The sequence below is a fragment of the Mastigoproctus giganteus genome, chromosome 14 (genome assembly GCF_048544385.1).
Source record: "Mastigoproctus giganteus isolate SK-2022 chromosome 14, ASM4854438v1, whole genome shotgun sequence".
NCBI lineage: Eukaryota > Metazoa > Arthropoda > Arachnida > Uropygi > Thelyphonidae > Mastigoproctus > Mastigoproctus giganteus.
In genome coordinates this window covers 77,729,684-78,004,088 of record NC_143588.1, presented here as the reverse complement: position 1 = coordinate 78,004,088, position 274,405 = coordinate 77,729,684, and the positions used below count along the sequence as shown (strand labels likewise).

The window sequence follows — 274,405 nt, the reverse complement described above, 5'->3', positions numbered from 1 at the left end:
GCACACAAAGGCTCTTTCGTGCCAAAGGAAATATAGAATATTTCCTTAGAGCACTAATTATTGAGTACATAAAAGTTCCTTCGATTTAGAGCAGTGTTTCTCAACCTTTTTCTAATTACCGCCTCTTAAAGGACTTTTTTAGACAATTTTTTTTCCTAATCGTCCCCCATGAAATTTTAAACAAGAAAATACTTTATATTCTCTTTTTATTCAATGGGATCCCTGAGCCTGATGCTTTTTAGCTAAAAGTTCAATGTTCGGTATGATGTTAGTAAGTTTAATTCTAATGTTTCCTCTTGAACATACGTATATCAATTCTGTTTCTTTCCTTTGTTAACATTTTACTTACTGAACTAAAACCACTTTCAACCATATAAGACACTGGAAAACAAAGCAGTAATTCTGCCATTTCAGACCACATTGTTGGATAAAGAAGTTTAGTTGTTTTTGATCCCCACAACTCAGCTGTTCCACCTTTTTCGAATTTATATTTGCATTTTTCGTTACCTTTTAATTCAATGATTAAAATGTAATGATTTAATTCACTTCAAAAAAATCTATTTTTTACTTCACCTTTTAGAAAACACAAATGGTCTGAATAATTCTTAAGGTTATTCTCAGTGAGCGATTCATTGATTTCAGCTCTAACTCATGCATATCATGAAATTGTTTTAGTGAAAGCTTTCAATACGCGTTTTCAGTCAATCACCGTAATTAATTTCCATTGAAGTTGAAGTGTATCACTTCATATATCACATTAAGTTTTCAAAAATATTGTTTTGTGTGATCTCCTTTGCTAAATCTGTGTCCCCTTCGCTTTCTAAAACTCTAACTATCTTATCAAAAAGGTTTGCAAATCTTGTTAGTCAGTTTCCTTCAGAAAGCCATCCGACGTCTGTATGAAAAAGAAGCCTCGCATACTGTTCTTCATTATCAACACAAAATTTTCTGAAAAGTCAGTCATATCTGTTATGTGACTATATTTTATTGATGGTTTTAATAACTATACTGAGAGATTGATAAAGAACTGGACTAATATTTATTGCAAACAGATGATGTCGGTGCACAATGCAATGTATTGCAAGAACTTCGGGACATACTTTGTTTAGATGGGCTATAAAACCTTTATCTTCCAACCATGGAGGTAGTACCATCAGTGGCACAGGATACCAAAATTTCCAATGTTATTTGTTTTTTATCAAACCATGTTTTTACAGCAGCAAAAATGGATGCTCCAGTATAGTCAGTTTCTATAGATTTTACAAATAACATATTTTCTTGCAATTTACAATCGTCATCAAAATAACGTATGCCATTAGAAGGGCCTTATTGTCAGTAGCTGTAGATTCATCAATCTGAATAGAAAAATTTCTCGTTTTCAGTTTGTCATTTAGCTGCTCTTCAATGTTAACTGATATCTCATCGATTCGTCTTCGAATTGAATCGTTGCTCAATGGCAATGTTTTTAAAATACTGGAAGGATTTTAATGCCTTACGGTTGAAATTACACACTCTAATGCGGGTCGCATCACAATCTCAGCAACTGTATGAGTACCAGTTTTTGCAATGATTTCTGCAATTTTATAAGACGCAATCGTTCCATCATCATTTGTTTGTGTGTTCTTAAATAAGGAAGTAACAGTGTTACGTTGCTCAAAATTATGTTTTAAATTTTTAAAATATTCGACATGTTTACCAACTTTATAAGGATGTTTCCTTTTTAAGTGATCTAAAAGTCTTGATAGTTTCATAACCTCATTTGAAAAAAAAAAGTATTACACATAAGCTGTCTTGAGTCGAATGGGCTTTCAATAAAACCATAAGCTAGATATTCATCCAGATACTGCCAACACTCTTTCTTTTCAGTACTTGACATGATTGATGATGGGTTGAATAACTACAAAGAATTAAATAATAAAATATAAACTATTTTTTATTTAACTCTCATTGCCCATGTCACTCACAAAATCACTGTGAATCAAGAATAAACAACTTCCGTATGGAAACAATAAATGAATACTAATTGTCGCTTAGAAACAATAGACTGAAACATTTCTCATCCCATCCATGCCTCATATATTGAACAATGAAACAAAAGAATAAATAAATAAATCACGCCCACCATGCCGCCGCCAAGAATTGCGGAGACATTACCTCTTAAAGCACATAGGCATTTAATGCCTATGAAAAGCAAAGGTGGTTGAATTGAATCACGCCCACTACCTTCCTTTTACCAAAATTTCGCACTCACTCCTAATATAATATACCTACTCTATATGTTGAAAATCAATTGTCTCAGGGGAAAATAAAACCCAATGAGAGAAATTAAATATTAAGAAATAAGATGTCGTCGGGTAGGGATGAACTTTGGAGGGTCACAAACCATTCTAATACCCATAATGTTTTCGCCCCCTTGGGGGCGATATCGCCCCTGTTGAGAATCCCTGGTTTAGAGCAATATAGAATACCTCCTTATAACTTTGATCGGCAACAAAACATCGAATCCTGGCCTTTTGCCCTCGTGTTTCTTGTCAGCCTCCATTGACCTCTCGCATGAACGAGCTGTTCCTGACTCCACTATTGCCATTAGCTGGATGTTCTGTTACTATGCCGTAGCCGAGTGGTCAGGTGCGAGGGTGCATAAGTACAAGTGCCTTGAGTGACCACAGCTGAAACCCATGACTCTAAATATGGTGCTGTTTCTTGTATTTTATCTACCTTGCGAACTCCTCTGACCGTGTGGTCGTCCCGGAGTATAAACAAAAAATTTATTTATTTTTATTTTACTCTGGCACGACCACAAGGTTAGAAGAGTTTGCAATTAATCACTTAGACAATAAGTACAATCATTAGCCATTTATCAGTCATGTGAGCTTGAACCACGATCCACTCAAAAGCATGTTCTGCTGCACTGTTTTCACTCGACTACTTCGGACTATTTGGTTATTGGATCAATCTCGATGCACCCAAGGGAAAGTTATACGTGAAGATCCCAGCCGGTTTGCAGTATCCGAGATGCTCAATACCGCTATCGATTATCATGCCACAATCAAAGTTACTTAAATCTTTCGTCATGATATTGAATCGCACACATGCAGCATTCCTACGTATCAACTTACCTACAGTGGTACGAAGAAATGATGTTGTTACTGAGGGAGCAATCTATTCTAAGAAAAGGGTAGGTGTACCAAATAGAGTGGCACTCAATATATATTGTTCCCCCAGGAGAAGAACATTCATTGCCACGCACACAGACACTAACAACTATATAATGGAAACCTGGTTCAGGGATGGGACTGGTCAAAAGACTATGCATTGCATCCAGAGCATGGGCGCTTAGATGATTTTGGGGGTCCTCATTCTTTTGTTATAGCTATGTTATAAAATTTAAAGATTTTAGGCCCTCCCTCTTTCTGAGGCTGGATCCCATCACGAAGCATCTAATAAATCCCCTCTTTCACACCCCAGGAAGGGGGACAGTTTTTTTTGTTATAACGTTGTTGCAATAATTTAACCGTTTAAAGATTCCTTGCATTGAGGCTAATGTGATTCGCATCCACTACACGTATAACCGTGTTGTGAGCCTCTCTTCAACCTACTACTTTCTACAGAGAAGACCGTTACGCTTCATGGATTTCTTTCTGTCATCATTGAGGTTGGCATAACTAATGATCAAATCTTACGTAATACAACATTTTAGTAGAAAGAGACAGTGGAATTCCACAAAAGGTTTCAAGCATCATCACCATTAGACACAAATGCTGATTTCTTTTGTATTTAATTGAGCTACAGTCGCACATTCTGAACAGTTTTCGACTACACGGTTCAGAATTGTATTATTATTATAATATTGCACTGCTGAAATTTTATAATATTATAGTTTCAAAGCTAAAAAGGCTAATTTCTTAATAAAGTACATAAAATTTATAGTAAAGTTCATTATAGTGTTAATATTGTAAATATTTAACTATGTGTATAGATGTAGTGAAATTTTGTGTGACTTTAGAAAATTCAGTGCTGCCTATTGTAAAAAGTATTAAATTTAATGGCACATTTTATGATTCTGAAAACCTTAGAATTTAAAAGTTATATGCCATTTTTTGAATTCGATAATTTATTGGTGAAATTTCACATTCTCTATTCTTAAGTACATGTATTCCTTACTTATGTAAACTTTAGAAGGAAGGGGATGATCAGATTGGTCCACTTGATATCGATGGTTCAATGTTGATGATCCTGCTCATGTAGCTAACAAACTAAATGAGTATTTTGCATCTACATTCACACATGAGGAGTTATTCAGGGAAGGGAATGCCAGAGGTAAATTAAACTCTGGCAGTGAGCTAGATGATTCTATAATAACTGAGAGCAAAATGGAGGAGAAATTGTTGAAGATAAACTTAAGAAAGGCACTTAGGGTGGACGGGATTTATCCAGTTATATTAAAGGAGGCAGCAAAGGAAGTAAGCAAACCCTTAGCTATAATTATGAGAGCTTCCTTGGACTCAGGTACCCATAGACTAGAGATGTGCAAATGTGATCCCAGTTCACAAAGCAGGATCAAAGGGCGACACAAGTAATTACAGATCTGTTAGTTTAACTTCTGTTCCAGAGAAAATAATGGAGTCACTGGTTAAGGAAGCAATGCAAGAACATCTAGACAAGACTGCAGTTATAGCTCGGACACAGCATGGGTTTGTTAAGGGGAACTCTTGCCTGACCAATTTGATGGGATACTATGATGTGGTCACAAAGGAACTGGATGCAAAGAATAATTTTGATATCATATATTTGGATCTTAGAAAGGCTTTTGATACTGTTGCACATGGAAGACTGCTGAACAAATTGGAGCAGTGTGGCATTGGAGGCAAATTGCTGCTATGGATAAAGGGATGGTTGAGTGGGAGAAGACAGCGCGTGTTAATCAATGGACACGGCTCTTCGTGGACTAATCTTATACGTGGAGTTCCCCAGGGTTCAGTGTTGGGTCCATTGTTGTTTTCTGTATATATCAATGCTATTAATGATGGTATATCAGGCTTAATGTCCAAGTTTGCAGACGATACAAAGGTCAGCAGGGTTGTTAATGGCACTGCGCTGGTACAACAGGATCTAGAAAAGTTGGGCAGATGGGCTGAGAGGTGGCAAGTGAAGTTTAACATTTACAAATGTAAAGTACTGCATATGGGTAGCAGTAACCCCAGAGAAATATATGAACTCTCCATCCAGGGTAGTAGACAATGAAAAAAACCTGGGGATAATTGTGCAGGCAGATATGAAGTTTTCTGAGAAGTGCAGACGGTCTGCAAGAGTAGCTCATGGTGTCTTGTCAATGATATACAGGAATTTTTCTAGCAGGGATAAGGAGGTGATTATCCTCTGCTATAAGGCAATGGTCAGTCCACACCTTGAGGACTGTATACAGGTCTGGAGCCTTCATTTTAAGAAGGATGTAGAGGTGCTTAAACGAGTACAGAGAAGGGAAACAATATTAATAAATGGAGCAAAGCGTTGCTCTTGCAAAGAAAGTCTTAATTTTTGCAAATTAGTGCCTGGAGACTAGGCACCTGCGAGGTGATCTGATTGAAGTGTATAAAGCCTTGAATAGTTTGAGCAGGATCAATGCTGATGGGATTCTTCCTTTTGCTCAGAATAATCGCCTGAGAAGGCATAAATTCAATTTGAGGAAAGACAGTTGTAGAATAGATGTGCGGAAGTTTAGCTGTAGACAGCGGGTGGTTGATTGCTGGAACAAACTTCCATCTGTTGTTGTAGAAATTGATAGCTTAAATAGATTCAATGCAGAACTAGACAAACATTGGGAGCGAGTGGATGGGTGAAATGAGATTTTTTTTTTTTTTTTTGCTGATGATATATAAGCTTGCTTTCTTGTACCATGTGCCTTTACTAATGCTAATGTAAAAAAATAGAAGAGAAATGTTTCCTTTATTAATCCGAATGGAATATGTTATAAAACGATTTTTCGGAAGAGAAATATTGGATAAAAATCTTTTAATATTTTAGTAAAATTATTCAAAGCAATAAAGAATTCATGACGCATAACTGAATCCACATGTGCCAAAAGTATAGTAATGCCATTGTATTTTCTATCCGGTAAGCTCTTCTGAACCAATGTGGAATATGTAGTATAAACAGAATATTTAATTTTTATTTGAGATTGGCGTTCTGGACATATTAAAATTCCCCACTGAAATATAAAATAATATATATCGATTGTTTTCGAAACAAGTGAGTACAATTGGTTTCATCTTACCACATAATGAGAATGACATGGTCGGAATACTGTACATAGTGATAATCATGAAATATGTAAAATAACAAGATTAAATATTCAAAAGAAAATAGAGAGTTTTTTCTAGTGGTTTATTACTAGCTATTTATGCGTTTGTAAAAGAAGAAGCATACGCAGCAGTTTCTTATTATTAACTGGACTAGTTAAGTGTATTGACATCTTTGATCTCCTTATACCTCATTAGTAATACATTTTGGATAAGTGAGCACCACTTTCCATATTTACATTTAATATGGAAAGTGGTGTTCAGTTGTCCAAATTTGGATATTGATGGGAATAGGTAGCTCTTTATTCTAATTGGGATGGAAGAATTTTCCATCTTATGACGATGTACAACTCCGGAAGTTTATTCAGAGTTATACAGTTTAACAAAGAAGAAATTATTCATTATAATGGGCACACGAAATTTCATGTAATAATTGCTTTATAATATCGATGTAGATACACCATAGTTAACCCATAAATTTGAACTACGTATGTATTAAAGGCATCGTTTTAATAGTATCTCATATTGTGGGTGCCTTCACAACGAGATAGCTGGTATTACACTACTTCAAATAAATAACGCTTTTCTAGTAGAGAAAAATACTGTTATTTATTTTCAGAGGATACCACCCAGATGATCGTTTCGAAGCTAGTGAGCTTCATCATCAGTGGGAAGGGAAGGTACTCTGGTAGTGCAACATGCCATCACAGTTGCGAAGTTATATCCACAATATGAGAGGTGCCAAAGGGCATTGGTAATAATGTATTTGATATAATATCGGTGTAGATACACCATAGTTAACACATAAATTTGAACAACGTATGTAATGTTAAAGGCATATATAATTGATTACCAAAACCCATAAGGATTATGCCTTGTTCATTTCATCTTCAAATTTAATAAATGCATATAATCACATCAGTTCTAGTCCTCATTGATTCAATTATTAGATTTAAATAGCGTTCAGCGCAAAAACTAATATCCAGGAGAAGAAATATTTTTTCAAAGTAAAGTAACACGTGACCAGACGGGAGAAACAAATAAAATGCTGGTTTTGAGTATTTTATTGAAGTATTTAATACATTATGCTAGAGGACTGAACATGTTTTAACTCTTGTTTTAGGGGCCAGATTTGTTTGAAGAAGTTGTTGGACAAATTCAATATTTGCGATGGTGAAAAATTGTAAATTTTGAGTCATAAACCCTCGTAATACTTATGTGAAGAAATTAGAGGAATCATTTGGAAATCGAAAGCAGAGGGGTAACCAGAAATTCATATTGGGAGTTGGGGGTGGAGTGTATTGGTTTATTTATTATTGCGCGTACAAAAAAAATAATAATAAATAAAATAAAATATCATCTATTTTAGTTTTGCTAGTTAAAATAAAAGAATCCAAAATCTAGTATGCTCTTATTTTTTGATAGTATTATTAATAAAACTAAAAACAGGACGTCTGTAATAATATGACCTGATAATAGAACAATGTATGAATTTCTTGGGGGTGCAAATTAACCCTTTCCTCCTCCCCCCCATCTAAAGAGGGAAATTGAAATAGAACTGGCTTATAGGTGATTTGGAACTACAGCCTCCTTTGAAGAGGAAAGAGGACTTCAGAAATTCCTGAAGCCACTGACGAGGACCAAATCCAAACTTCGCCAAACGAATAGCAGACTGAGATGTATCGCGTCGAACCAAGTTGCTCCGGAGATCATATGATGGAATTTCATATTGCGTTTATATTGATTCCCGAGTACAGAGCGTTATAAAGTAGTACTAATCCTATATAGGTGGAGCCTATATTGGTATAATTCATGTTTCGTTTTCAGGGTATAACGAAGGTTTTATGATTCAAAATTTCATGATATAAAGTTAGGACAGTAACGTTTACCCATTAATGCTATGGGGTAGTTTCTTTGGGTATCGGTATGAAGCAGAGTATCGCTGAAAACAGATGTCATACTGTGTTCTGATACCAAAATTAGGACAGTTGCATCAAATAGGTTTGCTGAAATAAGCCCATTTGGATCCCAATGGAAATAAACATGGCGACTAACACGAGGCTGAGAAAGGCCTCGTGGTTGGTGTTGCAGCGCATGATGTAAACAAACTTGGGCATTGATATTTACTGCACAATTAGGTTTTTTTTTTTTAGCATAAATCATTTATTACACCTAACATTATACAGTAATACGAAGTGCTGTACAAGTATACATTTATTTCAGTTTTACTTGTTTATTATGCGATACAGTATATGCATTTATTTTGATTGCTAAAATATATATATAAAACAGAAAAGGGGAAAAAAATCAGTAAATAAAGAAACATAAAAGCAATAAAACTTATATTTTTATACTAACTGAATTTTTGAAATATTATTAATTTATTTATCAATCACGTGTAAAAGTTTTGGCCACAGTGGACGCTTCTTGCATTTATACTAGGCGCAAAGCCGGTTTTGTGTGTTGGTGGAGTTGAAGATTTACGTGTAGAATTTTGTGTGTAAAAAAACTTTAAGGCAGTAATTTCGAAACAAAAAGTTGTTTGATTTTGTCGTTAAATGCCTGCCTTTTTAAGTTACTTTATCTTGTACGTTGACTATTAAGCATATTTATGTTCTAAGAAAAATATAAAGATATGTGAAGCTGAAAATTATATTCATTGGAGATCTGTCACTCTAGCTGTTATGTGTCGTCTGCTTTTATTGACTGTACTGGAGGCCATGAGCTTACAGTAAGTAACACTTCAATTTTCTGAGATGAAAGAACATAATTCCTTAGTGAGATTTTCTGTTTATTCTCTGTTTGTGAATATGGATACCAGCGTAACTTTTATCTACAGTTTCATTATTTTCTATTTTGGGATGGACTGGCATGTATGAGAATTATTATATCCAGTTTTTTTTCAAGGAGGACAACAGGTAGGGTTATTTTTATTTTATTATTATTATTTTGTAATAGCGTTTTGTGAAACTTTTCAAATTTCTAGAAAGTTTGATAGACTCAACGAACCAAACTTTCCAGAAATTTAATGTTTATACTGTATGTGCAATGTTAAATTTGCAGAAACTGCCTCTGTTATTAAACTGTCAGTTTTTTTTTTAGGTTAAGAAATGTTTATTATTATTTTCTTATTTGATGGTTTTGGTGACTTTCGGCTAATGTCAATTCTTTGAAATGTTGAAAACTGAAATACAGGGAGCAAATGTTAGTGCGAACGCCAGAGGGGCCAATAGCAAATTGGGTTATTGACTAATAATCATGACATTAGTCATTCAGATGGGACCAAAATTGTTGGCAGCCACCGGGACAAAAGCCTGCCAATCGGGCCTTGATTATAAGTATACTTTATTATAAAATGTAAATATGTTTATATCAAAATTTCTGACGTTAATTAAATCCCTTTGTTTTAGTTACTGATATGCTCGCATTCGTGATTTTAAAAGGATAAAATTTGAATACAAACGGTATTTCAGAATTTACTTAGTGTCACAAGATTAAACGAATTTTGTAACATTAAGTTCTTGTAAAGTATTACGAATTTTGTTATTTCTCTTACAGTGAAATGGATGTAGGAGCTATACAATTTAACCAAAGAAATAAAAAATTGATTTACTGCAGATTTTAAACATAATTTCCTATAATGAGCGTTGGGATATTCCACGCTAATCGTTTGCTCGGCTATGCTTTGAAAAAAGTAAGCTACTCAGAAAACCAATAAGTTTTGCTCCAGCTTGATTTTTAACGCACCCTTTGATGCACTTTGAACATACTAAGTGCTGCCCAGAAGTTATGAGAATGGTTACATACCAACGCTCCTGTATAATGCTAATTGATGATAAACTAAAAATGGGAATAATAGTTAATCTATTCTTGGCATCTAGAAATTCTGAAGAATTCTGTAGTTTTGCAAGATGTGTATGTGGCAAAATTGAAAATGTATATATTTCTTTAAAGCGATCAAAATAAAATAAAATTTCAAATTTTATTTGAAACACTCTGTATATGCAGTATTTGTCTGTGAAGCAGTGACGATGTAAGCCCACGTTAGGAAAATTTTCTATGTATATATTTTTTAATAAATACTGCAAAAAAAAAAAAAAGGCTCAAAGAGGATGTCAGAAAAAAGCAGGACAAACAAAAAATAAGTCAAGATAAAGGTTTTAAAAAATTGGAATTCTTTGCTATAAAACAGATTTAGATAACCTTATCCATATATGAGTAATTAAAGCAGCACTATTCGTTATATATAGTATTTATGAGCCCTTCATATTTTTGTATTCAACATTCGCTTTATTGTTTTGTTTGAACATTTAAAATGAAACTACGATTCTGTTCGCTCAAGAAAACTCCAATTTTTTACATCGTTTAAGTCTAGTTGTTTTTACCAATTTCTTATGATTTGGACAAGCTTTCAACCCCCCCTTTTATTTTTTTTATTTTTCAACTACTAGAGAAGGAAAAAATAGAAGCACTACTTTTTTTTTTTTCCGCGTGACTGTTAGTAGTTGAGGTTAATCACACAGTTGTAGGCAACAACCATATTTCTTCAGGATTTCAGCTCAGCTGCCTTCCTTAACAAAACTCGCTTCAGCTTTAGAGTACTCTTTTTCTTCTGTCTTCTGTGTTGATAACAGGACTGCAATATCTTTCTTTTGTTCCTGCGAAACAGTTCCTTGCTCCTTGTTTACTTGACCTGTTAAATTCGACATACTTTCAGCTATTTTAAGTTTTCGGCTAGATTTTTTCCCCTCCAAAAAATAGTTTGGGATGCATAAATATGTTAGTGTCCATCTAGGCCAGTCATTACCAAACTTTATTTCTGATTGAATCACTTTTCTTGTAAAATCTTATTTTTCCTGAGTTTAAAACAGTTGGCTTATGATTGGAATAAAAAAATACTTAAACAGAATATTTTTATGTATGATTAACCTACGCTATTTTTTATACATAAAATGAATATACATGAATATTCAGAGACGGAGCAATGACTTTAAAATATGCACCATTCAGGAAAAAGGTAGTAGGGTATACGTAATGATCTAGATGTGCCCCTGATCAGTGAAAATATAGTAAACGAAATATAATATAAAATTGTATAAGTAAAATATTTTGTTTTATCTTTTTATTTTATTATAAATATAAAACAGACTATATACTGTATATATAGTGTATACTGTATATACATTTTTAAAATATAAATCAATACATTACTACTGAATAAGTTTGAATATGCGATCTGCAGGTATCAATACAAAATCGCAAGCTATACTTGTTTAGATTTGTGTCTACCTTCGTAAATCAACTGAAATATAATTGTATCCAACAAAATTGTTATCATCAACATGTTGGAACAACAGATTTTACTTTAGGAAAATTTTTAATTCTCTTTATATGTGCTAAATTTTACGGCGGAGAGCTTGCACCTAAATACCAACTAAACGTGCTGCTCTTGTACAGCACACAACTAGTGGGTTTGCGAATCTCATTGAATGTTCCTTATTTATTTTATTGTAGTTTATTTATTTATTTTTTGCCGTTAGAAGATCCGAGGAAGAGTTAAAAATGGCAATATTAAATGTTTTATCAACTACGATTAGAGAGCTGAACAAAATAAAGTATGTTAGGAAATAACGAGTAAACTGCTTCCAAGAAATTTACGTTGCCCCTGACATTAATAAATCAGACGACAATATTTCTCCTTTACCTTCCGTGTTTGTAAATGCCATCAGATAACAGGTCGTCTGTCAGTATCTCTGGCTTTGCTGATAATCCTTATTTTGACTATAAATTCCAAATATTTGATTTATTTTTCTTTTTAAGTACTTGTTTTTGTAAAAACCAAACTTGTGTTTGTAAGTGCCTAAGTCAGTTTATCTTATTGTATTAAATCGCATTTCCGTATGCAGACTAATTCTTAATTAAGTACATTCTTTTGCGAGACTGATTCAGATGACTAAATCTGAACCGAAAATATGGAGTCAACGTGAATTTTCAAGCGCAGTTTTTAATGCTGTGATGAGATAAAATATGGGTGTGAATGGATACGCTGGGATATTGAAAACCTGATACCTGTTGGCTGTTGCCAGCTTGTTTTTATCTTATGCTTTAATTTGTTACAAAGTCCTATAGTAGGTGCAATTCCCACCGTTGCTCATACTGCCCTACCATTAATATCCACGTACCTGCGTATCTTCTAATAACCTTTATTTATAGGAAAACTATTAACTTGTGCTGAAACTCGTAGCCTTTACGACAACCGTAAAGCTCTTCCACCAGTTTTTTGTAAATGTCCTCCGATATTTTCCGGTCATTCAGCCTTCAAAGTGGTCACCAGTTTAGCCCTGTTTTTTTTTTTTTTTTTGGCATTCTCTCCTCACACGTGCCTGACGATCCAATTCGTCCTCGAGGTTCTCTACGGGATTAAGGCCCGGGCTCTGGGCTGGCCAGTCCAACTTTTCGAGGTTCATGTCCTGAAACCAGTCCGTCGCAAAGCAAGCAGTATGACATGGAGCGTCGTCCTGCTGATATAGGTAGGTATAGGCCTTCCCCTACGTGTTGCCACAATATAAGTAACGCATTATTGTATAGGACGGCTAGGTAGATCTCAGCATGCATGGTTTTGCCAAAACAACCAATGATCCCATGCCCAACACGCTGCCACTTCCAAATTTCATTGTTGTTAACAGTCCCAGATATTTGTTTTGTGGAACATACGAAATTTTCACGTTGTTGATTTTGATTAGTAGTGGCCTGTTATAACCAAGTTTATGATTTAAAATCATGATTTTGGTTTTTGACTTCTTCAGGGATGGTCAGAAAAATGGCAGCTATACACTAATCCAGCAAAGTGTAAGGTACTGCACCTGGGGAACAGTAACCCCAAAATAACTTATACATTTGACGGAGTTGAACTAAAGCCAGTAGTGGAGGAAAGGAACTTAGGTATTACGATACGGTAAGACATGAAGTTCTCCGAGCATTGTAGACAGGTTGCCCATGGTGTCCGATCGATGATTTATCGAACAATTGCTAGTAGAGATATGGACGTCATAATCCCATTATACAGGGTGTCTCAAAAATATTGGTACAAACGTTTAGGGGAGATAGGTAATATCTAAAGAAATGTGAATCGCATAGTAACCCATAACCGGAAACGTCACCGTAAGTCGATAGACGGCGCTGTTCATCAGTTTGCGAGAGGGAAAATTTCTGGTTTACTCATTCAAGCAGTAGTCGCCGCACGAAGAGCATGCATCGATATACGAACTGTGAGCTGGCAGACATGCACCTAGTGTATGGATTAGCAGAGGGCAATGGACGAGCCGCTCAACGAATTTATGGAGAACGCTTCCCAGACAGACATGTACCGGACCACCGTTTGTTTGCGCATGTGCATCAAAATTTGTGCGATTATGGGTCATTTAGAGGTAACAGGAGTAGTGCGGGCAGACCACGTTCGACGCGAACTCCCGCCATGGAAAAAAGTGTGTTGAATGCCGTCCAGAATAATCCTACTACCAGCACACGTGCCGTTGCCTATGCCTTAGGAGTGTCTCGTTGCAGTGTACAGCGTGACTGGCATGACGATTCCTTACACCCCTTTCATCTCCATAGGGTTCAGTTACTGCTCGCCCAAGATCATTCTGCACGTGTGGCTTTTGCGCAGTGGTTTCTCCAAGAAAGTGTTCAAGACTTGAATTTTCCAGCCTATGTGCTGATTGAATAAGCCTTCCCAAGTGAAATAAGCCTCATTCTCACGGATGAGGCTTATTTCACTTGGGAAGGCTTATTCAATCAGCACAATGCTCATGTGTGGGCTCACGACAACCCACACGGTGTGCGCCCCCATGTGGCAAAACATCGCTTCGCAATAAATGTGTGGGCAGGTATGGTCGGTGACTGCTTGGCCGGCCCATACTTGTTACCATCTCGCATGAACTCCGCTAAATATGGGATCTTTCTTGAACAAGTTCTACCAGCGTTACTTGACGATGTTCCAGCAAAAGTGAGACGCAACTTTTGGTTTCAACATGACGGGGCGCCTGCCCATTATGGAAGGTGTGTTCGTGACCATTTGAACAGGCGTTTTGGGCGTCGATGGATTGGCCGTGGTAGACCCGTTGTCTGGCCCCACACTCACCTGATTTATCAAGCCTTGATTTCTTTCTGTGGGGGCCTTCAGATATATCGTGTATGAATCTCCTGTGGAGACAGAAATGGATCTCGTGGCGAGACTCGTCTGCGCTGCTGCTACTGTCAAAAAACTCGAGGTGTGTTCGACCGTGTCTGCCAATCCATGCTGCGTCGGTGTCACGCATGCATCACGTCTTATGGTGGAACCATCGAGCATCTGTTGTAACATCATGAAATGCATCAATCTCGTGCTCCATTGTTAATATTATGTCAAATAAATGTTTGCCACTAATTATTGTCTTGTAGTGTCATTTCTGCTTCTTGTGCCTCTGCTACTACTTTCCCGTGACGTTTCTGGTTATGGGTTCCTATGCGATTCACATTCCTTTAGATGTTGCCTACCCCCCCCCCCCTAAACGTTTGTACCAATATTTTTGAGACAACCTGTATAAGGCAATTGTTAGACCAAACTTGGAATATTGTGTTCAAGTATGGATATCGCATCTAAAGAAAGACATTGTGCTTCTTGAAAGGGTTCAAAAAACGGGTAACTCGCTTGGTGAGATCGGCGTCCGTATGAGGAAAGACTTCGAATATGTGGGCTGCACCTGCTTGGAAACTAGACACCTTAGAGGAGACTTGATAGAGGTGTTCAAGGCTCTGAGAGGCATAAGTAAAATGAATGAGGACGACATTTTCACGGTTATAGGGGCCATAAATTCAAGTTACAGGGGTAGATGGTTAGACTGACTTACAGGAAGTTTTATTTTAGCCAGCGAGTTATAAATTACTGGAATAAGTTATCTAAGTGGGTAGCAGAGGCTGACAGTATGGGAAATTTAAAGGTCAGCTGGATAATTACCTATGGGTGGAGGGAAATGCATAGGTTGTCCATTTCCTTTTCTCCTATTAATTATAATTATTTAAAAATTTTTCTTCTTATTATTATTTTTTAATTTTCTTCTTATTATTATTTTTTAATTTTCTTCTTATTATTATTTTATTTTTATTCTTATTATTATTTTATTTTTATTCTTATTATTATTTTATTTATTTTTTGTTATTTTATTATTGTCATTTTTTTTGGGCTGGTGCAGCTTAAGCCAAACGCTTTCTTGCACCATGTGGCCATTGCTAATACTAATACCGTTAGTCTCCAATACTAACCTTTATTGACCTGAGATACATAACACAAGGTCATCTGCATAGGCGATTTTACAACAGTTGGGGCATTGTTTTATAAGACTTTGATCTAGTACCGAATTCCAAAGAAGAGCCCTGTAGTCATCCCAATACTGATCCTTGGGGAACTTCACTTCTTACATTAACTCAATCTGAGGAATAACCATTTATCACAACCCTCTGCCTCCTTCACTGAAGCCATCCTACTATCTATCTAAGGATTTTCCATGTGATTCCAACCTGTTCCAGCTTATAAAGTGACCGCTGATGTGGGACTGAGTTAAATGCTTTGCTGAAATCTAAATAAACAATGTCGAAATTATTCCCTAAATCCAGTTCACGAGTCACCCTGTCAAAATAGCTAACCAGATTAGTTAAACATGATTTTCTCTTTACAACACCATTCTGTGTATCCTGCAGAATTCCATTTCTATCCAAATGATCCTGAATTTCACCCTTGATCGTTGCCGTCATGATTTTCCCTAGTACTGAATTTAGACTAACCGGTCAGTAATTTCCCACTACTTTCTTAGACCTCCCTTATGTATTGGAGATACATTGGCACTTTTCCAATCCAGTGGAATCTCTTCGAGTACAGTGATGCTCTTATAATTAGCCTCAATGGTTTAATGCACTCACTTGTTGCCTCCCTTAAAATTATAGAGCATATGCAGTCCCCAGCAGCCTTACTCGCCTGTAGGCTCGAAAGTTTTTACATTAAATAATCATGTGAAATTTCAGTATCATTAATTCATGTTTCAACTTCACTCCCATAATTTCTCATTGGCACATGTAAATGTCTTCTATAAATATCGATGCAAAGTAACTGTTGGTGCACTATGATCTCCTTGTCAATGCACCAATAAACACCAAAACAACAACAAAGTAACTGTTGACTTCATCTCAGCCCCTACAGACCCCTTCACCTGAAACTCAATATACAAGAACATCTTTATATTACTTAATTTTAATAATTTTTGCACCGCCCCTGGTGGATATTTTTGGAGTAACAGTTAACCCATCTTAAATAATTCCAAAACTCTATGCAACTTTTCATCCAGGATGGGATACAGAGATTCTTATACTGGGATACAAATAAATCTGGAAAACTGAAACATTTTGAATTTAAACATGCTTTTTACAATGGATTTCTGATAGAATTGAGGCAAAATAATTGTGTAAGACCTCAAAAGGAATGAAAAGTTAATTTAGAATTTTTTACAAGGAAATCAGTGGAGATACATGTCTTAATGTTTTGTGGTATTTGTTATGACCAAGAATCACATTAATGAACAGTTTAGTATCTTGAGTGATATGTTGGCATATGGCTTTTGATAACTTTTGTTAAAGTATACCAGGACCAGGTATTCTTTAACTTTAACAAAAACCAAGAACTTTTATAAGAAACCTGGTATATTTTACCCTTGTGGATAAAATGGCACTGATTGCTATTTGTGAAAGAACGGTCTACCGTATAAATTGCAGCGAATAAGTTGAACTGAGTAACAGAACTTAAGAATGTCCCACCCCTGGTATAAGATGCTCTTCTTAAATTCATATCTACTGCTTCAAGCACTCAAGCCAAGTATGCGCTAGTCATCACAGTTGACTTTGCTGGAGAATTTGATCGGCTGTGGTGGCCAAGTATTCTCAGAAGACTCCGTCATGCCAAAGCACAACTCAACCTTCATAGCTGTGTCAAGGATTACCTGAAACATCGCACTGTTCATGTTAGTACCAGGTACAAATCTGTCACTAGCCAAGTCTCCCGAGGCTGTCCCCAGGGCTCGGTCCCGGGGCCTTTCTTTTGTCCGTCGTCCTGGACGAGTTCCTTGGGATGGACTTGGAGATGACTCAATCTCTTGCGTTTGCTGATGATTTGGTTTTGGTGGTGCATGATGACACAAGAGCTGATCTAGAGGAGCGTGCAAATTGTGCACTAACTAAGCTCCAGGATTGGGCGGCCATTCACCGACTAAAGATCTCGGGAGAGAAAACAAAATCTGCATTGCTCAAGGGAACTCTCCAACTATGAAGACCACCGGTTATCAAAATTGAGAGCACCTTCATAAGATTATACCCAGAAATCAACTATTTAGGAATCGTCTTAGATATTAAGCTAAATTTCCATCCTCACTTGAAATATATGTAAGAGAAAATAAAAAAATACTCGGTCATGATCATCAGTATAAGCCATGGAGACTGGGGCCTTAAGCGCTGGGCTCTGGCCCTCATCTATAATGCCATATTTGTCCCAATAGTTTGTTATGGAGACTCAGTATGCTGTACTATGGTCTCCCTCGAGCGAAATCGTAAACTAGACTCCTTACAGCGTTCTATGCTCCTTGCCATAACAAGGGCGTGCCATATAGTAAGTACCAGTAAATACCCCAGATCTGGTGCTAGGTGGATATATATCCCTACACCTAGAGGCAATAAGAAGAGGATTGTATCAACGGTTGCAGAAGAGTATTCCCATTGAAACAGCAGGCATCACTCTTAACCTTGATAAGGTTAAGAGTGATGGGCTTCAGGCTTAGTGCCGTGAAGGGTTTGTAAAGGTAGGGTTCCTGCGTGTACCTAGGAACCTTACAATAACGCTCATACTTATAACAACCCCAAACAGGAAAGGAATAGAATCTCTGAAATTATTTACAGGACCTGGCAAGAGACATGGGACACCATCAATAAAGGATTAATAACCAAAAAGTTCATTCCCTCTGTGAACCTCATCGGTCCAAAGCCCCCTCCCTGGTACTCACCAGGCCTCCATACTACATTTCTATTGACAGGCCACGGACCCATTAAAGGGAAACTAACATCCCTAGGCATAGAAGATGATCCACTGTGTCACTGTGGAGTTGAAGAAACATGGAATCACATAATGTATGATTGCCATGTATATGACGCGTTCCGGCTAAGGTTTGCCGCTAAAATCCAAGATAATCCCTGGCATTGTGAGCACCTGATTATAATGGTCGGGCAGCGCCTTTACTGAGTTTGCGCAGTCTGTCTTCACTGCTAGATGGGTTAGGCACCCAAAGACCACCCATTAAAGATCAAAATAAGAAACTTCCTGAATATGACAGTCCTCTCAGGGAGAAAAAAAAAAAAAACTCCTTCCTTGGTTCGTCGCAGGAGTGACACAACCACCAGCACAGCTCAGCTGCTGCCATTAGGCCTCCCTAGCCATGCTCCCTTGCGTGGTACTTTGCCTCCACTCTATTGGCGGGGGGAGGTGACCCCTTCTCTTTCCTCCTCGCCGCCCCTCTTTTTTTCACTCTAGTGGGGCATGGGCCTGCTCCACTGACTTGGGGTCATCTTCTCTATGGACCCCAATTATCTCTATCATTTCGCCAGTTTTCAGTCTCACTCCCCTTCTCTAACTTACAACTAGCGCCCGAATCAACTCCAAATTGCTTGAGCCCTACACCCAAAAACGTAATAACATCAAATCGCCCAACTAGTACTCCTTTTGTTTTGGCTGTCCCCTATCTATTGCGGGTTTTTTTTTAGGTTCTTGCCACTGAAATCTCAGGAAATTAGGTAGTAGAACCTGCCAGAGTAAATAATTATGATACTGGTGTACCTGGTCTGCCTCCACGGGGAGGAGTGGGGCAACATTGGGTCCCATTAGGGGCCCAGCGGCTAAATGACCAGAGAAACAACGATACACACATATACAAAATCCATACACTTTTAAACCTCTTGCACTGACAGTGTTCTGTTTCACACTCACAATGTATAGTACACGGAAATGGGGGATCCCCTGGTGCCGTTTGACACTAAACACTCTACACTACTCCTGGTATAACATAGCCTGGCTCACCTCCCAGTAGTGGTGGTGGGCAACGTGGAGTCCCACTAGGGGTACTGTTGCCAAGAAACCAGCACAAACAACAGAACCCAACACTAAACTGCATGTGTAGGTTAGTGTTGACTTCACAAACTGCTCCATCAAGAGGAGAAACCCTACTTCCAGGGCTGTCCCTTGGTGGTCTCTGGAACTACAACTCCGACACAAAACAAACTGAAGAAGAAAGCTTTTCCAGAGAGCGCGACGATCCTGGCCAGCAGCAGAAATAGACCAACTTTGTGATCAACACTGCATAGCAAGATACTAATACACAGCTCTCATCCAACACCAGAAACAGCGTTCTTGGGAGAAACTAGTCTCCACATCCTGAAATTATTACCCCTGGGGGGTCGTCTATAAAGTGACAACAAACAAACTTCCCAGTGGTGAAGTCATCCCTGCAACCAAGACACCGCAAGGGACCTACACCAAAACATGCAGGAGACCAAAATAACATCTTGGACAGTATGTTAGGGAACACCTCATCCCATCTACACTGGAACAAACGCTACTATGCCAGGAAAGTGACATGTACAACACTACGAACAAAGAAGAACCACTCACCAAAACTGAACTTGACAACGCCGCTAAGAAGCTGCGAAATAAGAAATTACCAGGTGCCAAACTCTTGGGACCTGAGATCATCAAGAGGGCTATTGAGGCCATTCCAGAGGATATACTTGGCCTCTTCAACTACTGCCTCAACGAAGGTTACTCCCGCAAGCCTGGAGGACTGCCAGGCTGCATCTCATCTTAAAAAATCCAAACAAACAACAGGACCTTCTGGAGTCATATCGACCAATAGCACTTCTCTCTGTATTAAGCAAGCTATTCGAACACCTGCTCAGAGACAGGATTGAAACTCGCTACTCGGCTGCAGCCCTGCAGCCACCAAACCAGTTTGGCTTCAGACGGGGCTGCTCCACCCAGGACGCCCTGGAAAACATTACCAGAGCTGCCGAGACAACCAACAACAAATACTTCCTAGTAATAGTTATAGACTTCTCCGGGGAATTTGACACCTTATGGTGCCAAGTATCCTCAGCCGACTCCGGAAGGCCAATATCTTGGCCAACCTTTTCCAATGTATAAAGACATGTCTCTCCAAGAGATCGGTCATTGTAGAGGCCCCATGCTGCTCCTTAACCAGACAGATCTTCAGAGGCTGCCCGCAGGGTTTAGTCTTGGATCTGCTCCTTTGGAACATGGTCCTCGACAGCTTTCTAAACCTGGACCCTGACTAGGTTGCATCCGAGGCATATGCGGACGACCTGGTCCTGGTGCTCAGGGAGGATTCCAGAGCTATGCTAGAAGCTTCAGCCACCTGCGCCATCAATATCCTGCAGGAGTGGGCAGACAACCAACAATGACCTCCACATATCCTCAACCAAAACCAGCTCGATTCTACTGAAAGGGACCCTAGACATAAGGAGACCTCTACAAATCCGCATACATGGAACCATCATAAAGCTTACAAAAGAATTGAAACACCTCGATGATATATTGGACAGCAACCTCTCATTCACGCTCCACTTGACTTACATACAAAAGAAGATTAGAGTTTACTCAGCCTTGTTTGTGAGGGTCTCTCGCAGGGACTGGGGCCTACAAAGGAGAACTCTCAACTTATTTTACAAAACCGTCTTCCTGCCTGCCATTACGTATGCTACTGGCGTCTGGTATCAAAAGGGGAACACGACAGTCAACAGAAGAAAACTGGAAATCACACAGCAGTACATACTGCTCACAATCTCGAGAGCCTATAGCACGGTAAGCACGCATGCATTCCAGGCCCTAACAGGGGCCCTTCCCCTTGACCTGGTGTTTGCTTACTGTGGTCTAACTTATCAATTCTCCAAAGGACGAGGAGCCACCCACTTAGATTTCATCATGGACCCTGAAAGTGTCCATAAAACGGAACGTAAGCGACTCTGAGCACATCTCAATCAGATCTGGCAAAACCGCTGGCAGACTTCTAGCAAGAGCGAAATCACCAAAAAATTCAGTCCTAACATCAAACTGGTATTCCCAAACTACCCATCCTGGCTTTTTCCTGGACTTCTTGTCACCTATCTGTTGACCGAACACGGCGCCAGAAGAGAAAAACTTCATGGATTTCGTGACTAAGTGACACCCCCTTATGTCACTGCGGCCAGCAGGAAATGCGGATGTGGAAGCATCTGATGTATGATTGCCAATTGTACGAGGATCTCCGCTGTCGATTTATAACCGCCACCCAAATAATGTTAACAGACCAGGAGCACCTAATACTAATTGAAAAAGACACCTACAATGCCTTCATCCAGTTCGCACAAGACCTCTTCGTGAGAAGACGGACATTTCCTGCACCCACAACCACCACAGCACCTACTGAAAACCCACTCGGCACAGATCATGGTTAGACTATGGAGGACTACTTGACTCCAGGGAGAATAAAGGAATGTAAACAAGTACACCCCACGGACGGGACCTCTCCCATAACCGCTGACCATCACACAAACTGATCCTTAGAAAACGGAATCATCTGCCACTCAGGACCTCTGAATGGAAACCACATAGAAGCCCGTCTGACTACAGAGTAAAGGGAGCAAAACAAGAACATTCCACGGGCGGGACTTATCCCATGAATTACTTTCGACCACATAACAAACTGGACTCCCAGAATCTACAGTTGGTAGACTGTCCCAAGATTGACCTCCACATGACAAAGTGACAGCAGAGTTTTCTTCACAAGCCTGATTGGCAATCTTGCCTGGCTCGCCTTTCTTTCCTTCTTCGTGGTGGGGGAGCTGGTCTCCCCCCCTCCTCGCTGACCTTTTCTGTGGCATTATTGCAGGTCAATTTGTAGCTGTTATAGGCTTCAGTACTCAAGTAATCTGGTAACTTCATTATTGATCCAACTTGGAATCGTCCTCATGGAGTATTTTTTAATGGAATATACTCATTCAAGGCTTCTGTGATTCATGTTTTAAAGGTATAGCATAATTTAATTGTATTCGCTGTCTGTGAGATATCTATCCAGTTAATAGAGGCTATGTAGCACCTTAAGCCGTCGTAATTTCCTTTCCTGGAATTATAACCCATTCCTTTGCCTTTAATTACTGCTACTTCTCTCTCTTTCTTCATCGTCCACCGTGCAACTCCATGATCACTTCCTGCTATTGTTCCTGTACTGTCAGCCCTATTATGTTATCTGGTTTATGGGTGATGATTAGGTCTAGAACAGGGGTGGGCAACTTTTTTCGCCAGCGGGCCGAATGAAATTTTCGTATCATGATGCGGGCCGAATGAAATTTTCGCATCATGATGCGGGCCGAATGAAATTTTCGCATCATGATGCGGGCCGGAATAGATTGAACGATTTAATAAAAAAAATCAGAACCTAAAAAATGTTATATTACTTGAATTACCAAATTATTAATGTATTTTTAAAAAAAATATCTGAATGTCCAATTATCATTGAAAATGCGGCATTCGGCATCAATTTTTCTTTTTTTTTTTAATTGGCTCATTTTATGGGCTATAAATTATATTAAATTAAAAATTGTAATAATTAGAAAAGGCATAAAACATAAAATATCTCTCACCAATATTATTTTTTTCAATAAGAAGTGAAACCCAAAGGAACTTCGTTCGATCGATGCTACAATAATAATTAGGAAATAACTCTTTGACGCTGCGTAGAATCACTTGGTTACTGTTGTACTGGCCGCGATTTCCGATTGAACCGAATTAAGCCTAACGTTTACGCCGAGTGTAGTCAGGTATGGATTTTCTATATTTATGCATTTACCGAGGGGGGCCGGATTCAACATCGTCGCGGGCCGGATGTGGCCCACCCCTGGTCTAGAACATACGGGGATGGGATACACTTAAATACAGGGATACACTTCTACAGGGATGGGATACAATTAAATAGAAAGGGTGCAAGAATATTTGCTGATGCTATCGAGATAGTGTTAGGTGGGTCGGAAAACTGCTAGCTTGGGGGATACAAGGACTAACAGATTAACAGTAGCCACTGGCAGAGGTGAAAGTGATTCTTGCACTGCTTCTACTGGAATGAGCAGCAGCCTGGAAAACAAGATGCAGGGTATTTCAGAGACTGCTGGGAATCATTGCGGTACAAGTAAACACATGGGTTGTGTTAGGGTAGCTAAGAATAGGAACAGGTGCATGTATACTTGCATGTACACCAATGCAAGGAGTTTGGTAAATAAATTTGATGAATTTGAGGCATTACTCAGAACATCAAAGGCAGATATTGTTGGGATATCAGAGACGTGGTGTCACACAGATATAAGGGATGCAGAACTGGAATTTGGGGAGTACAATGTGTACAGGAAGGATAGACAAGATAGGAAGGGAGGGAGGAGGGGTTATACTATTAGTTAAGAAACGCATAAAATACAAGAAAGTGAAGCCCGTCGACATCGCTCGACAGTGCAGTGTCGAGTCAGTTTGGTGTGACATAAGCATTGGGAGATCAAAATTGAGAGTAGGAGTGTGTTATAGGCCTAATGACTCTGATGAGTATAATAAGGAACTGTACAGGGAAATAGAGTGGGCCAGTAAATCAGAGAGTCTTATAATGGGAGATTTTAATTTCCCAGATATTGACTGAAATTTCTGGGTTGGTCACTCGCACACTAGCAAGGCTTTTGTGGATTTATTGGATGATTGTTTTCTACATCAGCATGTTCGGGAGGCAACTAGAGGGAGTAATACTCTTGATTTGATTATCAGTAGTGATTCTTCATGCATTAAGAATCTGCAGAGGCTTGAAGTGGTGAAACCCATGTTTAATCTCTAGAGCAAAGTTTCCGGCATCTCCATACTTCTCCTTCAACCCATGCACGGTACTAAGTACTATAGGTTTTGATACCTTTCGTGTTTGGGGTTTTCATAAAAAAAAAAAAAAAAGATAAAGGAACCACTAGGTGGCAGTGATCACAGTTTGCTGAAGTGAGATTTACTCAAAAGAGGTAACTAACATCAGGGGTAAAGGGAAGGGTTTTTACTTTCATAAAGGTGACTACGGATGAGACAGGTGGTCTGAGACCGTATCTAAATTCTATATGGTGGGACCAACTGATGATGTTACCAACAGCAAATTCAAAATGGGAAGGATTCAAAGAATTTATCTTGGACTAGGCTTTACATATCAACTAAGAAATATTGTTCAAGGTTTAGGCCTAAATGGATGTCAGATGAACTGAGACATATGACAGAGAAGAAAAATGCATGGGATACATATAAATTAATGGGTGACATGGAAGCCTATGATAGATATAAGCTGGTCTATAACCAAGCCACGAAGAAGATTAGGCAGGCAAAGGCAGATTATGAGAAATCCTTGGCAAAGGATGCAAAGAAAAACAACAAAGAGTTCTTTACCTATGTAAACTCCAGAAGGAAAGGGATGAATCAGATTGGTCCACTGGATATTGATGGTTCAACTGTTGATGATCCCGCTCTGGTGGCTAACAAACTAAATGAGTATTTTGTATCTACATTCACCCATGAGGAATTATTCAGGAAGGGGAATGCCAGAGGTGAGTTAAACTCTGGCAGTGAGTTGGATGAGTTTGTAATAACTGCGAGGAAAGTGGAGGAGAAATTGTTGAAGATAAACATAAAAAAGGCACCCGGGGTGGATGGGATCTATTCAGTTATATTAAAGGAGGCAGCAAAGGAATTAAGCAAACCCTTAGCCATAATTATGAGAGCTTCTTTGGACTCAGGGGAGGTACCCATAGACTGGAGAAGTGCAAATGTGACCCCAATTCACAAAGGAGGATCAAAGGCTGACACAAGTAATTATAGACCTGTTAGTTTAACTTCTGTTCCAGGAAAATTAATGGAGGCACTGGTTAAAGAAGCACTGGAAAATCATCTAGACAAGACTTCAGTTATAGCTGGGACACAGCATGGTTTTGTTAAGGAAAAGTCTTGTCTGTTCAATTTGATTGGATACTATGATGTGGTCACAAAGGAACTGGATGCAGCGAATAACTTTGATATCATATATTTCGATCTTAGAAAGGCTTTTGATACTGTTGCACATGGAAGACTGCTTCACAAATTGGAGCAGTGTGACATTGGAGGCAAATTGCTGCTATGGATAAAGGGATGGTTGAGTGGGAGAAGACAGAGAGTGGTAATGAATGGATACTGCTTATCGTGGACTAATGTTAGTGGAGTCCTCAGGATTCAGTATTGGGTCCATTGTTTTCTGTATTTATAAATGATATTGATGATGATATGTCATGCTTAATGTCCAAGTTTGCAGACGATACGAAGGTTGGAAGGGTTGTTAAGGACACTAATGACAGTATGCTGCTGCAACAGGATCTAGAAAAGTTGAGCAGATGGGCTGAGAGGTGGCAAATGAAGTTTAACATTGACAAATGTAAAGTACTACATATGGGAAGCAGCAACCCCAGAGTGATGTATCAATTATGTGGTACTACACTGACAGTGGTAGAGAACGAAAAGGACCTGGGAGTAATTGTGTAGGCAGATATGAAGTTTTCTGAGCAGTGCAGACGGTCTGCAAGAGTAGCTCATAGCGTCGTGTCAATGATATACAGGAATTTTTCTAGCAGGGATAAGGAGGTGATTATTCCCTTATATAAGGCAATGGTCGGGCCACACCTTGAGTACTGTATACATGTCTTCAAGCCTCATTTTAAGAAGGATGTAGAGCTGTTGGAACGAGTGCAGAGAAGGGTAACAAGATTAGTGAATGGCACAAAGGGTTGCTCTCTCGAAGAAAGTCTTAAATTTTGGAAATTTCAGTGTCTGGAGACTAGGCACCTGCGAGGTGATCTGATTGAGGTGTACAAAGCCTTGAATGGTTTGAGAATGCTCAATGCTGATGGAATTCTTCCTCTTGCTCAGAGTAATCATTTGAGAGGTCATAAATTCAAATCGAGGGAAGAGAGATGTAGGATAGAGTGCATAAGTTTGCCTTTAGCCAGCGGGTGGTTGGTTGGTGGAACAGACTTCCATCATTTGTTGTGGAAATTGATAGCCTAAATGAGTTTAAGGCTGAGCTGGACAGGTAGTTGGATCGAACGGAGGGGTGAAATGGGAACGTGTTTTTTTGTTATTTTTTGGCTGATGCTGCAGAAGCTTGCTTTCTTGCATCACATGCCTCTGCTAATGCTAATACTTTTCACTGACTTGTTGATTTAAAAATTTTTTGTCCCCATGCCGAGTTTCCTTCCCATTTGCTCCGATCAATTAGAGGCAAATTAAAATCATCTATAATAAGATATTCAGGCTTACTTGCCTGTTCCACTTGCATGTAGAGGCTCTCATCATAGTCTTCATCACATGTCATGTAGATTACTTCCACTCTCATTATACCTTTGCTTCCAACTATCTGACGCCATACAGATTCTATACTATAATGCGAAACGTCTGAACCCGGGAAAACGTTCGTCGCGCTCGGTGTACTTTTGATAAGAAGCGTGACCACATCACCTCTTCTATCTGCTCTATCCTTCCTAAATACATTGCAGATACTGTACTGAAACTCGTCATCTTCTATTTCCGGGTGTCACGGAAATAGGGGATGACGAGTTTCAGTACGCAAGCCCTATTATGTAAGCCTTACTTGTCCTAACCAGCAGTTCAAATTCACGCATTTTATTGACGACACTTCTGACATTACTGTACAAAAAATTAAGACTTAGTGTTCTTGTATAGTTGAGTACCCTGACACACCCCTTGAAACGTTTCTGCTCTCCGAACATCTTGCTACTATGATCTGTTGCGGTAACAAACAGGAAAGAAAACAAAGGAGTGGGAAGGAGAGTAGCCTTGTTCATGCGAAGTTTTTACTGCTCAGTAAAATATATAAGTTTTTTCTGTTTTATTAACTTAAATTGGCATATTAACTTATTTTCTAGAGTAGTTTTATATTCATAGTTACGATACTTAGTTTAAATTTAACTTATATAGAGATTTTGTAGGTTATTACTTAGTATCAGTAAGGGTATACAATCCACGTGTTTTACAAATTTTGCAGAGCCGGCGAACGGGAAGTTTTTTAGCTATATTTAGCCGCTTTATTGACCAATTGTTATATTGAATTATTTTCTATAAGTAGATTATAGACCTAGTCAAGATCCTTGGTTTATTCTGAATTGAGACAGGGGATGTCAAGATCCTTGGTTTATTCTGAATTGAGACAGCGAGATTTTGGAAGTCAATTAATTAGTACTTAAGTGGCAGTAGATTTACTTCGTAACTTGCCGCCATTGTTATACGATACAACGTTATATCCAGAACTAGATACGTTAGCTTAGTATAGTATAGTATATAATATTATCAATTAATCAGTAAAATTTATTAATCTTGTTGAACTTCATTGTCAATTAAATTGTACTTTTTGACTAAATACATATATGGATGGTGGTGCCCACTGAGAATAGTAACAATAGTCTTTTCTTTTAGTGAGGCGTTACTTATTCGAGGTAGTACAATAAATGGTAACTCGTTGTGAAGGATGAGCGCAATATGAGATACAGATAAAATGATGCCCTTTTACACTACAAACGTAGTTTTTTCGTTTAAGAGTTTTCTATGGTGTATTTACACCAATATTATATAGATTATTTATACTCTTAAACATATGATGCCTTGTTGCGTTGACTTTGACTTAGGCATTTTAATGTTATGAATAATTCACTTAATTTGAAACTCCAATACATAAAATAACTTCTGAGCTTTAAATTAATGGGCCTTCCCTCAGAGCGACTCCAACTCTATGCCCACATCTCAGCCGTCTCCACCTATCCGATAGATTCCTGCCTTTTCAGCTACTTTCATGTGCCCAGGCCTGCGATGCTGACCATAATAAGTTCGCTTCTGACAGGGAATACAGACGTCGCATCCTTGAATTGTACTTTCCTGTCCCTTCTCGAAGCTCGTCTTAATGCCGCAAGCCAACAATACCACCTGATATGAAGATGGCATACTAACTTTTCAGTGTGACAGTTAGTAATGATGGAGTAACTACTTCTGTTCAGTGCAAAGAACGTTGCCTGTTTGTATTACTATAGGTATATGAAATTATTTGTTTCCGTCAATATCTTCTTTATATATTGTACTGTAAATAACTGTATTATACTTGGGGTTTTGAGCTGTACTTCCACATACGCATTTCCTTATGTTTCCTATATGAATTACTCTCTATTTATTATTATATAGTATTATTACTGTTAACCCCTGGTCTGATGGCCGTGAAGGGCAACATTGCAATGTATCGAATTATAATATTATCATTATTATTATTGCAATAAAGATTTCTTATATATTCAGGGCAACTTCATAAGATTTACCACTGTAGTTGTACATACATTAACGGAAAGGAAACACGTAGAAGTGACGTCAACAAGGAGTGTTTAAGACGCTCACTTGACGTCACCGTGCTTTTGATTTTACACACGAATAGAAACTGCAGTACAGTAGTGGAACAATCGAATTTCCAGTTTTCTCTCTTGCAGAGAAGCTTCAAATTACTCTGCCCAACGTTCCATTTTGTAGTAGCGGATCCAATTACCTGGCGAAGTATAGTTAATTATTTAACTGTGTCATGGATTACGAATCTCTCTTCCATGGAAGACATGAACAGAGTTGCTAGAATAAAAGGCATTTAACAACTCACTGTTTCGGAATAAAGAGAATGTAGCAAGAGAAACATTGGTGAATATTACGAGCAATCGAAAAGAAGCCTGATTTTTATTTCTTGAAAAAAAAAAAACGTTTGAAATGCGTATTAAATACAATGAAATTTTCATTGGTAATACATAAAGCTTAAAAGTAGAATCTCAGTTATCTGAAACAGTTAGGACCGAGGATATTTCGGCTAGTCGAATTTAAATGCACATTTAAATACAGTTTTTTTTTTTTTTAATGAAAACTCCGAACACGAAATGTATTACAAACTACAGTACTTAGTACCGTGCGTGGGTTGAAGGTTAAGAAGATGAAAAAAATATACTTGTTGACTTGACTTAGATTAGACTTGAATTTCTGTAGATTGTAATTTTCAGAAAATACGTAGGAAGGGATATTGTTCCAGAAAACGGAAGTTGAAGGAATAAATGAGGAGGGGAAAAAAAGTTAGTTCTATGAGTTGAAGTTTGAAGTTGAACAGTAATAGGAATGCTGACTGGTTGCGGCACGTGTTCGGACTGGTTTAGAAGAGAGAGTGGGAATTATAGAAGCCAATTCAAAAGAACACTGCCCATGGAAGAATCTATAAAAAAGACGTGCAGCAGAAACAGAACGTGTGTGTGTGTGTGTGTGTGTGTGTGTGTGTGTGTGTGTGTGTGCAAGAGAGAGAGAGAGAGAGAGAGAGAGAGAGAGAGGATACACTGTAGGAGATGAATCATTAATTAACATAACTGCCCTCTTTTGAATGGAGTCTAAAACCTTAGAGAGGTTAATGGGGCACCACCTCACGGCACGACGAATTTGAGATTTGTACAAAGTGAGTAGTTGCTTAGAAGAAAAGTAACGCCAAGAGCGAAAGAGAAAACCCAATTTTTTAGATGAACAAGAAGCAATGTTTATGATGATAGATGAAGAAGAATCCTTAGGAGAAGAATCCTTTTTGCGAGATATAAAACAGGACTGAGTTTTGCAAGGATCGAATCAACTAGGTTATCAATGCCCCATTGGAGAATCGTAGCGTTTTAAGGAAGTTAAAGGGCAAGGTATCTCTTTGTGCAGGGCAAGGTATCTCAAACTGAAAGGTAGAATGCAATGGCAGAATGCAAACTGAAAGGCAAATGCAATCCATCATCGGCAGAACTGCGGATAGCATTTCCAGTTAAGGGAAGAATGTAGTGGTAGTCCGTATATATATTTCTGCACCAGTTGTGGTGTCCGTTTAGCCACGTCTATTATTATTATTATTATTATTATTATTATTATTATATATTTTTTGAATAATTGACTTTGACTTCCACCTCATTAAGGCCACTGGCGGACACAAACCGCAATACTATTTTCCCAGGATTCCAGGTTCTGGGATGAGTGCATAAAGCGGCAACCTAGCAAAGCATAAAGACCAACGACCTCAATTTTAGATAAATAACTCGCGAAGAGAGAGTAATATCTTCTAACTTTGTTCCGGATGTAGTTAATGTGGGGGGTAAAAGATAAGTTCTTGTCCAGGATGACGCCAAGATACTTTAACTCTGTTGTTAATTTAATTGTGATCCCTTGGATTTTTATTTGGGGGGGGGGGGATCTCCTGATGTCCAGTGTCCCCGGAAGTAGTTTGAACTTGTCTTTGTTGGGGATATTGTCAGATTATTTTGGCTGGTCCATTGTTGCAGGGCAGCAAGCCCCTGGTTTGCGGTGATTTCAAGTTGAGCTCTAGAGTCTTCGGCGAGCATCAGGACAAAGTCGTCCGCGTAGACCTATGTCTTAGCATTTGAGGTTTAAGAAGCCGTCCAGGACCACATTCCAGAGAAGTGGGCCTAGGACAGAGCCTTGTGGGCATTCTCTATGTACTGATCTTGAGACTGAGTCAAGAGTGCAGTTCAACCGCGGTGGCAGGGAAATAAGTGGAATGCCACTCTCTCCAACGCTAAAACAATGCCGCAACGGTGAGCTGACACATTTTTGCCAGGGTTGAATCAAAAACGAGTTGAAATACACTATCCCACCCAATAAAACTGAAAATAAATATCACCACTGTGATCCACTGACGTAGGTAAATCCTTCAGTACACAATTTAATTACCATAATAAACTTAAAACGCATAATCCAGACACATTTTCACGGAGCGATGAACAGAACGTGTGAGTAAGAAGGCGGCCATTTTCTAAGTCATATGTTTAGATAGGTGGTAGACGTCAGAGTGCCTGGCACATGAATGACTGGATTCAGGGTATCGCAGCAGAACATCGCCTAAAGCATGACCCCGTCGCCACCGGCTTGTTTTCGTCCTACGGTGCATCCAGGCGCCATCACTTCCCTAGGTAAACGACATATACGTACCCGTCCGTCCACATGGTGTAATAGGAAACGTGATTCATCGGACCAGACGACCTTCTTCCAATCACTCAAGGCCCAGTTTCGATGCTCGCGTTCCCATTGTAGGCGCTGTTGCCGGTGAACCGTGGTTAGCATGGGCACTTGGAGCGGCCTGCGACTACACAGCCCCATTTTCAGCAGGGTTCGATGTACCGTGTGTTGTGACACATTACTGCCGTCACCAGCATTCCAATTACCGGCGTGTAACTTCTGTTGCCACGTACCATCCGGGAGAGACTTAGCTCATCTCGAGCATCGATGAGCCGTGGTCGTCTAACACCTTGCTGGCGGTTCGTGGATTTTCCCCTCTCGAACCACTTTCGGTAAGTACTAACCACGGCTGACCGTGAACATCCCACCAGCCGTGCCGTTTCGGATATGCTCTGACCCAGTCGTCTGGCCATTTCAATTTGGCTTTTGTCAAACTCGCTTAAGTCCGCTGCCTTTCCCATCTGAAGAACAAGAGTGACACTGATTAACGGAACTCAGTATCAGTTGTTTTTTATACCATGTCCCGACCCGCGCACGCGCCCTAGTTTATATGCAGTTGCTTCGATGTGCTTAACGACTCGCTGGTCATAATGTTTTGACTCATCGGTGTAGTCTCTTACCCATTGTGACTTGTTTCTATTTCATAAGCTGAAAAAGCTGCCATTTTCCGTCGGATACCGAGCTAATAAACGTCAGGTGTTTTAAATTGTCTCTCAAACAGTAGCTTCCCTGAAGTATATGGGGGGAGGTTATAATCTCCTGTACAAGACAATTGCAAGACCGCACGTGGAATACTGACAGGGCCGGCAGAACACGTTAAGCCTTATAAGCAGGGTATAGGGGCGCCAATGTCTGGGGGCGCTGAAATTCAAACTTTTTATTATAATATTTAATAAAAGTATCTTAAGGACACCAAATACATTTCTGTCTAGGGGCGCCAAAAACCCTAGAGCCGTGCCTGAATACAGTACTGTTATTGTTATTTTTGGATTTTTGGTGCAAGTGCTGCTCAGGCCATATTGCGCCTATCAGTGATGTGGAAGAAACTCATGATGATTGTTATGCGAACAGTCAAAAACGATCATATAAGTTTATCCGTTTGAGAAAGGAGAAAAATTCTATGCGGTTGGCATCGGTATCAATGATATTACAGAGCTTCAAAGTTTCTTTAAGATTAGGAAGAAAACTGAATGAGAGTTGCCGGGCATGCGAGTACAATGTGCACTCAACAATAATGTGCTTCATTGTGAGTTGAGAATTGCAGTGTGTACACTGTGAAGGATCATTGTCTGTGAGAAGAAAGAGGCGAGTAATGTGACTGTGACCAATGCTTGCTCTGCCCTGAATACTGTATTCAAGTATGGAGACAGCACTGGAAGTGGTGGGGAAAACATCTAGCTTCTTGAAAGGTTTTAAAGACTGACAATGCGCTGGTGAGATTGGCAAAAGGGCGTCCATGTGAGAAAAGACTTTGAATATGTGGACTACAGAGCTTGGTAACTAGAACCTTACATGAGATCTGAGAGGGTAAAGGAAAGTGAATGAGGTGGAATTTTCACTGTTATGAACGATTCTAGAAATAGGAGCCATAAATTCAAGTTACAGGGAGAAATTTGACTGGATGGGAGGTTTGTCTTTTAGCCAGCGTGTTGTTGATTACTAGGATAAGTTTCTTCCATGACTGGTTGGGGCTTACAGCTGGATGGGTATCTACCAGAGGAGAAAGTTAAATAGGTAGTTTATCTTCTTTTATTTTATATTATTATTATTATTTTGGTTAGTGCAGGAAAAGGTTCGGGCTTCCTTGCTAATACTAATGCAGAAAACGGGGGCGAAGAGATGGGAGGAGTGTGTGAAACCAAATTGAGGAGTATGTCGAAAACGAATAACCACTAGTAATTCAATAAAACGTTTTATATTATTAATTTAATTTGCCTCAATCCTTTTTGACCATTTTCCAATAAATTATAATACTTGAACTGTAATATTGTAATAATATTTTAATCATGGCGGCTAGACTGGACCTAACTCATAGTACCCTAGTAATTTTTTTTTTTTTTTTTTTGCGCACAGCGGGGTTGACAGTGATACAAACTAGTCAAATTCACTCGTATTGTCTTCGAAGTCATTACATGATTTCCTTAGCCTAGACATATCTTGCTTAGAAACACTTTATACTCAATGCAACCAGAATTACCTGCCTTAGGAGTTTTGCAGATACAAGTCCATAATGCTGGAATTTTTCCGTTGCTTAACATCTTTTCTCAATTAGCCACTGCTCCAATCGTCTCTCGACTTTTTTTTATTATTTTTTTTATTGTTGGCACCTTCTAAGTAATATTCACTTCACTTGTGCTGCTCCGATGTCATTAAGATAGCAAAAAGTAATTTCGCTATGGCTTTATCAGCCTACCTTGTTAGGTACATTAGCGTTTCCTAAAGTGCACATCTTTTATCTCATAGCATGCTAGTAAAACAAGAAAAGTTTCGTCGGTATCTTTCACTTTGTACTTTTTTTTTTTTTAGAAATGAAAAAAAAAAAACAATTTTTTTTTTTCATTTATGTATTCCTGATGTATCGAGGCTCTTAGAGCATAAATTATCTTTTCTTATCACTAAAATGTTTTATTTTTAAAATTTCTGCGATTTGCCGAGAATTTATTTTATACAATTTTAATACCTAGACCAGGCTGATGATTTTTGATGCTTGGGGCCAAATTAAGAAATCTTTTAACTTATCACTGCGAAGAGACGCGAGGGAATATACACATTTTCACATATTTTATGCACAAATGAAATGTGGAAGACGTACTTATCTTCATTTAGACTATTATTATATTACGTCTTTAATAAATCATTTCGAGAAGCATTGTACCTTTCTCATTCTAAAAAGAGCATTTATTATTCATATTCATAAAAAAATCGAAATCCAAGACTGCTAATTACAGTACCCGACAAAATTTTTTTCCGTCATACTTCTGGAACGAAAGTTAGTTATTCTGAACAAAATTAATGTCCTGATTATGAAATATCAATCTTTTACTTCTGTCACGTCTACATCAAAAGATATACGCATTTTTTTAATTCCTTGTTTTCATACAATATCAGCATACATGGTTGTAATTATTACACACAATATATGTTATTTAGACACCTTTCCCACTTAATGATTTCCTTTTATACACCAGATTGCTTTCCCGTTTAAGGAACCAACAGTAATCTCCCATCATGGCAGAGTCCCAGCGACCTTGGTATCATTTTTCCATTGCAGATACGTCCTGTTGGAAACGCTCTCTTTGTTCATCACTGACATCTGCAAAGTTTTCAGGAAAGAAATCCTGATGGGAATGAAGGAAATGCATTTTCAATGACATTCGGCATCCCATGTTCTTGTAACATTTCAGCAGGTTTGTCACCAGTTATTCCCAGTTCTCTTCTTTTCTCTTTCCGAGGAATCCGTATACCACAGCCTTGAAAGATCTCCATGCAGCCAGTTCAACAGCATTCAGGTTTCTTTGAAATTCTTCATCTTTTAAAGCTTCCTTATTTGAGGACCTATGAAAATTCCTTCCTTTAGTTTTGCGTGAGATAAATTTGGAAACACTTTCAGTAAATATGCGAATCCTCTGCTTTCTTTATCCAGTGCCTTAGGGAAATTCTTAATCAGTCCAAGCTTGATGTGTAAAGGGGGAAGAAAAACCTTTTGTGGATCAACCAATGGAGAATACTTTACATTGCTTTGCCGGAAATATATTCATCTGTCTTGCCCCAGCGTTGTACGACGTAGTGTTTGACTGTTGCACGACTGTCCCACAAACACAGGAAAAACATTATTTAGTGAAACCACCTTGCAACCCAACAAGCAGTCCAATCACTTTGAGATAACCACAGATATTCCAGCCATAGTTATTGTAACGTATATCAGGAAGACTCTGGGACCTACTATCTAAGTTTCTTTCAGGCCAACAGCATGAACAAGAGGAATTGATAGTAAAGTATTTCCATTATGAAGCAATACTGCTTTCAAACTTATCTTTGACGCATCAATGAACAAACGCCATTCAGAGGTATTGTGATCAATTTTGAGTTCGTACATAAGACCAACGACGTCTTTGCAGACATACATGTTGTTTCCCATTGCAAAATACCTTGAAAACTCTTCATCTTGCTTACGGTATATTATAATGTTTGTACTTTTGGCCAGTAAGTTCTACTGTTGTAGTCTGGATCCGAGTAATTCAGCCTTCTCTTTGGGTAAGCCCAAGTCTCTGATCAAGTCTCTTAATTCTTCTTGTTCAATGTAGTGTGGGGCCCTTTTCTTTTTCTGGCTCGTAGTCGAAATCATGTGAAGTACATGGTTCCGCGAAATCTGGTAAAACGATTTCTTCTGTACCTTCATCACTTCTTCCAATACCCCAAGATTTTGGTGGCACAGGTACTGGCAGTTCTTTACCGTGTGGCACTGTCCTAATTGCTGATGGGATGTTTGATGCAATGCTTGCTCTTTTTGGAAATATCTTTTATTTTTATCATGCAGAAATAGCAGTCGTCGAAATGATTTTTGGGCTCGCGCCACACCATAGGGACTTCAAAAGGCAATACTCTCAGCTTGCCATATAACCACAGCCTTAAGTTCGTTGTACAAGTAATACAACAGATATGTGGAGCCCGATTTTTTTCTTGGCCACCGATCTTGCAGCCGAAGTACAATGAATATGCAACTTTTGTGACATTGTATATTTTCTTCCTCCGAGTTTTTGTTGTTAAGTGTCCACAAACATAGCAGAAGTTGCCTGGGTGATTGACGCGAGTTCTGTGCTTTGTCTTCTCCATTTTAACAATGCCTTAACCTAAAAACAGTAAAAGCAATTGGTAAAATTGAACAGAAGGTGAATTCTTGTAGCTTAGTTTATCATACACTATATATTAAACAGTTGAACGATGTAATAAAATTAATAAAAATACTGACTTGTCTGGGAAAAATGCATCAATAAACAAATCCAATAAAATTGCCAACCAAAAATTAATAAGTTTAAAGATTGTATTTCAAACAGTAATGATATCTTTGTACAGAATCCAGTTATAAATCTATAACTTAAAACTGAGACGTGTTAGGAAACTTTTATGATTGATTTTAAATTCTATACATAAAACTTGACCAGAAACAACTATTGATTTGCTGGAGGTAAAAATCATGTTGGGTAGCGTTATTGCTCAATAGCTTTACTAAACAGTATTTAAAAGATATTGGACTTATTAATTAAAAAGAAAAAAAACCTTTTCATAAACACGATACTTTATAAGCCTTACTTGGATTTCTCACTGGAGGATGAATAGTGACAAACTGGTTATCGTCTGACATTGTTTCTACAGAACTACAGGGTGTCCCATAATCAATTGCACTTTTGAAAAAATCATAATGAAAAAATATGCATTTTAAAAAACAATTTATTTATGAAAGATATTCTACACTTAATGTAAAATTATTTTCTAAAAATCAGATCATCGAAATGACGTCCCTCACGACGACGACACTCTTCAAACCTAACCCTCAAATTTTTGAAGATGCGCCGACACATTACCGGCGGAATGCTTGCGATTTCGTGGCGAATATTTTCTTTTAATTGCTCCCTTGTTGGATTATTGGAGTAAACACGGCTATTGAGGTATCCCCACGAAAAAAAAAAAATTAAGTGGAGATAAATCAGGACTCCTTGGAGGCCAGCTGATGTCACTTCTACGTGAAATGAGTTTTTCTGGAAACAGTTCGCGAAACACTGGTAATGTTGCATTCGATGTGTGACAGGTCGCCCCATCTTACTGGAACTATTTCCTGGTATTATATCCTGGAAATTCTTGCAGTTGTGGGGTCAGAAAATCTCCCAGCATTCGAACATAGCGTCCATTATTAACCGTTTCAGCGTGGCCGCACGAGTCCTCAAAGAAATACGGTCCGATTATTCCAGAAGCTGACATTGCAGCCCATACAGTAATTTTAGGACAATGCAGTGTTCTCTGGTGTTTCGGCCTTGGATTATTCTCACTACAATAACGACAGTTTGGTTTGTTTACGTGACCATTCAAATGAAAATAAGCCTCATCAGAGAACAAAATGCTGCCAAAATCGGTAAATCTTTCCAACATTTCATTTGCATAATTTACCCTTGCGATGAAGTCAGACTCTTTTAAATCTTGAACCAATTGGATTTTGTAAAGATGCAGAGTCAAATCTTTCTTAAATATTCGGTGGACAGATGTTCGGGGCAAGTTTAATTCTGCAGCACGCTTCCAAACTGATTGGCGCGGATTCTGGCATATTGAAACGTTTACGCGGTCCACATTCTCATCACTTCTGGAAGTTCTTGGACGGCCCACAGGTCGTTGATTTAATTGTTGAACCGGTTTCTTCGAATCTCTTCACCCTGATTTGATCAGATTTACACTTGGATTTTCACAAATGTCATGTAAATTGTAGTGATCACGAAATGTACGTCTAACTGTAATGGTCGAATTATTGTTTTGGTAAAACGTACGTATACATCCTACTACAGAATTTTGTAGTTGCCATATGCCCCACCCTTTATGTTCAAGATGATAAATACAGTGGTACGCAGTTAGGGCCGAAAAAAGTTGTGTGTGTGTGTGTGTGTGTGAGAGAGAGAGAGAGAGAGAACAGCCGTGGCCATATAAAATCGACTAGGTTATTTATTAGCTTTCGAATTAGATACTATGAATCAGAGCTGTAATACTCAATACGTTCTACGTTGATATTAATATTTGTAAAATAATAAGAGGAGTTTTCCTCAATATAGTACGTAGAACACTTCCGTATGATACTCTCCAGAAATTAAAACGAAAAAATCGAAAACTTACATTAGAGTGTAAAAAATAAATAATTAAAAACCAATTTAACACAATTCGAATCAATTTAACAAAATTAAATCAATTTAACACAATTCGAATCAGTATTAGTATTAGTAATGGCCGCATGGTGCAAGAAAAAGCCTATGGCTTATGCTGCACCAGCCAAAAAAAAAAAAAAAAAAAAAAAAAATATCCGAACAAAACAATGATAAAAACAAAAAAATAATAAAATAAAATAAATAGATAATAATAATTAATAAAAAAAAAAGGAAATTAAACCTATCATCCTATGCGCTTCCCTTACCCGAAGGTACTATCCAGATGACCTTTGAATTTTCCCAAACTGTCGGCCTCTACCACCCATGAAGGCAACTTATTCCAGTAATTTATAACTCGCTGGCTAAAATAAAACTTCCTGCAGTCCAATCTAAACATTTCCCCCCGTAACTTGAATTTATGTCCCCTAGTTCTAGCATCATTTATAATCTTGAAAATTTCGTCCTCATTCATTCATTTTACTGATGCCTCTCAGAGCCTTAAACACCTCAATCAAATCTCCTCTAAGGTGTCTAGTTTCCAAACTCTGCAACCCACATATTCGAAGTCTTTCTTCATAAGGACGCCCTTTTGCCGATCTCACCAGGCGAGTTACCCGTCTTTGCACCCTTTCAAGAAGCTCGATGTCTTTCTTTAGGTGCGGTCTCCATACTTGAACACAGTATTCCAAGTGTGGTCTAACATAAGCCTTATATAATGGAATTATCACGTCCCTATCTCTACTTGCAAAATTTCGATAGCACACCATGGGCCTTCCTTGCAACCTGTTTACAATGCTCAGAGAATTTCATGTCTGACCTTATCGTAACACCCAAGTCCCTTTCCTCCAGTACTGGGTTTAGTTGAATTCCACCAAGTGAATAAGTTATTTTGGGATTACTGTTTCCCAGGTGTAATACCTTACACTTTGTTGGATTAAAGCATAGCTGCCATTTTTCTGACCATTCCTGAAGTCTATCTAGGTCTCTCTGAAGAAGCTCAGCTTGACAGTGATCATTAACTACTCTACCAATTTTAACATCATCTGCAAATTTAGACATCACGCCCTCTATCCCTTCATCAATGTCGTTTATGAAAATTAAAAACAACAGTGGTCCTAATACTGATCCTTGGGGAACCCCACTTCTTACATCAACCCAATCTGAGTAATAGCCATTTATCACAACCCTCTGCCTCCTGCCCTGAAACCATCCTTCTATCCATCTAAGGATTTTCCCAGTGATTCCAACCTGTTCCAGCTTATAAAGCAACCGCTCATGTGGGACTGAGTCAAAAGCTTTGCTGAAATCTAAATAAACAATGTCGAAATTATTCCCTAAATCCAGCTCGTGAGTGACCCTTTCGAAATAGCGAACCAGATTTCTTAAATATGATTTTCCCTTTACAAAACCATGCTGAGAATCCTTGAGAATTTCAATTCGATCCAAATGATCCTGAATTCCACCCTTGATCATTGCCTCCATGATTTTCCCTACTACTGAAGTCAGACTGACAGGTCGATAATTTCCAACACTTTTAGAGCCACCCTTATGTATGGGAGATTCATTGGCACTTTTCCAATCCAAGGGAATCTCCCCAGAGTCTAGTGATGCTCGCATAATTAGCCTCAATGGTTCAATGCACTCGCTTGCCGCCTCCCTTAAGATTATAGGGTATATTCCATCAACTCCAGGAGCCTTACTGGTCTGTAGGCTCGAAAGTTTTTTCATTAAATAATCTTGCGAAATTTCAATATCATTAATTACATATTTTTTAACTTCGCTCCCACAATTTCCCATTGCCACAAAAGGCTTTTCATTTGTAAATATCGATGCAAAATAACTGTTGAGTTCATCTGCAACGGCAGCTGGTGTATTTATTACTATCCCCTTTCCCTTACGTAAAGGTCCGATCTGGTTTGTCCTGCTCTTCTTGGCATTTATATATGTGAAGAATTCTTTATCCCCCCTCTTTGCTCTGTTTGCTAGTGATTTCTCATAATCTGCCTTTGCCTGTCGAACCTTTTCTGTGGCTCTATTACACATCACCTTGTAGCTGTTATAGGCTTCATTACTTTTTATTGCTCTGTAACCTTTCCATGCCACTTTTTTCTGCTCAAGTAATGTGGCAACTTCACTATTCATCCAACTTGGAACCCTCCTCGTGGAGTATTTTTTTTAATGGTATATACGCATTCAAGGCATCTGTGATTAATGTTTTAAAAGCGTACCACAGTTCAAATGTATTCATTTTCTGCACGATATTTACCCACGATATTATAATCAATTTAACACAATTAAATATTAAAAAGAATCTAACAAAAATATTCAAAACGATTTCCCTTCCTGAAGCTGGCAACGCTTTTCGATCGTATGTCGTGATCACAGGAATGAAAATTACCGAATAGGGTTGAACCTGAAACTTAAATAGTGATTATTTGTCTTCGCGCATGCGCGTCCACGCATCGGAGATCAAATATTCGGCGGCCATATTTGATCTCCGATGCGTGGACAACTTTACGCGCATGCGCGAAGACAAATAATCACTATTTAAGTTTGAGGTTCAACCCTATTCGGTAATTTTCATTCCTGTGATCACGACATACGGTCGAAAAGCGTTGCCAGCTTCAGGAAGGGAAATCGTTTTGAATATTTTTGTTAGATTCTTTTTAATATTTAATTCTGTTAAATTAATTCGAATTGTGTTAAATTGGTTTTTAATTATTTATTTTTTACTCTAATGTAAGTTTTCGATTTTTTCGTTTTAATTTCTGGAGAGTACCATACGGAAGTGTTTTACGTTCTATATTGGGGTAAACTCCTCTTATTATTTTACAAATATTAGCTTTCGAAAAAAAAGGGAGAGCTCAGAGGCTGTCGAGTGTAACGCACTTGAAGAAATAAGTGTAAATTTTTAATGTATTACTGAACAGTTGTATTTTAATAAAATAATTAAAATTAATATACAGTATACGGTAAAAAGAAATCAAAGTGAAAACAATGGTAATATAATGCAAAAATTTGGTGACATTCTTTGGGACACGACATAACACCCACTTTGGAAAGCTCTGCTTTAACTCAATCCCACAAGAAAACTCATTTATCATGGTGTATCAAACCCCGCAACTAGAACACTGAATAATGGAGTGAAGTTATCTGATAAGAACAGAAATTGACTGAAATAGACCGTGAATTGATCCGCTTCTGATCACTGAACATACCATAATCATTTACATAGCATGCATTATAATGTTGCAAGCTAACAAAGAAACTGCATGGACGTGCAAAAGTATCCTGACCATAGATGCATGATTTTTCGAGGCTTCTCTACTTTATGTTATAATTATGTTACACAAATTTAAACGTTTTGAAGCACCTTCTGTGTCGCAGCCTGTCCATGTTTTTTTTACAAATTTCGAGGGTGAATTTATTTTCCTAATCTTTGCCCTCTCTGCATAATTCCTGTTGCCTAACTGTAATCATCTCATAAACCGTTTGTACCTGAGAATCTGATGTAACTTAATAGCTTATCAACACAGATTTTTCGCATCATTAATTTAAGCTCTATTTTGTCAGCGTATTTTGTCTATTCAAAGTGTGTTCACGGCTCGATTTTGGCTGTAAAACGTTGAACTGTTCCGAGGAAACACCACTCCCTCCAACTGAAACTGACCTACTACAGTTTCACTTGAAGGCATCTTTAAAAAATTACTCCAGTCTGTGAACCTAACCCCTTCAAACAGAAAGCACTGCATTTGTCCTAAAGTCCTTCTTAGTAGATTAGTCGACACGATACATCGTCTTTTGCATCGAATCGACGACTAGAGAATATCCAAAGCCATCTTCAATCGATGCTGTAGTTAACCTATCAGGTAGAGAGAGTGAGGTTTTTCATCCCGCACAACACAAAGCTGCCTGCGAACACACTTTCACACAAATCCCATATATACGTATATGAACAACAAGCAACGATGTGAAATGAACAGTTCGAACAGTACTATCATGGAAGGCAACCTTTGGATTAAAAACTGTAAACTACAAAAATAAAAAGTTCTTCTTATAGGTGTAATTTGCAACGATGTAGAATAGTCTGGTAGATGAATCAGACTTAATGTAGTTTAAAATCACTAACAAAAACAAGAAATAAAATTAAACATAACAAATTATATCATGAGTTCCACTGAGAAACAATTCTTTTTTAAATAAAAAAAAAGAAAGAAAAATTCTGTACCAGGTACATAATGTGTCCTGCCGCCAGGATATTTTAACACATTTAAGTTTAAGAGTCATCGGCAAGCATTAAAAACGTTATAATTTTCAGATATTAATACAATTCATGGAAATATAACAATGTTTTTATTTTATTAATAATAATTACATATCGGTTATAGAAAGTATTTGTCTGTGATGACTAAAATAGGATATATAATTTTTACATTGAAGAGATTTTATTTAGTTCGCGATTAAATATACCATCTATAGTTGTTCCATTACGTGTAGAATTTATCGAAAGATCTGATGATATGTCCAAGTTGAAAAATGTTTTCATTAACGTGCAGAACTCTTTTCCAGCCTCAGTGTTTAATTGTAAAGAAAAAAAAAATTACATTCAGTCTGAAAACACCAGGTGACTTGAAACCAGATGCATTTTCTAATTAACGCATTTCCCAGTTTCCGAAAGTTTTGTATCTTAAAACCTTAATATTTATGTTTCTGAACTCCTTAGCTTTCCAAGGTTATGCTATACATCCACATTATCGCGTTTATTACGTGAGAAATTTTCCGTGATCACATGTTCGTATTTTCCACTATCCTGAAAAAATACTGCAATTTTTGAAAGTTTTTGAATGAAGTTCGAAAGTTTTTCATTTAGTATAGAGCTAAGATGAAGCTCCGTGTAAAAATTCATTAAATTTGGTGCAGTAGAAGACAAATTATTGTTGCCATCATACAAGGGCCGCCGTAGCCTAGTGGTCAGGCGCGCAGGTGCATTAGTACACGTGCTTTGAGTCACCGGAGTTCAAGCCCGTGACTGCTGAATACGGTACTGTTTCTTGTATTTTGTCTATCTTGTGAACTCCTCTGACCGTTTGGTCGTCCTGGGGTATCAAAAAAAAAAAAAAGTATCGTACAAGTTACAATAATTTGCCTCTGGCTGAAGATGACAGTCTTTTGTTACAAAATTTTTGGAATAACGCCAGTAAAAATGTTTTTAACGTCGAAAAATCACATTACTATTATTAAGAAGGGTACATTATTTACAGTCCTCTGTAAGTGCACCAAGGGCCTTAACAAGACATCAGATAATTATTTCTGTACATTCAGACCCCATTCCTTAAAACACTTTCTTTTCTTTTCTCTTTTTTTTAAATACCCAAAATGTGTCTTAAATTTATTTAACTCGGCGTACCATCGGGTAACATTTAAATTGCCTTGCATATGAATTTTTTTGAAAAAGAATATTAATCTTATAACTTATAACCGTAATACTAATCTTATATGAATTTTTTGAAAAGAATACTAATCTTATAACCTTATAACTGACTCCTAGCATTTACTGGAAGATATTCTTTAAATGAACTAAAATTTTCAAAAATATTTTATTATCAAATTAATGATATTGAATAATTATTGTTAATCCATAAATGAAAACAGTTATTAAACGAGTCAGTTAATGTGCGTTACATTCCATGTGCGTTAACAAATAATGATACTTGATGATTTATAGCAAAATCGATGGTAAAACAATTATCTTTCTATACATTAAAATAATTTTCCTCCTAATATTTATTCAGCCAATGGGAAAAGAGAGATGCGTGGTACTACGTAACAAATACAAAAAACGTAACAGAAACTTGTTTTACTGTGGTAAAACAAGCTTCTGTTTAATCGTGGTCACGCGTTATGTTTATCTAACATGACCACGCGGTACTATTCTTGATTTCCATATGTAACGTATTTATTTAAATAAACTAAATGCAACAAGGCATAATATTTTAAGAGTTTAAGATCTATATCAATATAATATCGGTGTAGATACACCATAGACAACTCTTAAAGAAAAACTACAATAGTGGTGTGAAAGGCACCTATGGATGAAAGCCAACTAGTTTGAAACGGTCCTTCAGGGTAGTGGCGCCCACTGAGAATAAATAACAGTAGTCTTCTCTATTAGTGAAGCATTACTTATTCTGGGTAGTGAAAAACTTGGTAACTCGTTGTGAAGGATGAACACAATCTGAGATACAGATGAAATGATGCTTTTCACACTACGAAATATTTATATAATATCTATACCGATATTATATAGATATAGTAACGTATTCATAGCTGAGAAAGAGACAGACACAGATTCGAAAGCTTCTGTAAGTATTTTTTTTTTTTTATCAAAAGAAGCGAGCACGGGGCGAAGCCCCCTAGTAATTATTAACAAAAGTTTCCAGGAATTGCATTTGAAAAACACTTGTTTTACATAAGTGACAAGAATAAATTAAATATAAGCACCCAAGATACATCATATCGCGAATAAACCATCTTGCCCAACCAGCATTTGTAGCAACAGGATCAATTCGCATCTTAAGGATTTTGAATTGTACTTTGAAAGCTTCAACTTTGAAATCAACCCACAGAAGTCTGCTCAGGTTGTATTTTGCCTAAAATCCGTGCCAACACTACTCAACGTTTCGCTAGGAGGGGTACCAATACTAAACGTGCTCTCGCACGTAGACCTTGGCGTTCTATTTGACCAAAAGATGTCCTTTGTCAACCAGATCGACAAAATCAATAACAAATTTTCTCGCCTTAGGTGTATCTTAAAGCAGCAGTTGCTACACGTTCTACATCTTCTTATTGTTAAAAGATTCATCATCTCCACGATCTACTCCACCATTCTATAGGTGTAGAAATATGGGCCGCTGCCGCGCCCACAAACCTAAAGCGAGAGTACACCGCTGAATACTGGCTACTGAATGGGCCAATACCAAGCTTCGTCTGCCTGCCGCTGCTATAACAAGCAAGATGGCACAAGCATTGGAAATCCCAAGGGTGAAGTCCCTGATCATTGAAAAGAGGTTAGTCTTCACGGCCAAACCCACTCACTGGCCAGATATCATCTCCCAACTTTTAGAATGCCTGCTGTTGGAGGATTCCACACACAAAAAAAACTAAAAAAAAAAAAAAAAAAAAAAAAAAAACAACCCAAAACTATCATATTAGACCATCTGAATATTTAAATTGATTTGCCGGGCTGGGTGTCTTATGTCTGTTAATTGCGTGGGTTATATGGTCGATTTGTTTGTTTTGCTGGATGAAAACTCCAGTTTCTTGGGTGAAAAAACCTTGCTATCTACGCCTGAGACCGACTAACTCAGCCACGGAGTGAAAAAAGCCCATTAAAGTTCCTCGCGTCATCGACGAGATTCGAACCCAGGCCTTTTCCACACTGTGTGGGGAGGACGGTGACGATACCACTGTGTTACCCGTGCAGACTGGAGGATCCCACATCATCATCATCTGTTAATGTATATATGGTGGCACCCGGGCAAGCACCCATCTCCACCCAATATCATATATGGCTTGGCTTAGGCTTGGCTGCGGAGGATCCCACAGCCAAGCCTAAGATTGTCAACTGCACTTTTCGCTCACCATAATAGGCTTGAACTCATTGACAGGTTTCTCCCCAAGCAGATGCTCGTCGCCCTCAACTGTGTAGATGCTGACTTTGATAGCTTGATAAAGAACAAGAAAGACAGATTCAACTTTATCAAGGTCTTCATCGCCCGTGACCCCCGACCATCTAAAAGAGTATTATGATGCTCCCTTTCCTATCCTATCCTCAGGCTCCGTGAACATAAATCAAACTGATATTTATCACTCTTCTCCTTACTCCTTAATGCGTTCATTATTTTGTTTTTGTATGCTGTATTTTGTAGTCTGCTTACTGAAGCTCCTACATGTGAACCCCTGGCGCTGGTCGCTGCGTGGAATATTGTGTTGTATGTAATTCAGTACTTCACAGATTTGTTTGTTTATAACATGAAAATATATTCCTACACTATTATTATTACACAAAAGCATGTACTTAGTTTAGCAGGCGGGGATTCGTTGCTTCATGTGGACATTTCCATATGTGAACTCTTCCATTATGGAAAGAGTATGAAACGACGGTCACCAAACAACGTAACCTTCTTTCTGAAGTCATTGTTTAGGCTTATGACAACTTTGCAGTCATTGTTTCACCATTATGGAGGATAGGGAATGAGATAAACTTCCAAAATTAACAGCTTGAAAAGCAACTTCCGACAGCCATATCCATTCTGGTGTGGTCTTCATTCAATAAGAGTGTTTCAACTATCTTATCTGTGGCAGTGACTGCTACACGCGCATCAGCGATCATTCCTCGTTTGAAGCTGTTCAGCTCCACTACTTTCCTATTACTAGTCAACAGAATGCAAGTAGTCATACGTGTTTATCGCGGTCGTTTCGTACGTCACACAGCACGTGATTACGTTATTTGAATAGTTATGTATAAATAAACCAAATCCGTCCTAATAAAATGGTAAAGCAGCTTATCCTATATTTCATATAAACTGTTCAAAAAGAGAGATAACATTATAGTTAATATGACAAGGGACTGATGGAGTCTTGTTTAAAGTTTCCAGCCTGACACGAATGACTTGAAAGTCTGGCTGATATTCAGTGGTTCGAAAGAACGTTCCGCGTGCGCACGATTCTAGAGCGGGGAGGGAGGGAGCTTAATCCTGTTAATTCCAACGTAAGAAAAAAAATCATGTCTTTTTAACAATATACAAATCCCACTTACCTTCAATACTGCCCTTCAAATCTTTGGAAGGGTCTGTATAAAGCTGATATGAGATTAATCAGTTGTCTCTGGCTGATTCACTTTGTTTCTTATCACAAAGGCATTTAATTTCTTCAAGAATTCCTTCAGACTTCAACGGGACTTGAAACCAAGACCGCTCTAAACGAGAAGTGAAACCACTATACCCTTACGAAGGTCAATAAAACATTGATGACTACATCAATGGGTTAACCATATGAATAAGTAATTTCATATTCACAAGTATTATGTAGGGGACGTTGTAATCGCTCTTCACTTAATAATAACTGGCAAGTGGAATAAAAAAGTCCTAAGTCGGTTGAGTTGCGATCAAGTGCTGAATATCTGATGTACCTAAAATGGCGACTGGTGGAAATAGGGAACAACTCAGATTGTTTGCCCCACTGATGGAGAGAGTGGCGGAGGCTAGGTGCTCGCTTCTGTACTATTGTGGTGCTTGTCGATATAACAGCCCAAGTGGCGCGTCTGTTAGATTTCATCAGATGACAGCACATGGCGCTCTTCCAGGGGAACCAGGAAGACTATATGTGTTTGGAACTTTCACAGTTAATCAACGTACTTATGAATGTGCTTTAGAAATTCACTTAAATGGACGTCTAGGTTATTACTACAGTGAAATACCAGTAGATGATTTTTTTCAAATGGTAGTCAGTTTGCCCGCTGCAGTTCGTTTCAGCTTCAACTAAGAAAATTCTGCATATCGAAATTTGTTCTTTAAATGTTTAGTTCCTTTTCAAGTTTGTAGCTTTTAGTTTAATTTATTTATATAAACTTTTTTTTTCTATATAAAAGTTGTGTTGTCTGTATGAAATAACTTATTCCTAAATTGGCGTAGTTCAAAGTGTAAAGTCCCCTCTTATTGATGACAAACGTTTTTAGAAGAACGTGTACATTTTTTTTTATATATATATATATATTAATTAGGCTTAATTTAATCGTTTCGGAAACTACTTCCTTTCAGTTACTTCCTGAAAAAATTAGAAATATCAAGGAACAACATCTCGTTTCACATGTGACATTATTCGTTCTCAGCTCAAATTCATACCAGTCCTGATTACTATTATTGAAACGTCACTTCTTTCCTTTCAATATAGTAAATAGTTTATCGAACCTGGTTTAGAGCTTTATTAATAAAGCTACCAAGTTAGAGAGTGGCTTTATATCACTCTTCGAATCCCTTTTCATGTTCTGTTCAACGTGGTTTGCATTTATGATTATAAATAAATACAATGAGTTTTAAAAGGGCGATGCTTCTAATTTGAATAGCTCAAAATAGAAACACTTCCGTAAGAATATATTACTAGGGGCAGTCCCCATTACTTTGCGTATACATGTACTGTCTACGAATAAAAAAAATCCGTTAATATTTTCATTAGTATTATTGATGACTCCAAAGTGTCTTAATGCCATTTGATAAAACTTCGTAAAAGACGCATTGATATGCAGTCAAATTATACTCTCAATAGCGAGTATTTCTTATGGAATTTTAAGGTTCTCCAAGCTTACAAACAAGGCAACCTATGAAAATGACCTAGTTTTCAATCTTTAACAGGGATTGAAATAGGATTTCAATCTCTGTGAAAAGAGCAGCAATGTGTTCTAAATAGCAAATCTTTTATAAAAATAGATTTTTATTTTATTTATAAATTTAAAGAAAATAAGCTGCGTTGAAATTTCTCCCTCCTCCATTCATCTAAAGAAGCCTTCAAGCGTATTCGGGGGACTTGGTTTAATTTCCGCTTTGATCAAAAACAACTGTCATAACTTGGCGAATTCCTGCTAAATGATAAGCATATCTTTTTGTAAAAACAGTGGCAGTAGGCGATGTCACATGGTAACAATACACATAATCCCTTTCTTTGTCTCTTTAGGAAAAAAAAACTGTTGGTATCTTGATTGGAGGCGGGTGGGGGAGGAGGAGGGAAGAGTGCAGGTAAATTTAAACATTCTGACCGATGTATTATGAAAGTGTCACTTTTCATCCTAGTGCGAACTTGCCTGGCAAATGCCAGGTAGCTTCATTGATTCTGAACTTATCAGCTCTCGGGTCCTATAGGCATCACTTTGAAGACGGAACTTGTGGTATAATTACCTGTGGAGATGCTCTAAAACAAAGGGATTATTCGGTATTCTTTTTTCAGAATACTTTGTCATCTGAGAGTCACATGTATCCCAACTTGTGACACCATTTATTTAATGGAGCACTTTTAGAATAACAGTACCACTGTTCGTCGGAGATGTACTCATAACTTGTAATAAAAACACGTTAAGGGAGTTGTGGTGTCTCTCAAGCCTTAAGCAATACGATCGCAGTGTACCCTGTGGAAGCGCAGTGGAACCTGGAAAAGGTGGTTCCACTGCGCTTCTCAGAATGTGGCTAATAACCACTGATTTCCCCCTTCTCTTCATCGTCCTTGCATGGCATACATTTTGTATTTTCGTGTACTTTGTCATTAATTCTCTTTGTATAGCTGGGACCTGTCAATCCTGTCCATCCTCAGAGAACTGATATCCCCCCCCCCACGTTTGTCACAGCCATAAGCTTTAAATTATGGCTTCGGGAGTAGAACTTACGTCAAGAATGCATAAAGACTTGTCATGTTATGCATTGATGGCGATGTCAGCAAGATATCTGATTAAGGTAAGTGATAAAGGGGCTAGTTTTTAAAAAGTGCTGTGTGCGATCTGAAAGTATAAGCAGATAAAAGTGGAGAGAAAAACTGTATATAATTATTAGTAAGATATATTGATGCTATCTTGAAAAAGAGCAGCATTGTTTTCTATACAGTTTTTGAGTAGTGCTAATGGAGTTCCCATAATAGTTGGTAATTAACCTTTTTGCGGGGCATGTCATTCAACAGTTCCTACCCTTATTCAGTTGTTTGTGTAGTGGCATAGTTTGACAGTGATATGTGACTACTATAATTAAAGCCATAATGATGCTGATATTTAGTATATAGTCATCTCGAGAATTTCCCTTCGTTATTTTACTCTCCTCCTCTTTATGCTGAAAACGATTAATTAATGAATGGCAGTAATACCCACGTATAGATCAGATTGGTCCAGGTTCATTCAGATGTCTGAGAACGGAGAAGAAATGAGTTTTTTTTTCGGTATTTCTGTGACAGAACTTCCAAAACAACTTCAGTTGTCTTAATTCTCACAAAAAAAAATCTACTGCTCATATTCGAAGACACTGAAATTTCTAGACAAGATCACATAGCTCTACTAGAGATTATCCTAACTTCTAATCTCTCTTGTTTATAAGCACATCAAAAATATTGCTTTTATCTGAATAAAAAGAAAAAAAGGGTTTTCTTTTCTTGGCATTACTGTTCATTTACTACTCACTATGTACAAATCCACCCTACCATGGAACGCTGTTCCAACATTTGGGTGGTGCCCCCAAAACTTGTCTCATCCTTCTAGACTCCACTGAAATGGAGTCTAGAAGGCTGAGACAAGTTAGTTAAGGACCAGTACCTGAAGTTTGAACGGCCTCCGTAGCCGAGTGGTCAGGAGCGGGAGTGCAGTAGCACATACTCTTTGAGTAGACCAGGGTTCAAGCCCCTAACTGCTAAATACGGTCGATCTGCCAACCCGCACTGGACCAGCGTGGCAGATTATGGTCCATTTCCCTCAGCATGAATTGTTGAGAGGCTTCCATTCTGCAGTAGGTTGATAAGGGTTGCAGTTTACCTTACCTTAAGTCTTTCCACTCTGTCTCCTAAATTTTTCTCTTTCTGTTTCATACCTTTTCTATAGATACTTCCATGGATACTGTGCTTCTCAACTATCACCTGTAATTCCCTCCCCCATGTTCTTCCAAACCAGCTGAAACCTGCGCCACAACCAGTCAGCATTCGTTCACCGTCCAACAGCAAACTCGCAGAACCAACTTTTCATCTTCGTCATTTATCCCTTCTACATCACGTGTATTTGCCGAAAATTACAATCCACAGAAATTCTTTGATGTCAAATATTTTCTGTCTTCTCAACCTACAAACAATTACTAAGTACTATAGGGTTACACCTTTCGTGTTTGGGGTTTTCGTAATAATAATACAAATTCCTCTGACCGTTTGGTCGTTCTGGAGTATAAACAGAAAATTTATTTATTTTATTTAATCCTTGGCCCGAGAACAGGATTCCACAGTTGACAAGAAATGTAGCTTGTAACTAGTTTATCGAGTTTTATACTGGATGTGAGGTAATGAGGGTTGACTTCCCGATAAAATAAAACTTTGTATTCACTTTTATTATAACACGTGGAAAGTTACCCTTTCAGTTTATATCTAAATCGAAAAACTCATTTGACTCATTCTGGTATTAGTTATTTAATAAAATTTACAGGGAAATTGTACTTTTTTTCTTTACTTTTCGAGAATTGTCTGCTTCATAACTGTATGGGTGATAATTCTGTGCAACTGCTGGTAATCTCATGTATGAAATTTTTGTTTTATATTAAGAAAATAAAACGATTCGCGTAAATGGTCCCTAGTCTCTTCTAAGAGTCATTAGACAAACGTTCATTTCGACAGCGCTACATAATAAATGGAACTGCAAGTCAAATTTTTATTCTCCCCTTTATACGGTGATTTCACACAACTTCTAAACAAACTTGACTCACAATCGTAAGCAAACAGTACAGTGCCCTACCATTAATATCCGGACACCTGCCTTTAGACAAAATAAATCGGTCAACTATTGAGCGCCGGACACTCAGGATGAAGGGTCAGTAGTCATGAATGGTCGTTAGTGTAGTATCTCAAATAGAGAGCTTTAGGGTAACTGAAAAAAAAAAAGTTTGTAGTACCCTGGCTTGGCCTAAAACTGAGGAATTAACGAAAACTTTGTCTATTTGAGGCTTTCCAATTGTTATGAATGAGCAGGGTAGGAGAAGCGACTCAGACTTCTTCCTGGAGAAGCAATTAAACTCTTTGGGGAGGAGCGACTGGCAGGCGAGGGCCGTGCAATACTCCGCGCAGTTTCCTCCTCACCACCGCCGCCTCAACACTGGCTCTCTGAGTACCTCCTTGCCGGGACAGCTCCAGCTTTGAAAACTGTTAAAAATACTTGTCGCAAAACTTAAAAATGATCTTTATAGAATTATTAACTAACTATTTAGCAACCTTTTTGTCACCAAAAGGAGAGTTACTTAGTACAAAGAAGCGCGCTATCGAAGTGCAATAAAAAAATTTGTTTTTTTACTTTTAACACAAAAAGTAAATCATAGATTTCAATCGGAGTAGCTTTCGCTTGATAAGCATCGAATAACGCATAGCCAATATGATTTTTAAATTAGCACCATTAGCGACGGAAATAGAGGGGGGGGGGGGGAACTCACATTTTCCTGTCTGACCCTGCCATTTTTAATTTTAAAATTATATTTTAAACCTACTCGTTGAGCTCTTTCCAACGGTGTATCATAAGCTATAGGTTGTCGACAACATTTACCCTCCCACTCCTCAGACAAATTTTTGTCAACAACGATCAATATGGCGTTATATTGGCCCACATAATGTACAAACCCATGCAAAATTTTAAGTCAATAGGTTGAGTTGTTCCAGAGATACAATGCTGTGACAGACAGACAACCGAGTGACATAAGGGTCCTTCGTTAGACTACGGACCCTAAAAAGAGCCTTTATTGTGTCATTTAATATATTGTGCTGAAACTTTTGGTTTTATGACGCCATTCAATCTTCGCGGCATACTCTCAACCAGCTTTTTACCAACCAATGTCAGGTGATATGTTCCTCCACTTGGTCTTTAACGCAGCCACCAGTTCGGCCTTGTTCTTTGGGCGATCTGGACGTGCACGTACCCGACGATCCAATACATTCCAAAGATGCTCGATAGAGTTCAGATCAGTACTCTGGGCTGGCCAATCCAACTTTTCCACACCCATGTCCTCAAACCACCCTGTTACGATCCGAGCAGTATGGCATGGCGCGTTGTCTTGCTGATACAGGTATGGGCCTTCTCCGAAGTATTGCCATAATGTTGGAAGTGCATAATTGTCCAGGATGTCCTGGTATTGCACGGCATTCATGGTTTTGTCGATCACGACTAATGGGCCGAAGCCAAACCATGAAAGGAGCCCCATACCATGACTGCCTCCACCAAACTTCATTGTTGGGAGGATACAATCAGAAAGGAACTATTCCCCTGGCATTCGCCACATCCAGGAACTGCCACCAGACTGGTAGAGTGCGACTGGAAAAAGTTTTTAACATGTGTCCTAATTCCCGTTAGTGGATTAATCCGATTAGGTATCATTAGGTCTTGATGACCGATTTTCGTTTCATTATAGAAAATCTGTCGAAGGACGTTCGGCAGAATTTCTGTAATGATTTTATATTAAACAAATTGACCTAATCGAAATACCGCCGGGTAAAATTTAAGTACTGCTTAGCATATTAATGGAGAAGCTAAATTCTGGGTTCCCTCGCAAGATTACCTAACGGTTCCAATGTGATCTTTAGCAATTATACCGAATCAGTCGTCGGGTTCCCCTGATTACGAGACTAGCCCCCCCCCACCCCGTTCGCCGTGGCGGGTCTGGAGGTATGGTAGTTTCACCACTGTTGTATGTGGATTTTTTAAATATAACACAAACGTATAACTGTAGTACTAACTCCTAACGTCTGCTAGAACACATTCTGAAATATTTTTCAAAAGAGTAAAATTTTCAAAAATATTAACAAATTAAGGATGAGTAATATATAGGTCAAAAGTAAGATTCCAGTTTAACGTTCAGTGGCTTATTTAATCTGTAAATTTTCTGCTCGGTAGAGTCTTCTTTCTTTTTTTTTTTCATATTTACATCACTCATTTATATACATGGGGCAATTCTTCGTATGTCGGCTGAGTAGATTTCGACGCGACTATAGCCACTGTTATCTATGCTACGTTTTCTCGCGCTTGCTGCAATACCCATTCTAGGTAAATTCATTATGTTTATCTACTCTGCTAGCATACTACCGTGCAGATGTACTTGCTCTGGTGTGACTTAACCTCGACAACCAAACCAAAAAGGGGAAAAAAAAAAAATTCTACCCCATCCCTCAGACTCACTGGCTCCGGCTTAGGTCTTTTAAGATAAAAAAAAAAAAAATAACAATCAAAATTAAAATTTATTCTCCTTAGCGACAGCCCTCACATGTTTAAAACCATGGCTAGTCCTTCCTGGACCTCAATGGATCTCAATCTAGTTTAAGATTCAGATCAATAAGGAGCCCGGATCAAAGTCACTGAAGAGTTGAAACTTTTTTTTTTTTTTTTTTTTTTATTCTTCATGAAAGTGTCACCATCTGAATTTCTACGCATCATATTTCTTTCTAACCGAAATAATAATTCACGCACTATTTCCAATGGGAGTAAAAAGGGCCCTTCATCTTCTCGAGATCAAAATTTCAACTCGAGCATTGCAAACCAGATTGCCTGATAGTACTCATGAGCGAGTCCTTATGTTCATGTTCTTATGCGTTGATTATTGTGTAGATGTTCATTCTTCTTCTTCTTCTTATTTTTTTTTTTTGGTTAATTCTGTGTTTTTAAAGGAAGAATAGAATTTATATAGAAAGATCTGAATTTTAATTACAACATTATCATGTATCAGGACGATAAAAAAAAATTACATTTTAATTTTTGTAAACTGGTGCTTACAGGATTCTGTCTCAGGCGAATTACCCATCGACTACTGGTAGTGCAGAGGCAGTAATGAATAGAGAAAATTATGGGCTAATGTATCGTGAATAATATACAGGTGAAAGACCTTAATATTCATAGGGAGTTCAGGGTGGGATTCCTCAGGAGCAGATTTCCCCTATACCCCCCCCCAAAAAAAAAACAAAAAAACTTAGGAGGTTTCCACTTAACAGCTGTATGTATTCCAATATTTGCGTGGACAGAAACTATTGAAGAGTCTGCCTGTTAATGATGGGTTCTAAAAATTGTAGGATAAGAAATTTGAGACGGATTCTCAAGTTAGTGATCCCAGAAGTTGGGTTCAGAAATAACACCTGTCACCTTTACAAAAAAAAAAAAAAAGAAAAAAAAAGTCACCATTTATGAATGGCTGCAGAAAAGCGTTCAATGTTATGGGCCTCTCTCTCACTGGTGTTGTTGTTGTGAGTACAAGTGACAGCCGAAATTTCCATTGACCATTTCAACAGCCAAGTAATCTCTGACTGTAAATACACTTAAAGTGAAACAGATGGCCAGAACTCTGTATCATATAGTATTGCGGAGTAGATATGAGTGATGATATATCTACAAGTAACAGCGTCGTCCTGCACGTGAAAGAGTTGCTGCTACAGCAATCACCCTAGTCGGAAAAATTTAGTTTGGAAGTGATCTACACGTGGACATGTTTTTGTCCACGTATAGAACGTCGGTTCAACTTCATCTCGTATCTCTGTGAAGAACAGTACCACTGTGAAAGGGCTACGTGTGTGAGTAGTGGAGGTTTGTGTATGTGTTCTGGCCTGTTGGATATACAGAAGCATCAGTCACCTGGAGAGATGATTTTGGATACTCATCTATAGTATGGGAAGGTGGGCTAATCCCTGTAAATCTCGTACCGTCCCAATTTGAGACTCTGCCTCACCTGATGTTGCCAAAAGGCGATCCAAATTCCTTTGGGCCCCACTCCGAAAGAGAATAAAAAAAATCTCGTGTTGTAAATAAAATAAGAAAATAAATGATTTTTTTTTTAGCTACACTCGTACAGAACGCAAGGATCAGGAAAAAATTAAGCTAAGCTGGTACCCATTGCGGGAGGGGAGAAACAGCTGTACAGAGTGTAGCGCGAGAGAGAGAGAGAGAGAGAACACACTTTAAGCTGCTGTCTGGAGATCACCATTTGTAGGAGGTCTCTATTCTACAGGAGGTTTTCCTGCGTGTGAATACCTGTGTCGAAACGTTCTGGAAAGCAGCCAGGTTCTCTGGTGTTTGCAATAGAATGTCCAGTTGGTTTTCAGTGATTGAGATGGTATTAACTAGGTGTTGCCTCAGGTCCTCATAGAGAGTGCCCTCGAAGAGAAGGTGGAACCAGTTGTCCTTGACCCCGCAGTAGCAGACGTCTAAGGGTATTAGGCCTATTTGGAAGAGCTTCTCGTTCAATGAGCCATGCCCGGTGACTAGGAATAAAGGTTCAAGGGTTAGAGAGAGCCACTTCTGTGCTGACTTAGAGGAGGCGAAAGTAACATCTGGAAGGAATTTCCTTGTAACTGCTCCCTTTGAGGAAGTGTCCCATCTTTTCTGCCAGATGCTTGTGATTTCATTATAATAGTGCGTTCTCTCTATCTCAGGATCAGTGTCCAGGTTTAGCTCAATGTCCCTGATCGTGGTCGGGATTTTCTTCCTGATTTTAAATGTCAGGCCATAGAAGATTACATGCAGGTCCAGTGGAAGGGTCCCAGCTAAGACCTGGATGGCAGTAGTGGATACTGTCCTACATACCCTATGGGTAGCCAGGAGCATTGTCCGTTGTATAGAGCCTAATTTGTCTCATTTTTACCATTCCAGCTCGGTGAAACCGTGCATCTGCAGCATGCGACATGATCAGAAGGAAGATGGCTTATAGTACAGCTGGAGCGATCGCTAGAGCAGACTCCATTCGTTCCTGGTGATTCTGATGATTGAACCTGAAAATTTTTTCATCTTAGAGAGATGGATGAGGTGGGGGTAAAAGCTTAATTTTTGATCAAGAACCACTCCTAGCACGGTGATCTGTGTGACAATGTGGAGTTGTACCCCGGAGACTTTAACTTGTGGAGGCCACCTGAGGTCCAACTTAATTTTGAAAAGCATCATTTTAGTCTTGCTTAGATTTATTCATAGTTTATTTATGGCGGCCAGGAAGAGAGATCATCATAAAAGAACAATTCACGTTGTCTTTTATGGCTTTTAGAGAGCGCGGCCATACACCACGATTGTGAGCTCGTCCACGAAAGCTACACTCTTGGTATTGGCAAAGGAGTGGGAAAGCCAGTCTTGTAGGGCCATATTCCATATGAGTTCCAGAACTGAGCCCTGGGGCACCCCCGGTGATTGGCCTCGAAACATAACGGTATTTTGACTTGAGATCTATCTGAAAAGTAGCTTTGGAAAAGTTTAAGAGGTGGGTGGCTGGAGCAGGTGGCTGTTCATAGGTGCGCCAGAGCACTGCCCTATCAGACAGTGTCAAACGCGCCTTCGAAGTCAGTGAAGATGGCAAGTTCAAGCTCATGTTTTGCTTCATAGTTTTCTATGTGCAGGACTAGATCGAAGGGAGCTTCCTCGCAGGATCGTTCTGGAGTGAATCCATACTGGAAGGGGGAGATCAGATTCCACGTTTGAAAGAGGGCTGAGCTCCTAAGTGCCATGAGCCGCTCTAGTATTTTGCCGAGATTTGCAATTAGTGCAATGGGACGGCGAGATGGATTCAGTATGGATTTTGTGTAGCTTCTTAATTGATCTTAGTAACACGATCTTCCAGTCCCTGGGAAAACATCCCTCCTGAAAGCATTTGTTGTACAGTAAGAGTATATACTCCGACCAAAGTTTGTGAAGGCGAAGGACGAAGCTGTATTAGATGAGATCTGATCCTGGGCATTTTTGGATGTTAATATTTTGAAGAACTGCTGCTAACCCTTCCAAGGTGAACGGTTCTGTGACTCCGTCTGAGTTGTTATAACTGCTGTTTGGTTTGCTGTACGAATAGCAGTATTTTCAGGCAAGTCCTGAGCAGTGTCATCTGGTGGAAATAGCTTGCGGATGAGATCGGCTGAGTCCTGCCAGTTGGAAGTCTCCGAGGAGTCTGCAATCACCGCGTTGGAGATGTCCAGGAGGGGTGTAAGTTTTGTCCCACACGATCTTGTAGACTAGGCCCCACAGATTGGATCTACTAGACTCTGACAAAGTCAGAGAATCTGGTTCATAATACACCATGGCCATTGCCCAGGTGTATTAATTTTTCTTAGCGATGTAGTTGCGTTGCTGTCTAGAGTCGTGCTACTTCTGGGGCTGACCAGTCACTGTGCCGCTGATTTAAAAAAAAAAAAAAAACTGCGGGCCCGGCGGACAGAACCCTCTAAGCAAGGTTTTTTTTTTTTTTTTTGGTAGTTGTTGGCGCATCGGCTTCTGTGGCCATAATGCGTCTCCCAAGGTTTTTGCAGAACGTTGATCCAAGCTCGAGGCGGGATTTGAACCCGCGACCGTTGGCTTGCACTTTACCCACCCGGCTAGCCCGGTCGGCCTAAGCAAGGTGAGTTTCCGAGTCTATCAGGGGGAAAAAGCAGGGCAGAAGACTTTCTTCTTGGTAGATTTATGAGAGGCCTTCAGGGTGGTAACTAATTTTTCTGTAGTGCAGATGCTCTATTGGGTTGGATCCGTGGGAGGGAAATCTAAGACAATAGATCTTTCAAAAGCTTCCCAGTCAACATTTCTGATGGAAAATCTGACAAAATCCGGAATACCGGTTTCATTGTTGTTTGTGGATGTAGTTAAGGTTACAGAGAACCGGATAACCTTGTGGTCACTAATTGTCCAGTTGGGGTGACTTCCCAATCGGAGATTAGAGGGCTCAGTTCCTTGTGGAAATGGTGAGATCAATGTTTGACTCTCCAATGGTCAACTCTCCAATGTTGATGATCCTGCTCAGGTGGCTAACAAACTGAATGAATATTTTGCATCGACATTCACACATGAGGAGTTATTCAGCGAGGGGAATGCCAGAGGTGTATTCAACTCTGGCAGTAAGCTAGAGAATCTTGTAATAACTGAGAGTAAAGTGGAGGAGAAATTGTTGAAGATAAATACAAGAAAGGCACCTAGCGTGGATGGGATCTATCCAGTTATATTAAAGGAGGCAGCAAAGGAAATAAGCAAACCCTTAGCCATAATTCTGAGAGCTTCCTTGGACTCAGGGGAAGTACCCATGGAATGGAGATGTGCAAATGTGACCCCAATTCACAAAGGAGGATCAAAAGGCGACACAAGTAATTATAGACCTGTTAGTTTAACTTCTGTTCCCGGAAAATTAATGGAGGCACTGGTTAAAGAAACACGGCAGGATCATCTAGACAAGACTTCAGGTATAGCTCAGACACAGCATGGTTTTGTTAAGGGGAAGTCTTGCCTGACCAGTTTGATTGGATACTATGATGCAGTCACAAAAGAACTGGATGCAGGGAATAACTTTGATATTATATACTTGTATCTTAGAAAGGCTTTTGATACTGTTGCACATGGAAGACTGCTGCACAAATTGGAGCAGTGTGGCATTGGAGGCAAATTGCTGCTATGGATAAAGGGTTGGTTGAGGGGGAGAAGACAGAGAGTGGTGATCAATGGACAGTGCTCATCGTGGACTAATGTTATTAGTGGTGTCACTCAGGGTTCAGTATTGGGTCCATTATTGTTTTCTGTATTTATAAATGATATTGATGATGGTATATCAAGCTCAATGTCCAAGTTTGCAGACAATACGAAGGTTGGCAGGGTTGTCAAGGACACTACTGACACTATGCTACTGCAACAGGATCTGGAAAGGTTGAGCAGATGGGCTGAGAGGTGGCAAATGAAGTTTAACATTGACAAATGTAAAGTACTACATATGGGAAACAGCAACACCAGTGCAACGTATCAACTCTGTGGTACTACACTGACAGTGGTAGAGAATGAAAGGGACCTGGGGGTGGTTGTGCAGGCAGATATGAAGTTTTCTGAGCAGTGCAGACGGTCTGCAAGAGTAGCTCATGGTGTATTGTCGATGATATATAGGAATTTTTCTAGCAGGGATAAGTAGGTGATTATTCCCTTGTATAAGGCAATGGTCAGGCCACACCTAGAGTACTGTATACAGGTCTGGAGGCCTCATTTCAAGAAGGATGTAGAGATGCTGGAACGAGTACAGAGAAGGGCAGCAAGCTTAGTGAATGGAACAAAGGGGTGCTCTTACGAAGAAAGGCTAAAATTTTGCAAATTACAGTGTCTGGGGACTAGGCACCAGCGAGGTGATCTGATAGAGATGTATAAAGCCTTGAATGGTTTGAGCATGCTCAATGCTGATGGAATTCGTCCTTTTGCTTAGAATAATCACCTGAGAGGGCATAAATTCAAATTGAGAAAAGACAGATGTAGGATAGACGTGAGGAAATTTGCCTTTAGCCAGCGGGTGGTTGGTTGGTGGAATAGACTTCCATCACTTGTCCTGGAAGTTGATGGCCTAAATAAGTTTAAGGCTCAGCTGGATAGGTATTTCGAACGAACAGAGGGGTGAAGTGGAAGTGGTTATTTTTTTATTTAATTATTTATTTATTTATTTTTTTGGCTGATGCTGCATAAGCTTGCTTTCTTGCATCAAATGCCTATGCTAATGCCACTGCTACTGTAAGTTGTATGCTGACTAGATTGGTTGTGGATTGTCAGGTTCCTGCTGATGATGAATTCCTCAAACAGTAGGCCCCGGGCATCAGTAGTCGAACTGAACCAGAATGGTGACTGCGTTGGCATCAGTGGCTATGAGGAATGATTTGGGGATGAGGAAGTCCAGGGTGTTCTCCAAGAATTTAAGTGAGTCATTGATGTCTGCTGATGGGGGCAGTAGAGTGACATCAGGTAGAAAGACGTTTTAGAGTATGTGACTTGGATGGACATTGTGAACCAGTTGCAGAGGCTCTGAACAACCAAGATATCCAGATCTGTGTTGAATACCACAATGCATGTTTTGGGATCTGTCTGGGCAGGTTGAATAATACAGATATGAATAGAAAACCTGGTGATTTTTGGCACGGGAAAAAAGACTGGGTCCTAGAGACGAATGGCTCCTGAATCAAGATTACATCCACAGAGTGGTTCTCTGCAGCAAGGCAGTTTTCGTCGGCCATAGTACGTGACTTTTGCCCATTTATTTGCATAATCTTTACACTCCGGGGTCCACGTGTAGAAGGGGAATTTCCAAAATAGTGAATTGAGCTGGCAAGTGAATCATCTCGAAGAGCATAACTAGTTGGACTAAGCATCAGCAGTCATTTGCCGTACTGGTTCTAATGCTCCTTGGTATTCTGGGCAGGAGACATCCCGGACAGAATGGTCATGTTCCTCCCCTTTGCAGTTAACACAACTGGGCTCTTTGTCTCGGTGGAGACATTCATCACGGACATGTCCACTGAGAGCACAGTGTCCGCAAGTGGGGGAGCTGTAAGAAGAATTCTGGGATGTGTGTCCATTGCCCTGGCCGAGGAAGCATTTTGTCACCACCGTGAAGGGGTCTCGAACCGCGGTCTAATCAGTTAGTTGATAGTATGCACTTGTAAAGGTGCACAGGGAGACCAACAACACAGTGTTCTGTTGAACTTGATTTGGCTTGATGATGAATTTAATGGTGGTTTCGGCTTTCACTTCCTCCCAAGATCTGCCTAGTTCTTGTGAAAAAGGTCTTCAATAAGGTCATCATTGGATAGGTCCTTAGAGGTATCGTAAATCAGTAGTCAGGGATTTCATTTCCTGGGTGAGGCGATGACACCACATGCAGTAGTCAGAGAGTTGGAGGTGTAGATAGTAAACAAGTTCTCTTGTGTCGCTGTTTCCAGGAGAACACTCCAGTTTCTGATAGACCTCAGTGATCTTACTTCGATACTTCTATAGTCGGTCTTGAGTGTGTTGGTAACCAATTCTTTTACATCATTGCTTGTTTTCAGCTCTGAAGTCTCGTTGGCCCTCGAGAGTAGCAAGTGTTGTGGTTTCCTTATAGCAGCTGTAGTCTGCAGTATTTTGCTTTAGTCTTGCGTAGCGGTCAGTGTTTGTCCTCAGGAGGCCAAACACTGACCCTGGCTGAGGGACTGGTTGCTCTGTGGTTCTTAGAGGAATTGGTGTCAGGACCAACAGCAACAGGGAGCTTGGAAAATATGTCCACCTTCTTCAGCATGGCGGTCTATGATCACAGCTCTTCATTCACCAGTTTCAACTTTTCGTTGTCAATTAATAACTCAGTGGTAATGGTCTCCAAGCTTCACCAAAGCTCCTGGACATAATAACCCAGCGAAGTGGTTGTTGTTATTACTCATGAATGAGACTAGAATCTGGTGGAGACGTCCTGGTGCAAAGAGCTTCAATCAGAAGTTGCACCAGGACCAGCAACACTAGGAGGGTGGAGGAATTATTAACCTTGGAGAGGATTTGAGGCCGAACGTGATGGTATGGGCTGGGGCAGAAGGAGCAGTCACCGGTGCAGGAGTCTTGGGGGGGGGAGACAGCAGCAAAGCTGGCTGGCGAGGTAGAGCATGGTAGATCATCAGGGCCCTAGTCAGAAACCATTAACAGTGGACGGCCCTCATCTTCGGAGTGGTTTTCGGCACAGGAGATACTAGCCCTTGGTTCTTTGAGCTCTTTGATCTTCTCTCTGCTCTTCTTCAACGCGGGATAATGGAGTCTTCGGTGGGTACTAGGTTGAGGCGGGCTACCCGGGCCAGGTTCCTCTTCAGTGGCAGAAGAACTGAAGAGTTCCTCTTCAGTCTCCCTCTGCACTACTAACCATGGGTGCACACATGAACTGGAGTTCTTGTGCGCACCCATGGTTAGTAGCTTCAGGTCGTAGTTCAGGATGACAAGTGTGAGTTGAAGTATGAGTGTAGGGATGCAGCCCGTCAGGTATGAAAGGCAGGGTGACCCAGGATTGGGGCTGATGTTGGTATGCCCAAGTGATTTATTTATTAATCAGTGTATTACTAGGGGAACTGCCACTTTTTGTGCAAAATCAAATTCACAGTTTATGACTAATTAGTCTAAGCACTAATTAAAGTCACCATATGGTTCCAGAACTCAGGGTTAACCAAAGTCCAAGCAATATGAATATTAACAAGCTCATTATTAATCACATTTATTTTCAAAATTGATGTAGATACGAAGACAAATTCACCGACCATATATTGGTGGAAGTGCAGACTCCCTGTTGGCCAGTCACATGACTTCTGGTCTATTAACAAAAGCTTTTGTTTCCAAGCAGGAAGAAGCAGTGGACGCCCTCCAGCTTGCTAATTTATTCCTAGCACTAGTACTTCTATGGAAAAACGCCGTAACTCTTAATGGTAATATGCAAATATTGTAATGTGTCAAGAGGTAATGTGTCCAAAATGCAACGTAATAGCTAATAATCAACCAAATAACTACTAATTCCAAGCGAAACAAGCAGCGTTTGTCAATAAACAACGACCAGACTAGTACGGGAGTAGCCATGCTAGTTAGAAACAACGTGGTAGATGAAGAAACAAAGCAAAATTTTGAAAATCGTTAATAACCAGAGGCGGCCTGGCCGTGACTTACCGAGGAAACCCCTTGAGCCGCCGGAGGCCGGCGATTTTGGCCATAAACAAGATTATGAGGTAGCTACAAGTTAGCATTAGCATTAGTAGAAGCATTTGATGCAAGAAAGCAAGCTTATGCAGCATCAGCCAAAAAAAAAATAAAATAAATAAAATAAAATAAAATCAAATAAATAAATAAATAAATATTAACCGCTTCCACTTCACCCCTCTGTTCGTTCGAAATACCTGTCCAGCTGAGCCTTAAACTTATTTAGGCTATCAACTTCCACGACAAGGGATGGAAGTCTGTTCCACCAACCAACCACCCGCTGGCTAAAAGCAAATTTCCTCACATCTATCCTACATCTGTCTTTCCTCAATTTGAATTTATGCCCTCTCAGGTGATTTTTCTGAGCAAGAGGAAGAATCCCATCAGCATTGAGCATGCTCAAACCATTCAAGGCTTTATACACCTCAATCAGATCACTTCGTCTCCAGACACTGTAATTTGCAAAACTTAAGCCTTTTTTCGTAAGAGCATCCCTTTGTTCCATTCACCAATCTTGTTGCCCTTCTCTGTACTCGTTCCAGCATCCCTATGTCCTTCTTGAAATGAGGCCTCCAGACCTGTATACAGTACTCTAGGTGTGGCCTGACCATTGCCTTATACAATGGAATAATCACCTCCTTATCCCCGCTAGAAAAATTCCTGTATATCATTAACAAGACACCATGAGCTACTCTTGCAGCCCGTCTGCACTCCTCAGAAAACTTCATATGTGCCTGCACAACCACCCCCAGGTCGCTTTCATGCTCTACCACTGTCAGTGTAGTACCACAGAGTCGATACTTTGCTCTTGGGTTGCTGTTTCCCCATATGTAGTACTTTACATTTGTCAATGTTAAACTTCATTTGCCACCTCTCAGCCCATCTGCTCAACCTTGTCAGATCCTGTTGCAGTAGCATAGTGTCAGTAGTGTCCTTGACAACCCAACCTTTGTATCGTCTGCAAACTTGGACATTAAGCTTGATATACCATCATCAGTATCATATATAAATACAGAAAACAATAATGGACCCAATACTGAACCCTGAGGGACTCCACTAATAACATTAGTCCACGATGAGCAGTGTCCATTGATTACCACTCTCTGTCTTCTTCCCCTCAACCACCCCTTTATCCATAGCAGCAATTTGCCTCCAATGCCACACTGCTCCAATTTGTGCAGTAGTCTTCCATGTGCAACAGTATCAAAAGCCTTTCTAAGATCCAAGTATATAATACCAAGTTATTCCCTGCATCCAGTTCTTTTGTGAATGCATCATAGTATCCAATCAAATTGGTCAGGCAAGACTTCCCCTTAACAAAACCATGCTGTGTCTGAGCTATAACTGAAGTCTTGTCTAGATGATCCTGCAGTGCTTCTTTAACCAGTGCCTCCATTAATTTTCCGGGAACAGAAGTTAAACTAACAAGTCTATAATTACTTGTGTCGCCTTTTGATCCTCCTTTGTGATTTGGGGTCACATTTTCACATCTCCATTCCATGGGTACTTCCCCTGAGTCCAAGGAAGCTCTCAGAATTATGGCTAAGGGTTTGCTTACTTCCTTTGCTGCCTCCTTTAATATAACTGGATAGATCCCATCCACCCCAGGTGCTTTTCTTGTATTTATCTTCAACAATTTCTCCTCCACTTTACTCTCAGTTATTACAAGATTCTCTAGCTTACTGCCAGAGTTGAATACACCTCTGGCATTCCCCTCGCTGAATAACTCCTCATGTGTGAATGTCGATGCAAGATATTCATTCAGTTTGTTAGCTACCTGAGCAGGATCATCAACAGTTGACCCATCGATATCAAGTGGACCAATCTGATTCATCCCCTTCCTTCTAGAGTTTACATAAGTGAAGAAGTCTTTGCTGTTTTTCTCTGCATCCCTTGCCAAAGATTTCTCGTAATCTGCCTTCGCCTGCCCACCCTCCTTTGCAACTTGGTTACAGATCAACTTGTATCTATCATGTGCTTCTGTGTCACGTGTTAATTTGTATGTATCCCTTGCATTTTTCTTCTCTGCCATATGTCTCATTAGTTCATCTGACATCCACTTAGGCCTAAACCTTGAACAATATTTCTTAGTTGGTATGTAAAGCCTAGTAGCTTCCAAATAAGTTCTTTCAATGCTTCCCATTTTGAATTTGCTGTTGGTAACATCATCAGTTGGTCCCACTGTACAGAATTTAAATACTGTCTCAGTTCATCGTAGTTGCCTTTACGAAAGCAAACACCTTTCCCTTTATCCCTAATGGTAGTTACCTCTTTGAGTAAATCCCATTTCAGCACACTGTGATCACTGCCACCTATTGGTTCCTTTATCTGCAGATTCTTAATGCAGGAAGAATCACTAATGATAATCAGATCAAGAGTATTACTCCCTCTATTTGCCTCCCGAACATGCTGATGTAGAAAACAATCATCCAATAAATCCACAAAAGCCTTGCTAGTGTGTGAGTGACCAGCCCCCAAATTCCAGTCAATATCTGGGAAATTAAAATCCCCCATTATAAGACTCTCTGATATACTGGGCCACTCTATTTCCCTGTACAATTTCTTATTATATTCATCAGAGTTATTAGGCGTATAGCACACTCCTACTCTCAATTTTGATCTCCCAATGCTTATGTCACACTAAACTGACTCGACACTGCACTGTCCAGCAATGTCGACTGGCTTCACTTCCTTGGATTTTATGTATTTCTTAACTAATAGCATAACCCGTCCTCCCTTCCTATCCTGTCTATCCCCTCTGTAGACATTGTACTCCCCAAATTCCAGTTCTGGATTCCTTATATCTGTGTGACACCACGTCTCTGAAATCCCCACAATATCTGCCTTTGATGTTTTGAGCAATACCTCAAATTCATTTACTAAACTTCTAGCATTGGTTTACACGCAAGTATCCATGCACCTGTTCTTTTTCTTAGCTAAGTTTTCGTTTTCTTAGTTTTGCCCAGTAAGAATTTTTGATCCAATCCGCCTCTGCTTTGATGCTCCCTAACATTGCTGTCCCCAAAAGTTTGCAGTAAAAATGGTATGTACCAACTCAGAAGGAATCCAGGACATCAATAATGCACAAAAAAGATCTACATGTGTTAGTGTCAGGTGTTACCTGTGGTATGTGGACGTGTGTTTATGTAAGGGGGGGCTCCTAGAAGGTTTATTTCAACTCCGCCTCGTATCTCTGTGAAGAACAGTATCACAAAAAGTGGGCCAGATATGTCTGTGACGGAGGTTTGTGTGTGTTCTGTTGTTATGTTCTGGCCACTTGGCTACCCAGAAGCATCAATCACTTGGACAGATGATTCTGGGTACTCGTCCAGACCACGAGAAGGTGGGCTAGTTCCAGTAGAGGGGCACCTATGGTCTCAGTGTAGGGGACAATAAAAAAAAAAAAAAAAAAATTCCTTCTCTCGGGCCCACTCCAGAGGGATAAAAAAAAAAAAAAAAACCCCGAAAGGAAGAGAAAGAAAAGAATAAAAATAATTAACTAAGATAACAAAAAAATAATAATAAATAAATATATATATATACACTAAGTATATATATATATTGGTTTTTAGCATATATACACCAAAAAGCGAAAGGGTAAAAAAACCAAGTTGGGGAACAGAGGGAGAGATAAAGAAAAGAGTAGATCTTCCAGTTGTGCAACCATTAAGAACGGCAGCATAAAAACACTTCGGTGGCTCCAGCCAGATGGATTTGATCAACCTCGTATCACTGGAATCATACTTTTCATTAGTTCAAACACTTCTTTAGCAAATACCTGGAGCATCTGAAACTTACTAGAGTCTCTTAAAAATATAGCTTCTTCTCCTGGAAGCTATACTCAAGAATTTCACGTATCGCTGTCCTGGCATTGTCATATATTCGACAATCATATAGTATGTGCTGCCAGCCTTCCCTGGCCCTGCAAAAACAAAGGTCCGTATTACTTAGTCGTAATGCATATAATTTCTCATTCATTGACCCATGCCGTAGCCAGGTGAGCAGGAGCTGCAGTGCGTAGCACACGCTTCTTACCGGGGTTCGAGCCCGTGACCACCAAATACGGAGGATGCGGAAAGGTCAGGGAATGACCACCGCATATCCCGGAGCAATATGGACTTAGTTGCTAATGCTCCTAAAAACGAAATAACAACAACATTGACCCATGCCCTGTTAACCAAAATGACGACTGTAAACTAGGTGTAAACCAATTGCGAACTTTTTTTATCATTCAGAAAAGTCACGTTCGGGATAAACAAGTTGGTCACCCTTCCAGTAGGTATGGTATCCCCTCTTGTATGCCATAAATTGATTATTTCATTCATACATCTTTTCTTTTCGCCTTTGCAGTCAGAGCGAATATTTATCTCTATACCAAAACGTTCTGTAGGAATTTCCCTCTTAATACGGTAGCAAAAACCACGATACAACAAATGTAGATCCAAGGTAGCGCTCCGGCCAACATCTGCAGCGCGGCAGTGGACACCGTTCTGCACACTCTTATAATACCAAGATGATGCGGTGGTTTTGTGGAAGAAATGAAGTTTGGTAAAAATCGTCCAAAACGGTTTCTAAATCAGTGTGCTATTTGACGGTAGAGATATTGGACCTCGCTGATCTACTGCCAAGTCTCAGCAGTTGACATTTGCCGTAAATGTCAACTGCTGCGACTTGGCTGAGCTGATGCAGATTCCAAATCAAGAAAGGTAAGCTTCTAGTTCTTCGATCTTGTTTTGAATCTTGGCATTGATGTCTTCCAGATCTATGTTGATCCTCCTATGCTCTGAAAATTGTTTTCATCGGACTACTTCGGAAAACATCGTGTAATTAGAGTGCTCCATTTGGAAAAAGGTGGAAACATTGATCTTGAAACTTGCAACAAAGCTCTTTCTCCTGCTAATAAAATATTAACACAGAAATTACGCATTTATGGCGATAGTAAAAATGATTAATCAATCAAAATTCTTCAATTTTAAATTAAAGCATAAGGACCAAAAAAAAATATATATATACACACACATCTCTTCCCTCTCACAGTAAAACTAATAAATATGCTGGGATTGACTGTGTGCCGAAATTACTTGGACTAGATGTAGTACTATATTATATCGCGTGGTAAACTGACCTCAGATAATAGGTATTAGAGGAAATCACACATGCAGTGTATCATTTTTGTCACCCTGTTTTCTTAATCTTATGTGAAACAGGACCAACACAGACGATTTAACATGGCAACTATGCATACGCAATTCATATAAAATCTGACGAAAAAGTCTTCTTGCTGCAAAATCATCATGGTATCATTAACAGCCTCTAAAGCAGTGGGTTACATGGTGCCCGTTGTTATTTCCAGTACTTTGAGGAATCTAGTGCAGAAATATGTTGAAACCTTCTCACCTGAAGCAAGATATCATATACCTTTAATTTTATAATGCTGGGCCGATATACACGTGATTTTCTTACTTATTCAGTTCAATATCCGACATTAAAAAGATCACTCAATTGAAAACTACAAAATCAATGTAAAATGCATATTCAGTTCAAGTAAAATTGACGCAAAAACTGATGATAATTTTGTTAGATAATTGATAAAGTCAATTATCTAACAAAATTGCAACACTGATCGCCCACATGGCACCATCTGCTGACGTTATTTTCAGTCAATATTCAAGATGCATCTGACCTGTAATCCGATTTTGGAATGCAGAAGAAATAAAACCTGAAATTAATCGTTGAACGTTGGCTCAATAAAGGGAAGAGTACATGAATTAAAGGCTAAGAACCACTGATTCTATCCCCCCCCACGCTTCCTCGTTCCTGCATGTCTTATATTTTGTATACTGCAATAAAAAGATTTGGCTCTCATGATTTATTTGTAGCCGGGGCCTGTCACTCCTGTCCACCCAGAGGTGAATAATGTGACGAATCTGTACTCATGATTGCATAAGTAATGCCACCAGTGGATGATGTGAGGAATGATAACAGGTTCGTCACATTATATAGTGTCTATAAGTTATGTTCAGAATCAATACTTTTATAAGGCATGTTCTAAGACAGGGAAGTTCAATCTTTTGCGGCAAGGTGCCAAAACATAAAACACTGAAGGTCATAACAGTTTCTTACCACTAATGATACATTTTTCCAGAATATGATTTAATTTTTGTTGATCACCGTTTATACTACCAGTTTATTTTTGTTTAAATGGTGTAATTAAAATAAGAAAAATCCAACAGTATTTTTTACACGACATTAATAATATTCTTGTTACATGATTGTAATATGAATTTTTAAAATTAGAAAGATACATCGTCATAAAAAAGCAATACAGAAAAATTAAATTTTACTGAAAACTGATATTTTTAAGTCAGTGTAAAATATTTCGTGCGGCCCGCAGTCATGCGAGCCGCACAATATGAAGAAATCTTGCACATATTTATAGCAATAAATGGTATAATTTAAATGGTCTGCATGGCTGCCACTGGATACTCAATCTAAGATATTTGGTTACTGGACAATATTTTATGATGAATTAATTCCATCTATGAGGAGTATCAAATCTGAGACCTTTTCCAGGTGGTTCTATTGCGCTTCCACAGGGGACACTGAGATCGTATTACTTAAAGCTTGAATGACACCACAAGTCGTCTAACATGTTCTTATTACATCTCCGACAAACAGTGGTACTGTTATTTTAAAAGTGCTCCATTAAATAAATGGTGTCACAAGTTGGGATACACGTGGTTCTCGGATAAAGTATTCTGACACTTTTCTAACAAAAAAGAACACCGAATAATCCTTTTGTATGAGAGCATCTCCACACATAACTATACCGCAAGTTGCGTCGTCAAGGTGATGCCTATAGGACCCAAGAGCTGATAAGGTTAGAATTAATGATGCTACCTGGCACCTGTACATGTCAGGCAGGTTCCCACCAGGGCGAAGAGTGACAGACTGTCATAATACATCAATCAGAATATTTAAATTTACCTGCAGTCTTTCGCCCAGCCCCAATCAAGTTGCCAACCTTGTGCGTGTTTTTGTTTAAGAGATAAAAGGCAGGGATTGTGATGCCTATCATTTAGCAGGAATTCGCCAAGTTATGACAGTTGTTTTTGATCAAAGTGTATATGAAGTAATTTATGCACAAAGTATTATTATTAATATCAATTTATTTCCGAAGAAATTGTCCCTTTACAGCTATGCAGCTAGAGGACATGAGTTACCGAACACGTTTGAAGGTTTCTTTAGAGTGAGGGGGGTGAAAGAAATTTCAACGCAGCTTATTTTCTTTAATTTATAAGTAAAATAAAAATTGATTTTGATAAAAGATTTGCTATATAGAACACACATTCCTGCTCTTTTAACAGATTGAAAACTAGCCCCGTGTCGATTTTCATAGGTTTCTTTGTTTGTAACTTTAGAGAATCTTAAAGTTCTATTAGAATTACTTACTACTGAGAGCGTAATTTGGCTGCATATCAATGGGTCTTTTAAGAAGTTTAATCAAATGGCATAAGACATTTCGAGTCATCAATAATACTAATGAAAGAATTTGAATGGATTTTTTTTTTAACGTAGTACAGTCTCAAAGTAATGTCAACTGCCCCTAGTATTATAATCTTACGGAAATGTTTCTATTTTGAGCTATTCAAATAGAAACATCACCCTTTTAAAACTCAATGTATTTATTTATAATCATAAATGCAAACCACGTTTAACAGAACATGAAAATGGGTTCTAAGGGTGATATAACGCCACTCCCTAACTTGGTAGCTTTATATTAGTCAAGCTCTGAACAAGGTTCGATAAACTATTTACTATATTGAAAGTAAAGAAGTAACTTTTCAATAATAGTAATCAGGACTGGTATGAATTTAAGCCGGGAACGAATAATGTCATATGTGACACGAGATGTTATTCCTTGATATTTCTAATTTTTTCAGGAAGTAACTGAAAGTATAGTTGGGATTAAATTAAGCCTAATTAATATAAAAAATAAAAAAGTGTGTACTTTTTTTTTCTAAAGACGTTTGTCATCAATAAGAGGGGACTTTACACTTTGAACACCCCAATTTAGAAATAAGTTATTTCATATAAACAACACAAGTTTTATATAGAAAAAACAAGTTTATATAAATAAATGAAACTAAAAGCTACAAACTTGAAAAGGAACTAAACATGTACAAGGATAAATTCCTATAAGCAGAATTATCTTAGTCCAACATGATCTGAGTTGTATCCGGCAAACTTACTACTATTTTAAAAAAATCATCTACTGGTATTTCTCTGTAGTAGTAGCCGATATGTCCATAAAAGTTAATTTCTAAAGCACACTTATAAGTACTTTGATTAACTGGGAAAGTTCCAAACAGATACAGTTTTCCTGGGTCCCCTGGAAAAACTTCGTGTGCTGTCATCTGATGACATCTCACAGACGCGCCACTTTTGCTGTTATATCGACAAGCATCACAATAGTACAGAAGGGAGCAGCTACCCTCCTCTACTCGCCGCATCAGAGGGACAAACAATCTGAGTTGTTCCATATTTCAACTAGTAGTCATTTTATGTACATCAGATATTCAGCACTTGATCACGACTCAATCGACTTAGGACTTTTTTATTCCACCTACCAGTTATTATTAAGTGAATAGCGATTACAACGGCCCCTACATGATACTTGTGAATATGAAATTACTTATTCATATGGTTAACCCATTTATGTAGTCGTCAATGTTTTATTGACCTTCGTAAGGGTATAGTGGTTTCACCTCTCGTTTGGAGCGGTCTTGGTTTCAAGTCCCGTTGGAGATTGAAGGAATTCTTTAAGAAATTAAATGCCTTTTGTGATAAGAAACAATGTGAATCAGATAGAGAAAATTGTTTGGTTAATCTTATATAAATTTTATACGGATCCTTCCAAATATTTACGTCTCCTTCCAATGGAGACGTAATACCAGAAGGCAATAAATAGAAGAAAAAAAATTTTTTTTTTCTTAAGTTAAAATTAACAGGGTTAAGTTACAATTCCTTCCCCCCGTTGTAGAATCGTGTGCACGCGGAATATTCTTCCGAACTACTGAACATCAGCCAGCTTTTCAAATTCTTCCTGTCAGGCTGGAAACTTTAAACACAACTCCATCAGCTCCTTGTCCTATTAACTATAATGTTCCTTTTAAACAGTTTATGTGAAAGTCTGGATACGCTGCTTTACCATTTTATTAGGACGGGTTTGGTTTATTTATACATAACTATTCAAATAACGTAATCACGTGTGGACGTACGAAACGATCGCGATAAACACGTATGACTACTTGCCATTCTGTTGACTAGCAATAGGAAAGTGGTGGAGCTGAACAGCTTCAAACGAGGAATGATCTTTGAAGCGCGTGTAGTAGTCACTATCGCAGAAAAGATAGTAAACACTCTTTTTGAATGAAGACCACGCCTACAATGGATATGGCTGTCGGAAGTTGCTCTGCACGCTGTTAATCTTGGAAGTTTATCTCATTCTATATCCCCCAATAACGGTGAAATGACTGCAAAGTTGTCATAATGGAGGAACGCCGCCCCTCTATGTTACCAGGCAGTACTAGGTGGTAGATGACTCTCATCAACCGGTGAAATACCACCACTTTGCTTATTGGAGGCTTGAAGTGGTGGAACCCATGTTTAGTCTCTAGAGCTAAGTTCCGGCCAACCCTTCCCTATCTCTTCCATCATGCAGTATGATTGATGATTTTTGAGGTTATGATGACTGTCGTGGCGAGATCCAATATTCCTTACATTTCGAGGGTACAGCTCTAAAACGGTGTTCGCAAGCCGGCCGCTAGATAGTACACCGGACCAAACCTATTGGTAACTCTCTAGGAGGCTTCCGGATCAGCTAGTGTATAATCTTGCTACCTCTACTCTGCCAGATAGTGACTAGAGGGAGTCCGAGTAGTGTGTATGCGGGGAGCATTGTCGAGGCCACGTTATGTCAAGGATCTGGGTATATTCTTACCACATGTACGCCATATCCAAAAATTTCATTACTTCATACAGCATGTCCCACCCACTTTTTCTTACTATTGAATACACCATGAATTGTCAAAATAATAGAGCAAGCTTATCTGCGAAACGATCTAAACCTCCCAAGGACTTCCTAATTCATTTCACAAATATACGTGGTCTTAATTCCAATCTCAACGATGTCCATTTCCACTTGCAGTCTTCCAAACCCCATGTACTTTTTCTGACTGAATCTCAGTTATCAGCTGATTCAACTACTTCTCATCTCAGATGTCCAAATTATTTGCTGTATGATTCCTTTCGCCTCAAAGGTGGTACTTGTGCATATGTCCGTTCTGATATTCTCTGTCAGAGACTTGGCAATTTGGAATCTCCTCTCTTTGATCTTCTCTGGCTTAAAATCTCTCTACCTCATTGTGTCAAATTCATCTGTTGTCTCTACCGTTCTCCCAACTCCACTAATCACTTGGAGCTCTTTGCTTCCTCTCTTTGCAACTTGACTTTCTCCAGTCTAATTTTCCTTGGTGATTTTAACGTTCACAACTCCAGCTGGCTTCCATTTTCTAGTCACCACCGACCCAGCAGGTCGAGATGCTGAGGCTTTTGCAATTACTAATGACCTAGCACAGATTGTTCATTTACCTACAAGAATACCGGACAATCCTAATCATACAGCCAATACGCTTGATCTTTTTCTCATAAACAACCCTTCTAAGTACAAGGTCGAAGTGAGAGGTCCTTTAGGCACTTCAGATCACAACTTGGTGATTGTCTCTTCTCCAATGGAACCTTTATCTCATGGCTATTCCCAACCTCGTATTGTTTGGCATTACAAGAATGCAAAATGGGATGACCTGCGAGACTTCTTTTCTTCTTTTCCTTGGTCTGATTACTGTTTCAAAAGTTCTGATGTCAACGTTTGCTCAGATCGTGTCAGTGAAATTATTCTTGCAGGAATGGAATCCTTTATCCCACACTCCACTTTAAAATCTCGCCCTTTATCTAAACCTTGGTTTTCCAATAAATGTGCTAAGGCTGTCCAAGAGAAGAATGTTGCATATCGTAATTGGCTTGTTTCTAATTCTTCAGTTTCATTTTCTGCCTACACCAAAGCTCGCAACAATTGTAAAGCAGTTATTAATCAGTCCAAACTAGAGTTTGAACAGGCTAAGAGTAGAAAACTTGCTTCTTGCCCTAATGGTAGCCGAGCATTCTGGTCTCTTGCCAAAGCTATTGGCCGCAAGTTTTGCCCATCTCTGCTCCCACCTCTGTACAAACTAGATGGTTCTGTTGTCACTTCAGCCAAGGATAAAGCTGACCTGCTAGCATCCCATTTTTCTTCGAGCTCATGTATTAATGATCTTGGTAAAACACCTCCCACCATTCCTAACACGCTCCATTCAATGCCTCCTGTGGTCTTCCGTCAAAAGGATATCAGAAGGATTTTGGTGAATCTTGATGCTAAGAAAGCTCCAGGTCCTGATGGTATTTCTCCACTTGTTCTCAAAACTTGTGCTCCTGAACTTACTCCTATTCTTTGCCGCCTTTTTTCACTTTCTTATTCCAAAGGTGTTTTTCCTTCTGCTTGGAAATTTGCTCATATCCAGCCAGTTCCTAAAAAGGGTGACAAATCCCTCCCATCCAATTATCGTCCCATTGCAATTACTTCTACTCTTTCTAAAGTAATGGAGAAATCAATTAACCGCCAACTCTTAAACTACCTAGAAATCTTCCGTCTGATCAACGATCGCCAGTATGGATTCCGTCAGTGTCGATCCACTGGTGATATTCTGGCTTATGTTACCCATTTATGGACTAATTCAATGGAAAGGTTCGGTGAAACACAAGTAGTTGCTCTTGACATCTCAAAGGCTTTTGATCGTGTTTGGCATAAAGGTCTTCTAAACAAGCTTCCATCTTATGGTTTGCCAACTGTTTGTAGTAATTGGTTATCCAGTTTTCTCTCTGATCGCTCACTGAGGGTGATGGTAGATGGCTCTCTGTCTTCTAACTTCTCCACTAATGCCGGTGTCCCCCAAGGTTCAGTTCTTTCCCCCACTCTTTTCCTCTTGTATATCAATACCTTCTTCCATTGACTGGAAATCCTATCCATAGTTTTGCCGATGATAGCACATTGCATTCAACTTTCCATTTTGAGAAACCTTGTCCTGCTCAATCAGCTTCAAGTTCTCGAAAATCTGCTGCCAATTCCTTAAATGCCGATCTTCAGGTAATTCTCCAGTGGGGCAAAGACAACTTAGTTGATTTCAACCCTTCTAAAACTCAGCCTTGTCTTATATCTCGCAAAAAGGATTCTTCTGCTCCTATGCTTATCTTTAGTGACACTCCGATTTCTTGGCAAAATGATATATCTCTTTTGGGGATTACCCTGACTTCTAATCTCTCTTGGCACAAGCACATTACAAATATTGCTTCCTCTGCATCTAAAAAACTTGGTTTTCTCTTTCGCTCTCGGCGTTACTTTTCTTCCAAACAGCTGCTCACTCTGTATAAATCGCAAATCCGCCCTGCCATGGAATATTGTTCCCACATCTGGGGTGGTGCCCCCAAAACCTCTCTCAGGCTTCTTGATTCCATTCAGAAGAGGGCAGTTAGGTTAATTTATGATTCATCTCTAACAGAGTCTCTCCACTCGCTTTCTCATAGACGTACTGTTTCTGCTGCATGCCTCTTCTACAGATACTTCCATGGGCACTGTTCTTCTGAATTGGCTTCTATAATTCCCGCTCTCTCTCTTTCAAAACAGTCCGAACACGTGCCGCCACCAGCCAACATCCATTTACTGTCCAACTTCAAACCCACAGAACGAACTTTTCATCCTCCTCATTTATTCATTCAACTGCCGTTTACTGGAATAACCTTCCTTCATACGTATTTCCTGAAAATTAAAATCTACAGAAGTTCAAGTCCAATGTCAACAAATATCTTCTTTTGTCTTCTCAACCTCCAACCCAAGCACGGTACTAAGTACTATAGGTTCCAATACCTCTCGTGTTTGGGGTTCTCATAAAAAAAAAAAAAGCATAAAAAATAGCTTCAGGACGAAGATACTGATGTTTGGTGAATGGCGTTTCATATTCTTTCCATGATGGAAGAGTTGAAATAAGGAGGTATCCACATGAAGCAACGAATCCTCGTCTGCTAAACTAATACAGGCTTCTGTGTAATAATAATAGTGTAGGAATATATATTCTTGCATCCTCACTAACAGAAGATATATTGTGAATGATGTTACCGTCCTGAATAATGTAAATGTTGGAAGTGATCACAGAATGGTAAGATGTACACTTGATATAGATGTAGGAAAGGAAAGGAAAGGAAAAAAACTGACTCGAGTAAATAATACAAAGGTCTTTGAGATAACAGAAGATGAGAAAAAGCAATATGTACTGGAACTTAAGAACAAGTTTGAGCTTCTGCAGACTGCTCAGGACCAAGATATCGACAAGGAATATTACAACTTTCTGAAAGTAATAAAGCCCAAGAAACCTATAGGGAAAAAGAAATCCAAAGAAGAAACACTTGTTATGATGAACCGAAGGCGAAAAATGAAGAGCAAGATAAACACTGACAAGGAAAAAATTGAGTATACTGAGTTATGCAAAGCCATTAGAAAAAGGCTCAGAGAGGACATAAGAACATTTATCACAAGAAAGGTAGAACAAGCATTAAGGGAAAACAAAGGATTTAAATCAGCAGCTACGAGCAGTAATACAGAAAGACAAATGATACTGAAACTGAAGAATAGCGAAGGTGTACTTATAAACAGCAGAGAAGGCATAATTCAAATAGCAGAAGACTACTATAGAGAATTATACAAGGAGCAGGGGAATGATGCCAGCAGTGGGGAAGATAGATCGCAAATTAGCAACACATACGGCATACCAGTTATTCTTCCTGATGAGGTAGAACATGCATTGAAGAAAATGAAGAATCAGAAAGCCCCGGGAGAAGATGAAGTTACTGTAAAGTTGTTAAAATTGGGAGGAAGAGACATAACACAAAAACTGGCAAGGCTCTTCACAAAGTGAATTAGAAAAGGTGTGACGCCTAAGCAGTGGAATAATGCAATCATAGTTTTGTTGCATAAGAAAGGAGATAAATCATAAATTGGAAATTATAGACCAATTAGCTTGTTATCCCACATCTACAAGTTGTTCACAAGGGTCATTACTAACAGATTAGAAAGAATACTTGATGAGAATCAACCGAAAGAGCAAGCTGGCTTTAGAACGGGATTCTCAACTACGGATCACCTTCGTGTAATATCACAGCTAATGGAGAAAGCAAATGAATATAAAACACCATTATGCCTGGCATTTGTGGATTATGAAAAGGCGTTTGACTCCATACAGCATAAGGCAATGTTTCGGGCACTGGAAAGACAAGCCATAGATACCCCACATATTATGATTTTGAAGAAAATATATGAGAGTGCTACCTCCTTTATTAGACTAGACAAAGACAAAGACAGTAGGAAATTTAAAATCGAGTAAGGAGTTCGACAAGGAGACACAATATCCCCGAAGCTGTTTACTGCTGCCCTTGAGGAAGCTTTCAGAAGATTAGACTGGTCGCAGAAAGGAGTCAATGTGAATGGAGAATACCTGAACCATTTACGATTTGTAGATGACATTGTGGTCATAAGCCACGATCCCAAAGAAATAGAGGAAAACCTTAATCAGTTATGCACAGTTAGTAAGGATTTTGGACTAAAGATGAATATGGCTAAAACAAAAGTAATGATGAACAAGTATGCCACAGAAAGGGAAATAATGATTGGAGGAGCAGTAATTGAAAAGGTGGAGTCATATACTTATCTGGGACAAGTTATTAGCTGTAATAATGATAAATGGCTGGAAGTCAAGAAAAGAATAAATTTTGGATGGATAGCATTCAGGAAATATAGTCACATACTGAAGAGCAATATCCCAGTGTGTCTGAAACGTAACATAATGAACTAATGTATACTCCCCACCATGACTTATGGAAGTGAAACTTGGGCACTCACCAAAAGAATGGAAGAGAAGCTGAGAACTACACAGCGAAGAATGGAACGAATTTTATTGGGAATCAGACTGTTAGATAAGTAGAGAAACACATGGATTAGGCAGCAAACGCAAGTAAAGGACATTCTTATCAAAACTAAAGAACTAAAATGGTCTTGGGCAGGACACATAGTTCGAAGACATGATAACAGATGGACTAAGAAAATAACAGAATTGTACCCAAGAGGAGATAGAAGAAAACCTGGAAGACAAAGGCGGAGATGGATAGATGAAATTCATGAGTTTGTGGGTAGTAAATGGATGGCCAATGCTGAAAACAGAAGGAACTGGAAAGTTGCTGGAGAGGCCTTCATCCTGCATTGGATTGAAAATGGCTGATGATGATGATGATGATGACATATTCTTGCTATAACCTTAGCATATACATCTTGCTTGACTGGGATGCATACTTCAAGACGAAAATGCTACCTAGTCACTCAGCTAAATATGCCCGTCAGAGGTTTGAGGAACATAAAGGAGACTGTTCACATCTCTGCTCCTGGCCAGCACAATCTTCAGATCTCCATTCACTGGATCACATGTTATCGTGAAGGCGCCGATATACCTACATGTCTGCCATTGCAAGATTTTTGCTGACCGTGTGGAACAGTATCCCTCCTGACATCATTAAGAACCGCGCAAAATGTGTGGAAAGGTATTCGGGCGAAAGGTGACCAATGCACTGCTTCGGCATGGTCTTAAAGTTCTACTCAGTACTCTTTTCTCAGATCGCACCAATTTCGATCTTTTTGCAGATGATTTAGAACAGAGCTTTATAGACTTTCATAGTCTTATACAAAACCAGTTTGTATAAGACTATGAAAGTCGAAGTTGAGTCGAAGTGGAGGAAGTGATTACGCCTCTTTTCCGTGACGAGTTACAGGCATAAACAAACGAACAACAAAAACACTCACCAGAACAGTGGGATGCCTCCAGCCATTGTCTTTGCCTGCCAGCTTGTAAAAACCCACACTCGTTTTGCATGAATCCATCTCGAATTAGTAGTGTAACTAACCTAACTTTTTATCACAAGACAAAAATGAATCTATTAAAAACGTGACCTTTCCCTATAACAGTGTTTTCCCTTCTAATTGCAACTATTTTTCTCAGTTCACGTCCTTCACATGAGCTTCTGTTCGTCACATAGCCTCTCCCCGTAACTCATGTCACACAAGGAGGGGAGGAACAATCACGTCCTTCACTTCGACAGGACCAATCACGTCGTTCACTTCGTCGGGCACGCCCAGGGTTACCTAATCTAAAGTTAGCCAACTGTTCAAGTAGTGAAGAATATATGCCAAAAAAATTCTGTTTATACTCCGAGACGGCTATATGGAGTTAATTTATTAGATAAAGAACACAAAAACTAAGAATTTAGCAGTAACGTGAACGGTAACTAGGTAAAAACACAAACGCGTGTACTATGTGCCCCCGCTTGTCCACTCAGCTACAGAGGCCTGAGAGGGGGGGGGGGGAATTACCAGGAGTGGGATTACAAGCATGCTGTAGGTAATGCTTGTGCAAGATTATATATTCTTGATATTATGTATCTTGGATGCTTATATTTTATTTATTTGTGATATGATGTATTTTGAATGCTTAGATTTTATTTATTCTTGATGCCTGTGTTTTCTTCATAATTATGTTCGAAACAAGCGTTTTTCAAATGCAATTCCTGGAAACTTTTATTAATAATTAAATTGTTTTACCATCGATTTTACGATAAATCATGAATTATTATTATTTGCTAACGCGCATGAAATGTAACGCACTGAGTACATTAACTAACTCGTTCAATAACTGTTTTCATTTATGGATTAACAATAATTACTTTTATAATTAATTTGACAACAAAATAGTTTTGAAAATTTTAGTTCATTTAAAAATATAGTTGAGAATATGTTCCTGTAAATGCTAGGAGTCAGTACTACGGTTATAAGATTGGTATTCTTTTTCAAAATATTCATATGCATTCATTTAAATGTTACCCGATGGTACACCGAGTTAGATAAACTTTAGATACGTTTTGGGCATTAAAAAATAAATAAAAAGTGTTTTAAGGATTTCGGTCTGAGTGTACCAAAAAAATTCTCTGGTGTCTTGTGTGCACTTACAAATACAAGTACTGTAGCAGTACCAGTAAATACCGTACCCTTCTCAATAATATTAATGCGATTTTTTTTTTATTTAACAAAGAATTGTTTCCCAATGGAGCTAGTGGTACAATGTTAAGTTTAATTTTATTTCTTGTTGTTGTTAGGGATTTCAAACTACATTAGGTCTGATTCATCTACCAGACTATTCTACATTATTGCAAATTACGCCTATAAGAAGAAAGCACTTTTTCTTATTCTAGTTTACTATTTTTAATCCAAAGGTTGCCTTCCATGACAGTACTGTTCAAACTGTTAAATGAACAATTTGAATAGCACTGTCAAAAACGAGCTCGTTTTTCATATCATATCATATCATATCATATCATATGGGTATTTGTGCGGGATGAAAAATCTCTCTCTCCACTTGATAGGTTAACTACAGCATCGATCGAAGAGGACTTCAGAAATTCCCTAGTCGACTAATCTACTACGGAAGACTCCAGAACAAATGCAGTGATTTTTAGTTGAAGTGTTGGAATTGTTAAAGAATCCCTTCATACGGAACTATAGTTGGTCAATTTCAATTGGAGGGAGTGGAGTTTCCTCTGAACTATTCAAGGTTTTACAGCCAAAATCGGGCCGTGAAAACATTTTGGATAGACAAAATACACTGGTGCAGCCTAAATTAAAAATGCAAAAAATCTATGTTGATAAGCTATTAAGTTATATCAGATTCTCAGGTACAAACAGTTTGAGAGATTACAGTTATCAAGGACAGTTAGGCAACAGGGAATTACAAGAAGGCCCATGCAGAGAGGGCAAAGATTAGGGAAATTAATTCATCCAGAAATTTAAAAAAAAAAAAAAATATTTACAAGTCGTAAAATGTGCCCAATTCTAAAGCAACTTAGTGCATAAATTTTGCTAGTAAATTTCTTAATCAGTGTAAATCTCTTTCCCCAATCAAATTTCTTCTTCACTTTACCAGGAAATTCGTGTTAAACTTTTGAACCTCTTAAGTAAAAAGATGTACAAGTTGGAGAATAACTTCCCTTTTAAAAACATACAGAGATAGGCTGCTGCACCTTCTGTGGAAGTGCAGCAGCCAATTTTCATATTAAACATTTTTACTTCAAAACGTTTAAATTGGTGCAGCATAATTATAACATAAAGTAGAGAGGGGGACCTCAAAACATCATGCATCTATGGTCAGGATGCTATTGCACGTCCATGCAGTTTCTTTGTTAGCTTGCAACATTAAAATATATGCTATGTAAATGATTATGATATATTCAGTGATTAGAAGCGGATCAATTCACGGTCCATTTTAGTCAATTTCTGTTCTTATAAGACAACTTGACTCCATTATTCAGTGTTCCAGTTACGGGGTTTGATACACCATGATAAATGAGCTCTCTTGTGGGATCAAGTTAAAAGCAGAGCTTTCCAAAGTGGGTGTTACATCGTTTCCCAAAGAAGTCACCAAACTTTTGCATCATATCAGCATTGTTTTCTCTGTTATTTCCTTTTACTGCATATAGTAATTTTAATTATTTTATTGAAATACAACTGTTCAATAATACATTAAAATTTTACAATTATTTCTTCACGTGTGTCCCACTCGGCAGCCTCTGGACTCTCTTTCTTCGAAAGCTAAAGCTAATAAATGACCAGTCGATTTCATATGGCCACTGCTTTGTTTTTTCTCCCTCACTCAATTTTTCGGCCCGAAACTGCGTACCGTTGAATTTACCATTTGAAACATAATGAACGTAAAGTGTGGGGTATCGAATAACTACAAAATTCTGAGTAACATGTCAAAATACGTTTTGGACGTATATGGATGTCACCGTAAAAATAGTTTGGAAAACTGAACTTAGTTAAAGGAACGCAAAACGCAGGTTTCGTAGCATATAACTTCCTCTAAGACTAGGAAGCACTGTATACGCTTTGATTCAGCACCAGTTTCAGCCGATAAATAGGCCAACGTAAGCTAACGCGAAAAGATAATTTTCCATTGTGTATTTTTTCCCCCTTTTTATAGATATTGGTCGGCTTTCAATATTGTTGTCCATGGACAGCCACAACTTTCCTGAGGTTACAATTCCTGTGACTTGGAATTGTTTCTCATAGCTTTGAGATGATACATTGAAGAACCTGGCGATCTCCATGTGGTTGGCTCACTTCCTTCCTTTTCAAAGACTCCATCATTGATAGAGTCTTTGAAAAGATTATCTAGATGATATTCTCCTTGCAATGTTGTTCCAGTTGTGTAAATCTTATCAAATACTTTCTCTCGCCTAGCAAGCGTTAAAAAGTGGGAAAACTGAACTTGCACCCGAGTTCAATTTTCATATTGAACATTTTTTTCCACGAATGTTGGAGGATATGTTTTGTATTACTTGCTGCGATATATTTTCGATGCTGAAATGATTTATTTAAAAGTCTTCGGTTTGGATGAGTTCGTATAATATTTCAATGCGTCCGAATTATTATCAAACACTGGAGGAAATACAAAATAACGCAATTTGCGAAACTCGTAATCAAATTTCTTGTATTCCGGTTTATTAAGCCAAAGTTCTTGAAACTTCCATCTCTTTACACCACGTCAGACTTTTTGAAATATAACATACTTGGATTTAAATATTCTGCAGTTACTGAAACCTCAGTTACTATTCTGGATAACGAACAAGCTAACTGCGATTATTTCCTTTTCAGGAATGACAACTCATTCACGATATTACGTATTCGAAAGTTGCACTAGTTGCTTCGTTTTGTATCATCAACCATGCGGTACACGAACTAAAATAAACCTTGGTCTTAGCTACAAAGACTTATATTCCAAAGAAACTTAAAGATATACATACTAAATTTTCGGTATAGCTACAAACAAACAAACACATTTAAATTCACGTTCACGTGAGAAACTTGAGCAGGTGTATGAAGTGATTAGTCTGGAGTTTTAACCAAAGTGATATTATTTGTAATGTGGATGAATCGTATGGTCACTTTCATACTGGCATTTGCTTTTATTACATGTATAGTGACGGATCTTGTAAGGGTGCGATCTCCTGTATGAAGCTTTATAACTCTGTCATGCAGAAGAGAGGAGAGAAAGCACAGTATGTTTCTTGTGATCTGGAAGTGGCATTTCAGGAGAGTGAGAAGTTGGTTTACTTGGACGGCATCAAATGCGGCCTCAATGTCTAAGTAACAGCTGGTTCTTGCCTTTTCTCAAATGCTGACAAGATAGTATTCGTGGTCGCTAGCAAATTGGTGATCGTTGATCTGTTTGGAAGGGAGTAGTGAATTTGGGCCGGATTACTGAGCAAGATCTGCTTAGTGAGGATGGGGAGTAAGGCCTTCTCCAGGAGCTTCAGCAGGCTGGAGGAATTGGAGATACGTCGGTAGCGTTTAGGTTGCGATTGCGACTGAACTTTAGTTAAAGGTTTGATGAGATAGTTTTTCCGCTGCTGTGGGAAAATCTGGTTCGAGAGTAACTGGTTGAAGATAATTAAAAGTGGCTGAATAATGTACGGACTTAGGCATTTGAGCATGAATTGGGGAACTCCATCATCACCGGTGGTTGACAAGTCAGGTAGAGAATTGATGGCTACGATCAGCTGTTGTTTTGTGATCTGAATGATATTCAACACACCGTGCTGGGTGGGCTCTGTTGGTAGAGCCAGATCTGAGTTTGGCATAGGATTACGGTCAAATCTTGTGAGGAAATCGAGCCACAATTCAGGATCAAGTTGCAAAGGAAAGTGACGGTTCACTTTCTTGTACGGAATTTTTCCTTTAGCCAGATCACGGTTAACGTACAATTTGATTGCCTCAGATTTCAGGCGGTTAAATTGAGCCCGTGCTCTTGAATAAACGATGCGGTCATTGACATTTTGCGACTGTTTCCATGTGCGATGGAGCTGTTGTTTCAGCTGGAAACTCATTTTGAGTTCTGAATTCCACCAAAGTCTTGTATATGGACTGATTGTGATTTTTTTAGGGGTAGCATATTTGGCAACTGTGTTGATCCAGTTTGTGAGAATGTTCACAGCTAGTTCTGGGTCACAAGTTTCTAAGGCCACCCAGGGAATGAGAGAGGCGGCTCTGATGCACTTGTCTACATCAAGTAAGTTGGGGCTAGTGATGTCAACCTTTTTATCTTTTTTCGTTGTCCTTCTGGCTTCTAACTTGAGGACTGGCAGATATGTAGTCACATGTATTGGGACATGATTAGAGTCAAATGACGTTCCTGCAATGTAATCAAGGGTGCGAGGGATAGAGGCTAGAACGAGATCTAAGAGGTTATTCCCCCTGGTTGGTGCTTCATTAATAAGTTGTAAGTCAGCACATCCCAAGTGTGCAAGAAGATCCTTTTTCAGATTAGATAACTGAGGGGATAAATTGAAATCACCACAAATTAAGTGAGAAGCTGTAGGATGCAGCTGATTGCATTAACCACTTGGATACTTCAAGGATGATTTGCCGGGAAGGCGTTGGGGGTATATACATCACACAGACGTCAAACGTCACGAAGTTGTGACCTAACGTAATGAGGATTGCTTCATAATTGGACGAGTTAATGGATTTATTATCCAATAGCTTGAAGCGCTACTTTAATAAGGATTTAATAATAATAATAATGTCTGAATGGAAGGAGTAAACAGAATTTCAGAAGGCAATGATAATTCGATGTCCTGTGGGAAAAAAATGTCTGTGCGTACATGCATGCCTGCTTAAGAATTAAACATTTCCAAGCCTATAACTGACACATGAAAAAGAAATGGAAGTCCAGAGGTGACGCAAGACGACTAGGTAGGCGTAAAATACTGAATAACAGGAGGCAACTAGCCTTGACACGTCTGGTTACCTCATCTCGACATTAGACACTAGAGAATTTTTGTTTGGGGGCAACTGTTTTCACATACATAGAGAGTTATATCCCATGAATTTTCATAAAAAAGATGCAACCCACAAGCTTTTGACAAGAAACAAATACACATGGTTATTTGCATGGTGCAAGGAATGCTGAACTCCGACTGTGAATCAGTGGAAATTGGTCATTTAGAGTACCAAGTCACGCCTCTGACTCCTCCTGTCTGATTGACATGTTTTAATATGAAGGATGCCCCAGAGAACGCTTATTGCCTTAGTGTATTGTCCCCACTGTGAAGTTGAGAGCAGGAGAAGGTGTCCTGGTCTGGAATGTTTCTCTTAGTATGGACTACGCACTGGTAGCAGTGCATGGGATCATGAATGCTGTATCCTACATTGATGTTCTGGACTTGCCCAATATTGTAACAATTTTATGGAAGATGCCTTTATACCATCCAACACAACAACGCTGCGTCACAAAGCAAGGGTTGTCAACGCGTAGTTTGAAGAGAATAACACTTGCATTAAAAAGCATCTTAAAATTTGAAATATATATTCATGAACAACCGTACTGCTTGCTGAACTGCAGAATTTAAGACCAAACCAAGCTGCATCCGTAGCAACTGCGCTGGTTGACTTGTGCGCACGGTATGACCATGGTCGGTCAAGTTCATGCCTGTTCAGTTTCGCCCATGTAACAATGGACGTGACACTCGAAGAACAGTATACTAATCTCAAATTTTGTTTCCGTCTCAAGAAAACATCAGCTGAAGCGTATGAAACGTTAAAAGGGGCTTATGGTGAATCTACGCTTACATATAGCACAGCTGGTTCAGAAGGTTCAAAGATGGAGGTGATTCAATCACAAAAATCGGCGGTGTTAGAGTTCCAAGTACTGCTGTCGCCACAGAAACCATAAACACTGCGTAATTGTGAGAGAAGGTCATCATATAACAGTAAGGCAACTGGCAGAGCTGTTGAGACTATCACTAGGAAGCGCACAAGCCGACCGGGCTAGCCAGGTGGCTAAAGTGCCTGCCTGGCAACCCAAAAGGTGTAAGGTGTAAGGTATAAGGTGTATTTAGTGTCAGACGGCACCAGGGGTTTCCCCCATCTCCGTGTTGCTTTCATTGTGGGTGTACCAGTTCACTGGGAAATGCCAGAGATTTAAAAGTGTGTGGGCTTTGTATCTGTGTGATGTCGTGTACCGTTGTTCATCTGGTCGTTTAGCCGCTGGACCCCTGCTGAGGCCCAACGTTGCCCCACCTTCGCCCCGTGGAGGCAGACCAGGAACCCAGTAGTTTTAGTTTCACTCTGGCAGGTCCTGCCACCTAATTTCCTGAGATTTCAGAGGCTAGGACCTAAAAAAAAAAAAAAAAAAAACGCGCGCGCTCTTTTATATGCACGTACGTACAATACATATATCCATCATCGTCGGTTTGATCATCGTTAGGTGAGGTGGATAATGCTTGCATAATAAAGGCCGAAAGAATGGGCGAACGGGAATTTTGACATGATTACGTTTTTGTGTGTGGGACATTCGCTAGCATAAAGATTGAGTGGGTGGGAGACGGAAGTCTGGGGGGGTTAAGGCAGAAATATGGGGATGATAGAGTAGGCAACCCCAGAAGTCAGTGAGGCATGTCCATGCCTCACCAGGAGAAAGTAGGGGCGCCGGGGGGGGACGGTCCCACCACCGGCGCAGGGAGGGAAAGGCACCAGGAAAGGGAGCCCGGTGAGCTGAAGAACAGATGTTCTTTGGTTATAATGGTAGTGGGTTGTGGGCTGCGGCCATTTGGTTTCTCCTCTTCCTCCTCCTCATGAACAGTGCCTGTGTGTAATCCGAGAAGGCTTGATACTCCTCTTTCGTGTCTAGGAGGTGATGTTCTTGTCCCTGTGGTAAGTAGTGGATTCTGGTGAGTAAAACACCACGTAGGTCTTCATAGAGCCTGCAGTCATACATTAGGTGCTGCCAGCTCTCCAGCCCCCCGCAAGTGCAAGTTGGATCAACCTGAATCCCAAGTAGAGACAGTTTGGCATTAATTGCTCCGTGTCCAGGTAAGAGGTACGTTGCTTGTAGACCTGGGGAAAACCAGTTGGGTGAGGTTGGGTAGTTTTGTTCAATATTGGGTAGAAATTTCTTTGTGATCTCTCCCTTTTGAGAGTTGCACCACCTCTCCTGCCATGCCTGCTGCAAGTGAGTTTGTATCCTCTTCTTTTCCACATTTCTGTTGCTGGTTAGGTCAATAGTGAACCCCAGAAAAATCTGTGGGGTGCCTTTGTCTAGGTAGTATAGTAGGCCGCGTTGTATGATTTCTAAGTCCAGCGGGAGAGTGCCTGCGAGCACTTGCAGGGCATGGGTGCTCACCGTGCGGCAAGCACGAGTGATGGTTAGGAGGACGGATCTGTGAATTTGGTCCGTGATACGTCTGTTTACTGCTGTTGTAGTTTTTTGAAACCAAAGTCGCGGGTTCGAATCCCGCCTCGGGCTTGGATCAGAGTAGTGCAAAGACCTTGGGAGGTGCATTATGGCCACAGAAGCCGATGCGCCAACAACTAACAAAAAAAAAAAAAAAAAGGAAGCGCACACGGTATTCTCCGTGACGATTTACATATGACACGTGTTGTGCACTCTGGGTTCTATGATTACTCACACCTGAGCAACAGCAAGTTCGTATTATGGAAGTTTGTCAGAAGCTACAAGGGATAGTTACTGAAGATGTGGAGGTTCTGCACAAGGAAATAACGGCGGGTAAGACATGGCTTTTCATTTCGACCCGAAGAGTTGCAGCAAACCTCTGTTCTAGTCATCGTCAACACGGAAAAGAAAAAAAGGTTGTGTCTTCTGTAGGTCTCTTTTTTTTCTTTTTTTTTCCATTAAAGGAATGGTTTCCTAGCATGTTGTGACACTTCATGCGACTGTTATGAGACCTTACTACAGAACTATACTGCACACTTTGCTGGATTACATTCGTCGCAAACGACTTCAACTGCACGAAGGTGTGGATGTTGCATCACGACAATGCGAGACCTCACCACTGCTCATACTGTCTTCGAGTACTTAGCCAACATTAATGTCAAATGTATTGCTCATACCCCCTACAGCCCTTACCTTGCACCTTGCAATTTTTTTATTTCCTTGGTTAAAGAAGGAGCTGCGAAGAAAACGTTTCAAGTCGTCAGAAGTTGTAAAGACATCGGAGGCGATTCTCAATCGCATGTCAAAAAATGGCTTCCACCATATTTTTGAAGAATGGCAGAAACGTTGGAATAAGTGGATTTCATCAAATTAGGGCCACTTTGAAAAGGATCATCAGAATATGGATGACGAATAAAAGCATGTTGTAAAAAAAATTATGGCCATTGTTTATTGAATAGCCCTCGTATGTATTGCATTCAGTAATATGTATACACTAATATTTGTTTTATTAAATTTGTTATTTTAACGTGGTGTATTGTTGATCTCTCGATGTTCTGTTAACTAGCTGTTTCATACACAGACCCTAGAGCCTGGAGTTTTAAGAAATAAGCACTCAGCATTGTGTTTTGTGTCGCCTGTGGCTTCAATTGAGTGGAAGCGGTTTTAATAAAAGGAAAGTAGAAATTATTAGCTTTATCTTGCCAGGTTCGTTACAAAATTTATAAGAATAAATGGGCGACCACAACCAGAAAACTTGTAGTGGTCAATACAGAGTTCCGACCTAAACTGAACATATAGAACTGACATAACCGAGTGGTCAGGAGCGAGAGTGCAGTAGCACACTCTCTTTGAGTAGACCGTGGTTCAAGCCCGTGACTGCTAAATTCGATGATTCATAATTTTTTGTAAACTCCTCTGCCCTGATGGCCTTGCGGGAGTATAAACAAGAACATCTTTGGAATGAATTGGAATGCAGAATTAGGAATAGACCTAGTCGGCCCTCTTCATTAGTAGCACTTACGAATACTTTAAATTGACGGGAGGTAGAGCTCAATATCACGATCTTTCCACTATAAATTAGTAGAAAGTGTTCCACAACTCATTGAAGTAGTCATTATGGCCGCAGATCGACCAGTACGTTATTTATTTCTTCAAATAAATTCACGTCGTTTTTTTGTATAATTTAATTATCGCATGTCTTTTGATAGGATAGTATATACTTTTTGATTTTTCTGTAAATAAGTGTTTATAATAACGTGTACAATGCAATTTTTATACTGTTATCGGGGAACACCCTTCAGAAGCCTTTGATATACTTGTATACAGTATAGATGGCTGTAACAACAGATTCAAGAGATTGTCTCTAATGAGTAATATGCAGTATGTTAAATATTTCCATATAGATTAATGCAATAAATTAATTCAAGATAGATTAATGTAATAAATACATAAATAATCCTAAAAATTGAATTAAATAAACAGGCCTTTTCTGAGAATCTAGAAAAACAATGTACATTATTTGAAAAATATTCTAATCCCCCACCAACTGTAATGCATCTGATTTTACGTATTACATTGTAAACAGTTTAACAGTTCACCAGTTAAAGACTATGAGGCACCTCTCACTGATATAATGTTTATAAATTTGATGTATGCTATGGTCGGTTTCTCATTTTTGTGGGATGAAAAACTAGAGTTCCAGGGAAGGAGTGTAACTTTGCAGCCCTTGCTCAAGACTAACTAATCTGCAGTGTGAAAAAAATCCCATAACAGTACCCTATGTAAGGACTTACGAAAAGGAGGGAAAAAGGGATTAGGCGGATAAATTTCCCAAAATTTTGGTAAAAAAATGTATAATTTGATTATTATTATTTTTGATATACCCTTATTGTATAATTTATTTTTCAATCACTGTTTATTATCCTTCCCTCACATTAGCAAATCAAATTTCTGCACACGCCTAATCCCATGAAATATTGAAACCAGTTATAAACATTTGAATTGCTAAATTGAGATAAACGTAAACAAACGAGCGTTTTTTTCAACAGAATAATTGGTTTATTATAGCAACTATTTATATTTAAATACGACTAAAGAGTACATAACACAATCTTTAACATTCTTTTAAACTGTCTAAAAAATCTTTTAAACTGTTACTGAAAAAACTTTTTTAAAGTTATTTTATATTAAAATGGGATACTAAATGTCCGTTTCTCCTTTTATCTGTTTTCTCGAATGTACCCTTCTAATGGGACAGGTTATCTTCTTAGTTACCACACTATGCTTTATAGCAGAGCAAAGATATACGCATAATATACTAAACTGTTAGAACCATATTCAATTAATTCGTTGATAATCACAGCTTGCAGATGTCTTCGCATTTCATCACTGCCTGTAAAAGTGGGTGTGGTTAACGTTTACACCATTCTCATCAGCACAGTTGTGATATATTTCTGTTTTGCTGGTCGAAAAACTCGAGTTGCCGAGCGAAAAAAAAAAAAAAAACTATGCTGTCCTCGCCTGAGATCGACTAACTCAGCCACGTTGTGGAAAAGACCTATAAAAATTCCTTACGTCATCGAAGGGATTCGAACCCAGGTCTTTTTCACCCAATGTAGAGTGTAGAGTGTGTTTAGTGTCAAACGGCACCAGGGGTTTCCCCCATCTCCGCGTAGTATACATTGTGGGTGCGGAACAGAACACTGTCAGTGCCAGAGGTTTAAAAGTGTATGGATTTTGTATATGTGTAGTGTCGTGTACCGTTGTTCCTCTGGTCATTTAGCTGTTGGGCTTCTAATGGGACCCAACGTTGTCCACACTCTGCCCCGTGGAGGCAGACCAGGTACACCAGTATTATAGTTATTTACTCTGGCAGGTCCTGCCACCTAATTTCCTGAGATTTCAGTAGCAAGGACCTATAAAAAAAAAAAAAAAACGGGGAGGGGAGAAGAAATAGGGTTAGCCGAGAAGAAATAGGGTTAATTTGTGTTAATTAATTTTTTGATTGCCCATGCCCCACCAGAGGGAAGGAGGGATCAGTAGGGGGAGGAGACAAAGAGACCGTCAGCTCCCTCCACTGGGAGGAAAGGGGAAGAAAGGACCATGCAAGGGAGCATGGTTTTGAGAGCCAAGATGGCCTTGAACATCAAAGCTGTGGCAAGTCTTCTTAGAGTTTCTGTTCAGTGAGTCCAGTCCGGTCTAAGAAATGTCACTCATGGAAATGGTGACCCATCTTCCAGTTTGTCCTAGTTATGGTCTGAGTCTGGTAGCACTTGGGACGCCTGTCCCGTCCAATTTTCACTTAAAATGTAGGGGGTCCGTTCAGTGAGTCTGGTCCGGTTTTGGTGGCCACTTTTGGGACTGATGTCCTGTTCTTTTGGGTGATGATGACGTAGTGATTGGTTGGATTGCACTATTGTTGTTACAGCCTGGTTCTTCCAGGGTGTGTGATTTCCTTGCGGCAGGTTGACCAGGGCTTGAGGCTTTATCTAAGGTGGATCCAGTAGATTAGGATCAGCAGGTGGCGGAAGTATCCGGTGTCTAGCAAACATCTTTTGGGTAAATTCAGAAAAGGCTCTGTAGGTAATGCTCCTGATTTGTAGGTATAAAATGAAGTTGGGTGACAAGTAAACCACGGAGATCTTCGTACAACTCGCACTAGTACATAAGATGGTGCCAGTTCTCTAGGGAGCCGCAGGCACACCTTGGGTCATCAATAATTCCCAGTAGATTTAGTTTGCAGCGGATTGCTCTGTGCCCTGTGAAGAGGTAAGCTGTATATAAGCCTGGGGAGAACCAGGACGGATACTGTGGATATGTAGTTTGTACACTTGGCAGGAACTTTCGTGTAATTTCTCCCTTTGTGGAGTCTGTTCAGCGTTGTTGCCAGATGGTCATCAGATGGCTTTGCAATCTACTTTTCTCCATGGATCGGTTATTGGCAGGATCTGTGGGAAAGTTCATGAACGTAGTGCTGGTTCCACGGTTCAGATGGTAGAGCATGCCATCTCTACCCCTAGACTTGGCAACCTCCAAGTTTAGGGGTAGAGCCCCAGCAATCACCTGAAGTGCATGAGTTGACACCGTGCTACAGGCACGTGTTATGGTCAAAAGGATCGATCTTTGGATTATGCCCAGTCTTCGGTTCACTGCTGTTGAGGATTTACGGTACCAGGCACCTGAGGCGTATGTGATGATCGGAATGAAGACTGCCTTGTAGAAGAGCGCAAGGGTGCGCCTCCTCAGTCCTCAGTTCCGGTGAGTGACCCTGGTGACCATTGCTGTGTACTTTTTTTATTTTTGCATGGATGTTGTTGAGATGAGGGACAAATGATAAATTTATATCCAGGATGACGCCTACGTATTTTAACTCAGCTTTCAGCCTGATCGTCCTGTCATAAATTTTTATTTGTTGTGGCCTTGTTGGAGTTAGATGGTCTTTTAATAATATGGACTGGGTTTTGGTCGGAGAGATGCATAATTTGTGCTTCTCAGCTACTTAAGTTTTGGCGAACTGCCAGTTGATGGGAAGTAATTGTTTGTCGAAGAAACGGCTAAACAAGTTACAGTTGTCAGAAGTGTATTGTATAGTGTTATATTTCTCAGTAAAACAATTAGCAGAGTTTATATAAAAGAATTTATGACTTTTAAGTTCATGCTTCATATAAGCTGCGTTTAAATCTGACTTAAATTTTAAAAAAATTTCATAATGTTGCTTCATAAAATTAATAATACTAATAAAATTAATAGCAGCTCTAAGCATGGCTTCAAATTTAATGTGTTTTTACAGTTTACACGTATACAGAGGCGGATTTACAATGAAGCTAATAACGCTTAAGCTTGAGGGCTCCTCACTTTCACTGGCCCTTCCATGGTTCTGGGAGGGGGCCCTAGCAATGTGTTCACATGGTCATATGTTTTGGTAAAATTTGCAAAAGTAAGATATTTTAGCGACAATCGGTTAAGACCGCTGTCTCTTTCCACTCCGACTTCCATTTTGTTACACTTCCCCTCGTGTCGGGTGACGCTGGAGTGGCCGCCAACTTTAAGAAAAAGAATACAAAGAAAATTTGCATTCTTTTTCTTAAAGAAGGGCCCCAAAATTATATAAGCTTCAGGTCCCGCAAAACCTGGATCCGCCCTTGCACATATATCAATACATATTATTAATCCTTCGGGACATTAATATGAAGCGACAGAGTACGTAGTGTTTAGAGTCAAGCCGCAACGGTGATTTTTCACAACTTTACGATCAGTTCTCTTGTGTTGAATTCAGTACCCTGTAAAGGCCAGATAGTGTGAGTGATAGGTGGTGTATTATTATTATTATTATTGCTGTTATATAATTTCTTTCTGATTGGGGATTCCACATCTTGACAGGTATTGCTACCAAGTACACAGGGTGGTTGTTGTTATGTCTGGTGTTACTGTTGGTCAAGGAACTCTCTGACTATCCTACAAGTGTTCAGAATTGCGACTTTTTGGAGTTCCTTGTAGGTGTTCACTAGGAGACCTATTGCTGCTAGACTGTTATGTAGGGTCTTTGGCACCATACCTGTGGTTGATACGATGATCGGGATGGTCGTTACTTGTTGCATATACCACATCTCTTTGATCTCCTGTCTTAGGTTCGTGTACTTCCTGATTTTTCCCCATGGGTTTTCTGCAGGTTGCCAGTGTTGGGTACCGCTATGTCAATCAGATAGGTAGCCTTTTCCTTCTTATCCGTAAGGGTTATGTCCGGTCTGTTGTGCGGGATTGCCCTATCCGTTATTATGGCGCGGGTCCCAGTACAGCTTGTGGTTGGGGTCTCTAGTGCTGCCTGGGGTTCGTACTTGTAGTACGGTACACTTTCTTCGATCAACTGGTATTTCCTTGCTAGCTTCTGATGTATTATCCTGGCTACCTGGTCGTGTCTATGAGTGTACTCAGTCTGGGTGATCACCTTGCATCCCGCGGTGATGTGTTGGATCGTTTCTGAGGCCAGGTGGCATCGTCGACATGTATTATTATTATCTGTATGTCGTGTTATGTTGTTCATCTGGCATCTTAGAATAGGGAACACCACCGATCCCTAGTTATCGTGCCAGGCGCGGGGAGCCGGGCCAGTTAGTAGGGATTAAGTTCTTTGGCTTCGCCTGAGCTTACCAGGGATAATATGAAGCGACAGCAAACTCTTACCGATTTTTCCAATAAAAATTTCAAGTTGCCCATTTTTTCTTTTCCCCTAGAAGGGACTAGAAACGCACGCCATCAAGGTTTATAGAAATCGTTACTTTTTCAGTTAATAAACAGATTTTTTTGAGATTTCCAGTATGGGCAAGAATTATGGATGTAAAAATTTTGAAAAGTAAAGAATAAGCAAGGTTTTCCTGTAAATTTTATTAAACAGCATTCTAATATTTCACTACAAATTTATTGACAAATATTCACATTTTACAATGAATAACGATAAATCAATTTGTATTAAGATAACACTATTAACAAGGCAAGATATAAGAAACATTGGGCCATATACATGATAAGGCAAGTGACTTACAGAGGCTACAAGGAGTGACTATTTGAACAGAAATAGTTAGCGGGTTGCGTCTTATTGGTGGAAAGTATACTACCAACAAAGCGGCAATATACAGGCATGCAGCAATAAATATATATAGTCGTATATATATATATAAAAAAAACAGGTGGTGGTTGTTGATATGGATCTGTAATACAGTGGGATTTCGGATATGGGCTTCTCATCCTGTTTTTGACACTTCAGATTCTAAGCAAAGAAAGAGAAACTTTACTAAATCTTAAAAATTGTTATATAACTTCATAGCTCGGGGTTGATCTGGACTTTTTATTTTTTACAAAAAAATAAATAATAAATAAATAACCCGTACATACTAGATTCAACAAACTCTTGACAGAAAGTTGATGATACAGTGCCATTTTGCACTAGAAATGACTGAGTCTGACGCTATCTCGTACTGATTTTAATGGGCATATGCCCATTAAAATGTATCTATGTATCGGGAACAGAACGCACTGCTCCCACCATCAGCCACGAAGAGTGTTCTGTTGTTCTGATACACACACACCTATTGTTAAAAAAAAAGTCCAGGTCAGCCTTGAAATACCCTCGTACAGTACACAACCAAAATATACAGAAATTTGTAGGAATAAAATTACGTTGAAATTAGCTAATAAACATGGGTATCTGCATTTAATCGTTGTTGTTATTTTGTTGGTATTTTATGTTTTTTTTTTGTCGTTGCTGTTGCTTTTGTTGTTATTTTCTAGGTTGAGTAAAAGATGTTTCTGGAGAAGCATTACTTTATAAAAAGCAGTCTCTGTCCTTTCGACAGTCTATTAAAACATATAATGTCCAAAATCTATCGACGCAAGTGCCCTCTTCAAACGCCTGCGCAGACGATATCAATTATTCATCAGTATGTAAGTTGTCATTACATTTTGCTCATCGTACAGGTGATGTCTGGCGGCTATACTTCCTCACACAGCACGCCACCTGTGTAGATGTTCATTAGCCTTGCATGCTCAGATGAGGCTGATTTTATTTCATTGCAAGGATAAAAACTGTTGTTATGTAACTCTTGGTAATAAGATAAAAACATTCTTTATTATCATTATTGTTTGGTATCGGTGTTTTGTAACCGAGTTTAGCAAATCATGATTAATAGAACACCGTTTTCAATTCAGTAAAAAAGAAGAAAAAAAGCTAAAAATGAATTTTTTGTAATTAAAACAAAATAAAGGTGTTTCACAGACGCCACACGAGCACATGCGTGTTCTAAGCGTTTTACGCTTAGAAACATGAAAGCATTTTTAATGTGAGGTTACGAAAGGCGAGATATCGGACAAAATTTTAATGGATGAACTCAATTCAAGGATTGGCAGAACAATGATTTTATATAAGATAACAGCATATGTATAGTTTTTGAACTTGTAGGTGTTCCTTTTGATAAATCCCAGTGTTTTGAATGCTTTGCTAGTGATTTTATGGACTTGGGCATCAAATTTACAACTGCTAGAGAAGAGAACCCCCGAGTCGTTGACTTGGTCACACCTTTCGATGACCAGAGAGTTAATAGTGTATTCCGTATTTATTAGTTGCGGGATCTGCAGAATTAGAAAGAGATTACTTTGCACTTCGAGGGGTTAGCAGACAAGCCATTCAGAGATATCCACAGAGAGAACTTATTGAGGGCGCATTGAAGCTGCTGAGCATCAGTTATTCTTAACTGCCGAGTAGATCTTAAGATCATCTGTGTAGAGAACAACTTGAACGTCGGAGATGCTGATGAAAGAAGGAAGATCATTGTTGAGAGCAATGAAAAGCAGAGGACCTAGGAGGTCAGCCTTGAGGTACTCCACTTAGTGGTATAAAAGGATCCGAGTTCACTTGGTTGATGATAACGCTCAAGAAACGATGAATAATATAGCTCCGTAGCCATGAGAGCAAAGGGTCACGGACACCGTACAGCTTAAGTTTTTCAAGTAGTTGTAGAGAGACTTTATCAAATGCTCTAGAGATGTCTATCTAAGCAGCATCGACTTGAAAATGGTTATCAAGAGCTTCAGAGGTATATTGCCAGAAAGGAAGCAAATTTGTGATCGCAGACTTTCTACTGCAGAAACCATGTTGATTCTGATTAATGAAAGGCGTGAAGAATTCAGTGATTTTTGCGAACTACTGTGTCAAAGAGCTTAGCAAGGTTGTTTTTTGCAAAGATATAGGTCTGCAATCAGATACAGCAAATTTGTCACCTTTTTTTGAAAACTAAAACTTTTTTAGTATGTTAACCTGCTTAAAGGGCTTCGAATACTCACCCAGCCTGAGAGACAAGTTGAAGATACGAAATATGATAGGTTTAAGATTAGTGACAGTCTTTTTCCAAAATAAGGCAGGTATCTTATCTCAGGTATCTTATCTCTGGTGTAGTCATTTATCATACTCTTTAAAGCTTAGTTTAATTCATCATCTATGATCAAGAGGTTGATGAGGGTATGATGTTTAATGTGAAGTCAGGAAATGAGGCGGATCCCAATGTATCATTAGTTTGAATTCTGGAAAAATGTTTGGAAAACTCTTGTGCAATACTGAATTTGTCAGATAAGAGAATTTCATCATAAGAGAATATATATATATTGTAAGGTTTTAATATGAGCGTTTTCACTTCTTTGCGGATTTGACTGAATATTTTGTAGTATTGACTCTCACCTGATTGCTTATACTTGTTCCTATAGAATTCTTTAGGTTTATTTTATGAATTAACTCTCTGTTATATCAGTGTAGATAGGCATAGTGTGCCATCATATGGGATTGAGGAACAAGGTCGCGTATAGCTGAGCGGACACAGTTGATCAGGTTATTAGTGAGCACATCGATGTAAGCAACAGCATCAAAGAACTGTTTGTCCATATTGCTGAGAGCAAGGTTCAGCAGAGGTTAGTCAGCCATTCTGAAATTGAACCTTGGAGAACGTGAGTTGCATTTGAAGTTATTGGAAGTCGCAACGATGTCAAAAGTGATTGGCAAATGATCCGAATGGAATATAGGATTATCTATGCGAATATCTATCTGAGTAGGGAAGAATATAAGATCAAAGTAGGCATTTTCTCTGGTTGGAAATTTGCAAACTTGTTCAAGACTATAACTGTGAAGTTCCTGTATACTAAAGAGAGCTCTCGTTTGTAGTGATGGAGATGAAGATCCTAAATTGGCTAGTTGACAGTTAAAAAATCACCCAAAGCCATTGCTATGTCAGCAGCTTGAATAAGCGGGAGGATAGATTCCAGTGAGTTTTCTAAATACTGAAGGTTCACTATCAGAAAATTTAGATAATCTTGGGACCACCCCTGTCCAAGGTGTATTAGTTATATCAAGCCCCTTCTTCCTCATCCTTCCGAATGCAATTTCTTTATACGCCCATGGTTTCAATAATTTGACAGTCGATTTAAACACTTGAATTTTTTAAATCCTCACCATTATGCGGCAAACAAAAGAAATAATTAAAATAAAATAATTTATACTTACTTTTTTTCACCTATTGTACCTTCTGTATTTGGCCTTCAGTTTTAGGTAACTGTGGAGAAGTGTTTAGTTTTCTCTCCATTTGAAGATCTAGTTAAAACAGTCAAGTTATAATTATTCCACTTGGAGAATTATGTACTATATTAATGAGTTATCAGTACTTGTTTAACTAATGTATAGGATGAATTTTATTAATACTGTGCATAACATTTTCTCACCATAGCTGAGGCAGAATCTATTTACAGTAGAATCATTGCCGTATTTCTGTTTTACTCTTTTACAAATAATTACACATTGATACAAATATAACGAATTCAATTGAACAGATCATTATTCCCGATGAGTAACAGTTATTTATTCACATTTATTGCCATTTATAATATAACAATTGTTATTGTCTTTTGCATCATAAATAGAAAAGTATATATTGATTAGTCTCCAGATAGCAGTGAATGTTGGGAGGGCATGAAATAAAAAAATAATAATAAATAAATAAATAAAAGGATAGTTATAGTGAACTTGTAAACACTCTCTCCCCAGCTGTACAGTAAAAACAGAAAATTTCTTGATATGTCTTAATTTATTTTATAAAAAAAAAAAAACTGTTGAATGACTTCTGCTCATCTCAATAACCCATTTTCATTTTTATATTCGTGTACAACCTTAAGTGTACGAGTGTACACGAATGCTTCTTTATTTTATTTCTGTTTTTGTTTTCTATATATGGATGAGAAAAAATAACCTCCTTTGAATTATGAATAACACTAAACTACGTGAATTATTGCTATGAAATGAAGTTTATTGTGAACAAAATATTACATTAAGTAAATTAAACTCCCAGACAACAGAACTACTTTAAGAATTAGCAAAATTTCTAGATTATTATTATATTATTTTTCCCTGATTGGGGGTTCATCCCGTGACGGGATCATCGTGTCAACCATACCAGTGGTTGACACGATGATCAGGATGGTCGTTACTTGTTGCATATGCCTCATCTCTTTGATCTCCTGTCTTAGGTTTGTGTACTTCCTGATTTTTTCCTCATGGGTTTTCTGGAGGTTGCCAGTGTTGGGCACTGCAATGTCAATCAGATAGGTAGCCTTTTCCTTCTTGTCGACAAGGGTTATGTCGGTCTGTTATGCTGGATTGTCTTGTCCGTTATTATGGCGTAGTCCCAGTATAGCTTGTGGGTTGGGGTATCTAGTACTGCCTGGGGTTCGTACTTTAGTACGGTACACTTTCTTTGATCAACTGGTATTTCCTTGCTAGCTTCTGATGTATTATCCTGGCTACCTGGTCGTGTCTGCGAGTGTACTCAGTCTGGGTTTCTTGGTCTTTAGACTTCAGATATGTGATTCCTTGAGTGAGAAACTTCGGGATGGTCTCTGGGTGCCTTATCATTTGGATGAACTGCTCTGCTAGGTGCTTGTGGGTGCAAGTGAGCTTCTTGTACCTTATTATTATTATTATTAGTAGTAGTGGCATATGATGCAAAAAAAAAAAATAAATAAAATTATAAAGCATCAGCCAAAAAAAGAAAGAAGAAAAAACTCATCCTACATCACCTGTCCATCCCCCTCCTTTAATTTGTCTAGTTCTTCCTTGAATGTATTCAAAGTACTCACTTTCACAACAACAGATGGAAGTGTCTTCCAATAATCAGCCACCCGCTGGCTGAAGGCAAACCTCATATCTGTTCTGCAACTGTCCTTTCTCAATTTGGATTTATGCCTTCTCATATGTGTAGCCTGAGCAAGAGGAAGAATGCCATCAGCACTGAGCTTGCTCAATCCATTCAAAGCCTTAAACACCTCAATCAGATCACCTCGCAGTTTCCTAGTCACTAGACGCTGCAGTTAGCAGAACCGAAGCTTGTTTGGTAAGACCACCCTTTTGTTTCCTTCACCAATCTCGTTGCTTTTCCCTGCATCCGTTTCAGCAGCCGTACACGCCTCCAGACCTATATGCAGTACTCAAGATGCAGCATAATCATTGCCTTATATTGTGGGATAATCACTTCCTTGTCCCTGCTGTCAAAGTTCCTGTATATCATTGACAAAACCCAATGAACTGTCCTGGCAGCCTGTCTGCATTTCTTAAAGTACTTCATATATGACTGCACAATTACCTCCAGATTAATGCCGCGTTCTTCTCTTCTCCTGATCTCTGCGCAATTCTCTGCTACTCCACATTTTAACACCTACTTTATGATGTAAACTACTTTGGTTTCATCAATATCTCAATTCTTAGGTCTGATGGCAAGAATCAATTGCGCAACTGTGAAATCAATATGTAATAAAAAAAACAAACAAATTATGATATTAGGATCCCGTGTAAATGATTACATCTACCCATATATTTATTTTGTCTATAAATTGCGTGTGTTCTCTGGCCGATTTGCCTGTTTGCTGAACGAAAAAATCCCAGTTTCTGGGGGGGAAAAATCAATATGTAATACATATTGAAAAATATGTTGTGCAAAAATCCTCCGGGATTCGAACTCTGGTCTTTTTCACGGTGTGTGTTGAAGGCGGTGATTATCTCAACTGTGCTGCCCGCGGGGCCTGTTCTATAGGAGTTTAACGTAATAATTTGTACACGGTAAAATTCACTTGATAACAACAATTCACGTGGTTTAGTTTGTGTTATTTCAATTAAAATTAATTAATTATGAACCATTACGTAATGTCCTTCTCTCGATACATATCTACTGGAATGCTACTAAATAAAAAAGGACCATAGCCTAGAGCGGAATTAAAATATGAAAAATTTAATCAAATGCAGGTTGTTTATTTTGCAACATTGCAACTAAAACTATGAGGTGTCAATATATTTTGTCTGTAAATTGTACAATATTCAATGATTCTTTTACTGTGACGAGAAACATAAATTTTCTTGGGGAGGGGAACTGTGAAACCCTTAACCAGTGTGAAAACAAAAATATAAAAATTCTATCGTCTTGATGGGATTCACACACGGGCCTTTTCCACGCAGTGTAGGTGGACAGCAATCATAACCGCTATGCTGGTTTAATGGCAGAAGCATTGCAGGAAAAAAATTCTCTTTTCTTGTATTGTATACAACGCGAATCAAATTCTTTATTTAACAGATTGCATTTTTAAAATGATCAGACGGTTCAATAAGTTTTGGATAACAAAATAATTCCCTTAAATTTGCATGCATAGGAAGGGTCCTTCAGGAACATATGGACATATTTAAATTTATTATTATTATTGAAAATGTATGTGCAATTTGTGTCATTTTTCATACAGTGTGCATGACAAAGGACTATTTTGCAATATACAGTTATTGTTAAGCGCACATAGGGCTGTACATAGTCATGGGTCCTGTATTCTTGAAAAAATAAGCATTTAGTTTATAACTGTAGAGTTTTTATTTATACTTAACGCCTAATCTTTCTGGCTTTTATCTCTGCAAATTCCTTTATTATGTTGTCAAATTGCGAGGTCTTTGTTTCACTACATTAAGTGGTAGGCGTAAAACAAGTAGAAGAATTTGGCTCCTAAAGCTATTTCTGAAATTGACTGCAAACTGAACGTCAAATAACAGTCCATAAAAAAAAAAAAAAAAAAAACACAGATGCAGGCCAGATTTGGTCTAATCGGCCTAAAGCTGGTTTTGATTAAATTTAGAAAACAAATATTGTCAGAAAAAAAAGCAGAATAATGTATTTTTTGTAGGTTTAGGATTAAGTGAATATTTTTGCTCCGAAATTTATAGTATGGAACATTTTTTTTTATTTTTTAAAAGGAGGTATGGATTCGGGTGCTCACAGATTGGAGGAATTTTTAAAAGCCTTTTCAGTCGCGGGGGGAATCAAAGTCAAGGTGTATTTGATTAATTGCGATCTCCAGGATTTCTCCTATATGTCGCTGTAGCATCTGAAAAGGCAAAAAGCCAAGGCCGGCAAGTATTTGTATGTAGGTACTGTATGTGTTTTGTTATGTTGAGTGTGGGCACCTGGCGACTTCGCAGCCATGGTCCACATTCTACCAGAGACACTTACTGTGGGCCCGGGGGAAGTGTAGTTAGCCGATTTCAGGCGGAGAGTGTGGAATTTTTCACGTGAGTTATTCCACGTTTTTCAGCTCCACATCATGAAAATCAGCCAGTGAACACACGCACTCGTACAGATATACAGTAATACACAGCAGAGCAACACAGCTGATTTGCCTAAAGTCCTACAATTTATTATCAACAGTTCAGTTTTATTTAGAGAGATCTGAAGTTACCTTGTAAGTATTAATCAGGAAAAAATCGAGGTAATCGGAACTGCGGAATATTTACATGAAATAAATCTCGGAAAGGACATTTCAGTAACGATCTTGAACTGTTCTCTATTGGAGAAAACGCTGGATTATGAGCGGCAGATTAACCCACAGCCCAACGGCGTGAAGATCACGAAAAATAAACACTGTCTCGCCATGTCAAAGGTCCCTTTAGGCCTCAGCACAACTTGGATTCATCGTGGCACGGACTCAATGAGGTGTTGAAAGCGAACTACAGGGATGCTGGTCCACGTTGACTCAACTGCTTCCCACAGTTGTAAATTGGATGGTTGCAGATCTCTGCTCCGAACACCTCGTTCCACCTTACATCACACGTGCGCAGTTGGATTGAGATCTGGTTAGTGGGAAGGCTACTGCTATTGTATGAATTCACTCTGATGTTCCTGGAACCAGCTCTATACAATTATGGCCTTGTGGCATGGCTTATTAACCTGTTGGAAGAATCCATTTGTAGATGCAAATCTACAAATGGATCCATCTGCAGCCGTGACGGGATACACTGGCCGGAAGGAGCCCAATGTACTACGAAAACACTCCTCGTACCTCCACCACCAGCTTGCATGTCAAAATCGCCAGTAGGGCTGCAGTTTCCGAGATACTCATTGGAGTGTCAGGCCGACTATCTTGTCCATTCTCACACTGAATTACATACACTTGCAGTATCCGTACGTATCCGCTCTCCTGCTTTAAATTGTACTGTACGAACATGTGATTCTGTTACTGAAGGAGCACTCCATTTCGTGAAAAGGGAAAGAGTACCTAATAAAGTGGCAGCTCAGTGTATAAGTTAAACAAGGATTTAGAGAAGATCGGTTGGGGGATTCATGTTTCAAGCTTCATATTTTTTTCTTTTTAATTATTAATAAAACTTTGATTGAATTGGAAGTAGCTTCCAATCCATTTCAATTCTGATAAGAATGCCATAATATTTTTATTTCTACGATGAAAGATAGTATATCACGGAATTAAATGACCTGGACAGATCCCATATATCACTGGTACTGAATCTTTTACTCGAAGGGCTGCATTGGAGATTTTGTGAGATGCTGTTGGCGAAATACGGTGTTAGTTTAACGTCGTTCTGTTTATCTCTGTAAGAGCTAACGAATAGTGGCTTTTAAGTTAGGTTATAGGATATGTAAAAGTATTCATATTTGTGACTCCGTGATCACTTTGTCCATATCGTTTAAGATTTTCGTCATAGTACTGTATTAAGTTTTTCTCAGTTCCAAAAAAAAAAAAAAAAAAAAAAGTGTGTTTTATGTACGTTTGAATTTAATTCGTATTCACTTTGTAATTTCGCTTCTTAATTAAACGCATCCTTAATATGCAGCGATACAATGGCCGCATGGCTATGACAAGACCATGCACCCCCCCTCAAAATGTTTCGATGATAGTAGCTAACATTATCCGTCTCATTTCTCGTCACATTTCAAAGATATTAGTGGTTAATAAGTTGGATAGGGGGAGATTTATTGTGCGTCAACATTAAAGGATGATAAAAGAAATAAAACATTATTAAGCCGTGTGATTTTGGATTAAGATATGCTATGGGATGAAGACGATCCATCGCACTAGTCGCTTGTTCTTTGATATGAAAATGACCTGTTTGCTGTATTTTAGCCTTTACTCTTTGAATAGTGGAAGCTAAGACACCTAAATTTGCAATTTGGGCGTTATCCATAAAGATTAATACTAATTACTCTTTTCAACACAGACTTTTATCGTAGTACAAAGAGTGTAAGTCATTAGTATTAATCTTTAGTCAAATATCAAGTTTTATTAATAGAATTTTAATAAGTGATAACTGTGGTCATAAGTTCATTCGAGTAATGAGACTATAATCATAATAAAGCTATGATGTATTAATATTAGCCATATAACGCAGTGATAAATAAAGCTATAATGTATTAAAATTAGTAATATTCGCCATATAACGCAGTGAGGCCGCAGACGTTACTGCAATAACCAAAAATAAACAAATATAATAAAAAATAAAATAAAACAAATAACTAAATAAAACAATTAAATGAAATCAACAAAAATATATAAAAATAAATGATAAAAATAAAAAAAAAGAAATATATAAAAATGAAAACAAACGGCCTATGTGTTTCCCTCCTCAAGTAGTCAACCTCGACTATCCACAGATGTAATCCAAAGTTCGTGTAATGCGATCATGTGCAGTTGGTTGTAACAATATCTTAAGGGAGATTAAAGTCTCAAATGATTAATATGCAGTGGGTGAAACAGACTGAAAAAATACTCGAATGAAGTCATGATCAGAGTTAATCTGCGTCGGTGGCACAGTGGGTATAATCATCATCCTGGTGCCTACGCAGGTATTTATGAAAAGTAAATAATCACTTTTGACCGAGTCGGTCTACAAGTTAGGGCAGGTGGTTTAACTCCTGTAACCCGCAATCTTCCAGTTTAGCATTTGCTTAATGGACATTTGTATAGGAGCATTGTCATGAAGAAGCAAGTCACCCTTTGTTAATTCCTCTCTTCCTTTGTGGCCCCTAAATTTTTGAAAACAGCAGCATAGACATCTCTGGTAATTGTTTTCTTATCTAGTCTATCAAAAGAATTTCATCCATATCCCAAAAAATGATGGCCATTATCTTCCCAGAAGATGGCTGAGTACTGAATTTTTTGGACGGTGGTGATTCGTGACATATTCATTGCATAGACTTCTGTTTTGTTTCTGGATCCCAACGGTGGATCCACGTTTTATCACCAGTTATAATGCTTGGGAGAAACCCTTGTGGATCTGTATATTCTCCTAAAAATTGAACCGTGCACTTTACTTTATATGAAGGGTTTGTGAGCATCCTTAGTACCTAGCTGGAACTGACTTTCGACGTGGCCAAGTGTTCTTGGAAGATGATCATTACCGACGCGTCAGAAATATTACATTCTCTGGCAGTAATACGTCTGTCCTTCATATTTTTTTGACACATTCCAGAAATTGTCACTTCCGTTGGTCGTTCCGAGCTAGTGTCATCTGTGATTCTCTACTGCACTTAAACTGCCTAAACCAAAATTTAATCTGGTATTCAGAAGAGAACAGCATAACCATGTATATCTTTCATGCGTTCATTCCCTTCTTTTGTCAAAAATTTGATGATGTCCCAGTACTCTTATTTCATTATATCTGTGTTTTCTTTGTGTTGGTTACTTTAAATCTCTCCTGTTCTTCCGTAACTTTACTGTATTGAACAAATATAAATAATATTACAGATATTTGTGATACATGTACTGCGCGAATAAGATATAGACAGTTATGAGAGTATGATAAAGCTATATTTTTATGGCCTAAATAGATAATTTGTTGAACTCCTGTCGTAAATACTCTAGTTTTCCTAAGGAATCCAGTGATAAAACATATGCACGATTTGAAAATATTTTACCCTCCCCCCCATCCCAGCAGAAAATCTGTTTTTTATGTATTATATTTTAAAGAGGGGTTACCACTTCATGGCCATGAGAAGTCAGTATAGTATGTATAATTGTGTGTATGCTTTGTTAGGTTTGGTTATTTTCGGGATGAAAACCCTTTTTCCGAAAAGGTAAATATTGAGACTTGTTTGAGATCGATTCACTTGGCTACAGTGTGAAAAATATGCCCTATAAAAGTTTCTCAGTCTTGATGAGAAGTATTTCTCAAATTTGGCAGGCGATAAGAATCCCTTTTCTACATGGAAAAGGACTAGGTTTGATTCATATACTTACAGATGGCTGTAAATGTTCACAATATTAGGCACAATATGATGATTATACCCACTGTGCCACCGACGCAGATTAACTCTGATCATGACTTCATTCGAGTATTTTTTCAGTCTGTTTCACCCACTGCATATTAATCATTTTAGACTTTAATCTCCCTTAAGATATTGTTACAACCAACTGCACATGACCGCATTACACGAACTTGGGATTACATCTGTGGATAGTTGAGGTTGACTACTTGAGGAGGGAAACTCACTGCGTTATATGGCGAATATTACTAATTTTAATACATTATAGCTTTATTTATCACTGCGTTATATGGCTAATATTAATACATCATAGCTTTATTATGATTATGGTCTCGTTACTCGAATGAATTTATGATCACAGTTATCACTTATTAAAATTCTATTAATAATACTTGATCTTTGACCAAAGATTAATACTAATGACTTACACTCTTTGTACTACGATAAAAGTCTGTGTTGAAAAGAGTAATTTCTTTTCATGGAAATTTCACCAGTTAATTAAACAATAATCGACTGATACTTACTGAGATTGTTTGGAGATGTGTTTGCCGCTGTTTCTACTTTTCTTCCAGGGCCTACAGTAGGAACAAAAAATTCCATTATTGGAAAGCTTAACCTTACAAATAACGAAAAACTGAAATTCATGAAATTTTTGTCATTCATTTCATTAAATAAATACATATTCTTGTGCATCATAGTAAGGAATCTACACTAGGTTTTTCAGCTCTCGAGGACTCAAATGGATGCCTTCTGTAACTGGAATAGAGTGAAAGGTATCCAGTAAATCCCGAATTTACATACTTACCTATGTAAATTGAACTGAAATTGTGCACATCATCAAGTAACTGATGCAGAAGCAAATGAGTACACATATGTGCATCTTTATGATATGTAAATATGGGTTGTTTAAAATTGAACGAGCTGGTAGTGCATCACTGAGTTCGATTGTACATGGATATTAGCACAGATAATGTTTCCTGGTCCAGAAAACTTACTCAGACTTGCTGGTATCTGTGCACAGATACACAATCACTTGGGGATTGAATGCGGTTAAGAGCGGCTAGCAAGATGGAGGTGGAGAAAATCATAGGTAGATTAGCAGTTGTCCTGAATTTCCACTAAATATAATATCCAAATTATGGAGACACTTCCAGGAGATAGAAATATCACAAAGCTCTGTATTGAAACTAGATAATCCTGGTAGTTTTGTGACCAAAGGTAGCAACACCAGCAGCAATACCTGGTTCTAATGGACAATAATGTTCTCTCCATGGAGGATAACTGGTGAATAATTTTCTTCGTAGTGAAAATATTTCCCGAGTGGTCACAGAGATCTTCATATCTCAGTTCCATTGAATGTGTATAGAATGCTGTGCGGCGAAAATTTCAAGTAGTCAATGCCCTTCTCCTCAAATCTTATATCTGATAGCATGAGTGTCCGTTGACAGTGTTTCCTAGTTATCAGGGGATAATCATATTCCCTCCCCACTAATGACTAGAACTTTCTCTTCTGGATACATATTTTCAGTTATGTATGAGCTAATTTGCATATTCAGAACCGATGTTTGTTTCATAAGTTCACACACGGTACTGTTGCATGATTACTTTTTTTAGATTGGGTAATCGATTATGTCTCTTGCAATCTCTAACTAGTAACCTATCGCAATAATATTTCTAGATAGTTTACATTTCACTGGAGTGCAAGCGGGGTCCTCTTTGAGGCCTTTATTATTTAGCATTTATATGAATGACCTAGCCCCTCTCCCATTCTCCGAAAGAGTGAGATTGTTATTTTATTCAAACGACATAAAAGTATTAATGTCTTGTAAAAATCAAACACATTGCACAAAACTATGGAAGGTCTGGACTATTTTTAGTAACTGCATCTCCATAAATAATTTTTAGTAAATATTGAAAAATATAAGATAGTTTCTTTCAGGAACCATAGAAAAAAATATAACTTTATTTTATTATAATATCGAAAACAATATCACCTTAAGATATAAATCATTTTCTAACCGGGAAATAAAAAAGCATTGTACTGTATTAAAATAGGATTCATTAAACGTTTAGATTTGTCTCTCAACAACCAGAAAATAATTAAACACTGTTTACATCACTGTTTGTATCCCTACTTGAATATGCTAATCCTCTCTTGTTAATTAATCCACAGAGTTTAGCTTATAAATTATAAAAGATACGGATTTGAATAGTGAAATATTTGCTACGTCGACAACTGCATTCAATATTACCAAACAACATATGTCTCATATATTTAATAAACTGCAAAATGAGATTCTGTACATCAGAAAGCAATTCAAGAATTAAAATTAATGTAAGGAGTAATGAATGACCTTTAAATTCCTTTAAATGACCTTTTGTTTAAATTCTACTGTTTTATCTGATTGATTTGAACGTTCCATTGAGAATCACTAGGACGACAACTATAGTTAGAACTGATTATGGATAATTATACGTGTATATTTGTGATTATGGACCCCGTAGCCGAGTGGTCAGGAGTGGGAGTGCAGTAGCGCACACACACACTCCGTTGAGTAGACCGGGGTTCAAGCTCCTGACTGCTAAATACGGTCGATCTGCCAAACCGCAGTGGACCAGCATGGAAGATTATGGTCCATTTCCCTCAACAATCATGTTGAGGAGGCTTCCATCCTGCAGTGTGGTTGATAATGGCTGCAGTTTAACTTTTTTTATGGAAAAAAAAAACAGTCTGCCGAATTCAGTATTACATTTGCTAGATCAATGCAAACTCAATCACTTTAAAACATATGCTATATTTTACGAGTATGTCAGTTAAAAATACGAGCTGTAGCAATAAAGTTCCTGGACTGGTGCTGTCATGTCCGATGAGTTTGAATATAAACGGAAGTGGTATGTTTTAGTTCAAACTTCCTCCAATAGGTGGTATAGAGATTGTACAGTAAACTGAGAGGTTGTAAGTAACAAACAGTTTCTTCAGTAGTGTTAATGTTCCGTGTCACGATTTTGTAATGGAGCAACGGAGGAATATCGAATTTTGCTTTAAACTGAGAAAATCTGCAACAGAAACGTATGAAATGTTAAAACATTTATGGCGACGAAACGTTTAGGTTCTAGCAGTGTATTTGAATGGTATAAGCGGTTCAGAGACGGAAGTGAGGATGTTCGCGATGACCCAAGAAGTGGACAGCGTTGCAAAGGTTCGGGAAATTGTGGCTAAAGATCGTTGTTTGATCCTCAGAATGATGGCCGATGAGTTAGATATGAATAAGGAGACGATTCGTCAAATCCTGCAGGAAGATTTAGGTAAAAGCAGAGTCTGTGCAAAATTTGTACCGCACAGCCGCACGGATGAGCACAAGCAGAGTGCCATCAATCGAAGACTTCATCTACAGTTGCCAAGACAATCCTAGTTTCTTTGACTGTATTGTAAATGGAGATGCGTGTTAGGTGCTTCAGTACGACCCAAAGACGAAGCGGCAGAGCATGCAGTGGGATACAAAATCATCACTAAGACTCAAAAAATTTCATTTACAGAAGTCCAGAATCAAGACGATGCTGATCATGTTTTTCGATAAACGATGTGATTCACAAGGAATTTGTACCTGAAAGGAAGAGGATTAATGCTGCTTTCTATGTACAGCTTAGCCCACTGGGTAGCACAGTTGGTAGAATTGCTGTCCTCCCCCACACTGGGCGAAAAAGACCCGAGTTCGAGATTCGTCGGAATTTTTATGGATCTTTTTCACAACGTGGCTGAGTTAATCGGTGTCAGGCGAAAGTAGCATAGTATTTCTCAGGGAAACTCGGGTTTTTCATCCAACAAACAGAAAATCTACCACAGAACACGGAGCAATATATCTTTAGTCGCTGATGCTCCTAAAACTCTACAACAAAAATAACGTACAGGTGCTTCAAAGACTATTCAATCATTTTTCTCAAGTGAGGCCGCAATTTCGAAAGAAAGATAGCTGGTTCTTGTTGCACGAAAATGACTCCACACTTGTGAAGACATTTCTGACGAAATACGGCATTATACAAATCAACCATCCACCCTACCCTGCCAATCTTGTGACTCTATTGTCGGGGAAACGGGGAACATGGTATGTAAAAAGGATAGGCTGAACAGGACTAGGGTATGTCTACCAGGGGAAAAGGTTGATAACATTGTAGAGCGGATATCATCTTTTAAGGGCACAAAAGGTGATATAGTTGTACACGTTGGCACTAATGATATTAAAAGTAGGAGACCGGCAGAATAACTTAACAAGTACAGTTGTTACTTGAAAAAAAGCCGTGAATTAGGGTTGAATTTGAAAGTGTCTGTAATTCTGCCCAGACACGATAGGAGGGAGTATATGACGAGAGCCTTGTCGATCAATTCGGCCCTGGAAAGATTGTGCAAGGCTCAAGGGGTAGAATTTTTTTCAGCCTGGACTGTACTTGTTAACAGGAGAGACTGCTTCTACAGGGATGGGATACACTTAAATAGAAAGGGTGCAAGAATATTTGCTGATGCTATCGAGGCAGTGTTAGGTGGGTCGGAAAACTGCTAGCTTGGGGATACAAGGACTAATAGATTAATAGTAGCCACTGGCAGAGGTGAAAGTGATTCTTGCACTGCTTCTATTGGAATGAGCAGCAGCCTAGAAAACAAGATGTAGGGTATTTCAGAGACTGCTGGGAATCATTGCGGTACAAGTAAACACATGGGTTAGTATTAGTATTAGTATTAGTAACGGGGCCGCATGGTGCAAAAAAGCCTATGGCTTATGCTGCACCAGCAAAAAAAAAAAAAAAAAAGATAAAAAAAATAATAATAAATAAAAAAAATAATAATAATAAATAAATAAAAAATAAATAAATAAAAAAAATAAAAAATAAATAACTAAATAATAATAATTAATAAAAAAAAAGGAAATTAAACCTATCATCCTATGCGCTTCCCTTACCCGAAAGTACTATTCAGATGACCTTTGAATTTCCCCAAACTGTCGGCCTCTACCACCCATGAAGGCAACTTAATTCCAGTAATTTATAACTCTCTGGCTAAAATAAAACTTCCTGCAGTCCAATCTAAACCTTTCCCCCCGTAACTTGAATTTATGTCCCCTAGTTCTAGCATCATTTATAATCTTGAAAATTTCGTCCCCATTCATTTTACTGATGCCTTTCAGAGCCTTAAACACCTCAATCAAATCTCCTCTAAGGTGTCTAGGTTTCTCAAGGGAAAGTCTGGTCTGACTAATTTGATTGGATACTATGGTGTGTGTGTGTGTGGCACCTCCGTAGCCAGGTGGGAAGGAGCAGCAGTGCGTAGCACACGCTTCTTGATTAGACCGGGGTTCGAGCCCCTCACCACCAAATACTAAGGATGCGGAAAGGTCAGGGAATGACCACCGAATATCCCTGACAATATGGCCTTAGTTGCTAATGCTCCTAAAAACCAAATAACAACATACTATGATGTGGTCACAAAGGAACTGGATGCAAAAAATAATTTTGATATCAGATACTTGGATTTTAGGAAAGCTTTTCATACTGTGGCACATGGAAGACTACTGTACAAATTAGAGCAGTATGGCATTAAGGGCAAGTTGCTACAATGGATAAAAGGATGGTTGAGTGGGAGAAGACAGAGAGTGGTTATCAATGGACACTGCTCTTAGTGGACTAATGTTATTAATGCAGTCCCCCAGGGCTCGGTGTTGGGCCCATTGTTATTTTCGGTATTTATCAATGATATTGATGAAAGTATATCAGGGTTAATGTCTAAGTTTGCAGACGATATGTAGGTTGGCAGGGTTGTTGATGACAGTAATGATAGTATGCTACTGCAAGAGGATGTGGAAAAGTTGAGCAGATGGGCTGAGAGATGGCAACCGAAGTTTAACATTGACAAATGTAAAGTACTGCATATGAGTATCAGTAACCCCAGAGTAATGTATCAACTGGGTGGTTCTACGTAGACTCAGGGTAGTGGAGAACGAAAACGACCTGGAGGTAATTGTGCAGTCAGATATGAAGTTTTCTGAGCGGTGCAGACAGATTGCAAGAGTAAGCACATGGTTTCTTGTCAATGATATACAGAATTTTTTCTAGCAGGGATAAGGCAATGGTCAGGCCACACCTTGAGTACTGTATGCAGGTCTGGAGGCCTCATTTTAGGAAAGATGTAGAGCTTCTGGAACGAGTACAGAGAAAGGCAACGAGATTGGTGATGGAACAAAGTTTTGGTGTTACCAAAAAAGGCTTAAGTTCTGCAAATTGCAGCTTCTGGAGACTAGGCACCTGCGAGGTGATCTAATTGAGGTGTATAAGGCATTGAATGGTTAGAGCAAGCTCAATGCTAATGGGATTCTTCCTCTTGCTCAGATTACTCACCTGAGGGGAAATAAATTGAAATTGAGGATAGAATAGATGTGCGGAAATTCGCCTTTTTGCTAGCGGGTGGTTGATAGTTGGAACAAACTTCATCTGTAGTAGTGGAGGTCAACAACTTAAATGAGTTCAAGGCAGAAGTAGAGAAACATTTGGAATGAATTGATGGGTGAAATGGGAAAGTTTTTTATTTTTTTTTATTTTGGCTGTTGAGACTATATAAGCTTGCTTTTTTGTATCATATGCCTCTGCTAATGCTAATGCTAACATCGGAGAAAGGGATACTTATGGTTGGAGGCGGTATTCTCATGTGTTCTCAATACAAGATCATTTGATATATGATCTTGTATCGACTTCTGTAATGTGACGTTTTTGGTAATTCTTATATAACCCCTATAAATGTTCCTTCTACCTGTCCGAAGTTTCTCGCTTCTTATTTCATCGTTATTCTATGGTACACCATCATACCAAATTTTGTCTCGCTTCATTGCAAGCTGCACGAGTTACTCCACGTTTTCTGCTAATTTTGTCGAGTTGTGAAACTTACATATATTTTGCACTTTGTAAGCGAGGTTTATTTTAACCACTTAAGTGTACAAAGTAATAAATAATAATATAATCATTTATATTATTCCTAAATGATTGTTATAAAATATAACAACCATTTTAAGTCCATTGCAATACAATTTAAGTTAAGCTGGAATAATATTCAATCAAAGTAGTATGAGCTGTGACTAAACAGAACTGAAGATCAAACTTGATAAAAAAAAAAAATTTCTTTAACACAGCTTGTTTGCCTCCACCAAATGGAAAAGTAAAAATATTGAATGCGCTTACTTGAAAAACCTGACATACGTCAAATTCGCGTGAAGAAAAATTTGTTCTTTTAATTTCGATACCTGAAATTTTATGACACTTTCTTTATTATTAGACTCCTAAGAGCACTTATTAGTCGAATCGTATTAATCTTTATTCTGTGACATAAACTAATCGAAAAAAAAAAATTGTATTCCGCACTTCTAAAATAAACTGTTCTTAGCCTATTAATTCTCACCTTCATTGATTTTCATGTTCGGTTCCCTCTTGCTGATATTTGTCGCACCTTTTGGAAGTAAGCGTGGATATACTTCACTTTCTGGAGATGAACCTCTTGGCTCACTTGGAAAGAGAGTTGGATACTCGCGCAAACTTTCAACCAGAGCCGTTGATATGATTTCTGTAACGGTTAGAAGGGATTTTATTATTGTATGGTAAATTTAAATATCATAATCATAATCTATTAAAATTATATATAATTAATTAAAAATAGTAATAATAATAATTGCTGTAGGGTGGGCCAAAAGTCACAAAACAGTTTAATTTTAGTATGACAGAAATTTTTTTATTATACGTTATCAAAACTATTCTTGAATATATACTTGCTCACAGTATTGGCCTCGAATTTCGCATCTACAAAGGTAAATCATAAGATTTATCTTTGTAGATGCAAAAAGTCATTTGAAACGTCTCATTCAGAAATCTATTTTATTATATTTACCAGATCTTAATGAGTTAATTTTTTTAAATGAGAAATTAAGTAATTGATGCGTTTCTAGAAATGATTTACTAACATTATAAATCAGAATATTTTAAGAACAATTATTAACAGTTGAATCAGTAGGGTAATTGTTAAAAGAGTTTCATATCTGTTTTTATTACTTTAACACTCTCTGCCTCATAGACGTTCTGTTTCTGCTTCATGCTTTTTTCAGTGGGCACTCTTCTTTTGAATTGGCTTCTGTAATTCCCCCTCTTTCTCTTCCCAATCCGTCCGAACATGTGCCGCAACCAGTCAACATCCATTTATAGTTCACTTTTAACTTAGAGAACCAACTTTTCTTTATTTTTCGTTTATCCCCTCAACTTCCGTTTTCTAGAGCAACCTCCCTACATACGTATTTTCTGAAAATTACGATTTACAGATATTCACGTCTATTTTGAGCAAATATCTTCTTTCATATTTCCAATGTTCAATCCACGCACGGTACTAATTAATACTATAGGATATAATGCCTTTCGTGTTTGTGGGTTTCATAAAACTAAAAATAATAAATTATATCTGAGATGAGACTTCGGATGTCTAATATATTTGGACATTTTTAGCTGCCCTGTAGATATGTAGATTTAATTTTGTTTTCAATTTAAATATGAGAATTTTCAGCTATTCAATACACGCGGACATGTAAATCACCATTGGGGTGATTTGTCAATAATTTGGTTTGGGAAATTGCTGTCTTCACTCATTTCAGGAAACTTCTTCAAGTTCCATATGCCTCAAGGTCACCTCCGTTAAAAGTGGTCTTCACCGTACAATTGAGACATCTGTTAGAATATATTAATTTTATTTCAATAAAACCACACAATTTTTAATGGCGAAGAATTAAAAGAAGTTAAGCAATTATTACCTAGAACTTTCTCTCTCATTTCCATGGATATTCTCTTTTTGTCTACTTCAGTCTCTAGGAATGTCACCAGTCTTGTGAGTGTTTCTTCCGCTGTTCTGTCACCTATAAATAAAGACGGGAGTGTTCATAAGAATTGTAATTGCCTTAAAGGTATGCTATTTTATATTCACAATTAAAACTGGAGCATTGCTGATGGGAGTATTAATTCATTTTATAATGTCACCACGTACTCAAATATATCAAAAATCCAAGGAATATTCCCTGCTTAATTTAACAAGAGAATTACCTAGATAATAAGCGTGAAGAGGCAGAGTAAGTAAGACAATAAGCGTGAAACTTATTAAAAGAGTTTATCTACAAGTTAATCAGAAATTAGTAAATTTGCCAAAAAGAATATAAATTGAACAAATTCCATAAAATTCGCATCACAAATTAAATCAAACATTAAGTCAAATTATATATAATAAATAACTACCAGAAAATGTGAATTTGCAGTTAAGGTCAGTAATTGTGGTTCTAATGGACATTTTCCACTCGCCCATCTAATAACGTATCTATCGATATCACAAGTTTCTGAGGTACACCCCACTGGTGGCAAAACAACACAATAACCACCAGTGGGTTCATATATGCCAAAGGCCTGTTTGACAGTATTTATTTCTACCACTGTTGCGGGAAATTTATTCTAATGGTCTGCAATACACTGCCTGAAAAAAAATTCGCGAGTTCGTGCCTTCTACTCTACCCAGAATTTTACATTTGCAACCTTCCTCGCTGGTTCTTGTTTTTCTTTTCAGTGGAGAAATACCTCCGTCGTTCATTTTACTGATTCCCTTTAGGGCTTTATATATCTCAGTCAGGTTTCCCCCCTCCCAATAATTGTCTAGTTACCAAGTTTTGCAGTCCTCACCTTCTAAGCCGTTCTTCATATGGCTATCGATCTGCACTCCTCTCTTCATTGAACCTTTTCTAGAAGCTCTGTCTTTCGTGAAGTGTAACCTTCAGACCTGGACACAGTATTCTAAATGCGATATCACTATCGTCTTACGTATATAAATGAACATTGATCCTTTTCCCTACTTGCAAAGGTCATATATATCATAGGCAAGCCACCATGTGCCTTCGTAGCCGTCTGTTCAAGCTGCATGGAAAATTTCATGTTTGACTGAATCGTAATAACTAGGTCTTTTTTCCTGAATTGTTTTTAACTCATCTGCCCCTAGCTTGTAATTTCTGGACTGACATTTAAAGCATTAAAGATTGCTTGCCATTTTTTAGACCGTTTCTGCAACCGATTTTCCATTTTTAAGCAAAATAGCCTGGTTCCGGTAGTTAACCATCCTTTCTACCATGAAATCATCAGCAAACTGTGAGAACTTCCCCTGTACTCCCTCATCAATGTTCTTAAGGAAGATAAGAAACAGAAATGGCCCTAATACTTATCCCCGAGGGATTCTACCTGCTACACTGGTCCACCCTGAGGTATGTTAATTGATGAGTACTCTCTGTCCCCCATTCGTTTTAGCGAGCCCTTGATCCAACGAAGGATCTTGCCATTAATCCCACTTCGATTCAGCTTTTTCAATAATAGCTTTTCGTAGCGAACCGTAACAAAAGGTCATATATATCATAGGCAAGCCACCATGTGCCTTCGTAGCCGTCTGTTCAAGCTGCATGGAAAATTTCATGTTTGACTGAATCGTAATAACTAGGTCTTTTACTGGAATCAAGGTAAAAAATGTCGAAGCTGATTCATGCATCAAACTTTTATGACGTCGTCATAATAATTAACTAGATTGGCTAGGCAAAACTTTCTCCTCTCAAACCGGTGCCGTGTTCTATTCAAGATACCATTAGTATCCAGATAGTCCTGTACTATATATTCTTCACCACAGACTCCACGCTATTTCCCACCACTCAAGTCAAGCTCATGCTCTGTAGTTAGTTTCCCATCACATCTTTCGCATCTCTTTTGTGGAATGGAAAGACGTTAGCGCTTCTCCAGAAGCAGAGGGATCATCCTGGAGTCTAATAATGATCTCATTAACATCCCCAAGGCTGACTCCATGCAAGTGATTTTTTATGGTGGTTCAGATGATCTTTAAACATAAAGATCATTGTAAAGCTCATATGCAACTCGTCTGCCCCTTCTCCTGGGCTTGTTATGATTTTCCAGTTCGGTCAAGTAAGGGGCTTATCAGGTTCACTCTCTTCTTTTTTTGTGTGTGTTCACGTTTGAAAAGAACTATATGTTTCCATTTTTGCCCTCGTGGGTAGCACAGTATAATCACCGTCCTCCCGACACCGGATGGGAAAGACCTGAGTTCGAATCCCGTCAGTGACGCAAGGAATTTTTATAGGCCTTTTTCACAATGTGGATGAGTTACTCGGTCTCAAAGGTAGGACATGGTTTTTCCTCCCGGAAACTCGGGTTTTTCTTCCAGCAAACAGAAAATCGACCACAGAACGCTCACAATTTAGACAGTATACACGGAGCAATATGGCCTTAGTCGCTGATGCTCTTAAAACCGTACTACTACTATTGATTACTCGGTGTCAGGCGACGACCAAACTGCGTGAAGCCTCGAACTAGAATGGCGATCACATCAGCATCTGTGTTGCCAACTTTAGTCAGTCGAAAATAACTGAGGCACAATGCAAAAATATATAAAATCCTATATTAACAATGAAAAAAAAAAATATTTTTTTTTGTAGCTGAAGGGAATTTAAACGATTGGTGTATATTCTCCGAAAAACGACAGGGGGAAGCACGTGCCCCGGTGCCCCTACCCTGAATCCGCCACTGACCTTGACTATATAGTGCTCCAAGAACAATCACCCGTTCATTTCATGTTTATTTCTAGACTAGTAGATGGCAGCAGCAATGGTCTCATAATATCAGTCTCGTTTTCCAATTGCCACACTGTACAGTATATGTATATATATTTTTTTTTTTTTTTTTTTTTTTTTTGATTGATTTAACAATATGTTTGTTCCTGCGGTAAATTATTCCCATCTTAGAATTAAAGGTTTATCAACAAAAGCAATGTTATTGTATGATAATGCATCTTGAATCTTATGACGGAAATCCAACCAGTAGATCGAAGGATGATAGAAAGCCTAAAAGGTCCTTACAGACTTTATTCAGAATCTTATTTGTGCAAGTGATGCTGATGTTCAAGCTTTTTGGAAAATATATACAATAAAGGATGCGATATATAGAACATTGAAGATGCTTGGAAAAATTCTTCTGCTGTCCAAACTCTTCCACAGCGCTAGAATAAGTTTTCGCTAAATGAGAAGTTATTCATCGAAAACAATTTTTTTTTTCTCGCATATGTCCTGTTTTTGAAGGAATCTAAGAAAGTAATGTGAATTAATACATAGTAATGATTGATATTGAATATGGGTGATAAACAAATGAAAAGATGAAATAAATGACTGATGAACTTTCTAACTCATCTTTCATCTTCTGTTGAATAAAGCTGAAACAAACTTACTGGATGGCTCAAAGCCAGGAAGGAGCAGAATTAACCAAAATTTAAAGCGATAAAAAGTGCGAGATAGATTGAAAACAAAAATTCAATTAACAAGCTTTTATAAAAAAAATAAATCGCGTAATTTGTCTTATTATGCTTTTGCAAATATATGTGTATATTAGGTTTAGTATATATGTGCATTATAACCTAATATCTACTTTGAACTGTAAAACGTTTGAACTTTTTACAGTAAAATGGAGGTTCTGCTGTATTTCGTTCGCTGCATAACTGGCGCCATCTGTCCCTAAGATGTTCATTATTTATTTATCACCGAAAAAATAATAATAAAGTAAATTTTACTTTATTATTATTATTATTATTTTGATAAATAAATTGTATTGTATTGTATTATTATTATTATTAATAATAGATTTGGAGATGGCTTGGGATTTCACTTGAAGTATTTTTTGTGGGGAATGGGGACTAAAAGCATCTTCGGTGTGGTTTTTTAGTTGTTTTTTTTAATAGCTCAAAAATAAGGTAAACAAAGTACAGCTCTAATGATGTCTTTGTGTATGTAAACAAGAAACATCATATTACAAACCCCTTACCGGGTTTATAACATGATGTATATTTATTAAAATATTTATCGTGTTGTTTAAAGTTCAAATACTTTATCTCTCGAAAAACGCAGCTCATAATTAAAGTTTCAGAATAGAAAGATAGATTTTTGCAACTAATGTTATAGGAAATATGTTTCCTATCGTTTTATTGACAAATGTAGGAATGTAGTCAGCTATATGTGGGTTGCGTTCCTACGAAATAACCTTTTCGAATTAATATTTCGTCTGATGTATGGCATGACCATGTGATTATCCCATTATATTCTGCGTTCAAACCCACAAAATAAATAATATAAAATAAAAAGAAGTCCAGGTGTTCGGAAATTTCCACACATGAGTTCTTTGCTTAATAATGATACGGGAAAATTTTGGTAAAAATAAATTTCCTATTGAGACATCAACGTACATCATCAATAACCAACACAATACCCAAAGGTCTATTCAGGCCTATTTCGCTTTGTCGTTCCACGACTGACGCTCGGCAGGTATCAGAATGACCACTGAAGCCTTTCTTGCGCTGCAGAATCGATCTTAATAAAGAAAGCTTTGCCATGACCAACGTAGAAGAAAAACATGCCATTTCCAGAGATAACTGATCCTGCAAAAAAAAAAAAAAAAACTCGCATTGCATGAGAATTTCGAAATCCATTGGGATTTGCGCAGCTTACGTCAATCACTAAAACCACTTCGAATGATATTTATTTTTATTATCTTTTCATTTTTTTTTATATTAAACTCTGCTATATTTGTCTCCATTTTGATCTGATATAAAATACACATCCAAATAAAACAACATCTGCTCTTTTTAAGAAATATATCTGGTTTTCAAACCAACAGTTGCCTTAGCAATAATGCGTTGTTAAAGGCTGTGCAATTTTTGTTCGAAGTAGCTGACAGCGTTTCCAACAGTCTATCGAAAATCTGTAATGACCGACTGACTTTACCGCGCTGAGATCACAACAGCAAACCTAACGAGTTTTCTCTGTTAGTGCGCACAGAATTGATTTCATTTATGGACCACAAATGCCATATTACTAGCCTGGAATCTCGATCATTAGTGAGGATTTTAACGATGTCCTCTCTTTCTTTCTCTCTGTCTCCTTCTCAGCTATCCACAGAGTAACAACGAACAGAATCTAATCCCACTTCCTCGGACTCTTATTTTAACAGCTAACAAAATTTTTGATGTTGGTATTTGGATTATCGATTTTAAGCCGACTACGAGTATGATGTGGACAGAAAAATAACAGGGAAAGGAGACACTATCGGAGCATTTGGAAAACGGGTGACATGAGAGAGAGAGAGAGAGAGAGAGAGAGAGAGAGAGAGAGAGAGAGAGAGAGAGAGAGAGAGAGAGAATGTATGTATACTGTTCCTAGTACAGTACGTATACTGTTTCTATGGATACTGACAAAATATAAACAAACCTTTTTTGTTTAAGGGCTAGACGTGATATTTCACTTAGAACGTTGGACGTGTCGTGACTTAAATAATAAAATTTACCATTTATAGTACATGCAAATAATTTCGATTCTTACCTCGAACCATACTTTGTGTGAACATGTCTTTAGCCAGCTGATAGATCACTTCCTCTAGCGTATACTGATCGTAAAAGTTATTGGCTTCCTTTAACTTTTCCAGCATTGCAATTTCCTTTCGTTGCTCTTCCAGATCATCATTCTTGGAATCTTTGACTGGTGCAGTTGTTAAATCGACCTGTTTACCTTGCGGTGTGGCGATTGGAGATGGTAGTTTGGACCCCATAAGAGCCGATGTGCGTTTCTGACTTTCAGGAAGGGATAAACTTTGAGTGGCAATCGATGGCCTCTAGAAATACAATAAAGAGATATGTGGAACTCTATGTATTTGGAGATGAGTTCTCTTTAGTTTATCCTTGAAAATTATCTATGGCAGTAAATTTGTTTCACAGAATTTAACATATTCTCAATGTTTCTAATTTCTACGGATACTAAATAGTGTAAAAAAATGTACATAAATCCTGGAACGTTGTGTATGGTGGGATTTTGCTACTAATGTGATATTTCTTTACCAATCCATTCCTCTTGATCATCCACACTCCATTAAATTGTCTCATATTATCCTGAACAATGTTTCCAGCGATGAGTCCAACCAATTCGCATTATCGAGAAGTTAAAATTTGAAAGTTTTAGAATTCGTTGTTAAAAACAATGAGACAAACTAGCAGTGTAATGTTATTTACACTGATCTATTCAGAGCATACATTGTCCCTCACGAATCGTTTTTAGACTCGCCTCTTATTTCATCTCTACACGACTGAATCATATCTAACGTGGATAATTCCATGCGGTGGCCCTTAAAAGGTATGTACACTGGTGTCTAAAAGTTAAATTACTTTCCAGTTCTCACTTCTTGTTTTACGCCGACAAAGCCTTATTCAGACATGGGCAGATTGGATGGTTCTCTATGGTTCAGATAGAACAGGATCCTGAAAACGAGAGTGAGGAAATAAGTTTAGAAAATATATAACTATTGCGAAAATTAGTGAGTCAGTATTACTATTATCTTTGGCCATGATACCCAATAATAAAATTCCTTTCGAGATTGCTGTAACTGTAGATATGCTGCTGTATTGAAAGTTATGCAGGCAGACCACATTAAAAATTCTCTTCGATTACTTCCTACACTAGTTAGTTACAGCTTCGACACTCTTTTTGTCGATTGGTCGGAGTTCGTTGAGTGGTCTAAAATTTTCAGCCTCATTGGCTGGAGAGCTAGGCCAATTAAACCTAAATATCCAGTTATTAGGGGAATCAGTTATTAGGAGGCTTAGAGGAGAACAGGTATCCTGTGTATTATCAGACACTCAGCCTAAAACACTGATGGATCCAATATCTCTCTATTACAGAAGATTTAGGAGAAGTCCGGTTGGCCTGCCTCCCTAAAATCCACTCATGCACACCTTCTCGATGGTAAGCCCTGTTACGTCACTTAGGTGGCAACGAACGTGTAGAGTGGTTCTCTTCAAGACGCCTGGTCAGCGTGAAGAGGAAAAGACCAAGCCCTCCAGCATATGACAGCACAACAATACAAATGGCCCTCAGTCCCCAGCAGCTTTCACTCTCCCTCTTACGGCAGCGAGAGGATCAGAGTGGAAGCAGAGGGTGCTAAGAATCTCTCGGTACGACCAGGCTGCCATGCACGGAAACTGAACTTGGCCTGTTATAACGTACGATCACTCATCGGTGAAGACAAGATATTACAGCTGGAAAAGGAATTATAAAATGTGAATTGGAATATCATCGGGTTGGCTGAAACAAGAAGAAGAAATGAATCACTTATAAGTTTATCAAGTGGAAATCTTCTGTACACCAATGGAAACAGTGAAAGGAGTGAAGGTGGAGTTGGGTTTCTGGTCCATAAAGATTTTAAAAACAACATTTTGAAATTCAAAAGTACATCACCAAGGGTGTCAAGACTAATACTCAAGATATCTAAGAGGTACAAGCTAAAGATTATAATGATTTATGCACCAACACCGAGCCATGATGATGAAGAGGTTGAAGAAATGTACACCGAAATTGAGAGTCTTCTAGATGAGCAGAAATCCCACTACACTGTTATTATGGGGGACTTCAATGCTAAGGTTGGAAAAAGGCAAAACAGCGCAGAAAGAGGAACTATAGGAAATTTTGGAATTGGTGAAAGAAATAAAAGAGGTGAAAGACTTGTGGAATTTGCAGAATCTCAAGGACTGTCAGTAATGAACACTTTTTTCAAGAAAAGGGTGAACGGAAAGTGGACATGGAAGAGTTGAAATGTATTAACAACTAATGAAATCGACTTCATCCTCACTAACAGAAGATATATTGTGAATGATGTTACCGTCCTGAATAAGGTAAATGTTGGAAGTGATCACAGAATGGTAAGATGTACACTTGATATAGATGTAGGAAAGGAAAGGAAAAAACTGACTCGAGTAAATAATACAAAGGTCTTTGAGATAACAGAGGAGGAGAAAAGCAGTATGTACTGGAACTCAAGAACAAGTTTGAGCTTCTACAGACTGATCAGGACCAAGATATCGACGAGGAATATTACAACTTTCTGAAAGTGATAAAGCCCAAGAAACCTATAGGGAAACAGAAATCCAAAGAAGAAAAAATTAGTCAAGAAACGCTTGTCATGATGAACCGAAGACGACAAATGAAGAGCAAGAAAAACACTGACAGGGAGAAAATTGAGTATACTGAGTTATGCAAAGCCATTAGAAAGAGACTCAGAGAGGACATAAGAAGATTTAACACAAGAAAAGTAGAACAAGCATTAAGGCAAAGCAAAGTATTTAAATCAGCAGCCATGAGCAGTAATACAGAAAGACAAATGATACTGAAACTGAAGAATAGCGATGGTGTACTTATAAACAGCAGAGAAGGCATAATTCAAATAGCAGAAGACTACTATAGAGAATTATACAAGGAGCGAGGGAATGATACCAGCAGTGGGGAAGATGGATTGCAAAGTAGCAACACATACGACATACCCGATATTCTTCCTGATGAGGTAGAACATGCATTGAAGAAAATGAAGACTCGGAAAGCCCCGGGGGAAGATGAAGTTACTGTAGAGTTGTTAAAATTGGGAGGAAGAGACATAACACAAAAACTGGCAAGGCTCTTCACAAAGTGCATTAGAAAAGGTGTGATGCCTAAGCAGTGGAATAATGCAATCATAGTTTTGCTGCATAAGAAAGGAGATAAAACAGAAATTGGAAATTATAGACCAATTAGCTTGTCATCCCACATCTACAAGTTGTTCACAAGGGGCATTACTAACAGATTAGAAAGAATACTTGATGAGAATCAACCGAAAGAGCAAGCTGGCTTTAGGACAGGATTCTCAACTATGGATCACCTTCACGTAATATCACAGCTAATGGAGAAAGCAAATGAATATAAAACACCATTATGCCTGGCATTTGTGGATTATTAAAAGGCATTTGACTCCATACAAGGCAATGTTTCGGGCATTGGAAAGACAAGCCATAGATACCCCACATATTATGATTTTGAAGAAAATATATGAGAATGCTACCTCCTTTATTAGACTAGACAAAGACAGTAGGAAATTTAAAATCGAGTAAGGAGTTCGACAAGGAGACACAATATCTCCGAAGCTGTTTACTGCTGCTCTTGAGGAAGCTTTCAGAAGATTAGACTGGTCGCAGAAAGGATTCAATGTGAACGGAGAGTACCTAAACCATTTACGATTTGCAGTTGACATTGTGATCATAAGCCACGATCCCAAAGAATTAGAGGAAAATCTTAATCAGTTATGCACAGTTAGTAAGGATTTTGGACTAAAGATGAATATGGCTAAAACAAAAGTAATGATGAACAAGTATGCCACGGAAAGGGAAATAATGATTGGAGGAGCAGTAATTGAAAAGGTGGAGTCATATACTTATCTGGGACAAGTTATTAGCTGTAATAATGATAAATGGCTGGAAGTCAAGAGAAGAATAAATTTTGGATGGATAGCATTCAGGAAATATAGTCACATACTGAAGAGCAATATCCCAGTTTGTCTGAAACGTAAAATAATGAATCAGTGTATACTTCCCACCATGACTTATGGAAGTGAAACTTGGGCACTCACCAAAAGAATGGAAGAGAAGCTGAGAACTACACAGCGAAGAATGAAACGAATTATATTGGGAATCAGACTGTTAGATAAGAAGAGAAACACATGGATTAGGCAGCAAACGCAAGTAAAGGACATTCTTATCAAAACTAAAGAACTAAAATGGTCTTGGGCAGGACACATAGCTCGAAGACATGATGACAGATGGACTAAGAAAATAACAGAATGGTACCCAAGAGGAGCTAGAAGAAAACCTGGACATTCTTATCAAAACTAAAGAACTAAAATGGTCTTGGGCAGGACACATAGCTCGGAGACATGATGACAGATGGACTAAGAAAATAATAGAATGGTACCCAAGAGGAGCTAGAAGAAAACCTGGAAGACAAAGGCGGAGATGGATAGATGAAATTCATGAGTCTTTGGGTAGTAAATGGATGGTCACTGCTCAAAACAGAAGGAACTGGAAAGTTGCTGGAGAGGCCTTCATCCTGCAGTGAATTGAAAATGGCTGATGATGATGATCCAGTTATTAGTGTTGTCATCCTGGAAAGTTGATTGTTAACTACTCTGACCTCTCATTCAATTAAGACGATCTCCAAAGTAAATGATCTTGCCATTTCATTTGCTTCAAATGTTCTTTTCAATGCAAACAGAGTAATCAGAAGAGTTTCTAAACAGTTTGGTTTTATTCTTCGTGTTAGTTATTCTTTTCGAGATCAACTTTTTTGTTTAATTTTTAAGCCACAGTCTTTCTCATTTTAAAATTTTGATGTACCCGAGTGGTATTGGAAAACAGATAATAATTTTAATATATTGGAGTAATTTTAAAAAAAAGAAATAAAATTCACGACGTTTGATCAGAAATCTCGGTGCGTGTTGCAAAAAATCAATTTAAAATGATAAATACTTTGCTAATATTCTTCAGTATAACCTCCTGCAATCAAGCACCTGTTCCATCGTAAATGCTTTTTTAACGGTCTGTCGTGTTTGATTGGATTTCTTGAATCGATTGAAATCGTTTTCCTTTCATGTTCTGTTTTAAATTTGGAAATAGCAGAAGCTTTATGGTGCCAAATCAGAGAATAAGATGGGTGCAGCACCACGGGAATGTTTTTGTTGATCACAAATTTCCTGGCAGCTCTTTCACCACAGCAGGGCGCATTGTCGTGACAAGGGTCTAACCATTTCGCCATTTTTCGGGATTTATGGCACGTTGTCGTGCGAAGAAGCTAACCATTTCACCATTTTTCGGATAGTTTTCGGCCCACTGAGTATCTCAAATGCTTTAAAGGTACTTTGCTCGGGAGCGTCATTAAAAACAAGGGAGTGAAAATGTAGGATTTAAAAATAATATAATGTACAGGTGGTGGACGAAATAATGGAAACACCTATGATAAAATTTACAGGTATGCACTAATAAGGTGTTGGGCCACCCTTTGCTTTTGAAACAGCTTGTATTCTACGTGGAATAGATTCAAATAAATCTTGAACTGTCTTAAGAGGATTATTGAACCATTCTTCTTGGAGAAACGTTTCAAGCGACTTGAGTGAAGAAGGTGGAGGAAACCTGCTTCTCACATTTCGCTCCGCATAGGTCCACTGTGACTCAATTACTTTAAATATGGTGATTGCCATGGGTAATTAGCCTCAGTTTCGTACTCCTCAAACCAAGGATTCCATATTTCTCATCGTCTTGAAACATGGCCTCGACTGTGGGAAACAATCGAGGTCATGGAATGAATCTAACCACTCAGAATATCAAGGAAATCAGTGGCAGTAATTCGCCCGTTCAAGATGATGATGGGACCTAAAGAATACCAAGATATTGCTGCCCAAACCAATGTCGATTCTCCATGTTTGACGGATGGCACAATACAGTCAGGATGATGCATTTCATTTGACATAAACGCTCCCTGATGTTGAAAAAAATGTGAATAATGATTCGTCTGAAAATATGGCATATTGACAATTATCAAGTGTCCAGTTTTTGTGCTCCTTACACCATTGCATCCTCTTTCTAGTACTACCATCAGTAACGGGCGGCTTGGTAATAGTGGCTCTGCTATAAATTTTCGCTTTATGAATTTCTCGCCGAACTGCTTTGCTAGAAACTGGATTGCTGAGACACACACATAAGTTTTGCATTTATTTTTGAGGGTGTAGTTTTGTTTTCCGGCTACAATCCTTTTCGGTGTTTTTTCCTGCGGTCTCTTTCAGTCATCTTCGATTTTCTGGCACAATTCGTCCTGTCAAATTTTGTTTTTCCATAATTGGCAAATGCAGACATCACCTTCGATACACTTGCTCTGGATACCTTAAACAAATCAGCAGTTTTAGTTACCGATGCCCCCGCTAAACGTGCACCAACATTTTACCTCTTTGGAATTCAGACAGGTCGATAATTTTCTTCATGTATCTTTTTACATCACCTCTAAATAAACATCAGCTTTTATTGTCTTTCCTTCACAGTATTACCTGCAAGAAACAAAAAATATCATCACTGCATATTCATCAATACATCATACAGCCATTACAAAAACTATTTTCATATTAGATGTTTCCATTATTTCGTCTATCCCCTGTATTTATGATTGGCCTCTTAACTAATTTCACCGATGTTTTATCATTAAGCTTGCTGTATGTTTAATTAGCATATATTTTATTATTTTTAATTTTTCTCTATCTTTATACAAATATAAATTATTTTTAATTTTTCTCTATCTTTATACAAATATAAATTATTTTTAATGTTTCTCCATACATTTTGGATTAACCGTGCTTGTTTCATTTAAGGTTAAAAATATCGCAACTATTCAATGTATTAACTAATAATTGGCGGAGTATTTAGTGTGGTTTGGCACAGTAAATACTCTACCTTTTCCACTTAATAAATTGAATGAGAAAGTCGAAGTATTTTGCGATCCATTACTTTATTTCTCTGTTAAGAGAAATAAAGTAATGGATTGCAAAATACTTCAATCATCGAATTACGTTAAAAACATGTCTGTTGGAAACAAATCAATTCGTTAGTAGTTTTACATATTGAATAATTAAGCGCTAGCTACGAATACAAATACAAGACATTTCCTAATGTTGAACAATCTTTTTTACGACTTACCTCGCTTGGAAGACTCTGTGGCCTGCTGAGTGATTGCTTCTGCATTTCAGACAACCGTCTCTCTTGCTCGTATTGCTCTTTAAGATACATTAAAGTTTCTTTTACATCTTGCAAGTAGTTAATAGCATCCGTCCTTCCCATCTGCGAAGTTCAGGGAATAGTATTTAAAATTTCATTAGTAGAGATGCAGTTACATAATTAGAGCAAAATATTAATAGAATATGGGGGTCGTGACTTTTGTGTGGTCATTAAAAGACACGAATTCATCCACAGCAAGGCGGGGTGGATGGCTTCTGGAAGCTTCGTGGCCAACGCAATTATTATTATTCCACGGGCTCCTGCAACCTTATTATTATTAGGGCTTGTAGAAATATGTGTACCAGGACCCCATACTACCTAAATTCGGCGGTGTTTATCCACTGTATTCACTTCCCCATCAATATGCATATAATTCAAATTTTATTACTTATGCCGACGACCTGAAATTCTGCTTGAGTACATATAATCCTCATCAGAACCATGATATAAGCCTTCATGCTTCTAGAAAAATACCTTGAAACAATTCGGCTGCATTTGAACCCTTATAAATCAGCTCAAATACCGCTTATCCACCGCCAAAAGAGTTAAAAACGTATCCAAATCTTTGTAGGCGATGAACGGGTGCAAAGGGTGACGTCTCACAGAGACCTTGGCCTCACCTGGAATGAAGGGCTCCCTTTCCAACCTCACTTTGAGAGGATAGGATAGATAACCTACGCCGCACTATGGGCCTTACGACAGGAGCTCATGGTGTGCATAATCCAGCGCTGCTTTATCAATACATCCTGAAGTGTATTACACCTATACCGCTCTATCCTTCTGAAATTTGGTCCTCTGCTCCTACCCCCTACCTAAACATGTACCTCGGATGGGAATATTGGTTTGCTAAGATGGGTGAACATGGTGGTGGGCAGCCCTCTTACTGTTTCAGATCCATCCTTCAAGCAAATCTGGGCACCACTTCCTGGAGACATCTGATGACTGCAATAAATCTTCTCACGTTAGCACGGCATTTAACGGGACGAATAGATGCCCCAACTGTATCATCATTAATCTCCGGACCAAAGAAGGCGAGAAGAGATCACCCTGACTCTTGCCTCCCTCTATGGCTAAAGCTGATATATCTTAATTTGTCAGAGGGACATGTTTCCTGCCCATAGCTTTGAGATCTTCAACAAATTAGGCATCCATCCAGATAACTTTTGCGAAGATAAGTTCTAAAGAAAGAAAACCCTAGAGAACTGTTATTAGCTGATGAATCTGTGATGGACACTTGCACCCGATCAGTAATGTCCTACAACAAATCATTTTGTTTAACTTCATCCATCAACGCTTCTCCGTTGTCATAAATGTAGATTTGGTCGAATTGTGGAACGTCTCTAACGGATCTTAAACTCGTCGTTCGTTCCTTTCACCATGGAACCTCCTTCGTATTCGCACCGTGTAAGGGCCGGTGCCACCACCTTGAAAGTCCGTGTTTTCGGCATTAAAAGATGCGAAGGCGTAAAGATTGTTGTAGACTCGAACGTTTCCTCGGAAGTGTCTCCCTTTTTCCGTGTTGTCAAACAACAAAGTCTTTAAAGCGTCTGGATTAAAAAAAAAAAAAAAAAACGAATTATGATATTAGGATCACCTGTAAATGATTACATCTACCCATATATTTATTTTCTCTGTAAATTGCGTGTGTTCTCTGGTGGAGTTGTCTATTTTTCTGGAAGAAAAATCCCCAGTTTCTGGGGGAAAAAACCTTGCTATCCACGCCTGAGACTAAAAACGCATCTGGATAGGTATCCCATCGGCAAACATACCTTCTCTCCGTGACAACACGAATGCGCGGCTTTTCCGAGTTCGCCGTGAAAAGATAATCCGCCGCAATGTTGACATTCATCTACCATATCACCTAAATCGCAATATGATGCTTTAGTGGTTTCTTCGTTATCATGATCTTCTGAAAATCTTACTTTACGTCTGAGCCGTTTAACGGTTTGCTGAGTCTCAGCCTGTTTTTTCGTCCATATTAGCTACCCACTTCCTGTCGCGTTGATTTTCCACTTGCTCCGTAGTCATTGAACTAATTCTATGATTAGTTCGTAACCTTTTGGCATGATTCTCTCTATATTTCCGCGAAGACTCATGACGGCGTCATGTTTTCTCTTGGAATCGGTGATTGCCAATCTAGGTCGCGGCATTGTGTTAATTACTACGTTAGTACGTATAATTAGCAAATCAAACGTCACGGATTCCAGACATACCTGTCGAAACGCGCTGATCGATATCTAATCAGGAAATGACCTATGTAATGCATGAGCAATATTGTTGCATCCGAAAGAGCAAGAATAAAATATATACAAACTATACAAATATTTAAAATATTTACAAAATACTAAACTATTTATAAATATACAAACTATATCAGGTCCCTTCATCAGCTAACATTGCAATGGAACATCAAATGATGCAGGCGTGGTCATATATTAGACAGTGAACCACGTGCACGAGGTTGGTGAACGTTATGGAGGCAGTTATGGCTCGAATAGATTACGTAATTTCCCTGCCCTCTTCTCCCATTGGCTCGAATAAATATCACTAGGAGGAAAACTTTATTTATTGTATAGAGATATAATAATAATAATAATAATAACTAAGCACCTGCAAGGTGATCTGATTGAGGCATAGGGTATAAGGCCTTGAATGGGTTGAGCATGCTGACTTCTGATGGGATTCTTCCCCTTGCTCAGATTACGAACCTAAGGGGGCATAAATTCAAATTGAGGAAAGACAGTTGTGGAATAGATGTGCGGAAATTTGCCTTTAGCCAGCGGGTGGTTAATTTCGGTACAAACTTCCATCTGTTGTTGTGGAAGTTGATAACTTAAATAAATTCAAGGAGGAACTGGACAAACTTTTAGAGGGAATAGATGTATGAAATTGTCTTTTTTTGCCGGGGGGGGGGGGTGATGCTACATTGCTTTCTTGCATCACATGCCTCCATTACTATCACTACGTGCACGAGATTATTGAACGTTATGGAGGCAGTCGTCAATAATTAATTACATTTGTAGTGACATAATTGCCTCGCTCTCTTCTCCCATTGGCTCGAATAAATATCACTAGGAGGAAAACCTTTTTAATGTATAGAGATATAATAATAATACCAGTTGATCAAAGAAAGTGTACCATATTACAAGTACGAACCCCAGGCCGTACTAGATACCCCAACCCATAAGTTGAACTGGGACCGCGCCATAATAACGGACAAGACAATCCTGCACAACAGACCGGACATAATCCTTGTAGACAAGAAGAAAAAGGCTACCCATCTGATTGACATAGTGGTGTCCAACACTGGCAATCTCCATAAACCCCATGAGGAAAAAATCAGGAAGTACACGAACCTAAGATACAGGAGATCAAAGAGATACGGCATATTAAACGAGTAACGACCATCTGGATCATCGTGTCGACCACCGATATGGTGCCAAAGACCCTACATAACAGTCTAGCAGCAATAGGTCTCCCAGAGAACACCTACAAGGAACTTCAGAAAGTCGCAATCCTGAACACCTGTAGGATAGTCACAGAATTCCTCGACCAACAGTAACACTAGACATAACAACCACCCTGTGCACTTGGTACTAGTAACCATCACGGGTTGGAACCCCACGTCAGGAAGAAATGATATATAACAACAACAATAATAATAATAAAATAATAGTAATGTTCGTATTCTTATTTTACATCAAAATTTTAAAATTAACTTTTGTTAAACTTTTCCAGGGACTTTTTATTTATTTTTTTTTTTAAGGCATCTACTCCCTGATTATCTCTTGAAAACTTGGCACTACCTCCTTGTGGCGGTTAAATTCTCATTAATTTTTAATTACTTTTTGTGCTCTTTTAAACATGCACGATATCCATGAAACGAAGTATTTTTGTTGCTGCTAGAGAAATTTTTATAAATAATGACGATCTTCCATTTTTCTAGGTACGGCCATGTAACGTGGCTTTTCTTTTTTTTTTTATGTAAACCCCAAACACGAGAGGTATTAGAACCTATAGTACTTGGTACCGTGCTTGGGTTGGAGGTGGAGAAGACGAAAGAAGATATTTGTTGACATTGGGGAGTCATCTGCTTAAAGGCGGATTCCAGCAATATACAATTTAAAAAATCTTATAGATCCCGTTTAAAATTTTTGAAATTGTAGTTGTGCATCTTTCCTGTGATGTTTTTTTTTTCTTATTCAGTCTTAAAATCACAATTTATATTTTACGAATATTATAATCTCAGATGACATTTTCATTTTACGCACTTTTGTTTCTAAACTACATATACACCTTATTGCCAAAATTATCTAGTTATCCCTTGGGATTTGGGAAAAATGAACGATTTCCAACATCCACGTATCAAGAATAGGTATAAGCCCTTGAGGGCTTCCAACGGTGACACAATAGGATGCCCGTAATCATCAAATGGAAACGCCATGGTGCTGGTACAGGTAGACGGCAGGAATTGATGGAAAGAGGCGAGGAAGCTCAGAAGATTGGTACATAGGTTTGGTTAGCCAGCCCTCATGGAACCTGTCAAGCAGGAGCTCAGCGACGCCAGAAGAACTGATATCAATACAAGGACAATATCTATGAAGCTGCATGACATCGGATTTTATGGAACAGCCGTAGTATTCAAACCAAACATCACAGCACGCAATGCACAGCCTTGACTTGTTTGCTTAACAACCCATTGTACTTGGTTCCTTAAATTTGGGAAGCTCTATTATGGAGTGAAGAATCATGGTACATGGTTTTTCGATTTCATGGCTATGTTTAGATCTAGCCGGATGCCTGGAGAACGTTGTTGACTGAAGTGTCCTCCAAAGTGTGAAGTTTGACAGAGGTGCTGTTACCATATGGAATTACTTCTCGTGTTTTCGGTTTGGGACATTGGCTGTCGTTCCTGAAACAATGAATGTCAAGCGACGTTCATTGTTTCAGGAACAATGATATTCTTGACAATTTCGCTCTTCCTACACCGTGTCAGTAGTATGGGAAAGACACACAGTGCACCGTGACGAAGTGCACAACCTCTAAGTGGCTTGGTTTTAAGACAGTGGCGTGCAAAAGCTTCATTAGCTTGCCTAGAGCGCCGACTTAACTCCATTGAATACCTTTGAGCTTAATTAGAACGTCGGTTTCGGGTCTGGCCAATACGTCCGCAATTAGTAGACGAATTGACCGCTGTGTGAAAGGAAGAATGTTCCTGTTATAATAAAACTTGGTTCGAAGTCTACTGACGATGATACAATGCGTAAAGGCCATCGGTGGGTGGACATTATTAAATATTGTATCAATAAAACATATTTGGAAATATGCAGGAGTCCGGTTACTTTTGGCAATATAGTGTATATATATGGATTGTATTTATGTATTTTTTTCTGTAAAAATGCATAAGCATTTTATGCAATATTAGAATAATAAAGAACGCAATTATACTTCAAGGAATGGGTTTGAACTTATTCGTTTGCTCTTTGAAAATCAACTGCTTATTCTTCAATATTTATAGTAATAATTGTGATTCAAATGCCTAAATGAAATAATCGAAATCGCACAGTTCAGGAAATTGTGGTAAAACTTCGCCTTTGACGCACGCTCCCACAATGAGAAACTCAATTTAATTTCATCGTTATTCAGCACGAAGCCTTGTCAGAGATATCAACCTAGCTCAAATAATACACTCACCTTTCATATCATTTCCGAAACATCTGCCCATGCACATCTGCTTGTTATAAACTGTCAGCCCGGCATGCTTAATCAAATATTACGAGATGTGGCTTCTAAGAAATAAGGAAACAAAGAAATTGAGTAACTGGAAGATCGATAATCATCGCCCTTTCTAGTGACTATTGTGTACGGAGAACCTGAACACCATACAGCTCGAATACATCATTTTCTTCCATTTAAATTTCTTGCCCTTCGTTAATTATTTTTATTGAAGAATATTTCTTGGCCAACTATGTCTCTAATGTGAATAAATATATAAAAAAATTGCTTGTGTAATGAAAAATGCATAAACAGAGTTTGTATAAACAAATCGTTTTATATGTAAATAAAAATGCATAAGCAGATTGTTTATATAAACAACTCGTTTTTTATGTAAAGAAATATAAAAAAATATATTATAAATAATAAGCAAAACGTTTAAAAAACAATGAAAAATAAAATTCTTTGGACTAAATAAAGGCGAACGTTCACTACAGTTCCAACCTTTAAAAAAAAAAGGAATTCCTAGAATACTGAAGTTTGAGGATAAACTGATTTGTAATACTATGGAATTATAAGCATTTCCTGCTCTGATACCTACTTGAACAGTGGACAATCGATCTCTACATTATGGTAAATGATGAAAAAAAAAAACAACCAACCAGAAACTTTACAACCCTAATCGACTGAAACTTGTCAATTCGGTTTCAGTCGTTCTTCGTCAAAGGAGATTGAAAAAATTGGAAGTTTTAAGTAATGTGGAAGTGGAACTAGTACCCAAAGCTAAAACATCCACCATATTATGAAAACTAATTAAGATGACTGTTATATTACGCTATTTTCTGCTTACTTGGGACTCCTAACAATTTTCGAATATCTTTTATAAATCGAAATTCTCACCATCTAAAAAGGAATACAATAATATAGTCATTCCCAAAAAAAATAAATAAATGAATATATAATTACCATGCCTTCTCGAACTAATTCTTCAACAGCCAAAGCGACTCCCTCTTCGTCTCCTGTCCGGATAATATAATCAGCCAGATCAGCAGGCGTATACTGCACCCCAGCAAATTTGGCATAGCGATCCTGCAAAGCAAAGGTATAATACCATTATACCATTTCACCATGGAAGTGAAAATTGAGTTGAAATGCCAAAAGGGTTACATAATGTCAGATTTTAGACATTATTAAAAATTTAAAAAGCAAATCAATGCGTTACTAATGCTTACCTCTTGTCGTTTCTGATTTTCCCATCCGAATACATTTTTCTTCGATTCCCCACGATGCCGGAAAATCGAACTCTCTTCTTTAGATTTTGCACCCATGCCTCCTTCTAAAATATCAGACTTTAGATGTGGTAGCGTCTGTTGTTGTCGTTGCTGCTGCTGTTGTGCAGCATCTGATACAATCTGTTTACTTGCTGGTTGCTGCCGTAGATTTGCTAATGGAAGAAAAAATACTTAAGTTTTATATTCAGATTGAGGATGAACTTGTAGATCTAAATTACTCTTGTGACTTGGGCCTTAATTAATTAAAAAAAAAACACCCAGAAGCCCTAAATTGGTGATGTCCAAATTGTGGTACAGGGTTGTCATTTTTCGCTCGCAATCCCCCAAACACTGATTCACAAACTTGTGGAACGGTGTGTGTGGGAGGAGAATTTTCTTGAACATTCGAGACAATCCTTTTTTTGCGAATGAAAGTGGTATCGAAAAAATATTTGAGCAAGGATTTGGCCTGTACGAAGAAATATAAAGACGAATATTTAATTTCCAGACATTTTAGTGTAGGCCATCCTATAATCATATTAAATTTTGATTTTAAAAAATTGAACAAGTTATTTTAATAGTATTACAGTTTAAAATTAATGTAAAACTTGAAGTTGTTTATATTTTGTGATTCCATTTCTCAGTTCGGAATGAAAGTGTACATCTCTTAAAGTTGGGATTTAGTCTTTGATTTGTATAGAGTGCATCAAAAATATGTTAAATTAATTATATGGTGGATTCTGCTGTTATAAAGGAATAAAAACTTTTAAAACCAAGGATTCAATCAGAGTTTCTTGGGTCTATCCGCATCAGGTAGTCAGTAAAGTTCCTAGTATGGTCTGGAATCATAATTGGTCTAATTTATGTCTCAAACATATACATAATTTTTGATATGTGTTTCGATACACCTATCTATAGGCATTTATATATTGCAATACGTCCATACCTCTTCTATTTCATACGAAAAGTTTTGCCACTCAGTATGCTTAATTTAATTTAACGTTAGCAATATCTTAATTATAAAATATAAGTTAAATACTGTGTCCTTATGGTTTAAGTCCATATTATGAGATCAATGTTTTTAGCTATACGCTACCAGTGCAACGAAGTCGCATTATATTTAAATTAAATAATTTTTGGCATAGTAATTTCTATACAATGGCTACCTATTCTTAAGATAACTATTACACAAACGCAATAATTTCATTTTATAGATCTATTTTGAAGTAATTTCTATAAACAGAAAATCGTATTTGCCCATAACTTATGTAACTTATCACAAAAACATCACATAGAAATTACACTTGTAGTCTCACAATACAAACGAGATCACTATTAATACTAACATGTGCTAAATCGTATCTGAGCCTAAAAGGCAATGCATGATATGAGCTTCTTGACGACTGATGCCATTTTATACAATATCTAGTATATTTAATAGAAAACGCATGCTTTGTTGCTTAATGTACTGATCTCATATTGTGGAACCATCTTCACCACGCGACGTTGTCTTGGTATTTCACTACTTTAAATAAAACGATTGGGCTCGAAATTAATCCTCTTAAAACTGCCCAGATGTTAATGGCCAACCCATTCAAAAAATCGATCATTACAAGGATCTGGGAATTACCTGGGACAACAAGTTATCCTTCACTGAGCATTTCACTACCACCAGGAAGAAAACAAGAATTAGCTGGAGTTCAAAATGCTCAACTGGTGAAGGAATAATTGTTAGGTTCGTTGCCCCGGTTGCCTTATACGTTTTGGTCAGCTGGTCCTCAGCTCCTGAAACGTACGTTAAAACCTTCCTAAATATAGAATATTGGATACTTAGGTGGCTAAACAAGATTTTCCAAGTCCCCTTCACTGTCTCCACCGGCATTTTGTATGCAAATATGGAGTGGACACCGTGGATGTTTATTGTCATTTGGACAAATATTCATATATATGGCTGGTGCAGCATAAACCTCATGCTTCCTTGCACCATCCACCATGTGAAGACCCTAATACCCCAGTGACGAGAAGTAGCCACAATACTCGTATATGAGATGCGAAAGGGTAGAGAAAAATAAAATTAAGCAATTTTAGCATCGGCTTTCGCCAATCAACTAAAAACATTCTATACAATGTATGGATAACCTGAGATATTCATGTGAAAAAAAGTCTAATTACTGGATTTTTGCTTGCCCCGTTTTAGTGAATTTGTAATGGCTCAACAACTTTCTGAACGAGTGCAATATAAAAGTTCATGTTTATCCGTTAATTGGGAGTCGAGTTATTATGTGCGGACGGACGGATAGGCATGCTATTAGACGGTTTAGGCATCCCTAAAAGCATCCAAAAATTAGTGACAATCTTCCTTAAACCAAAAACGATAAAGTTTTAATTTTTTCAGTTTTTTTATATTGTGTTATTCATTGTGTTATAACAAGAAACAATCTGGAATTCGATTTAAATTGCAGTGAAAAAATCTCAGATTAAAATCAGTTGAAATTTATTTGAAGTCGGTAACTTCAGCATTAAAGATCAAATCAAGAAAGTCTTGCAAACTTTTTAATCGTGCATAAAGCAGCGTGCATGCTTTCTTCTAACAAGAGCGTTTTCAACAAAAGCATCGAATTTGGTTGACACAATACAGCTTAATTTCGAATTAGTAAAAAGCTGCGTATTTAGCTCATTAATTAATATAATCCATGCTTAAAACTTTTTCATGATCTTTAACTGTGGATTTTACAGAACAAGTAAAATATTTTGCATCTTTTCTTACCAATCAGTTTTTCTTATCTATGGACTCTATTTAGTCTGTTATCTAATTTATCTTGATATGTCTCCCAATCGCATTTTATTCGCTTTGTTGAAGCCAGCGCGAATGCTTTATTATAATTAGAGAATATAAAAATGAAAAAGTGTAAAATAGTGATATAATTAATCTTAATTTAAAGTAATTGCTTTCATTTTAGTTGGCTGCCTTGGAAAATGTTAACTACAACTACATACAAAATGTTAAATTAGCCGCTGAAAATTAAAACCGAATTTTTAGTGTTGCCACCAGCAGTGTCGTAGAATTTTTGAGTCTTTAAGAAAAGACCACCCACCGAAGAATCCTCTCTATTTTTATTTAACATGAAATGCCAATGTTTTTTTTTAAATATTATAACAATATGAAAAATATTATAACAATATAAAAAATATTATAACAATATAAAAAACAATATACAATATAACAATATAACAAAACAATATAAAATAAGCAGTTTAGTAATCCATAACGTTATAATTCGGTTATTTTATAGATTTTGTTCTTATTTAATTCAACTTCATTGTCTATATATTTGCAAATCACTGATTAGCTCTTTAAGGTTCATTTTGGCGGCCTTTTTTATGCTCAATAGTAGTACAGCGAGATCATTTAATCTGGTTTGCCCCATGGAATTTCTTTCGTAGCCTTTTATTATTATTAATGTACTAAATTACCTTTTAGCACTAACCATCGTTACTGGAAATGTAGGGAAACGTACAGTGGCTCTCTACTATTTATAAAAATAGTATTATTTAATGTAGTTTTCTTTCTCTAAGATAATCTCTAAATATTCCATATATTTAATAATGCAATAATTCTCTTATAGACTAATATTTATAAGCCTTAATATATATATATACATATTATGGCCAATTAGTAGGGTATGCCCGTATGTCACCTGTACATAAATATTTTTTTCAGGACAGACACGTGGTTTTCAGTCGTCTTCATGGGCCCTTTCGGTTTACTAATTCTTGCAACGCATTAGCTACTCCTCTGACCATTGAAGGTACATTGAGGATGCGATGAATTGAAGGTCCAAGACGTATGGTTATTAACCATACTTCTTGGACAGTCGGATTACACAAAATTCCCTTGCTTTCTGTGCAAATGGGATAGCAAAGCTAAAGCTGACATATCGCGCTGACTAGGCTGACACGAAGGACCAAACCATTAATAAAATTCAAATTATTAATATGCATATTCGTATACCGTATGTATACGACCTCGTACTTCTCTATAGAAGTGTGTTAACGACTCCTTTTCATGCTATTCGTGCTTAAAAAATCCGGATTAACTCACTAGTGGGGAATCACACTCCCTTCTCCTGAGTTCGGCTGACTACCGCGATTGAAGAGGACTTTAGAAATTCCTCCAGTTATCAGGCCACAGGATGGGAATCACACCTAGACCTCTCCACAGGTGACAGATGGCAATGTGTCGTGTCAGTTAAGCAGCCACGAAGGAACGGACAAAACAGAGCTACTAAAAGATGATAATTTCACAACTTCTGTAATTTCTGGCAACTTTATTAGGACACATGAGCTAATAGCATGTTAAACCTCCGTTGGACCGAATCACTGCGCCGACACACCATGGCATGGTGTTGACAAGTGACATGAGGGACATTGGACTATTCTTGTAACAAAAAATTCCCTCAGTTCCCAAAATGTAAGTAGCAGACTGACGAACTCACCTTTCAACTTGAATGCGACTGTGAGCGGACAATTTTCTGGATAGATGCTTGAAGTCTTCTTCAAGTCACTTTTACACTACACAGAGTGAGTAGTTGCATTGCCATCTTTAAACTATGTTTATAGGGGTAAACATGCAACATGCCGGGTGTACCTGTCCTCAGCATTGTTCAGATATGCTTTGACGTTCACGGTGCCCTCTTATGGGGTAAACCATGAATATGCTACGGAAATATTTCCCTATACATTACACCTCCTCCAGCAGCCTCTACTGCTAGTACACATATTGATAGTCCCAGTGCCTTATGTGAATACCTCCACCAAAGTTTTTTCAGCCTGTATAACATGCAAATCGGCCCGAGAAGGGCCCTTTTGCACATTCCCACAGACGTATCACACATAGAGCACTACAGAAGTGCCAGGTCACTGTTTTTGGGGGGAGGAAGGGGGGAGATGTAGTCCCTCAATCCTGCATTCCCCAGCTAACGTTAAAACTGTACACACGATTATTATACCGCAAAGGAGTTGTGTTTTCTGAGGAGAATGCGAAGCTTAACAAGGTTTTTGATTTGATTTGATTTTGGTTTTTATGGCGCAAGGAGCTTAGCAAGGCCGGAGTAAGAACCTTGCTCGGGAAATTCTCTGCCATCGTCCATATTTCCCCGGACATTTCCTCATCTTCCCACCTTTTCTTATTGCTGCACAACCAGCAAATTCGAAACCGAGTGGCACCGGAAATGAACTTGGATAAATTTCTTGCTTCTAAGAATTGCGAGTTCTATAAAAAGTTATTAATTTTGATGAATTATTCTTCTGAATAAAGTGTTTTTGGGACGAACTTTTTTGTCACCTGATAGTTTCAAAAAAACTAGATTACAACATAAGTGTGAAGGTCCATTCTCTGCCCTTTGAATACTTTCCACAGAGCCTTAGTTCAGTGAGCGAAAAGCTTGGTGGAAGGTTTTGCCCACGTTATCGAGCCTATGGAAGTGCAACTTTTGTACAATCACTGGCAAAAAAATTAGAAACCTTTATTCAGTATCTAGTAGGGCAACCTTTTAGCTGAATTACAACCCTTATACGTCGTGCCATGGATTTCATTAGATGTCTGAGGGAGTATTAACTCCAGTTTGACCATTCTTCCATCAGGATATTTGTCAGTTGCCGTATTGTGGTCGGTAGAGAACTACGACGTCAAAGTGCTTACCAACATATCCCAGATATTGTCTGGATTCAGATTTAGAGAATTAGGCGGTGACGGTAGATATCGGAAATTTTGGAAATGTTCCTCGAACCATTCAGATACAATTTTTTTCACGGTGGATAATTACGTTGTTGTCTTGAAAGAATCCATCGCAGTCCAGCTGAAAATTAAGATTTCAGGGTGAAGTTGGTCCAAAGATATCATTAGAGGTAACATGACCTTCTGATGGTATCACCCAATCCGTACCAACAATACATACTCCATGACATGATACCACTTCCGGTCGCTTGAGGTGGACACGAGACAGCCTGGATGCATGGCTTCATGAGGTTCATGCCTCGTTAGACCATAGGATCTTTTTCTACTGTTCCACAGTCCAGTCTTGTCGTTGGCGGCACGGTTCCAGTCGAACCTTTCGATTTTTTTACAGAAAGAAGTGGGTTTCATATAGGCTCACGACTACCAAATCACAGATTCTTCAACTCTTGCCGTGTAACCCGGTTGGAAATGGTCTTTTTTTGTCTAAATTGAAATTTTCAGTCATTCGCTCCACACTGAATCTTCTCTTCTGACGCACAAATTCGCTACAAATTCCTGCGGTCTCTTTCTTGGAGTTCCAACTTTCTGCCATATTTCTTCCTTTTAAAACTTCGCTCTCTTCCATTGTATACTTTTTATATGGTTGCTTTCGACACACTAGTGATTTCCTTTGTTTTTTCTCAATTTTGGCCACTGCTAAATGTGCTATAACAATAATACCTTTCTGAAAATCGGAAATATCATCTGATTTTCCCCATGACTGGATCGACTAGAGAGAGAGAGAGAGAGAGAGAGAGAGAGAGAGAGAGAGAGAGAGAGAGAGAGACTTTATTGCAACTTAAGAAAATAAAAGATGGTTACAGAGAATTTAATGTTGCAACCGAATCGTCACGGCACGCAGGCCAGGGGTTAACAATGTCAGGACATACAAAGTGAAGTAAAAAAATAAAATAATAAAACTCATTCCAGCTGATGTCATTGCATGGAAAGCACTTTCTCTTTATCACATGCGAATTTTTTGAGATCAGCATAAAGTTTGTAGACCTTGGACAGCATCTGAAAAGGTAGGAATCGATCTGTCAGGAAGAGTCTCGAATTCCGGGCGGCCAGTCTAGGAGTAGTCCGCAAGGCAGAGATAGGGATTCTCCAGCAGTATGTATCCCAAATGGATGGCTCGGAGACCATTTTCACTGTGATGCCCAACCTCAGGGAACCAGTAAGCTCGGAGAGACGGGGAATCCCCCACTGCATTTGCTAATGCTGTAGTTCTACCTTTTGGATTTCCAATTGGCCCAATTGAGTAGCCAATATTCAGATGCGATAAGAGGCTTTTTTGTTGTTTGAGTGGCTGAGGTCCAGACTTCCGATGCGTACAGTAATGGTGGGTAGATAATCGTTCTTATGTATTTCCTGATTATTTTGGGATTTTTAATGTGAAAAAGATTTTGTTTTGTTATTCAACGAAGACTCGAAGCTCGTGAGGCGAGTTTATCTAGCTGCGTATTGAAACGGAGTTGTGTTAAAGATCACACTTAAGTCAGAATGTGAAGTAACAACAGGGATTTGCGTGTTTCCAAAAGTGGGAGCAAAGAGAGAGAGAGAGAGATTGGTCTTGAGAGATTGGTCTTCAGAGAGAACATCATTATATTGGTCTTCCCGGGATTAATAGTAAGGAGGCTAAAGTGCTGTAGAAAGGATGCGATTTCCAAAAGACTATTATTAATGTGGTTAGTGGTCGTGATGAGGTTGGGACTGGGCCTGATTGGGGTAAGAATCTTAAGGTCATCTGCATAGGAGATGATTTTTTGGTTATTCCGCACCAGTGGGACAATAATTTCTGTGAACAACAATCCAGAGAGGATACCCCCTGTGGTACTCCAGCGGTAACAGCCCTCCAATAGCGTAGTTATCTGATACCAAGAAACTTTTGATCATAACGCGTGACAACTTAAATTTGCATATCGTACGTTTAATTATCTTTTCACAACAATTGCAAAATATTTCTAAATTTTTGGCCAGTGAGTGTACCTTTCGTAATTTTGTGTTTAGTATTCTGTACTGAAAACTGTCTGCTAAACGTTCAAAATACGTGTATAATTTGCTATAGCTAGCACAAGGCCTGTCACAGCCGAGTGTTCAGAGCGTGAGTGCAGTACACGCATTTGCATGCAGTAGTCGCGTGAAAACTTTGATGCTTTAAATATCGTTAGCATATTCAAAACTCGACGTGGAAATGGACAAAGAACAAATGATATAACTGGCTTCTAAAAATGATATATTGTTGATTCAATATCAGAAGAGTGTCCGAGACTTCAACATTCAGGATTTCATAGTCGAAAGATGAGGTATTCGCTTCCTGAACGCGTAATTATGAAAGAAATCGGATACTACAATACAAGAACAAGAGGACTTTCTGTTCCGTTTATAAAACACGGAAGGGAACAGAAAGATCTTAGGGGGGATTGAACCAAACTGCCATTCACGTATCAGAAACAGGTATGAAAGCAACTTCATTCTAGATGTAAGCAAATTAACGAAATGTGATGAAATTATGACAATTACCGTATACAATTTGTGTTTTTACGTTGAAATTATGGGTATGCTCTACAGTTAAGTTTTATTTTTCTTTCTGAAGAAGCGAACCTACACATTCTGTTATGCTAGTCATAAATTACAGGTTTCTATCTTAACTAGTTCTTTGAAAACATTGTCTCATGTAGCTATAATTTAAAGAATTAAAAAGTATTTTCTGAATTCTTTGAATATATGAAAGAAAAGCTCCTGTTTATGCAACTCTTACAAATTTCAGCTCTTAAGATGGACCGTATACTTTTAGGAACGAAGGATAAAAATATCGTTCGTGAATGAAGGAGATTTTTATCCTTCGTTCTGCATACAAGACATAATACAAAATATCAAACGACAGAAACTTGCTTTGGAATTAATGCAGTTTTTTTCAGATTTAACTCACAGCGAGTAAGAATTTTGTTTCTATGTTGCATTAATTTATTCTGAAATGTTTTTATAGTGACGTAAAGATATGGAAGATGTAATAAACGTCTTGAAATCAGAGTGACATGCATTTTTAAAATAGGTTATATTCGTAGAATTTATGGTAACTTTCTTGGACTCTTGAATTCTGAAGAAAAGAATTTGGAATAAATAAGACACCAGAAATTGTTTACTACTCTTCGTACGCACTTTGGTATAGCTAAATGTAATTGAAATCTCAGAAAACTTCTTTCAACAACTTTGGCAGCATGATGGATAAAAATGGAATCTTAATTTATGAAAAAAAACAAAACAAAACACGTTGTTATTTTTTCTGGAATTTCTTTCAGAAGCATGTTGAACCCAAGCATACAGGATATCTCAATTTTCGGAAGTAATTAACGGCTGAATTATTTGCCTCGATTTAAATAATGAAACAAATACATGCATTATTCAAATTTAGTTTCTAGTTTTGAGAAAAAATTTACTGATAAAATCAGAATTTCTGTATGCATCACAGATCACCTTAATTATGATGATCTTAATTTCTTCTTTAAGTCATGGAACCCAGTACTACAGGCCAATTTACATTTATTCACCTTAATTATTAATTTTATAAATAAGGCAGCCTACACAGACATAAAAGATAATACATAGAATAAACAGGATTTATAGAACTGAAAATGCATGGTACTTGAATATTTTCTAGTAATTGAAAACTAGTATTTGAAAATAATGGATTTCCTATTTCATCTTTTAGCCATCAAGTGAGGAATCAGATTCAATACTGTATTGTTATGTTGTTGTATACCGGAACTAAATCGCTGCTGCACTCATCTAAATTTGTGGATTGTCATGTTCTCTGACTGGCATGCCATTGGACTTGGAGAAACCAGAATGCCTCATTGACATAAACGAAAACAGCCATGGTGCATCGTATCACTTTAAAAGCATCCCTTCGCCTTTAAAAGAATCGAAAGTGCAGAGTTATTTTTTTAACGTATTATTCTAAAAATGCTACTCGTTATTTGAATAAATTACGATGTAGTTTGTGCATACTAAACATTCCTTAAAAAGCGTTCAGACAGTTTGTGGAGTTCTGAAACTTCCTTAAATCCGGTGAAACTGTATACAGCCTTTACTCTTATACTATTCTACTTCCTAAGAGTAGAATTTTAAGAGAGAGGATTTAAGAGCAAGCCTATTTCGCAAAGTGTATTTACTGATACATGCGAGGAACCAGTATATGATACAAGGACCACTCAAACTAATAACACGGCAAGCGGACAGGCTATCACTGCATTTATACTAGAGACGAACGCCAGTCTAACTTGAATAAAATTTACTCGGGGACCAGACGGACTAAGAAAGTACTTAACAGACATGATCCGACTACCAAATAATACTGCACAGAGAAAATAGCAACTACATCGGATAACCTGGCAATCATACAATCTGCGCAGTTATTAGAATCATTTACAGAAAACATTGTTTCGGCAAATGTTTGTGCAAAACAAAAGACTTTTATTATTTTAACATTTGTTAAAATAATAAAAGAAAAAAGAAAACGGAGATTATATAATAATTGATATAATTTAATTCAATGTGAAGTTCCAAGAATTTTAACTTAATATGAACAAAAAACTAATTATAAGCAAACTTAAAATTGGCTTAACTGAGGCAATGAAGCCCCATTATATTGTATGTAAAATGTGTATTCTGTGATTGCTGCATTTGTTGTGTTCACCAATACTGTCCTCAGTGACTATATAGCGCATTCGTCTGACTTATTTGGAGAAGTCTGTCTGGAAATACCGTCGGAGAAGGAGGAATTATTAAAGGCCTCTTCAATCGAGACTGTCGATCTCAGGGGGGAGCAGTGATATAGCGGGGTAAAGGCGGAGTGAACCTCAGCTCTCTCAGTTTGATTTTCTATCATTGACCCATGACCAAATTGGTTAATGCACCAAAAAATCCAAATGCACCAAATCAATCAATCAATCAACTAACCTGCCTGTTTTGTGGAATGAAAAGCTATGCAACCAACCTTTGAGACCGACTAATTTCTCCATGATGCGACAAAAAACAAAATTCTCCCTTTCCAAATAGGAAGTATTCCTCAATTTTTGCCAGCGTCGTAATCGAACCAGTCCTTTCCTGCTGGGTGTGGAAGAAACAGCGACCCAAGTAAGTAGATGAGTTTATAGTTGCTTTGCCTATTTTGCCGGATGAAAAATCTAATTTCTGGGATAGAAAACCGTACAACCCTCGTCCGAGACCAACTAATTTGGCTGCAGTATGAATAAAGCCCATTCAGTTCTTTACGTCTTGACGGGGTCTGAACCAAGTTTGTAAAGAACAACAAGTGTGTTCACTGTGTTACTAGTGAGTGAGCGATGGTGTTCTAAGAGATGATGGAAATGAGTTCAATTGGCATCTATCGTGAAAACTGTGTGATAAATATTTATAGGTCTCAGGCCAATTTTAGCTCGAGAAATAGCCAACTGTGAATATAGTGCTACTGCAACAGGATCTAGAAAAGTTGGGCAGACGTGCTGAAAAGTGGCAACTGAAGTTTAACATTGACAAATGCATAGTACTGCATAAGGGTAGTAGTGACCCAAGAGAAACGTACCAACTGTGCGGTACTGCACTCAGGGTAGTGGAGAATGAAAAAGAACTAAGGGTAATTGTGCAGTCAGATATGAAGTTTTCTGAGCAGTGCAGACAGGCTGCCAGAGCAGGCCATGGGGTATTGTCAATGATATACAGGAATTTTGCTAGTAGGGAAAAGGAGGTGATTATCCCTTTGTATAAGGCAATGGTCAGGCCACGCCTTGAGTACTGCGTACAGGTCTGGTTATTACGAGTACAGGTTATTAGAAGGAGTACAGAAAAGGGCAACAAGACTGATGAGGAGAACAAATGGGTGCTCTTACGAAGAAAGCCTTAAGTTCTGCAAATTGCAGCGTCTAGAGACCAGGCACCTGAGAGGTGATCTGATCGAGGTGTATAAGATGTTGAATGGTTTGAGCAGGCTCAATGCTGATGGGATTCTTCCTCTTGCTCAGATTACAAACATGAGGGGACATGAATTCAAATTGAGGAAAGACGGTTGTAGAATAGATGTACGAAAATTTGCCTTTAGCCAGCGGGCAGTTGATTGCTGGAACAAACTTCCATCTGTCGTTATGGAAGTTGATAGCTTAAATAAATTCAAGTAAAAAGTGGACAAACTTTTGGAGCGAACGGATGAGTGAAATGGGAAGCTTTTTTTTTGGCTGATGTTCTATAAGTTTGCTTTCTTGCATCATATGCCTCTGCTAATGTTAATGCCAATTTCAAGGAATGTGTATTTGATTCTTGTTATGTGACTGAACTGATTCACTCCCTTTGACGACAGTAAGAGCTTTTAAAGAGCGTTTCAAGCGTTACCCAAGTTAATCACTCCCTGGCGGAGTTATAGAAATTCCTCTGCCATCTTGTATTTTTCATCCTGGCGGCTGTTATTTAAGTAAGACGTATTATTTTCTTGTATGACAAATTCTATCATACAAGAAAATAATACGTCTTACTCAAATAACAAAATTAAAATAATTCCAAATAATCTAGAGCCTCAAATTTGTACTCAGCTCCAGGCTCTGAGAGTGATGAAATGGACCCCGTTCCGAATTTGTTATTAGATTTGGGTAATTTTGTGAGCTCGCTAAGACGATAACTATGAAGTTGTCCCAGATGTATTAAGAAAGCCATTATTTTTATGTGTACAGACCAGCATACCTTCGTTTCGTGGCCTTAAGTTGTGCTGGCGCTTATTCAAAACAATCGAACATCCCATCTTGAAACTACATTGTAACCGAAGTTTCCTGGGTTTCCTGTTATTAAACTTTTCATGTTACTTATGATAATATAATGAACACTCTGGCAAGGGTTTCTAATGCTCTGGCCAACAAATGTGTACTGTATTATCTTTAGACAAATACGAGTGATGAAAATATGACTGAGCGGTCGAGTTAAATCTTACCTTAAGTGTGAGTTCCGTTATTATTATGTTTAGATTAATTACTGCCATTTTACTCTCATATTTCTTATCAAAGTGTTCTTGGGAACCATCTGAGAACGTCCCGCCTTCCAACTGTGACACTTATGTCGTAATTTTGCTATTCTTGCTTTAACAACTCGCGAAATGTTCTTTTCTACGCTTTCAAAGCAAATTTGATAATCAATAAACGCTGAGAGGACAGATTTAGTTAGTGAACAAGGATCTCTTACTGCGCAAGCGGATCGAATTGCGAGTTGCCGCACGTGGAAGTTATTAGAGGTACTTAAGCCTTCTCGATGGGACTTTCGCAGCTTCCTAAGCTTTATTTTGATTTACGTGCAGACTATTTCAGATCGTTAATACTCCAGTTCTATGAACCTTCGCTGTTCACGATTTTTAAACACGTTGCCACATTATTTTGCTTCGTTCGTAGTTTATCAGGATAGTCCTCTTGTTTTTAACTTTTTTAAATTATAGTAGCAAATCTTTATAACGCAACTCATTAGGACACATTAGGGCAATTCGGATATATTGGGGATAAAGCCATATCCTATTGACATGAAAAATCACTTTAATGGTTCATCCCTTAATATTCTAAACATATTTGGATTTTCCTGTGATGTTGTGAGATTTAAAAAATAAATGGTAAAAATGAAGCCATAATATTTTCATTAAAATGCATAATCTGTCCGATGGACGTTCAATTTATTCTGATTGGGCACTAAAGACACATCGATAGTTAAATAAGCGTAATTCCAATTCTGATACATAGATAAATACTGAAAGAAATATTAGATACGTAACAACGAGCCAATTTGAAAGCTATAATACACTTATAATGAAAGCAATATTACCGTCATATTAAATACCTAATCGATATTTGTTACATATTGGAAGAAATATTGGATACGTAGACGCTGTGCGTCTACGTATCCAATATTTCTTCCAATGTAGAAATGGGAGATCGCACACATTGGCATGGTGATCAATGATGGAAAGCTTTGTTCGTTATCGATCCTTTTAGTATGGAAGTTCTTTGAAACCATATAATTCAGACTTTTACAAAAAATTCAGTAAACAGTAGGAGTACGTATCTATTATCTAGCTGACAAGAAGCTTTAAGTGCAAGAACCATAAAAATTGTTCGGCAGAGAATATCGGGAGTTTTATGGTTGACTTTAGTTGGGTTGTCTTATATTAAGGCAACTAAAGTCATGAGGCGTCACTATATTGTGTGTAAACTGTTTTACAATGAATGAAACATCACAGCTTCTGGGAGTGAAGATGCAGCCCTTCTCCAAGAATGGCGAATTTGGCCACGGTTTGGAAAAGTCCAGAAAACCTTTTTTTTTTTCCCCAGTTCATGGTCTTAGAACCTAGACCTTTTTTCCACAGTGTGAAAGAACAGAAGTCGTAGTATTAACCGCAAGTTTTAGGTAAATTAATAAATAGATCACTCCCTTCTAAAAGAGAAAAAAGGCAAATAAATTAATAAGATGTTATTTTGTATAGGATAACATATTTAAGACGTATTTTCTGCTGTTTGACACAAACAGCAGAAAATGTCTTGAACAGACACTGTCTTGAACGCTCGCATGGCTCATTTAGCATGCCACGATAGAAACGCGAGTGTTTTGGGTAGTAGAGTCTATACACCCCCAGCTTACCTTGGTGATAATAGGCTTCACATTTTAATTTTATTTTTAGCTCATTTATTTTAGTGTTAGTTGTTAAAGGCAAAACCTTGGTTGTGTGGAATTAAATCTGTTGTTTGTGCGCGTCAGTAAGTCGCTGTTTATGGAAGAGATTAACCACTGATTAAATGAAGCATGAATTTTTCCACACTGGATATTTTCTTCTCTTTTTGCTTTCACCATTGTATAATTTGACGTCAACCTAGACACTCAAGCTCCAGATCACTCATGCTCTACATGGCCATTGCAGAGTTATGTAATAATAAAATTTGATGTGTAAAATTTTACTATAAAATAACAAGGTTCGGAAAACAGCATGCTGTAAATTTATTTATAAAGTTACGGTTTTCAGAATTACAAAATATGCGTCGTTACAATTACTACTCTTTTTACAATGGGCGAAAATGGATTTACTGAAGAACACATAAAATTATAACACTAAATATACACAATACAATACTTAAATGTTCAAGATTTTAGTGCTATAATGAATGCTACTAGACTGATATTTTTCCTGTCGTCCTTCATTAACAAATTAGTCGTTTCAGAAAGCTTGGAAACTATAATACAATAAACTGTTTTAAATCTGGCACTCTCGAGGATTAAGAGGTTTCGGATTTAAGAGAAATATGCGTGGTGGTTGAGTACTTTTAGCGGAGCACATTTCAATAAATATCATGCACAAACAGCTGAACTTATTTACATCTCTAAAGATTTACAATAACTACCTTGTCCGCCTATTTGTTTCTGTGGGCAGAAGGATTTAAACTGTTTGGCGATAATGCAATGTGTTAATTCTCACAGGAGAACAAGTTGCCCTGGTATTGCAATAATTTCTACAGCTAGCTTTAGCTGTGTATTATAACTTTGAAAACTGATTTCGTATACCGCATTGCAGCTCACATCGAACAACTTTACAACTGTTTTGTCGGTGTGTTGTCACTATAGGCCACCTGCTATTTAATCAGAGACGAGTTAGTCCTGAAACAGGCTGTCATAGCAGTCTCGTTTCTCAAACAAATAGTACAGTATTTTAATTGTACTATAAGATGCATACGGTTTATCTCATCACGGCATGTTGGTGCCAGGGGTTTACAAATACATATGTATCGAAATAAATAACGCTCAAATACAAAAGGTAAAAAAAAAAATGGATAAATAAAATAAATCATAAAGACCTTGGACTCATCTGAGATGAAAATCTTACATTTTTCCAGCACTTTAAAGAAACAAAGGTCAAAATATTGCAGCGCCATGGAATATCAAACAGGAACTTACCGGGTATAAACAACGCCAAAATGATAATACAGTGTAGTTAATGAGACACTCCCAGTTTTCAGGTATGCATCATCTGCACCATCTAGTCATCTATTGAAATTCCTCAAAGTTGAATACTGCATCCTCCGATGGCTAAATAACGTTACTCGGAACCATCTCGAATTGCACTACTTTTAAATGGCGCTCCAAGTTTAATAATTTCAACTGCCTCCAACACTTCTTCCCAGCCAATACAATTCCTCTGCAATATGCTCTGCCTAGATGTCAGAAAAATCTTCAACTCTAAAAAATATAGATCTCAAGCCTTGTCGAAACATTTCAACTTATCCAGTTCTAATGACGGCCTGTCATTGAGATGTGTTTATCTAGTCTAATGTTTATTTCACCAGATGCCCTAACTGCATGGTTTAAGACAAATGTTATCACTGATGCGAGCACTGGATTGGTTTCTTTGTATTTCCGGATTATAAAATGTTGATTTTTTTTTGTAAAATGTTCTGGATTTTACCCCGTAAAATACAGGACATTTTACATTTGTATTATAGTAATTATATAATTCTGAACCGTCTAATTGAATACTATTTGGAATACGCAATCGCTGCTGATTTAAAAACAAAATAAATGAGCATTTGTGCCTGTTGGCGTTGATGGTGCTGCAAATACTTTGTGGAATTGGACTATCTGTTCCTATTCAATCTGTGATAAATTTCAGGAAATACATCCAAAGTCTTTCTCAAAAGCAGAAGGAATTTCCTAATTTCTTTATTTATTGTTTTACTTTTTAAATTTTATTTATTTTTTCGGTGATACCTCTGGTTTGTGCTTCCGATACGGGATTACTGGCAATCTCAGATTTAGGCTCTGCCATTCTGTGAATGCGGGATCTCATTAGGCCTATATACATGGTAGGACAATACGCGGATAGTTGTGGCCTGTCTTCTATTATTATTATTAATATCAATTTATATCCAAAGAAATGTCCCTTTACAGCTATCCAGCTAGAGTACACGGGTTACATGATAATAATGAATAAATAAATATTGCCATACTATTTACAATCTATGTACAGAGTACTCAAATGAATTTATACAATACATGGCCTAAAACAGCATCTGATTACATAAATACCACATAAAAATCGTAGATACATAAATATAACAATAAGTGGATAATATACCATCCCGGAAGTTATATCACCTACAGTTTTACCAGGGCATACCTGCCAGAGAGGCTGATCTGTAAGTTTTGTCCTTGAGAGCTTCTGACAGTCAATGGATAACCTGTTAAATATTTCCATGGAATTAAATGGAAACATGTTATCCAGGGAGGTCATGCTGCGCAGCTTGGATCTGAATGGCAGTGCGCTAGTATGAGTTCTATTACGATCTGACGGTCTAGCAATGATATCCCAAATATCAGCCGAGCTTAATTTTCCGGAGAGATGCTGGGTGAAGATAACGAGGTTCTTGGAGATTATATGATACTTCCAAGGTAGCATATTTAGATTAGAGAGCATGACAGATTTTGAGATTGTAGGTGATAGGCATGCGACCTTATTTAGCCATTTTAAAATCCACTATTCCAGGGATAGGAACCTGGTTTGGTAAGATGGAGGTGCCGATCACCATATCGTTGAGATATACAATGGAATTGGGGTTATGCAACGGAGAATATAGTTAGTGATAAGATGTGGGTTATGGAAGTTGGAGAGCTCCTGTTTCACTGCCCATATTGCAGCACATGTTTTTTTTCGAGTGGCATTAAAATGAGGCAAGAGCGTAAGGTTTTTGCTCGTGGCGCGGACGGTACTTAGAAACAGCATTTTACTAGATAATCGCTGTTTTTTTCTGGTAGCAAAGTGGCCAGAAACAATTAAACAAAACAACAACAACACACTGCACAAACATATAATTTCTGGCCATTATTCTGTATTCATCACATTGTGCCACAACGGAGTTGACTTGACATTCAGGAGCCACCCTACATTTTTTATAATAGGTAGAACTAAACTGAACTTTGGGCATGTCCAAAACAGAAGGAATGAATAAATAAAAGTTCTAAAGCTTGTAGATAACTGGCTGGTTACCGCACTTGTTCAGATTGCAGAAGCGACAGAGAATACCGAGCTTTTTCGAATGCTCAATAACTACGGGTATGATATGTCCTACCTAGAAAGGTCAGTGATTGAGGTTGTTCCAAGTAAACAAATCTGATCGTGTCTGGAAATCAGATTATTATCAAAGCGAATCAAGCAAAAAAAAAGTATTATTATTTTCACCTCTACTCTATTTCAATGGTATTAATGCCATCAAAATTATCCTTGGTAATATTCTAGGTTCTGGTTGCTTAGCATAAGAATTAAGCATTAATGATAGACTCATCAACGTCGCCTCCTACCTCAAACAGTATGGACTCTCAATCAACCCACAAAAAACAAAACTAATGGTGTTCTCTCTCAGACCAACCCCTGCAATAATAGCCCCAACACTCGATGGAACTGTAATATCTGCCACTCCTACACATGTGGATTTGGGAATAGTATTTGACCCAAAACTCCGGTTTCATGCTCATGTAGACAAGCTCACTTCCAGAGCAGCCTCTCTCCGATGGCTAGCTAAACAACAACTAATTTATGTTAAGGAGCCTCGTATAATTAAGAAATATATCAGAACAGTAGTTTATTCTCCACTCCTCTATGCTGCTGAAGTGTGGGCATCAGCAGCTACTACAACGAAGAAACCAATTCTCGCTGAAGAATTCTGGCTACTTAAATGGGCTAACTGGAAAGCTTGTCTCCCACCACAGGACAGAACTACAGCTTTAGCTACCTCACTGGGGATGCAGCGACTCCCTGACATCATTGAAATACAACGACTGATAGCTACAGTTAAAATGATCACGAGCCAGATCTCAACACCGTCCATTTGGGATTCGTGTTACTGGCGAATACCCAAGCCAGAACTTCGGTCAACCCCGATGCTCCGCTCGAGGAATCGGAGGCTTCATATCTCAGACCGCTTCCTCCCAAACCAAATGCTACCGGAAGTACAGCACCTCGACGCTGACCTCCAGAAGTTTTGCAGCCATAAAACCTACAGGAAAGAAGTATTAGCAGCTCGCTCCAAGTTCAAGTTCGTGCATCCTCCACACCATCTGCCAAGCTATCCTGTGCCACGACAGAACTCGTTTGACAGAGAAGTGCCATTCATATATATTATATATTTTATTGTAAATAAAATTGTAAATAATATATTTTATTGTAAATTTTATTGTAAATATAACCGTACGATGTCACTTGCAAATATAGTTAATACTGTGTAATGTGAGGAAGTGTAATGACATGTTTACATGTTACATCTTCAATTTTAGAATGTGCATTATCCATCATATATCCTGATGTGAGCATTATCTATTATCTAATTATCTATTCTGATGTGAGCCCCTGGCCGTTGGCCATGATGGGACAATTGCAACTTTACTTAAATCTATATATGTACATTGTATTAATTTAGTTGCAATAAAGATTTTCTCTCTCTCTCTCTCTCTCTCTCTAAGTTGGATTTGTTAGGCGTATCGGCAACTATGGCCATAGTGCGTCAAAGAATTAAGAGTTCAGAAAAGAACAAACATCAGATGCTCCAGAACTGATAAGTTTGGGGATAAGGTCATTCTCTCCCCCCCCACACTCATCACGTGCAAAAATGAATGAGGAAATTGGCCACCCAATTGTACAAGAAGGTAGAGATACCATAAAATGGAAATTAGGGCGGTTCCGTACCAAATCAAACCAATACCTTTGAAATGGCAAAAGTTTCAATTTCTCAGAACTTTTCTTTGCCATTGCTTAATTGAAAGGGAAGATTCTCTGCAGATTTACAAAAATGGAATTCAAGAATATTGATGATCATCATAATTATCCTCTAAATTAACAGAGAAAATATGAACAAATGATAAGAACGGATGTGGGGAATGAAAAAAATCCCTAAAAGCTGCGCTTACCTCTGTGACCAGCCATATAACCAACTCAGTTGTGCCGGCGTTTGAAAAGCCTTAATAAGTTCTTTACGTCGTCGACGGAATTCGAAACGCCATCCTTATCAAGTGATTAGCAAGCGATATAACCACTTCCCTGCTATAGAGGCCTTTTAGAGTTAGGAAACAGAAAATAAATGATACAAATTTCAAATTAAATTTGACTGAAGGGATAGAGATTTTCAGTAACAGAAAGTATTTCAAGATTATTTATGAGATAAAGCGGATTCTTAGTGAAATATGAGAGAGAATATATAACCAAACACCACCTAATATGGTTTTTGTAATTTAGATAAATGAGGTGACTTTGCTTTGGAAAACCGTTAGTTATAATTCAATCAGAAATGTAAGAGTGGGTTTAAAAGAACTCAATGCAATAGACCGCATTGAGCGGAAATTTGATTCGAAACTTCTAAATCGTTTTGGGTCAAGTAGCGGTGAATTATTCTAATTCACCGATCTCAGGAGGAGGACGTAAGATTTTATACAGTGAACGCCGTTTTCTCACTTCATATAATACACAAACCGATCTCTAAAACACATTCAATTTGTAGACGCAATTCAAAGAATTATTACACCTTAAGCAGCCTTTGTTCTAATCAAAGGCAATCCTGATTTTTATTGGTTTGATCCAATATTATTTATTGAGATTTTTTATTTTATATTAAATAAGTTCACATTAACGACATGCCACAAAACGCACATATGAATTGAATATTAGTAGATTAATTGTTTTTTTAAGATTTATAATTGAACTTTATATGATACAGACAAAGATCACCCAAAGAATGATCTTTGATCAGACAAAGATCACCCAAATATTGCACAGCATAAAATGTAAAGTAGACTGTTTCCTGTATTTTCATTTTCAAACATTATCCACACTTCTTAAAGAGGAAGGATTAAAAATTAAACTTATGGCCGATTATCTGTGGAATAACTACTTATGATTTGATGTTTGTGTTTGATGCTTTCGTATTTCTCTTTTCGACGATCCATTCCATGTGTATTCTGACATATCTTCATGGTAGGGATTCACTGAATGACAGCATGATCTCACTTAATACCATTTGACAGTTAACAACGCTACTGCTCGTCGGCTATAAACAGCCAACTACCAAGCTTCCTTTTACAGCTCCTTGTGAAACTAAGAGGGTAAGCTTTTGTGGAATGTGCAGCGTCATCTCTCCCATCTCTTATCTTCAAGCAGTTTACGCTCAACAGATTATAATAAAGACATAGAAGACACTTCAGAAACATATGGTGTTTATACAGAGAAACTACTGCTGTTCACTGCAAAAACGTAAGCGTAATACGAAAATGGTATTATTGGAGTCTCTCTCTCTCTCTCTCTCTCTCTCTCTCTCTCTCTCTCTCTCTCTCTATCTATCTATCTATCTCCGTTTCCGAAAGCACCTGAAATATTCTAAATATATTTTGCACTTGTGAGAAAATTAATGTCGAAAAAGATATTTATTTAAAAATAAATAGACGTGTTTTTTTAAATTTCAGTGAAGAGATTCTAAGAGACATTTTCTCTCTTTTTTTTTTTTTTGCTGGTCTTTCGTCTGCGCCATAAGAAAATTGATTTACAACTTGTAATGAGGTAGTTCTACCATTCAGACAAATGTGCAGAGAATCCAGAGTAATTTGATTTTGTTCGCTTCAGCGCTTTCCTCGTGAAGTTTTTTATGCACAGAAATGTGATTATAGCCTTTAAAAAATCAAACAGATGTAGATTTGAATATTGAGGCTGTTTAGAACGTAAATATACTCATAGCAATATACACCCTATTCATGAATATCAAAAGTAGTGCCCACTGATTTTCATAAAGGTATATTAATTGAACGTTTTCGTAATATATATGCATCAGTATCTTTTTAACTTATCTGGGCGAAATTTTATTCAGGATTTATATATATATATATATTTCAGTTCAGAACATAATATTTTTACTCTGCAGCTCTGAAATTGAAATTGGGCTGGTTTTATATGGATGTTTTCAGATTCGATTTCTTTGCCTCTCTGTTTAATAAATTCCCTTGAAATTGGAAATTTTATGAAACAAGATATAGCAGTTCAGATTGCTTCTATACGTTTGGAGCCATATAATAAGGTAAAATAGCTTTATTCCACAGGTCTACTTAGTCCGTGGAAAACTGGCTAACACGATAGTCACAGTAAGAAATTTCAGGAGAGAAGAAAAAAATGCTTTCAAGGAAATTTCGTCAATAGAATAATACGTAGTTTAGTCTCCAAAAAAATGGAATGTTCTTAATATGGACTGCAATGCTTTGCACGCTAAGTGTTCATTTTCTACGTCTCCTTTCTGATTGCTTATAAGGTTTGCGAAATTTTTCTTATAGTCATTCCCCTTCGCCTATGATGAAATATTCAATACGGGCGAATGCTTTCCCAAGAGCTTGTCCATATAGATGGCTTCTCAGATCTGCTTGGAGATATCACAGCACCGATCTTCTCAGAACACGTAGTTCTATCATGGTTTTCCTTTGATCGATTTCATAGCCGGTCGAACCTATCTGCCTCAACAACTGCACATTCCTTTGCATCATCTGTGCTGTCCACCTTGTTTTGTCACATGTGCAGAGCGTGTCGCGAATGGATATTTTGATATCATATCGATTCTGCTGCTCAGATATGTACTTCGTTAGTCGAGTTCCAAATAGCTTGTTGAATAATTTGTTACTTGACTGGTATTGCTAGTATAATTGCAATGAAGATCTCAACTTTCTCCAGATTATGTTAGCGATAAAACATTTACTCGTTTTCTGTAAGGGACAATAAATTTATAAAAATTGAACGCATGTCACTCATAATTTTAATGTACAGTTAAAGTAACGTTAGAGTACGACCCATGTCACATTTAAGGAAACAGAGTTATAAACAAATATTGTAAAGAAACTTTATAAGTCCAAAATTTATAATTGTAGTCTCTTGTGTGGTATATAATATATATATTTTATTTACTGGTAGAGGTAACATGATGTGTGCTGTCCAAAATTAAGTACTCTATATTAGTCTTAAGAAGAAGTCTTGGAAGTTCTTATCCAAGCTCTTACAACCAGTTAATTCCTGTCATGGTGCATATAGCGGTGGCAGAGGATGTTGCGGTATAATAAACCACACCACATAGTTAACAAGGTGGATCTATCTGGTACCACATATGCCCAAAGAACGGTTTTATGCAGATTGTACCACACTAAAGTTGTTGGTTATGGAGTAATGGCCTGGTATGTTCCATTTTTTCATCCTACGTCCATTATGTTTTGTCTTTGAGGTAGTAGGATCCTTACTAATATAAAAATATCTTGTTTTGTATTACTTCTTTTTTTGCTACGTTTTAAAAATTCTGTGGAGAAGACTCGAACATTTATCATGACAATGTACCGTCATACAGCTCAGCGAATAATGTTTGAAACTAGGATTGTAGAAAACTGTCTTGACCGAGGCCCAAAATTGTTCCAATTGTACAGTTACTTGACTTGAGAAGCTAACATTGAAAGCAAGACCCAGCTGCTCAGCTTCTTTAAATGAACAGTCACAGCCGGAAGGGATCAGCTACTTAAAATTCCGGTGTCTAGATATAGAAATTTTGTTGATAGCGCATTACCACAGCCATTAAAGACCATAGGTTCTGCAACAGATATGAAATTTTTCTTTTGCAAACATATTCTGTGGTTCTTAGAGTGTGCTATTGTTTGTTGGAAAACAGCCAATAACTGCTAAGGAGCTGCTGAAAAGTTTGTTGTTGTTATTGTAGGGATTTTAGAAGCAGCAGCAATTTAGACCAGATTGCGTCTTATATATTATGTTTGTAAATTGCATATGTTCTCTGGCAATTTGCCTCTTTGTTAAACTAAAACGCAAATATCCAGGAAATAAATCAGCTACCTTCGCCTGAGACCGACTAACTCGGCCACGACGCATTATTGTGGAAGAGGCCCATAAAAATTTCTCGCTTCATTGACGGAATTAGAACTCAGGTCTTTTTCACCTGGTGTGGGGAGGACGGTGCTTATATCAATTGTGCTACCCGCAAGAGTCGCTGGAAAGTTTGATTGCAGTTTTGTCAGATAAAAGATTTCAGTTGTTTGTCTAAATATAAAGTTGCCTTTAAACTTATTAATGGTAACTCCTGTGGTTGTAAGGGACTATTCACAAATGCGTACGTCAACAGCTTTTATCCTACTATATATTATTACGTAACTAAATACTCAAGTTGCATTATTTATTTATATTTTATGAAAACAAAATTGCGTAATATTCATGAGTTCAATTCGTTCCACTTGTAACATTTTAAAACGATTTTTGCGGGCATTATGGGAAAAATTTATGACAGAAAAACTGCTTTTTAAAAGGATATAAGTGACAAAAGTCCGTAAAGTTTAACGTCAAAACACGCAAAAATTAATGCAAAGTCAGCGTTGATTTTTGGTAGTAAGCACAAATTGAAACAGTGTGCTTCATTTCCTGTTTCATCGTTGTCATCAAGAATATTTTCATTCATCATAAATTAATAATTAAATATCAATATTTATTTATTTCCCAACTTTCGATTTTCTGTTTGTTGGACGAAAAACCCGATTTACTGGGAGTAAAAACCATGCTATCCTCGCCTGACTAACTCAACCACGTTTTGAAAAATGTTCCTAAGAATTCCTCATGTCATTGACGGGACTCAAACTCAGGTCTTTTTCGCCCGGTGTGGGGATGATAGCGATTTTACCAACTGTCTTACCCACGATGGAGTATATGCTTTTTGTTTATATATCATTTGTTTATTTTATATCTGCTATCAGAGAAGTGAAGTAAATTCAAGTAAATCAACAATTGATTTACTTGAATTTATTTAAATTTTCTGATAGCAGATATAGAATAATGGCCAACTTTCGTTGGTCATTGAAAATTCTTATCTCTCACTGAAGTACTTGAAGAAAATATTGCAATGTAGAAAATATATAAATAATGTATAAAACATAAACGTATAAAATGAGGTCGTTTGAAATATTTGCTGCTTATTAAGACTAAACGTGTCAATAGCTGACATTTTCATTACGCATTGCTATCTGTTAATAAAAAGTAAAACTTTATCCAAATTGTGGCAACTTAATGCGGTTATTCTTTTCGTACATTAGCTCGCTTACTGACCAGATTTTTATGTCAGCTGTTGTAATAAATGATGTTAATTAGGTCCTTTACGTTACAGTGCTTCTTTCATAAAACTTTTTCCACACAGTAGATTTATAACAAGTTTGCATTAAACTTCCACGTGGTTCCATCAATGACGCGAGCTTAGGGGGATGGCGGAGGGATTTAATTCCTAATTAAACTTCTCGGAACTAAAAAGTTCTAGGAAGTTTAAATTAGTTCACTTTTGAAAATTTTAAATATTTTTAAGACTAAATTTTATTCGTTCGTTTTGACCATTTGTTGCGCCAAGGAAACTAAGACCACGAGGCAATATACTATGTTTGTGAATTCGGTGGTTTTTTTCCCTCTTTTGCTGGATGAAAAATAGTTTTCTGGTGAAAAATCATGCAACCCGCTGTGTGAATATCAACGTTCTAATGGCAAATATCAGAGAGAGAGAGAGAGAGAGAGAGAGAGAGAGAGAGTAGCTGCTGATGCCCACATTTGAGTGGCATACAGGAGTTGTCTTTCCTAATTATTTGAGGATCCTTGATATACCTCTTAGAAAGTGTTGTTTACCCGACCATCGAAGAGCGGCCGCTCTAGTTGTAAGCTTGTCTATGTGAGCATAAAACCATACTTTTGGATCAAATATTAGTATTAGTATTAGTAATGGCCGCATGGTGCAAGAAAACCTATGGCTTATGCTGCACAAGCCAAAAAAAAAAAAAAAAAAAAACCCGAATTAAACAATGATAAAAAAATAATAATAATAAATAAATAATAATAATTAATAAAAGAAAAGGAAATTAAACCTATCATCCTATGCGCTTCCCTCACCCGAAGGTACTATCCAGATGACCTTTGGATTTCCCCAAACTGTCAGCCTCTACCACCCACGTAGGCAACTTATTCCAGTAATTTACGACTCGCTGGCTAAAATAAAACTTCCTGCAGTCCTAAACATTTACCCCCGTAACTTGAATTTATGTCCACTAGTTCTAGCATCATTTATAATCTTGAAAATTTCGTCCTCATTCATTTTACTGATGCCTCTCAGAGCCTTAAACACCTCAATCAAATCTCCTCTAAGGTGTCTAGTTTCCAAACTGTGCAACCCACATATTCGAAGTCTTTCTTCATAAGGACGCCCTTTTGCCGATCTCACCAGGCGAGTTACCTGTCTTTGCACCCTTTCAAGAAGCTCAATGTCTTTCTTTAGGTGCGGTCTTCATACTTGAACCAGTATTCCAAGTGTGGTCTAACATAAGCCTTATATAATGGGATTATCACGTCCCTATCTCTACTTGCAAAAGTTCGATAGATCATCGCTAGGACACCATGGGCCTTCCTTGCAACCTATTTACAATGCTCAGAGAATTTCCTGTCTGACCGTATCTTAACACCCAAGTGCCTTTCCTCCAGTACTGGGTTTAGTTGAACTCCACCAAGTGAATAAGTTATTTTGGGATTACTGTTTCCCAGGTGTAATACCTTACACTTTGTTGGATTAAAGCATAGCTGCCATTTTTCTGACCATTCCTGAAGTCTATCTAGGTCTCTCTGAAGAAGCTCAGCTTGACAGTGATCATTAACCACTCTACCAATTTTAACATCATCTGCAAATTTAGACATCACGCCCTCTATCCCTTCATCGATGTCGTTTATGAAAATTAAAAACAACAGTGGTCCTAATACTGATCCTTGGGGAACCCCACTTCTTACATCAACCCAATCTGAGGAATAGCCATTTATCACAACCCTCTGCCTCCTGTCTTGAAGCCATCCTGCTATCCATCTAAGGATTTTCCCAGTGATTCCAACCCGTTCGAGCTTATAAAGCAACCGCTCATGTGGGACTGAGTCAAAAGCTTTGCTGAAATCTAAATAAACAATGTCGAAATTATTCCATAAATCCAGCTCGTGAGTAACCCTTTCAAAATAGCGAACCAGATTTGTTAAACATGATTTTCCCTTTACAAAACCATGCTGAGTATCCTTGAGAATTTCAATTCGATCCAAATGATCCTGAATTCCACCCTTGATCATTGCCTCCATGATTTCCCAAATCTGACTGAGCTCAATCAAGGGTTGGAGCTATTACAGTTGGGGTTGATTTCAGGGAAAATCCATTATTTTATTTTTTATTTATTTATTAATTTTTTTGTGGATTAACTGACAGTCTATACTGTTTGAGGCATGAAGCGATGTTGATAAGACAACAGTCTTATCAACATCGCTGAATAGGCGGTCAGGATTTATATATCGTTTGGGTACGTAATGGTTTTATCACTGTCACGGACAAGAGGTTGACGACTGCTTTAAATAACAAGTCATGTAGGGCTCCATGTGCCCTCGTGGTTAGTATAGTTGGTATAATCACTTGTGGATTATACCAACTATACTAACCTAAGATCGGTTTATTGTGCGATTGTCCATGAACATCAACCTGTAGTACCTTTCATGGAGGAATGATACTATGAATCAGAAGATATTACCCTGAATTACATAGTGGGATTCAAGTAAGCAGAGGAGTACCAACACGTTAATGGCATCGCAGTAGTAGTAGTAAGAGGGTTTTAGGATCATCGGCGACTAAGACCATATTTCTCAATGTGTACTGTCTGTAAATTGCTGAGAGAAACCCGAGTTTCTGGGAGGGGAAAAAAAACATGCTACCCTTCCCCGAAACTGACTAACTCAGCCACGTTGTGAAAAAGGTCCATAAAAATTCCTCACGTCGTCGATGGGATTCTAACTCGGGTCTTTTCCACCCGGTGTAGGGAGGATGGTATTCTACCAACTGTGCTTACCCACGCAGGCCGTTGATGGCATCAAAGGCAGCTACAATATCTAGGTGAGTGGCCCTCGTGGGAAGCACAGTTGGTAGAATACCATCCTCCCTACACCGGGTGGAAAAGATCTGAGTTCGAATCCCGTCGTTGACGTGAAGAATTTTTATGAGCCGTTTTCACAACGTGGCTGAGTTAGTCAGTTTCAGGCGAGAATAGCATGGTTTTTTTCTCCCGGAAACTCAAGTGTTTCGTCCAGCAAACAGAAAATCGACCACAGAACACACGCAATTTACAGACAGTATACCAAAAATCAATATGGCCCTAGTTGCTGATTGATAATTGATAATTTATGTATCCCTATTTTGTGTTACAATTGTTGGGAGATAACAGCAAGAAGGGAGGGAGAACACGCAAGCCAGAGGCTTTTTAGCGGGGTGTTCCCTTTGAAAAAGATAACAATCAAACCAGATACACCATGAATCGGACATATTTCTACATTCCATTACAGAGACTTCGTAAACTAACCACACATGTCGCGTGGTTAACAACAGTACTTATAATTACATTATGAGTACTTTTACAATAACAAGTATGAAAAAAAATTATGAAATAATTGCGTAGAGTGTTACAAGCTTTTTGACAGCTATTCTTTCAACTTGTTTACATAATTTCCAAACTGGTATGCATTGTGGAAAGTTCAGGAGTTGAGTGGAAGGTGATTTTATTTTATTTTTATTTTATTTTATTTTATTAATAAAAAGATACACAACAGGTAACCATTAACAGTGTATCTGAGATCAGATCAATAAACATAATAACAATAATGTGAAATCCTACAGGACGATAAACATTGATGCAAATTCAAACAATAAAGCATATGTACAAAAGAGGATTGTATTAAGTTAAGTTACCGGTAAAACAAGTAATAATTAATCCGTTAGAGAATAGAAAAATAATATAACAAATAATAAGCTACAATAATTAGATGTGAGCTAGTCACTTTGCAGTTTAAGTGAAGAGGCAAACTTGTGGATGGAGTTCATCAGTGATTGGGAGTTGTCAAAGAAGTCAATGCGAGAGTCATTTGCTGATTTGCTGATTCTGTTCAGTGGACTGAACTTCATTAAGTCCGTGTTGGCAGAGTCAAGGCGAAACGGTGTAAGGTTCCTGACTTGTCTACAGGGAGCATTGAAGTTTATTTTACTCAGGATATCAGATGCTTCATAAATTCCAGTGATTACTTTGGCTAGGAGGGCGATGTCAGCAGTAACTCTTCTAGTGCACAGAGGCCTTAGATGAAAGTAATCACACAGCGATTCATAATACACTGAGTGATAGAATAGAGGATTGCGGTACGTAAGGTAACGGATAAAGTTTTTTTGGACTGCTTCAATTTTGTTAGTTAAAGTCTTTGTGTGAGGATTCCAGATGGGTGAACTGAATTCAAGGATTGGCAGTACAATAGTTTTATAAAGGATAACCGCATATCTGTAGTTTTTGAACTTGTATGTGTTCCGTTTGATGAATCCCAGTGTTTTGAATGCTTTGCTGGTGATTTTAAGGACATGGGCATCGAATTTAGCACTGCTGGAAAAGAGAATCCCTAAGTCGTTAACTTGGTCACACCTTTCGATGATCACAGAGTTAATACTATACTCCGTATTCATTAGTTGTGGAGATCTGCAAGATGAGAAAGAGATAACTTTGCACTTCGAGGGGTTAGCAGACAAGCCATTCAGAGATAGCCACAGAGAGAATTTATTGAGAGCACATTGAAGTTGTTGAGAATCGGTAGTCTCCTTCACTGCTGAGTAGATCTTAAGATCATCTGCATAAAGAGCAACTTGAACATTGGAGGTGTAGATGAAAGAAGGAAGATCATTTACGAAAACAATGAAGAGAAGAGGACCTAAGGGAGAGCCTTGTGGTACTCCGCTTAGTGGTATAAAACAGTCTGAGTTCACTTGATCGATGATAACGCTCAAGGAACGATGCGTAATATAGCTGCGTAGCCATGAGAGCAAAGGGTCACGGATGCCATACAGCTTAAGTTTTTCCAGAAGTTGTTCGTGCGGGACTTTATCAAATGCCTTAGATATGTCTGTGTAGACTGCATCAACTTGTAGGTGGTTATCAAGAGCTTCAGAGGTGTATTGCCAGAAAGGAAGTAAATTTGTGACTACTGACTTGCCACTGCAGAAACCATGTTGATTCTGATCGATAAAAGGCTTGAAGAATTCGAAGAGATGTTTGTGCACTGCTGTGTCGAAGAGTTTAGCCAGGCTGTTTTGCAAGGTTATGGGTCTGTAATCGCATACGTCATTTTTATCACCTTTTTTGAAAATAGGAACTATATTGACCTGCTTAAAGTGATTAGGATACTTCCCCAGCCTGAGAGACAGGTTGAAGATCCGCAGTATGAGGGGTTTCAATGTAGTGACAGTCCTTTTCCAAAATAGGCCTGGAATGTCATCTGGGCCTCTAGTATAGTCATTTTTCATGCTTTTTAATGCCGAGTTTAAATCTTCATCAGTGATAAAGAGATTAATGAGGATATCATCTTTAACAGGTGTGAAGTCAGGAAATGAGGCAGGTCTCAATGTATCATTTGTTTGAATTCTAGAAAAGTGTTTGGCAAACTCTTGAGCAATACTGAATTCGTCAGATAAGAGAATTCCATCTGCGTTTCGGAGTTGTAACGTTCTACTGGTTATGTTCTTATGCTTCATGAAATTCCAGAATGGTTTGATATCTCTGTGAGTAAGCAGACTATCCTGAACTGACTCTGTATACATGTTGTAGGAGTTTAATATGAGAGTTTTCACTTCTTTGCGGAGTTGGCTGAATATTTCATAGTATTGACTTTCACCTGTTTGCTTATATTTGTTTCTGTAGAATTCTTTGGATTTAATTTTACGTATTAGTTCACTATTATACCAGTGCGGGTAGGTAGAGCGTGCGGTAAGATGGGATTGAGGAACAATGTCAGATATAACTGAATGGACACAGTTAATCAGGTTGTTGGTGAGCACATCGATGTCATCCATAGCGTCAGCGAGCTGCTTGTCTACGTTTCTTAGAGCTAGGTTGAGCAGAGGCCAGTCAGCCTTTCTGAAATTGAATCGAGGAGTACGGGAGCTGCATTTGAAGTTATGAGAAGTCACTGTGATGTCAAAAGTAATTGGTGAATGATCCGAGTGAAATATGGGGTTGTCGGTGTGAACATCTATATGAGTAGAGGAAAATATTAGGTCGAGGTAGGCATTTTCTCTGGTTGGAAAGTTGCAAATTTGTTCCAGACCATAGCTGTGAAGCATATTAAAGAGAGCCCTAGTCTGCAGTGATGGAGAAGAAGATCCTAAATTGGCCATTTGACAGTTAAAGTCACCCAAAACCATTGCTATGTCGGCAGATTGAATTAGTGGGAAGATTGATTCCAGCGAGCTTTCTAAGTACTGGAGGTCTATATTAGTTAAGGGAGGTGGAAAATAAAGGAGTACTATTAAAACCTTTAACTTGCCAAGATGAAGAAGGCAGTATACTGATTCAATATTTGTGAAATTTGATGCAGTTTCACAGAGTATATGGTTAGAATGTATAATAGCTACTCCGCCTCCACGAGATCCTCTGTCCTTTCTATGGATTGTGATCAGACATCCCTGGTGATGTGTTCAGTCAGGAGCTTCTTGAACCTGTTTAGTGAAATGGCATTTTTGATATTTTCAGGAAGATTATTCCAGGTTTTTGCGCCTCTGTATTTTATATTTTTCTGACCTATGGCTTTTCTAAAAAGCGGAACCTTTAGGTTCGCTTCATTTCTTAAATTATATGTTATTCCTTCTTCTTCTATTGTTATGAAAAAAGGATCTGAAGAGAGGAGGAAAGTTTGGTGTTTTCAAAACATTGTAAAAAAGACCGCCTCAGCTTGTTGTATCAGTTGGTAGATGCTTAAGAGTCTCGCTTCCTTATATCTCGAAGTCACCGATGCATTCCAGGGAAGGCCCAAAATTGAACGAACATATCGATTGACAATTGAATTGATTCTCGTAAGGTTATCTTGACTGGTCGTACCCCATGAGATGATTCCATATGTGAAGTGAGACTGTATTAAGGAGAAGAATACTAGTCTGTGAAGGGAAGAAGGTACCCAGGCAGAGGCTCGGGCGAGTATTCCTGCTAGTGACGAAGTCTTCTTTCGTAAGGTGATTATTTGTTTATCCCAACTCAGCTTGTCATCTAGCCAGATTCCTAGAAACTTGGTATCATTCACCCTTTCGAGTTGTTTTCCTTTGTATGTTATTTCGAAATCAATATTTAATGGTTTATTTTTCGTCCTAAACACCATATATTTGGATTTTTCTGGGTTTAGTATTAGCTGATTCTTTTGAAGCCAACTATGCATTTCAGAGAGCAGGGCAGAGATCTTGCATTGAAGTTGGTTAGGGTCTTTATCAGTGATTAGAATGGAAATGTCATCGGCATACTCCTAAAACTGATGCTCTTAAAACCCTACTACAATCTAGGTGAGTAACAGTAAGTTCCTCATGCCGTTCAAAATCAGTCAATACGTGTGATTGCAGGAGGTTCATCACTATGGACCGGTTTCAGATGGCGTAGTGGATCTGTGGCGGCTTATCTCTAAGGGTATGATTCATTAAAGATGGGTAGCATAAGTTTTTACAGGACTGACTTTATGAGCGTTGAGGGGAATATATCGGCCAAAAGTGTATATGGGTAGAGTGATTTTTCGAGCTTTTGTATGTGATCTGACGCTGTAGCCGTGCCAGGCTTGAAGAAAGGTTCTTGTGGTCAGAATTTCGTTGCAGATGGATCTGATCTGAGTGGTTGGAAGGATATAGAAGAGGAACTTAGGATTGTGATGTAGAATTGGAACATAGAAGATTGTTTGGCTGTCATGCGAGCGTATTAAATCTAGTGATATGCTTTAGCGATTGGGCTAGGTCTAACTGACTAGGAAATCTATTGGCTTTAAAGTTGCATGGGATTTTCCCTTGTTGAAGTTGAGCGCCAAGGTGTGCCATTATTGCTCTTGATTTTTCCTTGTTAAATTGCGTTTGTACTCTAGAGTAAGATATACGGTTGGAACCTTGTTGAATACTTTTCCAAATCTGGCGCAGCTGCTGCTTTAATAGAAAAATCACGTGTATTTCTGGATTCCACCAGGCTCTGGAGTGAGACGAGATCCTGATCTACTTCGATGAGGCATATTGTGGAATGGTATTGACCCAGTTTGTTAGTAGTGCTGTAGCAAGCGAGACGTCACACGTTTCAAGGACATGCTAGAGTATAAGGGTGGCAGCTTGCAGGCATATTTGGTTGTTAAAGAACTTGAGACTGATAATGACGGCGGTTTGGGCGTTTTTTGGGGTAAGTGAGCCCCGAGGCGGTATAATAATTAATGTTGCACAGATAGGTGGGTGATCCGATTCATAATGCGTCTCAAGTAATCATTCATAATGGTTCTCGAATCATACATGTTAAGGAGGAAATAGCAAATCAAGACGGTTTACTTCTATTAATAAAAAAAAAAGAAAAAAAAAAGAGGTATACTGTAGCCATTATCAGTCCACTGCAGGATGGAAGCCTCCTCAACAATTCATGTTGAGGGAAATGGACCATAATCTACCATGCTGGTCCGGTGCAGGTTGACAGATCGACCGTATTTAGTAGTCTGGGGCTTGAGGAGATCTGTCGAGCCATTCCAAATTTCATTTAAATCGGACCAACAGAAATTCGGCAATTATTATTTCTTTGTCCGTCCGCATGTAATAATCTGACTCTTAGTGGATGCATTTTCATAAAATTTTATATTTGGCTCTTCTAGAAAGATTTGTCGAGCCTTCCTAAATTTCACTAAAATCGAACCAGTGGAAATCCAGAAATGATTAATTATTTCTTTATCTGTCTGTCCGTCCGCATGCAATAACTCGACTCCCAGTGATGGATTTTCAATCAAATTATATATTCCTCTCTTTTAGAACGATTTTTCAAGTCTTCCAAAAGAATTTCATTAAAATTGGAACAATAGAAATCCGGCAATTATTTATTTTTCCGTTCATCTGCATGTAATAACTCGACTCTCAGTGGATGGGTTTTCATGCAATTTTATGTTTATTATTTTATACATATGCCACAGGCTATCCACGTACCGTATACTGTAGCTGGAGGACTCGATATGAGCTGGTTGGAGAAATGAATGGGTAATGTGGCAGATGCTCAGAAACTAAATATTCTCAGTTCGCACATAAATGTCTATAGAAGATGTAGATAACTCACATAATACAACCACGCGTTATATTTACATTTTTTCTGGAAACTATGAAAAAGTTGCAAATTGGGGTGGGGGAGTAGGAAGATAGAGTACGGGAAAACTAATAAATGAACTTGTATCTTACTTATTATTAATTTTAATAATTATAATTGTTAGCCATCAGACCACAATGAATTTTTTTTATTTCCTCGAATCATATAACATTTTTTATTCTGCTTATTATGGAGTTCTTTAAAACTAAATTTATCGGTGCAACGTATATTCCAAAATTCCCAGTGTTTCTTCAGTTTGAAAGCAACATTCGTTTATTCCTATTTCGAACCTCTAGAGTATTTAACACGTGCAGTAGTGCATTGCAGTATCTTACACAAAATAAAATTTACGACTTAATCTTATTTGCAGTGTAGCAGGTGGCGATCGTAACAAAAATAAAGATGCCTAGCGGAATTCGCGAAAGAAAATATTATTCAATTATCATCAAGAAGAGCTTAACAACATCTAAAAAGGTACGTTCGCAACCAAAGGGAAATCCTTTTTCCTTGTCATCATTTTGAAGAATTCAGTAACTAAAATGAAAGGAAAATGAAGTGGCCGAAAGAAAATCGGTGTAGTTCTTTAGAAAATGAAATTCCCATAACGTAAATTTTGGTTTTTATTGTATTACTCAGTCAGTCCATTTCTGCTGAATGTAATTGATAACGTGCATTACAACGCTGAAATAGTTTCTCTAAAATCCTTCACTGAATTAAAAAAAAAAAACAACGAAAATGAGATTTTTATACAGTTCGTTTGACTTAATTATTATTCGCATCTTTAAAACAATTTAAAACCGTAGCTAATTAAACTTATACAGCATCCTATTCCCGTTAAACTTTATTTCATTTTAAAAATTAAAATTAGATTTAATTTTACAATGGAAATCTCTTCTTACCAGTTTCCCTGCGAAGCTGTTCCAGCTGTTCAACTTCATTAGAAACCTGTAAAAGTTTGAACAATTCATTTCTTATTAAATGAAAATAATTATTTCTGTATAAACAAATAGTAATTATCTTTTTCGAAGTCACAATTAACTGCTCATTTATTGCATTCATTATGTCCATTTATTTTAATGTTATCAATACCAAAAATCCTCGTAAGTACATTTAATTAAAAGGACTTTTTTCTTTCTGTTTTATTCTAAAAGTTCTCGCTCTCACAAGGGGTTGCTCGTCCCCTGCATTTCTAGAAGTGCTGCTTCCAACCCAACCGAACCGCTTTCTACAGCGGTTTGGTTGTTATTTGTTCAAGCAACTGTTAAATGGAAATCAATCGTTTAAATCCGCAACATTTCCAAGAACAGGATTCAGAGCTTTATGATGACAGCGAGCTTATTAACTCTAAATATTACAGTTCTAATAGCATCACCAATTAAGCCCAAGAAAGTTAATGGTGCTTCGAAATACATCTCAAATGGAGGAATTATATACAAATTTTGAATTCTGTTCAGTTTTCATTGCCAATCGAGAATGAGAAAACTAATTACGCATTCCCAAGCGAAGGAATTGCAGTTTCTTAATTAGTATTATGTTCGGATGCACGTAAGCCTAAAATGGTATTGTTAGGGCCCTTTGATTAATTTCTATTAAGGAAATGACATTAAATGTAAAAGTGGTTCGCATTTATCTGCAATCCTGTGTTAAATAGGGTTATCGTCAATGGTAGTTTGAGTTATTTACGAAGATATTCTAAAATAATTCCCTTTAATATTTTTAACCAATGAAACTATTATTAACACAAAAGGGTCCGGAACTGAATATCTTTGCACTATTTTCTCTGCGTGCTAATTAAAGGATTCCCTTAGAAGCAAAGAAACCATAATTATAAAACTGTTTAAATCGAATAGAACTCCACCGTTTAATTTTCCGTTTCATTTCACCCTTTTTGATATGCAGAAATCCGAGCGTGCCTTTTCTCAATTAGGGTAATGAGGCGATTCGTAATGTTTGGAAGAGGCTGCACTTGCTTGCTGAATTACCATTTCCATGTTATTCCATTTTTATGTTGAATAGTTGACTGCTAGCGTATGCACGTAAAATGTTAATAATACGGCGCTGTTGGATCCAAGAAATTCTTGATGTTTCTAATTTTAGGTATTTAGAAAACCTTTATGTATTTTACTTTTAGCAATGTTGTTTTACCTATCTGATATAATTCTTATTATTCAACATGATTCATATATAAAAAATACAACGGCATTAGTTTCTAAGGTTATTAAGGCGATTGAAAAGTATTGCCTCATAGTTCATAACATCAGTGCTAAGTGGCGCAGTTAAAGTTCAACTTGGTTTTCCATGTAGCTAATGGTTTCTAGTTACACTGCTCAGAAAACTTAATATCTGCCTGCATTGTAACTCTTTCTTTCATTGTAACCCTTGCTTCTTCTACTACTGTTTTTAATTCGACCGCGCCAAGTGCATAAGTTATTTTGGGATTACTTTTTTCCAAGTGTAAGTAAGACCTTGCATTTTTCTGCATTAAAATACAGCTGCCATGTTTTTGACCCTTCTTGAAGTCTGTTCAAGTCATCCTGTAGGAATGGTGCTTCGTACTGATCATTAACGACTCTCCAAATCTATATACAATATATTTTCAATAAAAAAAGCTCATTAATTCGGACCACTTTTTTATGTGTGAGATTTATTTATACAGAACGTACATCTTTCCTAAATGAGAATATAATGATACAGTTCCGAACTTCTTCCAGAATGGCTTCACGGCCATTTTTTTAAAGAAATAAAAACAATTCAAAACGAAAATTAAATGTAAATGCATTAATGGTTATTAAATATTAAATTAACTGAAAATTAAATGTAAATGCCTAAAATATTAATGCACGAAAAACGAAATGCCAGCGCAATATAGAACCTTTACACTTTCCGATCTTGTTCAAAAAGGGCAATATGATTCTGGAGGGATCTTTTACATCTAATTAAATTTATCATTATTAAGGTTGAACATATTAATTAAAGTTTATTATTTAAAAAGTCGAACAATGTGTTATATTTGATTTAACTCTTTAAATCAAATGGAACACAAATTAAACTATATTCCATTTCATTTTGAATATAATCATTTTCATAATTTTTTTTCTTCCCTTTCATCATAATTTTGAGCCACAACCATCTAAATGGTCCTTGAGGCTTGCCACAGACATTCTCCCAGGTATGAAATGCTAGTGCTTGCTACCTGGGAGTCTAAAATCCTAACGGAACTGATATTCAAGTGACACTTGAGTCAAGTGGACCGAATTTAGATGAAGTCTGGTCGTTTTACGACAACCAGATCTTCTAATTTCACATTCACGACGTGGGACTGTTAGTCACCCCGTGTATAACCACCGTGTGCAAGTCCACAAATACGATACCTGGTATACTGGAGGTGATCCCTCAGAGGTGAACCAATGCAAGAAGGGGTTGAGGTGGGTTGTCCACACCACACAGAGGAATTGGCGGCATACCACCAATTTGCTTATTGGAGGCTTTAAATTGCGAAACCCATGTTTAGTCTTCAGAGCTAAGCTCCGGCAACCCCCCTCTCTTTCATAATGCAGTATATCTTTTAAAATTATCATGAACGTCTTATCGAGATCCAATTTTCCTTACATTTTGAGGGTACAGCCCTAAAATGGTGTTCGCAGGCCGGCGAACCGAACCTATTTGTAAGTCTCTAGGAGACATCTGGATCAGCTAGTGTATAATTTTGCTGCCTCTACTCTGTCAGATAGTGACTAAATGTGTTAATTGTCTGACGGCACCAGGGGTTTCCCCCATCTCCGCATCAGATAGTGACTAAAGTGTACAATGTGTTTAGGGTCTAACGGCACCAGGGGTTTCCCCCATCTCCGCATCAGATAGTAACTAAAGTGTACAATGTGTTTAGGGTCTAACGGCACCAGGGGTTTCCCCCATCTCCGCGTAGTCTACATTGTCGTGTGTTACAGAACACTGTAAAGGCCAGAGATTTAAAAGTGTATGGATATTGTTGGATGTAGTGTCGTGTACCATTGTTCATCTGGCCATTTAGCCGCTGGACCTCTACTGAAGCCCAACGTTGCCCCGTGGAGGCAAGCCACGTACACTAGTATTTTTAAATAAGTAATCTGGCAGGTCCTACCACCTAATTTCCTGGGATTTCAGTGGCTAGGACCTTAAAAAAAAGAAAAAAAAAAGGGAGGTGCGCTAGAGGTTCAGTCAGGCCAAAGGAGTTTCAAGTTATACAGTGTGGAATTAAGAATTTTGAGTGTAGGGCTAGGATAATTTTGACATGGGATGAACGCTAGTTGGAAAGCTAGAGGGGGGGGAGACTGAAGGGTGGGGGTAAGAGACAGACGTATAGGGTCGATAGAGTAGATGACCCCAAAATCAGTGAGGCAGGCCCATGCCCCACCAGAAGGAAAGAGGGGTGGCAGGAAGGAGACAAGGGGACCGTCACCTACCCCACCAGGAGGACAGTGGAGAAACAGAGCCGTGCAAGGGAGCACGGTTACAGGATCGCCACGTGGCATTGGCAGCAATGCTGCATGAAACCATAGTTGGCAGAGTCCAGTCCAGGTGGTGAAGTCATTTCAGTAGTGAGCTGCATGAAGATATATTTGGTAGAGTCAATCCGAGAGGATCAAATCCGGGTTGTGTCAATCCTGGGACAGAGAAGCCCTGTCCAGATAGTGGTGTCATTTCAGTGGTGAGTCAACTTGGTGGTGGCGAAGCCAGAGCGGCAATCATGGTAGATTGAGGCTGCATTGTAAAGGCACGAATATTGTGCAGATTGAACATCTTCACGGGGATTGCAGTACGCTAAAGCAAGTAGTGGTCTTGACACATGGCTGATTAGGCCGTTTCATTGTCTGGTTGGTTCTGATTCTGAGGTTGTGGTAGGGTTTCCTGCCTCGTGAAGAGGCCCTGAGCAAAGTTAGAAAAGGCTGTATACGTATGGTAGTCGTCCAGGAGATGTTGCTCCTGGTCTCTCGGGATGAAATGAATTTGTGGGATCAGAGAAGATCTGAGGTCATCATATAGTAGGTAGTCATGCATCAAGTGGTCCTAGGTCTCCTAGGCACCACAGGTGCAAAGGGAACTGTCGGAAAGTCCAAGAAGGTTCAGTTTGCTGCAAAAGGTACCATGCCCTGTTAGGAGATACGTGGTTAGAAGGCCTGGGGAGAACCAGGATGGTGATTTGGGATATACTTTGCATATGTCCGGTATAAATTTGCGGGCGATGGTCCCTTAATGAACTCAGACCATCTAGCTTGCCAAGTCTGTTGTAATTAGGTTAGGAGTCTGCTTTTTTCACTGGAATAGGTGTTAGCAGGGTCCGTGGTAAAACCAATAAAGATAGTAGACTTTCCTCTGCTGGGCTAATACAGTATCCCCACATGGGCCACCTGAAGGTCTAGGGGCAGTACACCGGCGAGGACCTGTAGAGCGTGTGTGCTGGAGGTGCAACATGCTCTGGTTATCGTAATGAGAATTGGCCATTGAATGATGTTCAGTTTTCTTCGTCCTACCACAGTGGAGGCTTTGGTGAACCATATGCCAGAAGCGTAGGTGATACCCGGTATGAATATGGCTTTATAAAGTAATGATAGAGTGCATTTTTTGAGCCCCCAATCTCGGCGGGTCACCCTGGCAACCAGTGCAGTGTAATTTATTATTTTCCGAAACGTTAGTTTGCTGTCGATGATAATGCCAAGGAGTTTCAGCTGGGTAACAAGCTTGATGGTTGTGCATGTATCTTGATTTGAGGCGGCCTCCGCGGATGAAGACAGCCGATGTAGATGAGATGCTCAGATGGTTTTTCCGGACCCACTCTTGCAGGGTAGTAACAGCTCTGTTGGCAGATACTTCAAGTTGAGCCCTGGAGTCCCCTGCCAGGATCAGAGAGAGAGATCATCAGCGTATGCCGAGGTCTGGACATCGCCTAAGTCAGTACTGAGAAGCTCGTCGAGTACAGAGTTCCAGAAAAGGGGGCTCAGGACAGAGCTCTGAGGACAACCTTGGTGGACACGATGTTCCACACTGGAGAAGGGAGCCTGAACCACAATGCTCCTGTCACTGAGATAGTGTAAAGTGTAAAGTGTATCTAGGGTCAAACGGCACCAGGGGTTTCCCCCATTTCCGCGTAATAAAGGCCAGAGATTTAAAAGTGTATGGATCTTGAAATGTGTGGTGTCGTGTACCGTTGTTCTTCTGGACATTTAGCCGCCAGGCCCCTGCTGAGGCCCGACGTTGCCCCACTTTCGCCCTGTGGAGGCAGACCAAGTATCTAGTAATTTGCATTTACTCTGGCAGGTCCTGGCACCTATTTTCCTGAGATTTCAATGGCAAGGACCTTAAAAAAAAAAAAAAAAATTTGCATGTTGTATGTTGATCACATACATGTTTGAAGGGGTTGCGTTTGAAAATTTAATGGCCGAGGAGAGGGCGAAATAATTTAAAGAAGCTAGAATTTTGGTGTGGGTCTTGCGCTGGCATAGAGATAGAGAGGGGAGGAGACTGAAGGCTAGGGGGGGAATAGCTAGGAAAGACTGGGGTCAATAGAGTAGACGACCCCAGCATGTGCCAGTGGGGCATGCCCATGCCCCACCAGAAAGAAAGATGTGGGATGGCAGGGGGAGGCAACAAGAAGGCTGTCGCCTCCCCCTCTGCCAGGGGAGGGAGGAAAGTGTGCCCGGCAAGGGAGCGGGCACAGGTCGTCGTATGGCCTGGCGGCTGCATGTCTGCTTGAGTCAGGTCCTTGGTTGGGTCCTAGTTGTCCAATCCGTGTGTAGGTTCCTGTCTGTGGTTGTCACTTGGCAGCAGGACAGGTGCCTTAGTCAGGTCCGTAGTTGTGGGTATTTAGTCCAGTCTGTAGTTACTTATGTCTCTGTCTGGAGTCGTGGTCATTAGTTATTGGATCCTGGGTCCATTTGTTGGATCCGAGTTTGTCGAGTCCGGGTGTAGGATCCTGTCCGTAGTTGTCACTTAGCACCAGGACAGGTCTATTAGTCAGGTCTGTGGTTGCGGGTGTTTGGTCCCGTATGTGATTACTTCAGTTTATGCTGTTTCTTCCTGGGATGCAATCCCTTTGTGGATATCTTGATGGTGACAGTCCGTGCACCTTATATGGTTGTTTGCAAAGTCATGTATTGTGGGCCTGAGAATCGCTATTGTGGCTGTGGGGGTGGAAGAGTATGCCTTCTGTCAAAAAGATCTTGTGCAAAGTTTGCCAGTGCTTTGTAGCTGTGCTCCTCCTCCAGTAAGCGTTCCTCTTGATTCTCTGGTACATAATGTAATTCTGTAATTAGTCGGCATCTGAGGTCTTCATAAAGCTTGCAGTGGTACATTAAATGCTCCCACGTTTCCACTAAGCCACAATGATAGAGGGCAGTGTTGCTCAGCCCAAAGGTCATCAGTTTGAATCTGATGGCGCCGTGGCCAGTTAGGAGATACGTGGCCAGCAATCCTGGGGAGAGCCAGCTTGGGTATTTTGGGTATACCGCCGAGACAGTTGGGAGGAATTTTCGCGTTATTTGCCCTTTTGTTGAGTTTTGCCACCGTGTTTGCCAGGTTTGCTGGAGATGTACAGTTAGTCTTCTTTTCTCTATTTTCGGTTCGCTGGCTACATTTAATGTGAAATTTAGGCAGGTATCCGGTATGCCTCTGGAAAGGCTGTAGAGGAGTCCACTGCGTATTACTTCTAGGTCCAAGGAGAGGGCACCCGTGAGCACCTGAAGCGCGTGTGTACTCACTGTGTTGCAAGCTAGTGAGATAGTCAGCAAGATGTACCTCTGTATGGTTTCTAGTTTTCTTTTATTAGTTGCAGTGGTTGCTTTCTTGTACCAGACACCCGAGGCATAGAGGATGACTGGCAGGAACACAGTTTTGTGAAAAAGAGCAAGAGTTTTCTTCTTTATGCCCCAGTACTTGTGGGTGATTCTTGCAAATAGTGACGAGTAATTTCTGATTTTATTTCTGAGATAGTTAAGGTGGGGAGTGAAGGATAGGTTTCTATCATGGACAACCCCGAGAAATTTCATTTCTGTGGTCAGCTTGACGGTGGTTCCTTGTACTTTTATTTGGGGGGTGTCTCCTGGTGTCCAGGGTTCCCCGAAGTAGGATGGAGCTTGTCTTAGTGGATGATATCTTCAGGTTATTTTCGTCAGCCCATTGTTGTAGAGTGGCGAGCGCCCGGTTTGCTGTGTTTCCCTGGAGTGTTCTGCCAGTATCAGGACAAGGTCATCCGCATACGCCTGGGAGGCTGCATTTCCGAGGTTGAGGTTGAGGAATCCGTCCAGGACCACGTTCCAGAGCAGTCGGCCCAGGACGGAGCCCTGTGGGCATCCTCTGTAGATGCGTCTGGTTATTGTACAGTAAGGAGCAGTGACTTTTACTGACCTGTCGCACAGGTAACTGCTGATGCAATTGTATAGATTACTTGGGAGTTTGGCCTCACGGAGCCTGCTGAGGACGCTTGGCCACCAGAGGGTGTCAAACGCCCCGGCAAAGTCAACCGCTATGGCAAGAAAGTATTTGCGATCTGTTTCTGTTGCGGCGTTGATGATGCTGCGTAGGGCATCGCTGGTGGAGTATCCTTTTCGAAATCCAAATTGTTTGGGTGACTCTAGGCCTGCGTTTCTATAGTGCTTCTCTATCCTGTTTCGCAGGAGATGTTCAAGAAGCTTGCTGAGAACTGTCAGAAGCGCTATCGGGCGATAGGACCCTGGGAGGTCCTGCCTCTTCGTGGGATTCTTCAAGATTAGCCGGAGCGTCGCCACCCTCCAACTGCACGATAAGTAGCCTTCTTTGAGGCATTTATTCTATAGTTTCAATATTTCCTCTGGATTGGTGTCCACTGCTTTCTTGATGATCTCTGGCTCTAGGAGATCTTCCCCTGGGGACTTTTTGTTTCTCAGCTTGGCCGCCGCGATCTCCAGCTCAATCTTGGTGAAAGGTTCCTCAATTTGCTGGGTTGTGTATATGCTGTTCTGTTGGCAGAACAGCATATACACTTCATATCATTGTGCTCCGGAAACATAGCATCCAAAATATTGTTGACTGTTTCGTGCCACGTTTTGTGAAGCCCCCTTGCGGTTTCCTCATTTCTGGGATTACCTCGCCTCTGGGAAGCTTGTTTGTAGTCACCCGATAGACCACTTCCCAGGGGTTGTTATTTCCTGTCGTGGAAACTAGGTGTTCTCATGTACGCTGTTTTCTTTCTCTGATTTTTGCTCTGTATTGATTCCTTGCAGTACGGTATCGTTCCCGGAGCGCCTCTACTTCTGCAATAGGCCAATCACGTCTAGCCCGCTGGAATTTTTTCCGACAGGTGTTTGCTACCTGCCTTAGTTGCTGGAGCTCAGGGTTCCGCCAGGGTACCGCGCCCGGAGATAGTTTCTTTCTTTTGATAGATTTGTCCGCCGCTTCTGTGATAAGTCTCACCAGTTTTGCCTGGTGTTGGTCTGGGGTTGTCTCTTCTGTGTTGAATGTGTGGGCAGCCACACGTATAGTTTGTTGGAATTTGGGCCAGTCTGCTTTTCCTATGGCGTATCTGTGCTGTATTTGTCTGGGAGTTGTGCTTCTGGCTATTGTTCGGTTTAATTGGAAGGTTATTGCTCTGTGGTCCGATGTTGTCCAGTTTTCTGTTACTGTCCAGGCTGTGATGTGATCAGTGATGGATCTTGTGGCAAGGGTGACATCAATTGTTGTCTCCCACATGGTGCTGGAGAATGTTGGGAGGTTGTTTGGCTGGTTAAGTATATTATAGCAACTGTTTGTGAGGTACTCTTCCAGACGCTGCCCGTTCACAATGCCTCTCCGTCCTGGAGTTTCGCTATACCATGCCGGTGAGCGGCAGTTTACGTCTGCGCCTACAATTATTTTGGCGTTCGGAAATTCTGTGTGCATGGTCTGTAGGTAGTTAATTGTTGTGAGGATATCTTCCCCCAGTCGACTGTATATTGAGACAGCATAAAATTCCCCTAGTGTGGTGACTATGTGGTCACACGCAGCCCAGGAGAGGCAGTAGTTTGATAGTTGGGTCACTGTGTAATCCGGATTTCTAACTAGGATGGCTGCCAACGGGGTTCAGCATCAGTATGCACAATCTTGTATTACAGGGGGTATCCCCTGACCTCTTTGCTGTGTGTATACGGCTCTTGCACGAGCATAATGTCAACATTTTCTTCGTTGGCCTTTTTTACCAACTGGGTGGCAACCGCCCTAGACCTTTGCGCGTTGAGCTGTGTGAATTGAACTTTTAGTTTGTCACTGAGAAAGCTGGCAATGCAGTTGTAGAGATTTCCTGGGCGCTCAGCGCGTCTCATCCATCCGAGGACGCTAGGCCACCATAAGGTGTCGAACGCCCCAGCAAAGTCGATCGAGATGACGAGGATGTACTTCTGGGTGCAGTTTCTGGCAGCATTGGTAATGACCTCCAGCGCATCGACGTTAGACCTGCCTGGCTTGAATCCAAATTGATTTCGTGCTGGTAGCTGTGCAGTATTGTAGTGGTTTTCCAGTCTCCGTCTAAGGAGCTGCTCAAAGACCTTACTCAGCACAGAAAGGAGAGCAATAGGTCCGTACGAGTCATGTCGATCGTGCGGTTTAGTTGGATTTTTGAGTATGAGCCAAATGGACGCAGTTTGTTTTCCAATCGGTTGGGAACCATCCCTTTAGCAGGCAAAGGTTGAAGAGGTTTACCAATGTTTCAGGAGCGAATTCGGCAACTTTTTTAATTATTTCGGGCTCGGGCATGTCCAGGCCTGGTGACTTGTTATTTCTCAGACTCCTAACAGCCATAGAGAGATCCTCGACGGTGAAAGGCTCTTCCACGAGTGTTGAGTTATAGTTGTTATTGTCGAGGCAAAGCTGCTGTTGTTCTGGAGAGTTGTCATCTGGTGGCTGTTTGAAAGAGTGATCAAGTATGTTTGAAATCGAATGCTGCCAGGTGGTGGTCACATGGCCTTGTGGAGTGATTGTGGAGCGAATAACTTCACCTCTTGGCAGTTTATTTGTTGTTACCTTGAACACGACACCCCAGGGGGTTAGAGTTACTAACTGTTTATACCAAATGCTCCCAGGACAGTCTTTTACGCTGCCTGATCATCGCGTTGTAGGCGTTTCTAGTCTCTCTGTACTCCTGCCGGAGGTATTCAATTTCTGCGGTGGGGCCAGGATTACCTGGCCCGTTGGAATGCTCGTTGGAAGTAAAGAACTCTTTACTATTTTTCTTTGCATCCCTTGCCAAAGATTTCTCGTGATCTGCCTTTGCCTGCCTAACCTCCTTTGTAACTTGGTTACAGATCAACTTCTATCTATCATAGGCTTCCATGTCACCCATTAATTTATACGTATCCCATGCATTTTTCTTCTCTGTCATATGTCTCATTAGTTCATCTGACATCCATTTAGGCCTAAACCTTGAACAATATTTCTTAGTTGGTATGTAAAGCCTAGTAGCTTCCAAGATAAGTTCTTTGAATGCTTCCCATTTTGAATTTGCTGTTGGTAACATCATCAGTTGGTCCCACTGTATAGAATTTAAATACTGTCTCAGTCCATTGTAGTCGCCTTTACGAAAGCAATAACCCTTCCCTCTACCCCTAATGGTAGTTACCTCTTTGAGTAAATCCCACTTCAGCACACTGTGATCACTGCCACCTAGTGGTTCCTTTATCTGAAGATTCGTAATGCATGCTGATGCAGAAAACAATCATCCAATAAATCCACAAAAGCCTTGCTAGTGTGTGAGTGACCAACCCACAAATTCCAGTCAATATCTGGGAAATTAAAATCCCCCATTATAAGACTCTCTGATGTACTGGCCCACTCTATTTCCCTTTACAGTTTCTTATTATACTCATCAGAGTCATTAGGCCTCTAACACACTCCTACTCTCAATTTTGATCTCCCAATGCTTATGTCACACCAAACTGACTCGACACTGCACTGTCCAGCGATGTCGACTGGCTTCGCTTCCTTGGATTTTATGTGTTTCTTAATTAATAGCATAGCCCCTCCTCCCTTGCTATCCTGTCTATCCTTCCTGTACACATTGTACTCCCGAAATTCCAGTTCTGTATTCCTTATATCTGTGTGACACCACGTCTCTGATATCACAACAATATCTGCCTTTGATGTTTTTAGAAATACCTCAAATTCATCAAATTTATTTACCAAACTCCTAGCATTGATGAATACGCAAGTATACATGCACCTGTTCTTATTCTTAGCTATCCTAACACAACCCATGTGTTTACTTGTACCGCGATGACTCCCAGCAGTCTCTGAAATATCCTGCATCTTGTTTTTCAGGCTTTTGCTCATTCCAATAAAAGCGGTGCAAGAATCACTTTCACCTCTGCCAGTGGCTACTGTTAATCTATTAGTCCTTGTTTCCCCCCCCCTAAAGCTAGCAGTTTTCCGACCCACCTAACACTGCCCTGATAGCATCAGCAAATATTCTTGCACCCTTTCTATTTAAGTGTATCCCATCCCTGTAGAAGCAGTCTCTCCTGTTAACAAGTACAGCCCAGGCTGAAAAAAATTTGTCGAGTTCACGTTATGTCAAGGATCTGGGTACCTCCTTGCCGTGTGTACGCCATATCCAAAAAATTGCATTTTTTCATACAGCAAGTATCTCTCCATCTTTTCTTTACTACTGAATACATTATGAATAGTCAAACTAATATAACAAACTTATCTGCGAAAAGACCTAACCTCCAAACACTTCCTCGTTAATTTCATAAATATTCGTGGTCAGAGTTCCAATCTGAATGTTTTTCATTTTCACTTATAGTCTGCCAAGCTCCATTTATATTTTCTGACAGGTTACCCCAATTAATAGTTGCCTCGACCACGGCTCATTTCAGTTTTCCTAATTACAGTAGAACCCTACTGTAATTAGGAAAACTGAAAAAGAAATTCTCCGACAAGAAATTCCCCCATAAGTTTTCCCCTGTACTAGGTTTGGTTTCTTAAGTCCCAATTTCACCTCTATATATTGTAATGTATTATTTTCCCGCGTAAGAAGTTTTCCAGTAAAAAAGTTTTCCCCTCATGAAAAAGTTCGTGATAAAGAATACACAGTGTATGATTATAATGACGTTTTCCTACTTTAATATGTTTTTTAAATATAGAAATTCTTTATTTTTATTATTAAAAAAATATTAAACAATATAAGCATTTTGGTAATGGAATACGTTAGTACATAGCATTTTAGTTCGTAGTAAACCACCGAAGTAGGTGAAATGGCATCGTTTTTTACATCTCATATTGTGAATGCCTTCACAAAGTTGCCTTGATATTGCACTATCTCCAATAATCAACGTTTCGCCAAAGGAGAAGATTAATGTTACTTATTCTCGGCGGATATCCCTGGGTGGTGGTATTCGCCGAGAATCCACTGGCGAAGCGTTGCCTATTCGAGAATCCAGTGTCGAAGCTTGCTTATTCTAGGTAGTTCAATATTTTTTCCCCTCTGGAATGGGCCCCCCAGAGGATCCTGGCCTACCTTCTGGCAACATCAGATGGGTCAGAGTACGGTCTGACCCATCTGATGTTGCCAGAAGGTAACATGATGAATGTCTTGGTGATGGTCTATTCTCTTGAGACAGTACGTGCTTTACGTGGACTGGCCCACCTTCCCGTGGTGTGGACGAGCACCCAGAATCATCTTTCCAGGTGACTGATGCTTCTGGGTAGCCAAGAGGCCAGAACAGAACAACAGAACACACACAATACACACAGACCTACGTCACACACATATCTGGCCCATTTGTAGTGATACTGTTCTTCACAGAGATACGAGGCGGAGTTGAACAAACGTTCTAGGATCCGCCCTTTACATATACACATGTCCACATGTCTAGGTAGTTCAATATTAGTGCAACTCATTGTGAAAGCATTCACAATATGAGATACTGTATATCAAAAACGATGCCGCCTACTTCGGTGATTTTCTACGAACTCAAATGATGCTATTCACTAACTTGTTCGATTAGTGAATTTTCCATAGTCTGAAGCTTTCAGCCCTGAAACCTTTTTTAGTATAAACATTTTGATATAATGGAAGTGACATATTGTAATCGTTTTCATCGATATCCATAATTGGATAGCGTCAACCACGTTAAGTTCTGATTTTTTGAAGTTCTGAATTACTTAGTAGATTGTTGTTCTGTCTTATTGTAATTGTGACCTTTTAAGGTATGTTGAAACTCCAAAGGAGATCATCCTTCCAACTTGGTAATAAGTATTTGGTAATTCGTTTAATGAACATAATAATAAGCAATTAGAAATCCTCAGTTTAAAAATGTTTCCCATAGGCAGAGTAAAATATTTATAAATTCAGAAATAATACTTAAAAATTAACTTTAACTTATGTATGTGCTTCTTTTCATTTTTATTTGATTAGTTAATATTTCATACCCTTAGGTCATTTTTCCCTTCTAAGAAGATTTCCCGCACAAGAAGTTCTAAACCTCCATTCCCTTGGAAAACTTCTTATCCGGGTTCTACTGTATTTACTGTACGATTGCTTTCGCTTTAAAAGTGGTACTTTTGCATATATCCGCCCTGATATTCCCTTTCAGAGAGTAAGTAATTTGGAAACTCCTCTTTTTGATTTTCTCTGGCTTAAAATCTCTCTATCCCATTCTATCAAATTCACCTATTGCCTCTATCGATCTCCTAATTCCACTAATCACTTGGAACTTTTTTACTTCCTTTCTTTGAAACTACTTTATACTGCCCAATTTTCCTAACAGTGAAGTAATTTTCATTGGTGATTTTAACCTTCACAACTCCAGCCGGCTTCAGTTTTCTAGTCACACGGACCTAACTGGTCGAGATGCTGAGGCTTTTGCAATTACTAATGACCTTGCACAAATTGTCCATTTACTTACCAGAATTTCAGACAATCCTAACGACACAGCCAACTTTCCTCATCTTTTTATGACGAATAACCCTCCCTACTACACGGTAGAGTCGAGTTAAGCTGTTTTCTAGGTATCTCATATCACAATTTGGTGATGGTCTCTTCTCCAATGGAGCTTTTCTCTCGTGGCCATTCTCAGCCTCAAATTTGTTGGCCATTACTAGGATGCAAAATGGCATGATCTACGAGTTTTCCAGTCTTCTTTTCCTTGGATTACTGTTTTACACCTTCTGATATCAATGTTTGCTCAGATCATGTCAGTGAAATTAATCTTGTGCAGATGAAATCCGTTATTCTACACTCCACCTTAAAATCTCGTCCTTTATGTTAACGTTGGTTTTCCAATAAATGTGCTAAGGCCTTTCAGTATAAGAATGTTGCCTATAGCAATTGGCTTGTATCTAAATCTTCATGTTCGCTTTGTGCCAACCCCAAAGCTCGCAACAATTTTAAAGTGGATATTAATTAGTCGAAACTAGATTTTGAACAAGCTAAGAGTAGAAATTTGCTTCTTGTCTAAACGCTATCCAAACATTCTGGTCTCTTACCAAAGCTATTGTCTGTAACTTTTGCTCATCTTTGTTCCCGCCTCTGTGAAAACCTGATGGTTCTATTGCCACCTCAGCCAAGGATAAAGTCGACTTACTTACTGGCATACTGTCTTTTAACTCTTGCATTGACGACCTTGGTAAACCACCTCCTACCATTCCCAATACACTGCACTCAATGCCTCTTGCGGATTTTTGTCAAAAGGATGTCAGAAGAATTTTGAACAATCTTGATGCCAAGAAAGCACCATATACTGATGTTATTTTTCCGCTAGCTCTCAAAACCTGTGCTCCTGAGCTTATGCCTGTTCTGTGTCGCCTATTTACATTTTCTTATTCCAGTGGTGTTTTGCCTTTTTCTTTCTTGGAATTTGCTCATATCCAGCCAGTTCCTAAAAGGGATGAAAAATCCTCTCATTCAATTATCGTCCCATTCACTCACCTTAAATGCTGATCTCCAGTGGGACAAAGATGACACTTAAATGTCTAGACAAAATCACATATCTGTACCAGGGATTATCCTGACTTCTAATTTCTGTTAGTATAAGCATATCACAAATATTGCTCCCTTTGCATGTAAAAAACTGGATTTTCTCTTTCGCTCTCGGTGTTACTTTTCTTCTAAACAGCTACTCACTCTGTACAAATTGATTTCCGCCAAATCAAGGAATTTTGTTCCTACATCTGGGGCGGTGTCCCCATAACCTCTTTCAGGTTCCTAGACGCCATTCAAAAGAGGATAATTAGGTTAATTAATGGCCCATCTGTTACAAAGTCTCTCCACCACTCTCCGTCTCATAGACGTTCTGTTTCTGCTGCAAGCCATTTTCTATAGAAATGGCTTGCGGCAGAAATTGGCTTCCACAGATACTTCCATGGGAGTATCTATAGAGGCCAATTCAGAAGAAAAATCACCAAAATTGATTTTATGCCTGATTTATTGATAAAACATATGAAATTATTAAAATGTATTTAATACAAATGTCATGAACTTATAAAAACAAAACAAAAAAAAAATATAAAACAATGGGTTGGTGATATAAAAGTACATTTATCCTTACTTGCGTAAAAAGTTAGAAGCATACTTTTCCGATATCATAAATGGGAAATATCTTCCCCATGGATAAAACCATTATCCATGGGGAAGATTTTTTATCAGAATGTTTTATCAGAATAATTAACATTTAATAGGCGAATTCAAGTCTGATTCAAATTGGATTGGGATAGATCAGAAAAAATTGACTAAGACCAGCATAATAACAACTCAATTTTAATTTGGAAGTGGATAAGACGAGTTTTGGAATGGGACGCTTCATATGTTTGCCATTTATCAGAAATGCAAACAATACTGTATTATTATAAGCAGAAAGAAGTGGAAAATTCATTTAAATTGTCATGACTATCGTTATATGACCAACAACGCTGATTTGAATTTGTTGTGCCAGTATCACAACTTTGGCTGAGTCGAATGTATAGGGTTTAATTTTAACCTTGTTGAGAATGCTGCATTACAATCCATCACAAACGACTACCGTCCAATTAAGTCATACATATTTTCACGCTTTAACACCAGAGGTAGTTACCATCGATCACGATGCACTTGGTGAATGAACAGCTGTAATTTCATTATCATCTTAGCTTTGCTGTCAGAAACATGCGGTCACAAGATTGGCTACAGTGGATGTAAAGAGCAGCCACAAATTATCTCGCCATTTATTCTTTTGGCATTTTGGACATGATTAATGAAGGCGTTATCGTGCATTAATGTATATAACCCTTTATAATTCGCTTTCGTTTATCTTGTCGAAATAGTTCATTATTATTTCCTTTCCAAGAATACAACAGTTATGACAAGATAGGAATCTTTGATCTTCTTTCACAAGCCAAATTGAACCTAATTATTGCTGACGTGTGTTGATCGTTTTCCTTGTCTCTTTCAGGGAACATTATGGATTTCCCTTTAAAGTTTGGTTATACATGAAAATGTGTATGGCGTGTTTATTCGCTCATAACCTTTGTTTGTTTGTTTTTTCGGAGTTTTATATCTTACTATGCGAGGTGTAAAAATAGATTTGGTAATTTTTTATAGTATGGAAATGCAGAAATATAAAATAACAAACGAAATAGAATTTCTTATGAATATTTATATTGCATTAATTTCACATCCTCATATTGCATTAAAGTGAATGATAACAGCTAGCTGGTTCATATATGTAGTGGTAAAAGCTTTGGTTAAGAAAAGGTCGGGGAACAAGTCACAGGCTATTTAACAATATCGTTCTGAAGAATAATATCAATATAAAAATAGAAAATAAGCTTCGCCTTAATTTCTTCTTCAGTGTGATTTGTGTAATATGATGTTAATTTTAATTAAGTGTGATAAAATATAATAATAAATGATAAATATATAATAATTATTATTCTATAATTTTCAAGAGGTTTATAATAAATGTTACCGCCTTAAAAATTGCCAATAAAACATAAAGGGAAAAGTTGTGTGGAAAATACGCGAGTAAATACGGTAGCTTCATATTTACGTTACAAAAGATGCTAAATGTGGAGCTAATTATAAAAATATGTTTTACACACAGTTCTTTATTACTAGCCACGAGTCTAAGTTAGAAAACATCAACTTTTCTAAATTTATTTCCCTTTATATTCGGACAGTTTCGTGGCTACAGTGGTTTACATCAGTAAGCTTCCCTTTAAGCAATTTATAAGCATGATATAGAGGTTATCTTAACGCATATTTTGAACAGCTTAAACTCGCTTGGAAGGTCCATAAAAAGTTCTTGTTGTTGACAACAGAAAATTTTCCTCTTATAAGAAGCAGTAAATCGCATAGTGTAACTGTTATCTCTCTTCACACTTATTTCTCTTGCGTGCAAAATGCCATTGTCTGTGCGGCTGAATGTGCAAGGCACATTCAGCTATCATTGACAGGCGCTTTAATTCAAGTTCTCAACTCTAAAATTAGCGAATTCTTCACATGCCATTTGCGTTAACCACCATTCCTCACGTTGAGAATTATTTTCTTAATTAAATACGTGTTGAGCTCCTTCGAAGTGCACTTGTATATCTCGGTTCTCGCATGCTTTTAAGATTTATTCACCTGCGTAAGTCACACTAGCAACTGAAGGCTGCATGCCTGAAAGCTTGGCTAATACCATCCATGGATTAATTATGCATTACAAGACACGTACGTAATTTTAATTTAACTAAGACCACATTTGTTGGGGAAACGGTTGGTGACTGGAACTTAATGGAAACTAAAAGTGTGTGTGTATAAAGATGTTAGTAGTACCAGAGTTGAGAATTTTCCGCATGTACATTGCTGTCATCCCTCGGCTCTGCCAGTGGATGCGGGATTTTTTTTTTAAATTATTTATTATTATTATTATTTTATTGATCCCGAACTTACTTGGGATCATCAGTACGAGATGTCGAGGTCCGGCACGGTTAGCACTTAGTTGTGTCCCACTTCGTCGTGGTAGAAGGGCACTGAACAGCACAGAACGTCATCTGGCATATCGGACCCAGCACGTGACAGAATTATCAATATAGTTTAGGCTCAAAAGTAAAAACATTACTTATAATAACAGTTATAAATATTCCTAACTGGTCTTCTTTATTGATCGGTTTTTCCAGACCACATATTATTTTCCGTTCTGGCTTTTTTGGATTAGAGAGGATCACGTCCAATCGTTTTATTCTCTCATATTCCTTTACCTTTTGTGGCTTCCTTTCTGTTTCCATTACCGCACTATTATCCCTAATCTTCAGCAGTCTACTAATTCTGATTTTCTTTAAGCTGTTTTTTAGCTCTTTATTTACCGCTAAACGCACCTCATCACTACTTTTCAACATGACCCATGAGCTGCTTTCGCTATCAGGACATGCCCTCCCGCTGAATTTGGCAGGTACGGGCGTCTCCAGGGAGACTGAGATAACTGTCCGTTTTTGTAGTGAACATAAAAAAAAACCAAAAAAAAAAACCAATAATAAGTTTTTGAATTAGAAAGTTCTAGTTCAAATTTTTTAACTAGACAGTTCTAGTTCACTTCCCAAATGACGCTATGCAGTAATTAACGTTGTTTCGGTAGCGTAAGTAGTGGGCGTAAGCATAAAGCGTTACATCATTATTTAGGACTGAAGTAAAATCGATTGGTAACGAAAATGCGAGACGGAAATTACGTAAATTACGTCACTTCCTAAATAACTAATAACGCTAACGTTGATTCGGTAGATTTAGTAGCGGGCGTGAGCATAAAACGTTACATCGTTCATACGAAATCTTTCGGACTGAAGCAAACCGATTGGTAAAAATTGTGAGACAACATTTAGGTAGTATGCGAGACGTCATCGGTTCTAGCTGTTCGATTTTAAAACTTTTCTGATTTTCGCTAAAGATATTTTCATATAAAACTGGGTTTATGGTTTGTTCATTTGGGTCCTTAGGATCTACATAACCAGACCTAAACCACCACTAAACTTTTACTTGCTAATAAAGAATGATCCAATATTATTTTTAAAATTAATATAAATTTTATCTAAAACGTGGCTAACAAGATTTATTCTATAATTACTGCCAAGTAGCCTTTTGAAATCTTATTAGAAATGCAGTTTAAGGATTTCTAAGCATTACTCCTGTACTTCTACGCACTATCAGAAAAACCTTTGTTGCACTAAATTGCACTGGCTCCTCATTAGTTTTCTATCTTTGGCATTGAAGTACCATTACAATCTCTGTCATCCTTCAGTGAGCCATGTCCAGTTTAAGTTTATTCGATAAAAATAAAATTCTTAACCGGTGTTTTAGTACTTAGTTTGTTAGACTTCAGATATTTTCCTTCCTCTTATTTGCAGAGAGTTCATTCAAACTTTAATATTAAATTCTGCAAGTGGAAGTGGAGAGATTTCCTTACTATTTTTTTTTATTTGAATATCAAAAGCAGCCAGTGCGTATGACGAGAATGTAATTAAATCTTTACTGCCAAGAGAAGCGCTTTCTTTTTCTCCTAAACAAACATCAGCATCGTTTTCAGCTATGACGTGAAGAGTTAGCAAACTTTACATTATTGAAGCTTCTGATTTCATCGTCATTTGAGAAGGTTTCTAGTTTTAAAAATGTGACTTTAGAACAGAACGAAAGAATTATTTAAAGGAGAACATGAAAATAACAGATGGAATTAAAATATAAATAGGTGATAAATGAAAATAACAGATGGAATTAAAATATAAATAGGTGATAAATGAAAATAACAGCGCGAGTATTAATATTTTGACGTTATCTATTAGTTTCAACTAATGATCTTTGTTACAGTGACAGTCTGACGTTATTTTGTTTTTAAATGTAGACTAGACAATGCTATTGAGCTTCAAACCAGCCATCAGTTACTGAAATTTAAAAGCAAAGTATTTATTTTGATTAGATAAATAAACAATACTTTACTGATAATTATATTAATTAGGTACTTGAAAACTGCTAATTACTTGCCAAATTAATAGCAGTCAAAATTTCAAGCAACGATTTATATTTCAAATCGTCCAAACACAGAGCCATTCCGAATTAAAGCGACCCCTTTGAAGTAGACTTATAAAAAAGAAGTTGCAGCTATATGACTTACTTATATTTTATGAGATTTAGAAATAAATATAGAGAAAATTTATTTTTATTTTGGATATAAAATTTTGGAAAAAATCTAGAACAGTATGAATAGTTTGACAGTCCTTTAAATCTTAAAATTGACAATAATTAAACAGACCATACAATATAAATAAGTAGAAAATAATGAAAATAAATAATACCTCTTGCTCCGGTAATCTTGCTGCATTGCATTTTGGGAATAAAAAAAAGGAAATTATCAGTAGACGATACATACATCATATTTGCATTTTGTAACACTAAACATTAAAAATAAATTTACATTATAGTCACAGTTATTGGAATACAATGGAAACTTTACTGCAGCTTTCACTTTATCCGAGTAATATTAAATTATCATCACAAATGTACGTATAATGCTTACGTTCAAAGGATTTTTTCTAGTGTCATTAAATTTAATAACTTGGGTTTTTATTAGTACTTCCATGTACTGCTAGCACAGATAAAGAATTATTGTTCCTCCTTTTTTTGCAAGAACTTCAGAGCCCAGCGGGGACATCAAGTGCTAGTAATGTGAGGAAATTACATAAAATGGAAACAGAATTTCCGGACTAAGACGTTTAGCTTTATGTGAGGTAAATGGTGTGAAGTGCTGTGGATCGTGTAGGGAATACCAAACGAGATATATTAAAGACCACAAGAGCTCTTTAATACAAGATCCATCTTAGGAATGAACAATTTTTGCAAACACAATTTATTCTGTTTTCTTTAAGCCTTTCTCTGCCTGGAATAAGCAATGAAAAGATGGAAACGTTTTATTCCAATGGGAATAAGTTCCGAATAAAAATAAAAGAACTTGATACCCGATACGATTATAAGCACGTATATCAAATATAACAAAAGATATCTGCCTAGCAAATAAAGTCGATTGTTTGTCCCTACATTTGCCTTCTGAATTGAAGATCTCATGAATTGTGATGCAGAAAGCACATTTAAGAACCACCTACTTCCGGTATGCATTGTGCTTCGCAATGTAAATATTGACTTGTTGAGATGTTGGGAGAATAATAATAACTTTGTGTGTAAAGGCAAAAAAGACTCCAGTGCTATTAAAATATGCGTTGTGCGATTCTTTGAATGATTGATATTCGCTGTTCTGTCTACAAACAAAATGAATAGTTTATTTGCTATATTTCTCGTTCCAAATCAGGGATTATAAAATCCGAACTTTCGTGGTCGTGTGCTGGCTTCTTAACCCTTTTTACGTTTTATTTTATTGATAAGATACACAACAAGTATGTATTAACAGTGTGTCTGAGTACAGAACAATGACCAGAATTGATAACTAATATAAGATAAATCCAACAGTAAAATAAGCCCTAAAATAGGTTTAAACATTAAAATCATATTTACAATAAGAAGTGTATAGTAAGTTTATTTACCGGTAGAAGAAAAGAAAAGAGAAGAAAGACATACACATAAAAAATATAGAAATAAACCAGGAAGGTTAAACGAGAACCTAATAATTTTCATCATCCGAAAGATGACGCATACTTGTGGATCGAGTTTATTAGAGATTGGGAATTGTCAAAAAAGTCAATGAGAGAGCCATTTGCTGAATATGGTAATTTCGTTTAGTGGACTTCATAAAGTCCTTTTTGGCAGAGTCAAGGCTAAATTGCGTGAGATTTCTGAATTGTCTAGGAAGAGCATGGAAGTTGATTTTGCTTACGATATCAGTTGATTCGTAAGTTCCAGTGATTACGTTGGCAAGAAGGGTCATGTCAGAAATAATTCTTCTGGTGTTTAGAGATATAAGACGAAAGTAATCGCGCAGCGATTCATAGTATACTGGGTGATAAAATAGAGGACTACGAAACATGAGAAAGCGGAAGAAATTATTTTGACTGCTTCTATTTTATTAAGTAAACTCTTCGCATGAGGATTCCAGATGATGAGCTGAATGCAAGGGATTGGCAGTAGTATGGTTTTATATAAAGTAACAGCATATCTATAGTTTTTGAACTTATAGGCATTCCTTTTGATTAATCAGTGTTTCAAATACTTTACGAATGATTTTGAGCACATAGGCATCGAATTTATCACTACTAGAGAAGAGTACCGTACCCCCAGATCTTTGACTTGGTCATAACCTTTCTGTGACTACAGAGTTAATAGTGTATTCCATATATATTAATTGCGAGAATCTGCAGGATAATCAAGAAATTACTTTACACTTCGATCGATTAGTGGACAGGCCATTCACTGATAACTACAGCAAGAATTTATTGAGGGCGCACTAGTGCTGCTTAGTAACTTCAGTGTGCCCCAATAAATTTAGCAGCATAAATTGCTGTTGAAGGTTGAAAGTCGATAAGTCTTTTTTCTTCAACTAAATAGAATAAAAAAAAAAAGACTTATTGACTTGCAGCTTAACGGATGATACATTTTGAAATTGACGGTCTTGGAAATCTTTAAAGCACACGATAACATGCAATGAAATTTGGGTTTATGGATATGATCCAGAAACTAAACGCTCTTCTTTCCAATCGCAAGGTCCAACGAGATCCCATTCAGAAAAAAATAAGCGCGATTGAATGCTATGACTTGTTTTCATTACGAAGTAAGCGCCCTACAATTTTTGTCCAGTGTACTAAGTAAGTGAAGGGTCAAATTTATACAAACTTTTACAACTGTGGCGGAACTAGGAATGGTAAAGTCGGGATAGTTCCCAGGGGCTCCATAAAAGAGAAACCCGCGATAGGCTTCCCTTTTATTATATTTATTACGTTTGACGTAGAACAAATTATGAATGAGTTTCATCTCAAAAGCTCATTCGTTTTCACTCATTTTCAGAAATTTTGGACTTTTCGTACATCGTCAAACAACAGCTAAACCTGCCCTAAAATACTCTTGACACAGACGGACAACCCATCTTGCCCAGACTCTTATTATTCCGCCCCTGTCCTACAGTAACTACTAAATTTTATTGAACAAGTAGGGCATAAGCAATTTATGTACGTATCAATGAGCAAATTAGGTTTGCTACCTAGTGATCTATCTCATATTGTGGAGGCCCTTCGCATCGAGTTTCCTCGGTATTGTACAACTCTAAATAAAAAGCCATTGAAGAAGTACGTATATTGCTTTTTTATTTAAAGTGTATGCCATTACCCAGGCCGCGGTTTCGATTCTTATTGGAGTCTCGTCTATAGATAGGTACGCACCGTGACGACGGTAGCGCAGTATCGAGACAACTCGTGGCGAAGTGTTTCTACAATATGAGATCTAATTATAAGTCGCAAATCTGATTTGTTCATAGTTGCGTATAAGCTATGCCTACTTTTACAATCATGTTTTACTAGCTCTCGTAGCGTGAGGCTTTCATTCTCAGACTTATTATAGACTAATAACTTTCTCATATTGCAACTTTTGAAAATGCAATTATTAATCATCCACCATATACATCTAATTTTCGAGAAATATCTTTTCAACGTCTTCTTTCAGCGAGTTCTATAGCGGAAGGTTGGTTGGTATCTTTGGTTATTTTAGATTCAGTGTCGAGCCTGATGCCATCTCTAAATTGCATGTATTTTATGGTTGCTTTCAGAATTAAATTTAAAAAAATACAACCTTCCTTATACAGCCATGTATCCCTATATCGCACGGTTGTATAAATATTACTTGAGCAGCTTGATTGTTACTATGAGAAGTAGTTAATTAGTCCAAATTAATTCTGCAGAAGGAAAGAAAGAAAGAGAGAGGCATTTGTAGCACTGTTTTTTCATTATACTGTTCGTATAAAATTTATTTCTATTATGGAAAGATTACACACATATTCTGCTAATTAAATAGTAAATAATTCATTGCGACTATTATTTTTCTAATTAAAGTTAAGGTTGGGAGAGTTCCTTTCTGAAATTTAATCAGACCTCTTACGCAGAATGCTTATTAGTCTAAGGTTCACGTTACCTATGCGAGAGAGAGAGAGAGAGAGAGAGAGAGAGAGAGAGAGAGAGAGAGAGAGATGGTAAACTTCTTTCATATGTCTAGATTTCTTAAAGAAATTTCAATTTTTTTAGAGACGCGATTCTGCGTGGCTATGTATAGCTAAATAATATGGCTATATATAGCTGAAGATAATTATATTTTGTATTATATGGCTTTTGTCGATTTAAAGCTTTAAATAAGCAAGCTAATTATTAAAGCTTCACACTAATTAATTATTAAAGCTAATTATTAAAGCTTGTAGTGGAGACTGTTCAGTTCTAGCAAGTTTCGAGCTAGAAAAACAAACGAGGTCTGCCTTGTTCAACACACTACTGTTTTCTGTTGACCAAACTCTGTCTTTAGTTTCTGTAATAAAAGGCAATTATAAAGAGGATGCTATGCATGCACTGAAAGCTAGAAACCTCCGTGATCGTAAGTAGTTTCGCCGTTTATCACTCGTTTGGGGAGTTTGGAGATTCAAACTGCATTGAAGGTTGGAGGAACTTCTTAAAGAAATCTGCACTCGGAACTGTTAGCTTATTCGGTGGAAGTGTAGGGTTTCCTACGCTTTAGGTGTTCCAGATTTTTCATCCTGCAGGACATGACGGCGACTAGTGAATGTGTGCTTCTAAGGCATAATACAGTGTTCGTCATTGAAATTGCCCCAGCTAAAAGGAGTTGATGCTTTTAGCTCAAAATAAGTGAAGTGACAGATGTAATGTAGGCTGGATTATGTCTGTCCCCGGCGTGTCTGCGAGGGAAAGCCATGCTACCCTCGCCTGAGACCAAATAACGTAACCATTTTGAAAAAAGCACATAAAAATTAATCGCATCATTGACAAAATTAGAACCCGGGCTTTAAATAAATAAATAAATTCTTTATTGCTAATAAGTACACGACATGTGCTAGAGACAATAATACTCAACACGGCGACATGGTCAGGAGTTTTACATTATAAATGAAATTATAAATGATATTAATTGGCAAAAAGGAAAAAAAAGACCGTTACATGGAAATTATGAGTTACAAACATGTAAATTATAATAATGAAAAATGAGGACTAAACGTCATATGGAGGAAATTATCCCAGTTCCACAGATGGAATCCACTCGAGGAGCATGTGACGGTATTTGTAGTCGGTAGCCAATTTCTGAAGGTCGACTCCAAGACGGAGTAGTGCCTGAATTTTGGGGAGTGCCTGGGCAGGTAGGAACCCACTACACAGTTTCAACCGGTTGTATTTGAGGATTAGTGTGGGCTCTGACCTCAAGGATGGCGTAGGATTGTGCCACTGACAGAAATCCCAGATGTTTGGGGCGTTTATTACTCCTGTGTACATTTTTACTGAAGTCATTAAACGCCTGCTGTCAATTAACCTCAGGAGCCTGGGTACATTTAGCTGCTCAGCCATGTCAGTTGTTCTCAAATGAGGGGGTCGGCGATGCTTATTTGTGGCCCATTTCAGGGTCCAGTATTCACACGAGAACACCGGTTTTTGAAGTGAAGGCGACACAGATGCCCAAATTTCAGCAGCATATAAAATAGCCGGATAAACAGTGGCTTGAAGATATCTGGTAGTGGTTGCGGCATCGTTGGAATGAAGTAAGTTTGGTTTCGCTTTCCAGCTTAGGGTGTTAAAATGCTTCTGGAGGTATTCTGTGTGATCATTAAATTTCAGCTTCGGATCAAAATATACCCCGAGATCTTTATGGCAGGTAACCACTGGAATTAGAGTACCTAAAACTAAAGTTTGAATTATTGTTGGTTGCTGTTTCAATGAGTAAGTCATTACTGCAGATTTTGACGGGTTAAGGTTTAATCCAAACATCTTCAAGTAAGTTGAAAGAGTGGTCAAGTTCTCTGTGATGGAAGACGTAATTGCCATTGGGTTGGCAGACGGTGGAATTAAGGTAAGAAACTTTATATCGTCGGCATATATTAGAGCATCATCACGAGGACTCATGAAAGGAATCAGAATCACTGAGAAGAGAAGGCCAGACAGGACAACACCTTGTGGGATTCCTGCATTAATTTTTCTTGTAAAGTGGGTTTTCTTCAAAGTGAGGTAGACACTTCTATTCTTCAATAAGGCGGTGAGGAAAGCTAGTAGGTCTCCATTAATCCTGAAGAAGAATTGCGCAGGAGTCTGAGAAGGGCTGTGACGTCTAGGCTGTCAAAAGCAGCTTCAATGTCAGCGTACACTATAGTCATACGCTGACATATATATATGTCAGCGTACAGATTTAGTTTCGAAGGCTTGAAGAATTGATGTCTGTGCGGCCATGAGGTTTGTTATGGTGGATCTATTTTCTACTGCGAAATGGAACTGTTTCGGCTTCTGTGGCATCAGCTGTTTGTTTAATGCTGGAAGGAGTACCTTTTCTAGAAGTTTGAGGAGGGTGGAAGAAGTTGAGATTGTTCTGAAATCTTTTAGGCTTGTTGGTGCTTTGACCTTAGGCAGTGGCCTCACAGAGTATTCATTCCACTGAGCAGGGAAAACTCGTGTGGAAAGAATAGAGTTGTAGATTCAACTCGAAGCGGAGAACGGTGATTATAACGATTGTGCTATCGTGAGGGTACACTGAAGGCAATAAACTTATATGCAAATATGATATAATGATATACCCTTTTCTAATTTTTCGAATTTGAAATGGAATAACAACAAAGTTGTCATTAGTTGTGAAAGAAAAAGGCTAGCATGATTTATGCGTCTGAATTATTTACGTCAAAAGTTTAGACACGGATTTCTTATCGATTCTCTATGGTTTCAACACAATAGAATCACCAGCCACACTGTATGTAACGCCGGAAATGGCAACGCCTATCCATTAAGATGATTTTTAAATTAAGTGACGTTAAATGGCCGCCATTTTTACTGTATCTGACAGCCCGTAGCTTCCTGCGTGCTGTCTCAACAATAAGGTGGACTGTAAAAGACCTGCAACATTACTCAGTGTGTTTTTTAACTTCACTAAAAGTGGATTTGTTCGGTGTGCTAAGCGCATAAACCAAAGAGAAAAACACCTGAAGGTAATTTTGTTTTTTAACCTTCATGAATTGAATAAATAATCGAAAACCGTGCATTTATATCAACCCTCTTTCATATAAATAATTATTTACATTGCCCTAAGATAAAGAGAATATCCTTTACTGTACAATCTTCTAGTATATTAATAAATCTTTATTGTAACAGCAAGCAAACATAAAAGCGGTACAAGTACATATTGTGCTCTTGCAGTGCTAACCTTTACAGCTGGGCAATGTGGATGCATTTGCACTTATAAAATCAATAGCGGATACAAGTTCGAATTCTAAATATCAAAATTTATTTTGTTTGCATTTTATTATGGCTTTTCAAAAGATAGCAGATTTATAGTTAACTTACTTCTTTAATTAATACAGATATGTCAAAGTGATACACACGTTTTTACAATTGACTAAATAAGAATCGGTCAGTCATATCCTGTACTTATTTTTAATTATTTTCATTTAAGAAAATTTTTCGTCCTGATATAACGTTAGATCTGCAATAATAATTGGTTTTCATAGCTACCTCTGAGATTTGGACAAATATTCTCAGGCAGCCACTAAAAATTGTAATTTCTTTCAGCCTTAACGCTGAAATTGTTTTAAAACTAAAAAATTTCCTCTCCTATCCTTTTGTGTCTTGTTCCTTGTATTGAAAAGAGTTGCAAATCCTTACAAAGGGATACAGTGATTTCTGTTACATTTGTAATGTTGAAAGGTTTCAGAAGAAAAATTGTCTTTGGTTCAATAAGTGATGTAGTTCTTCACTTGTAGCTTTTTTTTTGTTTTTGTTTTTCATTTGAGGAAAATATCCACAAGGTATTTTATAGCATTTTTATATATAGTAGTTTTTCTCGTTTACTTTATACCTTATCTCTCTATATCAAGATTTAAATTATTTAATTTTAATTTTTACATTTTTCATTTCTAGATGTCTGAAAGTCTTTTAATTTCACCAATTTTTATCATTCAGCCGCCTGCAGCATGATTTAGAAGTGTTTTAATAAAATAACTTCTGTTGTAACGACGATGCTTGAATAGAATTACTCTTTTTGGTAATAATATTCTTTATGCCCAAAGTTTAGAACCTTACAGCAAATAGCTTCCTGATGAATGATACAGTGAAGAGCAGTGAAATCCAGAAAAGATTCATTCTTTTGGCAAAGAGGAACGAATCTTTTTAAGGTGCAGATTTTATTTCCATCGTATAAATTTTCCACGTCCATTAAATATCTTTTCCTTTGCCAAAAGAATGAATCTTTTCCAGATTTCGGAATATTTTAAATGCTTCGTTTTAAAAGATCAAAAAGATCAAACAAAATATAGAATGTAAGAGTTCCGTTTCCTTCATCTTCTTCTTCTTTTTTTTGTGTAGGTTTAGTTTTGTGCAAGCAAGGCTAAACTATGAACTGTAGTTGTGTTGACTTGGTTCAAGGAAAAGAAAGAAAGATTTTTTTTTCTTCTCGCAGTTTAGGTTTTAATAGTCACCCATATCAGTTTTGGAGAATGTCAGAATGTCATTCGATATTATACTCTTTTATTATTGTAATAGTATTATAATCCATAACACAAAGCTCGTCGTCTACATCATATTAAAACACGATAAGTTCGTAAGCGCCTATTGTATTCAGCATCCGCATTGCAAGGACTCAACTTCCAGTGAACGGAATTTCATGAAATTTTATATTCAGCTCTTTTAGAGTTGATTCCAAATCTCATTAAAATCAAATAGAAATCCGATAATTATATCTTTATTTTTTCATACATATTCACATAGGCAGACCATATACAGGAACTTCCCGACTTACGTAAGAGTTGCGTTCCGCAGAACTACGTCAGTCGGAATGTCCCACATGCTTGTGCAGCACTCGTAACTGTACTCGCTGAATTGATTGAATCCAAAAAGAAATGTTCGACGAACATGTAAATAGAATTAGTTATTGTATTTATTCAATTTTTTATCTCATGCGCAGGAAAAATTACAAAAAAGCGTTCAATTTTAAAAAAATTCAACTTTATAAAATTACAAAAAAAGAGAGAGACAGGCAGTAAGTTTTACCTCTCGAGCATCTTTGCCAGAATCGACGTCTTCAGCTGATAAGTACGCCACTGCAGAGGTTGAGGAGTGTCGAGATTTAGAAGAGGTCGGCTGCTCAACCATACAAAAGAACATATTAATGGATGCCTGGACGCATAGTGTGCATAGTGTTGGGGGAAAGGCGCCTCCAGTGGTTTCCCACATCTGCGCCATATAAACTCTGTGGAGACAAGCAGTATCACTGTGAAAGCCAGAAAAATTTTATGTGTTGTAAAATGAAGTATTGAGCTGTGTTCTGTTGGATGTCCTGGCTTTTGGCCGCAGGGCCCCTGGTGGGATCCCACGTTGCCCACACACACCACTAGGAGGTAGCCAGGTTTCCCATAATTCTCTGGCTACTCTCCTCCAGGTCGCCTGAGCTTCCTGGAAAGAGACCAAGTAAAAAAAAAAAAAAGTTATAGGGTACAGGGAGTATAGGCTGTACCGAAAAGGGTAAAGGAAAGGAGATATAGACAGAGTAACGGAGGATGTAAGGGAAGGCATCCTCCGCAAGTTGGGTGGGAATTCTCCCATCTAAGCGGAACGTGGAAGTAGAGGGCCCTCAAGAGGGTGGGAAGATAGTCACGTATCAAGAGAGACACGGATGAAACAATTCAAGCGACCTGAGTGTCAAATCCAGTAAGTACAAGTGGTCACAACCTAGGTGAAGATGTTCACAGTCGGGTTACGGCAGTCGAATCTGAGGTAGAGATGTTCAGTATATGAGAAAAGGGTGTTGATCAATGTGCATTAGTTCCAGGACGTTGTACCAGTGATCTTCTTCTGGTGAAGAGATCATGTGCGAAGGTGAAGAAAGTGTGATAGTGGTCTTCCTCATTGATCAGAAAATGTTCATTTCCTCGAGGCAAGGCATGTATTTTTGTTATGAGCAACGTTCGCAGGTCCTCGTAGAGCGGGCAAACATTGAATAGGTGATCCCAGTCTTCATTTTCACCACAAAGACAGCGAGGGTCATCCACGATGTTCATAGAGGAAAGTTTATGATTTATGGATCCATGGCCTGTAATCACGAAAATGATGTTATAAACCCGGGCTGTACCATGCTGGAGCTTTAGGGTAGATCTAGGCTATTTGAGGTAACAATTTTTTAGTGTTGGAGCCTTTGGGGGTGGTATTCCATCTGTTTTGCCAGTCGTTAAAAAGGTAGACTGCAAGGCGCTTTTTTTCTTCTTTGATGGTATTTGCTGGGTTTGTAGTGAAATCTAGGATGGTGGTAGGGAGTCCCTTTGCGAGCCGGTAGTGCACGCCTTTGCGAATTATCTGCAGGTCCATATGGAGAACTCCTGCCAAGACTTGGAGCGCTGGGTTGCTTACCTTGCAGCAGGCACGGGTGATAGTGAGAAGGATATTACGCTGAATGGAGGTGACCTTTCTTTGTTTACGAAAAATGAATGCACGATGGTACCAGACATCTGCACAGTAGGTTGTAGTGGGAATAAATACAACTTTGTACAGCATTTTCAGTGAGTGGCGATTTAGGCCCCAGTCAGACCTGCTGATCCTCACTACCATTGCGGTGTAGTTCCTGACTGCGATGAAGGTAGTCTAGATGCGGATGCTTGGACGGTTGTTTTTTTTCTTTTCATCGTAGATTTCTTGGTAGCAAGCAAGCATGTCATTCACCCCTCCGTTAACTTTTAAGAATCGTTCGCTGTCAGGATCCATCTTCTCAAACCTCGCCATTGCCGGTGCAATTTCACGAAATGCCATTGCCATCTCTCTCTGGTGATGAAGCGTCTCGGCTCCTCATTTGGTTCATCTTGAGCTTCGTCAGCATTTTCTTCTTTCACTTTCGCTGCCTGCAAGTCAATACGTTCTTCGTTAGATAAGTCCTTCTCTTCTTTCTCTATTAACTCCTCCACGTCTTTGGCATCAACCTCCAACTGAAGTAGCTCTGCAACCTTTACAATCTGATCTGTAACCTCTTCATATGATTAGTCTTTTTAAAATCCTTCGAAGCCTTTTACGTGCCGTAGGCATATTTTCTTGCATGTACCATTTAAACAACTTTTAGTAATTTCTGCCCAGGCCTTATTATGGCATGGTAAATATTGGAAGATTTCCAAAAATCTATTAACGTAAATTTTTTCTCATCGTCTACTGCACATGACGACGAGAAAATTAATGCCTTAGCAGATGTTGTGCGAAAATAATATGATTTTAAATTCGAAATAACACCCTGATCCATAGGTTGGATCAGTGAAGTGGTGTTTGGCGGTACAAATATGACGCTCACGTTCGAATTGAAATCATCTAGATGCGTAGGATCTACAGGAGCATTATCTAATAGAAGCAAAATCTTGAAAGGAACATCGTTGTCTTTACAATATTTTTCAACCTCGGGAATGAAGCAGCATTTAAACCAATCCTCAGAGAGAGATATTGTTATTCATGCCCTTTGGTTCGATCGGAAATGCACTGGTAGGGTGGCTTTATTGATGCGCTTAAATGCACGAGGATTTCCAGAATGGTACACAAGCAGTGGTTTTAATCTCTCGCTGCATTAGCTCCAAGCAAGAGCGTGGCCCTATCTTTTGACGCCTTGAAACCTGGCATTGTATTTTCCCCTTTGGCAATGTATGTTCGATACTGCATTTTTTTCCAATACAGAGCAGTCTCGTCAACCTTAAAAATTTGCTGCGTTGAATAGCCTTCATCAATAATTTTTTCCAACACATCACAAAATTTCTCTGCAGCTGCAGCGTCGGCACTGGCGACTTCACCGCATACTTTAACGTTGTGGAAACCAGCGCGATGCTTGAACCTATTAAACCACCCGTTGCTTTCCACAAACTTGGGTTGGGGTCCGCCGTACTTATCCTTAATATCTGTATAAATACTTGTTTGCTTTTTCTTGAATGGTTATTAGACTCAGGGGCACTCGCTTCTGAATCTGATTTTCCATCTGTATTAGTATTATTAACAGCTGTTCCATCTTCGATATAGCACTTGAACGCTGTTTTGTGATCACTGTTGATCCTTTGACATGTTCTTTTATACGCGCGCTGTCCTTTCAAATAGTATTCACTGTTGAAGCAGTGAGATCTAATTCCCTTGCAATAGATGACAAACTTTGTACTTCTTAATAATTTTCATCTTCATTTCTAAATTAATTTTGTTTCGTTTCCTGGCACTACCACCACTTGCAGTTTTCGTTTGTGGCTTTCCCTTTCACCATTGTAATATGTAAATAGGAATGAAGAGAAGTTTCTGAAAATTTGTTTTTTATATGATTGAAGATTTCGGTGAAGAGGATACCGTAACCTAAAAACCCACAGAATTCCAGTTATCGGGATTATCGCAAATGCAATAAGATCGAGTTTACTACCCGTTTATAATAGATTGCGCTAACAGAAAAGCCCAATAAACCGGAAAGTGCAAATTATTTTTATTGTTTTTTGGTCGTGACCTCCAGAAACGTGCTTTAGAAAAATATCACAAAGGCGTTCAAAATTGATTCTTTAACGGGAACATATTGTAACCATGAAAAGGTAGTGCAATTTCCATTATAAATATGACCTTTTAGAGAGCTTAGTAATAAATAGCTCAGTAATATAGCGAAATTTTCAACTTCCAAGGACTTGGAACGAATTATATATATAAAAAAAAGTGTTATTGGGTTCATATTACGATATTTCCACGATACCCCCATTTATTTCTACAGGATGAAAAATACGTTTCCACGATTTTTTTTAAAGTTTGCACCGGCCGGCAAAAACGTACGTAAAGTCGAATTTACGTAAGTCGAGTATTACGTAAGTCGGAGAGTTCCTGTATTATATCTTGTAGAACGCAGCACTGGGAAATTTTACGCATGCGCAGAAAATAAATGTTCTCGGTTTTTGGTTTCCGTATATGAAACTTGTTGCTTTTTGAGAAATGCTTTTATCAGTTTACTGAACATGTAAATCATGAATTAGTATATTAATCACAGCAGAATCATGAAATGCATGCTATATTTCAATTATTATTAAAATCCATGAAGAAATAACTAAAGTACATTACGAAAGTGTTTTCGTCAACAATCTGATTGTATGTGCTGTTATTTATTTAATTTATGAGCTTGAAATATGTGTCGAATTTCAATTTTCATTAAAATACAGAAGGAAATAAGTGAAGTATATTAAAAAGTTGTAATGAATATTATCTTGAGGTATGTGCAGTGAAGTAAAAACAATTACTTATATATATTATTATTAGTTGATTAATTAGTAATTAACCGGCAACAAGTTTATTAGCTATGTACTTTTCACTTGTATTAATCACAGAAAATGAAATATTAATTTTAAAAAAAATCACATCAAACGTGCCTGAAATTTAATGGCCTCCGAACCTTTTCCTAACTTGTTTTTGTTATTGGAATCTGCCATTTTACTCCCTATTTTTCGTAAAATTAACTTCCACAAGCTGAACTCTTAACAATGATTGATGATCCTATTAATATTCGGTACTATTTTGCGATATAATAAATGAATAGGTCATTTCAAAAACTTTGTGTTCCTCAAATTTTACAGGAATTAAAACTCTACAGATTGAGATAAAATTAAGACATCTGGAAAGTAATTACATTATTTTGAAGAAGATTATTTACCAATCATTTTTAATTCATTTTCGATAATATTTGTTTCATTTCTATCTCTGTATATGCAATTTTTAATTGATTCCCGTAAAATAAGAACATTGCTTATTATGTTTTTGAAACGACCGATTCATATATAAAAAGAATGTGTATTGAATGAAATGTTTCATTTCACAATGAAAGAACCGGAGTTATAAACAGGGGACGATGTTTTATTTCATTTCATACTAAATGAAGTGATATATATTTTTTATTTTTTCGTTCATTGTATACAATATTTTTCTTTCAGAATATATGAAAAGAACAAAACAAGTATTGAAGTATGGAAATAAAAGATATAATTAGTGATTCAAATAATTATTTAAGTAGTGAAAAATAAGGGACCTTGGGGATGAAGCCCCATCTAAATTTTTGACTTTTGGACTCTCATTTGCCAAGTTTATATTAATCTTCAAACAATCCAAGTTCAAATGCCACTTAGCATGCACAGCATTGAGAAAGTTCTTTTTTTATGTACACCATATTTGGGGAATGTTCACATGTAATGATAGGCTGTCATATAGAAAGGTTAATGTTATTCGCGAATTCGCTCAGGAAGATTCACCTGCCACAGATTTTGTCTTCACTGGCCATTACGGCTTTCCTTAATCGCACATGAGAGCGGAGTCAGTCTTCACGGTACAAATTAGGGAGGAGGTTGATGAGTCACCTTTGGATAGTATCCGCCCGAGCTTCATAGTTCTTCCACTTGCGGCATTTAATGCGACCGCCACATTAATTATATAGTTGCAACTAACCCTATACTGCTTATATTAGGGATTTCATCATGTAGATAGAGGAATAGAAACTGGCCGCGTTAGACACGAGAGAGTGAGAGGCTTACCTTAGGTTGGTGTATGTTTATTCCTGGTTGCGTTGCATGGTATCTTGACAGGGGATTTTACCACAGAGAAATTTGTTGAGGTCCGTGTCCAACGATTGTAAGGAACCTTTCGAGAAGAAATCGGTCGGAGAGTTGCTGTGGGAGGTTGTTGTAGTAGAGTTTTAGGAGCATCGGCGACCAAGGCATGTTCCGTGTATATTGTCTGTAAATTTCATGTGTTCTGAGGTCGATTTTATTTTCTGGACGAAAAACCCTAGTTTCCGGAAACAAAAACCACGCTACTATCGCCTGAGACCGATTAACTAAGCTACGTTGTGAAAATGTCCCATAAAAATTCCTCCCGTCATTGACAACAGCACCCAAATTCTCAGTGTCAGACCAGCTCTGCTGACCAGCTACCTCCATCAACTGAAGTTAAAAATCAACCCCGACTAAATCAGCAACAATCCTGAACTCTTTCAAATCTGCACCGACGAAAATTCAACCATCACATTGAATTCTCTGCAGCGAATTGTTGTATTCACCAGTGGTCTCAGTATTTTCTAAAGGGGAGCTAAAGCAGTGTTCAAGAAAATCACTAACCTTTCACTAATCCTCATGGAGCAGTAAATAAAACTAGTTATTTTGATCATAAGACGGGGAGCTATAACAACTTTAGTCCCTTACCTTGAACCGGCCCCGGTTGTATCCACGGAACTGTCGCACACACAGTTATTTCATACACCAAATTTTCTAGACCGAACTGACATGATTTTCTTTACAAGTTCTGTGAACTCTTTTGCTTTTTGCAATCTGGTGTTGATTACTGTGTTTGGATCCGCTTTTCTATTCTATTTACTACCAAAAGCGGCTTTTATCAGTGTAATCATCAAATGAAAAGATTGGTTTAGTTAATAAATGCTAAGTAGTGAAAAATGCTTAAAATATTATAAAGAAAATCGCATTTTTGTATCGAATTTCTCTGATTTATTTCGTTCGAAGTGCCATATGAAATATTGCCTCACTCGCCACATCGATCTGCAAAATGTAATTTATTGTAAGGAGTTATACTGTAATTCGCTATATGAATAAGAGATTTATTGGCTCAGAGAGAGAGAGAGAGAGAGAGAGAGACGCAATGTGATATTGGCCTCCTGAAACTTTCCATTATCATTGAGGTACATCAGAAATACTAATAGACTAAAAACACCAGTTAGAATTTCGGAAATTTGATTTTGCTGCACATTGCTTTTTAAATTATGCACTTGCCTATTTTTAGTGGCAATTGTTTTTCGATAATAAAAAAATAACGTACGATTGGAGGATTAACTTCGTTTTCAATGAAAATTGGCTGTGATTCTTTTGGGGATGGCACCCTTTACTCTAAAGATTATTATATCGAGGCAGATGCATGATAAGAAAATCCATCTTGTGAGAAGTTCAACAGTTAACAATGTCACGATCGCTAAGAACATTTCCATTGAATGGTCAAAGCTACCCAGATATAATTATTTAGGCAAAGGACCTGGCGCTGTGATCCTTCTTTTACTCAGCAGGACAGGTGGATTAAAATTTTTTTTTTTTTTTTTGGATTTTAAAGGTAAAGAAAGTGGGTTCATAATCAGATTGAATAGCTGGATCGACTTTTGTTGGAGCTCACAGGGAATCGACGCATAGACCAGATCAAAGATGATTCCTTCCCTTGGAAAGTCGGTGATTGATCAGGTGCATGGAGATGGAGGTAAAGATGCTGTGAGAGCGAGAGTTGGCACGATGCTGGAGGACAGAAGGTAGATTAAAGAGTTCAAATTTTTCGGTAACCAGTTAGTTACAGCGTAAATATGCTGTAACTAATTAAAGATTGGGATTAGAGAAAACATAAATGGCATAAATTCCTCCAATTCTGACGATTTCACCTACTCCATAAAAACAGAAGCAACCCCAGATCACGATGGAACTACCACCGTGCTTGACTGTGGGAATTATCAAACTGACGATGATGCCTTCAAAAATGATTGTAAACAGCAAAGCTTAAGTGGTCAACAGAAAATATGTAGAAGTTGAAAAGAATAGCCATACTAGCTCTTCGTCAATCGTCTCGGAATGTAGGAACTATTATCTAACCGATATTGCAAATGGTATTGAATCCTCTTCACAAGTCAACCACGTCTCTGAAACACATAACATCAGGTACATTTGAAAGCAGAAGTTGTTCGAAAGCAAAGTTTATTGAGCAATGAGCATGAGTTGTGGAAAGCAATTTTTATGCTGGAACTGAAGGTAAGAGTGCCAACTGCGTAAGTTGGCTTAGACACAGTCGGTTCAAAGAATATATTCCTTGAGTCTCCTCCAAGCGGATAGGACTCCAATATCACAGATGATCGGTTCGTGTGGCAGTGATATGGAGTGACAGGCATGTGAAGGAGTGATGACAGATCAGCGATCCGGCTACACGACGAGAGATTGCATCTCACCTGTGTTGCTTGCATAGTACTACAAGATGTGGAGAACTGATTCACGATTGCTGAGCTTTCCAGGGCACCAAAAAGGCCTGATAATTGTGCCCAGAAGCCAGAGAAGGAGAGGTCTCGATGATTCCATGAAAGCTCTCTTCGGTTTGTCAGGCGGTTGGGGTGGCCACACCATAATTTTCAATATCCTCATCCTGTTGTTTTGTTGCTAGAAAGTCCCTCCACAGCTTAGAGCTGTACTTTGAGTCATTTTCTTCTTGTAATATAAAATTTCTTCCACAAAGTCGAAGTCCAGAGGATATTGGGTTATGTTCAAGAATGATTTTATAGCCTTCTTTACTTAAAATTCCTTCAATTCTGACGATTTCACCCACTCCATAAAAAGAGAAGCAACCCAAGATCACGATGTAACTACCACCGTGCTTCACTGCGGGCACTAAAAAATGATACCATTTTTTTCTTCAATTAACCGTTTCACCTAAACTGCACTTGAACTTCAAATTTGGGTTCAGCAGTCCACAGTGCGTTTTTCTACTCTTCGGTTATTCAATGTTGATGGCTCTTAACCCAAGTCAACCGTTTCTTTCGATTTTCCAGTTTTAATAAGGGTTTTCGGACCGCTAACACGACCATAAAATCCTGCTTGTTTAAGACAAAATTTGATAGTGGATGTAGATACGGGATTTTCTCTGTTCCTATTAAACTAAGCTCGGATTTTTTCAAGTGCAGTAAATCGTGGATTGCGTTTAGAAATCAGTGTTATGGTCTTATCTTGTGTTTTCGTTATTATGCACAGTCGTCCTGATCGTGGTTTGTCCTTAAATTGCCAATCCCCTTGAATCGTCGAATGGTAGTTTGTACTCCTTTAAGTAAAACACCTAGTTTTTTTTTCAATATTTATTTCTCATAAAATAACTTTCTCTATACAGAGTATAATAGCACTTTTTTTCAACACTCAATTCCTTATTTCTTGCCGTTTTATCACGAAACACAAAACTTACGCCAAACGCTCTTTCTGAATGACGGGTGTTCAATTTTATAAGTTACAGCTCTTAGTCCTCAATTTATATTATTAAAAAATACTCTAGAATCATCTACAATCTCGAAACAAAACTCCCACTTTGTTGAATATTCTAGAAAAATCCTTTAATATTATTTCAGTTTTTTTATACATAATAGAAAATATTTTAAATAACAATTGGTAAACAAGTTGGTCCTATTTTAATAAAATATTTGAAAATTAATAAAAATGAGGCGTTTTCCAAACTTTTAGGCCGGAGTGTATATGTACATGTATATAAGGTGTGGCTAAATGAAACGAGAATCGTTGCTTACCAACACCGTACTACTGCGCATGTCAACAACATTCATATTCTACTGTAGCTTATTTTTTCCTGTACAGATCAATTTTTGTTTCGTTGCAATCGGTTAAGTTTTGACTGAACTGTGCCCCTTTAAGTGAATCGGCGTTTTAACTGAACTCTGTGTGTGTGTGTGTGTGTGTGTGTGTGTGTGTGTGTGTGTGTGTGTGTGTGTGTGTGTGTGTGTGTGTGTGTGTGTGTGTGTGTGTGTGTGTGAGAGAGAGAGAGAGAGAGAGAGAGAGAGAGAGAGAGAGAGAGAGAGAGAGAGAGAGAGAATTTTTAACGAAAAACAACTTTGGCGCATCCGCCTTATTCTTCCTATCTGGCGCCGTGTGACTTTTTTCTGTTCCCGAAAACTAAAATCCACCTCAAAGGAAAAGGATATGAGGACTTAGTAAACATTTAGAACAAAACGCAACAATTAAAGGCGGTAGCTTCCGAAGACATCCATTGCTGTTTTATCTGCTGTTAGATCCTGGATATCGCGAATGGAGCGCTGCATAGGCGCGGCTGGAGAGTATTTTGACGAAGATAAACATTGAAATTGTATTTAAATTTAAAAAAAATTTCTCGTTTCTTTTTAGCCGCACCTTGTATTCCTGTGTCTGTACGAGTGGGTGAACAAATGAGAGTCTGTTGCGGCTGATCTGACCTCCTTCAAACATTACTTACAGTTGGAGGGTCCCTCCTTGGTCTGTTTCCGTGCTGCTCGTCCCAATCTTTAGAAAAACTCTGCAAATGGCCATGTGCCAGCCGCAAGTTCCTTCCACATAGGAAGCTCTGTTCCTGTGGCTATACTCCCAAACTCCTAGGGTAATGTTACCCCCTTCCCCACCCTGAATATTTCGTATAATCAGAACAGCAAATATTGTATGCGGTGGTAGAGTCCATCAGGACTCTACCACCGCATACAATATCTGCTGTTCTGATTGTGTACCTTTGCATACAATATCTGCTATTCTTTATCGGTTTACCTCCCGTTGAGGGTAGGCTCCTTCCACAAGGGTGCCCTTCTATCCTCTATCTTCTTCAAATTCCTGGTGGATGTCTTCCCACCCCTTTACTTCGTCTTTATCCGAAACTTTAACTGTCGATTCCTAACAAGAACTCCTCCACCCCGTTTTTCAGGCCTTCCTTGGTAAGCTCAGGCGACGCTAGGGTTCGCTCCGCCAGAACTCTAGAACCTACAAGTACTGGCACAAGAAGATGATACATGCAGATAAAATAATCCAGAAAGGGCAAAACAACAAAAGAGCGCATGAGAGACTAGTACAGTATAAGCCGCCTAGTGGCCGTTAATCTCTTTATTGAAATATCGGCTGAAGGATGCTTTTAATTAAGGCAGCGTTATCAGCATCACGGTTTAATAAATAATGGTTTTTGAATTGCAGTACAGCCATTGTTTCAGCGCTGAAAATGTCCGTGATTTTACGCACTGTTACTTTTCGATTTTTGTTTGCATTACTGGAAAGAAGTTGTCAGCCCCGATAGCGGTGTACTGCCTACTCGCCTACTTTCTACTTTTAGTCGTGGATTATTCCAATTACTAGGTATTGATTAGACTCTGGAAACAAGAGTATGCTAATAGAAGTCTATGATTCTCCTACTTTACGAGTACCAGCAATCATGTCTCTTGTGAGCTCGCTGATGTTTCCTGCTCTTTCCATAATAAAGTATTAATGACGTCATCGTGGTTATGCGCTTTACTTCTACGTAAGCTCATTTATAAACTATTAAGTGATGGACTATTCCATTTAAACTTGGGAAGAGGCTTGCATAGCGGGTTGTTTGATTCTTCAGTACTTTGGTAAGGTAGTGTACGAGTATGAACTGCTCGATTGTCTGTGAAATCTGAGGTATATTCTGTCAGCTACTTTTTTCTGTCAGCTCCTATGATGCCTGCTGGTTTCAAACGTGTTTTGATAGAACCTGAGGCTAAGAATAATGGCTGTTTTGCCCCACATAATTAATATTATACAAGGATTCATATTTTTGTATTTATTCCTAGCACGATGTTCTAGTAAGCCATAAGACAGTAAATTCTGAATTCTAATTCTAATGTAAACTGTTGGATGCAGTTTTCGAAAAACTGTGCTTTGTTCGCTACACAAAAGAATGCTGCACGAAGGTAATGATGTTGAATACTGAGAGGTACATGGACTGTTTTCAGAATAATGAATCTTAACCAAAGAAGAAATTCTGTCTTTTGTTGAATACAAGTCATTTCTTCTTTCTACTTGAAGCGCACATTCATTATGTAATTCGTACGCCTCTTCTATCTGAGTGTCATTAAGTTTATGAGAATGAGGAATATCGATTTCTTTTTTTCTCGTTTGGCTGAGGAAAGGCGAATAATAGAAGTAATTAAGTAATAATTTCTTGCCCGTATACCTCTGCCCTTCAACTATGTGACTATTACGTATCAACTATCTTAAAACCATTTCCGATTTTTAAAATTCCATTAATGTTCATAACAGTAATTAGGATCAATAGCTATTATTCTGTTTCTTATTGTCACAGAGAATATTGGTAATCAGTTATCGATCGAATTTATAAAACTTTAAAATCATTGGCAAAAATCTAAACTTACAGAGCCGAATTAGAAAGGGGGATGGGAGAAGAATTGTTTAGAACATGCATCGTGGCAGCCAAGGCCATGGGCCGTTGTTGTAGTTTGTCTATTTTACTGGATGAAAAGCCACCTTTGCTCGTGATCGACTAACTCGAATTTAATTAATTAATTTAACTACTTTGGTAGATAGCTATGTTAAAATGATGCATTTGCACTAACCTACATATTAGTCATTCTACCTCGTAGCATGAGGCCTTTGCCCTTAAATACTTTATAGCAATACAGCATTTAATATATATTCTTAGTTTCATGGATTTTTATTTTTACCTTACCTTATCGTTCATTTATTGGTTATTTATCATGTTTATTCATTCATTATATTGGCCCGATTACTTCCCTCCCGCAGAGTGGCAAAATTTAACAGCAGCGAGTCATGAATCAAGCTGAAGTAACTGATCTTAGCTCGTAGTCGAAATACCGTTCAAGCTTCATTGAGGCGTAAAGGTTAGTGTGTAGTTTAATGTACATCTGGTATTAATTGTTACAAAGATTGCCTAAACACCAAGCACTTTTACTATCTGTCTTTAATCATTTCCGACACATTTATCACAAGATATCGAAAGTTCGGCCAAGTAGTTTGACAGTTATCTACTTTCTGGCTCACAGAACGTGAAGTGTAATGGTGCTCGTGATTTCCATGGTAACAACTAAGTGATAGGTTTAAGCTGCAGACGACAGAATTTACGCAGCTGGTGTGTAACTGACTGAAACGATGAAAAGGAACGCGCTATATTTTATTTTTCGTTCGTTTGGTCTCTCTTTCAGATAAAAAATAAAAATAATAAATAAAAAAAAATCCTACCTTTTGATTGAAAAAAAAAAAAAAAAAAAAAAAAAATTCCCTACCTTTTCACATAGTATTATATTTCGAACTTTTTAAAAATTTTCAAAAAAAAATTGAGAATAGGCAGAATTTCCGCTGGAGAATGCAGCCATTCGCTCTGATTTTGTATTCTGAACGCGGGTACTCTGTGGTTACAAAAGCTTCAGGAATAACAAAAAAATCTTCAAAAAATGCGGAAAAGTATATCGTTGATGCGGAACATGTGTATATAAATTCTTCAAATGTTGCAACGCAATGGAAACTTGAGGTGCACTGTTTTCTGTACTTGCCATCGATTTTCGCGAATGCTACATACATCATTTCGAACTTGGTACGCCCAACGTGTAAGGAAACGTCAAATGACGCATCAGAATTTCCTAGAAACCACGTCATAAAGAAAGTCGATCGTAATAAGTCACAAACTTGCATCGCGTTCTTTTATTTTTAAAATTCATTCTTGAGTACTTTCATGACGACAGAATTACTGCGAGTGGATGTGCCTTTGCACTGAAAAATCCTTTCGTAACTGCTTTAGAAAACCAGTGGGGTTTCAAATTATGAAGCGAAAAAGAAGGCATAAATAATCTTGGATTCGCTGTTTTTTATAACTGGTATTCTATTAACTAGATAATGAGTGAAAGGAGCGGTGGGATCCATAATTGCTTAGTTTAATGAATGGACCAAGTTAAAATTTAACCACACCAACACTCGCAAAGTTCTCCTCTCCCGTCCGACCCCAGGCGGAAATTGAAAACGCTCTTAAAAACTCTCTAGGGGAGAAAATTCAATTTCCGGCAAGCTAAAAGTTTGTTGTTTTAATATTTTAACTACTTTAGAGAGCCGCCGGTATTTGATCCTGATCACGTGGTTTGTTTTTTATACCCCCCTCCCTTTTTTTTCTGTTACGTGGTCTCACATATCATTATGCCGCTTATATATCTAAGAGGGTGGTTTTCAAGCATTACTTGAAGTTTATATTGATCAAATTAATTGTGTTTTCCTAACACGTATCTTTAGGCTAAGTATGTTATCGATTGGCCTTGAAGAGAAAGCTATTAAAGCAATTATGTTAATGGAGAAAGGATAATCGCGTGTTAATCAGGTTAACGGTTGTTTGTCGGTTTTTTTACAGCATTCAAGGTGTGGCTTGACCATTGCCTTATACAAGGGAATGATCACCTCCTTATCTCTGCTTGAAAAATTCCTGTTAAGGTATTGCGTGATTATTCGGTTGACGTTGAACTGTTGAACAGAATTTAATTTCTGTGGCAGTAATACTGATAATAATAGTTGAAACATCATTGCTGTTTCTTCTTGTTCCCTGAAAAAGTAACTTTTGATAATCAGATAACTAGCAGTCATAAGATTGCTAAATACGATTAACGATTGTATTCATTGTTGAAATGATTAATTGTAAAGTTTTCTGATCTAGAAAACAAATCAGAAATTTTAGCATTTTTCTCTTTGTTTTCTGGTCGAACCGGAGTGCAAACAGAAAAAAATAGCATTATCATGTATCCAAGATTATTGAATCTCACCTTAATAGCAGTCTTAATCTAATAACAGTATTTTGAGTGATATACCAGCTTGTTTCGGTTGGAAAAGAGAAGCTACTGAATCATTCAATAATGAATCAATTCAATAATGAGTCTATCTGATATTTATATATTATGATAACTCTGAAGCTATTCTAACTACAGTAACTCTGAAGTTACTTTTTGTAGTTCGAATGTTTTTCCTCTACATCTACCAAATCGAAGTTTGGAACCGATTCAACCAAATCGATCGGTTTCCGAACTCCAGATTGGTTACATTTGGAGTTCCGCAAATCGCTGAAGCAAGTACACAATTAAATACTGTCGATGACTAAACTCCGCTTAACCCGGAAATTTAGGACTACTAAATAGTGGTTTTAAATGTCTTAGATATGGAGGGCGCCCTGAATGGAAGATATGCATGCAGTCACGGTTATATTACCTGTAAGCTTCGTACGCTGTGACAGTTACTAGGGTGATGGAAATTCATCCGTTGTATGATCATAAAACGTGAAAAAGATCTTTCTTCTCTCCTCACCCACTCCGATTAAGCTAATTTAAAATTCTTGCTTTTTAAATATCCAGGGCAAATATACATGAAACTAAGATTTTTTACCCCCGAGATGTTTCTTCTTAGGCTATATATTTTCTTCAGTTGTTAATGGTTCAATGGGGTGAGGAATCCCTGGGCTTTTGCTGCACCGGTCAAAATAAAAAGAACACCTAGTTGACTTCTCCTCCCATCCTCATGTAGTTATCTATTCACTGGGCTTTAATTTCCCCAAGCGTCAACAACCCATGGAGGCCGTAATTAGCAACTCAATGGCTAAAAGAAAATTTCATGCAATGCAGTCTAAACCTCTACCCCCCCCCCCCATAATTTGAATTTATGGCTTCTAGTTCTGCAATCCATTCTAACAGCAAAAATTTCCGTCATTCATTTTACTTTCAACTCTCAGAGTTTTATACACCTCAATCAAATCTTCTCTGTGGTGTCTTGTTTCGCTCTGCAGCCCACATATTCGAAGTCTTTCCTTATATGGACACCCTTTTGCCGACCTCACTACACTTGTTCCTATCTTTGGACCAAATCGTAATTAATGAAATTCGTAATCGTAATGAACCGATTTTATATCGGATTGACGTACATTGAAGACGAACAACCCTGCTTCTAGCTAAAACAGAAATGATTTAAGGTATTAACTCATCTCAGGAATTGGATACGTACATTTTGACTGCTATGTCATTATCTTAATCAGTGGAACGCATATAAAATTACTTTTTTTCATACGTATACATAGGCTATCCATATACCCTATAATTCAGCAGAAGCACCGATATTATGTTTGTTGCCATGTGCTGTTTGGAGGAATGTATAGGCAGTGTGGCGGATGCGCAGATACGAAATTTTCTTGGTTCACGCATAAAAGTCGTTACTCTTTGCTTATATTTTTGTTATAAATCATGAATTATTACTACTTGCTAACGCGCCTGAAATGTAATGCGCTGCGTACATTAACTAACTTGTTTTCCAATGTTTTTTTATTTTATATATAAACACAGTTTTAATTTATGTAAAGTTTATATATGAAATAAACTTGTTTGAAGCCTTTGAAAATTGGTATGGCTGTTGGAAGCATTAACTTCCACGAAACAAATTGTTTCAATTTTAATCCTTTTCTTTTATGGCCACGTGAATTCTCCATTCACGTTTCGAATTGCAGCCCTGTGGTCTTTAAAAGCTAATGCATGTAGTTTGTGCATTCTCTAACCGATAACTTAATCTTGAGAGGACGATGACTGCATGAGGCTCTTTCCTACGGGACGCTTACGTGATACCTATTTTTAATAATTAATTATCACCATGGCGACCCTATTGTGTGTGCAAAACTCTATGCCATTTGTAATCTCGTTTTTGCTTATGTCTACAAAAAAAAGGACGCAAAGGTGCGTAAACTAAATCACTGAACCTTTGGGAAATAAATGCATAATGCAAAAGAGAATGATATATGAAAGGCATGAATTTGTTGAGTATTCTTTGCCATACATTTGAGGAATAAATTGGTAAAATTAAAACCTAATTTCAGTGCTTTCCGATTGTAGAATAGAATGATCCCCAAGTTTCTCCAACTACGGGGAAATGTTATAAAATCAAGTTCGCTGAAAAAGTACAGGATTTTATTACATACTAAATAAGACTCGTCTCGTACATTCCAGGCTACTTCTCCAGTTACTACGGAGGGTGTTTTAGCTGTCACGTCCTGAAACTTGGCAATCGCTTCTGCTTTTCTGACATCAGGATAATCCTTACAAAAGAAGTGACAGGTAATATCCTGCTCTGCCTGACGTGCGTCGTACTTTCATTCTTCACCGTCATCGTTGCATGCATGTTCAGGCTACATTTAACATTTCTGGGAGGTGATCGTAAAAGTACTAGGTCTGAGCAGTTTGTGTGATTATCTGTCAAGAACGGAGTTAAATGGCAAAGTTATTCTCGCAGTTGTTAGGTATATGTATGGCTTGGGAAGGGAAGAAACGAGAAAGAAGAGAGAGAGAGAGAGAGAGAGAGAGAGAGAGAGAGAGAGAGAGAGAGAGAGAGAGAGAGAGAGAGAGAAGGGAAAACACAAACGAAAGAAAAAATGAGGGAAAAGCAAAGAAGAAAAAGAAAAGGGAAAAGGAGAAAAGACCAAAGCGAAAATAAGAGAGGAAACAAAAAGATAAAAACTAAAGAAAGGAGGAAAGAGAGGGAAGTCAAAACCAAGAAACAGAGATAGAGAAAAAAGGAGAAAACTAAGGAGAGAAAAATAAAGTGATGAGAATAGAAAAAACAAAAACTAAAAGCAGAGAAATAATACAAAGGAATGGAGAGAAAAACAAAACAACACAAAGACAAATATGGGATAAAAAGAAAAAGCAGGGAAACCAGTAGATATTAAAAGGCGAGTAGATGGGAAAAGGAGAAAACAAGAAAGAAAATGAAGAAAAACCAGAATAATCAAGGGAAAAAAAAAAAGGTAAACATAAGAAGAGATACTGACCTGGGAGGAAGGAACAAGAGAAAACAGGAAAGGAAAATAAAAAGGAAAAATCAAAGGGAAAAACCAAAAGAAAGAAAAATAAAAAGGAGAGAAGGCAGAAGGGAAAAAGAAGGAAGGGAAATATAAAGACAAGGGGACGGGGGAACAAAAAGAAAAAGCATAGTGAAAATAAAGATGAAAAAAGATGAAATGAGAACAAAACAAAGAAAAACAGGAAGTAAAAAGAAAGAAAAAAATTAGGGTAAACAATGAGGAGAAAAAGAGGAGGGGAGAAAAGAGAGAAAAAAAAGAGAAGAAAAGAGAGAAAAACAAAAGAAAAGAAAAGAGAGAAAAACAAAAGAGAAAAGGAGGAGAAAACAAGAAGGAAAAACGAGTGACAAAAAATAGGAAATTAATGAAAACAAGAATAAGTAAGAAAAGAGACGGTAAAAGTAAGAAGCGGTGGTGGCGGGGGTACGAGAGAAATAGGAACGGGAGCGAAATCAAGAGAAAGAAAGAAAGAAAGAGGAAAGAAAAAGAAAGGGGAGAAAAAAGCAAAAATAGAAAAGGAAAAACCAAAAGAATGAAAAAAGAAGATAAAAATAAACAGATGAAGCAGAGAAAACAAATCAGAAAAATAGGAGGTGAAAAGAAAACGCAACATGAAAAGAGAGAGCAAGCGTAAGAAGAGACGGGGTGGGGAATAGAGAGAGAGAGAGAGAGAGAGAGAGAGAGAGAGAGAGAGAGAGAGATGGGCTGACGCACAAACTAAATGCTACTGTGGAACGTTGATCAGTACAAAGAAAAAGTTTCTTATGCAGTAACTAAAATTAGGGTAACTAAAATTATTAGTAATTATTAGTAACTAAAGTAAATTATTAGTAACTAAAAACCAAAATTCCTTTAATTTCCGAAATTATCGAGTCACGGCCTCACCAAACGTTGACAGCTGGCGAACTCACTATATTGTAAAGGAGCACTATGTTTCGAAAATAGTACTTCCTTTTACGAACATAAATATTGCATGTTCTATTACCTCTATAAAATAGATTGATGGCTCGACGTAGCTAAATGGTCAAGTACAAGGCTGCAGAAGAACACGTGCTTTGGGTAGACCGTGGTTCAAGCCCGCGTGACTGCTGAATACGATTAATGATTGTATTCATTGTCGAAATTATCAATTTTAAACTCCTAACAGTTTCGTCGAGTATAAAGAAGAACATTTTTTTAAATCAAATTATAAAATATAGAGGTGTCAGGAGATATGCATAAGTATTTCGGTGTATATAGACAATCTATAGGACAAAAATCGAATGTGCAATAACTTAGATTTACAAGTAGAAGAATAGATGTATTCTTTCCATTTAGCACAATGTTTGACCAAATTAATTTTAAAAAGGATATAAGAAGACAAGATTCTTAACCATTTTCCTGTATAAACACAATCTTATTTCAGAGTGCACTGGATCAAATTTATTATATTTTTATACAATTTGATTAATTTGGCAAATAAATAATTATTAATCATATGGAATGTCTCACATCTGTGGAAATGACTATGCGCTACCCTTCAAAAAGCATCTGGACACACGTCGATTTTACATTGATGTCACTGCTAATCACCTCAATAGCGTGTGAGGTCCCCTTTGATCTCTGTGATTAAGACTACTCTCCTGGTAGGGGTCCATCAACCAATGATAGACTGCAGCGGGTATAAGTCCTTCACTCTTCTTTTGTTAGTTATAGGATTTTAGACGCCTCAGCGACTTAAATCATATTGCACCGTATGTATTACGTCTGTAAATTGCATGTGTTCTATGGCCGATTGTCTGTTTGCTGGACGAAAAACCTGAGTTTCGGGAGGAAAAACCAAGCTACCTCGCCTGAGACCGACTAACTCAGCCACGTTGTGAAAAAGGCACTGTCTATCCACGAAGGCAGTGCTGTAGTGCGACTAGTTTGAGGGAAACGAAGTCTAATAACATGCGTAGTCGTCCTAGAGACCAGAACTGAATCCGCTCGAGTACTTTTGGGATAAATTAAAACGTCGCGATCAGTACGCTCCTTTTCTGCATTGAACTGGTAACTGAGTGATGGAGGAATAGACACAAATGATGCCTGCTTCAAAGAAGTAATGAAAATGTTCCTCACAGATCGATTCTGTTATTGGCCAAATATTTTTAGGGTAGTATATATGAATATAATATAGATGTATTTAAGACCTATCAGAGCACGACGCAAATAACTGCAATTTCTGTAGCTGCAGTTACTCGAAACTACACAGTTATTACAGCAGAACTTGTGAAATAGCAACAGTACTTGATAATATATTATTTAGATTATGAATAATTAGTAAAGATATTTTCTACTATCATTGGTCAGTCAGAGCCATTTTTGATAAAAAAAATTCAGTGTATCCGTAATTTGTTTTAACTGATGAAATGGCCATTAATGAGGAGGGATTACTCATAAGATGCTTGCGAAACAATAAAAACCTACTCTCTCTCTCTCTCTCTCCGAAAGTTGCATTGAGTGGCAGCTATTTGATAGATATCTTTTACAAAAAGAAAAATGGAAAGAAAATTCCCCCTCTCGTATGAGAATTTCTGTTATGAGCAAGGTAGGAACGGGATCGGGAGATCAGCAAAGTAGAATGCCCATCGCATCGCAGCTGCTGTCCTTTCAGGCACATTTGAGCAGACGTGCGTGAAAGCTTGGAAACATTCTATGAAATAGCCACACATTCTTCTGGATAATCGAGAAACTTTTCTGGAGCCTGCATTGATTATGCAGCAGCAGTCATTCAACAGTGAAAATTAAGTTGGCGATCCATCAAGGCACGTGGAAGAGCCATGCTTGCTACCCTCAAACTCATTCAATATATATGTTAATAGGCAAAAAAACGTTTGAACACGTGAAATAGATTTTCTTGCGCCTTGCCCTTACAGGTGTGATTACCACTCAGTACTAGGATTCCGTATATACTCTGGTGCCCAAAATCTATGCAACGAATACACAAACTAGTATTTAATATTAATAAATCTCTTTGTAATTGTTACTGATATTCTCCAAATATTGGTTGGTAATTGATTAATAATATTCCTTCTATAAATATTAATAACACTTGTATTTTTGATCAAAAGCTCTCCTTTCTACCGCATATAGACCACCACCTGAAAATAAAGTTCTGTCGACTCCGGTGGATGATTAAACAACAACTTATGCATGTCCATGACCAGGCTGTTGGGTGCAGATATATTAAGACATGTGGTTATCCGGTCATACTCTATGGCGCCGAAGTCTGGACTTCAACTGCTACGACCCATCTTAGACGGGTCATTTTGACGAATTTTTGCGGGGGAATTCTGGCTATTGAAGTGGGCCATATGGAAATGTTGGCTTCCCCCTGCGCCAAGGACCACCCAGATGGCGGCAGCCCTCAACGTGAGACGTCTTCCTGCCATCATTCACGAGAGAAGATTCGTCTTTGCTGTCAAAATGATGGTCCGCATTATTTCAGTACCAGATTTCTGGGCTAACTGCGGATGGAGGATCTCGGTCCCAAGCCTTAGGGCCAGTCCAATCCTTCAGGCCGTTTAAAATTATCTGATTGGTACTTACCGGTGCAAATGCTGCAGGACATACACTCCTTCCAATACAGAACTGTTTCATCAACGTTAAAAATTTATTGAGTTGAATAGCCGCCATCATCAATAATTTTTTCCAACACATCACAAAATTTCTCTGCAGCTGCAGAATCGGCACTGGCGACTTCACTGCATACTTTAACGTTGTAGAAACCAGCGGGATGCTTGAATCTATTAAACTACCCGTTGCATGCCATGAACTTGCGTTGGGGTTCGCCGTACTTATCGTTAATATCTTTATAAATACTTGTTGCTTTTGCTTGAATTAGACTCAGGGGCACTCGCTTCTGAATCTGATTTTCCATCCGTATTATTAACAGCTGTTCCATCTTCGATATAGCAACTGAACACTGTTTTGTGATCACCGTTGATCCTTTGACATGTTCTTTTATACGCGCGCTGTCCTTTAAATTAGTATTCACTGTTGAAGCAGCGAGATCTAATTCCCTTGCAATAGATGACAAACTTTGTACTTCTTAATAATTTTCATCTTCATTTCTAAATTAATTTTATTTCGTTTCCTGGCACTACCACCACTTGCAGTTTTCGTTGGTAGCTTTCCCTTTCACCATTGTAATAAGTAAACAGGAATGAAGAGAAGTTTCTGAAAATTTGTTTTTTATATGATTGAAAATTTCGGTGAAGGGGAACACATTTCACCAATAATACCGTACCGCAAAAACCTACAGAATTCCAGTTATCGGGATTATTGCAAATGCAATAAGATCGAGTTTACTACCCGTTTATAATTAGATGCAGTAACAGAAAAGTTCAATAAATTGGAAAGTGCAAATTGTTTTTATTGTTTTTTGGTCGTGACCTCCAGAAACGTGCTTTAGAAAAATATCACAAAGGAGTTCAAAATTGATTCGTTAACGGGAACATATGATAACCATGAAAAGCTAGTGCAATTTCCATTATAAATATGACCTTTTAGAAAGATAAATAGCTTAGTAATACAGTATAGCGAAATTTTTAACTTCCAAGGACTTTTGAACGAATTACAAAAAAAAAAAAAAAAAACATTGTGTTATTGGGTTCACATTACGATATTTTCACGATATTTCCATTTATTCCTACGGGATGCAGAATATGTTTCTACGAATTTTTTAAGTTTTCACCGGCCGGCAAAAACTTACGTAAAGTCGAATTTACGTAAGTCTAGCATTACGTAAGTTGGGGAGTTCCTGTATTTTATATTTTTAAAAGTATAGAAATTTTTACACAATTTTCATTTTATTAATAAATAAGCCAGTATTGTTTATTATTTTGTATTTATTACCATCTGTAATAAATAATACAAAATAATAATTAATACTGGAGTATATATTACCATCTGTATTATTTAAACTTTAGCCATATATGAATTCTTAATGTAACCGTATTTATTGTTATTTTCAATCAATCGATGTTAACACTGCAACGCTGAACATGTCAGTCCCATACATCGTCACTGAAGCTTGATCTGTCACATGTTTTTTTTTTTTGTTTTTGTTTTTTGTTATTTTTAATAAAGTAAAAGATCGATGAAAGTGCACAATTTTACTAATAGATGGTTAAAATTTGCACGGATTCACTTTGGGATAAAGAGAATTCGTGGTTTTATCCATTTCATACTTCTGCTCTAGAAATATTGGATCATTGGATCTTGTCATTACGTCTGTTATCGTCATCATGTCTATCATAACTTCAAACATATTACGATTACTATGTGGTAGAAAAGATGGGCAAAACGAAGACCTTCGTTTGGTATCCAAATATATTTTTGGATGCCTCAAATTTTGACTATTTCAGCACTAGTTTGGAAGAGATCTAGGGAATTATAGATGCCAATTCAGAAGAACTATAAAAGTATCTATAGAAAAAGCAGGCAGTTGAAACTGAACGTCAATGAGACAGAGAGTGGATAGCATTATTATTTAGCATTAATTGAGGCATATAATGAAAGAAAGCAAGCCAAAAAAACCCTTCCCATTTCGCCCATCCGGTCACTCCAAATGTTTGTCTACTTCAGCCTTAAATTCATTTAAGCTATCAACTTCGACAACAACAGATGGAAGTCTGTTCCAGCAATCAACTATCCGCTGGCTAAAGGCTGACTTCGGCACATCTATTCTACAACTGTCTTACCTCAATTTGGAATAGTCATCAATTTATAGACATTATAAGACGGTTCATTAATGATCCATCTCTTTTGAATGGATTCAAGAACTTTTGAGAACATCACCACAGATGTGGTAGCAATATTCTATGGTAGGACAGATTTAATATTTAAAAAAAAAAGTGAATGGCTGTTTAGAAAAAAAGTAACGCCGAGAGCCAAAAAGAAAACCGGTTTTTTTTAAGCAGAGGAGGTAATATTTTTGATGCACTAATGCCAAGAGAGATCAGAAGTCATGGTAATACTTGACAGAGATATGAGATCGTGTTTAGGAAACTGAGTGTCATCGAAGATGAGCATAAGGGAAACAGACTCTTTTTTATGAGAAATGAGGCAGGAGTGAGTTTTAGAGGGATTGAAGTTAACTAAACTTTCTTCTCCCCATTGGAGAATTACCTAGAGATCTGTATTTAATGACTTGGTGGAAGATATTCGGTTGAAGCCGTTTGTGCTGGGACAGGTTTCTTGAATTGGTAGGTGGTACGTAGTGTGCTATCATCAGCAACACTATGGATTTCTAGTCAGTGGAAGAAGGTAATGCAACACCTCATTTCTACTACCAAGGTAGTTTTAATGCATCGTTTTAATTATATCTCATATTGTGAATACCTTCACAACGAGTTGCCATGGTATTACACTACCTCGAACAAGTAACGCTTCACCTATGGAGAAGACTATTGTTACTTATTCTCGGCGGATACCACCACCCAGATGGCACCGTTTCAAGGCCTTGAAATATATACATTTCTAATTCTGGCTGTGCACACGATCTGTTAGTGTATGTTATTTCTCTATCAATGTGTAATCATTAATATATCCAAATTATCTGAATATCTTCTTCTTTTTTGTCTTCGCCTTTTCTCACGTTATATGGAGTCGGCAATCAAAGTTCCCAATTCACACTTTACATCCTCTTCTTCTCCTCTAGTTGGATTAACTTCTTAACCAGAACACATCTATTGGTTTTGTCATAGTTTTTACGACCGGATGCCCTTCCTGACGTTAACCCTCACCATTTATCCGGTCTTGGGATTTAAGCTGCCTATCTACTAAACCTGCCGCAGCCATATAAATGGAGTAGCTCTTATTCAGTGATGAAGCTTCCTCGTGATGTCACAATTTAATAATTTTACGCAATTTATGCCTAATTTCTAGTCACCATTGAACAAGCAGGTGGCACTGCTGTAGTTCTTTTATCTCCTGGAAACATCCAAATGGCTGACTCGGTAGAATTACTGTGACCTTGAAAATACCAATAATGTATAACTCAGCAACACGTGAGTATTTTTAAATACAATTTGGTATCCTGAAAACTTCTACATCAAAGCTATCAGGTAGCACAAATATTCTACTAAGAATTCCCAATGACTGATTATAGTTCCTTAAAAATTTAATGACCTTGAAATTTCCTATGTTTTCCTATGTCCGAACATAATAACGATAGCCATTTTAAAAAAGTTCACAGTCCGAAAAATAAAACCACATTTAGGTCCCAAATCTTAACCTATCACTCACACACTTATTTTATCTAAAATATAACTTCTTTTGGAGCAACACTCCCGAAAACCTTCTTTATTAATTAATTTTAATAGCGCACTAATTTAGCTAGCATATAGCTGGTGCCACCAGCGCCAAATTATCTGAATATAACATATCGAATTTCTATTTTAAGCATTTGTCGTTTATTCAAAATGCGAATTTGTTTTAGAACTATCAGTGAACAATTGAAATAACTAGCAGTCAGTCATATTACAAGAACGTAAGTTTTCTGGGCCTGTGCGTTGTTAAAAAAGGAAACCCATTCAAATTCCAGGTTATAATCATTTATAAATACTACTTTCTGCTATTCTAATCAGATCAGTAAGAGGGTGCAGCACTGTGTGTTATATACCTTTGTTTTTTCTTTCGGCCTACAATTAGTGACCGTCCAGACCTGTTGCTATTTATTTGAGTAAAAAATTTGAAATGTGGAAACAGGCCTTGGATATCGTTTGATTATTTTTTTGTTCAACGTTCTTCAGTCGAGAGGATTTTCTGACAGCTTTCAATTATTCTTGATGAAGTGGAACAGAGAACAAGAGGATGGAGCGCCATATACCCGTGAGCTTTCAGAGAGAAACCTAGATATCCAATGCAAAAAACAGTCTGCAAGCCACAAGATGGGAGTTTGTTTAGAAGACCTTTATGTCATACCCGATCAAAAGCCTTAGAAATATCATTGTGAAGGTGTAGTCTACAGAATGATCAGTCTCTACGGCTGTTTTATGCACAATATTCATGTACTTATATAACCTGGCTCTCAGCTTTATCAATCTTTAAAACGCCGTTGAAGTGCTTTTCAACATGTAATGATCCACTTACATCGATTTTTCCTGAGTACTCTTTGACAAATTTTATTTCTTTCATAATGTTTTGGGTTGACCAAATATCGAGCAGTTATTTGCATGTTAGCGAATTTCCTACCTTGAAATATCGTTTATACTAGTTGATGATGTTGTTGTAGGCGCATTAGCGACTTAGGCCATGTTGCACCACAATATATTATATTTGTAAATTGCGTGTGCTATAGTCGATTTTCTTATTTACTGGACAAAAAACCCGAGTTTTCGGGAGAAAAAACCGTGCTATCTTCGCTTGAGACCATCTAACTCAGCCAAGTTGCAAAAAAGACTCATAAAAATTCCTCACGGGATTCGAACTCAGGTCTATTCCACCCGATTTGGGGAGGACGGTGACTATCACCTGTGCTGTCCACGAGAGCTACACTAGATTCGTTGGACTGTTAAAAAAAAAAAAAAATTCCGGATTTAGAAAAACTATAAAAGTTTCTGCCGTTTGAGCCACCATAATTAATTCGTGGATCTCCGAAGTTACTGTGATATAAAATACGAGTTTCCAGATCTAATAAAAAATATATGAAAGATCGATAAATATGTATAACGAGCACAGCAAAATACGCATAGACAAAATGCCTCGTAAAACTAGATATAGATCAGCTAATTTTTTTAGGACCAAGTAATTGTCTTTAACTGACCGAACCTATAAACAGTCTTGCCCATTTGTTTGCCAATTTGTTCTAGCTTTCTCTCGAGACCTGCAAAGTAACACACAGGGAAAATTTAATGAGAAGAGTTCGAGTCACCCAGTGTACCTCATGTAATATGTCACTATACGTACACAGAACAGTTCCGTTTTGTAGTAAATCATCTTCCAGAGGCCTCTCATAAGAAATTCTTTGATCAATACATTTCATGAGGCAGAAAGATAATGGAGAACAAATGATCATCTCCCCTTTTCGATGCTAGCTACAGTACTAGAGTTCAGGTGATTTATAGCTTGATTCAGTTAACGCCTTCCTCATAACTGCTTGCTGATAGCTGAAAATGACAGATAACATACGATCATCATGCGGATGAGAAAAACAGCTTCATATTTCAAAGCGCACCCTTCCCTCTCACCTTGCGTTTCTGCCTCTTAAAAAGATGTGTTCGTTGTCGAGCGCCATTTTTCTTTTACTCCACATTCATAGTTCCCATTCCAATTTGGCAGTGTGCCAAGCTGGAACACGTAGCATTTTATCACACACACACACACACACACACACACACACTGCAGTTTCTTCCCATTTACCTAAGAGTTATCAGTACATCTCATTTGCCTTTTACTTGGCTGCACGCTAACTTCAGCGCCTGCGAAGTTCATCACCGTAACCGTCGACTCCTTACGACACTTGGCTTGTCGAAGGCTTTACCTCCAACTAAAGCTAGTTCTAGACCTGGAAATTACGAGTGAGGCATTGCAATACGGCCTTGAACTGAAGACACAGAGGTACATACAGTTTCTCGTATTAGTCTTGATCTTTTAGTGGTTTGTTTCGACACAGTGCCTATTAATGTAAGTGCTGGTACTTCTCGTTATAATCACTTGTATATAGACGAAAACTTTGCATAAAATATTATGTTGCGGCGACGCTTACGATGACTAAACTTTGTAACAGCACACGAAATCTAAACATTGAAATGTCATTGAACTCTTTTTGGATCGAAAACATTCTACAGTTTCAAAAGACTGTCCTAGACTGAATCCATTGCATTATGAATTTGTATGATGTTTCAGACACGAGCCAAATCATGGCATCCTATTTAAAGCAGAACTTGCAGCCTTAGTGGAGGAGTGGAGCAAGGTTCCTGTACAGTGTTCTCCCAGAGGGTTTTCGATGGCATTATACTGTTGCACAGTAAATGGATTGAGGACTGAGAAGCTAAACGATATTTCTTGATGTTGGATTTGATATAAAAATCACTGCTATTTATATAAATTAAGGGCCATTAAGTTGCTTCACAATATGAGATTAATTATTTTATAGCGAACAGTACTCTTTTTTGGTAACGTACGAAAAGATGGAAGCTGAGGTTAATCGAAGTCAAGAAATATGTACATATCCAGGAGCCTGGACATTGCTTGCTGAAGATGAGCATAGGTGTCAAGAGGCTTACATGATAATTTTTTACTGTATTTTTGTCATGGAACGACTACTGTTAATTCCTGCTCTCTTCCCTTATAAATACATATGCCGCTTCAAAGATCACATAAAAATTGTGCTTTTAGTTATTCATTTAAAAATAAAGACAGTATTCTTATTTTGAGAGACGACAAAATGGTAAACATTCTCTTCAATTCAGAGGATTATTACTTTTTGTTTGGAAACAAGTCACCCCTTGCGTGTTAATTGACACTGTATCATGCTAAATAATAGTTATGCATGGATGGGCTATTTCGCTATATTCCATTCGCATGAGCTTAATGTTTAATGCATGTATACTAGAAGATGAATACAGGACTTATTCTTCGCAATGTTGTTCGATATGCACACATTTTTACGGTATACACTGAATTGTGAAGTTATTTTATTCTAGCTACCTAATTATGTGTTCCTTTTCATGTGTCGTCATGGTGGAATATTTCTCTAATGTCAAGACAACTGATTCTGTCTTTCACTTTGTGATCCACAATGTTTCCTTGCAGCATTATTGTCCTGTATTTGTCTATCTCATGTTGGCTACACTAAGCCTCAGAAGCAATGAAACGTGCACACATCATTGCGTTCGCACTTCCCATTGGCAACCTTCATGTACAGTGTTCATAATGCACCAGAACCATATATAGGAGCGAATAAACCACTCGATGACTACATGTCACGTGAACATACCCTCCTGGGGCTTAACTGCCTAATGTTTCGTAATTTGATGAATATTTCGAATTTGCAAAGTGAAACAAAGCCAAGCATTTCTTGCATAGCTCTGAGAACATTAAATTATAGGCCGAGTGACTAATAGTGTGACCATGGTGTTGTGGCAGTTATCAACTGGAATCAATTGGATAACTGTTGCAATATTTTTCTCTTAATTCATAAAAAAAGTTTTTCTTTGTTCCGATCCGAGCAATGTCTGTTGTACATATTATGGGATACAGCAAGCAAATCTTTGTGAGATCGGACGTGAAGCTTTAGATATCGATTTACGAGTAATATTACGCTGCTTCCTGATGGCAGGAAAGGTAGCAATGTCAAGGATTTCATTAAAGGTATTTAAAAGCATGTCAGCCGTATGGGCTATAGATTTTTAGTATAAATAATGAAATCCTTTAAGATATCTACAGAAGATAAAGGGGTCCTTTGAGTAAGAGGTGTCTAGAAGGTCATCAGAAGAATTGGAGGGCGCCAGAGAGCCATTATAAATAGACTCTGCCCAGATGTCACACGTTTCCTTAGACATCTTAATATCTTCATTTTGCTTAATAGCAATTGTTATCTGGGAGAGAAACTTGCTGTTAATTGGTTTGATGTTCTGTGTCTACAATAGGAAGTCAAGTTTTGTATTTTGTCTTTTCACTTTCAGTACGATCACTGTTTCGTTTTAAAGGTAGATTTTGACCCATCGAATTTTAAAGGCTTTAAGAGTTATTTCGAGAATTTGAATACATGGCGGAGAAAGAGACCATTATCATTTAAGAAGTGCAAATGCATATTAAAATTGCAACGGAAATTCTGAAATGCAGTTGAAGTGCAGCGTAAGTTGAGGCGTGAGTTTGAGTTTGGAACTCACACTATCTCACCAAACAATATAGAGAGAGACTTTGGTTTTGTGGATTGCAAAGTCTCTTGGCTAGACGTCTGTGTGGGGTGTTGATTGTGGTAGTTAAAACTTTGTCAGGCTTTAGTAAATTAGATAATGGGGATAACGTTTTAACGGTTGAATGATGCCGTGGCAATGTCACGCTGTTAAACCACAGTGCGGGTATAAGAGTCATCTCTTGTTGTTGCATGTGGTCAGAATATTTTTCTAACAAATGAATTCACGTAATATATGGAACAATATACTGCAATGGCAGATTTCTTTTTATCTAAAGGACCACTTCTTAATTGCGAAATTTCTAAGTTTTCGTAATTTTATTTACCGGGAAAAGTAATTAAACTTGAGCAAAAAGATTTTACTTTATAGTAAGCTCTGTAAACGGAAAAGAAAATTCTGGAACTTGTTATTTTGCCCTTAGCAAGATGACCTCACTAGAGAAAGATTATTGTAAACACTCTAAAGAAAGATCACACCTCTTCCCATTAAGCAAGTGACAGGAAGTTGAAATAAGGTTGCTACAGCAACGAACTTCACGAACTCTTCTAGTGATGAGAGAGTAGGCGTGCGCCCGTCTCTAATAAGAACATCACAACCTGCAAATATAATCAAGTGCCAAATGCTGTTACCGTGTGACGTTCGAAAACTCTTAGCCACGGTAAACAGGTTACTGTGTGAGAAATATAGAAAACTGAGAAAAACTGAGAAAGAACAAAAATAAGAAGCCATTTTCCCCAAGTCACACTAACTCCGGCAAAGTAAATCTACTTTGCAAAAGAATGTTTGCTATCTGATGAAGATTTATAAATCAAACTTTGAAATATGTTTATCAACAAGACTACAGTAACTGCAAACAATAGTTCAGGTTCTTTAGATGTTATTTAATTTAATAGCATTTTAGTTTTAAAGTAGTTCAAAATAAACGGTTATTACAATCTTTCTGATTTCAAAAATATATATTAAAAAACTAAAAAAAAAAAAAAAAATAGTGACAAGCACGCTACACTAATTAACTAAAAACCCAAAAACTTTTAAATATACAAATAAACCTTGCATTTTTTTTTCTAGAGATCGGTTGCCAGCTTTAAAGGTTTTCCTCTCTTGTGGACTATTCATTTGATAATGGGTCTCAAAGAATATCCTGAACAGTTTCTTTAAAAGCAAGACTGTTTTAGTTAACTGAATGTGCTTTTGTAAGCCTCCCCCACTTAGGACAAAATTTTCTCTAAAATAAGAAAGACATAGGGCTTCTAGAAAGGGTTCAGACGTGCAACCAGATTGGCGAGGGGTTGCTAATCGATGTCCGTATCAAGAATGGCTTAGAAGGTGCAGACTGAAAAGTTTGGAAACTATACATCTTGGGGCCTTATAAAGACATTTAAGACCTCGAAGGGAATCAGTAGAATGAACACGTAAAAAAGAAAAGAACCATGGAGCAGAAATACAAAATTTTCGGAAGTAACAGACGGCTCGATCTCATGAAGTTTACTTTCGAGCAGTGTATTGGAATAAATTTCCTGCCACAGAGTTTGATAAAGTTCAAAGCGAAAGTCGATAGCCACTTTTCTCCTTTTATTTGACAGATGCAGAAAAAGTCCGGTCCTTTGCATCGTTTAACTATTATAATACTAATGTAATTGTCTTCTCTCTGCTAATGCGTCTCCTCATTTAAAATACTTCAAAAGTTTCTTGCCTTTCATCCTTATAAACTCCAAGTGTTACGTCATAGAAATTACACTGTGAAAGTGAAACAACATTTGTCTTAGTGGTAAGGTTAATAAGTATAACAGTCGCGTGTCGGGAAAGTGAAACGCTTCATTCCTACGTTGAACACGACAGGAATAGCTTGATGTGTAAGAAAGTAGCATTTGAACTTCGAAAAAGAAAGACGCAAGAGTGCAAACTTTGCTGACGAGTTAAAAAAAAAAAAAAATGCCAGTCAAAGAAGATAGCCGACTATTTCATTTGAATATTAACCAAAAGTTAGGCTTTTTTCTTAAATTTAATTTTAAAATAAATAGCTGATTACAATAAATATCGGCGATTATAATTACTGAGATGCTCACTGTGCATTAATAATGCTAAAGTTATACTGTAGTGTATAATTCTATGATAATTCCATAAAAGAGACTAATGTTTATATGAACCCTCGCTTACACGATGAACTAAGATACCTTGAACCCATAAGTGAGTATATCACTGACTTTAATTGAAAAATTATTAAAATTTTTATTAATTGAATTTTTGTTCATTTTCTGTGATTAATTTCTTAAGACCATCTCTTCTTGATATTTTTGAGACTGTCTCTCTCTTCAGTTCTTCATGGTGAAAGACTAAAAAGTACTTTTTTAGACGCGTATGTATCATAAGAATTGTACACGTTATAACATATTTTATAAATACACATAATTTAAAAAGGTGTGAAAATGATTTCATGTTTTATCTGAAATATTGCAACCAGGTTGGGAAACCCTGGGTTATGTTATACCCCGCTCTTCTACTTTAACCCTCCCCGCTACTTTTTCTTGCCCCTTTCTTTCTCCAAGACTTGGAACTGTTTCAAAGCAGCTGGACACAAGTTTTTCACGCTGCTAAAAGGCTAAGAAGCATGAGTACACTTTTCATAATTGTCCGAAAAGGGAACAGTATTTTGCTAAGGCCATAACTGATCGTTCTATTATGTGTATCGAGTACATTTTAGTTTCTGTTTCTATTAAATTATAATCTAAATTTGGCGATGCCATTCAACTCGAAAGTGGAATGTCATCTATGGATTAATTTAATTTTTCATGGTTTGGCGCACAGCTAATGCTGTTTACCTCAAACTGTCATCAGTGATTAGTTGCTTATTTCTAAAATTCTCTGCCCGACTAGGCAGTTAAATACAACAGAAACTACCACAAATTCTGTCTCACCTAATGAGATTTGGTGTCCCATTGGAAAAGTTTGAGAAAGTTCGTCAACAGCATTATTAAACACGACACAATTTAATGAGTCGAACACACATCTTATCTCGTCGAGTATACACTGCCTTTACTAAGGTATTTTAATTGGCTAAGTCAGGGTTAAAATTCCTTAAATAAACATGCAAATATTTATCAAGAAAGGCGTGCTGCGTGTTCAATAGGCCAAACAATAACCAATACCTGTTATACAAACTTATTCTGTTCCATCGTGAACTTCAAATACTCTGATTGCCAAATTATTAAAATTGCGATGCAAGCATTAAACTACTTTTTTTTTTTCTTTTCATCAGTTCAGCATAATATGAAATGGAAAATGTCATGACATATTAATTATCATACCATTGTTTCAAATAAATCTCCCTCTATTGAAAAATTTATTGATCGCATTCCGAGAATTAAAGTTCGGAACATAGCTTTATTACAATTCAGGAAATATTGCTTCTGGCATTACCTTTATTCCATAATGAAAGTCAGGAATGCATAGACCATTACAAGTAGAGTTTGCGATTTTAATAAATAGGGCAGTGACAATAATTGCTTTCAGATATCGCATAAAGCCTCTCGGAATTTCGTTATTGTTATTGATATTGCGCGCAATATCAGGTAAAATATTGTCTGATAATAGTGGAATGATTATTGAAATGCTCAAAGATGATGTTTTACATATCATTATTCACATGCTTGAATGTCTAATAATTGTAAGAAATAAAGCCATGTAAAAAATAAAATCAATTAAAAATAAAGACCATGAGAATGTTCTCAACTCATAAAGCCATTTTGTATCACCCATTTTCGTGATTACGCGATTTTTCTAAACGAGCCCTGTATTATGTGGTTTTTGCTCGTTCGATGAGCTGTTAAACTTTCTTTTTATTCTCTGATACAACTTACGTTGGCCAAAGGAGTTTACATCATTGTAATTAATTTAGGCAGGCAATATATCAGCGTCACAGTTAAGTCTGGAGCGTGCACATTTTTGTGGCAGAGTATGATTAGCCTTGCAAAGTGCGGACCAGTGGTCACCTATGCTCCTCGAGGACCACAGTCAGGCCCGATGACTAAAGTTGTATTTATAATTTATGCGACGGTGGTCAAAGATTGACTTTTACTACGTTGCTCTGGAATCAAAGAGGTCCATTATGGAATGGCACCACGAAGGTTTCCCACCGCCCAAAAAATTCAAGACACGGCCTTCAGCTGGTATGATCACGGCAAGTGTGTTTTAGGATTCAGAATAGTTTTAGTCTTGTCGATTTTTGTTGCTTCGTGCAACAGTTGATGTTCAATATTACAGCAACTTGCTCCTCAATGGTGTGCATATAACAGTTCGCTAGAAAGGCCTGCAAAACTGTCAGAATCATTCTGCTGCATGAAAAACAACTCGCCTCCATCTACGGTGAATTTGACAACGACGGCATTGGCTACTTTGTATTGGAAAATCATGAACCACCTCCTTACAGCTCATATTTTTCCCTAGTCATTATCATTTCTTTCGGCCAATGAGGACGCACCTGTGGAGGGCAGAAATTGAAGACAAATTAAATTCAAACGCGATGTCCTGAATTGGTTATGCAACCTTCCTACTTCTTTCTATGTTTTCTTCTGCTGAAGCTTTTTAATGTTATTTGAACATTTAGAGTTTGCCAATACATTTTTGATCTCTAAAACACAGGAATTTGAAAATATACCATTACAAAAACTCACGCCTGGAATAATCTTCAAAATTTCCATTATTTCTTATGAGGAAAATGAAGTTCCCTTAATGTTTTTTCGTTTTAACCTGTACGTTGAAAGGAATGCATTTTGAATGGGGTATCCTCGCCGGTAGCAAAGTGGATATAATCACCGTCCTTTTAAAACCGGTGAAAAGTCCAGAGTTCGAATTTCGTAAATGACGCGAGGAATTTTTATAGGCTTTTCTTCTTTTTTTTTCACAGTATGTCTGGGTTAATCGGTCACATGCGAGGGTTGCATAGTTTTATCTCCCGAAACCTCGGGTTTTTTGTCCACAAACAGGTAACTCGACCACAAAATACACACAATTTACAGATACAATATAGTGACTCTTCATAGCTTTAATTACTTTGGTGCTTAACGCATATACTTATATTGTATATATATAAATTTGAATTAAGATCGTAAAAGCAATAAAGCTCAATGTGTCCTACTAATATTATTATTATAAACTATAAAAGGAAACCTCATACCTTTATGTAGGATCAGAATTATCTCAACGTGAGTGTTCAGAGAATTCTGATCCTACGTAAAGGTATGAGGTTTCCTCTTATAGTTTATAATAGAACTTTGAATGGAATTTGCGGTATTCGTTAATAGCCAATCGCATATAAAGTTAAGATGTTGGAAAGTATAGTCTTTTGTTTATTGAAATTATTTTAAAATAAAGACTTCCAAAATGTTATCTTTTATTTTACTTTTTTTTTGTATTGTGACAGTTTCATAAAGATATTTTTTGTTCATATTTACTTGATTCACATAGGCAAAACGTTGGGAGTTCCTTCCAACGGCTAAACAGACCTACAGCTTTGAACCATGCTCAATATAAGGATGTCTATAAGATTCTGTGGCAACAAATCCCATTCTTCCTTCAGCGCAGACCTTAGTACACCAAGTAACCGAGGAGTTGGCTGTTAGCGTGCAATGCGACGCCCAAGGGCATCCCACACATGTTCGATCGAATTTCAGTGTGCTGATCGTGCTGGCCACGGCAGTCGTTGGAAATCTTCAGTTTGAAGATATTCCTCCACCACTTGAGCTCTATGTGCAATGGCGTTGTCGGGCATGAAAAGAAAATCTGGGTCAACCGCACCCCTAAAAAGTCGCACTTAGGGTTAGAGGATCTGTTCTCGGTACCTCTGCGCAATTACGGTACCCCTATCAAAAACATGAAGAGGGGTGCGGCCGTTTATCATTATTCTGCCCCACACGAGAACGCCGCCCCACCGTAAATGTCCCTTTCTGTGATGTTGGTATTGCATTCCTCGTTGTCTCCAGATGAAATAACGTCTAGAATCTGTTTATAGTTTAAAACGAGACTCATCAGAGAACAGAACTGTACCCCATTTGTCAGGGGCTCCAAGTCACATGTTCTTGGCACCAGTTTTGATGAGCTTTGCGGTGGTTTGGGGTTAATGGGGTACAAAGCACTGGCTTCCTTGCATAGAGTCCACTTGAATTGAGCCTTCTTAACACAGTCCCGTTGGAAATATTTTCACCTGTGGCTGCAGCAACCTCAAGAGACAGTTAATGACAGGACATCGTAAAGTTCCGCCTTGCTGTTAGAACCAGAGAGTGGTCCGTTCTGGTTGACGTAGCCATCGGGCGATCTTGGCAAGCTCTTCTTGTAATGGATCCTGTCTCCTGAAACTGCTTCCATGGTGCCGTGACGACACTGCATGATACATTAAGCCAACGTACCACCTCCTCTTCAAGTCGTGCCACCTGAAGTCGTCCAACGGTTCGCCATCCTGAGTACTGGAGATGTGGCTATCCCACTGAGCAAGGTAAAAAAAAAAAAATCAGAGAGGGAAGTGATGTAGTCGTAACCCTTGTTTTTATAGGCATGAAATAATTTGCATAATGTGCGGCTCTGTAAGGTAGTAGATCGATTTCTATTATATAATCGGAATTTGCATGGCAGGATCCAATTATATCAAATATTCGCCTTCCGCGCTGTTCACAATAAAATATTCATGAAAAACATTTTGTTTTATGAATTTTGTCGAGCAGTGTAATTCTCTGATTGGTTCGGATAATCGACATCCAACCGTAATCTTAATTGTGAAAATTCCGTAATACAGAACCTTTTCAATAAAAATGAAATTGTAATGAATTACAAAGGAAACTGGAATGATTTTGGGATAACTTAATTGTTATAGCTAATTATCTTCATAAAATCAGATAGATTTAAGTGAAAGAAATTAGAAGATATTTTCGTTTTATATCCTAGAATGATCATTATGTCCGTAACTTCATGCCATTTCCGCTAGTCATATTTCATCCGCCGTGATTTTTATATACCTCTTCAAGAGTTAAATTTAAACACGATTTTAATTTTCTCTGGACGTATCTCTGAATTTTAAAAAAGATCTGCCACTATAGAGAGGGAAAAGGTCAGCCGAATAATGTATTAGTTGAACGTATATATAGATTATATCGTTATATATCGTTATATTCAACGATAATCATAGTTATAAAAACATACTTTATTTTGTTAGCATTTACACTGTTCTAAACAAATACGAATTGATGTAGGAGAGGAGAGCCCAACGAAGCATCTGAGTTGTATACCGTGGATCGATACTCACAGCCGAACTTTCTACCAACAGTGCCACACATGCGCAGTCAACTGATAAAGATCACCGCTAAATAACGAATACTGTCTTATATTTACATATCTACACTTAGATTTTGTTTCTCAGTGCTTCCAGCAGCATCCGTAATTAATATAATACGAATGAACAATGCTGCCAATGTTTCAAACTGAATGTACACCGCTTGCAATTTAGAAATCGTAACCTCAAAAGGATTTGACGTGAGGCTTCTTCTTTCGTAATAACGTCTTTTTCCTTGTCGTTACGAAAGACATAAAGTGAACACATCGCCATTCCTTGGCTTTCTCGCATTTTCTTTCATCTTGCGAACAACATCTTAAGCTACTTATTGGCAATTTTCTGTCCTTTCGTCTTAGCTCTGGATCCACATGTACTTTTATCAGTAACTGTACGCTACGCAGTCTGTCTCTATCGCTACCACTTTGCAGGAAGGTCTTCACAGGAAGAAAGGTTGAAACGTAGATATTTAGAAAAGTAAGCAGGAGTATTATTTCTAAATAACTTACTTTGATCTTTTGTCTCCATCCTGAAAGTCGGGAAAAGTTTAATAACTATATATATTTCCTATTATAGGCTCCATGTCCAGTTCTTTAGGGAAGATCAGAAGAACACTGGAAATTCTCTGTTATTCAAAAAGAAGTTGTTCGTTTGTAGTATATGGTGTCTAACTAACTTACCGAATTGGACAGAAAGAATAAAAAGAATTAAGCCATAAAGCGAAGAAAAAAAAATTGAAAGTGAAAAAAAAACAAAACAAAACATTTTTAAAAGAAGAAAGAAAGAAAATACAGCCGGGAATTTATTATTTAAGGCATAATTCAAAGACCACACAACCAAGCTCTGATTATAAACCATGCAAGCAATATTCTTTCTTGTTTCTTTCTCGCTGAGTTTCATTTTTCTTCTTTTCACTGTTCTGATTGGCAATTTCTATTGCTATTTTTTTTCCTTCTCAACCCCAGGCAGCCGTATCAATAACTTTCCGGCACTCTCTATAACTCCCAATTCCCAAGAAGGCCTGCTTGCGAGATGCGGTAAACCATGCATTCAGAAGAATCTTCGGAATCATTTCCATTTGTGAAATAACTTTCCCTTCATCTCAAATCCGCCATCTAAAGGAGACACTTGGAAAGAAATACTAATAACAATGTATGGCAAGAGGGCTGACATTTTTTTTCTAGAAATAACTTCTGTCCATGCGCTACTGGCATTTGTGCCACAATGGATTTAAGTTTTGATGATAAAAGACGATATAGCTCTGTTCTTAAAGAAACAGAATAGCCATATACTTGTATACGGCAATCACTGTTAGCCAAGGAGAAAAAACGATATACAGGATGTTTAAAAATTGCGCGGAACGAATGTAGGAGCATATATAACAGAATATAACAAGAAAAAAGAAATGTAACAGAAAAAAATATATACAACAAGAAAAAAAGTTCCTATAAACATATCTCAAAAGTCTTTATGTCCGAAATATTAAACATTAATCATAAATTACAAAACATCAAAAGAAAATCGAAATAAACCTCTAAAAGCGAAACATCTAAAGAAGCTGTTCAAAGTGAGATCCATTTTGTTGATTGTAGCGTTCAACGCGATGAATCCACGATTCCCTGGCATGTCTTATTGTTTCATGATTAATGATTTCAGCTTCCACAGTGCGATTTCTCAGTTCGTCTTGCGTGGTAATACGCTTACAACAAACTACTATGGATTTCATGTAATCCCACAGAGTAATCTAAAGGGGATGAAAGCGGGTGATCGTGGTGGCCATTAAACAAGGCTGTTCCGACCAATCTATATGTCATTGTATTCCATATTTAAAAAACCAGAAGCCTCCCCCAGAAAGGTGGGCTGTTATACCGTCGTGCATAAACCACGATGGTACAACAGTATTCTTGCAATAGTTCCCACAAATTGTTCGTTAAAATGTAGATATTATATTCCTAAAAACTTTGGGGATAAAATAAAGGAAAAAAATTGTCCTCAAGAACACCGCACCAAATATTAAAGGTAAAGGTACTTGTATGTTGCTAATTAGTAGTTACAATCGTATGTGGGCTTTCATCAGCCGAGGTGCGACTGTTTCGAGAGTTGAGAATTTCATTCCTTGTAAAATGATTAGTCTGTAACCAGAACGTGGTTGAGAAATTTAGGATCACGTGTGCATTGCAAAATGAGCCACTAACAACAGTTCCTGCGCTTCTTCATATCTCGCGGTAACAATTCTTATACAAGCATACTTTAAACTGTAAAGTGGAAACAATGTTGCCAATCTGGGCTGTAACTCATCTTGTGTGGTCAGAAAATATCAGGTTGTAACTACGTTCTTCTCTTTTACAGAGTGCGTGAAAGTGTAAAAAGTGAATGAAGATGGCCACTGTTGAGAGAATCAATCACCGTGCAGTCCAGTCATTTAAAGGGAATATCGTCGAAAGAAATTCTTGAAGACATGCAGCACACATTAGGGGAGCCTTGTCCTTTCTTCATACGCCACGATCAAAAACTGGGTTGCAGAATTTAAGCGTGGACGAGACAGTGTTGAAGACGCACCCCGCAGTGGGAGTCCTGTTACCTTGTCTATACCTGCAAATGTAAATTCTATTCATGACCTGATCATGCAAGATCATAGGCTAACACTGAAGCACATTGAGACGACATTCAACATTTTCCCTGAGCAAGATCACAATATTGTGGTGAATGTTTTGAGAATGAAGACGGTTTCTTCGAGGTGGGTCCACAAAGCACTGAATGCAGATCAGAAGCGGACAAGAGTGAGGTGTTGTCATGAGACTGTACAGCATTTTGAAGCTAATTACATACCGCATCCTCTGGCAGTATGGCTAATTACAGTCCCGGACCAAAAGTTCAAACTGAGGGCGGTATTTCACTATGGAAGAAACATGGGTGCAACATTTCTACCATGAAACAAAAGAACAGTCGAAAAAGTGGAAGCATCCCTCTTCCCCTTCTAAAAAGTTTTGAGTGCAGAAGTCTTGCTGGGAAAATCATGGCATCCGTCTTCTGGGATGCAGAAGGAGTGATCAATGGTTGATTTCCTGGAACGACGTGCCGCTGTCAATGCTGAGTATTATTCTCAACCTACCGAGACGTTTCCGCGAGAAATTGAAGCTCAAAAGGAGCAGGAAATTGGCCAAAGGAGTCATCTTGCATCAAGACCAACGCACACAGCGTTTATGACTTGAGCAATACTACGTGACTGTGGGTTCGAGCTATTACAGCATCCGCCCTATTCACGGATTTGCCTCCATTTTTTGACTATTTTCTATTTCCAGATCTTAAAAGAGACTTGAAAGGACAGATTTTCGAAAGTGACAATGCGTGATAGATGCTGTCGACACCTGGTTTGAGTGAAAATCTTTTAGCCAGTTACGAAAGCTAGGTCGCGCCAGAAAGTGTGTTGAGTTGGGAAGGGGGACTATGTTGAAAAATAAATGGGTTTTCACAACTTTCCAACATCCCTTCTATGAGAGGCTAGAAACTTTTCAACCTCACCTCATATGTGAACTGTAATGGTCTCAAAATGTCGATTAAAAAATATTTCGCGTTTAAATAGAATATTCAATAGAATCTTCCAACGGGGAGTCATCAGATAATGCTCTATTAGTAATAAATCTATTAGTGCTATTGCATCAAAACAGCAATACCCTAGCTCCGTGATGGCTCACGTAATTAACAAACGAAGACATCATGTTGCTGCTACAGCCGATAGACGTTCTGGTAGACCTGAGAAGTTGACGGAAAGAGACCATAAGGTGCCCAGAAGAGTGGCACGCAGTTCTCATCGAATACTATGAATCAGGAGTTCAGGGAGACTATAAGAACTGATATTAGTATAAAGATATACGTAGGAAGCTGCATAGCATCTGATTTTACGGAAGAGCTGCAGCATACAAAACAAACATTACAGCAATGCAAAACGTCGATTTACCTGGTGCACAATCCGAACATTGAAATGCGGCGTTAAGAAGTTATGAATAAGAGTACATGGTTTTCTGATCTGATTGCCATGTTTGCAGTTTGGCGGATGCCTGGAGAACGTTATTTATCAGAGTATCTGACTGTGAATTTTGCGGTGGTACTGTCATTCTGTCTGAGATTGTTTCTTGTGGTTTGGGCTTGAACCATTGGTTATCGTTCCTGGAATAATGAATGTCATGCGGTACACTGACATTCTGGACAATTCCATTCTTCTCATACTAATGCATTAGGGCATTGGTATGGGGAGGGGCGTTTTCTGCTTCATCATAACAATAAACAGTGTCATACTGCACAGGCTGAAGTGCAAAGTATGTGTGCCGCATATAAGTGCTCTAGGCGGTTTGCGTGTTTGCGTGAAAAACCATATACCTCCATTTGAGTCCGGCTAATTACAGTCCTGGACTAAAAGGTTTTCACTTGGGCTCTAATTAGCTGCTGCTAATACTACCCTCGGGTGGTGGTACCTTTCTTTCTGCATTGTGGTCTTCTGTAATGTACACATCTAAAACTTAGATTACTTAGGCATATTAGCATATATGGCTTTGTTCCATGGCCGTGTAATTTTAACATCGTTCTTTTTGTTTGTTTTTGTTTTACATCCTTTTTCTCACCTTTCTGTTAGTTCACTTACGAGAGGACTATCCCAAAGGTAACGCACAATATATTGCTACGCGGATATCAACTACTGAAGTCTTTCTTCAAAGCATTATTGAATTTAGTATGATTCTAACCACTGAGCATTTCTGATTTAATGTACGACTTCTGATGTGCATGCGTTATGCAATCAAACACATTTTATTTCTGCATTTTGAAACTCATAGCTTATAAGCTCACAAAGTTGTAGACGAACCTTCATCCTACAGAGATCTAGCATCCGAACGATGCTGTATTCAGAAATATGCTATCAATCATATGAGTGGTATGCATTACTTTTTGGAACAATTCCATATTAAAATTTTATTTTTTTCTACATCGCATTGCTGCTATTATTCTTTTTTTCCCCCTTGCCTTTCTGTCGAATGTTCTTTTCTACTTAAGCAGAAGGTTTAACCGATTTAATTATTTCTGTTTGTCTCGCTGATTTTCTTGTTTATCTTCTTTTGTTCAATGTCTGCATCTGCCCGATATTTTAAATGCACGTAATATTTCCTCTCTCTCTCTCTCTCTCTCTGTTTATAGTTTGTCTTATTATTATTTCTTCCTCTTTTCTCCGTTTTGCAGAGGCGTTTTACTTTCTTTGTGTATATGTTTTATTTTGTTAGTCAATTTATGCGTTTATCCATGTATCGAAGTAAGACTCAATGCACTGCTTCAGTTTCAGTCTTCATCATTCAAGCATTCTTAAGTCTTGTATATTAGAGCGCCACTTTGTTCCAGAATTGCACAGAAAGAAACCGATCGAATCTTTTACCTTGCGCCATTAAAACTGAGAAACAAAGATACTATTTCTCAGTCCTTAACTAGGGGGATATCTCCAGGGAATGTCATTAAGACGATACAAGATTATGTACTGTGTGGTCTGTCCCATTTGTTCGTTTCTGTGCTATGCGATGTATGGATTTCTGATGACGTCACGACACAGACACTGCGAATCCCTGCTTACCAGGAGTTACACGAGTATTGATCGGCAACAACAGGGAAAGTATCCACTAGTTCCATGCTGCGTTGTGAAGCCGGCAGTGCGACATACAGAAAGCGAAACTCACTTCCTCTTTCTTTCTTTCCTTCTTTCTCTCTCTTTCTCGCTGTTGGAGTTCTACTTTGTCAGGATGCAGAACTTGTAGCTATTTATTAGTTATACGTATATCTAGGACTATTATAAATTTGCAATACTACTACCATAAAGCTGTAATAGGAACTTTTTATAAGTTCCTATTACAGCTAAAACCGAGAGAGTTACAGTTACGAGGGCACCGCTTGTGTGTGTGTGTGTGTGTGTGTGTGTGTGTGTGTGTGTGTGTGTGTGTGTGTGTGTGTGTGTGTGTGTGTGTGTGTGTGTGTGTGTGTGTGTGTGTGTGTGTGTGAGAGAGAGAGAGAGAGAGAGAGACTCAGCAGGAGAATAGGACTTTGATTGAAGTAAGATAATCGGGGCGAGACCAGTCGGTTTTATCTCGGACCTACAAATTTTTGAAAAAACGGGGGCTTAAAGTGAATTTAACAGAACCATGGAGGCTCCTTAATACCACCTGGGAGAGAGAGAAAAGAAAATGACTGTGGAGTGCTGCTGCTTTTATATAAGTGAGGATAGGTTACCATCTGGAGAGGTCACCATGACTTGGAATTACCTCGGGGTAGAATTCTCTCCTATGGGAAGACCGCATGTAGGAGCCACCTTGGATGATCTACTGGTGAGGCTTCGTAAAGCACCACTCAAGCCCCAGCAGAGACTGTTCATTGTGAGGACTTATTTACTACCAAGGCTTTACCATCGCTGATTCCCAGGTGAGGATGGCCATTAAACAGTGGTTGCGTCTTCCCCTTCTACGATGTCAATCGTAGAAGGGGATTTAGGAATTCCATCTCTGCGAGATGGAATTCCTTCTAAAGAGACAGAGATTAGAAAAGCAACAGTACCCACCTCTCTTATTATTAGATCCATTGCTATGTCTCCTCCTATTCAGCGCGGAAGATTAACAGTATAAATAAAGTGCTTATGGATAGGAGGAGAACATTAGAGTCTAAGGCATCTGTGAAAGAGCGGTGGAGCCGCCTCTTACATGTATCCTTTGGTGGCTGTAGCCTTAAAGAATTATCTAAAGTACGGGCCCAACATCGATGGGTAGAAGATGGTAGTAGATTTCTTTCTAGTCATGCCTACAGTGATCTTATAAGAACTCGGATCAATGCCCTCCCTACCCTTTCCAGAACATCTAGAGGGCGAAGTATGGAGAGGAATTGTAGAGCTGGCTGTCTAGCAACCGAGTCTCTTGCCCACATAGCATTTCGATGCCACAGAACCCATGGCGTCCGCATTAAAAGGTATGATGCTGTGGTACATATTGCACAAAATAGGCTTAGCCAAAATGGATGGATGGTTCTAAAGGAGCCTAGATACCAAACAACAGAGGCTTACGGAAACCCGACCTTCCGCTTGTAAGGCGTGACTCCTTTAGATGCCCAAGTAATTGGGTCAGGCTATGATCTAGAGACCTATAATCGGCTAAAAACTAAATATTACAACTCTAACAATAATTTAAAAGAACAAAGACAACAATATGGAAAAATACCAGTCGTATTATCAATTACATTGTCTTATAGAGGTGTATGGTGTCATAATTAGTTTCCTCTTATGCTTTCTCTTGGATTAACAACTTTAGACCTAAAGATAATTGCAGTCCGGGTTCTTCAGGGAACGCACAGCTGATGGGGTCCATCAGCGAATGACTTCTGTAGCAAATACTCGGTGATGCCCTGTTATATAGGCTTTATATCAGGCATTTCTGTTGGTTTACCATAGCATTAAATATGGAAAGGAAGTAAAAAAAAAAGTAGTCGGATTTTAGGAGCATCAGAAACTTAGACCATATTGTGCCGTATTTATTATGTCTGTTAATTGCGTGTGTTCGCTGGTCGATTTACTGTTTGCAGGACGAAAAACCGGAGTTTCCAGGGAGAGAATCATGAAACCGATTAACTCAGCCGCGATGTGAAAAAAAAGTCCATAAAAATTCTGAGCGTCATTGATGGAATTCGAACCCTGGCTCTTTCCACCCTGTGTGGGGAGGACGGTGTTGTTATACACTATGCTAGAGTTTGCGTGGCAGATGTCGGGCCGAGTTCAGAACACATGCTTGGGGTTGCCATTCCCATTTATATCTCAGTTTTTTCCCACCCGCGCGAGGCTAGGTGTGCATTGCTCATCGTGAACCCGCCTAGAAACGATGCCGGAACCGTATGATAAGACAGATTGTTCGGATATAACTTCAGGAGCATGAGGGTGACTTTATAGACCACCGAGTGGTGAAACTCGAGGGTGCAGTAGTACACGCGTTTGAGTTGACTGTATTTAAAGCCCTCGTGATTACTAAATACAGGGTTAGGTTTTTCGAAAAGAAGCCGTTCGGGAAATATCGTTTTTCCATATGTGCCCGTGTTATAGCGATACGATGCATTCCTTGAATCAAGTAGTGAATTTTAAATATAATGATTTTTAGAATGTAATACAATAATAGTGAAAGAAGTAGCCCTACCTATTTTGCATAACGGATATAATAACAACAGCTTATTTATATAACAGCGTAATAAAAAGAAAAGATTGGAACTGCGTGGATCATTGGTTCATTTAAGGTGAAACCATCCCCAATTAGGCCTATAACCATGCAAGAAAGGAAAACCATAGAATAAAAAAGAATGAACTTTTTTCTTTAATTTAGTCAGCCACAGGCAAAGAAAATAAAACTACTTCTGTTCTAGTGTGACCGAGATCGTTTAAAATATGAGAATTTACATTTACGTACTTCTTCTTGTACAATGCCCTTAACATTTGTACGTCCCTATTAATTCTGATGCTCCTTTGCGTGTCTTCATTTTTCTCAGAAAAGTTGGCCATTGCAGTTTCGTAATGGGTAAAAGCTGAAATGTCCTTAGTTGCTTTTACTTTTGGGACTGCAGCGTTAGCATTTCTTCAACCCTGTCTTTCATTCTTTGATTCAACGAGTCCTTCAATAGCAAATCGTCGTCATGTGATTACAGAAAATCGACTACATCAGCCGCCTCAATATTTTATCCAAGTCAGCCTTTTTTCTGCAGTCTTCATTTTGTCACTTTGTATTGTCATGAGTTGGCTCTCCTAATCCAAGGTAATTTTGGATTCAATCAGATCACAGTTTTCTACAAGCCCCAGTCATGTATTAACCTTTAACTTCTTAACCTTAACTTATTAACCCTGGACGTGTGTGTGTGTGTGTTGGCGGCTCCTAGAACAGAAGTTAATCCCCGCCTCGTGCCCTGTTCAGTTTTTACAGACTCTGTCACGGTAAGGCCAGTGTGTGTCGTGTAAAAAAAAAAGCGATTATTACTGTGATATTTTGCTCTTAGATTAAAGAATTTGATGGAAACGTTAACTCGGAATGGTATTCTAAATATTTTTAGCATAGAATCAAACGCAGACAATCAGGAAAACTGATAGAAGGATCCATCCTGCTTTGAGTAACGCATGCCTACTCATTGCCAACCCGATTTTGACCACCGACTTCCGATTCAGTGGCCAAACATGAAAGCCGTAATATGAAAGTTACATCTTTCATGTTTTTGGTCCGTTGAAAAAAGCTTTAAAAAGACAATCTCAATTCGAACAGGGAAGTCAAATCAGTAACCGAAGATTGATTCCATTAGTAGCCGAAAGGATGTTTTGAAGTCATGTATAAATTAATGAAGCAGTGGTATACATATCTAAATGCTAAATATTAAATTTCTTAAAAATAATTTTAAATACCTTAAATGTATTTTAACTAAACAGCCCTTATACAAAAAAAAAAAAAAATAATAATAATCATAATAATAATAATAATAAAATTACAGTTAATGTCCGTGAATGTGTGAAAGGTGGGGTAAGCACAAAAGGAGGATACCCTAGGAGGATATTCTGGTTGGGCTTGCAGTAGTTCTCCAGTAAATCGAAGCATCGAGAATATACTCGATGCTTGCAGAAGTTGGTCGATATTTGCATAAACATTCAAGGTAACTTGGATAACCTCAAAACACTACATAACTGCGCTGTAGTTTTGACACGATATATAGACATCGATATTATGCCATTGTGATTCATCGGAATAAAAATACATGGAGGCCAAGCCGGAAATTCTTGGCACATTGATTCTAGTAGCAAATTCACTACAAATATGTAATTTTCATTATTATTTTTTTCTTTTTTATTCATTAAACATTAGTTTTATACTTGCATAGATGTGGTTTTATGAACTTCTAAAGATAAAAGACTGTTTCAAAAGTATTATCAATATAAAAGAAGCATTGTTTTCCAAATTAATCTTCATTCAAAGTTTAATTACCGGATTACAATTGAACTGAGATATCAATTGTCTGAACTGCCAGGTTTCGGTTATAGTGAGATGTCAACTCTCTGAACTCATTGGGGACTGATCATTTCGGATAATCAGTTTTGCCTTTCATCTTTTTTCCCATGGTTTTGTGTTCTCAAGGTGAAAAATTATTATTATATACGCTCACTATTTAGTTTATTAGGTACACTGATCTAATAGCGAGTGACATGTCCTTTATCCGCCAAAAAAATCTCAGCTTGTAGAGGAATGGCCTCTGTGAAGTTGCTAATGAGTTCCACAGGTATATTAGCGTATGTAAACGCAGTCGCATCTCGTAGCTGTTTCAGACTGGACAGCAGTAGATCCCTGCCACCATCAGCCCTTTCTGTCTTTTCCCATAGCTCAATCGGGTTGTGATATGGCAGGGGTGGCCAACTTAATTTGTGACGCGATCGACGTTTTTTCTTCAAAATGTGCCGCGATCTACCATCTCAAAAATTTCATTGCACATGAAATTTTTAAAAAGGTTAATCAGCACATATTGAGAAATGTTTTTTATAAATTTTTAAATTAAATATAATTCAGAATTCTTATTTTAAATTCATACGTACTTAAATTTTTAATTTATGTGAAGTTTGTCTTCATGTCATCTATGAAGTTTTCGAAATCGGGGATATACTGTGATAAGGCCAACCGTAAAGAATCTTCTGTATGGCAAGTCCGTAAGAGTTAGAGCGATTCTTCTTCTTTTTTTGTTTCAAGTACGAAAAGGCCGATTCACATAGATATGTGGAACCAAAACAGGAATTTAAAAGATCACTGCATTTTTACAGTACTTTTCTCGGCAAACATATTTCCAAAAGTCTTTTTTGATGATGACCTGGCTTTTAGGAAGATATCGTTTCGCAATGTTTTAATTTCATTTTCAAGTAATATTTTCTCCGTGTGAAAAATCTCAGCGATTTTTTTGCAGTTTGTTTCGTATCTAAGTCGACATTAAATGGATAAGAAATACAGTATATTTAACAATGTCTTCAATTGTTTTAAAATCACTGAATCTGGTTTCAAAATCATCCACAAATTTCTCAATTTCAGAAACATATTTCTCACTATTAAATTCAAAAACAGGATATTTTTGCAAATGATCTTGCATATTTGCAAAATGATCGAATTTTTTTTCTTTAAGATCCTTAGCCATTGCCAAAAATTGATATTTATATGCAGAAATACTACTAATCATGTCACCCACATTTTTATTTTTTCCTTGTAATTCCAAATTCAAATCGCTTAATTTACTGTTAAAATCTGCCAAAAAGGCCAGATCACACATCCACTCCGTATCTTGTAGCTACTGATAATCATCTCCCCTTTGAACAACAAATTTTCAATTTCATTCATCAAATTTCGAAATCTGTAGAAACTTACTCCGACTCAGCCACCTCACATCTGTGTGTAATATCAGATCTGGTTCATTTTCATCGAAGTGCATTTTGAAGTCTCCTTTGAAGAGAGTGTCCTCTGATGGAATTGACGAACTTGAAAGCTATGTCCATAAGACTTTTAGTATTTAATCTTTTGCTGGCTAACACTTGTTGGTGGATGGTACTGTGGTAACTCAAAAAATCTGGGAATTCATCATCCTTTTGGCACAATGCGATGAATCCGTTAAGATGTCATTGCTTTAGCTCCATCTGTTGTTATTGATACGATCTTAAGTAGTGGTAATTTAATTTTTTTCAATAAAATTTTTGAATGTGTTAAATATATCAAGACCTCTAGTTCTTTCTTTTAACAAAATGATACCCAGCAGTTCTTCTCTAGTGGCAAAATCATCGAAACCCATGCGAATAAAAACGAGCAATTGAACTGTATCACTGACGTCTGTAGATTCAACCAGTTGAAGAAAAGGACACACAATTAGCAATATGAGCACGCAATTGTTCGCTCACATTTCCTCATTTTTTCGATGCGTCGCATCACAGTATTTTGAGATAACTGCAGATCTTGAAGAGCACGGGATAATTGGAACCAACTGGAATTCCTCGAACCAGGTGACCCTTTTACATTTCTCAAATGTCCCTCGTCTGTTCTTATACCTTGACAGTAGTGGAAACTAGTGACGTCGTATGCTGCCTGTATCCGATCCGTGACAGGTACATGTACGTGACATCGTAACAGAGCAGTCAATTTCGTGGAAGACTGGGATGTATCCAATAAACTGACCTCTCAATATATGCATAAATGATAGCAGCAATGAAATACATTTCTAGTATTTACCGCTTATATGTTAAACTTGTTAGAATAAATTTTATAATTCTTCCACGCATTGGATTTGTGGCTTATATGCCTATTCAACAATATTTCTTGTTAAAAAATTATAGGAATACAATCAGATTTTGCTTAAAGGTGAAAATAACCATGCTTAAACATATAAGCAGTGCCGAATTTGAAGTCCTATTACGATCAGGGTTCGATCACTAAAATAAAAGTACCTGGGCACCGTCGGGCAAAATTCCTCAACTGGGTCGAAAGGTCTGAATATTACACGCATCTTATTTAGATTGCGATACTGCAATGGATTCCTTTCAATCACAGTCCTTGGTGCTCACCGGCACTGTATTTTGGCCTGTGAAAACATCTCTTCCATTAATGTTTCAAAAATCCATTAACGTATTAAGCCAAGTTAATTGCTCCTCTTGATATTGCTTTTACTAGGTAGTTAATAATTAACGACTGAAGTTTGATCTTCTAAACGCGTCGATCGATAAATCGCCACCTGCTGAATTCCGTCAAACACACAGTTTAGTAGTGTTGCTTGAAAACATATATTTATATCTTAGTTAATTTTTTTTAAAAGAAGAAACGATATTTTTCTTTATTTCAGAAGTACATAATTGAATTAGAATCCTTAAGGACTCACTTCGGTTGTAAAGGATTCGTTAGTTTTATCGAAGCAACAGAAAATATATACTGAAGTTTTTTGTAAGTTCTAGACTATAATAAACTTAACAAAACAATTCTAATTAGTAGAACTGAAAAGAAGCGATATGCCATTTGTTGTACGGTATTAAGTGCTAGCTAAGATATGCAGGTTAATCTCATTCACTTACCGTTCCCTGAAGTAGAAGCAGTAGGAGCAGGTGCCGCCAGTACCTCAGTCCTTAATATGGACCCACACAGCATTACAACAGCAAGAAAAATCCGGTACATGATATTCTAGGGGGAACAGAACATTCTTGTTGTAGAAGACTTGTTCAAAATTTTCTGATTTAGTTAATGGTGATAAAAAAATTAATACATCCGGGAATTACAGATGAAGTATAATATATAAGTACTCGAATAATATATATTAAATGCATATTAAATTACTGCTCTGTCCCTAACTGTGTTTTTGCCGATATTCTATTTCCTACAAGATAATAGTTTGTTCCACGATGGTACACCTGAGTAGCCTATAAGACTGATGCTTCTCTCATCATCTTTATCACTTTTCTATCCCGCTGACATATTTTCCAGTTAGGATGAATTTTTGCAATTTTCACAGTTTTCATATCTTCTCCTTTATTAATAATAAGTTATCGACTTTTGCTTGAGCGAGTTGTATTATAACTCCGTACACTGTTGATTAGTTGAATATATAATGTTCCATATGGTCAACCTGTTGAGAGGATATCCTCTCTTCCGTCATATGTGTCATAGTTTTAAAAAATCTGCTTTCTTGTAGAGAAAGTCATTATTTATGGTGTGATTGCCGAATATCCCATTAAGTCCACGAACTGTGTGTGTGTTCGTTTTAAAACTCTTCTGTTTATTGTTAGTAAATTTCTAGAAACTGTTAACGTAGGTGTTACTTAGAACTTGTAGGATTGCTTTGTACGGTGTTGATCGATGGCTAAACTCCTCGTAGCCTGATGACTAACGTACAATCAATAATAGCCAGGTGAAGCGACACAGCTAAAATAGCAACTGTGGTTATCGTTAACTATCAGCATTTGCTGATATATAATCACAGTTGGAGATCTCCTTTGGAAAATGTTAAAAATTAAACGCCTTGTTTCCAGCATAAACAAAAAAAAAAACGAAATTCAGGTTTAAATAATTCTAGATATCAGTATACTACTCTAAATTCGTTTTATATTTATTTTGAGAAAGTCTTTCGTTCGGCGAAACATACTAAACTATAATACCTTCCTAACTGTGCTATTAACTTTTTTTCCATCTAGAAAGATATAACAAATAACTTTTCCTGTATGTATTTGAGGCGAAATTCGAATAATAAATTATAATAGAGTGGTTATTATAACGGGAAATGACATTATACTTTTTTGAGAATGTAAAAAAAATATTATAGGGATTCAAGAAAACTCCTTACCTTTATAGCAAACTATGGATCTACGTCTTATCTTTGATTACTATAGTTGCCCCTTGAAAGAGGGCTCTACTGGAGAACAGCTTTGCTTTACCAAGGAGCTGTACTTGCGTTTGATGTTTTCCCGAAGTGTGGAGGTAACGGATGTTCCGCTTCTAACCATGGCAGGTGACGTCATAAGGCATAAGCCATTATTAACAAGGGGTGGCGAGTATTCTGTCCGGTGAATGGAAGCTTGGCACGTAGTTACCAATAAAATAAATTGCACTCGAGCAGCTCATATCGGCTTCTTTAGTTTATCTTTCATCGTCTTTGGCATTTAATAAGTCGTGTAGTTTTATTTATCGTCATAATGGCACGTGTATATCACAGCACAAATGTCTATTGTTAATATTACCATAGAGCAATCTTCGCGGTTTCAAGCAAATATGACTGATAACAGGACGGAAAGTCAAAACTTAATATTCGTCGTATTTTGTCAACAAAACTGGATCACAAAATTTCCCACAAGGCGGGACAGTATGAAAAAAGATTAGACAGCGAGTAGAATAAACAAAAAGAAAGGAAGTAAGGAAAAAATCTAACTTAAGTTCAGAAGGAATTGCTTGAAAAATCCAAGCAAATAAAATCTCGCTTTTTTATTGTTTGCTCTTTCGTTAGCTTTGCTGAAGCATTCGGTGGTTTGACATGAACTAGGAAATGCCTTCCTTCGAATTAGTTGACAGAACTTATTGGATATAAAAGGGATAAGCTCATTTTTAGGGCCTACGACAGTTAAAAGGCAGAGAGGAGAAGTGAAAGCAATCAAGACTAAAACGGGCGCATTAAGAGATGTCAACAGCAAACATTCCGCGACTTTATTTCCGGGTTAAAAAAAATAAATAAAAAGGCGAATACAGTTGAATGTAAACATCATTAAAAGTAAAAACCAGTTGAGCAACCAAGTTCTGCTGTTGTAATTGAAGCTAGATGTTTCATTGAGTTTGAACGATGCGAAAATATTCCTCATTTTCTCGACACGTCATTTTAAATGAGAATCCACGAAAATGCGAATATCTTAAAATTTCCAGAGAGATGTGACATTTACAAGTAACATTTTTTGTTCTTTGCAATATCGTCATCTGTCGAAAACTTGTAAAACCGCGCACGCGAAGTGCAAACAATAAATGAACATGGATTTCAGCATAGAGGAGCTTATGTTCATGGTGGAATATTATGTCTAAATGGAGTGTTTTTAAACTACCCAATGTAACTTTTGAAGGTAATTTCTATGATGAAACACACACCTAACCTATGCCCGAGCGACCTCTCTTATTCGGAGATATACTGATGTTTATTGATATAGTGTGCATAGTGTTAGGGTCGGGCGCCACCTGTGGTTTCCCCACATCTGCGCCATATGTACACTGTGAAGAAATACAGAACACTGTAAATGCCAGAAAAGTGTTGTGTGTTGAATGCATAGTATTGTGTTGGGTTCTGTTGTGTGTCCTGGCATTCGGCCGCAGGACCCCTGATGGGATCCCACGTTGCCCGCACATACCACTAGGAGATAGCCAGGCTGCCCATTATTCTCTGGCAGGTCTCCGTCAGGGTCGCCTGAGCTTCCTGAACGGAGACCAATTTAAAAATATATATGTAATGAAATAAATAAAAATAAAAAATTAAATAAAAAATAAAAAATAAATAACAAATAAGGTAGAGTGCGGCAGTATAGGGTGTACGGAATAAGATGGGGGGGTGAAAGTAAGAGTAAGGGGATGCAGGTGAAGGCATTCCCTAAATTGACAGTGGAGCGTATGCCCCACCAGGAGAAAAGGGGGAGGGGATAACTCCAGAAGGGTAGAACAGCCACTCAGCGAGAGTGCTGAGTGTAACTTATATTTTGCAGTGGAGTGGTCAAGACCACTGGAGCCTACCCAACCATGTGTGTCAGTTAGCAGGTAATCCTACCTTGGATGTTCTAGGGTTGTCAAGTCGATGCTGGTAAAATGGTCAAGTACAGATTTTTTATTTCCAATTTGAGCAAGTCCCTCACAGGTTTGTATCCCTAGCTTCAGTTGGTTGTAGAGTCCTGCGTCTAGCAAAGAGGTTCTGTGCGTACTCCGCTAGTTATTTGTAGTGTTGTTCGTCAGAAATGAACAGGTGCTCCTGTCCTTGAGGTACGTGTTGGAGTCTGGTGTATAGTGTTCTTCGAAGATCGTCATAAATTGGGCAGTTATAAAGATGGTCCCAATCTTCAATTCCTCCTCATGTACAGTAGGGGTTATTGATGATTCCCAAGGTAGTCAACTTGTGATTTATAGAGCTGTGCCCAGTTATAATATATGTACAATAGAGGCCAGGAGAGAACCAAGGCGGCGACTTTGGATAAACATGTTTGACATCCGGAATGAATTTCTTTGTTATTAGGCCCTTATCCGTCTCTTCCCATCTTGTCTGCCAGATTTGTAGTAGCATGGCTGCTAGTTTCTTCTTTTCTTGCTTACAGTCAGTGCGGGTGTCGATGGTATGTCCAAAGATGGTAGCTGGGATGCCCCGCGACAAGCAGTAGTGCAATCCTCGACGGATAACCACCAAGTCAAGGGGGGAGGACACCTGCAAGAACCTGGAGGGCCGGAGAGCTTACTGTGCAGCAGGCCGTGGTAATGGCGAGCAATATACTCTGCTGAATTGTTTCTAGTTTGCGTTTATTGCGAACAATTATTTCGGAAATGATTTTTTATTACGCTTCTTGGAGGCTGGAGTAGGCCTGGAGGCCTCAGTATCACCCCATAGGCCTAGAGTTTGGATAGTGTCAGGAGTAATTGCCTGGCATTCATCAATGATATTATAGTCTGCAGTGGACATGATTTTCGAAAAACGGAAAACAGGAGTTTCCAGATAATCGAGTCGCCGTTAGTATTCTCCTAAAGAGTAGCAAAATGATGGTTGAAACAAGTCTCTATGATAAACAGGAACCGAGCATTGGGCTGTAGCCTTCTGGTCACGTGGGAAAAATAGGAAAAGCTCAAGCGGAAAAACCTCTAAATGAACAGAACAAGGTTTTTATTATTATTATTATTATTATTATTATTATTATTAGAAGCTTTTGGGGACGATAAATACGATGACAGTCTTCATTTTCTTGCAGGATAAGCCCGGGGTCCTCGATAGTGAAGTGTAAAGTGTGTTTAGGGTCAAGCGGCACCAGGGGTTTCCCCCATCTCCGCGTAGGTTACATTGTATGTGAACCAGTTTACTGGAAAAGCCAGAGATTTAAAAGTGTATGGACTTTGTATATGTGTGATGCCTTGTACCGTTGTTCATCTGGTCATTTAGCCGCCAGACCTCTACTGAGGCCCGACGTTGCCCCACTTTCGCCCCGTGGAGGCAGACCAGGTATCCACTTGAATATAGTTCACTCTGGCAGGTCCTGCCACCTAATTTCCTGAGATTTCAGTGGCTAGGACCTAAAAAAAAAAAAATAAAATAAAATAAAAAATAAATAAATAAATAAATGAAATAAAATAAAATAAAATAAAATAAGTAAATAAAAATGTGATCACGTTGAGGAGGAAGTGCTAGGAGGTCAAAAGAAATGGTGGGCGAAATTTATTTTCACTTGTGGAATTTAGATTGTGTGGGGCGTTCACTAGCGTGCAGGTAGAGTGGGGAGGGAGACTGAAGACTGGGGGGGGAGATAGATAGAAGTATGGAGCCGATAGGGAAGACAACTCCAGTTTACAGTGGGGCATGCCCATGCCCCACCAGAAGGAAAAGAAGGGGTGGCGAGAAGGAGAGGTGACAGCAGGGCTGTCCCCTCATCCCCCGCCAGGGAAGGGTAGAAAGTAGGCCAGGCAAGGGAGCTGGCCTATTCGCCAACAGGGCATACATGTGGGGTGGCTTCAGTCGGGCGCCAAGGCGTCAGGGCTGCCCCATTTGATATTCCTAGGAGTGGAGTGAAGATATCTCTGTCCAGGTTTTCAGTCCAGGTCTGTCTGACATTTGTGCAGATCATGCTTGGTCTTTTATTAAGTAGTTACTCGTGGGATCCAGGTCCATCCACTGGTGGATATTCAGTAGGATAGGCTTCAGTCACAGTCAGGGTGGACTCCCGAAGGTCCGATTGTAGTCAATGCGTTTGGTTAACAGTTCTCAAATGGAATCGGTGTCCTCCATCGGTCAGTATTTGGGAGAGTGCAGTTCAGGCACAGTCCAGTTTTATCTTGGTTCATCATTTGTTGTGATTGTTGTTGTATTTATCCTAGTTGTCCTAGATTTTCCGGCAAAGGAAGAGTCTGGCGTCTTTCAAAGAGGCACTGAGCAAAGTTGGTTAGGGCATTGTAGGTTCCTTCGTCCTCCAGTAGGTAGTGCTCCTGATTTTTGGGGTTGAACTGGACTCGTGTGATGAGGTGTCCACGCAGATCTTCGTACAGTTCACACTCGTGTAGCAGGTGGTCCCAGGTCTCGAGGGAACCACATGCGCAGGCTGGGTTATCTGTCAGTCCAAAGAGGTTTAGCTTGTGGCGGATAGCTCCATGTCCTGTGAGAAGGTAGGTGACGTGGAGACCAGGGCAGAGCCATGTCGGATATTTTGGGTACACCTTTTGCAAGTTCGGAAAGAACCTTCGCGTGATGTCTCCTTTGTCAGAAATCGTCCAGCGTTGTTGCCATATCGATGTCAAGTACGTTTGCAGCCTGTATTTCTCAACTTTACAGTTATTAGCCGGGTCCGTAGTGTGGTCCTGGAAGGTTGTGACTTTGCCACGTCTGAGTTGCTGAAGCATGCCATTGCGAATCACCTCAAGATCAAGAGGGAGAGCGCCCGTGATCACTTGTAGTGCATGAGTAGAGACTGTCTTGCATGCTCGGGTGAGGGTCAATAGGATGGGTCTATGTATGATATCCAGTCGTCTGCGGTTTACCGCTGTTGAGGCTTTGTGGAACCAGACACCGGAGGCGTATGCGATTGCCGGGATAATGGCTGCTTTATAAAGGATCGTAAGTGTGCGCCTTTTCAGGCCCCATTCGCAGCGTGTGACTCTGGCAAGCATGCCAGCGTATTTTTTCATCTTAGCCTGTATATATTTTAGGTGTGGGGTGAAAGACCGATTACGGTCCAGGATAACTCCCAGGTACTTTAGTTCTGTGACTAGCTTAATTGTCCTATTGTTGATTCTTATTTGTGGCGGTCTAGTTGGGGTTAGGTAGCCCTTAAGTAAGATGGATTTAGTCTTGGTGGCCGAAATGGTGAGCCGATGCCTTTCCGTCCATTCTTGCAGTGTGGTTACTGCTGCATTCGCGAGAGTTTCTAGTTGGGCTCTTGAATCTGCAGTAAGGGCTAGGGATAGGTCGTCTGCATAGGCCAATGCCTGTACACCCCCTAAGTCGAGGGAGAGGAACTCGTCCAGTACATAGTTCCACAGGAGGGGGCCTAATACTGAGCCCTGGGGGCATCCTCGGTGTATCTGTCGATCTACCTTGCAGTAAGGGGCCTGTACCAGGATCCGTCTGTTTGTTAGGTAGCTTCTTATGCAGCTGAATAGATTTGATGGCAGTTGGGCTGCTCTGAGTCTTGCGAGGACGCTCGGCCACCAGAGGGTGTCGAACGCCCCTGCAAAGTCTATAGAGATGAGGAGAAAGTATTTTTGTCGGCAGCTCTCCGCCATGTTAAGGATACATTCCAGTGCGTCGAGGGTTGAGTTTCCAGGTTTAAAGCCAAACTGTTTGTTTGCTGTTAAGCTAGCTGTGAGGTAGTGTGATTCAATCCTATGTCTGAGCAGCTGCTCCAACACTTTGCTGAGCACAGTCAGGAGTGCTATTGGCCGATAGGAGTCCGGCTTGTGCTGTGGTTTTGAAGGGTTTTTAAGGATCAATTTAATGTTTGCCACCTTCCAGTCCGTAGGGAACCAGCCTGAGTGGAGACAGTGGTTGTAAAGGTCCAGGAGCAGATTCGGGGTGTACTCAGCCACTTTCCTTACTATTTCCGGCTCGAGCATATCTAATCCTGGGGTTTTCCTGTTTCTTATCTTGTTAACAGCAATTTGGAGTTCTGCTTGGGTGAAGGGCTCCTCCGTCCTGGGGGATTTGTATGCATCGTTGGCTTGGCATAGCAGTTGCTGTTCAGGAGTGTTGTCTCCTTCAATGGATTTAAAAGTGGCGTCTAGTATATTGTTTACAGTATCGTGCCAGTTGTTGGTCATGGCACCCTGGGGAGTGATGGTGGAAGGGGTTACCTCCCCCCTTGGCAGCTTATTTGTGACTATCCGATAGATGATACTCCAGGGGTCAGAGTTGCCGACAGTAGAGACCAGATGCTCCCAGGACAGCTTTTTCCGCTGCCTGATCGTCGCAGTATAGGTGTTCCTGGCCTCCCTGTACTGTTGCCTGAGTGGTTCCACCTCAGGGGCCGGCCAGGTCCGTCTGGCTCTTTGGAAGGCGCGTCTCTTCTGGTTCATTTCTCTTCTTAAAATATCAAGTTCTTGCGACCACCACGGAACGGCTCCTGGCCGAGGGGTCCTTTTCCTGATTGCTTGATTAGCCGCATTTACAATGGCATTGGTGGCAGCGCGTTGGTGTTGGTCCGGAGTTTGTTTGTGGAGCTGGTTGGATGGCAAGTTTTGTGCATTTCTAGTGATGGCTTCTTTGAATTTTCCCCAGTCTGCTTTGTTGACAGCATATCTATTCTGTTTGTAACAGTTTATCTGAGTACGGTGGAGTGACCTATACATAGTAAAGGTGATAGCCCTGTGGTCGGAGGAGGTCCAATCCTCCTGCACTTTCCAGTCATTGAGGTGACCGGCTAGGGATCTAGTTGCCATGGTGGCATCCAGTGTGGCCTCCCAGAGAGTTGAACTGAATGTTGGTAGATTATTAGAGCGATTTATGACAACAAAGCTGCTATTGGCCTGGAACTCCTCCATGTGTTGCCCATTTCTGGAGCCTCTACGCTCTGGGGTCTCACTGTGCCACAAAGGTGAGCGGCAGTTTAAGTCGGCGGATACAAGGATCTTGGCTCCTGCTAGTTCAGTTTGCACTTTATGCAGATATTGAATGTACGGGAGGATATCTGCTTCTGGACGACAGTACAGGGAAATGATGTAGAGTTCCCCTAGAGAAGTTATGATGTGTGCACAGGATGCCCACTCGTGACACAGGTGTGAGATCTTGGTGACAGTTATGTTGGGGTTTCGTACAACAACTGCAGCCCATGGGGTTGCTCCATCCATTTGGACAGTTTTATAGCTGGGTGGGTATCCTCGGACAGCGCCTGCACAGGAATAAGGTTCTTGCAGCAGGAGAATGTCTAGATTTTCTTCTTCGGCCCTTTTCCTTATCTGTCCCGCTACAGCGATGGCTCGTTGTGCATTAAGTTGGAGGAATTTAATGCAGCTGTTGTTATAACTTTTAGGAAGAGTCCCCATAATATATTCTTGATTGTTGGGTGCTTCTTGCTTTAATATATACCGGGCATTTGTTATCTCTGACTGAATGTGCGTGGGAGAGTTTTTGCCACTTGCAGTTTGCGCAGGCTGGGTCGCTTTGTTTATTTGGACAGTTTGCATAATTGTGCCCCTTCTCAGCACAGTGTCCGCAAGTTGGCTCCTGCTGGACGCACGTGTGGGTGGTGTGGCCGAATCGGCAACACCGGAAGCACTTTGGGACTGCGATGTGTTCCCTGAAGCGGTGGGAGCTCCAGTTTATATATATCCTCTCTTGTTTGGTTATCACCCTCCATGCCTCAGGGGCCAGTCCGACCACCCAGTTTATTGAGCTACCATTCCCGCTCTTGGTTTGGTATTTAGGTACCAGTAGACTTGCGTGGTCTCTGTCTGGTAGATGTTGTTGGAGGTTTCTTGTGTATATCTCCTTGCAGATGGAAGTGGGGGTCAGATCCGGGTCTGTGCCGAATATAACAATTGAGGGGCCTTTTTCTCTAGGCAGCTCAGCAGAGAGTCCGAGCGTCGGTATCTTGGCGTTATTTATAATCAAGTTGGCATCGTCTTTTGTTTCCGTCTCGATTATTACCCCAGTGTTACGGGTTTTCCTGATGGTTCTAATCTTGGCGGTTTTGAATTCTTGGGTCAGAGAGTCAATGACTTTCTTCTTGACCTCTTCGCTAGTTTTAAGAGTATCAGTAGTGGTTGGTTTAAGAACCACAATATGTGGTGTAGGGAGCAGCGTCTTCCTTGGTGCAGACTTATTGTTGGTGGTGTTTGTGAGAGCCATTGTTGTCGCAGTTTGATTCCTCAGCGCAGCAGAATATGTCGGGGCGCGCTGTGGCATTTGACTTGCCCCGCATTCCATATAGGCCTGTAGCCGTGTAGTAGCTCTCTCTCTGTCAAGGTGTTCATCATGTAAGATTGTCTCCATCTTGTGGAAGATTGTGACAATCTCAGATCTGAGTGCTGCTGACACTCTATTTGAGTTTTCCTTGAAAATGTTCTCAAGTGCGGTTTTCAGAAAGAGCGTCTTTTCGTATGTGGTACCCTCCGGTATGGCAGGGTCGAGGGGTGAGTCCTGCTGTATGTCTTCTTTTTGGTCTTTTTGTGATGTGGCTATTTCTGGCTGTTCTTTAGTTTCTGTATGGGAACGTGTTTCCCGCCCCAATCTAGGGATCACTTGATTTCGATTTTTCCGCTTGGTTAGTTGCGATCCAGAACGGGAGTCCTCCTCTTCGTCCTGGGGTTCCACAATAACAGGGTCGTCACTCTGGCCCGGGGATTTATTGTGTTTTCCTGTTCTTCCTTCCATTTCACGAAATTCGGATAGCCGGTACAGTTCGGATTATCAAGTGTATGGTAGGATAGTAAGATAGGCCACTGAAAATGATGGCAAATGATACCCACCACAAGTCCGTGGCATATAGCCAAAAGATTACCAATCAATGGTATATTTGGGCTGTTATACCATAATCTACCAATTTTCCAATAAGTCCTACTGAATCCGCCAGGGGGCGTAGCAGCTTTGCATATTCAAATTAATGTTCAGGACCATAACTAATCTAGATTTGCATAATTTAACACACAGCACAGCTAGTTCACTATGTAAATAGTTCAGCAAGCAATCAAATTAATAAATGTTAATCACTGCTAGAGTATAGAAAATTGTTCCCGAAAAATGCATTGGAAACAAGGCCGCTGCGTTTGATAGAATAAACTGTTGTGTTCCGTTAATTAATCACCTTCAGATCGGAAGGTCACCACAATCCCAAGTAAGGCTATTATCAGGGAGGTACGATGGCACTCTTAACGCCTGCAAAAATAGGAATGTTTGACCTTGTGTTTTCCCGTCGTTGACTGTAAAGCTTTTGTAGCTGAGAACTTTGACCTTGTGTCACACTGCAGCGGACAGAGTGTCTTAACACATATACATATCATATAGGAGAATTTCAAAATAAAAGGTTACCTGATGACAATCTGCATAATATAAGTTGAAGGACGAGAAGAACATCTAATAAAGCATCTATTAGTATAAGTTTAGATTTCATAAACGGGAAGAAACTATTTAAATTTTTAAAAAGTTGAAGAGCATACAAATCACTTGTCAACACACTACACGCGCACGCGCTGCAGTCGGGGTCCTCGATAGTGATGGCTCATGGCCTTTCGTCCGCCCATATTACAAACAGCCTAACCCAATAGTACCTCTTGATAGTAGTATAGTGGAATTCCGCCGGGAAGAAATGTGTCATGAAAGCCGTCTTTAGTCTATGGCATAACCGATGAACTATTACTCTGGCACATCAAGACACTAGCCTGTGACAGCTTGTTTCGCAAAGAAAAATTTTGTTTTGTTTTGAAACAACGAAAAAAATCTTAAACTTTTTTGGTTGTCTCTGATATGTTCACTGATGGTTCTGGGATCTTCTCTACCACATATTTTGACAAGGTGGTGATTTTGTTACAGGTTTTAAAGACAGCGTCATCAATGAAAAAGAGCTTCTTTGGAAAGAGCCTTAATCTTTCTTAATCTCTTTCAAGCCATTCTCGAAAGGTGAAACAGAAAAGTGTATTTTATCTCTTTGCCATTCGGCTTCAGACGATGTAATAATTATGAAAAATTCAAGTTATTATTTTAACGACATCAGAGCTTGTCGCTCATATCCGTGTTGCATATGTTTCTGTAAAAGTGTGGGTACATGGGCTGATTTCATTTTTCTATGGACTTGAAAAGCTGTAATAACTCGGGTGGAAGGGGAACGTTACTCCCTTCGGCTGAAATGCCTTCTGACCTCTGTGACCTGCCGGAGTATGAACAGAACTTTTGAAGGGGACTTTAGAAATTTGCCCAGTAAGCGACGGGAATCGAACCCAACCCTCTCCAAATGAGTGGCAGACGACGGTGTATCATCCGACTAAGCTAAGCTGCCATGGATGACATTTTTAATTGGAAAATTGTTGGCCTCCATAGCCGTTCTCTCACCGGTCTTTCCAATTTGTCCCACAATATTTCTATTGGGCTCAGATTTAGAGAAGGAAACTCCATCAGTAGCACTTTATTTTCTCCAAATGAAACCGTTATATAACCGAGGTTCGTGACATAGACCATTGTTCTGTTGAAAAACATAAGGTCCTGCATCGCAAAATGACATCGTTGTTGGAAGAACGATGTTATCGAGACTGGCACAATACCATTCCTCCTGTGTGATTTCATCCTACTGCCAACACCCATTTCATAATTGGCACTATGTAGTCCTTTCGTCATATGCAGTTCATACTTTGAAAACGTCATATATTAATAAAGAAATAAGAATCTTCACTGAAGTGGATTTAACGTGTAATTCTGAAAGTTGTGTCCCAGATTTCCTAAACCGACGACACTAATTTTTTTTCCTTTTTTGGAATGTTATTAAAGATCGTAAAGATCTCTTCCCTTTCCGTTAAATCCGAATAATATTAAAGAAAACAAGAATTTGGAAAATTGTAGCATCCACTGATCGCGATACCTTGAATCCTTGCGTGAAAAGAGTTTGGATATTGTCAGGGCTAACCAAGGAATTTATATATCGGTTTTCTCCGCCCTCGTCCCTCAAAATAAAACCTCTGTGGGTTAACGTTTTAATCGATATGATTATTAATTTCTCCTGAGATGATAATTTCCGGATTTCTATTGATGCGATTTTAATGAAATTTAATATGGCTCGACAAATCTTTCTAAAAGGTCTAAATATAAAATTTAATGAAAATTCGCCCACTGAGAGTTCAGTTGTTACATGCGGACGGATGGACATGGTGAAGATAATAAGCGCATTATGCATATATGCTAATGCGCCTAAAAAGACAAACATGTCCACCTGTACACATATCTCTTTGCAATCCCGCTCAGTGACTATGATTTTTGTTATCAGAGCTAAAGGTTATGATACAATGTTTGTGAATAAATTAGCAGAGAACCATTCATAAATACCACACTCTATGATCTGATTTCCTTGACGCACTTCGACAAGATTCTGACAATATTCAGGACTTTTAGTGAATAACTAAGTCAAAAACTCAGAATTATTAGATGTATATATTTATTACCGTATCTTTTCGTTACAGTAATGATTACTTTTAAAACCGGTAAATGTAGTTGAAATGAACTTATTATTATAAATTGTTATAAGTGCGAGATTGTTATAAATGCGATGGACATAATCTACTCGAACACTAGTCAAAAATGAACTTTTGAATGTATTTTTCTGTTATTATCATCGAACCAAATGTAGTCACCAATTATATATGTATCGCATCTTCCCTGATACGTCTCCAATTTTTGAATATCCTGATGGAAGCATTCTCCATCCTCTTCACTCTAGTCACCTAAATTTAGTCTGGAAAAGTATAGGCGTGAGTGCAGATTAGACTGTTTAGATAGCAGCATGTGCTTAACTTGTAGCCTAATAAATACGGTACATTTATTCCTTTCTGAAACCATTTTCTTCTGATATAATGCTTGTTTTTTGCTGCTCTACTGACTCATGGACTAGGGAGGCTTGGTGTAACTACCTTGAAACCCTAAGAAGGAATACCCAGCATTTAAAACCCTCACAGACATTTCATTTGTAGCTCTGTTTACCTTCTCTAGAAAATGCTGTCAATGAACAAACGACACTCTTCAGGATTTGGGGAGTTGGGGGAGGGAGAGATTATAGCGCTGTAATGAATAAAAAATATTTAACTATAATAATAATGACACGATAATATAATCGGTCGTTCTCCTCCTAAATATACTCTCTCTCTCTAGAATGTCATCACTTAGCGAAATCCAAGGATAATTTGGTTCTTCACTTCTCAGAAAGACTTGTAAAGTCAATGGCCGATGTGTCAGATTAAGAAACGTGTTTGGGTGGAGGGGAGACAGGGAGGGATGTCTTCTTTGTATCCTAACTCAAAATCTGTTATAACAGAAACTTTCTACTAAGGATTGCTTACTGTTTTTTGTTTTTATATTAACATTTTCTTGTTACGTACTTGTAATTGGTAGATTTATCCAGTTTGCTAGTTACTCCCACTCCTGTTTCGCAGACCACCCACGCGTGCACGCCTGTCACGCTGTTAATGGCATGAAACACGAAAGATTATGCTAGAAAACAAAGAAGCCAAGCTCAGCAGTCAAACATTCGAAGTATTTCCCAATATCAAGATCTTTATTTGTCATCATTTGTTCTTCGAATGGAGAAATTCAAGTTCTTAGAATGGCTGAATTGAAGATTAGAATTGGAATGTTTATAATCTACTTTACATTTATTTCCGCCTAATATATACTGATAAAATTATCTGGTCCGTTTAATTCAGTTATAATAAGACATCCGAATACCGCTTGAACATATTTACAATCTGATATTTCATTTGCTTCTGTACCTGACTAAGACAATCAGACTTACTCGTAAAATCTTAGGAGCTATATGTTTGATTTGTTCCCGAATCTCTTAACTCAGTAGTGCCTTAGCCAATGAACTAAATAAACTAACTTAAAAAAGCTAATGTGGTTAGAGAGTAAAATTTCATGAAAAATGTCTTAAATGATTTTTCATGACAACATTAAGATTACGCCAATTTTGTACATATAACAATTTGGTGTATTCTAATTCTTTGAATACGACAGACAATTCGATGTCTCGGAGAAGACGGGAAAGAAGGGAACGGACCATCCGAGCAGAAGACAATTGAGGTGTTTTGAGGCAACATATGGAGCAGAGGAGTAAGATATAACGGCCGAGACCCCTGGATAGAACTAGAACGGAAGAAAACTAAGGACGTACAAGAGATGAGAGAGTGGGAGATTCGGGAGGAAGAAGTGAAACAGTCGATCAGGAACTCTCGCAACTGGCGAACCTCAGGAATAGATAACGCCCACAGTTACTGGTGCAAGAAGCTCACTTGCACACACAAGCACCTGGCAGAGCAGTTCACTCGAATGAAAAGGCAAACCGAGTAGAAAAGGCTCGGGTTCGAATCCCGTCGATGACGCGAGGAACTTTAATGGGCTTTTTTCACTTCGTGACTGATTAGTCGGGCTCAGGCGTAGATAGCAAGTTCCCCCCCCCCCTCCCAGAAACTGGGGGTTTTCGTCCAGCAAAACAGACAAATCGATCATAGAACACACGCAATTAACAGACATAATAATAATACACACAGCATGGCAGATGAATTTAATTATTCGTTAATAAAAATAATAGTTTGGTTTTTTTTTTGGTTTTTTTTGGAATGGTAAGGCACCCAGAGACAATCCCAGAATTTATCACTCAAGGAATCGCATATCTGAAGCCTAAAGACGAAGACACAAGAAACCCGGCGAAATACAAGCCAATCACCTGCCTCCCAATGATGTACAAGATTATTATTATTATTATCTGTTTATTAATCTTAGGTTCACCCCCTGAACAGCCAGTGGGCTACGAGGGTGTACAAATATATATATTTTTTAAATACAGCGTACAATTGTATACAAATTTTTGATATTTAAAATAATGACATTGTTTAGAAAATTATATTCACTTAATAGAGTAACTTTAAAATAAAATTGATATTAAATTAATATTGTAATTACAAATACAGGTTGTCCTACATATTTTTTCTGTCATTACAATTTGCTTTGCTTTATATTTTTGCATTAAATTATTTACATTTCTCATTTAAATAAAGCTCAAATTTTATAGTAATTCTGGTGATTTGGTCAAGATTCATCGATAATTTGGCTTCTGTATCTTCTATTTTCTCCAAACTTATTTGGATCTATGGAGAAGGTGTTGAATCATGTTACACGGGAACATTCCTTTCAGGGAATCCAGGATAGTGAGCTTCATTCTAAGTGAGCGTTGTCCGCTCTGGTGGTTTCTATTACTTGCTTTGGGAAGTGAAATTATATCCTCTATCGATGGGGCATCAATCTGACGAGTTAGCAGGTTAGAGAATGTGCGCAGATTTTTTTTGAGAACAGTGAGCTTCCAGGGGGTCATGCCTAGATTGACTAGAAGAATAGATTTTGAGATGGTGAACGGGTTCCCTCCTAAATGGTTCAGCCACCGCAGAATCCAGTATTCCATCGCCAAGAATCTGGTATGCAGAGAGGCAGGTGCTGAGGACCAGATTTCAGATGCAGATGGTGAACGGGTTCCCTCCTAAACGGTTCAGCCACCGCAGAATCCAGTATTCCATCGCCAAAAATCTGGTATGCAGAGAGGCAGGTGCTGAGGACCAGATTTCAGATGCATATAAAGGTATAGGAGTGAAATATCGATCAATGTATTGACAAATCAAATTGATGTTGTGGCAGCCGATAAGCTCCTGGCGGATAGCCCAGAATGCAGCATAGGTCTTCTTTGTCTTCAGGAAGTGATCTTTGAAATTTAAATCTTCATCCCACGTTAACCCTAGGTCAGTATGCGATGATACTTTTGGAATCGTCTCGCCATTAACTACAACTCGGATGTCATTCCTGAACTTCCTCTTCGTAATTGTCATGTGGGCTGACTTCGCATTGTTTAGTTGGAGTCCAGCTAGCTGTAAATAATGTATTAATTGTTGAATTTGATTGGAGGTTTGATTATTAATTTCTTGAATCTGTTTGGGGTCTTTTGAAATAATAAAAAAATTTAAATCATCGGCGAAGGAGCAGAAATTTGGATGTGCAGCGAGGAATGGTTCAAGAAGAATTTCAAAGAGGGTGGTCGACATTACCCCACCCTGAGACACACCCCTCGTTGCATAAATAGTTTTTTGGTGAGATCTATTTTCTATAATTAGCTCTCTCCGGTGTAGTAAAGACTCCAGAATGCTGACTATTTGATTTGATGCCTTGAAATATTCTTTTAGGATGTATAGAAGGGTAGGGATTGACACAGTATCATAAGCAGATTTTATATAAAAAAAATAATAATGTCCAGTGGAGCTCTGTCATTCAGGGCCTTTTGTGCTCTGAAGAGAGTATCGAGGAGATTTGAGGTCGTGGACCTGTGGTGTAGGACTGTGTGGAGGTAAGGTGGTCAGTGAGAAAAACAGTGCTGGATAATTACTGGATGTATTTATGAATTGCCATAGGATGTACTTTTAATAAAGTAGTAAGTACATCCTATGGCAATTGGACGGAAGTCTTTAGCAGTCTTGGGGTTTCCAATTTTAGGGACTGGTTTGACATAATAAGATTTCCAGAGTTCAGGTATGGCGCCTGTCTTTAGGATCTTCCGGAAGGTGTCAAGGAGGAGATCCACAATGTACACAGAGCACACCTTGACCATAAACAGTGGAAAGCCGTCAAGTCCAGTTGTAGCCTTGTTAGGCAGGCCATTTATCACGTCAGTGAGCTGTTGCTTAGTAACTATTATATCATCCATAGCATTTAGGGTTTTCCCAGTTAGACTAGGCAGGATTGCGGTTTCTTTGGTCGTATCTGGATGAACAAAAGATATGCGCATCCACTCCTCAAACAGCTTTCCTTCCATGTTAAAGTGATTGTTGTATTTCGAGGAAATCTCCGGGACTTCTTAATTTGGGAAAAGATATACTCTTGATGTGCTCCTCTCTTGAGGCGCAGGAAGTGAGCTCTCTCCCTTTTAAAGATTTCGTGGTCTGTATTGTTTCTGGATCTTATCCATTTTCTGTATGCCCTCTGCTTATGTCTAAAGGCGGTTTTCATGTCCGGATGAAACCATCGCTGGGTTCTCTCGCTAATTCTGACTTGTTTAGATGCACCAATCATAGCCATATGTCTCAACTGCTCAGCTAAGGATTGGATTGCCTCTTCAGTGGATAATGAAAATAAATTATCCCAATTAATGGTGGAGAGATGGTTGATGACTATTTCAGGTTTCAAGAATTTTGTAGAAAATATCAGGTGAGAGTGGGTATCTGAATTATAATTTCTAACTTGAATTCCTGATACCGTTGATAATGAGAAGGCACAGGTAATAGGTGAGTGATCGGAAAAAAATGCGAAAGAGTTCGGCAGGTTATTAGAGTTAGGAAGGTTGTGGAAAACAAGGTCTAAAGCTTGACCTGCTCTCGTCGGCGGTGTGATATGTCTTCTGAAGTCCAGAGAGTTCAAGGTTAATGTTAAGTCTTGCAGCACTATAACATGTCTTGGGACAGGCATATTGAAGTCTCCACCCACAACTGTTTGTTGAGCAGGAGCTAGGCTAGCAACTAGCCAGGTCTGAAGTGCATGACCAGCTGCATAACCAAGAAGATACAGACCACTTGGCGAGCCAGACCATAATGGCCGAACATAGAGGCATAGTGTTCTGTGGAAGGCGCCACCGGTGGTTTCCCACATCTGCGAAATGGTACTTTGTGACGAATTACAAAATCTCTGTAAAAGACAGAAAAGTGTAATGTCTGGTTTGTGTTAGATTAGTGCTATGTTCTGTTGTTCTGTCTCTGGCTGCTTGGCCGCAGGACCTCTAGGGAAACCCCACGTTGCCCGTCACCACAACTGGGAGGTGAGCCAGGCTGCCCATTATACTCTGGCTGGCCTCCGCCAGGGTTGCCTGAGCTTCCTGACGGAGACCAAGTTAAAAAAAAAAGGAGAGCAAGAAAAGAGGATTGAAAGGGGAATGAATTTGGGTGGATTAAAAGAGGAGAATTAATCCACCCTAGTTTAGGCGAAGTAAGGGAAAGGGTGGGGGTTTAAAAGTCACAGTGGACAGGGGCCCCTGCGTAATTGACATTTGCATAGTAGTTGTAGATCCCACACTGTGGTGAGTGCCAGCAATCCCGTACCTAGATCGGTGCCAGTACCTATTTCGAGTTTGCAATAACTTTTAAATCCCTACTCCGAGGAGTGCCAGCATCCCGCACCTTGGACGGTGTCTGAAATAAATCCTACCCTATTCGGATAACATTGGTCCTGTCTGTGTTGTTCTGGGGGGATGGAAAGTTATCCCACGCCAGTCTGGGTCAGTTCTTGGGCCTCTCAGTTCTGCAATTTTAGCTCGCCTAAGTGCAAATGTTTCCTGCGCGTAGATGGTTAATGCCTTATAGGTATCTTCCTCGAGTAGCACAGTGAATTCTTGATTGCGGGGGGTTCCTGCGTATTGTGGTGAGGAATTTAAGCCTATGTTGTCGTAGCTGGGGCACTCATACATGAGGTTCCCCAGGACTCCTCGTTGCCGCAGTGGCAACGTGGACCATTCTCGATTCCCATGGCCGTCAGTTTTTGTTGGAAGGATCCATGCCCGGTGGTGATAAAGGTCACATGGAGACCAGGCGAAAACCAGGCTGAAGGTTCTGGGTGAGTTATACTTATAGATGGAAGGAATCGTTTTGTGATGGCCCCGTTTTGTTGTGGTGTCCCAGCCAATGTTACCATATCTCTTGTAGATGTTGGTTTATCCGTTTTCTTTCCTGCCTGGGGCCATTTGTAAAATCAAGTCGAAGATTAAGCAGTTGGGTTGGAACTCCCTTCCTTAAACCCTTCTTCCAACTCCCTTACCCTTCTTCCAACAACATCGACTCAATTGACTGGCTCAACTACGTTGCCAGATTTTCTAATCAACCTCCAGCTCTACCTAATCTGCCACTCCTCAACCGCTCTCATCACACTGATAGTCTCGCTACGATCCGAATTTCCAAGCAACAACTGATGCAGGCCATTAATACTCTCCCTCTCACAGCAACCACCGGGTGACGATGGCATCTCCCAGTTCATAATCAAATGCTTACTAGGATATCGCCATCCAACTCGGCAGCCGAAACCACACAGCAAATCACTAGAAAACTGCAGGACATAGCTGACTACCTCAATATTTTCAACCTCCAAATCAACCCCCTAAAATCGGCACAAATAATTTATTCACTAAAGGGCAGCCCAACAACGTTGGAGCCTGTGCTTAACGGCTCCTCAGTTCCAAGTGTTCAAACGCACAAAGATCTGGGGGTCGTTTTCGACTCCAAACTATCTTTCAACGATCACGTAAACCTCATACAGTCGAGGCTGAATTCACTACGCTGGGTCGCCAAACAACAGCTGCTCCACACCACCGATCCACAACTGGTAAAAAGATACATCGTATCAATCCTTTACCGGACAATACTGTATGCTTCAGAGATATGGGCCTCGGCTGCCGAATCCAACGTTAAAAGAATATTCTCTGCCGAATTCTGGCTTCTAAAATGGGCCAACAGCAAACTCCACCTTCCCCCAGTTCTCAGATCAACGCAGTTAGCAGAAGCTCTTCAACTACGCAGGCTCCGGTCCTACATCGGAGAAAGAAGGCTGCTGTTCACCATCAAGATGGCCACCGGTAAAATTACAGAGCCGAACTTCTGGGATCACTGCTCTTGGCGCATTCCTCCCCCTTATCTCTGGTCTTCAGCACAGCTGCTAGCAAACCGTAATCGGCTAGTACTAACCGACAGATTCCTGCCAAAGCAAATGCAAGCCATCGACGGGGACCTCCAAGAAGTGGTCAATAATAAAAAATACAGGAAGGGAATCCTCGTCGAACTGAAAATGTAAAACTGTGCTTTGTTGCCTTTCAATAATCTGATGTAACTTATGTTTTTCTCATGTATATCTCTTTTCTAAATATGTTTTGTAAACCCCTGGCACCACCATGCCGTGACGGGACTAATTGTATGTATATCATGCTGCAATTAAACATTCTATTCTATTCTATTAAGTGATAAAAAAGAACGAAACTATTATATTTATGGCACCCGAATAATTAAATTCATCTGCCGTGCTGTGTCTTATGTCTGTTAATTGCGTGTGTTCTATGGTCGATTTGTCTGTTTGCTGGACGAAAAACCCCAGTTTCTGGGGGAAAAAACCTTGCTATCTACGTCAGAGACCGACTAACTCAGCCACGGAGTGAAAAAGTGCATTAAAGTTTCTCGTGTCATCGACGGGATTCGAACCCGGGCCTTTTCCACCCGGTGGGGGGGGGCGTTGACGGTAACACTGTGCAACCCGCGCGGACCTTCCTTAAGTGATATTTATTTTTTTATTATATTATATTAGGGTCTCCCGTAAAATGATTACATATACCCGTTTATGTGTTATGTCTGTAAATTGCGTGTGTTCTGTGGTCGATTTGCCTGTTTTGCTGTACGAAAAACCCCAGTTTCTAGGGAAAAAACCTTGCTATCTACGCCTGAGACCGACTAACTCAGCCACGGAGTGAAAAAAGTCCATTGAAGTTCCTCACGTCATCGACGGGATTCGAACCCGGGCCTTTTCCACCCGGCGTGGGGAGGACGGTGACGAAACCACTGTGCTACCCACGCAGACTACTTAAGTGATATAGTGGATATATAGGACATAGTGTTATTGTTATGCGGTTCCCGCGGTTTCCCACAAATCCGCGTTAAGTATTCTGTTAACATAGCAAAGCCAGTCAGTGTGGCTTATGTGTGAGTAGTGTGTTGTTTGACTGGCCTCTTCGTTACAGGGAGGCGCGATCACCAGGAAAGAGCCTCCCAGCATCCATCCACTGGCACGAGGAGCAGGACCAGGGAGTAAATGACATCTGGTGGGCCGTCCACACTCCTGCAGGAGGGAGAATGGGGAGGGCCAAGGAAAGAGCAGAGAAGAGACAGGAAAATGGAAGATAGGCAAGGTAGCGGGGGATGACAGAGCGTAGGCATCCTCCCAGGCGAAAAGGAGCAGGAAGAGTGCTAGGTGCAGTTGTGGGAGTCCTGGAGAAGGACTGTGGGTAGGAAGAAGAGAACAGGTAAAGTTCAAATTAAAGAGTCCAGGATTGTCACAATGGTGAATCACGGAGCGGCGTCGGCAGGACTGGCCTCAATTTTCAATTTCATGACTGGAATTTGCCGGTGCTGGGTATCAGTTGCTGTGTGTCGAGAAGGTTATCCAGTAGTAGTGTTCGGGAGTTGCAGGTGATGCCAGCGACGACGAAAGACCTCGTTTGCATAAGTGGTTAGTGCACAGAAACATCGTTAGATTCCAGTAACTTGGTTTCTGGCCGAAGTGATGTAGTGTGAAGGTCTAGGAGTAGTTGGATTCTTAGGTGTAAGTATACTTTGCATGAGTGCATTACGTGGTCCCAGGCTTCAGGTTCTCTGCAGGTACAGAGGGCATCCTCGACTAGGCCGAACTCTAGAAGGCGTCTCTTAAAGGACCCGTGGCCAGTTAATCGGAAGGAAGCATAGACGTTTGGGAAGAACCAAGTGGAACGTTGTTTGTTGATGTAGGTTACCTCGGAGAGGAAAAGTTTAGTAGTTGCCCCAGTTGTGGAGTTATTCCAGCGGGTTTGCCATAGGTTTATCAATTCTAGCCACACACGTTTATGTTCCTGTTTGATGTCGGTATCAGTACGGGTTTGAATAGCGAGGAATTCAGCTTCCTTATTCTTCTTGATAGCATGAGAGAGTCCGATAAAAGCGACGTGGAGGTCCAAGGGGAGGCAGCCTGTTAGTAGCTGTAGGGTGGCAGTTGATGTCGTTCTACATGCGCGGGTCATTTGTAGTAACATAAGACGTTGAATTTGCTGAATTTTACGTTGAGCATGCACTAAAGGATGTCGTCGGCGTAAAGTCATTCAGTGGTACCATACTGCAACTCCATATGTGACAATTGGTATAAATACTACTGAATATAGAAGGCGTTGAGTTGGTCCTTTAAGATCCCAGTCTTTGCGGGTAAAGCGTGCTAACATAGTGATGTAATTTTTTATCTTTTCTTTGATAGCTTGGATATGAGGGATGAAAGTTCTCCTCTCGTCCAAAATTACTGCTAGGTACTTCACCAATCGGTAGTTTTTCAGTGGGCGGCTATTAAAACGTATGGTAGGAGGTCTGGAGAAGTCCAGTTTGCCTTTTAATAGGAGGGTTTTGCTCTTCTCAGTTGAGACTGAGAGTTTATTTTCTGTGGCCCATACGGACAGAGCAGATAGAACAACTGTAGCCTGGGTTTCTGTGGTGGCGCGGGTGGGGCCCTCGATGATGATAACCATGTCGTCGGGGTAAGAAAGCTGAGTAGTGTGTGGGTAGTCCCTCACAGGAGCCAGTCGTCGAGTATCATATTCCAGACAGCTGGCCCCAGGATGGAGCCCTGGGGACTGTCTTAGGTTAGATGTCGGGTGATGCAGTGATATTTTGTTTTTATGCTGACCTTGCGGTTAGAGAAGTAGCTTTTGAGGCAGTGGTAGAAATTCCAGGTACAGTTAGAGACTCTGGCCCTCTGAAGAATGCCCGGTCACCACACTGTGTCAAAAGCTCATTTGAAGTCAATGAAGATTGCCAGTACATAAGTCCTCACAGGAGCCAGTCGTCGAGTATCATATTCCAGACAGCTGGCCCCAGGATGGAGCCCTGGGGACTGTTTTATTATTATTATTAAAATCAGTTTATTTCCCAAGAAACCTTGGGTCACCCCGGGACGGCTCTGTGCCAGAAGGGTGTGAATACAGACTAAGGTGCGAGGAACACAATGTACAATAAACAAGGGTACATTCGTGTTCGACCCGAGACTTTTACAGGATTAAATAAACAATAATGTACAAAATATACAGTAATATACATGATTACATGAAGACAGAAAGTCTTTGTCATATACAAAGAGACAAGTTAAAAAAATAATAATAAATAAAAAATAAATAAAAAATTAAGGTCTGTCCAGGAGCAGGTGAGTATTATAGGTTCATAATCTGGTAACAGTTCTTGAGGATTTCCTTCCTGTAGGGCTTGTCTTCACAGAACCTATCAGGGTGGATCCTAAATTTATTGAAGATCCGAAGACAATTGGCTGGAAACATGTTCCTCAGGGAATCAATGTTTGACAGAGTAAGACGTAGAGGGAGACAGGAGTCGGGGTGCTTCCCTCTTGCCCTCTTCGGGCCAGAGATTAATGCGGATACTGATGGAGCATCAATTCGCCTCGTTATAAGCCGTGCAAACGTGAGAACATTTTTTGTCATGATGATATGTCTCCAGGGAGTGGTGCCTAGATTTGCTTGTACGATAGATCTGGAGATAGTTAGGGGATGGCCTACCACCCTGTTCATCCATCTAAGCAACCAGTACTCTAAACTAAGGTACTTCTGAAGGTATGAGGCAGGGGCAGATGACCAAATTTCTGAAGCGTAGAGAGGAATCGGCGTAATACACCTCAGGATGTGCCGAACAAGCAGCGCTGGCTGATGCACACCAATGAGCTCTTGACGCACTGCCCAAAGAGCAGCGTACGTCTTCTGCCTCATCCTGGCAAAGTGAGGCTGAAATGTGAGCCCAACGTCCCAAGTGAGGCCAAGATCAGTATGAGAGGTCACCTTTTGCACCGGTTCCCCACTCACAAAGATTTGGATATCATTTTTGGCTTTCTTCTTGGTTATCGTCAGTTGTGCTGATTTGGAAGGGCTCAGATGCAGTCCTATTGTGGCAAGATAACTTTCCAAGCTCAATATCTGCCTAGAAGCTTGCTGGTTGATATCATGAATCTGATGATTATGATCTGAGCTCACGTAGAACTTCAGATCGTCGGCATAAGAAACAAAGTTCGGATTCTGAGCAAGGAAAGGCTCCAAAACTGCTGCAAACAGGATAGCTGACAGTACGCTTCCTTGTGGGATGCCTCTTGAGACGTCAATAGTTACTTGAAAGTCATTGTGGGTCACAGACAGATGTCTAGGAAGTAAAATAGACTTCAAAATTTGAAGTAAGGTTTCCGCCAGGCCGAAGTAGTGTTTCAGAATGGTAAAAAGAGCTGGGAGGTGTATTCTGTCATAAGCCGATTTTATGTCGAGGAATATGATATCAATCTGTGATTTGTTGTTAAGGGTGTGCTGAATTCTGAAGAGGGTATCAAGAAGATTGGTAGTTGTCGATCTCCTTTGTAGAACGGTATGGAGGTACTCGGGCCTGTGTGCAAAGCAATGCTGGGCAATTGTTGGCTGAATTACTTTTTCGAAAATTTTGAGTAAAGAACAGCTGATGGATATTGGTCTCAGGTCTTTAGGAGATTTGGGTTTCTTGATCTTTGGAATGGGCTTAACATGGTAAGTTTTCCAAATTGAAGGAACTATTCCAGATTGCAGGATTTGTCTGAAAAGGTGAAGGAGAAGGTCGACTATATATGGGCTGCAAATTTTGATAATAAAGAGTGGGAAACCATCCGGACCTACAGTGGCTTTGTTGGGTAGTTTATTGATGACATCAATTAGGGTCTCTCTAGTTATTTCTATTTCAGACAAGTGTGCCCTAGGTAACCAGTCCTCCTGCAAGAGAAAGGAATCAGAGTCAGGAAAATCTGCCTGCTGTAAGCTGAACTGTGCCCATTCCTGGACAAGCTTTTTGTCAATGGCTAGATGATGATGATTCGAAAGGATCCTTCTACCACTCTTCAACCTATTGAGAACAGCTTGGTTAAGGACCAGCCTTTTCTTTTTCAAGAAGCAAGCT

The 274,405-nt window shown here is 38.5% G+C and overlaps 1 protein-coding gene across 1 annotated transcript; it reads right to left on the bottom strand.

The window, feature by feature from the left end:
- Positions 1-95,260: 95,260 nt before the first annotated feature.
- On the bottom strand, positions 95,261-250,712 carry LOC150075267 (uncharacterized). The gene is made up of 13 exons (XM_090389295.1): positions 250,587-250,712; positions 249,325-249,430; positions 190,761-190,780; positions 170,387-170,432; positions 135,404-135,615; positions 135,138-135,260; positions 128,379-128,519; positions 121,174-121,462; positions 115,534-115,635; positions 114,144-114,305; positions 107,233-107,283; positions 98,638-98,724; positions 95,261-95,361 (listed from the first exon to the last, which is right to left on the bottom strand). Exons 2-12 carry the CDS (start codon positions 249,422-249,424, stop codon positions 98,648-98,650), a joined length of 1,323 nt encoding a protein of 440 aa, XP_090245421.1. The 5' UTR covers positions 249,425-249,430; positions 250,587-250,712; the 3' UTR covers positions 95,261-95,361; positions 98,638-98,647.
- Positions 250,713-274,405: the final 23,693 nt, after the last annotated feature.

Coding starts and splice junctions, on each gene's coding strand:
- LOC150075267 (XM_090389295.1), bottom strand. CDS start 249,424: ATGTACCGGATTTTTCTTGCTGTTGTAATGCTGTGTGGGTCCATATTA. Junction 170,433..190,760: donor CAAGATTACCGGAGCAAGAG/GTATTATTTATT, acceptor AAACTTTTACAG/GTTTCTAATGAAGTTGAACA. Junction 114,306..115,533: donor AATGAGAGAGAAAGTTCTAG/GTAATAATTGCT, acceptor TAACCGTTACAG/AAATCATATCAACGGCTCTG.